The sequence below is a fragment of the Patella vulgata genome, chromosome 1, assembly GCF_932274485.2.
Source record: "Patella vulgata chromosome 1, xgPatVulg1.2, whole genome shotgun sequence".
NCBI classification, from domain to species: domain Eukaryota; kingdom Metazoa; phylum Mollusca; class Gastropoda; family Patellidae; genus Patella; species Patella vulgata.
Window position 1 is genome coordinate 81629984 of NC_065879.2, and position 288358 is coordinate 81918341.

At 36.0% G+C, this 288358-nt stretch overlaps 9 protein-coding genes across 14 annotated transcripts in view; 5 read left to right on the forward strand and 4 right to left on the reverse strand.

Annotated features, from left to right (window-relative positions):
* Positions 1 to 56642: 56642 nt before the first annotated feature.
* On the forward strand, positions 56643 to 100432 carry LOC126824661 (doublecortin domain-containing protein 2). Its single transcript, XM_056098941.1, has 8 exons — positions 56643 to 57064; positions 78058 to 78115; positions 92992 to 93068; positions 93958 to 94092; positions 95453 to 95608; positions 98418 to 98534; positions 99380 to 99486; positions 100290 to 100432. The coding sequence occupies exons 1-8, from the start codon at positions 56658 to 56660 to the stop codon at positions 100430 to 100432; spliced, it is 1200 nt and encodes a 399-aa protein (XP_055954916.1). The 5' UTR covers positions 56643 to 56657.
* A 30236-nt stretch (positions 100433 to 130668) lies between these two features.
* On the reverse strand, positions 130669 to 138957 carry LOC126824713 (uncharacterized). 2 transcript variants are annotated; one of them, XM_050554058.2, is made up of 8 exons: positions 138670 to 138957; positions 137665 to 137720; positions 136997 to 137109; positions 136183 to 136334; positions 134752 to 134929; positions 132961 to 133104; positions 131450 to 131819; positions 130673 to 130825 (listed from the first exon to the last, which is right to left on the reverse strand). In XM_050554058.2, exons 1-7 carry the CDS (start codon positions 138755 to 138757, stop codon positions 131462 to 131464), a joined length of 1089 nt encoding a protein of 362 aa, XP_050410015.1. In that variant the 5' UTR covers positions 138758 to 138957; the 3' UTR covers positions 130673 to 130825; positions 131450 to 131461. The 2 variants fall into 2 exon arrangements, with proteins under 2 accessions (XP_050410009.1, XP_050410015.1); XM_050554052.2 differs by having other exon boundaries at positions 130669 to 131819.
* Positions 138958 to 139163: 206 nt separating this feature from the next.
* LOC126824898 (enoyl-CoA hydratase domain-containing protein 3, mitochondrial) lies at positions 139164 to 148886 on the forward strand. Its single transcript, XM_050554329.2, has 10 exons — positions 139164 to 139285; positions 140219 to 140334; positions 141827 to 141956; positions 143117 to 143188; positions 143794 to 143827; positions 144180 to 144264; positions 144961 to 145070; positions 145666 to 145724; positions 146563 to 146669; positions 147385 to 148886. Exons 1-10 carry the CDS (start codon positions 139208 to 139210, stop codon positions 147536 to 147538), a joined length of 945 nt encoding a protein of 314 aa, XP_050410286.1. The 5' UTR covers positions 139164 to 139207; the 3' UTR covers positions 147539 to 148886.
* A 2227-nt stretch (positions 148887 to 151113) lies between these two features.
* Positions 151114 to 168574, reverse strand: LOC126824358 (calponin homology domain-containing protein DDB_G0272472). Of its 3 annotated transcripts, none has more exons than XM_050553573.1 (12): positions 168465 to 168574; positions 167342 to 167590; positions 163804 to 163906; positions 161904 to 162011; positions 160911 to 160989; positions 159514 to 159628; positions 158631 to 158815; positions 157852 to 158007; positions 156764 to 156925; positions 156204 to 156362; positions 155709 to 155876; positions 151114 to 154454 (listed from the first exon to the last, which is right to left on the reverse strand). In XM_050553573.1, exons 1-12 carry the CDS (start codon positions 168529 to 168531, stop codon positions 154233 to 154235), a joined length of 1773 nt encoding a protein of 590 aa, XP_050409530.1. In that variant the 5' UTR covers positions 168532 to 168574; the 3' UTR covers positions 151114 to 154232. The 3 variants fall into 3 exon arrangements, with proteins under 3 accessions (XP_050409530.1, XP_050409541.1, XP_050409549.1); XM_050553584.2 differs by lacking the exon at positions 168465 to 168574 and adding an exon at positions 168011 to 168311; XM_050553592.1 differs by lacking the exon at positions 167342 to 167590 and having other exon boundaries at positions 168465 to 168566.
* A 455-nt stretch (positions 168575 to 169029) lies between these two features.
* Positions 169030 to 209700, forward strand: LOC126824098 (vacuolar protein sorting-associated protein 11 homolog). The gene is made up of 28 exons (XM_050553295.1): positions 169030 to 169049; positions 174265 to 174339; positions 175097 to 175270; positions 176341 to 176391; positions 177145 to 177210; positions 178283 to 178380; positions 178935 to 179076; positions 179518 to 179607; positions 181120 to 181256; positions 181867 to 182005; positions 182847 to 182926; positions 183393 to 183546; positions 184494 to 184640; positions 184999 to 185190; positions 186099 to 186204; positions 186812 to 186841; positions 187928 to 188028; positions 188297 to 188380; positions 188789 to 188839; positions 189517 to 189605; positions 190364 to 190438; positions 191868 to 191959; positions 192944 to 193029; positions 193440 to 193561; positions 195283 to 195381; positions 196972 to 197031; positions 197696 to 197828; positions 209083 to 209700. The coding sequence occupies exons 1-28, from the start codon at positions 169035 to 169037 to the stop codon at positions 209143 to 209145; spliced, it is 2751 nt and encodes a 916-aa protein (XP_050409252.1). The 5' UTR covers positions 169030 to 169034; the 3' UTR covers positions 209146 to 209700.
* A 32951-nt stretch (positions 209701 to 242651) lies between these two features.
* LOC126824287 (NCK-interacting protein with SH3 domain) lies at positions 242652 to 247857 on the forward strand. The gene has a single exon (XM_050553489.1). The coding sequence runs from the start codon at positions 242777 to 242779 to the stop codon at positions 244727 to 244729; it is 1953 nt and encodes a 650-aa protein (XP_050409446.1). The 5' UTR covers positions 242652 to 242776; the 3' UTR covers positions 244730 to 247857.
* A 1879-nt stretch (positions 247858 to 249736) lies between these two features.
* Positions 249737 to 257177, reverse strand: LOC126824796 (GTPase IMAP family member 4). The gene is made up of 3 exons (XM_050554184.2): positions 257071 to 257177; positions 253182 to 253222; positions 249737 to 252546 (listed from the first exon to the last, which is right to left on the reverse strand). Exons 2-3 carry the CDS (start codon positions 253201 to 253203, stop codon positions 251558 to 251560), a joined length of 1011 nt encoding a protein of 336 aa, XP_050410141.1. The 5' UTR covers positions 253204 to 253222; positions 257071 to 257177; the 3' UTR covers positions 249737 to 251557.
* A 6879-nt stretch (positions 257178 to 264056) lies between these two features.
* LOC126824889 (uncharacterized) lies at positions 264057 to 269912 on the forward strand. 2 transcript variants are annotated; one of them, XM_050554319.1, is made up of 5 exons: positions 264063 to 264145; positions 265015 to 265139; positions 266152 to 266304; positions 266840 to 266899; positions 267587 to 269912. In XM_050554319.1, exons 2-5 carry the CDS (start codon positions 265085 to 265087, stop codon positions 268276 to 268278), a joined length of 960 nt encoding a protein of 319 aa, XP_050410276.1. In that variant the 5' UTR covers positions 264063 to 264145; positions 265015 to 265084; the 3' UTR covers positions 268279 to 269912. The 2 variants fall into 2 exon arrangements, 1 of the variants encoding a protein (XP_050410276.1); XR_008785887.1 differs by lacking the exon at positions 266840 to 266899 and having other exon boundaries at positions 264057 to 264145.
* Positions 269913 to 278269: 8357 nt separating this feature from the next.
* Positions 278270 to 288358, reverse strand: part of LOC126824379 (kelch-like protein 20) — a 12059-nt gene continuing 1970 nt past the window's right edge. The window contains exons 2-5 of one of the 2 annotated variants that reach the window (XM_050553603.2): positions 287138 to 287627; positions 285600 to 285758; positions 283705 to 283783; positions 278270 to 281703 (exon numbers count right to left, since the gene is read on the reverse strand). In XM_050553603.2, coding sequence (XP_050409560.1) covers positions 280652 to 281703; positions 283705 to 283783; positions 285600 to 285758; positions 287138 to 287617 — 1770 coding nt within the window. In that variant the 5' untranslated portion in view covers positions 287618 to 287627 and the 3' untranslated portion in view covers positions 278270 to 280651. Of the gene's footprint in view, positions 281704 to 283704; positions 283784 to 285281; positions 285759 to 287137; positions 287628 to 288358 lie in introns of those variants that run through there. The other variant, XM_050553609.2, reaches the window with a different exon arrangement.

Sequence of the window (288358 nt, forward strand, 5' to 3'; positions counted from 1 at the left end):
TGTTTCACGAAATTTTAACTAAGATAAAATCCAAATTTTAGTAATTTGATTGGATAATACTAGATTTATTTTAGTGCTTAGCCAATCAAAATTGAAGTATCTACTAAAATTTGGATTTTAACTTTAGTTAAAGATACATTATGGGAGATAAGATAAAGAGATGGCAGTTCTCGCTATAATAGTTAAAAACTAGATAGTGTAAAGGTAATTTGCTGAAAATTTCAGTCAAATTGATCAACTATGAGCCGAGAAAGAAGCGGGTGAAATTTTTGCATAGTCTCGGTCATCATTACTCAAATCATTAATATAAACAGCATAGTCTCGATTATCTACTTTTATGATTTAATTATCAGTGGCCGTTAGCGGCATATAGGAATCCAATCCAGCCAACATCGAAGGCTAGTCTTGACATCGAGAGTTTATTATGGTCTGGATAAGTTAATTAATGTCTAATTGATAATTTAGATAACATTTCAGGCCTAAAGAAAGACTTGTAATAAGCAGATTTAGCTCTTGCATAATGCATGTTTAAGATTTCGAGAAACAAGGCCCTGATTAAAATACAGATCAATATTTCGTTTCGTTTTTTTATACTTTCGATGACCTACACCACATGAAGATCTGAAAAGTTGTACTCGAAGGTCGTGTCAACGGTCGAACGACGGCTTTTGACCCTATGACGTCAGACATTGATTAATCAATCAGCGTTGACGTTTCTAGTGGTTTACCCACAGTTCCGTGCAAAGCACGCGAAGAAGTCGCCGTAACAGACCGTTTCATTGGCTTATCCCTCACTTCAACCAAAACGCCGGTAATATAACAACTTTTCCAGATTCTAGTGTAGTAAAAACAAGTAAAACGGAATTTTGAACTATAAGGAACGAAACGAAAAATAGGATCTGTGTTTTAATCAGATCGTATGGTTAGATGACTGGTCTAGAATGTCCTATGGTTAGATAACTAGTGGATAATCTCGTATGGTTAGACAACTGGCCTAGAATAACATATGGTAGTGACCGAAGTAGAATACCAGGCGGGTATATACCCCAGCATGGTATTGGTACTAATGGACGAGAACATCATAAATAAATCATGCTTACAAGTTATATATGTTGTACAAGGGCGGAGAAATGGGGTTGAATGTCCACTTGACAAAAACTAGGTCATTTCGGGACTAACATATGGTTCAATCTTATTCTAAAATTCGCTTGCGAGTGGGAGTCTTTAGCAGTGGGAGAAAACCCACGAGGTTAGATAAGGGACCCTACTCCTTACAAGCGGGGAATCGAACTTCAAAACCACACCACTTGACTCAATTACAGACCGTATTATCTAACGCACACCCGTTAAACAATTCGACCACGGTGGCTAAGTGAGTAAGACGCTGGCTCGCTAGCCTGGAGGTCGGGTGTTCGCATTGGTCGAGAAAGTTCATCCAAATTTTCCGGCGTCGTTCCCCCTTGTCAGAGATGCAGGACGGAGGGCCTAACAAGGACATCTGTCTAGCCGTTCGGATGGTACGAAAAACAAAGATTCCGTGTGCATATTTGCGTGCACGTAAGAGATCCCTTGACATTTCGAATTCGATATAAGAGTAGACCGTAGTGCCCCTCATAGCACACTATATGGCGTATATCCGTCTTCATTAGGCCAGTTCGGAGCAGAACAGTAGGACGTTAAATCCCATTTCATTTCATTTCTATTCGACCACCCAACCCCCGTTCTACACATTAAAATATATACTAACCTTTAAGCCACAATGAACCTAGATTATAAAATAGTCAAGTGTATTTTGAATGTTGTAAATTTGATAATAATGTCAATATTACACTTGATATGTTTACACAGCACACATTTTTATAACATCTATTATTAATGGTTTGATAAGGTCACATATTTAACATAAACAATCCAAGGGTAGTCTTGTACAAAACTTTAATGGTCTGTTTGTCTTAGTAATATACATGCTATTAAAGGCTTGATAAATTCGCAGACCTAATCATAAAAAGAAATAAAAAAGGGACGTCTTGTAGAACGATTTAATAAACAAGTTTTCAAATTTTACGGCATCTCGGCCTCGGGCTATGTTCGCATCATAGATGATGTTTGAGAGGAAAGCGAAGATGTGCCACAATCAATGTGCTTCCAATAGGACTAGAACGCAGGCCGCAAAGCGACACTACTATTATAATCTAGATTTGTTCGTTCGTTTGTAGAACTAAACTCCCGCTTTCACCACTTTATGGCAAGGACGGATCTGGAGACTATGGATTTGTGGGTCGAAGGGGCACGGTTGCCCAAAGTGCTAGGATGGTAGACCCCCCCCCCCCCAAATAAAGAATTTCTTCCGCCGGCCCTGTATGTGGCGCTCCGGTCCTGTATGTGACGCCCAAAATTTTCCGTACAGAAAGTTGGTCTCGACAAGGCGAATGTACACGCTTCAGTGGCTTGTCTTGAACTGATTTCTCGCTTATTACGCAGTATGATAATACTCAAGCGGTAGAGTCTATGATACTATAAATAGCCATAGCACATGCAATTCTCTACACATCTATCAACTATTACAGCCGTTAAAAAATCTATTGTTGACGATTCTGAATAGCAGTAATATTTAGCTTATTGGTTATTACAGCAGCTTTAGAAATTACGTTCGTTTTATTTTTTAAATTGCTTTATCATTAACTGTGCCATTCGGAGCGGCATCTTTTGGTTTAGTACAAATAATATCTCTGAAATACTTGAGTTGGGCAAGAACATGATACTGGCAGTAGTTTCATTATACTTTTACAAGGTTCTTAAAACAATTGTTGAGTTGCCCAACGTGCGTGTTTCTAAATTCAATTCCTTGTTCCAGCTTTCTGTTATGTTTCGTAAAAAAAGTAGTCTTGATTATCCTGGCCTGTCAATCAAACGTAGAATGGTCGGTAGACTGGTTAAGCGAGACTCTTTTCAAAACAAGGGCACGTAACCTATTTTTTACTCAGATGTGCTCGGATGTTATGGCCGAAACTCGGAACCATCTTTCAGTGTATTATTTATGGATGATTAAATGGGCATAGCTTATTAAGTACAACATGACCGTTTATTTAGTGACTATAAATGTTTGAAACTGATTTAAGGCTTGGTGTGTATATAAATATTGTGGGGTAATTGTCGAGATATTTGGAGATATTTATTTATGGTGGGGCACCCAGGGCCCTCACTAAGAAGGAGGCTGAAGGGCGTCGCTGAAACGTTTGTCCTATGGCCGGAGGAGGCTGGCTCCTATGTGAGGGCCCTGTGTTGAATCTGTAGATTGAAGGCTAATAGGTCTAGACTGTCTATGTAGACACAAAAGAGTTCTTTCATGTTTATTGGCATTCGGAATCCTTATATTGATCAGGAATGGAATGTTATATCAATACTAATCAATTTAAACTAATTTTAAGTGGTTGTAGGCTAATGCGCGAGTGTTAGGGCTGTGTGTGTCGACGATTCTTTTTTAAATTATGTTGCCCTTTCACGCCCGTCGGAACGAAATTCATATGGGGTCCTTGGGCTCTTCCCTGGGCCAATATTTACACCAATAAACACATATTTGCAAATGCAAATTAATTTTAAGTTTAGAAATATGAAATGAAATAAAGCAAAACGACATGGGGTTTTACGAGCAGTGGCGCTACGACCTACTTTTATTTCGATTTCCAAATCACAAGGAATCTTTAACGTGCTACCAATGTTATACACGGGTGCTTGTTTTTTCTTCCCATCGGAATGACTAGACTCTTTTCCATGCATTGTACCGCACCATGGTAAACACAAATGATAAATCACAAGAAGTTTCTGAGCCAACATTGGCAGCTTCGGGTCAATGAGCGCCCGGGGTCTTGGGTGACGTCATAAACTGAGCCAACAATGGGATCTTCTGGTCAATGAGCGCCCCAAAAGTCTTGTGTAACCTTGTAAATTGAGAAGGGGATACATAATTTAAAGGAGGCAAGTCTCTAACTCAATATCACCCAGTCTTCGACATAGCAACCACGACTTACTGGTCACTTTAAATCAACATTGATGTTGTTATCTTACCGTGGAAAGATGGGCTTCTGATATCCAATATTTAAGACAAAATGAAAAATTTTAAAATTGGCACACGATACGCGTGCCAGTATGCTTTCGAGCGTCGTTTCTAATATAGCGACTCGGTGAACGAGGCTAAACATATCCTAGAGGAGAATACTACCGGTGTAGACTGGAATAACCAGACGCCAAAGACTATCAAGCAATTTGGACTCGTCGCGTATTTTGCCGAACATAACTGATTTGAAATTAGAGTAAAAACGGAAACGATTGAATGTAAATCAGTTTATATACATTCGTATTACATTATTGTATGCGTTGCAACCCAGTTGTGTCCATTTTCTGGTGTCAAAGAATATGGATTTTGCTCCTTTAAACATGCATTATGCAAGAGCTAAATCTGCCTATTGCAGGTCTTTCTTTGGGTCTGGAAATGTTATCTAAATTATTAATTTGACATTAATTAACTTATTCAGACTATAATCAACCCTCGATACCATCGCTAGCCTGCGATATTTAGCGGATTCTGATGGACAATTAAATGTAAACATGGATAATCGAGACTTTGTATTTCATCGTACCGACGACTTTAGTAACGATCATCGAGGCTAGCTAATATCTCAGTTCAGTGTTGAGCAATTTGATTAAAATTTTCAGCATATTCCATATTTACGTTATCTATTTTTTAACTATTATAGCAAGAACTGTCAACTCGTTATCTAATCTCCCATAATGCTCCTTTAAACGGTATTTTATTTCTAATACGACATGAGTACATAATACTGATATAATGGACTTGAAAACATGTCGAAGCTTATAGAAGTTCACACCTGCATGTAAATTATACATTTCAATTAAAACAGTCATTCGTAGGCCTACAAAGAGATTTAATAAATTGTTAGTTATGATTTATAATTTATACTGTCATTATTCGGTGTCAATGTTTCGTGAATTGCGACGGAGATTCATGAAATGGGACCGTCTCTTTCGATCTATGATTTATAATTTATACTAATATTATTCGGTGTCAATGTTTCGTGAATTGCGACGGAGATTCATGAAATGGAACCGTCTCTTTAAATCCACAATAAATTATGATTTATATATTCTACTGTGTTTTAATCTGTGTCAATGTTTGTCACAAGTATATTAAATAAAGTTATAGAGTGTGTAAATTATTTCACCTGGTAAATAAAGGCAAAACATTAAAACAAATATTAAAGTGACACCTACACCGTGTTTTGATTAAAGGGACATTATGTAAGATTTAGATCACGAGCTGGTCGTTCTTGCTATAATAGTTCAAAATAATAGATAATGAAAAATGAATATATTGAATATTTCATTCAAATTATTTCACAATGAGCGAAATTATGGCTGTTTGAAGATATTGCGTAGATCGTTCAATATCGTAGCAACATTATTTCACATCTTGTGGATGTTTAAGTTCATTTAAATCTCAGTTATTCGATGGTCTAGACAGTTGATCATAGGCTTATCATGTTAATAAATGTCACCATGCTCCTGCAAAATGTGTACATGAAATGATATGGGATTTAACCTTCCACTTTTCGGCACCATCCCTGTACCGTGTACTACTACTTATAGTGGATTATGGAGTTATACTTCGGGATAAATGAATGAACCAAAAGGCTGAACATTGAATGAATGATGAATGAATGAAATGGGGTTTTACGCCCTACTTTTCTGCACCATTATGGGGGGAATTGTGAACGGGCAGCAATTAAAATTTCAAACCTCCAAGGTGTACACGAGACCTCGGGTTTTTGTTCCATCCGAACGACTAGACGCCGTTCCTGAACCACCCGACAAGTGAAAAGCTTAGATTTGAGGTACCTAGCTATGTAAACAGGTATTACACAATAGCTAACTATGCCTATTGCAGGTCTTTCTTTCGACCTTAAATGTTAACATTAATTAAAGATACATTATGGGAGATTCGATAACGAGTTGGCAGTTCTCACTATAATAGTTAAAAATAAGATAATGTATTGGCAATTTGCTGAAAATTTAATTCAAATTGATCCACTATGAACCGAGAACTAAGCGGTTGAAATATCCGGCTAGCCTTGACCATCATTACTAAAGTCAGTACGATAAACAGCATATCCATTTAATCGTTAAATCGTGAAGGAAAGTTATGAAGTAAATCGACTCATAATCCACTAAAGATCGCAGGCTAGCGATGCCATCTAGAGTTGATTATGGTCTGGATAGGTTAATTAATTAATAATTTAGATAACATTTCAGGCCCAAAGAAAGACCTGCAATAGACAGATTTAGCTCTTGCATAATGTATGTTTAACTTACCACGACCATAATCAACGCTGGCTGCCATCGGATTGCTCCGATATAAATGAGTTTTTTGGGGTTTTTTTTGCGATTGATGCGGTTACCGCAAAAATGGATAATCGAGACTTTGTTTATTATCGCAACAAAATGAAGTAAGGTTAACAGGGCCGTAACTAGCTCAGAGTAACGAGGAGGGCGAGAAGTGTTCTCAGGGGTGCTGTAAAATTGACGGACAATGTATATCTATGGTTGACAATTTTCTCACAGGAGGGGCGAAACTTTTTGCGGGGCGTGGGGGGGGGGGGTGAAGAAATGAAATGAAATGGGATTTAACGCCCCATTTGTCTACACCAATAATGTCCCGTGCACGACCAGAGTAATTTTTTTTTTACCTGAGGAACCTGAGATATTTGATAGACTCCTCTGTTTACATGCGTTTGTTAAGTTGAAGAGCACGATAACAACTAATAAAGGTGTGTAATATTTATTGTACATGTCATCAAAACGTGCAATATGATTATGAATATATATTATTTGATAATACATTATGTTGATTCTACTTATAATAATATCATTCTAGGTAAACGAATACGATCTATTATATTATACGTCGGTTGTGTCATCATTACGCCACCCATTTTAATTAAAAACAAATATTTGGCCTGTAACGTTAGAGGTAGTTTTAATATCAACCATTGTAACCAACTCGATATTTTTCTTGTGCACAATTAAAGCAACAAACCTAGTTTTTATAGATTAACAATCAATATTGGATTTCTTGTCAAAAGGAATGTTTGTGTGTGTTTGTGTGTTCGCTATAGGAAACCAAAAGGCTGAACTTTTAAATTTTAAAATAACCAAAATGTTTTTTAAAGACAGTTAAAGATACATTATGCAAGAGCTAATTCTGCCAATTGCAGGTCTTTCTTTAGGCCTGAAATGTTATTTAAATTATTAATTAGACATTAATTAACTTATCCAGACCATAATCAACTCTCTATGTCATCGCTAGCCTGTGATATTTACTGGATTTGAATCCGATCTGCTGCTCAACGCTCATTGATGATTAAATCTAAAAACGGATAATCGAGACTATGTTTTTTATCGTACCGACTTTAGTAATGATGATCGAGGCTGTGCCCAAAATTGAAAATCCAATATCTCGGTTCGGGGTGGAGCAATTTGACTGAAATTTACAGCATATTCCCTTTACATTAACTAGTATTAAACTATTGTAGTGATAACTGCCAGTTCTTTATCTAATCTCCCAGTATGTCCCTTTAATGGTGCTATATATTTTGTGTATGATGCAAGTATGTAATGATGAAATTGACCATTAATTAATTATGGACACCATTTCACAGACTAAACTTACGCTTTTTGTCTAGAATTAGCCCCTCTTGAATAAGAATTTTGAGAAGTATACATTGTGTTTTCATTTAATAAAATTGAAAATGTTTATTAATCTTTTTGTGTATAACAGATGTGAACTGGAGTAGGACCGCATTACAAAATAGTACACTAATTGTTGTATATGGCGGCCATGTAAGGCAGAGGTCTATTCTCGAAGTAGGGTAGACAGTTCTCCGTGTACAAAATGACCATTTTATTTAAGTCATTGTAATGCATTTCTATGGTTACGCGTGGAATCGAATTCATTCCAACTACAGAGATTAGTGATTTGCTGATTGAAGGTGAGTATGTATTACACACAGGCACTTGAAGGGATTTTAATATAAAATAAAACTTCTTACTACTACTTGACTATATACTATAGTATACTATATAGTCAAGCAATAATATAATATATAGTCAAGCGTAAGCAGTTTTATTTTAATCCCTTCAAGTGCCTGTGGTATTACATGAATAAAGTGTGTGAATGTCACTTTAAGAATGTGTACGTGTTGGAAGTGTGGAGTCTACTTTAAGATAATAGAGACTTTTGGCAAGCGGAATTTTCCCATCCGTATCACGTATCCGTATCGTATACGTGATACGTTGCGTCAATGTAGTTTTAGAGTTTTGGCAGATTTTCGCTTATAGTTTCTAGTACAGCATGATAGCAGATATCTACTAAGATCACCATCAGTACTAGTCAAGTGCCTATTAGAGCCGACAATTTCCAGGAGGGAATGAAGTCGCTCGACAGTCGCTGAGCTATTAAAAAAAAATAATATCGAATCTTATTAAAAATCTTCGATTACTCGACTGCAATTTTTGGTTTCACTAATGTATCATTTCAGAAAGTTTATACCCCTTTACCACAGAATAAAATCATTTACCGATTTGCAAGGTTTCTCCTCCCTAAATTTAGCACGTAGATCAACCATCATGGTTAAAATCATCAAATATACACAAAGATTCATAAAAACGCTACGATACCATTTCAGCGTCTAAATAAAGTAGCAAAAAAGACGGTAAAAGGACACGACAATGTTATATGGACCTTTTCCGTATGAAAGCTGTTCGATACGTGCTGCCGTATCCGTGTGCCGTATCACGTATGAGAAATACACACTTATTGATGACGTCACACGCAAAATCCATACGGATACGCGATACGGACCAGAAATTTACGCTTGCCAAAAGTCTCTATTAATTGTACATTGTACGTGTTGAAAAATGTTAAGTTCACTTTAAGATAGATGTTGGCCATCGTGTTTAAAAGTGTGAAGTTCACTTAAAGACAGTTATACGTACAGGAAGGTGTAAAGTTCATTTTAAAATAAATATACGTGATGGAAGGTGTGAAGTTCACTTTAAGTAAGATAATTGTACGTGTTGGAATGTAGGATTACTTGTAAAGTTGTAAAGTTGTGAAGTGTTCAATAGCTGACATAGAAATAGATACAATATATATACAATCTATAACATATAATTAACTTCAACTCAATATTACTTACCTTATACTTTATATTACGTACTTGTGTGACTTGTGGTAACTCACTATCTTTATATTACGTACTTTGTGTGACTATGGTGTTACAAATCTATACATAGATATATTTATTATAATTAAAGCGGCATTAGAAATGAAATGAAATGAAATGGGGTTTAACGTCCTACTGTTCTGCTCCTAACCTGGGCTAATGAAGACGGGCATACGCCATACAGTGTGCTATGAGGGAAATTTTGCCCGGACAGCGGCACTACGGCCTACTCTTATATCGAATTCCAACTGTCAAGGGATCTTTTACGTGCACGCCAATGTGTACACGGGACCTCGGTTTTTCGTCCCATCCGAACGACTAGACAGCTTTCCTTGTCAGCCCCTCCGTCCTGCATCACTGACAAGGGAGAACCACGCCGGAAAATCTGGATGAACTTTCTCGGCCAATGCAGGGATCGAACACCCGACCTCCAGGCTAGCGAGCTAGCGTCTTACCCACTTAGCCACCGTGATCCCCAGCGGCATTAGACAAAATTAGATAAAGAGTTGACAGTTCTCGCTATAATTTTTAAAAATAAGATAATGAAAACAGAATATGCTGAAAATTTTAGTCAAATTCCTTCTCTCTGAACCGAGATATTGGCGATTCAATTTAGGCTATAGCATCGATTGTCATTACTAACGTTGGTACGATAATAAACAAAGTCTCGATTATCCAATTTTACGTTAAATTATCCATCAAATCCACTAAATATCACAGGCTAACGATTGCATCGAGAGTTGATTATGAATGGATAAATTAATTATACGCCGACTATAGAAACACATACATGCATATATTTCAATAGAGGCGTGTATCACTGGCAAATTGATTTTAAATTCACAAAACACTCCAAATGGATCGTTATAAATTATATCGTACGTCGGCATGTGCTTCGAATAACCCTTGGCAGTTTGACTTGAGTGGGTGGAAGCATCACTGACAGGATAGAATTTCCCTTGTCAGCGAACCCTTTATCATATTCAGAGACACTCTAATGACTACATGACTAATATTTTAAGCATATCTAGCACTTAAATTATCCAGAACCAACTAAAATAAATCTTAATGTAAATATGAAAACAAAACTGTTAGGGGCGTAACCATGCCACGTGGCAACATGCAATCTGATTAAAATACAGATCCTATTTCGTTTCGTTTATATAGTTCAAAATTTCGTTTTACTTGTCTTTACTTCACTGGGAATCTGGAAGAGTTGTTATATTACCAGTGTTCTGGTTGAAGTGAGGGATTAGCCAATGCAACGGTCTGTTACGGCAACGCTGATTAATTAATCATATGGTCAAAAGCCGCTCGTGCGACCCCTGACGCGACCTTCCAGTACAACCGGTCAGATCTTCAGGTAGTGTAGGCCATCGAAAGTATAAAAAAACCGAAACGAAATATAGATCTGTATTTTGATCAGATTGGGCAACATGTCTCGTACTGATAAGCCCTATAAAGAGTAGGCATACTCTGTCGTGTGCATTACCCCAGTCACAATTTGACTCTCCCTTTCCCGACGATCAATCACCAGTGTCTCGGGAATCACTGTCAAATATTTAGATAAAGGCCCGGTCCCAGTGGCCGATGGACACAAAACATATGCAAAAAGGTCACAGCGGACGAGCAAACTTTCGGGGGTGGCTCCATCCGTTTTCATCCGCTCCAGAAATGGAAAAAATTGACGAAAATTTGCGAAAAAAGAACGGAAAAGAAAGACCGTGGGAAGTATGTAGCGGGGATGTTAAATGGATGTTCATCGGAAGCCTAGCGGATGAAAGCGGATGGAAGTGGATGACAGCTCCGAAGGGGTTAGGCAAACTCTAGACATCCTTCAATATACCAGATACATCCTAGATACAAACGCTTTGTCCGTTTTGAAAACTTTATATACGAGATGCATACGCTTACATCCTTTCTATTTCCGTGCTACTAACGATGTATAGACGTTACATGTACCTTATCTTTCCCCCCTCTTTCCGTTTTCAGCTGGAGCGGATGTGAGTTGCGAGGATGCCCAGAGGATGCAGAGAGGATACAGTGGACGTTTAACGGATGATAACGGACATGGAACGTTTGATGCTCGTATATGTTGCGCATTTACATCGTACACGGCAGAAAGTTCATCCGTTATAAAAGTTTTGTGCAGCTCAAAACTTTTTGCGCGGATGAAATCAAAGTGAACGGATGCTCGATGGATAGAGCGTATGAAACACGTATGCAATGAGTCCACAACGGATGCATGCCGTTTTCAAACGGAGGGCACGTTTTTTTCCCCCGTTTTACATCCTCTTTGCATCCGTAAGTGCAGTGGGACCGGGCCTTAAGTTAGTGGGGTTTCTTTTGTGCGTGTTTTTAAAAAGAAGCAGAAAAGAGATTCATATTATGAATAACCCAAACAATTTGAAGTGTTTATCTGTGTATGATGTTTAAATACACCTATATTTTATCTATATCAGATTTCTCAGGTGTGGCCAAAATTGTAGTTAGTAACAACACATGTAAACACAAATAGTATATTATATTCATTTACTTTACTTATATTATATTATAAATGAAATGAAATTGGGTTTAACGTCCTATTGTTCTGCTCTATTTGGGCTAGGGAAGACGGGCATACGCCATGCAGTGTTAAGTTCTATGAGGGGAAATATTGCGAGGATAGCGGCGCTACGACCCGCTCTTATTTCAAATTCAATCTGCCAAAGGTTCTTTTACGGGCACGCAATTGTGTACACGGGACCTTGGGTTTTCGCCCCATCCGACCCAATCTGATTAAAACACAGATCCTACTTCGTTTCGTTTTTTATAGTTCAAAATTTCGTTTTACTTGTCTTAACGAAACGAAATATAGATCTGTATTTTAATCAAATTGCATCCGACCGAATAGACACCGTTCCATTGCCAGGCCCAATATACATGCATGTAGTAGTTATTAGCACACTTTCCGGGGTGTATCGGTGAATATCAGGACAGTTTTGGTCGAGGGGCCCAGCCGAGGCGGCTCCCGACCAAAACTGTCCTGATATTCACCGATACACCGAGGAAAGGAGCTAATAAGTTACTTACATCACATTTCTATCGAGTATTGTGAAGCAAAATGTGAAAAATAGTATTTATTATCGAGTCGTTTCAACCGAAAAGTGACAAATACTTTCTGCTCTTTCATTATTTATCCCTTTCTGAGCCTCACGTTACATTTCATGGTAGAATGATTTCGCAGTGGAGAGACGACCTGAGTAGTATTTACACGTGCGTCTTGCTGGGTGTGTCCTCACTGTGCCCACTTTTGATTAATCCAATTAAGGTCTAATTAGGATTAGTGGATTAAGCGGATTAGGATTAGGTGTTATAGGTAATTAGATGGAAAAAAAACCCAAATATTTTATGTAATTCTTTTTTTATTTTTCGATGTTTTATATATATTTAATAAAAATATAACATACATGGATATATCATACATCACATTAGCACTTTATAATTTAATGAAAATATAACAATTTTCGATGTTTTATATATAAAATATTTAATAAAAATATAACATACATGGATATATCATACATCACATTAGCACTTTATAATTTAATGAAAATATAACAATTTTCGATGTTTTATATATAAAATATGTAATAAAAATATAACATACCTTGTGTGGGTTAGCAACATGGTTGTGGTTTCTGGAATATTTGGTAATAAAGCCTTGGTGGGTGTTCAGGGTTGCTGGACAACCTTTTATACAACATCTCCAGTATACTCGTTCTGCCTTCCTATTCTTCACTCGGAATTTGTATTCTTCATGGACTAAGTTTTCTCCACCTTGAGCATTGGGGATGTACTGGATGTTTACTTGAACGTTTGCCATGATGAAATATGACAGACTGACTTCTGTGTGTCCTTATAAAGACCGTGTAATGTGTAGGCTTACTGAACATAATTCATATTATATTCAAGTCTCATTTTTTGAATAAAATTCATCACTTTAACGGTTACAGTGAGTTCATCTCACCAATTATAAGACTGAATATTTAGTCACTTTCAATATTTGTTTTTTTCCATCTAATTACCTATAACACCTAATCCTAATCCGCTTAATACACTAATCCTAATTAGACCTTAATTGGATTAATCAAAAGTGGGCACAGTGAGATGTAACCTCTTGCTATAATACTCTGAGCGTAAAACAATCATGTGTTTGTTTAGACCACATCGTCAAAACAACTTCTTGTCTATGGCGTAGATGACTGCGATATTATTAAATGTAGTGTAAAGGAAATGCGAAACGTGGGTCATTCCTGGTGAAAATATGCATCGGCGGATGGTTCTTCCGTTGACATTTATTTGTAATAAAGTTTATGACTTTCTAGGCGGTTTTTTTCATCCTGCTTATTTTCAATGCCTGTGAAGCGTCCAGCAAGAGAACTGCGCCTTAATCTATCATCACAATTAATTAAAATAATTATTCAATATTCTAATTTATATATTTTGCACATTAATATAAATCAAACCAAATTATGAAATAGATGCCAATTGATATGTATAACAATTGATTTTTGTAATATGTTGTAATGATAATTTAATGTCATTGTATATGTTTTTGAACTGCCATGTAGTTCCCCCCATTTTGTTTTGTTACTATGATTTTGACTAGTTGTTTCATGTACTACGTTTAGAGCCATCCTTATCAAATGCGATCTGGGTCGGACTAAACGTCCGCTACTTATTGCTTGATAGGTATCTAAAACGGTTTGGAAGTATCCGTGTATCAGAAATAGACAGTATACTCTCTGTCCATTCCCTATACACGGATACTTTAATGCATGAATTTCAATTAAACAGGACAGTTTTATCAAAGGTTGCCTGTGGAACGAGTAGAAGTGGGATGTAATTATGATATACAACACTAAAAACATATACTTATATAAATATGATATACACCATGTGTATGTTATTTATATAGATATGGTATACAACACTATAATATATCAGTGATTCTCAAACAGTGTGCCGCGCAATTTTGAACGGTACACTAAGGAAATGCGAAAAACCACGTGATCCCGATTGCGTATTCACTGGTGTCTACTGGTAACTTCATAGCTGCGGGTTTTTTTATTCAGTCACTCTGTGTCTATGACTAGTCCGTGTCTACGGTGTATGCTGTCTATGACTTGTCATGTTTTTACTTTGCAAAATTCAAATATTTTTCACATATATTTAGCCAGGTGTACCGCTATTTTTTCATATGTTCCAAGGTGTGCTATAAACACATATTTATATAAATATTATATACAACACTATACACAAGCACGTTACTTATATAAATATCTTAAACAATACTATTTACACGTACTTTTCGTATAAACAATACTATAAATATTATAAACAATACTATATAGTAACTGCAAGGGGGGGGGGGGGCGCACCACACACAATTACACCAGACAAACCCACGGACAGGACACAATATACAGACACCACAAACAACAGACTCACATATCAGCTCAACTGAATGGATCCATGCGTCAACCAGGTTAACCGGGATATGATAAACAGTGCTTTATAAATGTACTTATGGAAGTTTAGATAAAGAGCTGACGGTTCTCACTATAATAGTCAAAAACTAGATGATGTAAAGGGAATATGCTGAAAATTTCAGTCAAATTGCTTCATTCTAAGCCGAGAAAGCCTTATTTTAAAAACATTGTGGCCTCAATTGTTATTGTTACTGCTGTCATGATAATTAACAAAGTCTCGATTATCCATTTTTGCGTTTAATCATCAAATCCAATGAAAATCGGACAGATAAGATGGCATCAAGAGTTGATTAAGGTCTTTTCATGTTAATAAATGTCTAATTAATAGTTTGTATAATATTTCAGGCCTAAAGAAAGACCTGCAATAGGCAGATTTGCCGCTTGCATAATGCATGTTTAACAAACAATGCGTTATCGCCAACGTCAAGTGTCTATATTTCATAAAATTTGATACCTAAAATTTGGATGATTCGTGTATTATTAAAATCCTTAGAATTATATAGGTAATATGACTAACTCGAAATGTGACTATATATTTATTGTACCAGTAGCTACATTTATTCACTGTTGTGTTAAATGTCGGGTTGCTCCACTAAATTGTATGCTGATTTACTCAATCTAGTGTAGCTTTACCCCCCCCCCCCCCACACACACACACAGTAGTGCTGCTTTACTCCGAGCACTGTCGTTTTACTCCGAGTACTTTCGCTTTACTCCGAGTACTTTCGCTTTACTCCGAGAGGAGCTGCTTTAATCCGAGTACTGTCGGTTTACTTCAAGTGGTGAATAGGGCCGTGGAGGCTTGAGAAAGTTGCTCGGATATTCCGGCTTAGTTTCCCCTTCTCAGTAGTGCAAGGGTCAGCGGATAATCGTTCGGATCGTGCGAAAACCCGAGCTCCCATGTTCGAATACCTTGCAGAACAGTACATGAAACAAGAAGCAAATCCACATCACGTCACTGGTGGAGTTATTAATGTGGTCCTATAGAGTCGCTTTAAAGAAATGAGATGAAATTAGGTTTGACGTCCTACTTTTCTGCACCAACCGGGATAATGCTATACGAAGGGATAATTTGATAGGGTAGTGGCGTTTCAGTCTACTCATCGTCTCATCCCGACTGCCAACGTCAACGACTAGACCCTGTTCCTTAAAGCAATAGTACACTACGCGGGAGGTCTAGGGTTTTTTTTGTTCCATCCGAACGACTAATCCTTTCAAGCAACCGGGGTAACGAGGACGTGTCTCTTTAAAGCAATATTACATGTAACAAGGTAAAATAGACGACTATATGTGATGTATTGATAACGTATCAGATTATAGTATACTTCTTTATTTACAAATGTTTCAGGCCATTCAAACACTAATTCAAACTTGTTTTCCTTAGCAACGGGTCTCGTATATCTTTATAATTCCTCGATTATCCAGAGAACTTCGTACGTCAATTCTGTTAATTAGTTAATAGATCATTTAGGGCGAAATTAGTGCCGAGCTAACTGGATAGTCGGAAAATAATATAATGGTCGGTTATCGATAACCGGAGGTGACAGCCGTCTGGTTTGATCGTGCGCGCAGTTGATTTAGAAATAGTCTTTTATCAAGGGTCGTGACAATCGAAAAAGTCAATATTGAAAATAGATCCACGCGGGTTTATATATACACACACGGTAAACTAGCATTATCAGTGAAGCTGCAGGCATTAATATAATGGCGGAATATATTATCTAAATCTAAACCAAATCGGAGAAATAAAAGTTTATACGCGTGTGATATTTCCGAAAGGATTAAAGATCTTGAAACAGACAAAACGTTTTAGCGCTTTCACGTCAGATTGGATATTTAGTGAAAAGATTGGAACATTGCTTCATTAAAGATCCCGATGGAAAGGGACAGTATGGAAGGACAGGGGTCTCCCAGTTATATGCGAGGTAGCGTTCAAGCAATACAGAGCAGATATTTCATAAACGGGGATAGCTATTTTCCAGGAAAACGTGTGCTATACAATAGCAAACGAAATCCTAACTTTCAGTCATACTTGGACCATTTAACGGACTCGATCAAACCATCGTTTGGTGCCGTACGTAGCATCTATACACCGGAATGCGGTCATAGAGTCGCTAGGTTTCAAGATTTACAACCACATAAAAATTACGTTGTCGGTGGATACGAAAAGTTTCGCCCGTACAGGTAAGACCAATTTTATCTTTTAATGGTAATATAATACTGATGACGTCGCCTTGGTTTTAAAGTGAATATAATAATGGGCAAATGGCTGTTAGTGACCATACAAGTAACACCAATTTTATCTTTTAATGATGACGTCTTCTTGGCTTTAAAATGACTATAATAATGACTGTTAGTGACCATACAGGTAACACCAATTTTATCCTTTAATGATACCATAATACTGATGGCGTCTTCTTGGCTTTAAAGTAAATATAATAATGGGCAAATGGCTGTTAGTGACCATGCCGGTAACACCAATTTTATTTTTTAATGATGACGTCTTCTTGGCTTTAAAGTAAATATAGTAATGGCTGTTAGTGACCATTTGAATTCAATTTTATTTCGGCATTCATGTTTGATGTGACTCCCATTTTTGTAGTATAGGTTTTAATCTTAAAGGCTCAATACCACTCTTGTTGTAACTGAATAATATGTCCCAATCTTTATTCTGGTCAACAAATTGTACTATTTTAGAATATTTTAATTAATTGATGATACAAATTCCACCTTAACACACCTTATTTAAAATTTTTGAAAAATTCAACATAATGGTTTGAAACGTCTAACGTAAACCTTTTCAAATGAAACTTCGATTTAAAAATATTTTCGAATCCTCTGGACAAGTAAAATAGGATGTAATGGATAATTTACACAACAGGTAGGACACTTAAACATCTAGTATATAGATAGAAATATTATTTATTTTCTGGAGCTTTCAAGCCAGCAAGAGTGTTATTGTCCCTTTAAATACCTGACCCTAATCCTAACCCTAATAGAAAGTAGGCAGTTCCATGTGGACACAGTACGGACGGCTAACCGCTAGTTTTTCGGTGTAAAAGTGATGGATATAGAAAAGGGAGTCGGATCAAACACAATCGCCTTTATTTCAATAATTCACTGGGGGACCCGGAGAAAACCAACGAGGTTGGACTATACGGAAAAATCAACCCGACAACCGTCGCTTCCTTTTTATCGTGCTTTCCGGTCTGTTCTGTCGACCCGAAAAATTGAAAACACGACAGAATACGATTTTGTCGAGTTGTCGCCTCGAAAGTTAATCGGGGCTAAATATTTATCTAAAAAGCGGAAACCCGAGTTCGACGTTCGAGGCGATGGTTTAGATTAGATTTGAATTGTTACTAACAGTCCGCTTCTCTTAACCCCCCTGACTTGTATCCTCTAAACAAAAATTTCGATTTCACCGTCTTTGATGAAAATGTTACTTCTGTCAATAAAGCCCGGGGGGGGGGGGGGTAACTTGATTATGTGTTCAACTGTCGACACAACTCCAGTAGGAAGTCAAACTAAACTTAGTAAGCAATCTTAATATTTCAACACATCTGTTCGACCCTATTCAATGCTTCATTTTCACAACAGGAAAGTTTACTACAATATTATAATAAAGGGCGTTGTTTTAGTACTCATTCTTCTAGTACAGTAAGTAGATGTCCGACTGCTGAAAAGCATTGCCAAAACAATATCAAATTCAAACTGCCAAGGGATCTTTTACGTGCACGTCTAAGTGTAACTGTTCGGGCAAAATTTCCCTCATATCACACTGCTTGGCGTATGTCCGTCTTCATGAGCCCAATTGGAGCAGAACAGTAGGCCGTAGTGCCGCTGCCCGGGCAAAATTCCCCTCATGGCACACTGTATGGCGTATGTCCGTCTTCATTAGCCCAGCCAGAGCAGAACAGTAGGACGTTAAACCCCATTTCATTTCTTATGCAATTGATACGTTTCCATGGCGATATCCCTCGTCTATACAGATTGTACATAGTCAATTATAACTGCATGAAGATTATTGTATCCGCATTAGCTAAACCAATAGTATTCCCAATGATACCTGTTATTCCGTGTAACTAGTAATGAGTTCTTCCCGCCTCTTTTATTTGATGCCATTTATTATTACTTCATTTACATAATGGCTCCGATAAAGTGACTTAAAATATCATTTCTTTGTTGACATGGAGATTTAAATCAAACACCAGAAATGCATTTATATTATTTATGTGCTTGTATTCGGAATATTATTATCTTGTTTTCAATTTTAGTTGCTCTCTTTGGCGTGTCTGTTAAATTGAAAGGTGCAATTTGCTATCCCAGTTGATTTTGGTGGGTAACACAAGTAATGCCTGTTACGGATGGGTCGTGGTATCTAGCTGAAGTGAATTTGATAATGAAATGAAATGGGGTTTAACGTCCCACTGTTCTGCTCCTAAACTGGGCTAATGAAGACGGGCATATGAGGGAAATTTTGCTCGGGCAGCGACGCTACGGCCTACTCTTATATCGAATTCCAACTGTCAAGGGATCTTTTACGTGCACGCCAATATGTACACGCCGGAAAATCTGGATGAACTTTCTCGGCCAATGCAGGGATCGAATACCCGACCTCCAGGCTAGCGAGCCAGCGTCTTACCCACTTAGCCACGTGATCCACAATTTGATAAGGTGCTGATTAAAGATGCATTATGTAAGAGCTACATTTGCCTATTATAGATCTTTCTTTTAGCATCAAATGTTATATAATATATTAATTAGAAGGCTGGAGCTTCGTGGCGAGTTTGTTTTTTTCTTTATTTCAAAAGACGAAGTTTCCCATAAAGTGTCTATCTTGTTAATGCCGGTCGGTCGATAGATATATTGATTTTTGATGTGAAGCGATGAGGTGATTATAAAAGGTGGACGATCATCGCTTCCGTTGCTATGTAAATAACACTGAAAAATCGAATAGGTTCAAATATGGCCCAAGTTTTCAAATATGGTCCAAGTTAGACTATAACTCTATTTATTTAAATAAACTAAAACACCTTATATTCAAATATACTTCAGTGTGTAACATTCAGTAAATGTGGATTTATATAGAAAACATATTTTTGAGATTTCGAAAATGTGTCGGTGCGTTGGTGACACCAAATGGTTGTTTACTCATTACGTCTCAACAGAAGGTAGTTTCTATTTCTCAATTTGATTTATAACTACCAGTAACCTGAACAAACTAAAGTGTGTAATGTATGTTGTCAGGTAATGTCGAGTGCAGGGAATTCCATGTTTAAATCTGTGCATTTCCTCAGTGTCAATTTATTGGGAAATTTATAACCGGTTTACAACAAAAAAATATCGACTATCTTAACGTATAAAAAGAAACCCACCGTGACATATTTTTATAGTATGACAATCCAATACTGCATAGATGTTTTAAACTACAATTATTGAAGAGTTATTGTATTCCGTGAACTGCATTCATTTCCTAGATTATAGTTTTATTTCTTGTCTAAACTTGGTGATTTCCTTAATCGATGGGTATTTTCACTCGTATTCTTTCTAGCATTGTTGTGTACGTAGCACTGGACATAGATATTCCCTCAAACAATTATGGGTAGACAGTACGATCAATTCATACGTGTATGCGTCTGGATAATAATACATGGGGTTAACGCCAACTCGTCACAAACTAGGTTATTTTGGGAATAACATGGTTCGATTATTTCAATAATTCGCTTGCGCGTATTTTTTTTAGCAGTGGGAGAAAACTGGAGAACCCGGAGAAAACCCACGAGGGTGTACAGGCGGGCCTACTCCTTGTGACATACAAGGGTGAAATCGAAACCCTATCACTTGACTCAATGACAGACCTTATGGTGTAAACCACCCGACCACCCAACCCTTGTCCAGAAAAGTGCCTAGTTCGTTTGGTTAGTGAGAAAAAACAATGTCCCGTGTATATCACTGGCAGTGCGTTAAAGATCCCCATTAGCTTTGAAAATATTGGTCGGGCCAAATTTCCTTCCTATACACACTGCATGACTGGTAAATATAGTAAAGTTCCCAAAACAAACTGCACCGCAAAAGATAGCTTTTGATTTTCATTAAGTAGGATTTTTAATAAGAGAGAGGGGTTTTAAAAAAAAAAAGTAGGATATTCTGCAAGTAAAAAACAAAAGTCTCCAAAAATCAAACACCTGGAAAGGGTCTAATGAGCATTAATTCAAGGTGGCCGCCAATTTGAACTTTATTTTCAAATAACGACTAAACCGTTTTCATTAGAACAAAAAAAAAGATATTATGCGCACATAGAAACATGTAGCCAAAGAATTCGTATATGCCGTCAAATCATGTTTGTGACGTCATTATAATGTCATAACTCCAGAATAGCCAATATAACGCCATAATAACGAAAATCTGACGGTCAAAGGTCACGAGATGTAAACAATGTTAGCACTAATCCCAACCCTAGTCCTAACCCTGGACCTAGCCCTGGCGCTTAACCTCTCCCCAAATTCTTAAACCTAACCCACAATCTTGACGAAATCTTGAGTTGGCCTTAAGAAATAGATCTAGCCCAAAGTATACGAAGGTGCGGCTTTAAGGTCATTTCTCTAGGATATCCACTGATATGGAATGTTTTCATTAGCCTAGTTGGTGCAGAAAAGCAAAACGTCAAACCCGTTTAATTTCTGAAATGAAATGGGGTTCTGCTCCTAAAATGGGCTAATGAAGACGGGCATACGCCATACTGTGTGCTTTGAGGGAACTTTTGCCCGGGCAGCGGCGCTACGGCCTACTCTTATATCGAATTCCAACTGCCAAGGGATCTTTTACGTGCACGCCAATGAGTACACGGGACCTCGGTTTTTCGTCCCATCCGAACGACTAGACAGCCGTCCTTGTCAGACCCTCCGTCCTGCATCACTGACAAGGGGAAACCACGCCGGAAAATCTGGATGAACTTTCTTGGCCACTGCACTTAGCCACGTGATCCCCCGTTTAATTTCTAATTCTATATTATTGATTATTGTTGTTATCGTATCACATCTATTAGCGTTGTATATCGTAGCTTTAAAAGGGTCTTTTGTTTGTTTTTCATCACCGCAATGATGAAACTATCTAAATATAGACTTTAGAGCAATTGTTGTGTTGTGTAAGTTTTTCAATCGATAAGCAAGAGATTTAAATCGCCGATAGCGAGAACGGATAAGCCAAGAAACGCATTATTAATTTAGTATAATTGTATAGTGCAATATCCCCATTACAAATATTAAGGTCATACAGAACGCAGTGGAATACAATTTCTGTTTTTGACTGAGTGATATTTAGTCTTGGATTCTCTGGTCTTTATCAAGTAATAAGAATCATAGCAGGAACGTTGCTTAGTAATTGAGCGGGGGCGGGGGCACGGTGCCTAATGAGTCAGACGCTGGCCCGCTGTTCTGAAGGTCGCGGGTTGGGCCTAGGTGTTGGCTAGTGCAATATAAGGTGAACAGATGCCCTTGTTTTTAAATAAGATCAATTGATTTTTTCAAATAAATCCATATTTAGCAGAATTTCTCAACATCTTGTTCCTTTTTATTATTTATTATTTTTATAACAGTATGTTTAATGTTCTGGTATAAAAATATGTAAAAAAAATACTGTTGTTGACAGATTGTGTGAAATGGCACATGTCCACCTGGATGCACTAGCATCATCAGTTCTATAGATCTAGGGAGGTTGGATGGCCGAATGGTTAGCACGTGCGCGCTGTATCATAAGGCCTGTCATTGAGTCAACTGGCGTGGTTTCGAATCCCCAGTTGTATGTGACAAGGAGTAGGGTCGCCTGTCCAACCTCGTGGGTTTTCTCTGGGTCCTCCGGTTTCCTCCCACTGCTAAAGACTCCTACGCGCAAGCGAATTATTGAAATAAAATTAAACCATATGTTAGTCCCGAAATGACCTAGTTTGTGTCAAGTGGACGTTAAACCCCACCTCTCTCTGTATTTTAATCAGATTGGCCAAAACTACACCAGACTAACTGTTGCGCTTATGCAGATAAATTGAATATCTAGATCATATGTGGATAGTTTGAATCTGTGTGTATGCGCTACCTCACAGGTCGCCACATCGTATTAATCCGACGGCGCCATACCAATATTTATATTATTCTATATCTATTATCAGAATCAAAGAGAAAAATATGTAAATATGTTTAAATCATTCAGTGTATATGGAATATTCAATAAATAAAATATGTAAATAACCGATTGAAGTATACAATATTTGACATATGACAAATATAATATGTAAATATGTTATATCAAACATGGTTATGAATATATGATAAGTATATACATTACTTATATAGCACGTGGAGATTGGAAGATCAATACCATATACTTATTGATGTGGATTTATGACGTATAAGATTAAAGTATCAATGTGTTTGACACTATATATATATATGGTGTGTATAAAGTTCAAACTATTATAAATTACCATACGTGATTTAACCCTAGATAAATATATAATTAAACACATTATTGGCTATGTGAACTTGCCAAGTATCATGTGTTCTAGAAGATTTCGAGAAGAAACTTCACGATCTTTCAAGCCTTGTTCTTGCTTGTCAGGGTGGGCTAACAAGGAAGAGTTGGATGGCCGAATGGTTAGCGCGTGCGCGTTGTATCATAATGTCTGTCATTAAGTCAACTGGCGTGGTTTTGATTCCCCGGTTGTACGTGACAAGGAGTAGGGTCGCCTGTCCAATTTCATGGGTTTTCTCCAGGTCCTCCGGTTTACTCCGACTGCTAAAGACCCTACGCGCAAGCGAATTATGGAAATAAAATTGAAGAAGTGAGTAAAACGCTGGCTCTCTAGTCTGGAGGTTGCGGGTTCGATCCCGGTGTTAACCGAGAAAGTTCATCGGGATTTTCCGGCGCGGTTACTCCTTGTCAGTGACGCAGGACGGAGGACCTGACAAGGACAGCTGTCTAGTCGTTCGGGTAGGACGAAAAACCGAGGTCCCGTGTACACATTGGCGTGTACGTTAAAGATCCCTTGGCAACTGAAATTCTATTTGAGAGTAGGCCGTAGCGCCGCTTTCCAGACAAAAATTTACCTCATAGCACACTGTATGGCTAAGTCCGTCTTTATTTGTCCAGTCGGAGCGGAACAGTGGGATGTTAAACCTATTTCATTTCATTTCATTTTTACCTGCAGAGAAAATACACCTGTCATTAAGTGTTATTTGGGTTTGTTCTGGATGCAGTCAAACGTGGTGTATTCATGCACAGGTAGATGCTTACCATTAGAATTGTTTAGGTTATATTTGGATTAGTTTTAACAATGCAATGAAATTCAATATAACTTGATCTATATAATAGGTATACAGAGATATTCGTGGGGGTCTGTCACTGTATTATACACTATTGATATATGTTGTAATTTGACACAATCTATAAAGAAATATACACTGACTACTATAGTAAAATACAGTAGTTCGACAATCTATAAATATTTATATACATTGTATCCAGTCACCGATAATTAAATTAAACATACATTATGCAAGAGCTAAATCTGTCTATTGCAGGTTTTTCTTTAGGCCTGAAATGTTATCTAAATTATTAATTAGACATTAATTAACCTATCCAGATCATAATCAACTCTAGATGGCATCGCTAGCCTGCGATCGTTGGTGGATTATGAGCCGATTTACTGCATAACTTTCCTTCACGATTTCCCTTGTCAGTGGTGCAGAACGGAGCTTTCTAGTCCTTCGGATAAGACGAAAAGCCGAGGTCCCTTGGCAGTTGGAATTCGATATAAGAGTAGGCGATAGTGCCGCTGCCTGGGCAAAATTTCCCTCATAGCCCGTCTTCATTGGCCCAGTATAGGAGCAGAACAGTAGGACGTTAAACCCCATTTCATTTCCTTCACGATTTAACGATTAAATGGATAATCGAGACTATGCTGTTTATCATACTGACTTTAATAATGATGATCAAGGCTAGGCGGAATTTTCAATCGCTAGTTCTCGGTTCATGGTGGATCAATTTGAATGAAATTTTCAGCAAATTGCCTTTAAATTATATAGTTTTAAACTATTATAGTGAGAACTGCCAAGTCGTTATCGAATCTCCCATAATGTATCTTTAACGATGCGCCTTTGCCATTTGTCGATAAAATATCAAATTTCTCATGGCTTAATCTACACTAATATGTACCCATCTTCTATATATATATTTGTGACTGTCGTTTGTCTGTCTGTCTGTCTGTCTGTTCGGGGTTGGCGGCTACACTAGGTCTGCCCGAGTCTGAAATTTGGGGTATAGGGGTAGCTCGGACCGGGGAGTAAAATAGGCCAGGTGGCGTTAGTCTACCACTTCCGGTTTCGGAGTTATGACCCCCGAGCGAAGCCGGTCTGTTCGGGGTTGGCGGCTACACTAGGTCTGCCCCGAGTCTGAAATTTGGGGTATAGGGGGAGCTCGGACCGGGGAGTAACATAGGCCAGGTGGCGTTAGTCTACCACTTCCGGTTTCGCAGTTATGACCCCCGAGCGAAGCCGGGTATTTGTCGATCTGTCTGTTCGGGGTTGGCGGCTACACTAGGTCTGCCCCGAGTCTAAAATTTGGGGTATAGGGGTAGCTCGGACCGGGGAGCAACATAGGTCAGGTGGCGTTAGTCTACCACTCCTGGTTTCGGAGTTATGAACCCCGAGCGAAGCCGGTCTGTTCGGGGTTGACGGCTGCAGTAGGTCTGCCCCGAGTCTGAAATTTGGGGTATAGGGGTAGCTCGGACCGGGGAGTAACATAGGCCAGGTGGCGTTAGTCTACCACTTCCGGTTTCGGAGTTATGACCCCCGAGCGAAGCCGGGTATCCTGCTAGTATTGATTATTTACCATTTCATTAAAGATGCATTATGCAAGAGCTGAATCTGCCTATTCCATGTCTATCATTAGGCCTGAAATGTTATCTAAGATATCAATTAGACGTTATTAACTTACCAAGACCATATTTAGTGGATTCAAAAATATTTTGTGCTGGGGGTAATTACCGTAAAATTGGATAATCGAGACTTTGTTTATTATCGTAACAACGGTATTAATAACAATCGAAGCTAGCCTATAATTATATCGCCGATTCATTTGCTCGGAGTGAGGTAATTTGACTAAACCTTTCAAAATATTCGCTTTTCATTATCTTTTTTTTTTAATTATTATAGCGAGAATGTGAGTTCTCTATCTAATGCCTCTTTAAGTAATCAAAATCAACGCTACATAATGTCCCGGCTTAGATGAAATGAAATGAGGTTTAACGTCCTACTGTTCTGCTCCTAACCTGGGCTAATGAAGACGGGCATACGCCATACAGTGTGCTATGAGGGAAATTTTGCCCGGGCAGCGGCGCTAAGGCCTACTCTTATATCGAATTCCAACTGCCAAGGGATCTTTTACGTGCATGCCAATGTGTACACAGGACCTCGGTTGCATCACTGACAAGGGGAAATCACGCCGGAAAATCGGGATGAACTTCCCGGCTTAGATTCAATCGGATTACGCTGTTCATACCTTGTTAATCTTAAGGATACATTATGTAAGATTTAGATAAAGAGCTGACCATTCTTGATATAATAGTTCAGAAATAGATAATGCAAAATGATTATATTGAAAATTTCATCCTTTATTCTGAGCGAAATTATAGCTGTGTGATTTTCTATAAATAATTATACAAAACCCAATTGTTCTATGAACAATCACACAAGACTCAATTATTCTATAACAGTCGTACATTTATTCAATGATCGATCCAGGTACAAAATGGAGACCCCGGAAGGAAACAGCTTTTAGACGTTCGGATGGGACGAAATGCATGTTGGCGTGCACGTAGATTTGAAATAACAAAATTTCTCTCATGTCCGTCTTCATTAGCCCGTTGGTGCAGAAAAATGAAGCTTTAAACCCCATTTCATAAAATCAACAATTATAAAACCCATTATTCCATAAACATTCCTCTACTAGTAAGTAGACCATAATGAATCTACAAGAAGACACTTTAGCATGTTAAGACTAAGAGAAACATTGCAGGACAATATTACAAGAACATTCTATTCCTCTACTTACAACCATTGCAAAGCTTTTTTTTTAAAAAAATGCGTAAGAATGTAACCTATTGGTTTGTACTTTATAAAATACATCAGTATATTAGAAGAACTTTATTTCAATAGTTCGCTTGTGTGTAGAAGACCATAAAAAATCCACGATCCTACTCCCTTGTCACGTACAAGCATAAAATTGAAACCAGGCCACACGATTCAATGATAAATCTTATGATCGAACGAGCACGCTTCAAACCATTTGTGCGTCAAAACACCGATGAATAATAAAAAAAAATGGAATGGGGTTTAACATCCTACTGTTCTGCTCCGACTGGGCTAATGAAGACAGGCACACGTCATACAGTGTGCTATGAGAGAAATTTTGCCCGGACATCAGTGCTACGGTCTACTCTTATATCGTATTCCAACTGCTAAGGGATCTTTTCCATGTACCCTAATGTGTACACAGGACCTCGATTTTTCGTCTCCTTGTCAGGTCCTCCATCCTGCACCACTGACACGGAGACGAAAAACCGAGGTCCCGTGTGCATCATGATGAAAATCACGATGAACTTTCTCAGCCAACACCGGGAGCGAACCCGTGGCCTCCAGCGTCTTACTCACTTAGCCAGCGTGGCTCCCGGCCACTGAATAACCAGGGTATTTACATGTGAATGTGGTTTCCTCTTTCATAAAAACCAGTACTTGACTTTATTTATACACCATTATCCAGTTCTTTACAAGCCTACAATAATTAGTATACATAATATACTGTCTTTTTATATTTAGACACGAACTAGTGATATTAGAAGTTCTAGTAAGCCAAAGATTACATCGCGCAATACAATGGTGCTTTTATTAACCCAAGGGTTTCAAAATATTAATTTAAAGTGGTCGTACAAAAAAGTCTATAAGATATTTTAGACAAAATCTCTTTCTGATTAATATGGATTTCGTTTCGTTTATTTTATTAATGTTCCAGAACACAGAGAAATATGTTATAAATCCTTGAGAACAATAAAATACGGTTTAACGTCTCTACTGTTCTTTTCCGACTCGGCTTATAAAAATAGACCTTGAAAACAAAAGAAAAAGTGTAAAACAATGTGAACGAAATTAGAATAAGAATAATCAGATTTCCTTTCGTTTGTTTTTATGCTGTCACTTGGTTGGAGTGGGGGATAAGCCAATGAAACGGTCTGTTACGGCAAGTTCCTGGCGTACTCTGTACGGAACTATGTGTAAACCGCTCCTACGGACCCTGACACGACCATCGAGTACAACTTGCCAGATCTTCATGTACTGTATAAGCCACCGAAAATATAAAAAAACGAAACGAAATATATATAGATCTGTATTTTAATCAGATTGAGTAAAAAAAAGACTGACGTAAGAGCTTGCCTCACGTATTAGAGCAGGCTATGTATATCTAATAAAATGTCAAACCTTTGAATCGAGACCCATAACATCTCTGACAATCCCAATGAGAAATTACGTCGTGAAAAGCAGAACCATCGATTATTTCAAACATACAAGCAAAAAACATTATTCTCCCAGCAAAGAATTATTTTTTTTTCCAATCAGGACACGTGAAAACAATTTACATCGTATTACAACTGTACTAAGTTAAACCGATTGACTTTCTTGTTTGAAAACATTTTTAATAGATATTGTTCAATTATAGCCCTTTTATGACGTGGGGTGGGTTTGATGGTTGAATGGTTAGCGCATGCGCGTTGTGTCATAGAGTCTGTGATGAGTCAACTGGCGTGTTTTCGACTCCCTGGTTGTACGTGACATGGAGTGGGTCGCCTTTCTACAGGGTCCTCAGGTTTCTTCCCAATGCTAAAGCGAATTATTGAAATAAAATTGAACCATATTAGTCCCGAAATGACCTAGTTTGTGCCGAGTGGATGTTAAATCCTTTCTCCCCTTCCCTCTCTCTCTCCTTTCATGAGGGACATTTTCCTATCCTCTTGCAACAAAAACATTGCCAGAACTACCCGTTGTTTTTAGCGTTATGCAATTGCAGACCTTGTTAGAACAAAGGTTTTCTTTCTGTGCTGAACTTTAGACATATTCATCCGGAAACAGAATTAGTTTAAAGATTTCTACAAATACCGATTAGGAGACAGATCTGTCTATTTGCATCCCAAATATGGACACGGGGTAGAGTGTTAGTGTTGGAAGTTAAGGCCACCTTACAGAGTGTTAGGGTTGAAGTTGTGACCCTTATATAGAATTTGGGTTGGAGGTTGTAATTAAGTGACCTTATATAGAATTTGGGTTGGAAGTTTTTGTAATTAAAGTGACCTTATAGAGAATTAGGGTTGAAGTTGTGGTAAATAAAGCGACCTTATATAGAATTTGGGTTGGAAGTTGTTGTAATTAAAATGACCTTATAAAGAATTTGGGTTGGAAGTTTTGGTAAATAAAGTGACCTTATATAGAATTTGGGTTGGAGTTTGTTGTAATTAAAGTGACCTTATAGAGAATTTGGATTGGAAGTTGTTGTAATTAAAGTGACCTTATAAAGAATTTGGATAGGAAGTTGTTGTAATTAAAGTGATCTTGGAATAAAGAATCTGGCTTAAGATTCAACTGGGCGTGTGGGAATTTCCCTCTTTTCCCAATGGCCCCCTCGACTTAATATTCATACAGAAGGCAGATCAAGAACATAAGATGGGTATCTACAGAGCATGCGCCGATCCATGAACTATGTGCTGGAATAATTGGTTAAAATAATCTTTTTTTCATTTTTAACGCGGGTGGACAAAAATTGCCTCGCCCCACCGTGGAATCCGCCTCAGCAAAGCCATTCGATTTATTGCCAGGATTTCACAACCGTCTCTGGTGTCTCTTAATCAAAACTTCAAGATATACTTGAACATACAGGACGTATTTGTACTAGGTATTTCAAGCAATAAGTTGATTGATCGAGTCTAGTAATAATAGTTGGTTAATGGGGTTGATATATTGACATACAATAACTGTTTGCTAGAAACAACAGAAGATGATGGATCACTTGATTCAGCCAATACAAATGAACGTATGGACACTTATCGTTATTTATAAAATTAATCTTAATGTCTTATGAAGCATACTTATAAATAAATCAAGTAGGGATTTTGGTTTGTTGTATCCCTAACAATAGTTTATAAGTGTATAGTAACATTGATTAAAGACTAATACCATTTAGGTCCAAGATCGGTTGACTTCGTAAATTTCCGCATATCTTCGTACAGTAGGGTCCAATCTGTATTTCGTTTCGTTTTTTTATACTATCGATAGCCTACACTGCATGAAACAGACACTAAGCTAATTGACCGACATTTTAATTCCTAAATTGACGATTTTAGTCGAAACCACACAGTATATTTTGCGAATTTTGAGAAATATTTTTTTCGTTTCCGTTTAGAAAAATGTATGTATGACAGATATTAAACGGAGTAGAACCGAATCACAAAACAGTATATTAATTTCTAGAAATGGTGGCCATTCATGGCAGTGATCTGTTCTCGAAGTAGTTAGTTCTGTGTGTGCAGAAGGCTTTGAGGTCTGCTATGATGAAGTGATAATTAATACGGTTGTTATATACACGAGTTAATTAACTGGGTAATTAGTCTATTATCGAACACCAGGACGTGATAGCCTGTACAATGGTGCTAGGATGATCAGCAAATATTTGTATTGTCAGTGCCAGATTAACTTGGTGGTAATAATGATATAAACTTGTCAAGGTTACCAAGTGATACAGGTATTTTATAATTAATCTTTGTTTATCAATCATTTCATCACCTGTTTCGTCCGGTTGCTTTACCTCCTGCAAATGATTAATTGCATGGAAACAAAAGATGTTATCAGTGACGTAATTGCTTTTGTAGTTGCTGCCATAGAAATAGAAGTATAAAAAAAATTGTAAGCTATATGAATTGCTCATAGATCAATGACGTAACTGTTTTTTGTTCTTGTTACCATAGAAATAGGAAATACAAAAAAAAAAAAAAAAAAAAATGTTAGCTATATATGGAATTCTTATAAGTAGTGTTTAGGTCCAATGATGAGTTTGTTACTTAGAATATTCTGCGTCATTGTTCGGTCAAAAATCACGAGATGTAATCAAGCCTAGCGCTAACCCCAACCCTCACCCTGGAACTAGCCCTAACGCTTACCCTAACCTACACTTTCGCCAACAAGCAAGTGCCCTAACTTTATCTACATTTTAGCGACCTTGACGAAAATTGAGTTGGCCTTAACAAATAGATCTAACTCTTAATCAACAGGGTTTAAACATGGCGACTATTAATGTACGATATAATATACAAACGAAAGTCAATATATTACATCGATGCTTTAATAAAATGCCATTCTTTACAAAACTCTAGTCATTGTTTGTTTTTCTTCAATAACCATTGTATGGGGATTGTTTATGTCTATTTATTAGCCTTGGAGGTACCCACTTTATATCGTACCTTGGTTACGATAAGTAGAGAGCCACGGTGGCTAGGAACATCTGACCCTGCAGGCTTTCTAACCAGAATGTTTAGGGTTCGGACAGTACACGTTGTTGACTGGGATAGTACCTCAGGATTATTTATGTCTATTTATTAGCTTTGCAGGTACGCACTTCAAATCGTATCTAGGCTACGATAAGTAGAACCACCGAGCATCTGATCCATTGCGCACTACCTATAGGGGCGGGGAAAGAGAGGTGGGGAAAGGGAGTGAGCGGTATAAGTTGCCCCAAAAAGTTATTCAGGATTTTTTAGGGTGGTCTCCCCTTGACAGGGTTGCTGGGTAGATGCACACACTGATCAGCAGTGAATTTTCGCTAGGCCGCTACAATCACTGATAAGGATGACATCGATGCGACTTAATGAGCCACAAATATTAACTTTTTTCCTCCGAAAAATTAAATTCTAAAACATTTTTTTCATTTATTAGAAAAATAGATAAAGACGTTTGAATTATTTGTAGGTAAAAATCATTTCCTAGTTAGTGTAAATGGGTATTAAATTAAGTAAAATTCACCATTTAGCCCGAATCAGTAATTAACGTCTTATGTAAACAATGCACGCGCTATTGAGCCAATGATTGACGCCACGTGATGTGACGTCACGTGTCGAAACAGTCATCTGTTACAGAGATATTAGAAGATCTCTGTGAAACAGATTGGGGTAGATGGTCTGTTTCAACAAGAATTTAACGAGCGGAATCTCTCACCCGTATTCAGCACCCAAATTCGAAATGAAGTTAGCACACATATTCCTAGCGCCAATAATTATCACGAAAATAATGAGAGATTCCGCTCGGTCAAGAATTTCCGCCAAACGCTTCTGACTAGAGTCAAATATTAATAAATATTCATCAATATAGTAATAACCCATATGAAATTCGAGTCAATCGAGTCAAGTGGTGTAATTTCGATCCCTAGCTGGTACGTGACAAGGAGTACGATCGCCTGTCCATACCCGTAGGTTGACAAGTACCGTTACTACAATAGTAAATAATCTATGCCACATCTTGTCAAAACTTCAAACAGTGATTTGATGATTCGATTTTAAGAATGGTGAATTGAAGTTTAGTCTCGATTGACAAGTACCGTTACTACATTGTATCTGCATATTCTGTATATATTTGCCTACTATTCACATACCTGTATCATTTGCTTGATAAAGACGAGAATATCATCGTCGAAACGTCGCTTAGTAATAAACTCAGTAATTGTGTATCCATAAATTGTACCTTGTGTTATCTTTGAACTATTATGACAAGAACGACCAGCCCTTTATTTAAATACTACATAATCGATCTTTAATAGAACAAAAATCAGTTTCACAAAATAGCGTGAACTACTTTTTTTTTTATCTCCCCTAGTTGCTAAATAATTTGAATCTCTACCGCTCTGGGGGAAATTAATAATAAAAACAATAAATGATATTTTTTCTTATCTCCCCTGGTTGCTAAATAATTCGAATTTCTACCACTCTTGGGAAAATTAATAATAAAAACAATAAATGATTTTTTTTTATCCGAATTATTTATTTTCAATGGTCAGATTTATTAAAGCGGCAATATTTGTATAGACTTATTTACTTGAAACGAGCATATAAAAACCTTTCCCGGATCAATTTTATAAAAAAAAAGATTATAATATTGGATATGTATTGATATCTTTTGTTACCAGATTGCTTCTTATCGTATTATTCAGTCAATAAAAGTTGCAGTGATATTTGATACAATGGTTGTATTTAATGGGTTGGTAGCAAGGGTTTGATTTTCCAATTAAGACACCACAAGACTTAGATTTAGAATTTCGGAGTGTGGCTGGGGATTGGGGATAGATAATAATAATCTTAACCCTGAATACCTGATTGAGGAATGTTCCATATGGCAACGATTTCTTTAACCGACCTTTATTTTTACCCGTTTGTATATAACCCTCTGTTGTAATACTATATATACTATAGCACAGGGGTTATTTAAGTTCTCTAAATGGTACTCTGCTTAATGCATGGAAGTCGATTACCTGCAGGTGGGTAACAACGAGAACTGAGCTAAGTAGGTACCTTGCATTATTCTAAAACTTTCTTACTTAGACTAACTCACCATCAATTTCTGGAAGTGGGTTACTGTTGTCCAGAAATCTGATGCACAGATTGGTCCAATTAAATAAAATAAGGTGCCCAAATGAATAACTTACCTAAATATCGTAATGGCCCGCCGCATCTTCGACTTACAGGCTGGAGTAAAAACATCATGCGGGGTTCTTAGATGGTGTACCCACAGCCTCTGTCCCGGGGCTGGGTTAAAACATCATGCATATTTATCAAGAAGCTCGTTGCGGCTCTCGCCACCTTTAGGAGACTAAGGGATATTTGGACATCATTCAGTGTTCTTAGGGAGAACCTCATCCGGCCTTCCTAGAGGGAAATATAGCTGCCTTGGCTTAGAGACCGGGAGAGATCATCATGTAGACTTATAAAGAAGAGGGTAACGCCACAGAACACGCGCTAAGTGACAGGGGACGTATATTTAATGTCATAACTGTGTGGTTTCCTGTATATAACCTTTGTATTTTGGGTGTTAAAATTAAGATATATAAACCTGGTTATACCAATGCAGTGTTCCAGAGTTCATCTATTGAGTAAAAATGTACACAACGAGGAAGTCCTAATTGGATAAGTGTCACCATTGTGTCACAGTTCGTTTTCTAGGGAGCTGTGACCAGGATAGTGTCACACTGTTACATGTTTGATTGTATCATAGCTTGATAACGGTGAGAGTATCCTCATTGAAACGTTGGTGAGATGAATTTATATAAGCTCCGGCTCTTTTTCAGATCCCACAATTATATACTGTACTTTTATAATATGTAAATATTTTTTGAATAAATAGTGCAGAAAAAAAAACGCTGCAGTGAATGTTATCCATAGAGCTGTTTGTTATTATATATCGATTTTACTAAATGCCCTTTAAGGATAATATTTCACTTCTATTGATAAAGTCCTTCTAGAAACGATTGTATTAAATACTGAAATAAACTGATTATTTTCTACTATAGAATTTACAAGTAGATTACATCAGAAAGCAGCAGTTTTAGATTAACTATACTGGAAACTGACGTATCAAATAAAACACACCCAATAATTAATCTTTCAATCTGTTTGATTTGATTTCTGTATTAAGTCGGTGTCTAATCGTATTACTGTGGTCGATTGTACTTCTGTGAAACTTGTTTTTTCACATCCACATAAACTCACGTGTCTCTTTGAATTGCGCATGGGTGTAATTTGAAAAAAAGATAAAAATCTAGTACGAACCATTACGGACCAATCTGATTAAAACACAGATCTTATTTCGTTTCGTTTTTTATAGTTCAAAGATATACAGATCATTGCAAACGTCTAGAAACCGAATTTTCGTATTAATCGATGTAGATTTGTTATCGTCTGCTTTTCATTCTTTGATTAGAATCAATCAAATACAACCAGGGGCGGATCCAGTAATTTTTGCAAGAGGGGTTGTAAGGTTCCTGTTAAGGAAATTTGACAGTTGACAATGCATGATGTCATCATCTTCTACAAATTACATAGGCATACATACACACTGAGCTTTTTAAAGAGAGAGATCCAACATCCCGTTTGATGTCAATTTTTATTATGTGTCTATATCATTATTTCGCGCCATCCAACCATCTGATAATAAAGGATCCAGCACACGACCGTTGTTTTACAACCCCTCTTCTGGATCCGCCCCCTGACAACATGGACGTCTTATACAATGTCTGTCAAGAAACTTTCTCGGGGCTTTCCGCCATGGTTTCCCCTTGTCAGTAGGGCGAGACGGACAACCTAGCAGGTAAGAGTGTCTAGTTGTTAGGATGGGACGAAATAAGAATAGGCCTAGGCTGTAGCGTATTTCCTGTCAGTGCAGAAATGTAGGGGTAAACCCCATTTCATTTCCTATAAAATAAATTAGAGACGTCATTTCCTGTATGTCCTCGTTTACTACATATTTTGTATTTAATATATGGAATGAAGAATGGAGTGTGTTGACATAGGATACCATACTCATTGACGATATTATGTCAATATTGGTCAAATCATTCACTACTTTCGATTTGTTCATCAATTATACATGCCCAATATTGGCTTTTTTATTATAGTCAACGTATATTGAATTTTCATCTTTTATCCTGGACGTTAATGTCTATATACTAATTGTTTCATCGTAATTAAGTTACTGAAGCACTTCTTGTTCACACTTTATGAACCGCACCCCGGATACATTCCCAGCCCATTTCTGGTCGACCCGTTTGCACTTACTGCATGAGTAAATACCTTCAATAACATTTAAAGGAACTATCCCGATTTGAACAGAGCCTCAAAAATAAAAGTCCGAGTACTTATGAAATTTAAGCGCCAAAATATCGAGGAATGGTGTGTTTACCTTGTCTCAAAATTTCAGGGGGGTGGCGAATGGTTAGCACGCGCGCGCTGTATCATAAGGACTGTCATTGAGTCAACTAGCGTGGTTTCGAATCCCCGACCTTACTCCTTGTCGCCTACAACCGGGGAATCGAAACCACGCCAGTTAACTCAATGACAGATCTTATGTTACAGCGCGCATGTGCTAACCATTCGGCCATCCAACCCCCCGTGACTGCACTGACGACAATGCTTCGATGGCATCTTCCAAGAACGTCTATAGAAAATTGTCATAAACTGAGTACTTTCAAGCACCACTACACAGATGAAGATCTAAGAGATTGTCAGCTGTCTATCTCAAGAGATATCATCATGGATTTAGTTGAATATCGTTTTAATATTTAATACTATCTTTGCTCTAGATCTTCCATGGCTTTTAATTATAAATTAACCACTGACTGTTTTGTTGACATGCTAGAAAAACCTAGTAAAATATCAAACATGCATTGTTTTTATACGGTGGTGAGAGAGAGAGAGAGAGAGAGAGAGAGAAATGAGGTTTAACGTCCACTCGACACAAACCAGGTCATTTCGGGACTAACATATGGTTTAATTTTATTTCAATAATTCGCTTGCGCGTAGGGGTCTTTAGCAGTGGGAGGAAACTGGAGGACTCGGTGAAAGACCACGAGGTTGGATATACGGTGGTGATTATTATAAATTAACCACTTACAGTTTATTGACATGCCGGATAAACTAGTAAGATATATTATATGTATTTTGTTAATACGTTGGTGATCATTATAAATTAACCAGGTCTAGTAAAATATCAATCATTTATGGTTATTATAAGGTGATGATTATTATAAATCAATTACTGACTCTCTATATACATGCTAGATCTAGTAAAATATCAAGTATGCATTGTTAATATACGATGGTGATTATTATAAATCAACCACTGACTCTCTATAAACATGCTGGACCTAGTAAAATATCAAATGTACTGTTTTAATACTGTGATGATTATTATAAATCAATTACTGACTCTCTATATACATGCTGGACCTAGTAAAATATCAAGTATGCATTGTTAATATACGATGGTGATTATTATAAATCAACCACTGACTCTCTATAAACATGCTGGACCTAGTAAAATATCAAGTATGCATTGTTAATATACGATGGTGATTATTATAAATCATATCACTGACTCTCTATAAACATGCTGGACCTAGTAAAATATCAAGTATGCATTGTTATTATAAGGTGATGATTATTATAAATCAATTACTGACTCTCTATAAACATGCTGGACCTAGTAAAATATCAAGTATGCATTGTTAATATACGATGGTGATTATTATAAATCAACCACTGACTCTCTATAAACCTGCTGGACCTAGTAAAATATCAAATGTACTGTTTTAATACTGTGGAGATTAATATAAATTAAACACTGACATGCTGGTAAACCAGTAAAATATCAAATAATATGCACTGTTTTGATATGGTACTCATTATTGTATTGTTTTATTGCGTAAACATAAAGGGGGGTTGGATGGCCGAATGGTTAGTACGCGCGCGTTGTATCATAAGGTCTGTCATTAAGTCAACTGGCGTGGTTTCGAATCCCCAGTTGTATTTGACAAGGAGTAGGGTCGTCTGTCCAACCTCGTGGGTTTTCTCCGGGTCCTCCGGTTTCCTCTCACTGCTAAAGACCCTGACGCGCAAGCGGATTATTGAAATAAAATTAAATCATATGTTAGTCCCGAAATGACCTAGTTTGTGTCGAGTGGACGTTAAACCCCATCTCTCTCTCTCTCTCTCTCTCTCTCTCAGTGTAAGTAAGCACATCACGTTTATATTTCAAAATGCTGCCCACGATCTCTTCTATGATATAAATTACCAATCTTAGCAGGTACGCCAATAAACATCTCTGACATTTGAAATTAATAAATGATTCATATATTAGATTGCCATTAGAACATGCCCACAATCTCGTCTATGATATAAATTGCCAATCTTAGTAGGAACGCGACAAAACATCTCTGACATTTTGAAATGAATAAATGATTCATATTATTAGATTGCCATTAAACAATTAGCTAAAGTAGTAATAAGTAGAATAAAATGAAATGGGGTTTTAACGTGTTGCTTTTCTGCACCGACTGGGCTAATCGAGACAGGCATATAGGTGTGCTAAGAAGGCTGGCTGAAAAGTTCGTAGCCTGATATATCAATAGGATTGGATTGACTCATGGACATAAAAACTGTAAGTGTAGTTTTATTGCCTTTGTACCAGACCATCTTGTGAACCTACCCATTGGAATAATCAGAAATGGACAGAACGGGCCATAGGGTATTCATCAAATACCTGCAACTGAAAGGACTAACCCCAACACAGATACATGCCAACGCGGTCTCCTATTTAGGGGATGACGCCCCTTCCTTTTCCACAGTAAAGAAGTGGGTTTTGGAATTTAAGCGTGGCAGAGAGAGAGAGACTTGACGATGACCCGCTTCCTGGAAGGCCACCAACAGCAACCATTCAAGGACAAAAAAACCTCTAGATTCCGTGTACACATTAGCTTGCATGTAAAAGACCCCTTAGCAGTTGAAATTCGATATAAGAGTAGGCTGTACCGCCGCTGTCCGGGAAAAATATCCCTCATAGCATACGGTATGGCCTACGACCGCCTTATTATTTCATTTCTATATATATATTGATCATGGGAGATAACTCGTTTAAGTTTCTTCTCTCCTTTTCATTCAATATAAATATATTTTGGGTTGTTTTCTTGATTAGCCTACATCAATGACAAACAATTAAAATTATTTCAGAAATGGAATGAAATGGGTTTTTTGTCAAATCCGAATGCCCATACGTTGTTCCTTGAAGAATGTCGATGAACTTTTTCGGGCAACACAGGGATCGAACACATGTCCACGGGACTCAGTTTTTTCCCATTCGAACAACTAGACATTGTCTTTGTCAGACCCACCGTTCCGCACTATTAACGAGGGGAAACCACGCAGGAAAATACCGAAGAACTTTCTCGGGCAATACCGAAGAACCTTCTCGGACAATACCGAAGAACTTTCTCGGACAATACTGGGAGCGAATCGGAGACCTCCTGGTTAGCGAGCCAGCGTCGTACTCACTGGGCCACCGCGGCCCCACCTACGGAACCCCTCTTAGTACTTTTAGCAGGCCCGTAACTAGGAAGGGGGCCAGAGAAGCCCCCCCCCCCCTCGTTGCTCTGAGCTAATTACGGCTCTGACTATTAGTACTCGCGGGTCCCTGTGTGCCTATGCATTAAAACGACCCTTAGTAACTGTACAGTACTAGTACAAAGTGAACCCCAATATCTTAAAGGACAATATTGGTGTCGGTCATTATCACATATGAGATAGAACTGGTTAAAGACGTTCCAAATATAATTTTAACACAGAGATAATGACTGACACCAATATTGCCCTTTAACCATTCATCCAGTGATTACGTTTCTAGTGTAAGGAAAGATTTGTAATATAAGAATCTTCAATGAAAAAAATGGAATTAAACAGTTAGAAGGTTTAATGGATCCATGTCTACAACAGAATACAATAATAATAAATAATAATAATAATAGCTTTATTTCCAATCAAGGGTCCACAGGGGGCATGGTACAGAGCAAACAAAGAGAGAAAACCCAAATGACAGTCAAGTAAGAAAATATAATAGTATACATAGCTCCCAACAGGGGAGATACACATATAAGTACCTTATGCACTAAGGCTTCATGCCGAAAAAAAAACGGCTCATGAGAACATTATTATACTATTCAAAAAAAGTAGGGGATATTTGATTTTGGGGGCATAATACTAAAATATGCATATGACTACGAAAAAAGTCACTATAGAACCTAACAGAAGAAACATTTCCAGTTACATGTGACGCCCAAACGCACCAATAGCTACCGCATGGAATGCAGGTGATGCTTGGGATCATCATGGGGGTCCAACCCAAGATTTGCACGACTCTGACTTTGAATGTTACAGTCATTGTGGCATTGAATTCCAGGGTGGAAACATCAGTTTAATTGTTTTAGTGACCAGAAAACAAATTTTGATATGCGTCGGCTTACCCAAAATGAAAGGTTACGTGCCCTTGGCATGCTACAGATCGGCACAACACGGGTGTTTGTGGCGCGGACGATGAATGTTTCTCAGTCTGTCATAAGCAGGCTATGGTCCAGATACCGTGATACACAATCTGTACAGGACAGACCACGCTCAGGTCGACCAAGGGCGACAACTCAAGCCCAGGATCGATTTATCCGTACCTTGGCCTTGAGAAATCGTGTCATCACAGCAAATCAGATCAGCGCTCGTCTTGAAACAGACACTGGTGTGAGAGTGAGTGGCCAGACGATTCGGAATCGACTGCATAGGGGTCACCTTCGCGCCCGACGTCCTCGCGTGATCCCTTGTTTGAGAGATCATCACATTCAGGCAAGACGTCGTTGGTGTAGGGATCGTCAACACTGGGATAATCGACGCTGGAGCAATGTGATGTTTTCAGATGAGTCAAGGTTCACTGTTGATTTTTTGGACAGACGTAGGAGGGTGTGGCGTCGTCGAAACGAGCGCTTCCAAGACGTTAACGTCATCAGACATGATCGATTTGGGGGTGGTTCTGTTATGGTGTGGGGAGGCATCACTGTTGCTGGAAGAACGGCTTTACATGTTGTTGCAGGGCGTGTTACAGGCCAGTACTACCGGGACAACATCTTGGCAGTCCATGTTGTGCCGTTCGCACGACGTCATGGCCGCCGTTTCATCTTCCAGGATGACAACGCAAGATGTCACAGGGCCAGGATCGTTACAGGTTACCTCCAACAACAGAACATCACCACATTACCTTGGCCAGCACTGAGTCCCGACCTCTCCCCCATCGAGCATGTCTGGGACATGCTTGGACAGAGGTTACGTCAACGTCAACAACGTCCTGCCAATGTCCAAGAACTTGCTGCTGCGTTGCAACAGGAATGGGACAATCTGGACCAAAATGACCTTAGACGTCTCATTAGGAGTATGCCACGTCGGATCAATGCTTGTTTGGCAAACAGAGGAGGATTTACCCGTTATTGACTTGGTTGTGATGCTGTGGTAACTTTGCTGTTTGACCCCGGGTATCATTTTACCCTTATAATGGTCAGTCTGTGCCTTACTTAGTCTAACGATCATTTGGAATAAATCGATGAATGTGAACTTCATTTCATTTTGTCATTTGTTTCTTCGTCAGTTTCATTAGGTGACTTTAATAACACTTAAAAATCCCCTACTTTTTTTGAATAGTATATTAATCATGAAAGGGAGATAAATCCACTTAACTCTTAATGTTACAGATCAATATTAAGCATTACAGAACAGCTGTATTCATCCGCAAAAAAAATAGTACCTAAAATTCATGTACATTATATAGGTTTAAACGTCAAATGAGGTCAAATGAATAGAGACGTCTTTAATATATACTAAATATTCGTATCATCCCAAATCGACAATAAAACAGTGAGAAAAAGGAAAATCTAAGTAATGGCAATCTAATTAACATAAAATTTACGACATAATGGATTCTTCAATGTTTTGATGGTGATCATGAAGAAAATAGGCCTACATCTGTTCTCAGGAATCCGATAAGATTTTCAAAAAAAATATCAGTAGAATTATAGATTGTTATTCCACAAAGTCGAAAGGTATGTTAGATGTTTCATTCAGTCAAGTTAGAGCGAGTTTATTGCCGTACTTTGAGCTCCAAACCCGATAGAAATGAAGGCGGAAGTGGCCATAATAGTTTTCGAGATCACTACGTGATGGCGCTCCTGCGTCGCGACAAACGGGGCCGATTTGTCAAGACATAACCACGATAGGGGAAACTACTCTTCGTAGACAAAATATCGCTTGTATCATATCGCTCGTTTCGAGGGAACATAAGATTATAAAGGTTTAGATAGTTTTACTGAATAATTGTACGACGTAAAACTGGACATTAATGTTTCTAAAAACAATGAGCAATCTACTAAAAGTTGCCTCGGTGCGCGTGGTTGATTCCCCGCTCTTACGTGACAAGGGGTATGGTCGCCCGGTTTCCACGCACAGCTAAAGACCCTAACACGCAAATGTTACTCTCTCTCTCTCTCTCTCTCTCTCAGCTCTATAGCCCGCTGAAACTTGGACAATTTCCATGGGTAATATTTTGATCCCCTGGCCTTGGAATTCTTAATTTCCTACCCAATGTGCACCATGGTAGGCTACATCCTCGGAACCCTCTATGTTAATATTGATATCACAACGAATTGTAATGGGAGTCGACATAAAGTAGGCAATGTTATCGTTCGTTTTTAACCCTACAGTGGGTCCCACCCGTACGACTAGACGAATAACCCGAGACCCCGTGGCAGAAAATTAAACCTGAATAAATGGGGGTTTCGAATGAATGAGTTTAACCTCACTGTTCTGTACCAACAGGGATAACGATTTGAATTCCAACTGTCAAGGATCTTTTACCAGCATGTCAACATGTACGCCTACATGTGACATAAAACAATTAGGCCGTGTTGAATTGATTCCTTGTTTCTCCTCGCCCGTGCGCTTAGGTCGAGGACCCCGAAAATCGCGCGCTTACGTTTTTAACACAAAAAAAAGTATTCAAAAAATTACGTTAATAACATCTAAATAAAATTCTACCAAACATCAGAAGTCAATTCTCGTTGTTTATTCCTCGTTACGAACTAAATAAGTAAGTGCAGGGGGTCGCACTACACGCAAAACAAAAATCTACAAGATAAACCTGCGGACAAGACAGAAAATAGGCATTGCACCGAATAAACACATATCAAATCAAGTGAATGGATCCGGTTGATAATACACATGTAGGGGCCCGCATACTATGGAATAAGTTACACTGTATATGATTGGATGAATTCCGCAAAATGGCGCGTGTAGCAGTCATTTCGGCTAATGAGAAAGCATATTATAAACTGTAAGACAATCGCTAATATTCAACCGCGAACCTGAATAATCAATTTTCCATTGGCTAAAATTATAACACATGTCATTATTATTCAAGTATTACCCAATCATATCTTGTGTAATAAATAACGCACGCCTTACAAAATGCTGAGCTATGCCGGGACATAGGTAAATTCGCGTACCGGTCGGCCTAATTTATTGATGTTCAAGGAAATAATAGTGGCCCCGTTCGCTCGTTTCTGGAGTTTAACGAACGAACGAACAAACGGGACCACTATTATTTCCTTGAACATCAATAAATAAATTAGGCCGACCGGTACGCGAATTTACTTATCTCGACTCGACTTTGGTGGTTTTTCCCAGCACTTTCACGTTCGATGATATTATCGAAACCATCTATAACTCAACAAGCGAATCAAATATCGTCTAACTGGAATGTTTCCATTGTATTTTAACACAAGAATACGGAAAATTTATATCAAAATATGGTTATTTCATTTTTTAAAAAGTTAAACAAAGAAGCCACTTGTTACCAAATTTTAGTTTGTTATTAAATTTATTTAATTAAATATTATCTGTGTTTTTATTCTAACCAATAATATAACTAGATTATTTATAATATTATTAAAAATGGTACACAACCCTCAGACTATATAGGTATTATGCCAGACCACTTTGTGTTTTGAAACCCACTTTGTGTTGTGTTTACCGCACTACCGCACATGATTCCCTGAGTGGTGGCAGGAGAAACAAGGAATCAATTCAACACGGCCTTAGGCTACTACCGATAGCTATGTGACCTATTTACTATTTTTGACGAGGAACTGGATCCCAAGGAATACTTATCTTGTTATTCTTCTTGTTCATGGGGCGGCAAAATCTTGGATACTAAGACGACGCCAATTCCAAGATGGCGGCGAAGACGCAACGCTCGGTTCCCGGGCTATACACAGTCTACACGCTCAGTTCCCGGGCTATACACAGTATACACGCTCAGTTCCCGGGCTATACACAGTATACACAGTACTGCCGTGCTTGCTTGTTTATTTAATTATTTTAAGACATATACACATTCATGACAATGGAAAACAACTCAAAATAAAAATCATGAAGGTTCGGATTCTTCAGGATTACCCATGGAAACCAGCAAAAATTACGCAATGTACACTGGTTTATTATTGCGATTTAGATATCAGATTTTATTAGTCCGATACAATCAATATGAACTATTTGTATACCACAAGAAAGGGTTTATCTCTGTCGATATTAGACTCATGTATTATATCTCCGACTGCGATAAGATTGACACCAGGGGGCAATAGTTGAAATCTAATATGCATTAATCTGTCACTCTGTACTTAATGTAAACAAATACAGAATCTTATCGTTTACATTCATTCACAATAACTATGAAAACATAAGCAATAAAGATTTGGCGTTGCTCTGTAGTTTTATCAAGCAATGTCTCTGGGATTAGCAGGATCACTTCAAAAGTCCTTGGCTTTGACATTTTGGATCATTACTATGAGAGAGAGAGAGAGACAGAGAGAGAGGGAGAGAGAGAGATGGGGTTTAACGTCCACTCGACAGAAACAAGGTCATTTCGAGACTAACATGTTGTTCAATTTTATTTCGATTATTCGCTTGCGGCCCTACTCCTTGTCACGTATAACCGGGGAATCAAAACCACACCAGTTGACTCAATGACAGACCTTATGACGCAACGCGCACGCGCTAACCATTCGGTCACCCGACCACAATATGAATTGAATAGGACTGATATAACCAGTTTTATTTAGCGTACTATTATTAAGATATGCATTATGTAAGAGCTAAATCTGCCTACTGCAGGTCTTTATTTTGGCCCCAAATCAATCTGATTAGAACACATATCCTATTTCGTTTCGTTTTTTATAGTTCAAACTGTTGTTTTACTTGTCTTTACAACTGTACGATCTGGAAGAGTTGTTATATAGTGTAGGCCATCAAAAGTATAAAAAAGAAACGAAATATAGATCTGAATTTTAATCAGTTGGGCCCGAAATGTTATATCAGTTTTTAAATAGACATTTATTCACATAACAAGCCAATAATTAACCCTTTACACCATCGGATGGTCGCGATTTTGAATGGATTGAAACACTATCGCCATTTAATAGTTTAATTTTAAAATGGACAATCGTGACTTTGTTTATTATCGTAACGATGGTACTAGACAATCTAGACTATATTTTACAATATAAGGTTATTTGATTGAAATTTTCAATATATTATATTCATTATCTATTTTAAAACGATTATAGCGAAAACGACCAGCCCCTTACTGAAATGTTATATAGTGCTTCCGTTTCGGTGAAATGGTGTTTTCATCTGGAGCGAAGCCTGAATCAATGCATACCCACAAGAATAATACCATATTTGGGAAATGCTCTCCTTTTTTTTTTGGGGGGGGGGGTGGATGGCTGAATGGTTAGCGTGCGCGCTGTATCATAAAGTCTGTCATTGAGTCGACTGGCGTGGTTTCGAATCCCCGGTTGTACGTGGCAAGGAGTAGGGTCGCCTGTCCAACCTCGTGGGTTTTCTCCGGGTCCTTCGGTTTCCTCCCACTGCTAAAGACCCCTACGCGCAAGCGAATTAGGTAAATAAAATTAAACCATATGTTAGTCCCGAAATGACCTAGTTTGTGTCGAGTGGACGTTAAACCCCATTTCTCTCTCTCTCTCTCTCTCTCTCTCTCTCTCTCTCTCTCTCTCTCCCCTTTTTTGCGGATTGTCTACCTTGTAATTTTGGTTTTATTTAGAGCGAAGCACGTAACCTCCAGATCTTACTCGCTGAGTCACCGTGGCGACCACATCGTGGTTGATGATGAAAGTGTCATCATTTTGGGTCAACAGGTGACAGTATGCCCAGCCAAATAATATAAACATCATGCAACGTTCGTGGAATTCGTATACAAATGAAATGGAGTTTAACGTCCTACTGTTCTGCTCCTAACCTGGGCTAATGAAGACGGGGAATTCGTATACACCAGCGACACAATAAGTCCAAAAAGTGTGCATAGGAATTTTCATCTTTTCAGACCATGAACTGACCTACTTAATATTCCTGTATTACGTAAGATGTAACCATGCCAACAAACTATAATATTTTTTCATAGTCCACGTGCTTCTTGGAATGCTTTCAATTAACTTCTTAAATAATAGATCAAAGGCTCTATTTAATTGGCCTCCCGGATTTCAGGTACTGCTTCAATAATCTTAATGGCTAAAATGGCTTAACGCCGACACCTCCCTTTCGAATGTGACGAGAAACCGAGGTCCCGTGTACACATTGGCGTGCAAGTACAAAGGACCCCTGGCAGTTTGAATTCAATATAAGAGTAAGCCGTGGTGTCGCCCGCGAAGAATTTCCGTCATAGCACACTGTTCGTCTTCATTAGCCCAGTCGGTGCAGGAAAGTAGAACGTCTCCATTTCCTTTTCATCAACTTGAAAAATGTACATGACGATGAGACAGACTTAAAACGACATTTGATCTAGTGAAGGAATCAATAGTTTATCAAATAAATCAATTCCGTTATAAAAGTTACATAACCAAACATTCTTGTCAATTCAATCAGAGCACAAACCGAAAGGTAAAACTATTTTATTAATTCTTCAACTTTTGAAAAATGTGTTTTAAACAATATTTTATTCATAACTAAAAGGGTTTCGAGAACAGGCATGGCCTATTTAACCCCTCGCTTATTGATTGAAATCGATTGACAACAGCTGCCTTTATAATAAACATGTCGGTCATTTCATTGACGTAATCTCTGGCGTGGTGACAATGTGCCACACTCCTCGCAGTGTGTCGTTTGATTAGACCTAATCCCACTAAAACATTGCTAGAACAGGCATTACATCAGAGCTAAATCTGCCTATTGCAGATCTTCATTTTGGCGTCAAATGTTATACAAAGAGAGACAGGGAGGGGGAAATGGTGTATAATGTCCTCTCGACACAAACAAGGTCACCTCGGGACTAACACATGATTCAATTTTATTTCTATAATTCGCTTGCGCGTATTGGGGTCTTTAGCAGTGGGAGGAAACCGGAGAAAACCTACGAGGTTGGACAGGCGACCCTACTCCTTGTCACGTACAACCGGGGATCGAAACCACGCCAGTTGATTCAATGACAGACCGTATGACAGAGCGCGCACGTGCTAACCATTGCAGAATATGCAATCTCATCGGCGGGAATTGTTCCGGTCGTTAGGGCTGGGAATTATTTGATTCTCGTTCATGTATAGCGACGTATGAGTCCTTAGCAGTGAAAGGAAACCGGGGGACCCGGGGAAAACCCACGAGGTGGACAGGCGACCTTACTCCTTGTCACGTACAACCGGGGAAATGAAACAACGCCAGTTGACTCAATGACAGATCTTATGATACAGCGTACGTAACTAACGTACGAAAATTAATTGGTGGCTAGCTTTTTTTGCAAGTAGCGTGTCTCAGATGTTCAGAATGATGATACAGCGCCCACTAGTTAACCATTCGACCCCCCCCCCCCCACCCCCACTTTGATAGAACATACTGATTCTAATAGATCTCTCTTTGGAGGGGGTGTAACCGAATGGTTTAACTCTTGCGCGTTAGATCATAAGGTCTGTTGTTTAGTTAAATGGCGTTTTTTTCGATACCCCGCGTGTACGTGACAAGCGCTACGCCTGCCCAGCCTCGTGGATTTTTCCTGGTCCTCCGATTTCCTCCAACAGCTAAAGACCCCTATAACGGGCAAGCAAATAACTTGAATAAAATTGAACCATATGTTAACACCTCCACCCCCTTATATAGATCTTCCCCCAACCGACTCATCTCCGCCTGGATCGGCCGGTTCTCCTGCCCAACGGGCATGTCAATAGACATCTATTGATAGATCTCTATAGATCTAATAGATACCTTTGATGTCTCTCTGGACTTGAAGTTTAATATGATTTAAATTTATAATGTATAAGTAGGATTTATATCTGGTAATTGTCTGTTGACAGCAAGTTGCCATAATAGTAACCAGATATACAATGAATGATACAGCCATAATTTACCATGGCGTCTCTCATTTCTTATATTGTAAACAACACTAGTGATAAATCAGTCGCAATTCCCAAGTGATAAATGGAATGGAATAGATACCTCTGCCATTTTGAGAACAACGTCATAATTTTCGTTTCTATAGTTACATTATATGCAATGCTAGGAGAATTTAGCCTGGACAGCGGCGTGAAATGAAATGGGGTTTAGCGTTCTTCTTTCCTGCACTGACTGTACGTGCTAATACAGAAGGGCATACGCCATGTCGTGGACTATGAGGGAAATTTATTTCAAATTCCAATTTTTAAGGTTATTTTGGTCCCATCCGAAAGACTATAGATACCATTTCTTCACAGGCCCTGTCCTACATCACCGACAAGGGTAAACCACCAGCGGCATAATTTTGATAAATATCTTTAACCTCCGCCTACTCTTCGTCGAATTCCATTTATCAAGAGTTCTTTAACATGCCACGGTGTACCCAAAATATTTCCGGGATAGTTTTCGTATTTTTAAACACTGGTTAAAGATGACTAAAACTATTTGTTATGGCCAGCCCAATTTTTGTCAAGGTCGTTTAGATATAGATAAGGTTAGGGCACGTGCTTGTTGGCGAGATTGTATATATATTTAAGAATTTGGGGAAGAGGTTAAGTCCCCACATAAGTACTGACCTAGGATGATGAAAATTTGGTTCGTGATATTTCCCAGTTTTATAAAATTACATACAATACATTAAAAAAATTTTTGTTTTTGTTTTCGTCGAATTCCATTTATCAAGAGTTCTTTAACATGCCACGGTGTACCCAAAATATTTCCGGGATAGTTTTCGTATTTTTAAACACTGGTTAAAGATGGCTAAAACTATTTGTTATGGCCAGCCCAATTTTTGTCAAGGTCGTTTAGATATAGATAAGGTTAGGGCACGTGCTTGTTGGCGAGATTGTATATATATTTAAGAATTTGGGGAAGTCCCCACGTAAGTACTGATCTAGGATGATGAAAATTTGGTTCGTGATATTTCCCAGTTTTATAAAATTACATACAATACATTAAAAAATTTTTTTGTTATTCTAGTGTTTTTGTTTTTGAAGAAAAAAGAACAAATTTGAGGCTCTCGGGTAAAAGCCACATTAGTGTGTTTCCTACTAAGGATTGGATTTTCTAAAAATGAGATTTTTCCACTAAACGTTTAAATTTCTTCTATAGTTTCAAAGTCGCTTGGTTGGTTGAAGTGAATTGAGACCGGTCTGTCTTTTTTAGTGGTTGTTTGTCAACAAAGACGTTGTATTGCGCAACCTACCAAACAACGTGATAAAAAAAAAAAAAATACGAATGTCTCAACTTAGTTTATTTTGTCAGTGTAAATTTACGGTTGACGTCGCCTAATTATATATTATTCTACACGGCACAACATAATGACCCTTGCATTGTCCATTACTTAATATGTACTATGGAATAAGCGTATTATATTAATTACCCGCGCGCGTGACATGCAATCTTTAAAGGTGATCTAAACAGTCTTACGTCATGGACAATTATGTACTGTGGGTTACACAAGTTCGTGCAGTGAATATTAATTTCCGTTCGATTACGTGGCCTACGTATAATTGCATGATGCGATATCCTAATGGTTATAAATATATAATCGTTGACCAGCAATAATAAAAGTGCCTTTAAAGAGGTGTGAAACGTATATCGTGTTTAGGGCGGTGCGCATTACTTTCTAATCAGCTTGCTCAACCTGAAATTTTCAACACATTCCCTTTACATTTAACTATTATAGTGGGAACAGCCAGCTCTTTATCTAATCTTCCATTATATATTTTTAAAGAAGTCGTTTGCATTACCGAATATGAAACAGTTTAGCCCTTTCACTATGGGCCAAATTTATACATCTATTTCTAAATAAGGAGGGGCTTACGGTGGCTAAGTGGGTAAGACGCTAGCTCGCTAGCCTGGAGATCGGGTGTTCCATTCCTGCATTGACCAAGAAAGTTCATCCAGATTTTCCGGCGTGGTTATCCCATGTCAGTGATGCAGGGCGGAGGTCCTGTCCAAGGACAGCTGTCTAGTCGTTCGGATGATATGGAAAATCGAGGTCCCGTGCACGTACACATTGGCGTGCACGTCAAAGATCCCTTGACAGTTGGGATTCGATATAAGAGTAGCCGTAGTGCCGCTGTCCAGCAAAATTTCCCTCATAGCACACTGTATGGCGTATGCCCGTCTCGTCTTCATTAGCCCAGTTCGAAGCAGAACAGTAGGACGTTAAACCCCATTTCATTTCATTTCATTTAGTTCTAAATAAGGAAACTCGTTTATAGCGTATTTGTAAATCATATCACCACTGGCCAACCCTCTGTCTTTTTTGTTCAGTTTTCCAAGCTGGTCGGATGATTTTCAAACCACATCTAATCGCCTTTTATTTCAATCTGAGGCTAATATTACCCCGAGTCATAAAAGGTGGGTTGGGATTATCGGCAGTTGTTATATTATTTAATAATTCACACTTGTTCCTCGTTGATGACATAAAAATCACGCCTGGATTCCGTGTCTCGCTGCAAATAATGGCGTGTTCTGTGGTATGAAACGAGCATATTGATGAATTAAGTTATTAAATACCTTACGTCACGTAAAGATTCCGACAAATAGTTTAATTACGTGCAGACAAATATGGCCCTTTTTGTTCCTGGCACTTCCAAGCACTCGCAGGTAATAAAGAATAATATGGTATTATTTTAATAAAAGGTGGTAATTGTCACCTAACAGAAAAGCCCTTATAGTTTTTTTCTTTTATTTGCCAGGTCGATTTAACGTCAGTGATTTTTGTCTGCTAATAGCATTATGGAAAACCAGCTACGACAAAAGTAAAAAATATATATTTCAGTATGGATAGGCTTAAACGAGCTAAATCGCTAACATTTGGGACCTAGAAATTGACAAAAGTGGGTCGCAACGCATATAATACTGTAATATGAATGTATATAAAATGATTTACATTCAATGGTTTCCGTTTTTACTTCAATTTCAAATCAGTTATGTTCGGCGAAATAAGCCAGCAGTCTCAAGCGAGTGCAAATTTCTAACATCTGGTTATTCCAGTCTACATAGGCCGTTTGATTTGGTGCAATGTTTCTAGCCTCGTCCCTCGAGTCTCTTGATACAACTGGGGCAGAAGCGCATTATGGTACACGATTCGTGTACCAATGGTAAAATGTTTATTTTGTCTTGAATATTGGATATCAAAAGCCCATCTTATTCCGGTAAGATCACAACATGAATGTTGATTTAATTTGACAAATAAATCGTGTACCAATGGTAAAATGTTTATTTTGTCTTGAATATTGGATATCAAAAGCCCATCTTATTCCGGTAAGATCACAACATGAATGTTGATTTAATTTGACAAATAAATCGTGTTTTCAATGTTGAAGATTTTGGATGATATTGAGTTAGAGACTTAGCTACTTTAAATATACAACAGCTATTTTTTCGACAAATTAATGTTAAGGTTTCTATAGCTGAAATTTAATAACACAAATAAGTGTAGGAAAATTTAGGAAGACCATACAATAAACATACATGTACACAAAATTAGCAGCCGGTATGATAGACATGTGCGACAAACGCCGTCATGAGAGTTTATTCGCCACTCTAATTAAAGATACATTATGGAAGATTAGATAAAGAGCTGACAGTTCTCACTAGTTAAAAACTAGATATTGTTACGAGAATATGCTGAAAATGTATTTTTAAAGCAATAGATGTCAATTTCGTTCCGTTTATTTCGAAGTAATCGACACTAGCATGTTCCACACAGTCAAATATTACCCGGTGGCATTGGGAGGGACTGCCACCCCACCCCCTCCCCACCCTACACACACACATATAAATATTGTTTTTTGGGGGCCCGGACGGGATCTTATTCCCCATGCAAAATCATGGGTCACCACGTCCCTGGTACGTATGTGTAGAAACCCTAGAAAAAATATCTAGGCCACACTATGGGCCTAATTAGATAAAAGTATGACTTAGAATAGTATACCTTTCTAGAACTAGTGTATTTTGATAGTTTGACAACGCCTTTATTTTATTTGGACTGGGAGACAGGTGTCAAGTAAATTTAGATGGAAATGATAACATCTGACAATATTATGATCCTTTGTCACCATAAACAATGGATGTGCCAATCGTGAGAATGACATCCGTAATCAAGTGCGAGTTTGTTTTTGACAGGTAGTGTTCGAGGAAAATCGAAGAAGTGGATGAGGGTAATCAAGTGGCGACCCACCATTGTTTGTTATACGTCTTATCTTGTTTACATATCATATATTAAGAAAATGTGAAATGTTCTAGGCGGCATGCGTGGTTGCCATAATATTACACCCCGTCTTCATAGCCCGGTTGGCGCAAAAATGTAAAACATTTCCTTCCATAACATGGACCCACGGTGGCTCAGTGAGTAAGACGTTGGCTTCCTAGTCCCTAACCCGGAGCCCCCATGTTCGACCCCTGCGTTGGCGGGTAAGGGACAACGTTTTGAAGTTGATGATTTAGCGTAAAAATAGATAATCGAGACTTTGTTTATTATTCTAACAACGGTAGCAATGACAATTGTGACTACACTGTAATGGTATTGCCGATAACTCGGCTCAGAGCGAAGTAATTTGACTGGAATTTTCAACATATTCTCTTTTCATTATCTATTTTTTAACTATTAAAGCGAGAATTGTCAGCTCTTTATCTAATCTTACATAATGTCCCTTTAAGTTATTCAAGGGAGTTAAAATCGATCAGTGGTTTTCAAGGGACACGATGTCAAATGTCAATCCATTTTATCTGTTCATATTGATATCTCCAGTGTCGGCCATGTACTCTACATTTAATCTCCACAAGGAAGTCCTGTCTTGTTTGCTTGGAGGTTGTTTTTTTAGCGGGTTTTATGTGTTTTGTTTTTTTTAAATTGGTGTCTTTCATGTTTTTCGGTTTGTTTTTTTTATGGTTTTTTGTTTGTTCTTTTTTTGTGTGTTTTATTTTTTTTTTGGTTTCGTTTATTGTCTGTCGAACGAGGACCGTGTAGGTCTACATTGTATTTATTTTCCTGCTCATTGTGGATCTCTATCAATTGTAATTGAATAGAATAATGTAACCCGTAGCTATACAGAAAGGTCTATTGATATGGATTCTCAGTTGAATGTCAAAAATTATTAATTCAGTATTTTTAAAACATGTTAAGAATTTTTTGCAAGAGTAAATTATTTTCTCAGGACATTTGGACCCCTATTTGTTTCTGTCAGACGGGTGGTCGCCATTTACAGAAAGAAGCAGACGTGAAGGCCCTATATCAGTGATCAACCAAATTCGTTTATCCATCTTAAGGTCACGTTTCTTCGCCCTTTGCAATTATGTTCTTGTATTTTCAATTGGCTACATCGAAAGCCTCGGCATTAGTCTACGCCAATTTGATTTTTTATTCTTCTGGCACGAAGGCGAGTGAAATAAAATTTTGAATTATAAAAAAAAAGAAACGAAATTGGATCTGTATTTTAATCAGATTGCTTTTGAACACCAAACCAAATACCTTTGGTCTTTAAATAAATCTTTCTCCCGACGAAATAAGAAGGAAATTTTGTATAATTGGTCCAAAAGAACATGACTTGGTGTGGCCTTATCCAAAGATTAATCGAAAAACAGTATAATCCGCTGTTCACAAATTAGGAATTCAAATTCCGATTTAGGATTAAACGTAAGCTGGGTCTATATTGTCGTTTAATCCACTTGTTTTGTTACCGTAATAAAGATCTATATACTAGTGCGTATATACCTGATATATTTTGATTAGCTTCGAGAATAATTTATGTATAAAGGAAAGATATTTTGATTAGCTTCAAGAATAATTTATATAAGGATCTCTGTGTTATTTATTATAATGCGTGTTTACTATAGTTGTAGACGAGAAGGCAACCATGGACTTGTTATTTTATTTTCTACACCAACCACGCTATGAAGATCGGCATTGGGGGGGGGGGGATTTGGACCGGGAAATCTAATGAGTTCTTTTACATGAATGCCAACGTAGAAAACAGATCTCGGTTTTCGTCTCATCGGAAATACAAGACGCTCTTCCTTGCAAGGCCCCGTGTCCTCCACCGGAGATGCTAACTACAGTGGCCGCTTCATATAAATGAGTATTTTGGGGAATACTACCCCTAACCCGTTTTAGAGCGGTAAAGGGTAAATTTCATCCAAGTTCATTCTTCTAAAAAGGATTAGGGTTAGTATTCCTCAAAATACTCAATTATATAAAGCGGCCATTTTGGACTCAGGAAATTCCCGAACCTCCCAAACCGGCCTACATTTAGCATCTCCCAACTAGACCTTGCTACCATGTGGATCATAATGCAAATTAGCCTATTTATACTTAAATGAACACGTCGATGGTCGGCAAGGGAGTGCTTTTTGTAGCGACCCATTTGATCTAAGAGAAAAAAATTTTTAAAAAAAAGCCTGTGTAGAACGTTGTATTTGCCCTTATTGTACTATTGGGGCCCGTTTCGCCAAATTTTAACTAAGATAAAATCCAAATTTTAGTAATTTGGTTGGATAATATTAGATTGATTTAAATGCTTAGCCAATCAAAATTGAAGTATCTACTAAAATTTGGATTTTATCTTTAGTTAAAATTTCGTGAAACAGGCCCCTGATGCCGTTTTCACTGGGGGTTTCCTTTGGGATGGCAAACCCAATTATAAAGACCATTCCGGGCGGCAAAATCTATATCTGCACTATTATATTGAATGTAATGGTCCAATAACTCCTAGATAATTATATTAACAATAGTGTAGGCCTATCGATCCAAGTTAAATTATCGATTATTAAATAATTATAGTTTTGGAAATCAGACGTGATAATTTTATATAGCTCTGTCAATTTAAACCATCTGGCTCTATAAACAGGCAGTCTTGCTAAAAACAAGACAGAAAAATAAAATTAAAAAGCGGAATGGTCGCTAATCTACGGGTCATCCGTCGCATTAATTACCTACTGGTCAAATTCTTTTGATGATATTTTTATGTCGGTCTACATTTGAAGAAGATATAAGTAAATTCGGTTAGCCTAAATTCCGCGAAATACGGCTGTCTGATTTTATGGCAATAGACACCAATTTTTCTTCGATTTAAAAAAGCATGGTTCAAATTGGTTATTTCTGTTGACAACCCCACCTGCAAAAACAGATTGGCCGTAGGCTAATGTCCAATAAACATTTTAAACGGGGGAGGGGGGGGGAGATATTCGGGTTAATTTCAAGGTGGTTTGTAGAGTTCTTATTTTTTCCCAAGTGATAAAACAAACAGGTGTGCGGGGCTTTTTCATAAACAGCGCAATTGAAATATTCATAAATCTAATCTGTAGGCTTCTATTCCGCTCTGTCATTCTATGTAGTAATAACAGTTGCCTATGTGGATCATTCATTCATTTCATTGATTTCCCATACTCATGTCCATTTGTTGGATCTTGTTCTCAAATGCCTCACACATGGAATAATTCAAATGGTATTAATTCGCGACATGATCGCGCAATTAATGTAAGTGGTTAACATCAAAACAAGATTTTATTCACAACGGTTTTTCTTTAATCCGATGTGCGTCGTTTCATTGTTGGTCATGTATAGTATGTCTCGTCAGTATTATTCACGAGGTCTTTCAGTAAAGGGAGCGCCCATTGTCTTGGACGATATGTATAATTAAAACAATTTCCCTTCACTGTAAAACAATAAGACAGGGTTATCGATCGTAGGGAATATGTTATCTGAAGCTAAAGTATTTTATTCATGAGTTGTAAGACACGCTCGTTTCGAAGAGAACTTTGCCGTGCCGATAAGTGTAAATGCTCTTTTCAAGCTCCATGAGCCATGTACAGTTATTTTCCTCTATATCCGATGACGAGCTTTTCACATCATAATCTAAAGCTATTTTATGACAAGATTAAGTTATTTTGTCGATAAAACTAACTTAAGTTCCTAATTAAGGATATGAAATGAAATTTGTTTAAGCTTTTTACTGATTAACATCGTAAGTAAATGGGCATTTGAAACCAAATGAACTGCGAGGTGTATATAAAAAAAATAGCCATGCCCATGCCATAGCGCTCTCCTATTCGTATATTTTTTTTAATTTTTTGTTTTACTTTATTCGCATAAAATTGGTATAGAGGTCACCTTACTCTTTCTGGAATCCATGATGCCACTTCCTATTTATAACTTCCGCCACATACTGAATTTGCCCTTTGTGTTATAAGAACTCCCACTCACTGCACATGGATTCGTTACTTACACTACAGCATTAATTTAGGTTCTAATCTATAAGTAGAACTAAAAGATATAGATATAGTGAAGAATTTCATTATCATTATGCTTTTGTGGCTTTGTCAAGTCAAGTTCGTATTTTTCTCTAATCAGTGTGTGTCTTCCAGGATTCGATTTCATGGCTATGCGTGGTACGTTCCCCGTACACTTAGTATTTTATGGCTAGTTTTTATATTGAAAGTAGAACTCATTATAAATTTACCGCTACGGTTACACTTCAACGGTAGCTCATTTAGCTGCGGTGCTGATAACTTGCCGTAACTGCTCGGTGATCGTGACGCCGTTTCTATGGCGATTAGGGTCAGAGGTCAGACATTTTGTAAACAAATCATATCCCATCAAACAGCGCGTCAATGAAACACAGGAAGTCAATTGAGTGTGATATTTTAGAAAAGAAAAATAACACGAAGGAAGGTGGCCGAGAAAAATACGTGTTGAAAAAGGGGAGAGTAAAAATGACTGAAATGCGGCCAACGAATCTGCCGCCAATCGAGAATAGAGATTTGGAGCATGCCTCACATCTACGATTTTACAAAAATGGGGATCATAATTTCGGTGGACGGGTCATCACTTGGAATAAACGTCGGATTCGCACTTTCGATTCTTTTCTTACGGAACTTACAAATGCTTTGAAACTTACCGGTGGTTGCGTCCGTAGGGTTTATACTCCAAGACTTGGACATAGAATTACGGATTTTGAGAAATTAGAAGAAGGTGGAATATATGTGGCAGCAGGGCAGGAAGCATTCAGAAAACTTGAGTAAGTTTTGACAGCCTTTTATTTTCTTTACCCCACTGATCCTCGCCGTTTAAAGCCCGCACTGTGACTGTCAGAAATGCTTTAAAACTATCAGAAAAAGACCTTGAAGTAGACCTAGGGCCTATTTATCATTGTTTAGGCCCTATCTGTTGATAAGAAAATAAACTTTTTATGTCGTCTAAAATGATTGGATAATGATCCACACGGCTAAAACCAGGTGGATGGTAGTTTTTACTATATTACATGTTGTAGTATAGATTTACTCACTGCAATTGCAAATAAACTTTAAGTATTTACATTAATTTTCATTGTGGAAAACAAATTTATAATAACATTAACAACAACATCACATTATTCACATGCCATGCCTGTTGAACACACATATTTTCTGATGCATCACCGAACCTTGTATGCAGTGTATGTCAGTCTTTACAGATTATGTGTCCAGGCAAATTGCATACAGTCAGTAGGCCTACTTTAATTGCATACATATTCATATACATGTAGACTTACCGCATATCAATTCTTCCAATTTTATGAAAAGTTATGCTAGAACACATTTTGAAGTATATCATCAAGCATGAAATAGGCTTCATTAATAATTGATTGCACATGATTTTTCAGCAGGCAATTACCTGGGATTTCTCTTTATCCATGTAGTGATGTACATATATCAATTATTATTAGTACCAGTATTAAAATAAATAAACAAATATTTAAAAGTATTTATGGCTAAAGAACTGATCAAGACAAATGAACTTGGTGTGTCCTGACGCTGGAAAATATAAGCTTATTATTAGTATTTATTCTTGGCTTTAAGAAATGATCAAGACAAATTGGCTAAATGGTGTGCCCTGACTGTGGAAAAGTATTTATGGCTTTATTAAAAGAACTGATCAAGATAAATTACTTGTAGCTTGGGGCGCCCTGACTTTGGAAAAGAGGGAATTTTTTTTTTTTTGACAATTCAAAATACCGGTACACTTAGCCTATAGTTTTATTGTCACAGATGTTTAAAAACAAATTGATTTTATTTGGGGAAGTTATAGGGAGTCAGTGAAACTGGATGCAAATTGTTTTTAATGTTTTTAAAATTAAATAAAATTATAACTTTGGAATGTTTTGTCTTAGATCATGCAGCACTGTTATTTCAGTATTTTGCCGTATGGCAAGAAATTATGGGCTGTATGGAATATGCTGCAGTCAATTTGTAGCACATCTGAGCAATGGTATATTCTTGACATTAAGTATTAAGTATTGCGATTAATTTATAATGCTGAGAACCACCTGATTTTTTCCATTTGAGAGCTGGTGGGGGACAAAAACTCTAAATCTATTCTAAACCATTATTGCATCCCCTTCACTTAACTCCAGAAAATATTACTCCCTTACATTACAAATTAAATCATAAGGTTAACTCATCTGTAAATCTTAATTTAATTAAATCTGATATGTATTAATTAGTTGACAGATCAAGACACGTATGTAAAATGGAAACCATTTACCTGTTCATAATCAGTTCAATTATTAGTACCATACCAGTCATCATTAGTATAATTAGTGTTCTTATTAATAGTATACTGTAAGCTTACATATATATCACTAATTGATAATAATTAGCATCGTTAATAACATACTACACACAAGTCAAGAGAATAACAGATTCGATCATACATCAGTTTATAGCAGCTGGTCGTGGTTAGCATTTTTTCGACAATGTCTAAATTTTTACAGTCAGATGCGTTGGGAGCCATGGAGTCCATGCAAATAAGCATTCATAACGGCAATTCTTTAGCCATCTCTCCTTTCACCATTAAACAGAAGCAGTTGCTCTGATGATACAGCACTGCGCCAGTCCCCGTCGACTATATATAAAGGGAACATCCACACAACCTCGCTTTAGCCTGATAAGTTCGACTTGAATGAAACCAGTCGCTACTTGCCACTCATAGATTTCTAATTTTATTTACATTTACACTCAATGCGAAGTAACCTTACCAGCTAAGATAAACCAAATCCAGAGTCAAACATTACCTAGAGAGAAGTTGACCCTTTACAGAATCGACTCAGATACATTTTACGTCTGGAACACTATCGGTACTGGAGTATAATCTGCCAATTAGAAAACGTTTGTTCTGTCCTGAGCAGCCATTATACCGGAGAACGAAACACTCCATAAATTGAACAACAAATTTATACCATTATACCAGAGTCAAAATTCTCCGGAATTTGAATAGCAAATTTAGAAGATTTTGATTACAAGTAGATCACCATCATCGCATAAACCGAAAAACTATTCTGGTCCTTTTATACGCCTTATAAAAATATGTAAACTATTTTTACCTCGCCCAAACTAAATTTGGTCGTTTATATAACGGATTATGATCCCGTAATTGTTCAATTTAGCAAGCCCTCTCAAGAGAAATGGCATCTATTATCCTATTCAAAAATAGTCCATGCCGAAAAAAGGGAAAAAGCCAATCACATCGTTCAGAACTTTAGAAGGCTGATATGCGAGTAGAAATGTTACGATACAAATAATTTAGCTTTTCGCGACTGATCCCGACTGATAAATAATATGTCACATTGAATAATGTTTGAACCATTTTAAATCAAAATGGATTCACACTAGGGAACTTTAGTAACAAATGGCTATACGATTTCATAAGGTTTAGTCCCAAAGGGTTCCCACATTCTTCATATGTGTAATCCAGTGTAAAATGTTCTTCAGTTTATTATTATTTAACATTTTCTAGCACTATTTGGGGGGTTGGATGGTCGAATGGTTAGCACGTGCGTGCTGTATCATAAGGCCTGTCATTGAGTCAACTGGAATTGTTTCGAATCCCTGGTTGTACGTGACAAGGAGTAGGGTCACCTGTCCAACCTCGTAAGTTTTCTTCGGGTCCTCCGGTTTCCTCCAACTACTAAAGACCCCTATGTGGAAGCGAATTATTGAAAAAAAATTAAACCATATGTTAGTCCCGAAATGACCTAGTTTGTGTCGAGTGGATGTTAAACTCCATTTCTCTCTCTCTCTCTCTCTCTCTCTCTCTCTCTCTCTAGCACTGTTTATTTATTAAACATGCATTATGTAAGAGCTAAATCCGCTATTGCAGGTCTTTATGTTAGCTTCAAATGATCAAAATAAACTATTATTTTGACATTTATTCACATGACAAAAGCCCATAATCAACACTCTAGTCTAAAGCATCGGATGGCAGAGATTTAAATGGATTAGAATGTCCCCAAGATTTAAAAATATATAGCAAATAAAATGAATGATTGAGACATAGTCTTGTTGGTCTAGTACCGTTTCTACAATAATAAACAATTCTACGCATGTACATTGTACATGTACATCTTCCAACACTCATATAACTTCGTTCAGAATTCAGTAATTTTAAAAACCATTTTTGTTGAAATATTTAACTTTCACAATGTTATTCATATGAATATTAGTTTGCAAGGGATTACTAAACTATTACTCTATTATTAGTGTATCTATAGTACCGGACTCTACCAGTTCACTATAAGCTTACACATTGTAATAATAAATAATTATTATACAAAGATTTATTCCTTAGTCCAACATAAATTTTTTTATATGTATACTATTACGTACAAGTAAGAAGTGGTGTAGACACGTTAATTTACGATACCCTTCCATTAACTAAAAACATGAAAATGAATGTAATTTGCAAAGCTTACGTGTCTTATCAAAAATAAATGACGTTCAAAATTTTGAAGTGGAAGTCAAACACTGAGAATAAGGAATCTTCACTCTTTCAGTTTTTAGTCTAAAAATTCTGAATTTTTAAAGACTATATATAATTTTGAACAAGACTAAAAGTGAATAGCATTAACACTTAATGTCTACTAGATTACATTTGTTCTTGTTGCTCTGTCATGTTAAGCTTTCATTCATTACATTGTGATCTTGACAGTCAATTTCTGATTTGTGATTGATTGTCAATTGAAAGAAATAATTTTAATAAAAAAAACCCTGCTTATTTACCGGTATTTAAGAATAGAATTTTAGACTAACTTGAACTAGAAATGAAATGGGTTGATGAAGATGGGTATACCATACAGTGTACTACATGTATGTATGAGGCAAATTATGTCTGAAAAGTGACTCTATGACCTACTCTTATTTAAAGTCTTGTTTCAAATTTGATCTGTCAAGGGTTTTTTTTTACGTGCACGCCAACGTAGGACCACGGTTTCTGTACAATCAGAATGACAAGACACTACACTGTCCATGGTAGACCCTGTGTTCGGCACCTGTTGAATAGACAGATTCCATGCTGGAGATTGAACGCCGAACCTCCCAGTTAGTTAATCGCTTTACGCACACAGGCACAACGGCTCCACAAAATTTTAAAGTTAGAGGCCTGCCATATTGTCGCCCATAGTGATAAGTATCTATTTGATGGGTAACTACTAACTGGTTTGTTTATTCGGTAATATTAATATATTTACATATTAACTTATATGACCAACCAAGTCACATACAACTTGACTTAAATAATGAATATACTTAGACCAATAGTAACCTGTAGTAATGGCCACTTGGTCAAATAATTCTATGAATAGTATGATAATTAAGCTGATATCATAAAGCTCTGTACACACTGCCAACATTTTCGGTAACATGTTGAGCAGATGCGATGTTGGTGAAAAAGTTGATAGTGTGTACAGTTCGGAAACATTCGCTAACATGTTGTCCAAATAAATACAAGATTAAATTAAAAACACTTATATGGATATACTTCTTCTGAATTTATTAACATGCTACGTTTCGATACACATACAGATATCGTTATCCTACTGTTCTGCTCATATTCTGGGCTAATGAATACGGGCATACGCCATACAGTGTGCTATAAGGGAAATTTTGCCCGGCAGGGGCACTATGGCCTACTCTTATATCGAATTAAAATGGAGTTTAATGTTTTACATTTCTTCACCAACTGGGTTATTGAAGACGGGCACACGTCATACACAGATGAGGGATATTTCGTCCGGTCATATTCCAACTGCCAAGGGGTCTTTTATGTGCGCACCAAGGTGTACAGAGGATATCTTGTTTTGTCCTATCCATCGAAATGACGAAATGCTATGGCTTTTAGAGATTCAACTTTTACAGTATTGTGTGAAGGTGTTACATATATGAATATATATCTCAAATAGCAAAGTATTTTATATACATGTAATGTGATATTTTATACAGGCACTCACTCACACTGGTATTACAGTAATAGTACACATGCATACAGGAGGACCACAATACACACAAAACACTCGATCCATACAAAACTACGGTCAAGACACAAACTACATGTACAAAAAAAACATTGCAAGCAATAAGTGCTGATTGCCACTAAACAGTGTTTGTACCTGAACATGTTATAAAATTACATTTTACAATAATGATTTGTTCTACAATCCAGTTGGGTACAATCCAGTTGTGTACCTTGGTGTACATGTAGCTTTTCATATTTTATAGCATTTTTTATGTTTTTTTTCTCTCTTGTTATTCATGTCAAATCTGTTTCAAAGTGGTTGATCTTAAAGATGCCTTCCCACAAACACACTTACTGTGTGATTTGAATATATATTTGGACTAAACACATATTCAAACTAATTTATCTATTAAGGGACTTGATTGAGGGAGAATCCATTGTCAGCTTATGCATTTGGTGCTGTTCATGTACCATATATATCAGAGCTTAAACATACATTATGCAAGAGCTAAATCTGCCTATTGCACGTCTTTCTGTAGGCCTGAAATGTTATCTAAATTATTAATTAGACATTAATTAACTTATCCAAACCATAATCATCTCTCGATGTCATCGCTAGCCAACGATGCTCAACGCTCATCGATGATTAAATAAAAAAAAAATGGATAATTGAGACTATGTTTTTTATTGTACCGACTTTAGTAATGATATAGAGGCTAGGCCTAAAATTCAATCGATAAATTCTTGGTTCAGAGTGGATCAAGTTTTTACTATTATAGTGAAAACTGCCAGCTCTTTATCTAATCTCTTATAACGTATCTTGAAGCAAATTGCTGGATTATCCTGTGCAAACATCTTTTCCTGCCGTTTAATAATGATAGCAGAGTCTATGAACAATTAATCTCCCAATGTTCTTACAACTGGTAGCAAGAGATCACAAACTGTCATTTGGGGATAACCTCACATTTTTGTCTTGTGCACACCTCATGGGGTATTTTTCTAGTAAGATTATGAGTGTCTCTACCTTGCATACCCTAATTCAATTGCCATATTTTGTTTGGAAATAGCTACGTACACAATAAACATAATATATGTACAATCATGGGAATGCATCTTTAAATTATTTTTCTATTCTCATTTTTTTCAACTCAAAATTAAAAACAAATCATTATTCTGAGTCTTGAATTATGTAGTGAAATAAATGTACAGGCACATGTAGTTTCAATGATGTCACTGGCTGAATTCTAATTGTCCCCCGCCTTTCGAAGAAAGCAGGGGACTATTAAAATGGGTTCGTCCGTCTGTCTGTCTGTCTGTCCGTCACACTTTTTGGGACACAATAACTCTCTTCCTAATTGAGCTAGAATGTTCAAACTTGGTGTATGTGTTTATTAGGTCAATGCCTTGATGGAGTTCGAAGATGAGCATTTTCCGCTTAGGGTAAGCAGAGATAAGCAATTTGATTGGTTGATGCTTTGGGACACGATAACTCTCTTCCTAATTGGGCTAGAATGTTCAAACTTGGTGTATGTGTTGATTAGGTCAATGCCTTGATGAAGTTCGAAGATGATCATTTTCCGCTTAGGGTAAGCAGAGATAAGCAATTTGATTGGTTGATGCTTTGGGACACGATAACTTTTAATTGAGCTAGAATGTTCAAACTTGGTGTATGTGTTTATTAGGTCAATGCCTTGATGGAGTTCGAAGATGAGCATTTTCCGCTTAGGGTAAGCAGAGATAAGCAATTTGATTGGTTGATACTTTGGGGCACGATAACTCTCTTCCTAATTGAGCTAGAATGTTCAAACTTGGTGTATGTGTTGATTAGGTCAATGCCTTGATGGAGTTCGAAGATGAGCATTTTCCGCTTAGGGTAAGCAGAGATAAGCAATTTGATTGGTTGATGCTTTGGGACACGATAACTTTAGTTCTAATTAAGTGAGATTGATGAAACTTGGTGTATAGATTTATTATATGAATACCTTAACTAAGTTCGATAATGAACATTTTTTGCTGAGGGTAAGCAGAGTGATAAGCAATTTGATTGGTAGAAACTTTGGAACACAATAACTCTCCTTCTAATTGAGGTAGAATGTTCAAACTTGGCATAGGTGTCTATTAGGTGAATGTTTAAACTTGATGTATATGTAGATGTTCATTAGGTGAATGTCTTGACTGAGTTCAATAATTAACATTTCGAGCTGAAGCTAAGCAGAGCTAATCGATTTCATTTGTCGATGGTTTGGGACAAGATAATCTTGATTCTATCTGATAGAGAGTGATGAAACTTAGTGAAAAAAATAAATGTGCGATTAATTAATATGTGTCATCTATTTATTTTGCAATTTCGGCGGGGGACATCAGCCTCACTGTTGGCTTGTTGAATTACCCGCATATGTATTGTTTGAAGCCATACATGTAGTAAGCTCTCAGGTGGCTAGTCAAATGATAATCTTGTTGAATTAATGTTGTCTACTGGGAGACAAACTTTGATATTAACATTATTTTACAAAGGCATTGAATAATTTGGTACATCTGTACCAATCGGGAGTGCTGTTACCCGACATTTGACATCAGGGTTTATTGTTTTAAAATATTTAGTGATTTCCCTGGTGATTTTATTACATGTACATAAGGTTTGACATGCTTATTCTTTTATAAATTTAGTGATTTCCCAGTTGATTTATTATTATGTACACTACATGTACAATGTTTCACTTTTTATACTTTCATTAAGTCACACGAGAGAGGGAGAGAGAGGTCATATTGGGACTAACACATGACTCAGTTTTTATGTCAATAATTCGCTTGACCTAAGGGGCCCTTAGCAGTGTGCGCACTACATCATAAGGTCTGTCATTAAGTCACCTGGTATGGTTTCAATTCCCTGGTTGTATTTATTCACAAAGAGTAGGGTCACCAATCCAACCTCGTGGGTTTTCTCCGGGTCCCCCGGTTTCCTCCCACTGCTAAAGACCCCTACGCGCAAGCGATTGATTGAAGGCATGGTTTCAATTCCCCGGTTGTATTTATTCACAAAGAGTAGGGTCACCAATCCAACCTCGTGGGTTTTCTCCTGGTCCCCCAGTTTCCTCCCACTGCTAAAGACCCCTACGCGCAAGCGATTTATTGAAATTATTCTACACAGATCTGACATGCACTACAATGTATGTAGGGAAGGATTTATGAGGGATTAAGATTCATGTCTATATATGGCTTAATCCATCTTGATTGATATGTTGAGGATTAAAGTTACATGGTGTCTAGGATATGTTTTCGTGTTGTATATATTTCTGGATTTATACGGTATTTAATCAATTGGTTTCAGCATGACTCGATTGATTTTTAAATCTTTTTCTTAAATTAGATATTGACAACGGTTGTCACTCATAAATATCTCCATGATGTTGCTATTATTATAATAAATGTAGAGATTATTTTAAGAACCGGATTTATCATATGGAGCTTGATTGAAATCAAATGAAATGGGGTGGTACTTTTCTGCTGTGACCTGGTTAATAAAGACGGGCATATGCCAAACAGTGCTATGACTACTTTGGAATTTTTGCCCAGACAGCAACACTGTCCTACTCTTTCATCAAATTCTAATTGTTAGTGGTTCTTTTACATGCATACCAATGGATACACAGGACTTCAGTTTTCATCCAATCTGAACAACACTGTCCTTGCCTCCATCCTGCACCACTGACAAGGGGGGAAACCCAATCTAGTTAAAACACAGATCCTATTTCGTTTCGTTTTTATAGTTCAAAATTTCATTTTACTTGTCTTTACTACACATGGATTTGGAAGAGTTGTTATTTTACTCGTGTTCTGAATGGTGTCGGGGATAAGCCAATGAAACGGTCTGTTACAGCGAGCTTTAGACGTGTTTTGCACAGAACTGTGGGTGATCCACTAGTAACATCAATGCTGATTGGTTAATCAAATGTCTGACATCATAGGGTCATAAGTCGGTGTTTTGACCCCTGACATGACCTATCACTATAAGTTGTCAGATCTTCAGGTAGTGTAGGCCATCGAAAGTATAAAAAAACGAAACAAAATATAGATCTGTATTTTAATTAGATTGGGGGGAAACCACGGCTTATATAAATGTTGTTTTTTGGGACAATAGTTCTTTTTCATAGAGGGCACACTGCTACATGTACGATTAGCTGCACCCACTGCCCACTTGCTTTCGGCATCCTTGATTCAATCAGATTAAAAAGAGACCCATCAAAAAACACATGTGACCTTTTATTAGCATCAGATAAGATTAAATCAGACATTGTTCTATGGTTGCTCATTATTTAAGTACAAATAGTTCAGAATAATTACATACAGTAGTTTCTAATTGGAACACATGATTGGTCCCTTGTCTCCAGGCCTACATTAAATGGTCCAATGATCTGAAAGATCTCGGATACTGATCATTTTAAATACATTCATCAATTCATTCATCCTACATCAAAGAGAATCTCATTCGTTACAAATCATTTAATATATGTCAGCTGTGTAGTCTTTAATTAACCAGTATGGTAATTTTTATTGTACATGTATGTTATCTTGATTAACCAGCTTTTAACCAATATATGGTAATTTCTGATTATGCTGTAGGTGTCACATCGTAAGAGCAATGTCTTTTTTCTTAGACAATCTTAAAATTCCATAGATTATCTGAATTGACGTTCATGTTTTCTATTTATTGTCCCCCGCCTTTCGAAGAAAGCAGGGGACTATTAAAATGGGTTCATCCGTCTGTCTGTCTGTCTGTCTGTCTGTCTGTCTGTCCGTCCGTCTGTCTGTCCGTCACACTATTTGGGACACATTAACTCTCTTCCTAATTGAGCTAGAATGTTCAAACTTCGTGTATGTGTTTATTAGGTCAATGCCTTGATGGAGTTCGAAGATGAGCATTTTCCGCTTAGGGTAAGCAGAGATAAGCAATTTGATTGGTTGATGCTTTGGGACACGATAACTCTCTTCCTAATTGGGCTAGAATGTTCAAACTTGGTGTATGTGTTGATTAGGTCAATGCCTTGATGGAGTTTGAAGATGAGCATTTTCCGCTTAGGGTAAGCAGAGATAAGCAATTTGATTGGTTGATGCTTTGGGACACGATAACTTTAGTTCTAATTAAGTGAGATTGATGAAACTTGGTGTATAGTTTCATTACAGTAATACCTTGACTAAGTTTGATAATGAGCATTTTCTGCTCAGGGTAAGCAGAGCGATACGCAATTTGATTGGTCGAGACTTTGGAAAACAATAACTCTCCTACTTTGATTGTCCCCTGCCTTTCGAAGAAAGCAGGGAACTATTAAAATGGGTTCGTCCGTCTGTCTGTTTGTCTGTCTGTCCGTTCCGCTTATTTGTGATAAATTTATATGTGTCCTCTAATTATTTTCCTATTTCGGCGGGGGACATCAGCCTCACTGTTGGCTTGTTTAGAATGAAAAAGGTGTTCAGTAATATTAAAGATACATTTTGTAAGATTTAGATAAAGGGCTGACCATCCTTGCTATAATAGCTCAAAAATAGATAATGTACATGTAAAATGAAAATATTGAAAATTTCATTTAGACGTATTCATTCTGAGCCAAGTTATCACTGTTTGTAGTTTTGACAAGATGTGTGCATTGTGGTAACCAGGGCACTGATATATTCGTGACTTAGCCTAATTGCTTTCTCATTTTTAAATCAAATTTTTTAATGGCGAACCGTTTTAATCTAGTTAAAATCTCAAGTATCTGATGCCATCGACAGTTGATTATGGTCTTGTTTTGTTAATAAATGTCTGATAAATAATTTATACCAATTAAGGCCCAAAGAAAGACCTGCAATAGGTAGATTTATATCTTACATAATGCGTGTGTAATGAATTATAAAGTCCTCTAGTATCATACTGTGTAGAAGATCTAAAAGAATTTATTCCAGGAAACGATTATTCCCCCCACTATCACTAAAGCTAGTTTTTAGTAAGAGATTAATTTGTCACAGTCTTGTAAATATTTATTGAATATGTTAAAGATACATTGTGGGAGATTAGATAAAGAGCTGACAGTTCTCACAGCAATAGTTAAAAACTAGATTTTGTAAAGGGAATATACAGAAACTTTCAGTCAAATTGATCCACTCTGAACACTCTGAGATATTGTAGGCCTAGCCTCAACAGTACTAAAGTTGGTACGATAAAAAATATCGTCTTGATTATCCATTTTTGGATTAAATCATCAATGAGCGTTGAGCAGCAAATCACATTCAAATCCAGTGGAAATCTGACATATAAGATAGCAACAACCCTTGACATGGTTGTGTCATGTTAATAAATGTCTAAAATAATTTAGATAACATTTCAGGCCTAAACAAAGACCTGCAATAGGCAGATTTAGCTCTTGCATAATGTATGTAACTTTCTGTAAAAATAATGGAATTTTCAATGACCTTGGAGAAGTTGGAGAAAGATGCATAGTCATATTGTTGTCAAGGGGGCGTAGCTACATGTATCTTTGCTATGGGGATATAATGATTATCAAACAAGTCTCTGAAAAGACTATTATCACATCAGTGCAATTACATTGTACCTGTATGTTCAGTACTTGAGATATTGGAGCATGTACAGCAGTACAAGTAATCAACATCGATTTTATATTGAAATATAATCAACCAATTTCTATAAAGTGTTTAAATTTTATTGATGGACCAGAAACATTTTAACAGGGCATTGACTAAAGTACTACATGTTATAAAAGTACATCAAATAAAACACTACATGTATTTACATTGTATGGATAACAATTACTACGGTTTATTACACTGCAACGTTTAAGCAAGATTTCACAGGTTATTGTCAGACATTTTTAAAAACATAATAAATACATGTGTGTATACTTGATAACGACTTGTGAAATCTTGTTGAAAGAGAGAGAGAGAAATGGGGTTTAACGTCTGGGTGACCTATTTATGGCAAATATATAAATTTAAAGACCGTAGAATTATGAAATGAATAAACCTACACAACTTCTAAATATAAATAAACAAAATACCAATACTTCTTTTTTTAAACTAATTTGAGATGATAGGGTCTACTATGGCACACAAAAATAAATTATGCCGTGGCAGACATGGTTTCGAGCGCTGAGTAAGTTTATGTACAGAGAAGGACAAAGGAGTTTAAATACGACTGGGCGGCTTTCTTCGATTTTTTCTTTCTACTGGGTGAAAAAAAATAGTGCCGGCCGGCGTGGGCACATCCCTGGATAATACCACTGCTGCCAAATCAAAGTGAATAAAAACAGGCTTATAACTAAATAATTATGATAAGTTGAATATATTTTCAATAAATCATTAGTCATCTGTCAGAACAAAAAAGGATGACTTTCCACTGTTTACAGTTGAATTATGGAGTACAGGAGGTTGATTTTCGTCATTTTTTTTTTTCCGCCTTTTTTGATCCGTGGTCTCAATATGTACATAATACCAAGTGCTACCAAATCATAGTCAATAAAAACAGTCTTATAATATGATTATTTGAATATATTTTCAATAAATCATTAGTTATCTGTCAGAACAAAAAAGGATGACTTTCAACTGTTTACGGTTGAGTTATGTGAATACAGGAGGTCGATTGTCGTCATTGTTTTATCTGCCTTTTTTGTCCTTGTTATCATTGGTTACCAGAAAACACATCATTTCACATCGCCTCCTCCCTGATCAATATCCCAGCTTATATAGTTATTGGTTGAACTTTATTTCATTTTGTTTGTTTATAATTCTTGAGTTTAGAATGTTGAGAAACAGGTTTTCGACTTTTTTAGGTATTTGTACTTCAACTCCCGTCGTGATGTTCATTTTGTTTACCATGTCATCAGTGTAAAGTCAAAGGAAATCTGCTGTTTGGAAATTTGATGGAATTCACTGTTGACTTTCTCATTGCACATGCTAAATTGTAATGTTTGCTCAAAACTGGATTTTGTGAGTCATAAAAATAATGGTTGAAGTTTGAATGAGAGTTTAATTGGAAGAGATCTAGCAAATTTTGATATTTGTATGTGAAATCTGTTATACATTACAAACATGTTTAAAGGCCGAACAGTTACGACTGAAACAAACACTAAGAGTGATACTGTAGACTTGGACAATGAAGATGAAATAAGTGACAGGTGAGTTGCCTGGCAGCTATTTTATCTTCGGAAAATTTGTAGGCTGTTTTATCTGGAGGGGTTGGATGGCGGAATGGTTAGCATGTGTGCGCTGTATCATAGGGTCTGTCCTTGAGTCAACTGGTATGGTATTGATTCCCCGGTTGTATGTGACAAGGGGTGGGGTCGCCTGTCCAACCTCGTGGGTTTTCTCCGTTTCCTCCCACTGCTAAAGATGACTACTCGCAAGTAAATTATGGAAATAAAATTGAATCATGTGTTAGTCCCGAAATGACCTAGTTTTTGTCAAGTGGATGTTAATCTCTCTCTCCCTCTCTCTCTCTCTCTCTCTCTCTCTCTCTCTCTCCATTATCTGCTGTGTGTTATTGGGAAGAATACAACCCAGCGTCTTACCCATTTAACCAGCGTGGCTCCCTAGATTTGTTTTTGAACCATCAACTGGTTCCTTTTACTTGGTAATCTTTTTTTTTTTTTTGTGTTTGAGATACGCTCGTCAAAACCCCCCCAAGAACTAGGGCTTCGCCAAATCGTGGATGGTCGACATGAAAATTGATGCCCAAAATTTATCTAGAACTTACGTGCAAAGTTTCATGGCGATTGTACTTTTTTCTTTTTTTCGAAGGGTGTTGGCCGAATGGTTAGCACATGCATGCTGTATCATAAAGCCTGTCATTGAGTCCACTTCCGTGGTTTCGAATCCCCGGTTGTACATGACAAGGAGTAGGGTCGCCTGTCCAACCTCGTGGGTTTTCTCCGGTTTCCTCCCACTGCAAAAGACCACTACGCGCTAGCGAATTATTGAAATAAAATTGAACTATGTGTTAGTCCCGAAATAACCTAGTTTGTGTTGAGTGGACGTTAAACCCCATTTCTCTCTCTCTCTCTCTGTCTAGTATACTATAATATTGACAAGGTATATCACGCACCATATTGTTATGACTCGGTGAAGACATTTCTTCGTTGATTATCTAGAAATACTCACTACATGTAACACTCTCCTTCAGTTTTATTCAAATACAACGCCAAATTGATCATTTCATAGCGTTATCTTTTACAAATCCAACACATATGCAATAAAACAAAGTGAAACAAGGGCCATAACTGTGGAAGTTATTAACAGAAATTGCAGAAATTGAATAGGCTTCTTCGTTCTACTAAACAAAATAATGCATATAAATTTAATACAGATCGAGTGACAGGTGGACGGTAATATTTGACCACATTTACGTATGGGATTATATAAATGAAGGCTCTACTAAACTGCTGGGAATTGTGTGCTGGCGTAATCAGTCTTGCAATTACACCAAAATGAAAAACACCAGACCACATGGAAGTTAATACTTAAACCCAACCACATGTAGGAGGTGGATCAATGCAGATGGCCGTCTGGACAACATTTACCTCACAATCAATATAATTCAAGCAAAGAATAAATATATTAGATCATCGAGACCTTTCAAATTTTCATTGTTTTTAATAATCAATAATCTTAGAAGAGTTATAATATGACAGTCTCCTGAACTACAGTCTTTTATTTACTATGAAAACATCTGATGTGAAATAGGATAATAATGTCGCCATTGATTACCTGGGTGTCGTCTGCTGATATTAATTCATACCGGAAACATAAGCTGACGTCGGGAATTAAAGAATATAAATTGGGTTTAATGCAGGGCTTCCACTTCAAACATTTTCTCGGTCGGTCATTTTTGATAAATTTATATTTCTTGTTTTTATTTTTTTGTGCGGTATCGTGAATTTACTTGTCTGTATACCACTTTACACATAAATTTTTATTGGTCTACGAAATAAAGTATTAATAGTATAGGGCCTATAAAAATTATTCATTAATGAAATAGTCCCTTTTAGCTATTTAAATAGATTTTTTTTATCAAAATTTCTTCTTTAGCTAAAGATAAAGAGCTTAAATTTCTGTTGAGATAAATCATTGCAACATACCACATATTACCAATGTCTTATAGTTTTGCACCGACTGAGCTAATGAACATGGGCATACAGCATGGCGAGACATTTTGCCTAGACAGTGGTGCTAATACTAATACTTATGTTTATCATTGCAACTAGACAGCACTGTAATAATACATGTATGTTTTATCAAAATACATTTAAAAAAAAAAAAAATTGAAACAAGAAGAAGACTGGATTATAACAGTCCTAGAGTGACCCTAAACTAATGATTTTTATTGTAACTTAATCATTTTATCTCGTATTTAAGCCTAGACAACATTATCTTTAGCCCTGTTTTCTATGTACGCATTTCTGCATTTTTACCAGTTCAATGGAAACTGTCACATTATATTTGCATAAAACTGACTTTTTCACCAGCGAAAACGCATACATGGAAAACGTGCCTAAATCATCTTTATTTTTCATGCACAGCACCATAAAGTTACATTTAAAACCCCACTTGGTACAAACAAGAAGACTGGATAACACCAGTCCCATAGTGACCCTAAACTAATGATCTTTGTTGTAATTTAAACCTGGTCAATACCCGTTAACAGAATAATAAACTAAACAACAGACGAAAACATAATAAAAACTATTGCTTCAGTGGACATGAATGGAGCTTAAACCCAATAAGCTGTACATAAGCTCAGCTCAATTGATTAAATTCGTATTAAAACATGATATAGATATTAACCGGTGTATATAAACCTGTAACATGACAAGCTGATCAGAATTGTGTTCGCCAGAATTAACACAAAGAACTGAACTGGAAAATGTAATTCTTACAAGTTGCACCCCTTGTATTAAAATATAATATTATTATAAGCTTGAAAAGAAATAAAATGGGGTTAATATCCTACTGTTATGCACCGACTGGGCTAATGAAAACGGGCATTCTGTTATGCATCGACTGGGCTAATGAAGACGGGCATTCTGTTATGCATCGACTGGGCTAATGAAGACGGGCATTCTGTTATGCATCGACTGGGCTAATGAAGACAGGCATACACCATACACAATGTGCTTTTAGACCCATTTAAGGTTGCAAAGAATAGAGCTACATGCCCTTTAATAACCAGTGCGAACAGAACTGTAAAATGTAGTTTTTACAACTTGGCTATATTGTATATAATGACTGTAATCAATACAAGTTGTGAAATATTTAAATAACCAAATGTTCCATTGTTGAATTCAGGTAGCCTCTGTCATCCAGACCATCACAATATATTTCCACTAACATGAATTAAAACCTGTGTCTGTGACCTACACTACGTGTCTGGAGTTTGAGACTAGAAACACCGAACACCGTGGAAAAACACTCTATTTCACGGTGGAATCTCGGAGAATCGCTAGCGAAACGGCAGCTTGCCAAATCACCGCGAAATAGGGTGTTTCACGGTGAATTATAGTGTTTCGCGGTGGAACACGGTGAATCGCTTGAGTGCCGATATCATCCCGATGTAAGCATGTTGACGGAAAATGTAATTTATTTAAGTTGAATACAAGATATGTTAACCGTTGGCGAGGCAGCTACGGTCGTATTTTTTTATTTCTAACACACTGTACATGTATAACGTGGTGCCACCGTGTACGGCGTATGTAAACAATGAATAACTTACAACGTATCATTTCATCTTATTGGCTGCTACCAAATCCAAACTTTGAATTATATACGATGAGATTTTACACACTACTTCATTACTCGCAGCTTTAGTTAAACTAAATCCATAAAGCACAACGCCATAAATCACTTCCGCAATGTGGTTAACCGTTAGTCACGTGGTCTGAAACGCGCGAAAACATGAGATGTTGGGTTCGACACGGGGACTATATTCTTAGCAAATCTTGACTGTCACCGGTACATAATAACAATGTATTATGACGCATTAAAACAATATGGGTGGGAAGGGGTACTGTGACAATATACATCTACTGGGTGCCCCTCATTTCATTTCGGTAGAAGCGGATATTAAATAAAGCCATTTCACACAGACGCGTACATGGCATATATTTATACAATGGCCACACGTGTGTTAATTCTCGTCATCACCCCGTTATAATTTACTTATTTTGAGTACACTTCTGAATGATTCCATTCCTTCGTACGTTCAACTTCCCGATTTTCTACTGCATATACATATCAGCAGCTCAAAAGCTATACTAGACGGTGTAAGCGCAAGTTTCGTGATTGAACCTGCATCGATATTGCATAATAAATCCATAACCGACAATTAAAGAGATGTTTTGGGTAGCATTTTATTCTTTTGGTTCCATTGTCATGATTTTTATTGAAAATCGAAAGTAAGTTAATCATGTAATACAAATGTACAACGTATACAAATCATAATATTTTACAGTCAAAATTAAATAATCATACAATATATTCTTTTGGTTCCATTGACATGATTTTTATTGAAAATCGAAATTAGGTTAAACATGTACATGTAATACATATGCACAATGTATACAAATCATAATATTTTACAGTCAAAATTTAATAATCATACATGCACTAAAAGTGAATTCATTTTTTATTGCAGTTAGTACATGTATTTACTCACATAAAGTCTTGACACTTGGTAAACAATGTATTCAAATCCATCGCAAACACCTTTTTTTTCTTCTTTTTAAAAAATATTTTGTCTACACACACACACAAGCTAAGAGACAAAGGCTTTCGACAAATCTACAGGAAGCCATGTCATTGTTTAAATTTGACCCATTCAGGTGGTTAATACAATGTAATCATCAGATTCAAGCTCTTCTATATACAAACAAAGTCTGGCTCCCTAAGAAAACATCTTGGTTTTGCTTCATTGTGACAAAATACCACGGGTAATACATAACACTTTATTAATTCAAAGAAAACAGATACATATTAAAACACAATTATCAATTTATTAAAACAACTCTTTATTATTGGTTCGAGTAGTCCACTACTGATGTCTTCCGTTTTGCTAGAAAATACAGAATAACTGTAACATAATTACTTATTTCCACGCAAACTGTCATCATTTTGTAATTAAACCTAATTTTACTTGCTCAAAGCCCCGAATAGAGTATCAATTGTAGCCGTGATTAAGAATTATTGCAGCTATTAACACGGATGAGTACAGATAATACGAATTAATCACTACTCAGTTATCGTTGTTTTAACTGATTGTCTTTGATGTGCTTCATGGTGAATTGTTTTAATACGTCATAATACATTGTTATCATATACCGGTGACAGTCAAGATTTGCTAAGAATATAGTCCCCGTGTCGAACCCAACAGCTCAGGTTTTCGCGCGTTTCTGACCACGTGACTAACGCATTGCGGAAGTGATTTATGGCGCTGTGCTTTATGGGGCGTTGATTTAGTTTAACTGAAGCTGCGGGTTATGAAGTAGTGTGTAAAATCTCATCGTACAAATATATAATTTAAAGTTTGGATTTGATAGCAGCCAATAATTGGTGGGTTACATCTAAGTTATAGACGAAGATGTAATGATACGTTTAAAAAATTGTAAGTTGTTTATTTTGGCATACATTTTCGCCGGCGTTATGTATGTACATGTATACAGTGCGTTGGGGAAAAAAATCCTAACCTATACAGAATGCCGGTAAATGTCTCCCCGAGATTACCTAACTCATTTGTTATTCAAATCGGCCTGTACTTTAAACATATTCCCGGGAGCATTACTATATTACAACCCCTTCAATTTACAAATGTATTATAGACAATATTAGTTCGACCCTAGCTTAAGGTAGGCTCGCAAATTCCTTGCGGGAAGCACGGCAAAGCACGATGTACTTTTACCGAAACACGGTGAATTCCTAGAGAAACACGGTGAATTCCTAGAGAAAACACGGTGAATTCCTAGAGAAACACGGTGAATTCCTAGAGAAACACGGCGAATCTTAGAGAAAAATCGCCGCGGAATTAAGCGAAATTTCACCGTGAAATCTAAGAGAATTCGGAGTGTTTTTTTTCGCCGCGTCGGCGCGATTCTGGTCTCAAAAATTTGGTAGGAACTGTAGTCTACCATTATTATAGATTTTCTAGTTATAAAATTTGCCCAATGCCTTCATAGTTATCATTAACTTTTTCTACTATATATAGTGTACATGTATATATGAATCATAAAAATTAATTTTTCAAAAGTATAAAGTTTACATCAGTCCTATGGATAATGGCAGAGAAAGTAGAGTTAAGTTTTTGATATGGCATAAATTTTCATGCAAGTTGAGTTCACTCCCCTGAACTTCAGTCCTGGATGGACTGTTTTGTTGAAAATTCTGTAGCTATACAAATAATGCCACTGTATCCAAAATCCTCATCTTTAGCATAGCATTTCACAGAAAATCATTGAACTGAAAATTACCACGCTGCCTTTATATTAGTCTCAAAGGTATTGTATTGATTGTCAGAATGTTAAAGGAGGCAAATCGCTAACTCATGCACAGTCTTCGACATTGATGTGATCTTACTGTGAATTCTGATATCCAATATTTTAAAAAAATGATAACTTTAAAATTGGCACACGCATCGTGTGACAGAATGCTTTTGAGCGCCATTTGTAATAACGCGATTCGATGAACGAGGCTAAACATATCCCGCAGGAAAATGCTATCGGTGTAGACTGGAATAACCAGTTTGGATTCTTCGCATATTTCGCCAAACATAGCTGATTAGAAATTACAGTAAAAATGGAAATGATTGAATGTAGATCAGTTTATGTACATTCATATTACATTATTATATGTGTTGCGACCCATTTGTGTCTATTTCTATGTTACAAGGAGTAGGGTCACCTGTTCAACCTCGTGGGTTTTCTCCGGGTTCTCAGGTTTCCTCCCACTGCTAAAGACCCCCACGCACAAGCTTATTAGTGCCGAAATGACTTAGTTTGTGTCGAGTGGACGTTAAACCCCATTTCTCCCTCTCTCTCTGTCCATTTCTAGGTGCCAAATTATAGCAATTTAGCTCCTTTAAACTTCATTTCATTTTCTCAATTTATTTTTTTGACGCGTTTAACAATAACAAATCCAATGGCGCGCGGCCCTAATTGAATAGATCTCAAGGTTGCAGATATTGTAATTAAGTATGGTACATGGATGGTGGTTATTACGTCTTCGTACAGAAAGAGAAAAAAAAAACATGACAGTTATTCAATTGCATGGAAATTGAAGCTCAAGGTCACTTGAATTATTAATGGTTTTCTTCTGCGTTTCAGCTGTTATAATATTAAAGGGGAAAATGTAGGTCATTAAGAATGTTTATGGGATTACTGAGTTAATGACTGTTATTTAAAGGTGTTGATGAGAATAACGTCAGTCATTAAAAGCATTTAAGAGAATGATGTCAGTCATTAAGTGTGTTAATGGAAATAATGTCGGTCATTAAAAGTTTTAAAAGGAATAATGTCAGGTGTTAAAAGGAAAAATATCAGTCATTAAGTGTGTTAAAGGGAATAATGTCAGGTCATTAAGATCATTAAAGAGAATAATGTCAGTCATTAAAAGTGTGTACTGGTAGTTGTGCGGGTCGACTAAGAAACTATAAGCTTATGTATTTTATGAGTTGTTAAATCCATGTTTTAATCAATCTACCTTTCTTTGTTTCAGGTATTCAGAAATAGATCCTAATCCAAGAAAAAGAAATAATAAAGTTAATAATTATTATGTAAGTAGTGAAGCATATTAAAAATATTGATCAGGACCCTTATTCATGAAAACTTAAACTAAGATACAATCGAAATTTTAAGAAATACTGCAATTCGATTGGCTGACCAGTAAAATCAATTTGCATATATCCAATGAAGTTGCAGTATTTCTTAAAATTCTTGATTGTAACTTAGTTTAAGTTTTCGTGAATAAGGGCCCAGTCCTTTAGTTAAGGTTCATAATTAGACACTTGTAGTATTTATTATTAATTAATTTAGAGTCTCGGATCTTTATCGACTTTAGTAGTATTTATTATTATTTCATTTAATTATTATGAAAACACTGTACAGTATTTTAATGACAGTAATAATCTGAAATCCTTGGTTACTTGTTCGTACCATATTTAACCCTTTAGTATTTAACCACCTCGGTTTCCCAAAGTTGGGTGACAAGGAGTAGGGTCGTCTGTCCAACCTCGTGGGTTTTCTCTGGGTCCTCCGGTTTCTTCCCACTGCTAAAGACCTCTACGCGCAAGCGAATTATTGAAATAAAATTTAAACCATATGTTAGTCCCAAAATGACCTAGTTTGTGTCGAGTGGACGTTAAACCCCATTTCTCTCTCTCTCTCTCTCCCTGAGGTTGGGTGGTCTTGTGGTTTAATGTGTGCGCGTGAAATCACAAGGTGTGTGTTTGAGTCAAGTGGCATGATTTTGATTCCCCGCTTGTATGTGACAAGGAGTAGGGTCATCTGTCCAAGCTCGTCGATTTTCTCCGGGTCCCCCCGTTTCCTCCTACAGCTAAAGACCCCTACGTGCAAGCGAATTATTGAAATGAAATTGAAACCTTGTGTTAGTCCTGAATTGACCTAGGTTGTGTTGAGTGGACATTAAACTCCATTTCTCTCTCCCTGAAATTATGTGCGAAAATGTTTTTTTCACATGGGTTTTTTTTTTAGCTCATGCCAGAAACTACTCAGCCTTGGACCATTTCAAAGCACATGAAATCACAGAATATACAGTCGGTCACTGAATAGTTCAAACCTATTTACATGTTTAGCGAACAATAGTTTTTGACAGTTAAATGAATTTCATATGGCATAAAATACATGTATAGCCATTGTAGCTCTGAAATTGGTATTAAATATCTATATTTCAGTTAAATTTGGTTTCACAACTCACTATTTTGTATCATTTAGTTTCATTTCATTTTCATTTTTATTGTCTTATATTTAATTTCTGTAGGGAGGACAACCTGAAAAAGTGGTAATACATTATTCATTTCATTTCTCTCAAAAGCAAAAAATTTTACAATCACACTTTTAAAAGGAAATGGCACTGTGTGGATATGAAGTTCTCAGAAACTTTTATCAGTAATTGAGACTAATAGAATTTGATCTCTTTTTTTTTGTATCCTATGAAATATATCATTAAAAAGGTTAGCAGCTTAACAGTTACATTTGGCATTTATTATAAGCGTAAGTCTAAGTGTACATTATGACGTTTCGCTAAATTCATACTTACAGTTACATGTACTTGGTGGCAACACAAACTAGGTTCACGATCTCGATTGGCCTACATCTCAGATAGATCAATGAAAATGAGATTACTAAAGCATGGACATGTTTTGTCTCCGCCTTTTCTTATTTTGTCTATAAAGAAGGTCTTCTTTGGATTTAGTTTGAGAAAACTATGATTCAGAGAAAAATTATGGACTGGATCATATTAAACATGGTTTAGTTATAAGTGTTGTGAATTTACAGTTATGGAGGCTGCTATCCATCTGCCACACTTTTACTTTTATGACTTGCGCTTCTCGTCAAACGTCCCAAAAGCTGACGACGCTTTACCGTCTAAATTTAAATGTAAATGTAAAGTTGTGAAACCTCTCTATTATCACATTTAATACTTTTTGAATATTCGGTTAAATTGAAAAGAAATTTTTGGACTGTTTCTTCTAATGCATTTCCAGATTACTGGATACTGTAAACCTTTCAAATCAATATATTTTCTTTTATTTGTTTTAAACCAATGATTCCATTGAATTAATATCAGTAAATATTTTATGAGAGATGGATAACAGATTAAATTCCATTAGTTTTAATAGATGTTATTCAATAATGATTAGTAAACATTAAAAGAAACTGTAGGCTTTTAGGCTTAGATTCTACTATTATTTTAACTAATATATCAAATATTCACACAGAGTTACTTCCTTTTAATTCATACATTTTATCATTTTTCCTAATCTGAATGAAACTTTGCTTCCATATCCAATTTTATGAGTCAAAATATTCCAAAATTCATGAGGTACTGCAGTGGGCAACATGTTTGCCTCACTATTGACTCTCATATTAGTTGATGTCGGAGATAGTGACAGTGTAGTTTTATTCAGATAAGGACGATAATCACATCTATGGTTTTTTTTCTCCTTTTTATTCATCACTTGCATGTTGCCTATAAACATAATGAAGATGCACAAAAATGAACAATTTGCAATTAATTGAACATCTTATGAATTTAGTAAAGGTTATTAATATTCCCCAAGCAACGAACTTGACAAGGCTGTTAATAGCAGAAGTAGAGTATTATTAATCCAGGACATGTTTTGGACGCTTGACCTTTATCAACTGGTACAGGGATTCTTGTACACGTACCTATCGGCAGTACTTTCAGTAAGCCGTAAATTTGTCACAGTCTTGGATTTTATCTTTTAAGAATTTGACACAATGCTGTCTACTGGATTACAATAACAAAAAAGGGACTTGGAAGTGGATTTCTGGACCAATTTTTTTAGATGTCAAAGAAATATTGGAAATATTGATTTAAAATTTTAATTACATTTTAGTTTTCTAAACCTGGACACTAAAATAACTTTGTACTATTACCTTAATTAATGTGGTGGTGTAAGCAATAAACTGTGTTTTCACCTGTGTGGGATAAGTGTCAGTTCTCTGAACTATTGATGACTGTTCTTGGAAACGTTCCTCGGACAATTGGGGATTTCTTCACAGAAAAGTTGATTTCATTTGTGGAAAAAAACCATTGATGATTTAATATTGATGTATGTGCAGAAAACTGTTTATAAAAGCATGAATACGGAACGCTTGCACTTTATGAAATTTAACTATTGCATTCTCAGAAATCGTGCCTGAAATGCTTAAAGGCTCAATACCACTCTTGTTGTAACTGAATAATATGTCCCAATCTTTATACTGGTCAACAAATTGTACTATTTTACAATATTCCAATTAATTGATGATACAAATTTCATCTTAACACACCCAATTTAAAAAATTGGAAAAATTCAACTAAATGATTTGAAAAGCCTGATGTAAAGCTTTTCAAATGTGACTTGGATTTAAAAATATTTTTGAACCCTCTGGACAAGTAAAATAGGATTTAATGGATAATTTACACAACAGGTAGGACACTAACACATCTAGTACTTAGAATAAGGCTATTTTTTATTTTCTGGAACTGTCAAGCCAGCAAGAGTGTTATTGTCCCGTGTTATTGTCCCTTTAAACATGGTATACTGTAATATAAACAGGGTTTTGAGACGCCTAGACGGTAGATCATGGACCATATATTCGGTCCATGGTTAAAATTTCCGATAATCTAATTAGCAAGAATGATGGCATGATTGATAATTTAAATATTTATTTGATCAACAAGGAACTGACTGATACATATCTGTTTAACAATCCGTCGTTTTTCTGGCGAACCGGCGAATCTGAAATATTTAATTATTGAGAATTATGCGTTTGAAATTTGCGCTCTGTTGTTATCTCTAGTTGGGTGCATGATTATATGTAATTATGGTGGCCATCTTGTTATTGTGGTAAAGGTTTATTATGTTTGGTGAATGGTATATATAACATTATCTTGTCTCATGAGATGTAAATTTAAAATACATCCAATCATACCCTACATGTATGCATGAAATTAACACTTCATCATTTCAAAATGAAACTAACATTCCACAATTTAAAGCTTGTTGTTGGAGGGATTTTGAATCCTTTGCACAACTACAAAATTGTCAAAGTTAAATCTCTAAATAGAATACAAGTCCATAATGGTTCAATTCAGTTTAGTGTTTACAAAAATATAGTGAATTGAACATTTGTCATCAATCGCATCCTCTGAAGATGACTGAAACAAGTCAGTGCCTTCCTTCATGCCTCTTTATAATTCAATTGATCCAAGCCAAGCGATTGTCTACTGTTAATATTGTGGTTTTATTTTCATAATTAAATGTTGAATATGGTAATCAGTTTTAGTATATTTTAGCATGGATTCGTAATGTCCTTAAAGGAGCTATTAAACCGTAACTCCATATTTTTCATAATAAAAAAACCAAATTAGAATTCAATATTGGTCCATTTCATGATCAATCAATGTTGATGTTGTTATCTTGTTGTGAAGATATGAGATTCAAATATCCAATATTTAAGACATGCAATGAACATTTTATGACCAGTACATGAGTTGTGTAATTCTTTTGTTTTGGGTGCCATTTGTAATGAACAAAGAAAAGCATATCCAACTAGACAATGCGGAAGAAATTAGTAATAGCTGATTTCACAACAACTGAAGAATAATAATAAAAACGTGTTGAATGGGCAATTTGAACGACTGCCTTCAATTTGAACTGTTCACATATTTCACCGAACATAATTGATTAGTAATTACAATAGAAATTTAACAAATTGAATATAAATCACTTTATATACATTCATATTACATTAATATATGTTTTTAGACCTGTTTTCTGCTATTTTAAGTTAAGGTTCCAAAAAAGTGAGCCATACAGCCTTTAAAATGCATAATCAAAATTTGTAACTTTATTATGTTACAAATATTTATTTTCTCTGTGAGCAACTGTTGTTTAGGGCCTGAAATGATCAGAATTATGCATTAAAGTTATCTTTTCCTACTTGAGTTGTTTACAACTTATCTGATTTGACAATTGTCTTTACATGATCTAATGTACCAATCAGTTAAGATAAAGATAGGTCAAGCCTCTCCTTAAAATTAGTTTCATAAATATAAGAAGACATGCCACTGAATATGATTTAGCTTTCATTTCTTTCATATTATTTATTATTAATGTTGTACTCCGAGCATATCAGTATGTAAAACCAATGAACCGTTGAGTAATGAATAATATAAACCTTTCATTTCTCAACTCTTAAAAAGTTGTGGAGTCTGATTGTGCATTTTTTTGACAATCAATACTTTGTGACTGTCATTGGTTTCTCTGTCCGTCTGTTCAGGGTTAGTGGCTACACTTGGGCTGCCAGCTGATGAGGCTGAAATTTGGTGTTTAGGAGTAGCTCGGACTGGGGAGTAACATAGGCCTGGTAGCGATAGACTATCACTTACGGTTCATGGCTATACCCATGCTATGCCGGTTCAACCGCTAGTATCTTATATGATCCACTCTAAATTATACTCAGATTGTTTATTTAACATTTAATTCAGAAAATCTCTCGACTTGGATTCAATCAAATTAAAAAGAGCCCCATCAAAATATTTTACCCATCATTTATAGGTGGCACTGACTTGTTTGTTATCATCCACAGCATATGCTGAATGTTGCAAAAAAATTTAATTTTAACATTTTTGGACTGTCATACCTTTTAGCATTTGTCACAATATTGTACTTTGTAAAGGATGTAACATATTAAAAGATCTAACGACAACGATGACTGTGGATTTGACTTCTTTATTTCAACAATGCAGGAACACACATTAAAAGTTATTCCATCTATAATTCTAACAACCAATACAGTACACCGGAATAGAACATATCATATTATAGCCATTACGGCCATCGTTCTAATTCACGTCTGCTTCCATTGTCAACATGCCCTCGTTCTGTCTTGTACAGGTCTCTGTAGCGATCTCTCGATAAATTTGTCTACTGGTAAAGCCTGTCTTAGTTATATGCTTCTACCTGAGATCATTTATAATGGTCAAGGTGTTACCAACAACCTCATTAGTATTTAACATCTATTCACAAGTTATAATACTTCGTAGCCTTCATTAAACGGACCATCATATAATATTATCTAATAACATTGACCTGATGTTCATTATTAGACGTGTGATACACCTGCTAATTCCATTGTCTTACAAGGAATCAAAATTCCTCAAAGATGATCATCAACTTTAAGTTTTCAGTGACCTTCAGTACTGGTTGTTGACCCACTGTTGACCACTTTCAAAGTCAATTAATCTTTCAATTAAGGACAATTAACTTAAGTTAATCTTGTATTCATTGAATTATGAATCTTTAATCAAGTTTTTACTGAAACCACCACTCCTTTAACCAATCACAAAAACTAACACATCATTAATTGCATGCTGCTATACAACAGTAAAGTTAATCCTTGGGATCACAAATTGGAATCTTTGTTTTAAAATTCACTGAGGCGAGGTTTAATTCACTAAAGCTTTATCCAAAATATTAAGGATACAGCCATTTAATTGGTTGACAGGTAAAATCCCAGTACAAATTTTAACTTATGGCCAATGAAAGGGAAGAATTCTTAAAAAATATTTTTGTTGAAGTTTTTGTGAATATATCCCCTGGAATTAAATGCACCTTCACGGTTTGCTGAAATGTTTCACATGTGTGGTTTTATGGATTGTTTCACAATTGTGTGCTGCAAATTTAATTATTTAATATGCTGCTTTGACTATACACGCCACAAATATTTATTGTGAGTTCTTGAAAAACATTGGTGGCTTGTTGTGTAAGTTGCTGACTCACTATCCAGGAGTACAGGTGCTGCTCAGTAACCAGGAGGTTGAGGTCCCCGGTGTGATCTCTGTGTTAGATGAGAAATGTCCTGCGTACACATTTGGGTGTAGGCAAATGGATACTGGAATCAGATGAACAGTAGACATGCAGAAATGCTGGGGGGTAAGACGCTGGCTCGCTAGTGTGGAGGTCGGGTATTCGATCCCTGCATTGGGCGAGAAAGTTCATCCAAATTTTCCGGCATGGTTTCCCCTTGTCAGTGATTCAGGACCGAGGGCCTGACAAGGACAGCTTTCTAGTCATTCGGATGGTACGAAAAACTGAGGTCCTGCGTACACATTGGCATGCACATAAAAGATCCCTTGACAGTTGGAATTCCATTTTATTTCATTAAAGATTGGGTGGTTGGTGAATGGTTAGCGCCTGCGCATTGGTCTATCATTGAATCAACTGGCGAGGTTTCGATTCCCCAGATGTATGTGACAAGGAGTAGGGTCGCTTGTCCAACCTCGTGGGTTTTCTCCAGGTTCTCCAGTTTCCTAAAGACTCCTACGCACATGTGAATTATTGATTTAAAATTGAACCATATGTTAATCCTGAAATGACCATTAAACCCCATTTCTCTCTCTCCGAGTTCTGTCATTAGCTGTTAATTTGTATCCGGTGGGTGTAGCACTATTACGCAGAAAAATTTGAAACTCATGTATTATGAAAAAATGTTTCTGAACCCATTAATTTCATTATCCTGGAATTCCTGCCAACGTAAAATAAATAAATTATTTAATAACAGTTTGGTTTGTTTTATAGGTTAATAACAATAACGGTCTAGTATACACTTTCTAGAACTTGTTATAATCGATAGCAAATCTTATATATGTTGACTGCCAAATTAAATTTCTCTCGTATAGCAGAGTCTCCACTAGCCCAGTCGAAGCAGAACAGTAGGCCATTATTGAATCTAATTAAAATACAGATCTATATTTCGTTTTGTTTTTTTTTTACTTTCGATGGCCTCTACTACATGAAGATCTGACCAGTTGTAGTTGAAGGTCAGGTCAGAGGTCATACATGTGGCTTTTGACCTATGATGTCAGACATTTGATTAACCATCACCATTGATGTTTCTAGTGGGTTACCCACAGTTCCATACACCTCACGGCAAAAACTCGCCATAACAGACCATTACATTGGCTAATCTCTCACATCATCCAGAAGGTGGGTTACATGTATATAACAACGCTTCCAGATCCTAGTGTAGTAAAGACAAGTAAAACGAAATTTTGAACTATAAAAAAAAATAAAACGATATAGGATCTGTTATTTCATCAGATTAGCCATTATTAAACCTCATTTCATTTGATTCTTAATAGTACACAGATCTTGCCCCAAGTTCACAAAGCATTCTCAGACTTAAGTTGAGAGTTTACTCAACTTTCAATCACGTATGGATTAATAATAACATTATCAAGCAGATTAAGTAATTGATTTACTCTTAACGCTGATAAAAACCTAATAAAATCTGCTATTATTAAAACCCAAGGGATCATCAAAAGTGCAATTGCATATTTGTAAATATAGTAAAGTATTTCACAGCTCTCCATGCTGTTAATCCTTTAATTGATTAGGGGTTTCTGTTTTAAAAAATATATCCAAGCTTAATCAGACCCTGTGTTCACAAAGACTTCTCAGACTTTCAATCATTGTTTATAAGAAATATCTTTGATCCAGAAACAGAACACTTTGCACATAGTTTCTTATTGATGTATTCATACATTAAAACAACAGAAGTTTTATAAAGGGCTATATTTAAGTTAAAATAAGGCGAAAATTTTTGAGTAAATTCTTAACTTAAGTCTGAGAATGCTTTATGAACTCGGGGCCTTATCTGTTAATCTTTGATCATATTGGAGATTTGTCAATTAGATTAAACAATGCCAATTAATTAATTTGATCCAGATGGATTAATCTGTTAACGTTCTACTTGCTTTATCAATTCTTGATTAGAACCAATCAATTAGAAAAAACAAACAAGGTTATTGTTACTCAGAATAGAAATAAAATGGTTGCTGCCTCTGTTGAATTTAGATAAATATCAGTTTAATCATGGATTGTGTATTACAGTCCATGTTTTAACTTACGTCAATAAAATATTTTTATTTTTAGTAGCTCTTGACAATTAGTTGATAGATAAAATTTTTAGTCGCTCTTGACAATTAGTTGATAGATAAAATAACGATTAAAATATTGAATTTCGAGTGTAGGCAATATGGCAGATTGGATGGCGGAGATTAAACACGGTTGCCATTTAAAGATTTAATTTTAAAATGGCGAGGGCGAGGCTAAGTCTCGAATAACAAGTACCATTATTAGGATAACCAACAATCTATGACACACTTTGTTGAAATCTTCATACAGTGATACCTTCGCTCAGGATAATGTAATTTGAATGAAATTTTCTATATATTCATTTTGCATTATCTATGTTTGAACTAAATAGCTATAACGGCCAGCTCTTTATCTAAATCTTATAATGCATCTTTAATATCAATATCATGTTTAGTTTTATTCAAGGTGTCATAAGTTTGAGTAAGCCAGCACGATAAAGTCAATTGTATGCCACCGTTAATGAAATGCAATGAATTATATGGGGTGTTTAACGTCCTACTTTTTTACACTGACTGGACTAATTTTAATCAAATGGGATTTATAAAGCCCTAAAAGCATACATTGAAATATTCTTTCTGCTTAGAAATGAAATGGGGTTTAACGTCCTACTGTTCTGCTCCTAACCTGGGCTAATGAAGACGGGCATACGCCATACAGTGTGCATTGAGGGAAATTTTGCCCGAGCAGCGGTGCTACGGCCTACTCTTATATCGGATTTCAACTGCCAAGGGATCTTTTACGTGCACACCAATGTGTACACGGGACCTCGGTTTTTCGTCCCATCCGAACGACTAGACAGCTGTCCTTGTCAGGCCCTCCAATCTGCACCACTGACAAGGGGTAACCACGTCGGAAAATTTGGATGAACTTTCTCGGCCAATGCAGGGATCGAACACCCGACCTCCAGGCTAGCGAGCCAGCGTCTTACCCACTTAGCCACATATTCTTTCTGCTTAGAAGAGGAGTAAAAAATAAAGAAAATATCTAACAAAGTTAGTGGTCTTAAATTTGCTGAATTGCTAAAATAGGCTTTATTTAATAAAAGTATCAGATGAATATAATATGCATTTGCTCGTCTGAAAATGTTCCCCTTGAGATTCAATATAGCAAGCTTTATTAGGTTTTAATCAGTTAGAACAGTTAATCAATTACTTAATCTGGTTAAAGATGCGGTTTATTCCCACGAAGGCGCAGTTATTGACTGTAACGGATTAAACGAGGTCGTTTTCGACAACTTCGTGGGAATGCAGCTCCTAGGGATTAAAATGGATTAAAATCGTAACAGTGGTGTTATAGATTGTTACGATAAGAATTTACACTTTCATAATCCCCAATGTAACTAATTAACCAACATTTTAGCATCATTTTTGGCATAAAAAAAATAAAAACATAACTACGCTATAACAAAAATTATAAATTTAATTTCGCCAAATAAGACACCCTGTCTAAATACTCGATTAAAGTCAATTCCTCTTCCTCGTGTCTTCCTTTTAATTCCTGGAGCTGGCTTTAGATTTGAGCATATTTATATCTCTTACTTGGTGGTTCATGTCCCCCAGCATACTGAACGATTCTAATCTCATTAATATTTTGTTCTTGTTGTAAAAATGTCATAATTTCAAAAACATTCAGATGGGCTTTTCCAACTAGCTTCTTGCATGCCATCCTTAATGAGTTTTGTTGGTTCAGAGTGAACATAAATTCATAAAATCTTTAACACCGTTAATTGGGTCCTAATTGCAACATGCCTCTCTTCCACCGAAAGCCGACAAGTCGATATCTGCGCCTTCGTGGGAAGGATTAATTTTGGTTACGCCCTGTAACTGCGCCTTCCTGGCAATACACCAAAGATGCCTTCCCCATGTACTAACTGGTTAATTTGATGATATATATTCAAACTAAAAACATATTCAAGTCAATCTGGCAGACAATAAGCCCTCAAGCTGACAATTAGTGATACCCTGACATTTTTGTCCAGTGCTTGCCCCATGTTTTTTTTTTTCAGGGAATCCAGTATTTTTCTAGTAAGATTGGGCGTCTCTACTTTCAATATATACCAAATTTGCTATACTTTTATTGGATATAACCACCCTATATGAATACTTTCATGGGAATGTCTCTTTAATAATAATAATGTAAAACAGTTACGATACTACAATGAGTTTTGGTGTTCAGGTCCCAGGTTAACAAAACATTCTTAACTTAAGAATTTACTGAAAAATTGTTCGCCTTCTTTCAACTAAAATATAGCCCTTTATAAAACTTTTGTTGTTTTACTGTGTCAAATACATCAATAAGAAACTATGTACAAATTTTTGTGTTTCTGGATCAAAAATATTTTTCATAAACAGTGATAAGTTGAGTAAATTCTTAACTGAAGTCTGAGAATGCTTTGTGAACACAGGGTCCGATTAAGCTTGGATATATTTTTTAAAACAGAAACCCTAATAAATTAAAGGATTAACAGTATGGAGAACTGTGAAATACTTTACTATATTAACAAATATGCAGTTGCACTTTTGATGATCCCATGGGTTTTAATAATAGCAGATTTTATTAGGTTTTTATCAGCGTTAAGAGTAAATCAATTACTTAATCTGCTTGATAATGTTATTATTAATCCATACGTCAAATTCTAAAAGGTTATTGATGAAATATCTCGAGTTATTTATTATTTAGTTCACCACATTAAAAATATCTTTGCTCTGCCAAACACATGTCAACTGCATGTTTAATTTATGAACATTTTATGATTTCAAATTTCCGAGTTATCATGCTCTACATGATCTAATTAAACTACAGATCCTATTTCGTTGCGTTTTTTATAGTTCACTTGCCTTCACTACACTAGGATCTGGAAGAGTTGTTACATGTGTAAATATAACCGGTCTTCTGGTTGATGTGAGGAATTAGCCAATGTAATTGTCTGTTGTTGCGAGTTCTTGGTGTGCGGTGCACGTAAATGTGGGTAGACATTCGCTGCGAAGACAAAGCAAAAGTTGTATTTCCCAATACCTAGGGGGGTGGGGGGTTGGATGGCCGAATGGTTAGCAGTGCTAACTTAGCAAGTGTCATTGAGTCAACTGGCGTGGTTTCGAATCCCCGGTTGTATGTGACAAGGAGTAGGGTCGCCTGTCCAACCTCGTGGGTTTCCTCCGGATCCTCCGGTTTCCTCCCACTTCTAAAGACCCCTAAGTGCAAGCGAATTATTGAAATAAAATTAAACCATATGTTAGTCCCGAAATGACCTAGTTTGTGTCAAGTGGACATTAAACCTCATTTCTCTCTCTATCTCTCTTTCCCAATACCTACTTGAAACATCAACACTGATTGGTTAGTCAAATGTCTGACGTCATAAGGTCAAAAGCCGCTCGTATGACCCATGGGGGACTTCTGACTACAACCGGTCAGATCTTCATGTAGTGTAGGCCATCAAAAGTATAAAAAAAACGAAAGATTGAAAATGTGGTGTTAGATTGATTTCTAGCAACTTCTTTATTTGAATTAAATTTAAATTAATGTAACAATCAACATACAAAAGCTTTTTCTAAATTATTAACGAATAAATACTCTAGGATTACCATATATATTTATTAAGAAGCCTATATTACAGTTTGTTAATCACTGTGTTGGTTAAACAGTGTGATATATAGCATTCCATTATCATACAAATTATCGACTAGTTTTGTTGATAAATTAATTAGAGATGTATTGAAGTTGTTAAATCACTCAAGCATTTGGCAGTTTTTGTTTATGGTGGTTACCTAGCAACTAAGGCCACCCTGAGCTGAAAATAAATATATGATAATTTGATGACATGTAGGGGTCTTATGTTTATGTTTTTAATGAAATAAGTCAAAAAGCAAATAATATTTCTAAAATCATCAGCCCAGTCGTAGCAGAACAGTAGGATGTTAAAATCCATTTCATTTGATTTCATATTTATATAATAAACCAAAATAACTAGCTGTTACCTGGGGTTACACAGTTAGAGCCCAGCGACAAAACTGAAAGTAGTAGTATAACTCTGAAACCAGAAGCAGTAGTGCAATGCCACTAGAGCTATGTCACTCCCAAATATCAGCTTATGGATAGCCATACATATGTAGTGATCTGTGAACCCTGAGCCCACAAACAAACAAACAATAGTAACAAATATAAACTTAGAGAATATCATGAATTTTATATAAAGTAAGTTTTTGGTTTCATGCATAGTTGGAACCTCTAGGGAGTTTGAATTGTTTGTCATTGATTCAAAGATACCTTCCCACATACAAACTGGGTGATTGATGATATATTTAGACTAAAAACATATATTGAAACTAATTTAAGATGCATTATGTAAGATTTAGATAAAGAGCTAGCCATTCTTGCTATAATAGTTCAAAAATAGATAATGTAAAATGAATAAATTGAATTTTCTAGCTATCCTCTGGTTTCTTTCCACGGATAAAAAAACCGCACTGAAATAAAAAAAATATTCAATATGTTTGTGGGGTTTATATACCCCACCACTACACTCCATTCATTAAACTTTACCGAAAGTGGATATATCAAGGTGTTCTATTGCTGAAAGTAGAATTTGAGGGTGTTAACCTCATGTCTACATTCCATTCCTGAAAATTCCCCGGTTGTAGGTGACAAGGGTCGTCTGTCCATCCTTGTGGGTTTTCTCCAGGTCCTCCAGCTTCCTCCCACTGCTAAAGACCTCTACGTGTATGAAAATTATTGTAATAAAATTGAATCATGTTAGTCCCAAAATGATCTAGTTTATGTTGAGTTGACTCTCTTGCTTTCCCCCCATTCCTGAAAGTAGAATTCAGGGTTCTAAATCTCATCTCTCAGCTACATTCCATTCCTGAAAGTAGAATTCCATGTAGAAAAGTAGGCCGTTCAACCCCAATACACATCTACATTCCATTCCAGAAAGTAGAATTCCATGTAGAAAAGTAGGCCGTTCAACCCCAATACACATCTACATTCCATTCCAGAAAGTAGAATTCCATGTAGAAAAGTAGGCCGTTCAACCCCAATACACATCTACATTCCATTCCAGAAAGTAGAATTCCATGTAGAAAAGTAGGCCGTTCAACCCCAATACACATCTACATTCCATTCCTGAAAGTAGAATTCCATGTAGAAAAGTAGGCCGTTCAACCCCATTTCACATCTACATTCCATTCCAGAAAGTAGAATTTTTTGGTTAAAACTTTACGTTTTTCTTGTTAAAATTGATGTCAAGACACAATGTCATTACTTAGACAATATTTTAAATTTGAATAATAGATTAATATTGATTTTGTCTGGATAAAAGTACCATAGACTAGACTAGACTAGACTATAGATAAGGGCAACCACGGTGGCTAAGTGGGTAAGATGCTGGCTGGCTAATCTTGGGGTCATGTGTCGATCCCTGCATCAGCTCAGAAAGTTCATCAGGATTTTCCGACGTGGTTTCCCTCTTGTTAGTGGTGCAGGACGGAGGACCTGACAAGGATAGCTGTCTAGTCGTTCGGATGGGACAGAAAACCGAGCTTCCGTAACAGATCCCTTAGCAGTTGGATTTTGATATAAGAGTAGGTCATAGTGCCACTGCCCACGTAAAATTTCTCTCATAGCACACTGCATGGCAACATACCTTATTAAAAATTCAAACAGCATCTAAACACATGATCATTTTAATAGTGTATGCTTTTTAACATGACACCAGGGTCACCATCCTAAACTGATGTTTTTTGGTCAGGTTTTATTTTTTATTTTTCTCTCACTGCTGCTGCGATTTAGATCATAAGGTCTGTCGATACAAGCGAATTATTGATATAAAATTACCTGTTTATGTCGATTGGATGTTCGAGTGGATGTTGATTGCGATTTCTCTTTCTCTCTCACCACAAGTCATCTTGGACAATTATGTTTATGTACACTACAATTAAAATTTAATTTTTGGATTAATTTTACAGGTGGAACCAGTCTATCATTCCAAATTCCGAGCATCTGGTAGAAGCAAACACATGAGAAATGAAGGCAAGATAATCAAGTAAGTTACTTCGTAAAATACCTGGATGAGGCATGAACTTCAAAACTTTTTCTCAACATATTTAGTTGAGCTTCACAGGGTTCAGAGAATATTTAGTGGCTCAGTGAATAAGGCGCTGTCTCACTAACCAGGAGATCCCGGGAGTCTGGGTGTTAACCAAAAAAGTTCCTGGAGATTTTCCAGCCTTGTTACCACCTTGTCATTGATATGGGACATGTGTACATGTTTGGGTCAGTGTAATGAAATAAGTTTAACGTCCTACTGTTCTGCTCCGAACTGGGCTAATATAGACGGGCATACGCCATACAGTGTGCTATGAGGGAAATTTTGCCCTGACAGCTGCACTACGGCCTACTCTTATATCATATTCCACCTGTCAAGGGATCTTTAACGTGCACACCAATGTGTACACGGGACCTCGGTTTTTCGTATCATCTGAACGACTAGACAGGTGCAGGGATGGAACACTCATCCTCCAGGCTAGCAAGCCAGCACCTTACCCACTTAGCCACCGTTATCCCCATGGGTCAATGTTAAAGTACCCATGGAAGTTGGAATTCAGCTGATACACCAGCTCCCTGACGAACATCAGATGTCCCATGTGTGCCATTGGTGTAGAGAAGTAAGATGCTCAACCCTATTTCGTTATTGAAATAAAATTGAACCATAGGTTGGTCCCAAAATGATCTTGTTTGTGTCGAGTGGATGTTAAACCCCATTTCTGTCTTGTGTGCAAGTGAAAAGAAGAATTACAGATGTTAGTTCGAACATACGCTAGTGTTGTCGAATAGATGTTTAAAACCACGTTTGCTATACTTTACTTATATAATATATTAAATTTTATGATAAATTTGAAAATGAATTTGTTTGGGGTTTTTTTTTATTTAAGGTGTTGGCCGAATGGAGATGATGTTAACGAACCCCGAACTATTTTGTTAACAAGTTGGATGCAGGGTGATCTAGAAGTTATTAAAGATGCTGTATCTGAGAGAATATCACAACAAATAACTGGTCCAGTTGCTAAGTAAGTAAATAGCCAGACGCCTTGATTGTAACTTATATAGGAAGCTGGGGGCCTAATGTTTTAATACTTTTGCTTTAGATCTGACGCCTCCAGGGCTGTCGGTAATTTTTCACAGTTGATTAGCAGCACTGCTAATCAAACAGTCCAATTTTGCCAAATTTGATTAGCAAATTTAAAGATTGATTAGCAGTTTTTCAGTTTCAATGTAAAACACCTAAATAACAAGATATTACTTTAATTCATAACAAATATAATTAGATTCCATTCTGACTATTCTTAGATTTTTGAGCACTACCACACGTACTTGTGACAGTTTGTGAATGTGATGTAGACATTTAGTTAGGTCTTATGTCTGAAGCCAATTCTTGACAGTGACATCCTAAGCCCCACTCATTTTAATTGTTATTTTTTTGTTACGTTAGAAATCTTCGTTAGAAAACAATTTCGTCTGCTTTTTATCTTGTATTACTATTTTTGTTCAATCGGGCGCACCTCGATTAACTAGACACATGCAATATAAACAATAATATTTTATGGGAATTTTTACTTTGATTTATCATTTTACAATACGTTAACATGTATTTATTTTTTTATATTTTATTTACAATACGTGGAGGATACACTGGATTTATTTCTTTCAAAATGAATTTGATATAATTACTTGATGTCTCGCAACGTGAGTGGTACTACCTGATTCCCTATTTCCAGTTTAATAGTCCCTATTCATAGAGTTATGTCCCTGTGTTATATAGTATTGTGTCTGGATAGTTCGAGAAGAAAATGTCACACGGAGAATTCAGTTTTGTTTATAAAATTTTATTCAACATTTTATATACATTGAAAGTGTTGAGTAAGCCTTCTAGTCTTCAAAATGTGGATTATTCTTGTGTCAATATCCAAAATGACAGGCATATTAATAATTCGCAGTAACTGCGAATCAAAAACGTTAGATTTTAATTTTTGGTTAGCAACGGACAAAAAATGTATCGCAAATTGCGCTGCGATACTGGTTGTCAGCAGCCCTGGACGCCTCGATTGTAACTTATATAGAGAGCTGGGGCCTAATGTTTTAATACTTGCGCTTTAGATCTGACACCTTGATTGTAACTTATATAGGAAGCTGGGAGGGGGTGGCCTTTATGAGTTAAAGCATGTACTTTAGATCCGAATATCGCAACAAATAACTGGTTGCTAAGTAAGTAAATAGTAAAAGTCTGATATAATCTTTGAATGGCATTTAGCGATTGAACGTAATATAACACAACACAGTTCTATGGATAAAAATCACTATATTATATACACAAGAATTCACTAGTCGTTATCAAGCATATCAAGCATTTTGCATTGTTCGTCTTTTCAGATTATATACAAAGGAAGGAGTTAAAATCAATGATCCGAAGCAGATAGAACATGGTGGCAAATATGTTGCTGTTCGTCATCATGATAGGTTACGTGAAGTCAACTATCGAGATAGTGCTGCCAGAAACCTCATCACTTCACCCAGAGTAGATCAAAAGTATGAAATATTGTTAATTTTAATTATTATTGAGAACATTTTTTTTTTTAAAAAACTAGTTGAATCTGAGTACCGGTATCATTGAAAAACGGCTAATTTTAATAATTATTGAGAATATTTTTTAAAAAACTACTTGAATCAGTGTATCATTAAAATATTGCTACTTTGAATTAGATCAAAAGTATGAAATATTGACATTGTTAATTTTAATTATTATTGAGAACATTTTTAAAAAAACCAAACTAGTTGAATCTGAGTATCGTTGAAAAAATGGCTAATTTTAATTGTTATTGAGAATATTTTTTAAAAAAACTACTTGAATCTGTGTATCATTAAAATATTGCTAGTTTGAATTATTAATGAGAACATTTAGCAAAGATAACTAGTTGAATCTGGAGTATCATTGATAGATTGCTATTTTGAATTATTATTGAGAACATTTAAATAAAAACTACATGTAGTTGAATTTGAGTATCATTTTTAAATATTGTTAATTTGAACATTTAAAAAAACTAGTTGAATCTTGAGTATCATTGATCAAAAGTGTTGGAAATAACAATTCTTGTTGTGTTGTTTGTACCTAACTATTGAAATTATTCCCGACATTTTTAACTTTGTCTAAGACATTAATATATCGATAAAAACACAGAAAAAAGTCAAATCAGTACCAGACAAAATGATAGTTTGATAGGCACTAGCAGGATTGTGTCTGACAGGTGCCTTATTTCCAGGCCTGTGATGATCAAGAAACAATTTGTTACCTTTTTGAACTGGCCACTAATGGTTACAATTGATAATAATATATACTGTAGCTATATATCCTTTAGAAATAAGATTTGCAGAAAAATTTAAACAGGAAAAGATATTTTGACTAAAATTAAAGTATAAAACAAAAATTAAGAAACAATTCGCTAACTATTTTTGAATACCTGCCACTAATGGTTTCAATATAAAAATGATAGTTGATAATATATAGCTAATAACATTTAGAAAGAAATATAGAGAAAAAATTTGAACAGTAAAAAATATTGTGGCTAAATTTAAAGTATAAACATTCATATTATATTTTATGATTTGTGTCCCATATATTAGGAACTGTCGCAAAATTTCAACACCTGCGTCTAAATGAATAACCCGTGAAACTGCGTGGGTGTGATGAACGACACCACAAATATAAAATGTTAAATTAAATATAGGTTATTTATTATTGAATAATGAACGGTAATATATCAATATTTTATTACTCTGTTGACGTGGATGGGCAGTTGAGGATCTATCCGCATGTTATTTATTTGGAAGCAAGTATCAAAATTGTGCGACAGTCCTTTATTACTTTGCAGATATCAACAGATTTTCCATTTTTAAATGTTTAAAAGTTTTGTTAGTTGTTTTTTTGTGTTATTTTCATATTTCATTTAAAGTCTCTGGTCGCCATTTGAGAGATTCTGAATCCCTGGCAACCTCTAGGATCCCACCTATGTGCGATGTGTTACGATAGGAATGTCCCTATTGAGTCCACGATTTGCAACATGCAGATACGTTTGGATACGTTTTCATATGATCAACACGAATGTTACAACTGACCTTAATATATGACAAGGCTACGATAGGATCACTACAATTACTCTACAATTAAAACTACGATTTCAATCTCAGCACGAATCATGATAGTGGGAACCTACCATTAGAAGGAATATACTTCCAAAAATGGCCCAATTCTGTTCACTGTTTACAAAGATATGATGAAACTTTGTCAACATTTGGCATCCACCGAAGACAATGTTTAAACGGGATATAGTCAAAACAAGTCGTTGGTGCCTGTAATCTTGTCTAAAATCTTTTGACAGCCCTCTTTTTAATCCGATTGAATGTTTTGATTTTGTTTTCTTAAAGATACATTATTGAGATTAGATAAAGAGCTGTAGTTTTCACTATAATAGTTAAAAACTAGATAATGTAAAGGGAATTTGCTGAAAATTTCAGTCAAATTGATCCACCCTGAACCGAGTATTTAGCGATTGAATTTTGGGCCTAGCCGCGATCATCATTACTGAAGTCGGTACGATAAAAAACATAGTCTCGATAATCCATTTTTTTATTTAATCAGAAGCAGCAGATCGGGTTCTAAGTAATCCAGTAAATATCGCAGGCTAGCGATGCCATAGTGAGTTGATTCTGGTCTGGATAATTTAATTAATGTCTAATTGATAATTTAGATAATATTTCAGGCCTAAAGAAAGACCTGCAGTTGGCAGATTTAGCTCTTGCATAATGTATGTTTAATCAAATATTTAATATCCAATGTGAGTACATTTTAGCATGGATGAAGCCATGAAAAATGAGATTGTCTGAAAAAAACAAATGGCAATCAGTGACTTTAAATTGTTAACAGTTTATTGTTAAAACAATCTGATTAAAATACAGATCTATATTTCGTTTTATATTTTCGATGGCCTACACTACATGAAGATCTGACCGGTTGTAGCGATTGGTCGCGTCAGAGGTCATACAAGCAGCTTTTGACCTATGACGTCAGACATGTGATTAACCAATCAGCATTGATGTTACTAGTGGATTACCCACAGTTCCGTGCAAAACACTCCTAAAGCTCGTCATAACAGACGGTTTCATTGGCTAATACCTCACACCATTCAGAACACGTCAATGATAACAACTCTTCCAGATCCTAGTGTAATAAAGACAAGTAAAACGAAATTTTGAACTATAGAACTGAAATGAAATAGGATCTGTGTTTTAATCAGATTTTTGTTCAAATGTTTGCATGTGTTGAAACTTGATTTATTTTCAGGTATTTACCCCCAATCAGCCGTTCTCAAAAGAGTAGTAAATTCTCAACACCGGACACCTCCCATCCAACATCATCATATGGAGGCTCAGAAAATAGTAATAATACATACACTCAAAGGTGCACATATTTCTATTAAAGGGGTATTCCCAGTTTTCACAGTGTCTCTGAAATAAAAGTATGCAAACATATAGAAAAAAAGCCAATTTGAAAGTTTCAGATCAAAATGTCGAGCCGTTCGGAAACATCGCTATAAATAAACATCCAAGTAACTTGTTTTCCATATAGTTGGGTGGCTGAATCGGTGAACGCGTGGTTTTGATTCACCGCTAGTACATGACAAAGTGTAGAATCGCTTGTCCAATTTCATGGGTTTTCTCTGGGTCCTCCGGTTTCCTCCCACAGCTAAAGACTTTTAGGTGCAAGCAAATTATTGAAATAAAATTGAACCATGTATTAGATTAGTCCCAAAATGTCCTAGTTTGTGTCGAGTGGACTTTAAATTTACATTTTTGTTTCAGTTGATTTTTTTGTTTGTTCTTCGGTTGTTTTGCCATTTGGCATTTAACGCTGTTCTTGCCGTAATAGTTTAAAAATAGATCATGAACAATTTGATATATTAAAATTTCAGTCAATCCTTTATTCTGATGAAAGTTATGTTTGAATGTTTGAAGTTTTGACTAGGAATAGCATAAATAATTTTGATTGTCAAGTACCATTTCTACAATAATAAACATCTCGATTTTCCATTTCAACTTTTAACAAAGATATGGCAAACATTGTCTAATCAACTTAATATCTCAACCACCTGATAATCTAGAGAGGTGATTATGGGCTTGTCATATGATTCAAAAATAATAATTAAGGTTATATATTACATTTGAACCCAGAAAATAGATGTAGGCAGATTTAGCTCTTACATAATGCATCTGACTTTAATAACCCAAATCTTTTTCTTAAATTAGATACCGCAGAAATCATCCTAAAAAAGAGGAAGATGGAGTATTTCACGCCAAACCAGTGGCGCACAAACGTTCTTCTGAAAACCATAAGAAGGTGGATTATGATAAAGGTAAGCAATTTATATTTCTTATTCTTTATCCATGTACTGTTTGTTCTGTTACAAGTAGTAAGGGCGTCTGTCGAACCTCATGAATTTTCTCCAGGTCCTCCAATTTCCTCCCACTGTTAAACCCCATATCTCTCTCTCTCTCTCTCACTCTCTCTCTCTCATGCTCATGTGTGCTGGAATTATGGGTGTGCGAACCGTGTGATTGGACAGTGTGCACAACCAAGAGAAACCCCAACATTTCACAGATATTTACCGTTAATGTTCTAACCAAATTATTCATTTTTGGTTAGCCTCTTCAGTGCCTTTATTTCATATTCAGATGTGGATGTTTGACATTGAACATTGAAAAACCATTTGTCATTAGGTGGCCAGCACAGAGCTCAAAATATCAGGATGTGTTATACAAGATGCATTAATTTTAAAGTGATAACTTCTATTTACAAATCTCAAGTGTCAAAGTGGTCTAATACTCACACTGTGAACCGGATACCATTGACTAATGAACATAGGCCATTTACTAATTGAATGTTTTTGTCATTAAACCATACAACTGATCATTATTCTGAACTAATGTTTAGTGTGTGTATAATATAAAAAGTGGTTAGAAATTTTACAATAGTCATTTATTAGCAGATATTAATTTTAACTAACTAATATAAACATTATGCATGATGACTAAGGTCTGTTAGTATCATATTTTGTCATTTATGAAAGTTTTTTGTTCATTAGTAAAAGATATCAACTTTATAGTGTCAACAGTTTTATCTTCTTTCTAGTAATATTTTGGTTTGTTTTTATATTAGATGAGGGAGGTGTGTTTAAAGCTAAAAATGAGAACAGATCAACTCGTGGAGCAAGGGAAATAGAAGAAAGCAACGAAACAAAAGTAGATTTACCTATTGATCAAAGAGAGGCTGAAATTGTTACGGTATGTTTAATATCTTAATTGGTACAGAGATTAGTTTGAACTCTATAAAAATCACTCTGTTGACTCTTCAGCACTGTGTAAGGTTTAGATAAATAGCTGGATGTTCTTCCAAAAATAGTTCAAAAATAGATAATGAAATATGAATATGGGAAATTTCATATTCATACAAATTTATTCTTTGCGAAGTTGTCAGAGTTTGAAGATATAGCGTAGATTGTTTATTATCATAGCAACGGTATTTGACAATCAAGACAAAGTCTAGGTTATCCTTTTTTGAAAATTTTATTATTAAATCCATTAATAATCTTGATAATCTTTAACTAGCATAGTATTAAAGTGTTAGTTTTAACTCTGCAAGTCACTTGGTTCTTAATCTAAAATTCTTACCAACACCATTGTATTAGATTTAGAGGATTTATTTGGTTAGTTTTAACATAATGACTTTGACATCTGGCCCTCAAGGAGGTGACGGAGAATTTGCTGGGCACATCCATGTGGCTCATGGTTTGGCTCATAAAGTGATTAAATCAAAAATGAATTACTAAAAATTATAATTGATTCTAAAAATGACATTATATTTGTTAGTGTTTATGTTTTCAACATTAACTTGTACTACCAGTAGACAATTTCCAATAGATATCTGTTTCTTCATTTTATTCTTTCTTTCTCTCTCTCTTTCTTTCTCTCATTACATTTCCTATCATCAATACAGGAAGAACGCATAGTTGGGCATGAAAAATCTGTCAAAGTTCCTGCTGGAACAGAATTAACCAAGATGCCCTCAGAACAGGTTTGATATTAAAAGATTTGACAAAATATGTTCAAAGTTTCGACCCGTTCAATTGGAATTTACTGCTGCATCTTACTAAAGAAAATTGTTTGCATTTGATTTGCATGTTTTATTTTCTTATGTTTAAAGAATGCTAGTTATGTTTGGTTTAAAGAATTTCAATCAAAAGATCTGAAATTTGTAAATAAAAAACGGCAAAGATTTCAAGAACGCTGGTTTCGTGTCGACATAAATGTTTATATCAAAAAATACTGACTGCGATAATTTTAAAAAACGGTGCTATGTGCACCAAAGATGACGTTGCAAACAAGTTGTGTTTTGAGATATGGCTGAGCGAGCATATTCTCCGACTTCATTTGAGAGTACAAGAAGAGGGGTTGCTGTCAGCTCTCAGCATATCGTCATCCAATCACTGCATTTGCACTTATTTACAGAGAGGAGCCACACCTTGTTTCATGTCCATTCCTAGAATATTGATTGAAATTTTTGAACATAAAAAACATTAGACAAAATCAAAATAAAATTATTTTTTAGGGCCAGTCATCTGATCTTTTTTTTTTGTTTTAAATAAATGTTTCAAATGCAACATACTACATTAGCCTTACATTATATGTAACATCTCTTTCATCATTTGTTTTGATTGTATCAGGAGACAGATGATGAAGAATCTGACACACCAACACCTGAAATACCCACATATAAACCACACTCATTCCACGAATATAAATACCCAGATGAACGTGATTATGATCTTGATTATCGCGCCAGTCAACGACAAGTAAATACTCCAAATTATCAACCCTCTATGGATGATACATATGGCTACCCAATAGAGGTAAATCAGAGCTATGTTCGAGAGGAACCTGCTCCTCAGCAGCACGAAGGAAGGAAATCCCTTCGTAAGAAAAAATCTGTCACGTTTTCTCCTGCCACATCACAAGCCAAGTTGGCATATGAAAACAAAACATATCTGCAGAGAAAAGGTTTTGTTAAACCACCACGTAGAAAAATTCCAGTTAAGGACTCTAATGAAGCAGATGAATATGATTCTGTGATGCGTTTGGAAGAATGGCAGGATGACGAAATAAAAAATGCTGTTGCAATTGATTCAAAAAATCAGATCAATGAGAAAGTCCGGAAGAAAATTTCAGATGAAAAGATTTCTCGCAAAAATTCCCGAATAAAACTTAAGCCGGTCACTTCTGGAAAGATCATTAAATCAGTCAAACCAAAATCATCGCGACCCACAAGCGCAAAAAAAAGTCCTGTTAAGGATACAAAGTTTGATGTTCATAATACATTGGAAGATGCTAAGGGATTGAAAGATGAATGGTCAGTAATGTCAGAACCCAAAACTGATAGTACAGATGATGTCAAAAATTTAGATTCACATCCCACAGAAGAAGTTGACTCAAAGCCTGAAATTAAAAAAGAAAAGAAGTCATTTTGGTTCTGTAGGAATAAAAAGAAGAAACAGGAAGAACTGATAGAAGAGCCTAAACTTGTTCGAGATATTGCACTGAATTCAACACCTAGCAATGCTAGTGAGATTACAACAGATACCGTTGAGATATTTAACAAGATCGAAGTAGAAAAGATAACAAAGCCCCAGCAAAATAAGGGTAGAACAAAAAGCCTGGATAGAGATGAGGCCACAGGGGTGATGTCAGCAGAAATTGCTGATCCTGATGTTCCTGGCGCTAGTAGAGCACAGACTCCTGGCACCAGTAGAACCAGAGCATCAAGTCTTGACAGCAAAAAAGATTACCTTGAAGGAGGTACTTTACACAAACCTGCTGAAGCTGGCCACAAAAAGGAAAAATACATGGGTAAAAAGGCCACCCCTAAACCTTACGCTCCTGATGATTTATCGAAAGCTGATGAAGCCCGTGAAATAGGTGACACTGACCCTTCCTTGTCTTTATCAGAAGGTCAAAAGGGCAAGGGTCCACCTTTAAATAAAGATCCCAAACAAAGTCCATTCTTAAAGAAACTTAAAACAATGCTTTGTGGAAAACCAAACAAAAAGGTACCATTTTTATAAGATAATCATTTTCCAGATTTTTATCTGTGTGATTTAAAAAAAATATAATACAAATGATGACTTTACTAAAAACGAGATGAATCATACCACAAACAATCCATTTAGATTTGACCAAAATGGAAAGGTACAAGCCATATTGGGAATTGAAAGTTTTTGAGATTTCTATAGTACATTGGATTATACACAACATATTTAAATCATTTCTTCTTTTCTTTCTCTTGCTACTCTTTTCTTATCAGAACAATACCAACACAACATCAACACCATCTGCTTCACATTCTGACAATGTTGATAGGCCAGTTGATGTAACCAATCAAGAGGGATATCACATTGATTTTAATTTATATCAACCAATCAGATACATGTATACAACTACAGTACTGAAATATTTTGAAATGTTTAAATATTCAGCATGGTTTCTCTTTTTGCATCCTATTTTTCGATTTTTGTTTTTCAGTTCTGCAGAATTAAATATGCTACAGTTAAACATGTTGGTTGTACTACTATTGAGTCAGTGTTCTATCAGCATTCAAAGTTGTTTCCTACCGATGTATTTCAGTCCTAGAGCAATCTTTTCTTAATATGATCAAGGAAAATTTATTTTTCTCTGATTTTCTTGCAGGATGATAGTGCAAGAGACAGAGGTCGTGTAAACAAGAATGACAATTCTCGAAATAACCTGCCATCACAGCGAAATAATAATCGTCAACCAGCGTCTCGGCGTAATGATGGAAGTAGAAATCGTCAAAACAATAGTAAACAAAGCAGTAGACAGAATGATCAGGTGAGCTTCCATAGTTAAAAGATTTCGAAATGGCTTGTGCCATCAGAATAGTGCCCCAGAATTAATGTTTTTATTACAGATAAAACCCCTGGCTGACGTTTAGTAAAGAGAACCCAGAAATGCATTATTTCCAATGATTCAACAATAGTAAATTCCGAGTAGTTATCCCCATGTCTTATACCAGAAGGAAGGTCTTGTAGCAATTCAAATCCTCCACAAATTGCTGTTCAATTAATGTGCCGGTACTCTTATGGTTACATTCTTGTTAAAAATGTTTAAATATGCATTGCCGGATCACTACTGTTTGCATGATTTGTTCAAATAAAACCCCCAAGTAATTCAGTCTGGTCACTGATTTAATTACAAGCATGTTTGTCACAATCTGAATTATGTTTATTGCATGATGTTTCCCCACTGCTTCTTTTCTTCTTCTATTTATCCTATTTTATGGTTTAAGGGTTAAATTTTACAACAAATATATATATGATAATATCACACAAGATGAATAGTTAGAACATGTAGTTAACGGTATAAATGGTGAAGAGCACATTGGTTTTATTGATATTGATCATAGTTTTATTGTCATTTCCTTTGATTCATTGTGTTAGCTAAGATTGTGTTACCAGTAGATTCACAGGGCTCCTATAGTACTTCTAGTCTGAGACGTATCAGGTATCAGTTTGGAAACAATCTGAATGCAACAATTATAGATCCATTCTGACCAAGGTAGCTAACATAGTGGAGGATAAAGGGAAAGGGCAAGGTAGATTAATACATGAAGTTTTATAAGATAGAAGCATGTCTGTATTGCGACAATTCCTAAATTCACATCATATCGATACTCGTTTCTTCAAAAAGTCTAAATTCACTCCCTTTCTCCACAATTGTGAACCCTCTGTAAATATATTTGGAACAACTTAGTATTCATATCCTTGATTTCTGATGATATAATATAGGATTCTGACAATCATTTCTATTATTTTGGAATTTGTACATACACATCTGTAATGGTCACTTTGCTTTTAGGACATGACATGTTTTAACTGATCTGATTGTCCCATATTATGTCATTCATAATCCCTAATCTCTATGTTTATAGCTTTACCAGATAACAAAATAATAATTTCATGTGTATTATCTGTATTTAATATATAAATTATTGTATTTGGTGGGAGATTTATTAATATAATACTAATTAATTAATCCTGGTTACTCCAATTTACATTTGTCCAAAATGAAGATCATGACTGGAAATGAATTTTATTTTAGACAAATGTGGATTACTTTATTAATATGAAAATAATGGTTATATATACTTAGTCAATAATGCACACATAATGTTATTTAGATATAGAATACAATAACATATTATTTAAGCACTGCATACAATCAAAATCAGCTTTAAAAGATCACAGCACAATTTGCATCCTCAATTCGTTTCAATCACTTAGATTTATTAAATTGGCACATGACTCACAATTAAAGATGTTTATTTGCTATCAGCAACCACTACATTTACCTGCATAGCGATATTGATTTTTTTCACCAGTGATTTATTTATTTAACATCCTCTGGTTCTTATAAAACTTAGCTTAAATACACTTTGGGGGAAAAATGATATTTCTCATAATATATGCACTAAACTTTTTTTTTAAGTATAAGAAAAAAAACTTCTTTTTTTTTGTTGTACTAGTTTTTGAAAGAGATTCAATTTCTGTCAATTTCTGTGCTAAATTAACCGTCTATTAACCCATTCACAACCATGTTAATAAAACATTCTTGCTCTTATTAACATTCTTAACTCTGGAAAATTATGCAGTGTAACAACATCCAAATAAAGACACATTGATTTTTGCAATGACTTTGAAAAAGAAATACTGAAGTATTTTTATTGTTCGTGTACAATACCTTGCAAGATGGTCTAGCTGTTAAAATTTTTTCTGGAATAAAATCTTTTTTTCTGTCTTGTGTTTGTTTTGTTTTTCTGTTTGATTTAAATACTTGGTTACTTGTAACTTTTGTTTAGTTTTTTGAATAAAGTGTTCTCTCCAAATATGTTTTGATGTATGTTTTTTCAATGATTGTTTTTTTTTTCATTATTTTAAAAGGATAGTAAAAACAACCCTTATCGGTGCATTAAATATGGGTGTATTTTAAAAGAACAGTTGTAAATTAACTACACAACCCAATAAATGCTTATCTTCTTACTCTTTTACCATTTAATGGATTAGAACAAAAAGTCATTAACATATTTGAAAAAGTGATACTATATTTGTATTACGCTGCGATAACATTTTTTTTTCTTTTTTCATGTACAAACATTCAATGTATTTCGCATGATTTATTTATGGTAAAAATAGAAAGTTGTAATTTTATATAACATTTTTTTTTCATCTTGAGCTTGAATCTATTTTTTTTCAAAAAATCTAATCTAGTCTAGGCTGCAAAATATGACCAACTTGACTAATGATAGCTGTTACAAGTCCCTATAGTATAAACTGAAACTAAATGTCTTGTGTCATCATGCTCAGCACTGAAAGACTTTTTGGACAATAAATAATAAGCAGGCTACAAATTCCTATTCTTCCAAAGCGACTGGTTAAACTTATAAGATGTCATCATCAATCATGGTTTCTGATGAGGATTCATCGTTGAATCAAAGTTGGCATCAACAGATCATGATCAGTCACTGTATCATCATCATCATTATCATCACCATTATCGATCTATGTATTGACGACCCCATGATCGTACAATAATTGTAATGAAGTCATCATCAGTCACTGTGTTGCATCATCATCATTGACTGCTGACATCATATTCACTGTTTGTGTTGATATTGCCAATCACTGGTTGTTAAGTACTAACATCATCATTATCATTACTTAGGATGTGATATACCATCAGTCATTGCCATGACCATCATAAAATTATCAATTGCTGTTTCTTACCATTACAATAATGTCATTGTGTTCACCATAAATTATAATCATTGACATCATCATCAGTAGCATCAACCACTGTCTTATCATCAACATTATCAACAACTTCATCAACAGCACTGATCACTGTCTTATCATCATCAACAAGACAATCATGAACATCATCAGCAACAGCACCAATCACTTTCTTGACATCATCACCTATCTCTGATTGGACATCAACAGCGACCACACTTCATGATCACTGGGAATGTGATCTAATAAATCACTGTCTTGACATCATCACAAATCAATCACTCTTGGTGTTGAGATCATGATCACCGAGAATGTGATATCATTCGTGTTGGCTAACCACCATCATCATCATTGTTTTTACTATAATCTCTACATCATTGTTTTGTTTTGAGATTCCTCACTAACATCATACTGCACAACTGTTATACAAATTATTGAGATGACTTTACAAATGTCAGTGGTCAAGGACAAAGTATAGTCGTCCAGATAGGAAGAAAAACCGAGGTCCTGTGTATATATTGGCATGCACATAAAAGAACCCTTGACAGTTGGAATTCAAAACAAGAGTAGGCCGTAGCAGTGATGACTGAGCAAATTTCCTCATAGGTTAGCAGCCTGTATGACATATGCCTGACTTCATTAGCCCAGTTGGTTCAGAAAAGTAGGGTATTAAAGTTAAACCCCATTTCATTTCATTTCTTTACAAATGGTGCTTTCCTATTAAAGCAAATCTTACTAACTTGGAAAATATAACCAATGATGTTGAAAGTATGTGTTACAATGTGGAATCACGTTTTGATCAATCATCTATGATAGGCCTACATTTGAAAAATATTAAATAAAAAAAAATATATTCCATTTTGTATGTTGTTTATTCTACAAAAGATTGTATTAAAATTCTGCATAATTTTCCATAATATTAACATTTTGTAATCTCACCTTTACCTGTCTGTATCTTGTAATTATTGTATTATCTATGTTTATGTCTTCTATCTTTACATGTATTTTTATATATTTTTATATATCACTGCTTGTTTTTGCACCAAATATCACCTGCATATGCACATGCTTTGTATGTTTTAATATAAGTGTTTTTACTGTTTATATTGTAATGTTAATACCTGAAATAGCAGCCATATTTAACATGAAGGTTACATCTGATATATTATTAGGAGCAGATAATGTTTGATTAATTACAGAAGATTTTCAATTTATTTCCGTGAATTAAAACTGTTAATTCAAATACATCAGTGGTTTCCATCCCCTTTTACAGCCATGCCCCACCCCAACTAACATCTCAAGAAAGTTGGTGAGCTCCTTTGGCATAACAAAACAATCAATTTCTGCAAAAGTATAATAGAAAATATAGGTATTCCAAGAAAAAATGACCTGCCTAATGACAAAAGAAGACTTTTCAATTTAAGTTTTTTTTAAGAGGTTAAACAGTGTACTTGATACAACCAATCCATACAACTGTCTGATGCAACAATCGTCAGACAAATGGTGGGATGGAGAGCTTGTTGTTTGAATAGGACTAGTTCTATTGTCATCTGATGCAATAGCCAATTAAATTGCGTTATATTAGACAATGTCATATCTGACTTGGCAACCTGAATTCCAGCTAATTTATTAAAGTTGGCTTCTTTAAGGAACTTAAACTTTTGTGGATCCCGGGGAGGGTGGATGGACAAAAGGTTAGCATGTGCGCACTGTATCATAAGGTTTGTCATTGAGTCAACTGGCTTGGTTTCGATTCCCCGGTTGTACGTGACAAGGAGAAGAGTCGTCTGTCCTACCTTGTGGGTTCTCTCTGGGTCTTCAGGTTTCCTCCCACTGCTAATCACCCTGCACGCATGTGAATTATTGACATAAAATTGAACCATGTGTTAGTCTCGCAATGACCTAGTTTGTGTAGAGGGGACAGTAAACCCTATTTCTCTCTCTCTCTATTCAAGTTACCAGTAGGGTGATCCTGGAGCTTGAATTAGTCATTTCAGTTTAAAGCGATAATTTCATATTTTCTAAGAAAGTCAAAACATAATTTGCTCAATAGTTTGTCAACTCACTATTATATGATCATAGGTATTATTCTCCCACTTAAAAATCCTTTGACCCCGGAAATAATAACAAAATTACCACCCTTGTTTTTCTATTCCCCCCATGGAATAGCTATCTTCAAACGTTTGAATTTGAAGTTGAATATGATATTTTTGGCAATTTCTCAACTGGCAATAGTGAATTATAGGTTTAATAGGATTATTCTTTAACAAGGTAGGACTGTTTATCGATACATCTATTTTAAGGCTTTATTTTAATACATTTAAAATAGTTTAGGAGAGAGAGACACTATGGTTTGGGTACCAAACCTGGTAATATCCATTAAATAATTCAGAACAGTTTAATTGGTATTTAAATAATTGCTTATTTCCTTGCCATTGCATTAATGGGTTCAAAAAGTTTGTTCTTTACCGCCCCCACCAATAAATTCAAATTCCACCCTTTATATTCAGTTTACAGCCATGTAGGGAATCACTGCAGGTGGGGGGGGGGGTCACAGTGGCTAAGTGGGTAAGATGCTGGGCTCACTAGCCTGGATGTCGGGTGTTCGATCCCTGCATTGGCCGAGAATGTTCATACAGATTTTCCGGCCTGGTTCCCTTTTGTCAGTGATGCTGGCCGGAGGACCTGGCAAGGATAGCTGTCTAGTCGTTCGGATTGTACGAAAAAACGAGGTCCTGTGTACACATTGGTGTGCACGTAAAAGATCCCATGACAGTTGGAATTCGATATAAGAGTAGGGCGTAATGCTGCCGTCCAGGCAGAATTTCCCTCATAGCACACTGTATGGCGTATGCCTGTCTTCATTAGCCCAGTTCGGAGCAAAACAGTAGGACGTTTAACCCCATTTCATTTCATTTCAGGGAATCACTGATTTAAATTGAATTTGACAAACCTTTATTCCTATCTAAAGGAATTATATCCGACTTACTTTTACATTTAGATTTACTTCCATTGGTCTACTCCTCCAATTTACTTCAAATTACGAAAATGTAAAATTGCTTCACTAAGCTTCATGCAATCATATGGTTGTTCACAATTTCATTTTTTTTTTTCAGAAATATTCTGGATAAATGTGCTTTAAATCTCATATAAAAATTTTGCTGAATATTAGTGGTAATTTAGTGTCTTAAGACAAGTTTGCTGTGGAATCTGTGGGATCACGACTAACTTTTAGCGATGCTGTCCGGGCAAAATTTCCCTAATACAGTAATAAGCACATCTTCATTAGCCCAGGGGGATCACGATGGCTAAGTGGCTAAGGCTCGCTAGCCTGGAGATCGGGTGTTTGATCCCTGCATTGGCTGAGAAAGTTCATCCAGATTTTCCGGCGTGGTTCCCCCTTGTCAGTGATGCAAGATGGATGGCCTGACAAGGACAGCTGTCTTGTTGTTCGATTGGGACGAAAATCTGAGGTCCCGTGTACACATTGGCATGCACATTAAAGATCCATTGACAGTTGGAATTTGATATAAGAGTAGGCTGTAGTGCCGCTGTCTAGACAAAATTTCCCTCATAGCACAGTATATGGCATATGCCCGTCTTCATCAGCCCAGTTTGGAGCAGAACAGTAGGATGTTAAACCCCATTTCATTTCATTAGCCCAGCCGGAGCATAACAGTAGGACGTTAAACCCCATTTCATTTCATTGTGGGATCACATAAGTTAGATTCATTTATGGTGGATTGAATGAATGTCTAAATAATAATTTTATATAACATTTGAAGCCAGACAAAAGACCTGCAATAGGAAGATTTTAGCTCTGACTTAATGCATTTTTAAATAAATTTGATCCCTGATCTGTGGCTCTGGCTAGTTTAGTATTACCTGGATATTTTTAAATTTGTCAGGAACAGCTAGGGCTGGATTTTTAAAAATTTACCCGTACACCCAGGGCTGGATATTTTAAAATTTGCCAGTGTCATCCAGGCCTGGATTTGTGCCAGACACTGTCAGTGACAGGTGCCTTGTTTCCCAGCTTTGGTACATCTGAAATCATTATTTCCAGCTCTAGATATTGGCGTCTAATTTATGTGAAGCCTAAGATTTGTAAATATGATTTGAGAATTGAATATTTGATTTGAGATTACTGTATATCCAGAATATTTCTGATAAACAATAACATGCTATTTTTCATTCATCATTTCATTTAATTATAATAAAATTACTCATCTCATGACATCATATTTCATTATTTCCATGGCAACCAGGAAAAGAAGGAAGAAGAAGACGCTGCTATTAAAATACAGTCCCAGTTCCGTGGTTACCAAACACGAAAGCGTCTGCAACATAATGGTGAACAAAATGGCTACCCTTCACGAACACCCACACCACCGCAACACCCTAAACCTCAGCAATCACGTAACAACAGATCAACGTCTAAACCTGTTACCAAACCAACACGGCACATCACTCAAGAAAATAACCAGAAGAATGCACAATCTCCCACTAAAAAAGTCTCTCCTAAAAAAAATGCACCCCCTGCAAAAAAAGAAGTCCCCCCTAAGAAAGAGGCACCTAAAAATGGACCCTCCAGAAATTCAAGGAATGAGAAAAAGACTGGAAACAATGTCAAGAAATCTTATGATGACTATGAAGTAAAGGTAAGATGTCCTTCTAAATCTCAATTGAGTCAACTGCTGTGGTTTTGACTTCCCAGATTTACATGACAAGAAGTAGGGTCGCATAAGCATATTATTTTTGATAGAAAATTGAACCATATGTTAGTCCCGAAATGACATGGTTTGTGTCAAGTGGACCTAAAACAGCCCCCTCTCTCTCTTTCTCCCTCCTCTCTCTCTCTCTCTCTCTCTCTCTCTCTCAAACCTTGTGGATTTTCTCCGGGTCCTCTGGTTTCCTTCAACTGTTAAAGCCCCCTACGCACTAGCGAATTATTGAAATAAAATTGAACCATATGACCTAGTTTGTGTCAAGTGGGCATTTAATTAAATCAATCTCTCTCTCTCTCTCTCTCTCACCCTCTCTCTCCCCCCCCCCCTCTCTCTCTCTCTCTCACTTCACAAATGTGGTTCTGGAGTTACTTCCTGGAACTGATGTGATTGTTTTCAAGACAATTACTGTATTAATACTATTACTACACTCGCTTCATTAACCTGGTTGGTTCTGTTGAATACTTGATAAGATTTTTATACGCCCACATTTTCATGTGGACAAATATTGTGGTCACCCCTGTCCATCCATCTGGACATCCATCCACAATTTCTTTATGGACAGTCTCCAGGTCACAATTTTTATCTGATTTTGATGAAACTTAAAATATAAGTTTATAATCAAAAGATCTCACTTCCTTTTGATATTTGCGCATATCAGACTGTAAATCCTTGTATTATGGCTCCTGATTGTATGATAATCATGTTTTAACTTGTGGTCCCTTTAGAGGTCACATTTTTTATCCAATCTTAAAAACTGTTCAAATATATCACAGTTACACTCTAATGATGATTGAGTGTAAAACTGTCTGACAAAATGACCGCTCATCATACGCAAATACTGTAAAATTATGTAATACCAAGGTTGTGAACCCTCTAGATGTCGGAATTTTTATCTGATTTTGATGAAACTTAAACTATATGTTTATATCCCAAAGATCTTGGTTCCTTTCTATATTCATTCATAGCGAACTGTAACTTTATGGATTATGGCGCGTGATTGTACGAAAAAATACAAATTTTAAAATTATGAACCTTCTAGATGTTACAATTTTTATCTGATTAAAAAACGTTTAAATATATCATGGTTACGCCTTCATGTACAAGCTTGGGATTCAAACCACGCCAATTGACTCAATGACAGACCTTGTGATCTGAAGCACATATATGTTACTCCACTTGACCACCCAACCTCCCTACAGTCAGTTGAAATATTTGTAGTGATTTACCTGTTGGCCTGGTGATCAAGTCTGGATATACAGCACCTGACACAGACATTGTCAGACAAATTATCTCACGTTTATGTTATATTGTATACATAGTGTGATAATTTGTGTCAGACAAAATCTGATACAGGTGCCTTATAGCCCATCCTAGGTAACCTGAGTGGTCTCATTCCATTCTACTCCCCTATATCCTAGGTTCATCCATATGGTATTTAAATTATCTGCCTTTGATTGTAGCTTGATTCTACGAACATATAAAAAAAACAGGCTACAAACCAGTCTCAGCCTCATTGTTTATGGTTTATTTGTTGCAACAAGATGAGAGTTACTTCCCTTCGCCTTCTTCCTTCGTAATTAACAATTTTTTGATTGGTCGATAAAAATAGAACAGTCATCAAGGGCAGATAATTTGAATATGTGTCTCCCCCATGGATGAAAAAAATGAAAAATGAAATGAGGTTTAATATCCTACTGTTTTGCTCCGACTGGGCTAATGAAGATGGGCATACGCCATACAGTGTGCTATGAGAGAAATTTTGCCTGGACAGCGGCACTACAGCCTACTCTTATATCAAATTCTAACTGCCACGGGACCTCTGCTTTTTGTCCCATCCTTAAGAAATGGAAAAACATGGGGGGGGATTAGTCGTGTAGAATGGATTGTGACCATTGGGGATGTATAGCCAGTCTTGCTGTTGATAACAGAAAAAAATACAACAGACCTTTGCTTTCTTTGTGGGCTCTGTGTGAATAATTAAACAATTTCCTTATTTATTGTAAAAACCACCACAAACTGATCTTGTTTTACAGGCAGCAACAAAGATTCAGGCTGGTTTCCGTGGTTACAAAACTCGTAAAGGATTAAAACATGGTCGAAATAATTCTGATTGGGACGAAGAAGAAAAAAGACAGGAAGAACATGCCGCTACAAAAATTCAGGCCAGTTTCAGAGGTCACAAAGTTCGAAAAGAATTGAATAAGGCAGAGAAAAATTACTCAGAACAAGAGACGAAAGCTGCTGTTAAAATCCAATCATCTTTCAGGGGATACAAAACCCGCAAGGATCTCGCAGAGAAGGAATCTGAGGACTTCTACACCGAGCAGGAACATAACGCGGCTGTGAAAATCCAATCTGGTTACCGTGGATACAAAACGAGAAAAGATCTAGCTTTAAAGAATTCAAGTGAGTATTTAAAAAATAGCGAATCGGAGGCAGACGGTTACGCTGAAAAATACTACACGGATGAGGAACATCAGGCGGCCATTAAGATACAAACAGGAATGCGTGGAGTTTTAGCGCGGAAGGAATTGGCGAGACGACAGGCACAGAAATTGTACAAATCAACAGAAAGAAATGCGAATGATCAGTATGATGAGCTGAACAGAGAAACGGATGCATAATCCTTTCCATAATAGACATTGTTTCGTATTTTGTTGTTGGTAAGATCCAAACCCCAAAACACAGTATTAGATATGGCTTTACAATGAAACCGACACCAAATGGCTCTGCATGCTTTTTTCTTCTAGATAGATCAAAGTATATTTGTCTTGATTGATCTTGCTGTAGAACAAGAAATTAATGCAAGTTTTAGTTTTAGGCATCATATTAATATTTTGTCAGCTGAGTGTCAATTTTAACAATTAAGAAAATATAGCAAATTGATATCAGATCGGAGTGTTTACAATATCATTAGATAGATCAAAATATACTTGTCTTGATTGATCTAATACAATTTATATTTTGTCAGCTGATAGGACAAGAAATTAGTGCAATTTTTAGTTTACGCATCAAATATTTTGGTAATTAATTTAGCAAATATATCAGATCTGGGTTTCTAATTAATCACTCATTTTAATTGCTGAATATTGATTAGAAAGGATGTTATATAGCTCACTTATGTAGAGAAAAATTCTCTTGCATTGATTTCTCATTTTGCAGTTTTTAACTGTTAAATATTATACTCTCAGGATTCCATATACCAAAGTGTAAATATTTTAGGGATACAGTTTCTGCTCTGCATTAAGAGTAACAATATCCATTACTAAATAATCAACAGCATCCCCAAACAAATCCTATATATATTTTATGATAAAGTATACTAAATACAATAAGTAAGCTTTACAGAAACCTTCTAAACAAATAGACCATTTATTTGGAGTACAATCACTGGTTTATTCAAAACAGTGGAGTGTGGTAAAAAAAGATATTGCTCAAGAAGTTGTATTTATTTAACATTAAAGTCAATGGAAAGAGAATAACTAGTCTGAGTCCATTTAAGGATCGAGACTGGTAATTCTCTCCTCATGGATTATTACATATAGCATGATGTTTCAACAAGTATTCTCTTTTTGTTTTTCAATTGCAAACTAACATTCTGCATGTATTAACATACTAAACCATACCCACATACTAAATACCAAAATGGCATCCCCAAATCTTATAAAATATACTACAGATAGTACAAACATATACTAACATTTTGTGTGCATTAATATGGACTAAACCTATCTAAATACTAAAGCTGCATGCCAAATCCTATAAAACTAAAGACAATAACATATACTTTAAACTAATATTGTGTAACCATTAACATATCTACATCAATTTTAGAAAAATAATCATGTCTTTAAAAGATACATTATGGGAGATAAGATAAAGAGCTGGCAGTTCTCACTATAATAGTTAAAAACTAGATAATGTAAAGGGATTTGCTGAAAATTTCAGTCACATTGATCCACTCTGAACCAAGAATTTAGTGATTGAATTTTCGATCTAGCCCCGATCATCATTACTAAAGTTAGTACGATAAAAAACATAGTCTCGATTATCAATTTTATGATTAAATTATGAATTATGAATGGAAGTCGAACAGCAAATCGGAACCTAATCCAATAAACATCGCAGGCTAGTGATGACATCGAGAGTTGATTATGTTTTGGATAAGTTGATTAATGTCTTATTAATAATTTAGATAACATTTCAGGCCTAAAGAAAGACCTGCAATAGGCATATTTAGCTCTAGCATAATGTATGTTTAATAAGAACTCAGTTTATTACTTGGAATGGCATAGTTCGATATATATATATATATATAATAAATTATATTAATAAGTTATTTTATACCAGATATGAGTTAAAGATATATTTCCTTCATCATTTTTTAGTCATTTCTTCGACCTTTTTAATCTGAAAGTGGGATATTTGTAATATCCCAGTAAAATCAAATTATGGAATCAAACTGCCAAATAATCCAAAATGAATTCACTGAATTAGTTGATTTTAGAACGTCAACTATAGGGGCCTTATTTACAAAAAATAAAATATTTTCAGATTTCCTTGTACAAAGGTTGGCTCTTAGCAATGAAATGGTTGCATTCTTAAAATGATTACTTTATATTTTGGGGAATAAAACCCCCAAGCTTTATGTATCCATCTTAGCATGTGCTTTATTAGGTAACATCAATTTTTCGTCATGCAAGTGTAAGGGCAACTACATTATTTGTCCAAAAGTTTTAAAGATTATATTTTTGTTATTGGTTTTTTACCTGGTAGTTAGGATATGTTTATTGATGGGGGTCATGTGTTTAGGATTGTGACTATGCAGAAAATATATATTTAACCATATGACCATCAAGAGGAAAAACATGATCAGGAAGTTTTCAATCCGTAACAAATATGAGCTCTTATCTAAATATAAAAGCATCAATATTTCTATCAAATGAATATGCTAATACTACAACAGTTTGTGCATTTTGTAATCTCCATCTTAGAATAACATTAAAATCTGAATATTAGATTTAGAGATAAGCATTTAAAAATAATATTTGTATTTTCAAACTTACTAACAGTGGTGAGTATTGGATTAATCAGTTTGTTTAGTCATTTAAAGGTTCCTCATTCATTTTAAGTCGTTGATACAGATAGGACATTTTCAGACATTATGGCGCTTTGCTAAGGTTTTTGATTTTAGTTATTTAAAGGTTGCCTATTCATTTTAAGTCGTAAGTGCCGATTGGGCATTTTCAGACAATATAGCACTTTGCTGAGGTTTTTGATTTCCTCAAATGATGCGGCTATGAATTGTGTTGATCATTTGACTTCTAGTTCAGTTTGGACTAAAGGCTTGTTATGGTTTATTCCATTGACTTAAGTTATTTTGAGTTTTCACCAATTTTATAATTTTTTTTGCTCCCAAGGTATTTTGAGGGACAATAAAAAATATTTGCTCGAATAAAATTTTATTTCATTCTAGTAAATCAGGAAGTACATTTCTGGTTTTTAACAAAGCCTTCAAACGAACCCACCAATTTTTGTTTATTTTAAGATCACACGATTCAGTTGACCAACTTTATGTTCAGTAGTCTGAATGGACATAATTTAAGTACAGACTCATACAGGGTTAAATTCTAATAGAACCGTACTATGCTAATTAATACATTAATTAAGGGATTTTTTTTTAAAAGAAAACATATATATATATCTTTTCAATATATTCTTAAATATTTTCAGGATGAAAACTAAATGAGCTAGGCAATGGTTAACATGGTCATCTACTGTTGGTATGGGGAAAAAAATAGAAGAAAAAAAAAGGATCAATCATTGTTGATTATTATAAATATTTTTTTCTTTTGTAAAATACTTGTTTTGGGGTTTCTACTATATTCTCTCATATACGTGTATTATATAGCTATATAAATATATATATATATATATTTACTTGTAAAATTTGAAGATGAAATTCATCCTTATCACTTCAATTCATCATGTTAATTTCACGTTGATTGAGTTCTCTTGTCTTTTTGTTGTCTTTAAGCGTAATATGTTCTAGTCCTTTCTCAAAGATTTATTCAACTTTTTAATGCAGTAAAATCACTAGTAAATTAAAAGATTACAAATGTTTTCGACCAAAATTGTATAATCTCTTATCGATGCCAATTCCACTATGGTATATATTCCAAAGAGAATGTTCAACTAAAATTTTGTCCGACCATTATTTTAGTTTTAGCAAATTAAAAGAAGATATAATTCTAAAATATCTCACTGACCCCAATTTCAAAATTTGTGAAAAAAACAAAAATTCAGTTATTCCAAAGGGAATATTCAACAGAAATTTTCATTTTAACATTTATTTGAAATTTTAGATTGAAAATGAACTTGACATTGGTGATTTGTATAGGAGCATGAAATTTGAGCAAGAAAAATATTTCATTCGATAAAGTATTACAAATGCTAGAACCTTGTTTGTTCAAGATATATGCAAATAATTTCAAATACCAAAGAATCAGAACATCTGATTGGATGATTCAAAATTATTTTTTCAAAAAAAAAATAAATGCAACAATTCCTTTGATTGGTTCTTCTGTTCTCTGTTTCGTGTTGTTATATTTTTTGTTGTCTCTGTTATTTAATTTTATTTAATCTTGTCTGATTTTAATCTGCTCAACATAACTGTGATAATTTTAATGTGTGTGCTATTCTTATAGTGTTTTGTAGCATCATTTATTTTTTTGTCTTTAATATAATTTTAATTTTCAGTAGAAAAATGTGTGAAAGTATTATTTGTATTTGTATCACCTTTTTGAGCAATTAAATGTTATTGAAATATAGTCAAATTTACATAACAGTAAATGAAAATATGACCTAAATACTGGTATATGTGTCATTTTATGCTTTAGCCTGAAAATGATCCTCTCCATAAGATTTGAGTTTTGACCAATTTTCATTTCAGAACTTTGAAAACAGTTGTAAACTCATATATAATTTTAATATAACGATCAAAATATTCAGTATTTTAATCCCCCCCCCCCCCACAAAAAAAGGGAATAAGAAATTTGACTGTATTTCTTTATATTTTCAACCCAGTTTCTGTGATATGAATATTTATAAAGTATTATTCATCAGATTTATTAAAGTATTTATCCGTCCAGATTCCACTTTAATGGAATTTTCCACATAGAGTGTTGAGGTGTAATAATTATTAGAAAGTTTATTTAATATTTAAAATTATTATTTTTTACAAATATAAATGAATACATTCCGTCCATTTCAATTATTTTCCATATAACATAATTATGAATGATCTCTTGCATTTGTGTGACTTTTTGTATAATATATTATGCCCTCTAAGTCCATTGGTATATAAATATTATACATGTAAAAGTCACAAGTAATTATGCTGCATTTATATTAATAGAAACCGGTCTATTCCATAGTCTTAAGTTTCACAATTGAATGCACATTTACATTTTTGATAACAAAACTCTTGTGGTATCAATTTGGAACATTGCTTGTGAGAACAGAATCATTTACAAAAATGCTTATAATATTTAAATTCCGAACATTTGTGACAATCCACAAGAGACCCTCTATATATCATTCATTACTTATTTTTCCTATATCATTCAACTTAGGCCAAACCAATTTAAGTTTTAGTTTTTGTAGGGTTATTGAACACCATTTCATTTGAGAAGAGCAATCATGTTGTCTACAAAGAAAAATATCATAAGGTCTGTCATTGAGTCAACTGGCGTGGTTTTGATTCCCCGGTTGTACGTGACAAGGAGTAGGGTTGCCTGTCCAACCTCATTGGTTTTCTCTGGGTCCTCCGGTTTCCTCCCACTGCTAAAGACCCTTTCGCGCAAGCAAATTATTGAAATAAAATTGAACCGTATGTTAGTCTCAATATGACCTAGTTTGTGTAGAATGGATGTTAAGCCCCATCTCTCTCTCCCCCTACCACCCCATAGAACAAAAATTTAAATTGGTGTGGTCTTAATTTGCATTTTGTACAGTATAATTATGAATATAAATAAATATAATAGTGTGGCACTTATGCAAAACTCTTCTTATTCTTTATATACATACCTACATCTCTTCTGTTAGATATTTAAGTGCTATTATTGTTCTTTGATTCTTGATTCGGGATTTTGAAAAATTGGAAATTGTATCACAATATTATGTACATTAAATGTGTGGATGATTGAACACCAACTCACCGACATTAGTTTTAAAGAAACATTATATCCAGGATTCTTAATCCATTTTAAAACGAAAGTTTCAGAGGCGTGAATTGTCTTTGGACCTTTTCGGTATTCTAAAGAAAACCTAAATTAGAAATATAAAAAGGAAAGTTTTAGACATTGATATGACCGAAGCCTTTGAACTTTATGTTATGTAGTGAAAAATGAATAGTTGAAAAAAAAAAATTGATTGTTAAAAGTGCTGTTATAATGTTTCTTTAAATACAAAAATACACAAATATGTGCTTTGTTTCCACAATCTGAATATATCAAAGTATATGTTAAAAAAATATCTATGTACAAAATATACTATATTGTTATTTAAATATAATATTCCATAGTAATGATACTAATAACAACACTTACACAATAGTCTAGAATGATTTTAAATCAAAAATAAGTAGAGGTAGCCAATCAGATTTTAAGTTTTAAATAACAATCAATCGTATGTACTGTAAAAAAATTCACAGTAAAGTACCCAATCAAACTCTGTGTTACAATAATTTGTTTATATATTTAGTGAAATTAACCAATGAAAGAGATTCTCACATGTATACAATATTATCTATTCATATAGTTACCAAGCCTGTGATCTGTCAATGGTGTAAAATGATCATCTTTGTGATTAAAATGATTTTATTAGAAACAAGAAAATGGGTCTTTTTTTTTCTTTTTTTTTGTGTTCCCTGGTAGATAATTAAGATCCAGGGCCCTGTTTCTCGAAATCTTAACTAAAGATAAAATCCATATTTTAGTAGATACTTAAATTTTGATTGGCTAAGCACTAAAATCAATCTAATATTATCCAATCAAAATACTAAAATTTGGATTTTATCTTAGTTAAAATTTCCTGAAACCGGACAGATAATGATGAAGTTGGGTTCAGTACAACTGTGAGTTGTACTTCTTAGTGTTTAACCTCCGCTTCCACGGAGCGTGATTTCGCAGACAAGGGGTCTTTCTTGAGTGAGGGAACCGAAGTACCCAGAGTGATCTCACGAGGTTGAGAAAGCACCCTTCTCTCCATCCACATACTCACACCAGGGATCGAAACCACAACTGCAAGCCAAAGGTGCAGACCGACCAGATAGAGCTTGAAGTGCAACACTGGTCACGGTGGCTAATTGGGTAAGATGCTGGCTCACTAGCCTGGAGGTCGGGTGTTCGATCCCTGCATTGGCCGAGAAAGGCCATCCAGATTTTCCGGTGTGGTTCCCCTTTGTCAGTGATGCAGGACAGCAGTCTAGTTGTTTGGATGGAATGGAAAACTGAGGTCTCGTTACACATTGGGTGCCATAAAAGATCCCTTGACAGTTGGAATTTGATATAAGAGAAGGCCATAGTGCCGCTGTCCGGACAAAATTTCTCTCATAGCACACTGTATGACGAATGCCCATCTTCATTATCCCAGTTCGGAGCAGAACAGTAAGATGTTAAACCCCATTTCATTTTATTACTATATCACTAGGCTAGGCCATCCTGCCCACTCCCCACAACTGTGAGGGCTCCAAAGGTTTATATATTTGAGGCAGAAGACCTCTTGTTTCAGCCATATTTGCCAGTCTAGACTGACTGAGGGCGAAAAATTTATATACATGCCATAAAATTAGAATTTTAACAAAGCTTAAAACACAGTTAAATTAATACTGTTATTAGTTAAAACACTTTTACTTTAGAATAGAAATTGGGATAATTCTGAAATTTGATATTTTATTTGGATAAAATATCTTGAAAATCTAAATAAATTACATGTATGGCAAATTTTGAAGTTAAAGTCAGTGTATGTGTCTAGTAAGCAAATAAGCTATTTACAGCCCTAAGAGTGAGTGGATGGGTGTCTGTGGGCATTATGCAATGTCATTCATGCTATGGAAGGAATCAGGCTTTATACCACAGATGGAGCAACATGTGACAGTCTGTTAAAACATGTATGGAAAAAGGGGAAGGACTATTAATAACTTTTGCACTATATTCCTGGGTAACAAGCATAAGAATTAAACATGTCCTATGTTCATCCCAGATAAAATAACTTCCTACTGTTCAAAATTGCCTTAACAATATATCTCACTCGTCAGGTAGCAAGGTAGCATCTGTTGGACTGACAACCAAAGTGAAGTCCACTAAAGTGCTGTTTTCGGGCAAAATTCTCCTACCTAATATTGCACACACAGTCATAGAAAAAATAACCATATATTTTTCTAAAACAAAATTATGTATATGTTGGGGTTGATCACCATTTCTTTCCTTTTCACTGACTTGATGGATGGAGCAGAAACGTAGAATAATAAACCTTACATAATTTCCTTTTTCCTTTTCACTGATTGAACTTATACATTTTTCTTCTTCTTCAAGTCAAGTAAATTAAAACAAGATACCAGTAAAGAAAATTGTATACATTTATTGTATATTTAAAAAATCATATACATTTTTTGTATATTTGGCTAGCTGGTGACATGTGTTTTTGATTATTTTAAAAAAAAATAAATAGTATAACTATATTGGTTACATTTATTGTATATTATGCTAGAAAGTGATATTATAAGATAAGTTTTATAAACAGTAAAACAACATTGCTGTGTGGAAGACAAAAGCAACCAACTTTGGTGATAGCCATTTTAATAGTATATAGACATAAAATAACTTAGAGCAAAAACAATGTACATTAATTTATATAATAATCAAAAACAATGTACATTAAATTATCTAATAAACCAAAACAATATACATTAATTTATCTAATAAACAAAACAATGTACATCAAATTATCTAATAAACCAAACACAATGTACATTAAATTATGTAATAAACAAAAACAATGTACTTGAAATTATTTAATGGACAAAAACAATGTACATGAAATTATCTAATAAACAAAAACAATACACATAAAATTATCTAATAAACAAAAACAATGTACATTAAATTATCAAACAAATACAATGTACATTAAATTATCTAATAAACAAAAACAATGTACATTAAATTATCTAATTAACAAAAACATTAAATTATCTAATAAAAAATGTACATTAAGTTATCAAATATATTTAAAGAATATACAAGTGATAAGTCTAAAATGATAAAATATTATGATATATTGTAACATAAATTATAGAATATAGAAGTGATAAGTCAAGAATGGTAATGATAATAATATATAGTAAAGAATATAGTAGTGACAAGTCAAGAATGGTAAAAAATATATAATATCTAATAAAGAACATAGTAGTAACAAGTCAAGAATGGTAAATAAGAATAATATCTAAAAAAGAATATAGTAGTGATAAGTCAAGAATGGTAAAAAATAATAATATCTATTAAAGAATATAGTAGTGATAAGCCAAGAATGGTAAATAATAATAATATCTAATAAAAAATGTAGTAGTGATAAGTTAAGAATCGTAAATAATAATAATATCTAATAAAGAATACAGAAGTGATGAGTCAAGAATGGCAAAATAATAATAATAATAATATCTAATTCTAATAAGTATAAGTCTAGAATAATAAAATAATATGATATAATAAATTAAAGAATATACCGTAGTAGTTATAGCATTGATATGTCTAGAGGAGTGATTCTCAACCAGTGTACTGCAGCACACCTGTGTGCCGCAATATCTTCTTAAGTGTGCTGCGAAATTTTGAAGGGCACGTGTTGAAAATTTCTCACTAAAGAAGCCAGCTATTTAACTGATGAAATTCAAAAGACTGCAATAAAGTAAGATTATAGTTGTGTTTTTCTTTATTTAGTTTGAGTCATTATGTATGTCTGTGACTAGTCTCCAGGCCCGTAGCCAGCTTGCTGATAGGGGGGTACTAGGGGGGGGGGGGTATCTCCCCCCAGCAAGCAGGGGGTACGGGGGTCTCCCGCCGGAAAATTTTGTAAATTGAATAGCTGTAAACAAGTTTCTAAGCATAGAAATCGACAATTATATGTTCTAAGAACGAACTATTCTGAGTGTTTTTCAAGAAATATATTCAAATCATACATAGGTAATTTATAAATATGGTCGACAACTTTTTGTCAGGGGGGGCAAGATTATTTCCAGGGGGGGCTTCGCCCCCCCGGGCCCCCCCTTGGCTACGGGCCTGAGTATGACGGTTGTATGCCATGTTTTTATTTTGCAAAATTCAAATATTTTTCATACATGTAGATATATTTAGCCAGGTGTGCCGCTATATTTTCAGGTGTTCCAAGGTGTGCCATTGGCAAAAAAAAAAAGGTTGAGAACCACTGGTCTAGAGTGATAAAATAATATAAAAAACATAATATAAAGAATAAATTAAAGGATAACTCATAACAAACCACAACAGAACAGAATACAGCACTATAAGATTCACAATATTTTCAAGAGATAATATAAAAAAAGGACTAATCTTTAACAAAAATATATATTGTTTTTGATAGGAACCATAGCAAATAAGTTGATATTAAAAGTTTAAAGATGTGAAAGTATGTGATCATATGATTGAATGAAAGTTAACATTGTACAAAATAAATGTAAAATAACAGTTGTGTCAGGATAATCTGCTCAACATAACTGTGATAATTTTAATGTGTGTGCTATTCTTATAGTGTTTTGAAGCATCATTTATTTTTTTGTCTTTAATATAATTTTAATTTTCAGTAGAAAAATGTGTGAAAGTATTATTTGTATTTGTATCACCTTTTTGAGCAATTAAATGTTATTGAAATATAGTCAAATTTACATAACAGTAAATGAAAATATGACCTAAATACTGGTATATGTGTCATTTTATGCTTTAGCCTGAAAATAATCCTCTCCATGAGATTTGAGTTTTGACCAATTTTCATTTCAGAACTATGGCATTTGAAAACAGTTGTAAACTCATATATAATTTTAATATAACGATCAAAATATTCAGTATTTTAATCCCCCCCCCCCCCCCACAAAAAAAGGGAATAAGAAATTTGACTGTATTTCTTTATATTTTCAACCCAGTTTCTGTGATATGAATATTTATAAAGTATTATTCATCAGATTTATTAAAGTATTTATCCGTCCAGATTCCACTTTAATGGAATTTTCCACATAGAGTGTTGAGGTGTAATAATTATTAGAAAGTTTATTTAATATTTAAAATTATTATTTTTTACAAATATAAATGAATACATTCCGTCCATTTCAATTATTTTCCATATAACATAATTATGAATGATCTCTTGCATTTGTGTGACTTTTTGTATAATATATTATGCCCTCTAAGTCCATTGGTATATAAATATTATACATGTAAAAGTCACAAGTAATTATGCTGCATTTACATTAATAGAAACCGGTCTATTCCATAGTCTTAAGTTTCACAATTGAATGCACATTTACATTTTTGATAACAAAACTCTTGTGGTATCAATTTGGAACATTGCTTGTGAGAACAGAATCATTTACAAAAATGCTTATAATATTTAAATTCCGAACATTTGTGACAATCCACAAGAGACCCTCTATATATCATTCATTACTTATTTTTCCTATTTCATTCAACTTAGGCCAAACCAATTTAAGTTTTAGTTTTTGTAGGGTTATTGAACACCATTTCATTTGAGAAGAGCAATCATGTTGTCTACAAAGAAAAATATCATAAGGTCTGTCATTGAGTCAACTGGTGTGGTTTTGATTCCCCGGTTGTACGTGACAAGGAGTAGGGTTGCCTGTCCAACCTCATTGGTTTTCTCTGGGTCCTCCGGTTTCCTCCCACTGCTAAAGACCCTTTCGCGCAAGCAAATTATTGAAATAAAATTGAACCGTATGTTAGTCCCAATATGACCTAGTTTGTGTAGAATGGATATTAAACCCCATCTCTCTCTCTCCCTACCACCCCATAGAACAAAAATTTAAATTGGTGTGGTCTTAATTTGCATTTTGTACAGTATAATTATGAATATAAATAAATATAATAGTGTGGCACTTATGCAAAACTCTTCTTATTCTTTATATACATACCTACATCTCTTCTGTTAGATATTTAAGTGCTATTATTGTTCTTTGATTCTTGATTCGGGATTTTGAAAAATTGGAAATTGTATCACAATATTATGTACATTAAATGTGTGGATGATTGAACACCAACTCACCAACATTAGTTTTAAAGAAACATTATATCTAGGATTCTTAATCCATTTTAAAACGAAAGTTTCAGAGGCGTGAATTGTCTTTGGACCTTTTCGGTATTCTAAAGAAAACCTAAATTAGAAATATAAAAAGGAAAGTTTTAGACATTGATATGACCGAAGCCTTTGAACTTTATGTTATGTAGTGAAAAATGAATAGTTGAGAAAAAAAAATTGATTGTTAAAAGTGCTGTTATAATGTTTCTTTAAATACAAAAATACACAAATATGTGCTTTGTTTCCACAATCTGAATATATCAAAGTATATGTTAAAAAAATATCTATGTACAAAATATACTATATTGTTATTTAAATATAATATTCCATAGTAATGATACTAATAACAACACTTACACAATAGTCTAGAATGATTTTAAATCAAAAATAAGTAGAGGTAGCCAATCAGATTTTAAGTTTTAAATAACAATCAATCGTATGTACTGTAAAAAAATTCACAGTAAAGTACCCAATCAAACTCTGTGTTACAATAATTTGTTTATATATTTAGTGAAATTAACCAATGAAAGAGATTCTCACATGTATACAATATTATCTATTCATATAGTTACCAAGCCTGTGATCTGTCAATGGTGTAAAATGATCATCTTTGTGATTAAAATGATTTTATTAGAAACAAGAAAATGGGTCTTTTTTTTTCTTTTTTTTTGTGTTCCCTGGTAGATAATTAAGATCCAGGGCCCTGTTTCTCGAAATCTTAACTAAAGATAAAATCCATATTTTAGTAGATACTTAAATTTTGATTGGTTAAGCACTAAAATCAATCTAATATTATCCAATCAAAATACTAAAATTTGGATTTTATCTTAGTTAAAATTTCCTGAAACCGGACAGATAATGATGAAGTTGGGTTCAGTACAACTGTGAGTTGTACTTCTTAGTGTTTAACCTCCGCTTCCACAGAGCGTGATTTCGCAGACAAGGGGTCTTTCTTGAGGGAGGGAACCGAAGTACCCAGAGTAAACTCAGGAGGTTGAGAAAGCACCCTTCTCTCCATCCACATACTCACACCAGGGATCGAAACCACAACTGCAAGCCAAAGGTGCAGACCGACCAGATAGAGCTTGAAGTGCAACACTGGTCACGGTGGCTAATTTGGTAAGATGCCGGCTCACTAGCCTGGAGGTCGGGTGTTCGATCCCTGCATTGGCCGAGAAAGTCCATCCAGATTTTCCGGGGTGGTTCCCCTTTGTCAGTGATGCAGGACAGAGAGTCTGACAAGGACAGCAGTCTAGTTGTTTGGATGGAATGGAAAACTGAGGTCTCGTTACACATTGGGTGCCATAAAAGATCCCTTGACAGTTGGAATTTGATATAAGAGAAGGCCATAGTGCCGCTGTCCGGACAAAATTTCTCTCATAGCACACTGTATGACGAATGCCCATCTTCATTAGCCCAGTTCGGAGCAGAACAGTAGGATGTTAAACCCCATTTCATTTTATTACTATATCACTAGGCTAGGCCATCCCGCCCACTCCCCACAACTGTGAGGGCTCCAAAGGTTTATATATTTGAGGCAGAAGACCTCTTGTTTCAGCCATATTTGCCAGTCTAGACTGACTGAGGGCGAAAATTTATATACATGCCATAAAATTAGAATTTCAACAAAGCTTAAAACACAGTTAAATTAATACTGTTATTAGTTAAAACACTTTTACTTTAGAATAGAAATTGGGATAATTCTGAAATTTGATATTTTATTTGGATAAAATATCTTGAAAATCTAAATAAATTACATGTATGGCAAATTTTGAAGTTAAAGTCAGTGTATGTGTCTAGTAAGCAAATAAGCTATTTACAGCCCTAAGAGTGAGTGGATGGGTGTCTGTGGGCATTATGCAATGTCATTCATGCTATGGAAGGAATCCGGCTTTATACCACAGATGGAGCAACATGTGACAGTCTGTTAAAACATGTATGGAAAAAGGGGAAGGACTATTAATAACTTTTGCACTATATTCCTGGGTAACAAGCATAAGAATTAAACATGTCCTATGTTCATCCCAGATAAAATAACTTCCTACTGTTCAAATATCGCCTTAACAATATATCTCACTCGTCAGGTAGCAAGGTAGCATCTGTTGGACTGACAACCAAAGTGAAGTCCACTAAAGTGCTGTTTTCGGGCAAAATTCTCCTACCTAATATTGCACACACAGTCATAGAAAAAATAACCATATATTTTTCTAAAACAAAATTATGTATATGTTGGGGTTGAACACCATTTCTTTCCTTTTCACTGACTTGATGGATGGAGCAGAAACGTAGAATAATAAACCTTACATAATTTCCTTTTTCCTTTTCACTGATTGAACTTATACATTTTTCTTCTTCTTCAAGTCAAGTAAATTAAAACAAGATACCAGTAAAGAAAATTGTATACATTTATTGTATATTTAAAAAATCATATACATTTTTTGTATATTTGGCTAGCTGGTGATATGTGTTTTTGATTATTTAAAAAAAAAATAAATAGTATAACTATATTGGTTACATTTATTGTATATTATGCTAGAAAGTGATATAAGATAAGTTTTATAAACAGTAAAACAACATTGCTGTCTGGAAGACAAAAGCAACCAACTTTGGTGATAGCCATTTTAATAGTATATAGACATAAAATAACTTAGAGCAAAAACAATGTACATTAATTTATATAATAATCAAAAACAATGTACATTAAATTATGTAATAAACCAAAACAATATACATTAATTTATCTAATAAACAAAACAATGTACATCAAATTATCTAATAAACCAAACACAATGTACATTAAATTATGTAATAAACAAAAACAATGTACTTGAAATTATTTAATGGACAAAAACAATGTACATGAAATTATCTAATAAACAAAAACAATACACATGAAATTATCTAATAAACAAAAACAATGTACATTAAATTATCAAACAAATACAATGTACATTAAATTATCTAATAAACAAAAACAATGTACATTAAATTATCTAATTAACAAAAACATTAAATTATCTAATAAAAAATGTACATTAAGTTATCAAATATATTTAAAGAATATACAAGTGATAAGTCTAAAATGATAAAATAATATGATATATTGTAACATAAATTATAGAATATAGAATGGTAATGATAATAATATATAGTAAAGAATATAGTAGTGACAAGTCAAGAATGGTAAAAAAAATATAATATCTATTAAAGAACATAGTAGTAACAAGTCAAGAATGGTAAATAAGAATAATATCTAAAAAAGAATATAGTAGTGATAAGTCAAGAATGGTAAAAAATAATAATATCTATTAAAGAATATAGTAGTGATAAGCCAAGAATGGTAAATAATAATAATATCTAATAAAAAATGTAGTAGTGATAAGTTAAGAATCGTAAATAATAATAATATCTAATAAAGAATACAGAAGTGATGTGTCAAGAATGGCAAAATAATAATAATAATAATATCTAATTCTAATAAGTATAAGTCTAGAATAATAAAATAATATGATATAATAAATTAAAGAATATACCGTAGTAGTTATAGCATTGATATGTCTAGAGGAGTGATTCTCAACCAGTGTACTGCAGCACACCTGTGTGCCGCAATATCTTCTTAAGTGTGCTGCGAAATTTTGAAGGGCACGTGTTGAAAATTTCTCACTAAAGAAGCCAGCTATTTAACTGATGAAATTCAAAAGACTGCAATAAAGTAAGATTATAGTTGTGTTTTTCTTTATTTAGTTTGAGTCATTATGTATGTCTATGACTAGTCTGCAGGCCCGTAGCCAGCTTGCTGGCGCAGGGGGGGGGGGCAGCCCCGGCGATAGGGGGGGTACTGGGGGGGGGGGTATCTCCCCCCAGCAAGCAGGGGGTATGGGGGTCTCCCACCGGAAAATTTTGTAAACTGAATAGCTGTAAACAAGTTTCTAAGCATAGAAATCGACAATTATATGTTCTAAGAACGAACTATTCTGAGTGTTTTTCAAGAAATATATTCAAATCATACATAGGTAATTTATAAATATGGTCGACAACTTTTTGTCAGGGGGGGCAAGATTATTTCCAGGGGGGGCTTCGCCCCCCCAGGCCCCCCCTTGGCTACGGGCCTGAGTATGACGGTTGTATGCCATGTTTTTATTTTGCAAAATTCATATATTTTTCATACATGTATATATATTTAGCCAGGTGTGCCGCTATATTTTCAGGTGTTCCAAGGTGTGCCATTGGCAAAAAAAAAAGGATGAGAACCATTGGTCTAGAGTGATAAAATAATATAAAAAACATAATATAAAGAATAAATTAAAGGATAACTCATAACAAACCACAACAGAACAGAATACAGCACTATAAGATTCACAATATTTTCAAGAGATAATATAAAAAAAGGACTAATCTTTAACAAAAATATATATTGTTTTTGATAGGAACCATAGCAAATAAGTTGATATAAAAAGTTTAAAGATGTGAAAGTATGTGATCATATGATTGAATGAAAGTTAACATTGTACAAAATAAATGTAAAATAACAGTTGTGTCAGGATTTTCCAGTGATTGGGGTGGGGGGGGATTGGAAGGGGGGGGGGGGGGTCAAGTGAGGAAAGGTCTACTTCCTTGAAAATTTTCAAAGATTTTCTGTGAAATGCACGATTTAAAGAAATTCCTGGATAAGGAACACAATCAATATCAATATTAGCATTTTAACATCGATCAGCACTGAAGTAACAGCACTGAAAAGTAAGGTAATACCTAAAATACTTAAAGATACATTATGTAAAATTTAGATAAAGAGCTGGATAATAGTTTAAAAATAGATAATGAAATGAAAATTTCATTTGAATAAATTTTATTTGAAGGTTTATTATCGTAGCATTGATTGTCCATTTTATTATTAGATTTTAAAATCTCAGGAATGTTTAATTAAATCCATTTAAATCTCAGCCATCCAATGGATTAAATAGTTGATTATAGGCTTGCCATTTAAATAAATGTCTCTGGCCATTTTTTAAGGCCAAAATTTCAGGGTCATCTGCCCCCGTACTGAAAATTTGTGCGCCCCCCCCCCTCCCACAGTGAAGCTAGAATCTTCAATGTGCAGGGGCATGATTGGTATGTTCTCTCATGAGTAGTGAGATCTTCTCTCTCAAAATAGCTCAGAATGGTCATTTCGAGGGTCAAAATTTTAAACCCCCGGGAACCACCCTACCTTGCCCAAACAGTTGCAAAACCTTAAAAAATGGCCGGAAATTCCTACCAGTAAATAATAATTTATATAACATTTGAAGCCAAAAGAAAAACCTGCAATAGGAAGATTTAGATCTTTACATAATGCATCTTTAAATAAATTCTACTACCATATATGGCGATCACATGCTTGTCTCTTCTGTTATAATGTTATCCGATTGTACCGTCATTATCTTATGGTTAGGTATTTGATTTTCAACTTCAGACTCATCCAGTCCTGAATTATCGTAACCATCTCTTTCTCGACGATGTTTTCGTTTTGTTTTCTTCTTCTTGCGGTGTTTTTCTTTCTTTTGGTCCTGGTCTTGTCCATTGGTGGCAGTATCAAGGGGAGGTAACTCATTATGCTTGTGTTGAATTTCATTGATAATATGGGCCTCATCTGAGAATTCATTCAATGACTGCTGAGTCATGGGTGACATGTTCTTCTGTTCCATTTTCTTTTCTTCATGGTTACCAGTATTCATAAGATTATTTTCACTGTACAAAAAAATAACTGTTTAATATTTGTAGGCTTTAAATTTAGTGCTATATGTCAGCCACAGCCAATTCAAATTCATCTTTATACAAGCACTAGATTTGTTACAACAGAATTTCTACACCGAGTGAATGTCTCAAATAATGAAAGAGAAGTGGTATTAGATGCTCTAGATGAATTAAAAAAAAGCCGTAAACCCTGACCGGAGTTGCAGTGCCTAGATGAGTAAGACATTTTGTCTCGCTAACCTGGATTTCCAGTCCATCCCGATTTTCCGGCATGGTTACCCCTTGTCAGTGGTGCAGGTCAGAGGGCCTGGCAAGGGACAATGTATAATTGTTTGGATGCTAGAAAAAACCGAAGACCCATGTACACATTGGCGTACACGCAAAAGAACAGTTGGAATAATTCGAAATAAGAGTAGGCCATAGTGCCACTCTCCGGGCAAAATCTCCTTCATAGCACACTGTATGGCATATGCCCGTCTGCATTAGCTCAGTCAGTGCAGAACAGTAGGACACTAAATCCCATTTCATTTCATTTCGTAAACCCTATCACTACTCATAGCTAGCTAGGATAGTGCCAGGTAAATCTGATGTAGCATAATAACTATGTACAATACACACAAATAATCAGACCACACTTCTGAAACAGTCCAAAACTGCGGTTCTTTAGACCGCCTGAAACTGCCTGAGATATGTGAAAAACTTTCTGTATTAACCCTATAACCGTCGGATTGTTTTGAGGTTTCAACAAGGAAAAGCATATAGTTTTAAATATTTCCTGTAACTCTTTAAATTTAAGAATAAATCGTAGAAATCTATATATTTTTGGAAAGATCTTGAATTCCGCTATTCAGTGGTATAAATATTTAACATTTTTTGTCATTTTTATTTATAGGTCATATGGAATGTCTGGCGGTTAAAGGGTCAAAGGAATATTTTGTGTGCACTATAGCTTTGCATGTGACGGGACGGTCTAGAGTGCCCTAGTTAGGATGGTTGATGGTCTAAGTTCTAAAGGGTTAAACCAAAAATTATCAAATTGTTTGCACTTCTGTTGAGTGGCGATTTTTAAATTATCCATTTACTATAATACGTCACATCTGAAACATAAAAAAAATAAAGATTTCAAATTACTTACGTTTCCTGATTGTGATTGGATATTCCTTTATTGTTAGCATGATGTCCATTGGTCAGTTGAGACTTGGGTTGTGTTGGTGCAACCTTAGTTGAAACATGTTTCTTTTTAATGTTTGACTTTCTTCTCTGTTTCTCTTTCCTAGTACTAAGAATAAAGGATGGGGTGAGGTAATTAAATACATATATCTTGGGAGAGAGAGAGAGAGAGAAATGGGGTTTAACGTCCACTCAACACAAACTAGGTCATTTCGGGACTAACATATGGTTAAATTTATTTCAATAATTCACTTGCGCCTAGGGGTCTTTAGCAGTGGGAGGAAACCGTAGGTCCCGGAGAAAACCCACGAGGTTGGACAGGCGACCCTAATCCTTGTCACGTACAACCGGGGATTCGAAACCACACCAGTTGACTCAATGACAGGCCTTATGATACAGCACGCACGTGCTAACCATTCGGCCATCCAATTCTCCATCTTGGGATACTGTTCCCTGACCAATCGGATTAAAATACAGATCAATATTCCGTTTCGTTTTTTTTATACTTTCGGTGGCCTACACTACATGAAGATCTGACCAGTTGTACTGGGAGGTCGTGTCAGGGGTCATACGAGTGGCTTTTGACCCTGTGACGTCAGACATTGCTTAATCAATCAGCGTTGATGTTTCTAGGGGTTTACCCACAGTTCCGAAACAGAAACAGGATCTGTGTTTTAATCAGACTGTTTCCCGACAATAAGGTTAAAGATTTTCATTGCCTTGTTGTCATATTTGGTAGCCATTCATAAAATACGGTGGTTAGGTGTCCAAATGGTCTAATACATGTACTTTAGATCATAAGGTCTGTCATTGAGTCAAGTGATGTAGTTTTGATATCAGACTTGTATATGATAATGAGTTGCTAGGTTCACCTGTCTAACCTTTTGGGTTTTCTCCAAGTCCTCTGGTTTCCTCTTGCAGCTAAAGACCCCTACCCACAAGCGAATTATTGAAATAAAATTGAATCATGTTAAACCCCATTTCTTTCTCTTTCATAAATGTTCTAGGTTCAAATTCTTGTGTTCTCTGTTGTACTAAATTGTAGGCACTGCAACCTTGTTCTCTTAGATTATCTCACTTTGAGTTGCCACAGTGGCTAAGTGAGTAAGACACTGGCTTGCTAGCCTGGAGGGTCCCAGGTTCGATCCTGGTGTTGGCCGAGAAAGTTCATCAGGAGTTTACGGCATGGTTTCCCCTTGTCAGTGTTGCAGGACGGAGTGCCTGACAAGAAAAACCAAGGTCCTGGGTACACATTGGCATGCACGTAAAAGATCCGTTGGTAGTTGGAATAGGCCATAGCGCTGCTGTCCGGGCAAAATTTACCTCATAGCACACTGTATGGCGTATTCCCGTCTTCATTAGCCCAGTTCGAAGCAGAACAGTAGGACGTTAAACCCCATTTCATTTCATTTATTGTGGTGCCGATGGTAAAATCAGAACATAAACAAGCGATGTCCGATTGCTCACATCATGGTCACGCTGGTTCAAAAGGTTAAAATAAACATGAATATCAGATTATCAGATTATCAGTGTGGTGCCAGCAATATATATTATTATAAACTCTAATGGTATCATGGTAACATTACTTACCTCCACACTGTTAATCCAAAGGCTACAGCAGCCACGATAAATAGTATTATATAAGCTGATGGTTTCATGGTAATATTACTTACCTCCACACTGTTAATCCAATGGCTACAACAGCCACTATAAATAGTATTATAAAAGCTAATGGTATCATGATAATATTACTTACCTCCACACTGTTAATCCAATGGCTACAACAGCCACTATAAACAGTATAATAAAAGCTAATGGTATCATGATATTGTTCGTAGCATGATCTATAGGTATACCATAAAACTCTTCACCAATATAGGTTATAGGTTCACCAATGGCTGACTCTAACTTAGCTTTACTTGTAGTTAATATGGCTGAAAGTAAAGACAGCAAAACAATTGCAAATCACATTTTAATATACAAGAACAAGTTTCGGCTTCTCCTAAATCATGTCTGCGATATCACTTTTGATGTTTCAGATCCTACTGTTCTGCTTCTTAGCCTGGAGGTGGACCGTTTGCTCCTGGTGCTGGCCAAGAAAGTTCACCGAGATGTTCTGGAGTGGTTTCTCCTTGTCAGTGGTGCTGCTGGTGCAGGATTAAGGTCCTGATATGATGCTATCTACTCCTTTGGATGGGATGAAAAACCAAATGCACATAAAAGATCCCTTGGCAGTTGGAATTCGATATAAGAGTAGGCCATTTCATTTGTTCTCTTCCGGTCGATCTAATGAAGACAGTGGTGCTACGGCCTACTCTTAAGTCTTATATCAAATTCCAACTACCAAGAATTCTTTTACGTAAACCCCAATGTGTACACAGGACCTTAGTTTTTCATCACATCCGAATAACTATGCCAGGTTCTCTGTCCTGCATCACTGACAAAGCGAAAGCACGCGGGAAAATCCTGATGAACTTTCTCGGCCACCGCAGGGATTGAACTCTGAACCTCCAGGTTAGCGAGCTAACGTCTTATTCACTGAGCCACCATAGCTCCCAAACCTTATGATAACAAACCTTATGATCTACATGTAAAGCGCATGTGTTAAAACTTTTGCCCCCCCCCTCAATATATATTGGGGGGGGGGCCACAACCCTAACCCCTAACCCTAACCCATTTTTTAAAACCCTAAAAAATATAAGCAAACCTCATGTGGCCATGCTGTCTACCAAGACACCGCGTGCAAGGCATTATGGTTACGTTGCTGGCTGAGCGGGTGATAAATATTTGGTTATAAGTGGCAGAAAACATTTAACAAAATATTACTGACAGGCTAACTAGACACAATTTTATGGAACACAGTTACTCTTCACTTCACACATGTTTCCAGGATGATTCTCTCTGTGTTTTATTTTAGCAATGTAAACCATACAGGTTTTATACAGATAGAATCTTAACTAATCCTAATAATTATTGTAAATAAATAGGAGTTTGGGCCTACTATGTAAATTTTGTGGGGGGGGGGGGTCCAAGTATATTCAGACCCCCCCCCCCCAGAAAAACAATTGGGGGGGGGGGCGGACCCCCCCGGACTCCCCCATGTGAGATGCCCATGCACCCACCTACCCCTCACACACATGGGGGCATAAAATACATGAACATGGTTGTGAATTGTTATCAAACATACATGTGGCAGCCATTTTATTGAGGACATGGCTTGTTGAAGATGATGATGATATGTTAGCATTGCCAGGTAACAGGATATAAAACTGAATCTCCAGGTCACTGCCATCTGTTTTGGGGTAACCATTGACAACAACAATATTAGATTGATTAAAACTGAAATAAAAGGAAAGAAAACGTGAAATTAAGATCTCAGCTGGTCAGCAAAATTTATTTTTGATTTGACAGGGATGTTTGTATTAATTTGTATGCAAAATTTGGGACAAATCTGCTAATCCATTGCTGACATATAAGCCCCGAGCTCACAAAGCATTGTCAGACTTAAGTTAAGAATTTACTCAACTTCAATCACTGTTTATGAGAAATATCTTTGATCCAGAAACACAAAAATTTCTTATTGATGTATTTGGTACATTAAAACAAAAAAAGTTTTATAAAGGTCTACATTTTAATTAAAACAAGGTGAACAATTTTGAGTAAATTCTTGAGAATGCTTTGGGAACTCGGGGCCTGATGTTTTCAGTTTAAATCTATGGGTCATATACATTTCTAGTGTTTTTTCAAAGATTTCAGAAAAGTTTGCTCTCATAATAAGTGCAGGAGAAACCAAATAGACAAACCCACAGAGAAGACACACAACCATAGCAAGTAATAAACATTAAAAATACTGTCAAATAAAGTCAATAAATTTGATGACCTGAAGGAGGGAGAGGCAATTCCGTTTTTATCCAGTCATTACCACTGTTCATTATTTGAGGATACTGAATCCGGACCCTTTAAGAAAAAAACAAATTATAAATATGTTAAAATTGACCTACATATAAGATTGGTTCCAATAGGTGAGTCCACAATCTGAAGGCATTACAGAACAATATGTATTACTCTCTGTTGTTAGGATATCTGTGAATTTAACAGTATTATCTTCAGTCCACTGCAGAAATAAACAAATAAATATATTTTATAAAACAATAAAGAGAGAGAGAAATTGGGTTTAACATCCACTAAACACAAAATAGGTAACTTTGGGACTAACATATGGTTCAATTTTATTTCAATAATTCACTTGTACACCAGGGTCTTTAATAGTGAGAGGAAACTGGAGGAACAGGAGAAAACCTATGAGGTTGGACAAGTGACCCTACTCCTTGTCACGTACAAGTGGAGAATCAGAAACAGGCCACTTGAATCAATGACAGACCTTATTAGCTAACGCAGATGTGTTAAACTATTCGGCCACCCAACCCCCGTGGAGGTTGCCATGTTTGATTTGAGTGTGTTTGTGTCACAACCTCTAGTTGGACAACGCGTTCACGTGTCTGTGATAAAGGACAATAACGTACCTATAAGTTTGAGAATTTCAGACTAATGCAGCAATGGTTAGATGTTGTAAAACTAACTGCAGTTGCTTCAGGAACATGGAGAAACCTTGGTTACAAGAAGGTGAGAAAGTAAAGAATAGAATATTTTTATTTTGTTGCTAATTTACCTCATTTTCTTTAAGGTTATAAAACTTAAAGCTTATACTTTCTGATGACATCTCACCTGAAAATAGAAAACGGCATATGTGTAAACTTAATACAAAGATGGTGAATCATAAGGATCAGGAAAAATCTCTTGGAGACTAATGGGGGACAACTCTTGCAAAGGATTTAAATATGTTTCACTGATAGTGTTTTACTGTGGTATTTAAAGAAAAGTATTGACATGTTATTTTCAAAGAAAGATTGCTTTGCTTCAGTTCATTTTCAAAACATGTATTTATTACAAAAAAAACTGATCTGCAATTTAAAATAACCCACTTCAAAATGATATAAAAATTAAACTTATATTTAACAATTACCACCTACATTTAAACTATGTGGTATTTGAAACATACAACTCTAAAAATAACCTAATAAATAAAAATATATTTCTAAACATGAATTAATGAAGACCAACTATCAATTGATTTATTGAGAGTGAAGTGCCTGAAGTCATCAATTATTCAAGATCTGATATTAAATTTTTGTGCTCCAGATCTCTAGGGATTCATCTCAACATCACATCAACGTCAACGACATGAGAAAATTGAGAACGGGGCGAATATATAGTATTCCCAAATACCGTAATCTAACTATTTGAATCCATGGATGTCATAATAATCGATAATGATGTTAAGATTGACTGCGTACCGTACACACAGCCTAATTCATTAATAAAAACTACCAGTATTTTAATTGTATTATCATTCATAGCTTTGCTTTTTTATCTCATTTTATAGACAACAATAATTTAACAGAAAATTAATAACGGGGCGAATCGTATTCCTAAGTAGCTTTTATACTTTATTTCATATAAATAATAAATGTTAAGATTGTATGCCTGGTGGAAATTAATTAATGAAAACATACCGGTATTTTAATCATATACTAGCTAATTATCATTCATAGCTTTGTTTTTTTTCTCATAATTTTATGGACAGCAATAAGTTAAAAATGAAATCTGAACTTACTTTGTAGTGACGAGAATACAGCATTTACAGCGCATAATATGACAATACACCAGCTTAACATCGCATCCTTATTCGTAAAAACTTCCATTTTATTAATAAAAAAATATTATTAATAATTCATCAGTGTCGATCGAGCTGTCAACCAAAATCACAGCGTCCTCTTAATATGTGTTTGGCTGGCTGAGATATCTCACCATCGGAAATCCAGACAAAATCCAACGAATTCGTTAAATGTCTAAACATTTAATTACATCCCAAAGTTGGCAAGGAAAGGCATCAACGAAAGTAAACAGATTCGTTGCCCGGATATAATGATTGACAGTTGAAGTCTCGTTATTTCTGTATACTAAATTTTGATTGGTCGATACACACAGAAAAGGCGGGGTTTGACGTAGATGGCATCAACTAGTCATTGATAACGATACTGAAAATATGGATCTGGATAACCCAACCTTTATAAAGCCAAGTACCACCAATCAATAGCCCTGTACCATTTGTCGTGGTTAGAACAGCACGTGGTTGAAGCACGTGGGTTAAGATGGCTGCAATAACAAGATCAAGCTTTAGTTCTTTAGGAGGCCTGTTTTGTAAACTATCGTTGAGACAGTCGCTCAAGGTATTATTTTATTATATAGATTTATTTATAAAACTATCGTGCGTTAGAATTTATGTTTTCTACGTTTTTAATTCCATGCCTACAAATTATTAGTACTTTTACTTTAGTGACAAGTCGTTTCTACTTTTATTTTACTGATTTAGTAGTGATTAACAGTAATATTTTATGTGGGTGTTTTAGATGAAAACACACTGCCTCTTTTTCGGCATTTAAAGTGATTAGTGATTAGGGCGCAGTGGTGGTTCAGTAAGTAAGATGCTGGCCAGCTAACCAGCAGTTCTTGTGTTCTCAAGATTTCTTGGTCCAAGTATGATGTGTTACTGTTAATTTGGAATTATAGATTTAGAATTAAAGGATACATTATATAGTTTTAGTATCTTTTACAGCCCGAATCACTATTAGTTAACATCTATACACCACATCCGAAGGACAAGCCAAATAAATCTGACCGCGCGGTGGGAGTTCAGTGCTTAAGACGCTGGCTTGCTAACCAGCTGGAGGTCTCGGGTTTGCTTCTGGTGTTGGCTGAGAAAGTTTCTCAGGATTTTCCTGCATGTTTTTCCCTTGTCAGTGGTGCTGGACGGAGGGCTGGGCAAAGACAGTGACTGCCTAGTCGTTAAGATGGGACGAAAAACAAAGACCTGCACCCATAAATGAACCCTTAATAGTGGGATTTGAAGTAAGAGTAGGTCACAGCACCGCTGTACTGGGCAAAATTTCCCTCATAGAGCACTGTATGGGGTAAGTAAGCCTATCTTCATTAGCCCAGTCGGTGCAAAAAAGTAGGACATTAAACTACATTTCATTTCAATTTCAAGGGTTTAGAACCAAATAAACAATCTTGAATTTAATCCCTTCAGGTGTCTTATGGATTTTTACCCGTTTTTTCTCTGAAATAAAATAAACTAACAATTTAAAGTGTTTTTGTTGTAGAATACAAGAATAGCAGTCTGTCAATATACTTCTGATTCAAAAGAAACAGAATCTTTGACAAAAGTCACAGAAGAAAATGGAATTCGAACTATTTGTCTTAACAACCCCAAAAAGAGGTAATGTATTCGATCATTCTATGATGCAAAGTATACGAAGAACATCCTTGACCATGACATGTATTTTACAGAATTGATAAGACTTAAACATACATTATGCAAGAACTAAATCTTCCAATTTCAGGCCTTTATTTAGCCCTGAAATGTTATCTAAATTATTAATTTGACATTAATTAACTTATCCAGACAATATTCAACTCTCGATGACATCGCTAATCTGCGATATTAAGTGGATTAGAACCCGGTCTGCTGCTTCTGATTAAATCAAAAAATGGATAATCAAGACTATGTTTTTTATCATACCGACTTTAGCAATGATGAGCGAGACTAGGCTGAAATTTCAATCCCTTAATTCTTGGTTCATAGTGGATCAATTTGACTGAAATTTTCAGCAAATTGCCTTTACATTATCTAGTTGTTAACTATTATAGTAAGAACTGCCAGCTCTTTATCTAATCTCCCATAATGTGTCTTTTATCTAGTGGCATATCATACAGTATTTCAGAAAGAGAGTTTCATAAAATATAAATTGAATGTTTATAAATTAGGTTTGTGTTTTTATTCGCCCACATTTCATGTGGGGTCCATCTGTCGGTCCATCCACAAGTTTTGTAAACACCAGTCAGACCTTTTGAGATGCTCTTGACAAAGTGACTTGGATTTGGTGGCTTGTCCTAAGGAGCAAACCTTGTCAAAATACAGAGTCACACAACAATCTTTGTACTGCTCCTGTTGTTCAGACTGGTCACAAGGAGGAACCGTGTCAAAATTCTCATCAGTTTACTCTATACCTTGAAAAGCCACCTTTCAAAATGATGGTGGTTGGTGTACATTCATTGCCTGGCATGCTTATGGGTTTTTTTTATTTACACCCCTGTGTTAGTCTTTTATTTTCACACTGACCCTATTAAGTAGACAGAACAGTTAAACTAGTAAATATAGAAACAAACAATAGAAGCATTCCATATCAGATAGCTTATGTTTAGTCTTTTCAAGAAATGAAATGGGGTTTAACGTCCTACTGTTCTGCTCCGACTGGGCTAATGAAGACAGGCATACGCCATACAGTGTGCTGTGAGGGAAATTTTGTCCAGACGGTGGCGCTACAGCCTACTCTTATATCAAATTCCAACTGCCAAGGGATTTTTTACGTGCATGTCAGTATGTACACAGGACCTCAGATTTTCATCCCATCCAAACTACTAGACAGCTGTCCTCGTCAGGCCCTCCGTTCTGCACCAATGACAATGGGAAACCACGCCGGAAATCCCCGATGAACTTTCTTGGCCAACACCAGGAACCAACCCAAGACAACCTGGCTAGCGAGCCAGCGTCTTACCCTCTTAGCCACTGTGGCTCCAGTCTTTCAAGAGCACCTGGTACCATTTCTCAGCTGACAAATAGTTTTTGTACATTTACATTATACCATTTTTTAGTTAAAAAAGTAAATATTGGTAAATAATTATTAATTTTGATTGTTGTTTTATTTAAGGAATGCATTATCGTTGAAGATGTTAGAAACACTGTGGCAAGATTTATCCAAAAAGAGTAAAGATTTAAGAGTAATCATATTAACAGCTAATGGACCTGTATTTTCGTCAGGTCATGACCTAAAAGAACTGGTTTGTTATTATAAATATTTTTTATATACCCGGTACTGCTTCTTTAACTTTCATGTCTTAATCAATCATGTTGGATGTTATAAATTTCATTAAACATACATTATGTAAGAGATAAATCAGCCTATTGCAGGTCTTTCTTTAGGCCTGAAATGTTATCTAAATTATTAATTAGACATTAATTAACTTATCCAGACCATAATCAACTCTTGATGCCATAGGGTAGCTCTGAATTTAAGTAGGGGCGCACAACCAATGTCACTTGGTTTTATTGGCGCCTCGCCAATGATGTCGTTATATATGAGGCGCCCCTCAAATGGTGAGGCGTCTCATAATGACTAACACGATTAACACCACAACTTGATTGATGTGGTGCCCAAAACGGCTTGATCTGTGGGGTGCCTTATCCCAAGGAGCGCCCATAATGGTGGAGCGCCTTATAATATCTGATTGTTGGACCGCACATAATGCATAATGCCGCATATGATTGGTTGGGCGCCCAAGACTTGATCATTGGGGTGCCCAAAATTTTGCATTATCTATTCTTGAAATATAGCGAGAATGGCCAGCTCATTATCTAAATCTTACATAATGCCCCTTTAAATTTCGTTTCCTCAGCAATGATTTTCATTTAACTATAATATCTCGTAGTTGAAATCATCCAATTATTTTTGGAATAAATGAAGTGGGATTTATCGGTATACTGTTATATACCAAGAGGGCTAATGAAGATGGGCATACACCATACAGTGTGCTATGAGGGAAATTTAGCCTGGACAGCAGCACTACATCCCACTCTTTATTTCATATTCCAACTGTCACGGATTTGTACATTGAACATCATTTTTTTTACTCATCCGAACAACTAGACACTTTTTAGTCAGGCCCTCCATCCTGCACCGCTGACAAGGGGAAACCAAACCAAAAAATCCTGAGAGAAAACCCGAGACCTCCTGATTAAAGAGCTAGCACCTTTCTCACTGTGCCACCGTGGGTCTAATTGTGTTTGTAAGAAATAGTGGTTGATATTGCAAAATGAATGGATTCTGCTCATTTACTAGTTGTCGTTGGGATAAATGAATGACTGAAGTTTAAAGATTCAAAACAAACATATAATTTTATACCAACAATAATAAAGTAACTGACCTTTGTCCTTTTTACAGACAGCTAAAGAAGGCCGACATTATCATGAGAAAGTCTTTGCTTCATGTACTTATGTGATGTCATTACTTCAGGTAAGATGTTTTATTTTATAACCAGTTGGCTCCGGGTAGGGGTGGTGGGTCTAAATATTAAGGTAAATATTAAGATTTCGTCAAGGTCAGGAGATGTAAGTAGGGTGCTAGCACTAACCCTAGATCTAGCCCTAACCCTTACCCTAACCCACAATCACGTACCCTAACCCTATTTATATCTCTCAACCATGACGAAATCTGCAGGTGGCCTTAATTGTTTAGATCTAACCGTGTTTAGGGTGTTAATTCTCTTCCTTTTTTTAGCTTCAACCTAGGGGTGATATGTGTTTCTCTAAAAAAAACTTGCCAAAACAAAACAGACCAGACGTGATAGAGAGGCCAAGTCCAGTTTATAGGGTGATAGCGCAAAGGAGCGCAAAAAAGGAAATCAGGTTCCAACATCTGATATACTTGTAACTGTATCAGTCAGTCCGTATTATATTTCTTTTAGCCTACTATGTGGACAAGGTTCATTCTTCATCATATAACCACTATGAACTCTAGCGACAAAAGTTGTCATCTGATAGGCCTGAAGTTTATAGAAATTTGGGGGGTTGGATGGCCGAATGTTTAACACGTACTTTAAATTTTGAATTGTTTTGTAGGAAATGACTGTTCCTGTTATTGCTGAAGTTTATGGTAAGTAAAGTGATGCTGATATGCCATCAATTTTATTGAATTATTACATTTTTTATAAAGTTATTTTTGAAATTGTTAATCTATATTTGAAATGGTTGATATATTTTTGAAATGGTTGATTTATATTTGAAATAGTTGATTTATATTTGAAATGATTTATTTTTGAAACGGTTGATTTATGTTTGAAACGGTTGATTTATGTTTGAAATTGTTAATAATTTATCTTTTATGCAAGAAATATCTGTATACATGTATGTGTTTAAACTTCAAAGTTTGTCTGTAGGTCGACTTTAGCCATACTTTGTTTACATGTACCTCAGACATTTTCAACCATCTATAATATTTATTGTAGGTTTAGCTACAGCTGCAGGTTGTCAGTTAGTAGCTAGTTGTGATATTGCAGTTGCTTCAGATAAAGCTCAGTTTGCTACTCCTGGGTCAGTCTTCAACCAATTTATACTATTTTTTGTACAGTTATGTTCTATACTAGCTGTTTACCAAGCATTACACGGGTAGAGCCCTCTGACACTCCCTTATACGAGTTTCTTGAAACCGAAAGTAGTATAACTCCAGTAATGTTCTATACTGGCTGTTTACCAAGCATTACATGGGTAAAGCCCTCTGACACTCCCTTATAAGAGTTTATTGAAATCGAAAGTAGCATAATTCCAGAAGTGGTAGTGGAATAGAACCAGGACTATGTCACTTCCAGGGGATATGGTGACAGAATGGTTAAACACATGCACATTAGCTCACAATGTCTTTCATTGTGTCAAGTAAGTGGTGAGGTTTTGATTCCCCGCTTGTACGTGACAAGGAGTCACCTGTCCAATCTCGTGGGTTTTCTCCTAGTTCTCTGTTTTCTCCCACTGCTAAAGAGACGCTTTTGAATTATTGAAATATAATTGAACCATATGTTAGTCCTGAAATGACCTAGTTTGTGTTGAGTGGATGATAAGCTCCATTTTTCTCTTCCTCTATGTCATTTCTGGGCTTGAGCTTCCCTCATATCCCAAATTTCAGCCTCGGGGACAGCTGTAGTGTGGCCACTAAACCTGTACAGGGGTCAAATGAAATACTAAATAGGATGAAAGATAAAATTGCTTGCTCACATGAAGTTCAATTCTTTTCAGTGTGAATGTTGGTTTATTTTGTTCTACCCCAGGAGTAGCACTAGGCAGATCTGTACCAAGGAAAATCGCCATGGAGATGTTATTTACGGGTAAACCTATCTCAGCGCAAGGTAGATCTCCTCATACAGAATAATATATTATAACCACAATTACTTTTATAGTTTGGAATGTTATTGTTAATCTGAAAGTTATTTCTACTCAGGGGCCATGATGGCTTAGTGAGTAGGACATTGGCTCGCTAACTTGGAGGTCCCAAGAAAGTTCATCAGGATTTTCCGGCGTGGTTCCCCTTGTCAGTGGTGTAGGATGTAGGACACTGCATGGTGTATGCCATCTTTATTAGCCCAGTGGGAGCAGAAAAGTAGGACATTAAACCCCATTTCATTTCATTGATCTGAAAGATTCACTTCTGGCACTTATTACTTAATAAAATGGTGGATTATGATTATGAAATGGGGTTTAACGTCCTACTGTTCTGCACCGACTGGGCTAATGAAGACAGACATACGCCATACATTGTGCTGTGAGCAAAGGGGATACTAATCGGGAAAGTCCTGGGGAACTTTCTGGCTCAACAATGAGATCTCCCCAGGGATCTCCTGGCTAGCGAACGAGCATGTTATACTCTGAGCCACTGGGGCACCAGAAAAGACTAGTTTATTTCACGGTCTAGTGAGTAAAGTTGATGAATATGATTTGTTTCAGATGCTTTATTACATGGTTTAGTGAGTAAAGTTTTACCAGAAGATCAAGTTCATGAAGAGGTTAGATTTCTCTCACTTAAAATTGCATCCTCGTCAACTATAATATTTCTGAATCTCCTAATCTGATTAAAACACAGATCCTATTTCGTTTCGTTTTTTATAGTTCAAGATTTCATTTCATTTGTCTTTACTACACTAGGATCTGGAAGAGGTGTTAAAGAACCTGAGTTCGGGTTGATGTGAGGGATTAGCCAATGAAATATCTGTTACTAAAAACATTGGTTAATCAAATGTCTGATGTCACAGGGTCAAAAGCTGCACATATGACCTCCACTACAACCGGTTAGATCTTCATGTAGTGTAAGCCATCGGAAGTATAAAAGAACGAAACGAAATATAAATCTGTATTTTAATCAGACTGTGAATCTGTACATGGAATATGAGTATTGTAACTATTGTGAAAGTTTAATTTATGAAAAGAATATCAGTTCAATTCTGTTTCATATTTACAAATATATTTTTGTAAACATTTGGCACCCTTTGTAGATGAAATAAAGTCTTATTGACTTCTTAATTAACAAGTAATAATTAACATGTTGTAATTTAGCTGAAAGTAGATTGATTTATGATACCATAGTGACCGGTTCATTGTTTTAACAATCAGCTTGATTGAACTTGAAGCGACTAAAGCTGACAAAAATCAGTCGATTAAGAACAGTGATATAAACAAACCAGCGTCACCTATAAATATCTGCCTTTGATATTTTGGTTTTGTTTTCTTAATTAATTGTTTAATAATCAATTTTAGTAGATTTTAGCATATTAAGCCATAAAAATTTAGATATTTTCTGCAAAATTCATGCTCGAGAGACTTTAACTGTTTTGATATTGCTTACAGACAATGAAGATTGCCAAAAAGATATGTGAAACAAGTAAAAGTGTGGTGGCGCTTGGTAAAACAAGTTTTCATGAACAGATGAAACTTGAAAGACGAGAAGCCTACAGGTAATATGATTGTTACATATATAATTTTTTTTGGGTGATATTTATTTATTGAACAGGAAATATACTATCATTGTATATCATTGCCATAAAATTAGAATTTAACCTTAAAATAAATGCAGTTGCATTATACTTCTTATGTGCAAAAGGCCGAACATAACTGATTTGAAATTAGAGTAAAAATGGAAACGATTGAATGTAAATCAGTTCATATACATTCATATTACATTATTATATGTATTGTGGCCAATTTGTGTCAATTTCTAGGTCCCTATTATTAGTGATTTAGCTCCTATAAACATTGGGATGATGCGAAAAATCTTCATTTCATTAAAAAAGTTATCTTACTATGACAACATAAAAAAAACTATGTCAAAGATTGTCTGGCAGGTAATATTTTTGAATTGAAAGCCCTGTAAATTGCTGTAAAGTGTAAACTAATGATTTTTTTTTTTAATTTTCAACTTCCCGTTATATTTATGGTTGATTTGTATTATATGGTAACACCTGTTATTTCAAATACTTAAAATATTATGCCTTGACTCACATATATCTTTGATATCAGATCATCTTTTGATCATCATTTAATAAGCTCCAAAACAAGTTTACTCCAATGGCCTATCTATAACTATCTTTGAAAGGAAATTATAAAGTCTGTTGATTTTTACAGGATTTCAATAGATATTTATTTACTCCTCACCATGTTGTATTATTGTAGATTAACAGAGGCTATCATGGCTAATAACTTACAACTGATAGATGGTCAGGAAGGAATACAATCATTTATAGAAAAACGTACACCAACCTGGACTCATACAATGAAAACTATACCAGCACCGCCGGTATCAAAAAAAGAGGACTTAGATGATTAACATATGTGTGTAGAAAACTTGATTGATTATAGTCCAATCTGATTAAAACACAGATCCTATTTCGTTTCGTTTTTTATAGTTCAAAATTTTGTTTTATTTGTCTGTACTACACTAGGATCTGGAAGAGTTGTTTAATAACCTGCGTTCTGGATGGCATGAGGGATTAGCCAATGAAACCATCTGTTACAGCAAGTTCTTCACATGTGATGCACGGAACTGTGGGTAAACCACTAGAAATGTCAACACTGATAGATTAATCCATGTCTGATGTCATAGGGTCAAAGGCCGTTCATACAAACTCTGACGCGACCTTTGAGTACAACTTGTCAGATCTTCATGTAGTGTAGGCCATCGAAAGTATAAAAAAAAACGAAACGAAATATTAGTTATAGTGAGGGGTCTAAACTAAAGCCAGTTGTGTTGATTATGTGAACTCTAATTATTATTAAACTCTAAATTGAGCCAATCTGTGTGAATCGTGTGAACTCCAATTACTATGGTGCTATAATAAAGCCAAAACAAATCAGTTATTAGTTCTTTGTAGATATTAGCCACTTTATAGGTCTTGTGAACCATGAAGGGATGGATCCGGGAATATTTGCAGGAGGGGGTTTGCCAGGTTCCTGTTAAAGAAATTTGACAGTTTACAATGCATGATGCCATCATCGTCTTCAACTTTAATAGTGGGAGGACTTGTAGAAATCCCACGAGGTTTTCCCACGCACATGTTAAACCACTAGACCACCCCCCAAATTTAAATAGGTTTGGCCTAAATAGAGGCAATTATTGAAGAACAACAAGGTGTTTTGAACTCTTTTGAAACTTTTAAACCTGGCCAGCAGTCTGCACACTGAGATGGGTGATAGATGATTAGTCAGTGACTATTGAAATCAGTTAGTTACCAGAGCTTGTATCTAATGGTAACGGTTATAATTTTGCCAATGCTGAGGTTCCATAATCTGATATAATATTGTGTTTAAAGAGAGGTTTCGGCAACGAGATCTGTCTGTGAAATTGTGTTACGAGACCGAGCTCTGTGAGACTGCCTCTTGAATCTGTAGGTAAATATCATATATTTGTAAATTATAAAACAATAGTACGAGAAAAGGGGAGGGGGAATGGCAACACTCCCTTAAAAGAGTAGCAGAGGCTGGACAGGACGGTAGATCTGTGTAGCTGCTGGATCAAATAATGATCCTGGCAGAGACAGTATACATAAATATAGAAATCCTAGTCTGTAGAGAATATTAATTAGTGTATGAATAATGGAATGATTTGTAAATAATGTATATTAATATAGAGTGTGTATTATATATAAATAGTCAATATAAACTGTGATCAAACCTTCTGCTTGTTGTTCAGCTTTTTTTACACCCCATATTGAAATGTGGTCCTATATTGTCCTCAACCTGTTCGTCCTTAGTCCACAATTGGTTGTAGACGCTTTAGAGGCTAAATTTATCATTCCATTGATGTTAAAATTAATTACTGTCGGCTTATCACCTTTAAACAATTTGTAAAAGGATTTTAGCAAAGAATACCATATCTAGTTTATACATACACTGTAGTCTACAGTGTAGAGGATGTCGAACATCGATGAATTCTTAATTTATTATGTCTGTACGATCTGATTAAAACAGATCTTATTTCGTTTTTTTATAGTTCTACTGTATGGCATATGCCGTCTTCATTAGTCCAGCCGGAGCAGGACAGTAGGATGTTAAACCCCATTCCGTCAAAATAATCTGCTTCTTCCTTTAGCTGATGCCATACTTTACAGGAAATCCACAGTGGCTCGGTGAGAAAGGTGTTGACTCACTAACCAGGAGGGCCTGTGTTCGGGTTTTGCACCCTGGTTTACCCTTTAGTAATTTGATTGGATAATATTAGATTGATTTTAGTGCTTAGCCAATCAAAATTGAAGTATCTATTAAACTTTGGATTTTATCTTTAGTTAAGTTTTCGAGAAACAGGGCCCAGGTTTAGCCTTGTCAGGAGGGAGGACCTGCTTTACCCTTGTCAGGATGGAGGACCTGCATTACCCTTGTCAGGATGGAGGACCGGCTTTACCTTTGTCAGGGGTGAGGACCTGCTTTGCCCTTTTCAGGATAGAGGACCTGCTTTACCCTTTTTAGGATGAAGGAGGTGCTATACCCTCGTCAGGTTGGAGGAGCTGGTTTACCCTTGTCAGGATGGAGGAGCTGGTTTACCCTTTTCAGGATGGAGGAGCTGGTTTACCTTTGTCAGGATCAAGAAGCTAGTTTACCTGGTTTACCCTTATCAGGTGGCAGTACCTGGCTTACCCTCGTCAGGATAGAGGACCTGCATTACCAATGGTAGGAGGGAGGAGGTGGTTTACTCTTGTCAGGATGGAGGAGGTGGTTTACCCTTGTCAGGAGGGAGGAGCTAGTTTACCCTTGTCAGGATGGTGGACCTGGTTTACCCTTGTCAGGATGGAGGAGCTAGTTTACCCTTGTCAGGATGGAGGACCTGCATTCCCCTTGTCAGGATGGAGGAGCTAGTTTATTTGGCTTACCCTTGTCAGGATGGAAGACCTGGCTAGGTAAAGTGAAAAATAAGATCCCCTGTATATCATTAGCAGCACCTTAAAGATCATTGGAAATCTAACAGCTCTAACGATATTATATTTAATTGCAATCTCTAATAACACCCACGGAGAATGTTATCAAGTGATATCGTAATAAGGTTTTATAGATTATATTATTCCACTTGCCATTTGGAAATTTAACTAGATCATATCAGTCAAGACTGAGGATTGTACAGAACATAGTGACATTCTTTAAGAACCATCATAAATTTTAATTAATGCCATCTGATAAAGATGATATCTAACTCCTGTTTAACAATACTATATGTATATAAGACACTTAATGACATGGTTTGTGCTCTACCCCCCCCACACACACTTTAATGCATGAAGTTGGCAGTAAGAAAGGAGCGAGACTACTGCTCGGGGTGTGGGCCTTTGTCTAGCCTGGTAGTTATGGCATTAAACCCGGCTTAATTTCATTTCATAGTTTACTTAAATATTTAAAGTTTAATTTTTAGAAACAGATTAAAGTCTTGGGGGATTGTGGAATCCTTTGTAAACTTCCGTTCAGTTTTTACAAACATCAGTCTGATTAAAATACAGATGTATATTTTGTTTCGTTTTTTTATACTTTTGATGGCCTACACTACATGAAGATCTGACCGGTTGTAGTTGAAGGTCGCGTCGGAGGTCATATGAGCGGCTTTTGACTCTCTGATATACCAATCAGCATTGATGTTTCTAGTGAGTTACCCACAGTTCCCTGTACCTCACACCAAAAACTTGCCGTAACAGACCATTTCATTGGTTAACCCCTCACATCATCCAGAACGCGGGTTATATAACAATTCTTCCCGGCCCTCCGTCTTGCACCATTGACAGGGGGAAACTACGCCGGAAAATCCCGATGAACATTCACAGCCAAAACCCGGATCAAACCCGCGACCTCCAGGCTAGCGAGCCAGCGTCTTACTCACTTAGCCAACGTGGCCCCCTGTTGAAATTAAATTAACACAAGTTCTGATAGTTAAAGTTTAATAACAATATATCATAAATATTCATACAGAGCTGTTATATAAAAGACTAATAGGTTTTTTACTGTCTACATTATATTTCCAATATAAGTTATTCAGTATACAATATAAATAGTGCTTTGAATATTAGGTTTCAATTTATTTTCAATAATATCTCAATATAAGTTATTTAGTATGCATTCTGAATAGTTCTTTGAATACTATGTTTAATATATTTTGAATAATATCTCAATATAAGTTATTCAGTATGCATGATAAATAGTTCTTTGAATATTATTCAATATATTTTGAATATTATGTTCAATATATTTGGTATTTCTATTAATTCAGTATATGGCTGTAAGTCTACATTATATTTCCAATATACTGGTTATTCAGTATACATTATAAATAGTGCTTTGAATATTATGTTTTAATATATTTTGAATAATTACCTCAAGTTATACATTATAAATAGTGTTTTGAATATTATGTTTCAATATATTTTGAATATAACCTCGATATAAGTTATTTAGTATACATTATAAAAAGTGCTTTGAATATTATGTTTCAATATATTTTGAATATTACGTGATATAAGTTATTCAGTATACATCAAAAATAGTGTTTTGAATATTATATTTCAATATTTGAATAATATGTAAAATAAAATAATTTGAATATTATGTTCATTATATTTGGTATTTCTTGTATATTCTGAGACATATCACAGTCGAATAAGATAGTGGTATATGAATAATATATTAACTATATGAATACATGGAATGTTAAACTGGTATATATGTGCTCTATGTATTATAACTGAATGGAACAGTGTTGGGATTTCAATTTTTTTCTTGTTGGACATTTTTACCGAAAATAAAGGGGCATAACTCTTATCGTTATTTAAGCAGGCGGATTCAGCCCATAACTAAAAATCATGTGTCAACAAAATATTCAAATTCGTTCGTATGTAATAAAAAATAGGTGTCAATGGACATAGTTCAGATATGCAATTTTTGTTCATTATACAATTATGGGTGGAAAACCTGACCCCATTAACAAATTTAATCACTATCAACTGATATCTAAGTTACATACTTGAATTACTTCTCTGAAATTTGATAAATTTCGACAACAATAAAATCCATAGTGAATCTTAACATCTTGATGAATTGAATAACAAGATTCTAAAATGATCATTTTGATAACAAAAATGCAATCCATAGCAAATCTTAATCGCTTGATGAATTCAATATAACGAAATAATAACATTCTAAATCACACATGAAAAAATACCAAATTTGTATGTTATAAAATGTATGGTTTAAGTAACAGAGTATTAAATAGATTCTAGAATTAAATCTTTATAGATATTATTGGCAAGATTCCTAAGTTTATTCTTAAACGGTGTCATGTGCATAGATCAATATGGCAAAGAATGAAATGGTGGCAGTTCTTGGGAAATTATGTAAGTTCGTGAGAAAATGTGTCCGGCCCAGATGACAGTTCTTGAGAAAGTTTGTCAATAAACCTGAGCTCTAAGCCTCGCTATAGGTCACTGTTGACTAATTGAACATATTACTCCCAGAAGTAAGTGACTGTTGACTATCAATGATAAAACTCTGATCCCAAGTAAAAAATGTTATCATATTTGGATGTTCTATTTGACTTAGTTTTAATAATACTGATCTTATTGTATATAACTAGATACTGGATCTATAAATATGTGGACTGCCCTGTTCTTAAAAAAGACACAAAAATAATCTGTATGTAACAGCATTGGTGAAAACTATATGAACCAGAAAGCAACCATGAGATTATTTCAAAAATCGAAGTCTGTCATCCGAGGAACAAGGATGACAAGTTTTATATTGATTGTAATTAAATTAGCAGTTTTCATGAATAAGGTACCTTTATCTTAAATTTTAATGTAAGTTTTCATGTATAAGGTCCTTTTATCTTAAAAGTTTTCATTTCATAAGTATGTCATTATTCTTAAAAATATTACAATAAATTAACTCTTTATTTTATGTACAATTAACATTACAATTAACAGACAGGAAAAACAAATTAACACATATAATTATGAAATAAAAATATCACAGATACACATAATAGGGTTTATTTACTACATAACACAACTGTAGTATCACAACACGAGACTTGTGTTTCAGATACAGTGAAACCTCACTCAACAACCACAACAGTTTTACAGGCTACTCAACTGTTATATCAGAGGGCTCATGATTCAGATACAGTGAAACCTCACTCAACAATCACCCCTATTTTACAGGCCACTCAACTGTTATACCAGAGGGCTAATGAATCAATTACAGTGAAACCTCACTCAACAACCACCTCAGTTTTACAGGCCACTCAACTGTTATATCTGAGGGCTCATGATTCTGTTACAGTGAAATCACACCGCAGCATTACATACACCCAACTCACTATATGACCTTATTTTGAAACTTGTATCAAATTTGTATGTTTGGTATAAAAACCTCTTTACTACTTTATAACGTTCTGTGGGGTGATGGAGGATGGAGCCCATTTCAATATAACTCCCATAACTTGATAAAAATTAAACCCAGGAATATTTTACTAGCAAAAATATCGAAGTAAGAGGCCCATGTATAACCGCAATACAAATGTTTTACAAAGACTATAATAACTTTCACACGGTAAATTAAAATAATTATTTGGTAAAAACATGGAAATAAAAGGCAGGTGTTATTAATAATACATGTAGTTGGTTTGTAAAAAATAAAATCAATTCTAAAGTTAAAGCTTTCATTTTCATATTAAAAAGAATTGCAGTTTTCTGAATTTTAAACAATTACAAATTTATTATATTTATAATACAATATTTTTTTAGGGATAATTCCCATTGTTTTCATTCAATCACTTCATAAACCCTTATTTTCTTTCATCTTTATCATAAATATATCAATCTTCTTAAATCTTAATTTTTATTTATCTAAACTGTTTCAAATCTTGGGAGTCAGACCAGACTAAATTAGATTAATCCTAAAATGCTTTGATGTTGAAGTATTTTAGTTTACTTTAAATATTTTAAAAAACTTTCGAGTCAGATGTGACTAAATTTGAATAATCCTAAAATGTCTTAATATTGAAGTATTTTACTTTGGCTTTGCGTGGGGGAAGCTGATCTGGCCATGGTTGTGGACAAACTTCTCATACTCTCAGCTAAACGACCAAACTCATGCCATTTCTGACTATGAACGGTACTCTCTAAGTTCTTCTGGTAATCTAGATCCTGCATTCTAGCATCTAAAGAACTAACTTCTGACTGGAGAGTCATAATTTCACGATCCTTGATTTCAATCTGAAAATAAATAGTCCATAAATTCATCATTTCCATTGAATGGAATATTTAAGTAAAATCAGGATTATGTGTGACCACTACTTGTTAGTATTGATCCATCAGATGAATGAGCCTCAGGTTCGCTCCCGGTGTTGGCTGAGAGTGTTCCTTGGGAATTCTGGAATGGTTTCCTGTTTGAATGTGACGAAAAACCGTGGTCCCATGTACACATTGGCATCAGAGTTGCTATTTCAAAATTTTTCTGGCATGGTTTCCCCTTTGAATGTGACAAAAAAAAAAACGAGGTCCCATATACACATTGGTGTCAGAATTCTGGTTTAACATTTTTTCTTGTCAGACATTTTTACCGAAAATAAAGGGGCACAACTTTAAGCAGGCGGATTCAGACCACAATTAAAAATCATGTGTCAACAAAATATTCATATTCGTACCTAATAAAAAATAGGTGCACCTCGTGATTTTTCTTATTTAATTCCCGTATGCTTTACAAATTTATGTCAGTAATATTCCTACAGAATTATGTGTTGTTGTAATACAATAGAATTAAAGCGTGCCGACCCGTAAGTGTTTCAAATTCACGCCAGTAATTTTGCTCCAACATTAATGTATTTTTCGGGGTATAATACTATAAGTTGATACTTTTTTCAGCAGAAGTCCGGCATTCGTCTTATACTCCGTTTCGACTTATATATGGATGAAGGTAATAAAAAAATGACATCCCGAAATTTTTTGGGCATGCCATAAAACAAACGTTGACAGGTGGAATTCAAAATATGAGTAGGCCGTAGTTTTCTGTCCAGACAAAATTTCCCTCATACTTACTCAAAGCACACTGTAGTTGGGGCAGAAAAGTAGGATAAACCCCATTTCATTTCATTTTCAGATCAATGAATGAAATGAAATGGGGTTTAACATCTTACTTTTCTGCACTGACCCGGATAATGAAGATGGGCATTGGCAACACACAGTGCTGTGAGGGAATTTTTGCCCAGACAGCATCTAAATTCAGACTGTTAAAGGTTCTTTTATGTGCACACCAATTCGTACGTGGACCTCAGTTTTTTATACCATCTAAATAGGTTCCTTGGTCCTGTACCACTGGCAAGGGGAATCCACCCTGGAAAATCCTGAGGAACTGTCCCGGCCAACAAAGGGATTGAACCCCGGACCTCCTGGTTAGTGAGCCACTGACTTACTCACTGAGCCACTGTGGCACCCTCCATCAGATGAATAATAAAGTTTTAAAACCCTTACCTGGCGTTGTAAATCTGCTACATGATCAACCAATAACATCTTATCTTTGCGTAGTTGATTGTTCTCGGACTCGGCTGCCTGATGTAAACTCTCCGTTTCAGATAAGTTCAGTTTCGTGGAGTTCAGTTGTATTTCTACAGAACCAGACAGTTTCTCTTGTTTTGTCAACTAAAAACAGTGGCATGCATAATTAGCGGAAAGGTCTGGTCTAAATATAGCAAGACGGGCATAATAAATGGAAAGGCCTGGTCTAAAAATAGTAAAAGCAGGCATAATAAATGGAAAGGCAGGCATAATTAATGGAAAGACCTGGTCTAAAAATAGTATAACCTTTAGTTTATCAACTGAATTTCACAAGCAAATTGAAGTTACAATGTGCTTTATTATATGTTGCCCAAGTACTTTGTAAATTTGTTTCCTTGAAAACTCAAAAAAATAAATTATTAAATTTGAAAACCTAGCCAGGAAATCATCAGATATATATTTTTAATTTACCTGTTCAAGATAACTCTGAGCTTTTTCTTGTTCACGTTGTAGCTGCACCTGCTGTTGTTCTAGCTGCATCTTCAGTTGTTTTTCTGATTCTCGCAAACTAACCATTTCGACAATATTCTCTCTTTGACGTTGTTCTGTTTTCTCCAGTAGAGATCTCTCCTTAAAAAAACAAAACAAATCATACTTGTCAACAATATATAATATAAACAGATTATACATAATGTTTATATTAGTTAGTAAACAAAGAAAGAGAGAGAGAGAGAAATGGGGTTTAACGTCCACTCGACACAAACTTTCAATAATTCACTTGGGCGTAGGGGTCTTCAGCAGTGGGGGGGGGGGGGAACCAGAGAAAACCCACGAGGTTGGACAGGCGACCCCCCTACTTCTCGTTATGTACAACTGGCGAATCGAAACCATGTCAGTTGACTCAATGACAGACCTTATGATACAACGCACAGATGCTAACTAATCGCCCATCCAACCAGCACTAATAGATGAAGATGAAAGTCAAGGGTATGCTAAGTACCCACGAACAATATATTTTTCTAGCATCTTACTCTATCTAATTGTTTCTGTAGTTCAGATACTCTAAAACTTGTACAAGTTTTTTCACGAGAAAGGCTGGTATTTTCATCAGATAATTTCTCTTTCATGAATCTATCTTTCTCTGCTGATTGTTCAAGATCCTGCAACTTTTGACGTAAAAATGCTATTTCATCCTGTAAATGAATACAAACATTGATTTATACAATATGGAAGTTAAAACGAACCCATTTAGAAATGTTTACAACTTGTGATACAAAAAAACAACAGAGAAGGACGGAGAGAGAAAAATGGGGTTTAACATCCACTCCACACTAGCCACACAAACTGTAGGTACATTTGGGACTAGCATATGGTTCAATTTTATTTCAATAATTTGCTTGCACGTTGGTGTCTTTAGCGGTGAGAGGAAACAGGTGGACCTTGAGAAAACCCATGAGGTTGGACAGGTGACCTTACTCCTTGTCACGTACAACCAGGGAATCGAAACCACAGCAGCTGATTCAATGACAGACCTTATGATACAACCACTCGGCTATCCAACCCCCCTTAGTGTGGAATTTTGTGTCAGATGTTGCAAGTAATGATTCCTTTTGGCGAACAAAGAAGAATTACGGTAAAAAAAAAGAAGGTAAGGACTTCAAAAGTAGAGCAGTACTTTTCAATATTGCAGCAATAAGGACGGACATGAACTGTCAGAGAACTTTGTCCATTCAGAGATCGTTGCAAAAGGAACCAGGATCAAACCAAGGAAAGTCCTGGTTTGTGAGCCAAAATGGATAAATATTTCTACTCAGGAGCCATGATGGGTCAGCGAGTAGGACATTGGCTCGCTAGCCTGGAGGTCCCGAGTTCGAACACAGTGTTGGCCAAGAAAGTTCCAGCATGGTTCCCCCTTGTCATTGGTGTAGGAGGGCGGGACTGGCAGGTACATGCACGTAAAAGTACCCTTGACAGTTGGAATTCGATATAAGGGTAGGCCATAGCTCCACACTGTCTGGGCAAAATGTCCTCATAGCATGGCATATGCCTGTCTTCATTAGCCCAGTAGGAGCAGAACAATAGGAGTTTAAACCCCATTTTATTTCATATTTCTACTCACTCTTAAATCTTGAGTGACTTTATCGTGTACAACAACTGTATTATTATAATATCTATCTTCAACATCACGTAGTTGAGCTTCCAGTGATAAAACAGCTGATCTTTTCTCCTCCAGCGCAAGTTGGGTCAACTGATGCTGTTCTGTTCTTTGGTCCAACTGGGGATTAAAGAAAATATTACCATAAATTAAAGATGCATTATAATCATTATGTAAGATTTAGATAAAGAGCTTGCTATAATAGTTTAAAGATGCATTATGTAAGATTGAGACAAAGAGCTGGCGTTCTTGAGATAAGGAGCTGGCGTTCTTGCTCTAATAGGTTAAAGATGCAATATGTAAGAGTTAGATAAAAAAAACCTGTTCGTTTTTGCTATAATAGTTCAAAAATAGCTACTAAAAATTGAATACATGGAAAATTTCATTCAAATTACTTTATTCTGAGCGAAATTATCTATGTTTGAAGTTTTGACCAGACAGCCTAGATTGTTAATTATCGTAGCAACTGCATATAAATTTTCAAATCTTGCGGGTGTTCTAATCCATTTCAATCTCGGTCATCCAATGGTCTAGAGAATTGATTATAGACTTGTCCTAAATAATAATTTATATAATATTTGAAGCCAAAATAAAGACCTTCAGTAGGCAGATTTAGCTCTTACATAATGCATCTTTAAGCTGTAAAGAAAATATGTCATTGTATGAAAAATGGAAATTTTGGATGAGAGGCTTTAAAATTCAGAAAAAGATGTTGCTTTAATTCTGGTGAAAAAGAAACATACCTGATTTTTGAGACAAGTTATTTTCATCTCTGCGCTACGTAAAGCGGTGGTACTTTTATCCACCTCGGTCTTAGCCTCTAAAAGTTGTTTATCTCTACGAATTGCTTCCATTTCTAACCTGTCCTTGATCTTCTTCAAGGTTATTATTTCGTCTGTCATAACTAATTTATCTCGATGGCGAGACTCTGAAAAATTGAGTGATAAAATGTTTGAAGTGGTTGCGTGGGAAGCCGTTGTGACTCAGTTAGCAAAACGCTAACCTGACCTGGAGGTCTTGTGTTCGATAACGGTGTTGGCCGTGAAAGTTCATTGGGATTTTCCGGCATAATTAACACTTGTCAGTGGTGCAGGATGTAGGGGCTGGCAACGGACCATTAGGGAGTTTAAGGTCCACTCGACACAAACTAGGTCATTTCGGGACTAACACATGTTTCAATTTTATTTCAATAATTCGCTTGCACGTAGGGTTCTTTAGGAAGGGGAGGAAACCAGAAGACCAGGAGAAAACCCACGAAGTTAGACAGGCGACCCTACTCCTTGTCACTTACAACTGGGAAATCAAAACCCCGCCAGTTGACTCAATGACAGACCTTATGATACAACGTGCACACGCTAACCATTCAGCCCCCCTCAGCTAATGAAGGTGGTGAAACAAAATGAAATGGAGCTTAACTTTTCTGCACCAATCAAGCTAATAAAGATGTACACAAAATCTTGTTTTCTGTCCCATCCGAAAGACTAGACAATTTTCCCTTCCAGTACCACTAAACCAAGCTGGAAAATCCCAAGGAACTTTCTCAGTTAACATTATTAGGATCTCCTTGTTAGTGAGTCAGTACCTTACTCTACTTGGCTCCAAAATTTAAAAAAAAAATGTCCTTACCTTCTTGTAGCAAAAGGATTTCCTGTGTTCTCTCTTTCTCCGCTTGAGTGACACATAAATTAGTGTCCTTTCTTCTCATTTCAATTTGCATATCACTCATTTCCATCTGCAGTTGCTATTAACAATCAGAGAAAAATAAATTGATTATAGAGAGAAATTATATACAAAATGTCCATCTTATAGTCAGTCTGTGGCTCACAGGTGTTTGCTTGTAAAAGAGAAAGTCTCAAATAACATTAAGCTTCTAAAGGATAAGTAACATGCCTAAAGTCTATTGTGTTCATAAGGGAGATAATCAAATTCAGGGACAAATAACTCATCCCCAATCACTCAGTCCCTAAATAGTATTTTACAAGCACCTGTCAGTTTGGGAAGTAAGGGTTATAAAGCTTGTATATATAGGAAAATCTCCAACAACATTAACCTGAGGCTAATTATTATGCCTAAAAGTCTATTATCTCCATATTGATTTAAGGGAAATAATCAAATTCCGGGACAAATAAATCATCCCAAATCATTTCTCTCCCACTACTCCCAGTCTGTAAATAGTATTTTACAAGCGTGTGTCACTTTGGGAAATAAGGGCTATGTAAAGTTTAGTCACATGTTTGTAAAAATAGGAAAATCTCCAACAACAGTAAACTAATAATCGCCATATTCAAATAAGGGAGATAATTAAATTCAGGGGCAAATAACTCATCTGAAACCTCTTCTCAGTCTGGTGTGTAGTTGAGTTTAGAAGAGATTATCAATGTGAGATGTCGTCATACATGAGAGTGAGATGTTGTCATTATATATCAGTGTGAGATGCTCTCATACATCAGAGTGAGATGTTGTGGTGACACATCAGTGTGGTGATACATCAAAGTGAGACATGGTCATACATCAGAGTAAGATGCTGTCTTACATCAGAGTGAGAACATGGTTGTACATCAGTGTGAGACATGGTCATAACATCTGAGTGAGACATGGTCATACATCAGAGAACAATGTCGTCGTGTGAGACGTCATCATACATCAGAGTGAGATGCATTCATAATCAGCGTGAGAGGTCGTCATACATCAGAGTGCGATGTCGTCATAGATCAGTAGTTTGGACTTCGTCATTTGTATAAGAGGGTTGTAATAAACAGGAAATATAATGGATGCCTGCCTAACCTTGTGTGTTTTCTCCGGGTTCTTCGGGTTCCTCCCACTGCTAAGGAACCCTAAGCTCAAGCAAATTATTGAAATAGAATTGTAACATAGTCCCCAAATGACCTAGGTTGTCTCTCTATGAACATGGTTTGCTGTCTGTTATTTGAATAGATTTTGGAGATAGCATTGATTAAAAGATTTTAACATTGTAGGCATTTGTTGACAAGCCATTAATGTACAAGAACTATTAATATACTTACTCGAAGTTTTGACAGCATTTTCTCAGCTTCAATGGTCATTTTAGGATGCAAGTCGGTAGCTTTGTTAGCCTGCTCACGAGTAAAATATGTTAAGAAATTTTGTAAAACTAATTCTTATATTAAAATATCTTCAGAGATGTGGGCAGTCCGATGTACATAAATATCTTAATGAATAAAACTTATTAATTCTGGGTGAATTTAGAAAGATGCTAACAAACCATTTTCCTAGTCCCGTGCAACTATCTGAAACTCAGTGATAATATTTTTGAAGAAATACAAATGTTTATTTTCCAAGTGGGTTAGTCATAAGTTCCAATATTGCACTGCTGGATAACCAAGTCTATTTACTTGTCGAAGTTATAGCGTATTTGCCGAAGTTATAGCGTACTTATAGAGCTATAAGATCTTCGCAATTATTAAGCCAATCATAAAAGTGAACAATGAAATTTCTTAAACAAATCAAGCAATCATGATCTGAGTATGTCCATTCCAAATTAAAAATAATAATTGGTGGTCTTGTTCCACATTGCATTGTTAGAGTTTTCTGCAGTTGTTTTTGTATTACCTCGAAAAATGGTTGAATAATAAAATCAAGATAGTTTAAAACTGAAAGAAAGCCGCGTCTAAATGAAACTTCGCGTACAATACCCTACACAGCGTATAAGTTTCGTATGTTTTATCTACAGAGCTGTTTCTGGATGTTTGGTACACTATAACAGTGTCACAATTTTTTTTCTCATTGTCTGCGATATCACCTCGGTGGAAGCGGACGTAAAATACAACTAACACACACATTTTTTCCTCATTTGTAATTTGTATGCTTGATAACGACCAGTGAATTCTTGTCGAAATGTTGTATGTTATTGTTATATAATATAGTGATTGTTATCCATAGAACTGTGTTGTGTTATATTATTTATGTTCAATCGCTAAATGCCATACAAAGATTATAAATAAAGAATGTGAATATAATCTTGTATAAATAAAGGATATAGATAATTAGATTCCAGTTCCAGGAAATAAATCTGTTGTTGTAGATTTTTAATATAGGATGCTTCAAGGTCTGCCAGATCATTGTTACATATACTTCTACTTGATTTCCTGCAAAAACAAAAAAATTGGTACAGAAAACAACTATTATTAATTAGGCCACACCCATTTGAGTTTCAGATCTTCAGGAATATCTATGAAATGAAATGGGGTTCAACGTCCCTACTGTTCTTCTCCGACTGGGCTAATGAAGACAGGCATACGCCATTCAGATTGCTACGAGGGAAATTTTGCTAGGACAGTGGTGCTGTGGTCTACTCTTATTTTGAATTCCAACTGTCAAGGGTTTTTAAATATGTCCATACCAATGTGTACACGGGACCTAAGTTTTTAGTCCCATCCTAACGATTATACGTTGTCCCTTTCCTTTCGGCAATCCAACACTCCCCCCCCCCCCCATTGCAGGGATCAATTACGAGACCTCCAGGATAGCAAGTCAACGTCCTACTCACTGAGCTATTGTGGCTCCCAGGTCTGTTGAGTCGAGTTCTTATCGTTTGGCACGAGTAACTGTGAGTAGACATTCACAGCGATAGAAAAGAAATCAAAGCAAAAGTTATATTTCCAAATACCCAGTTGAAAAACCAACTTTCATTGGTTAATCGAATGACTGAAGTGATAAAGGGTCAAAAGCTGTTCGTATGGCTCCTGATGCAACCTCCCATTACGACCGGGCAGATCCTCATGTAGTGAAAAACATGGAAATCATAAAAAACGAAATGATCCGATTCTGAGCTGGCCGTTCTTGCTATAATATACTTAAAAAAAAGTAGGGATATTGAAATGCAAATACCTATGCAGGTTGTGATATGATAAATAGTCATGGACACATAAGACATGCTTTGAGAGTATGTTCACAGATGAAGAACTTATCGCCCCAACAGAACCACTGAGCTACACATGCGACACACAATAGCGCCCTACACGTGGGAGGGGTTCATTGTCAAATTTGACACTTCAAGGAAGGGTTGATGAAAACTGCCATGTGCTGGTTTATCCTATCCATGTTTGCTTTCCTATCGGTTCATGCATATGATTTACTGTTTAGTGTAACTTTGCTTTAGTGTGTTACATTTAATTTGATTGGGAGACGTGTTCGTCAACGTCAACTGACAATAATGCAAGAATTGGCCGTGGCACTGCAAGAGGAGTGAGCCAGATTGCCCCAAATCCTGATTGGATGTTTGATTAGGAGCATGCCACGACGAATTGCTGAATGTCTGAGGATTATTGGTGGAGCAATTACTCATTATTAAGACAAAAATCAAAAACGTCCATTTTCACTTTTGACAGTAGGTCTATCTCTTTGCAAGTGAAATGGGGGCGTCAGATAAGCCACCCATATGAACTGTTTATGTTCATGTGTAGGCAATTGGCCTGTTATTAACAATAACATACACTGGTTACCTCTAATAAAAACATCAGTGCATTTCCACAGTTTTGTATTATTTCTGAATATCCCCTACTTTTTTTTAAGGGTATAGTTCAAAAATAGATAATGCAAAATAAATATATTAAAATTTCATTGAAGTTACTTTATTCTGAGCCAAGTTATCACTGTTTGAAGTTTTGACAAGATGTGTGCATCTATTGTTTATTATCTTTACCACAGTACTGGTACACTCGAGTCCTAGCTTCACTTCTCCATTTTTAAATTAAATCATTAAATGGCCTACCGTTTTAATCTAGTTAAAATCTCGAGCATCTGATGGCCTCAAGAGTTGATTATGGTCTTGTCCCATTCATAAATGTCTAATTAATAATTTATATAATATTAAAAGCTTTTAAAGAAAGACCTGCGACAATAGGCAAATTTAGTTCTTGAATAATGCATCTTACTTACCCTGAAAAACTAACTCCTGAATTAACTCTTGATGCCCAACTACTGGTACTTTTACGTACACTGCTCGATGAAGGAAATCTTTTAGAAGGCGTAACTTTTAGATCTAGAAATCAAAGTCATTCAAATTATTAGTATGATAATATGGTAACTATAAATTTAGGTCCTAAAATGAATTTTGAAACATTATTATATAATTCCACTGATCATCATTCATATCTTTCAGATAATAAGTGGTGTATCAGTATGTTCAAGTGTACTCAAATTCATTATTTAACATTTTATTATAAAAACAAAATCACTTGGGTAGTTAACCACGTGGCTTGGAGTAGACCAAATTAAATAAACTGGATTAGACCAGATTAAAAAGACTTTAATCAACACCCTGCGAAGGATGACAATTCATCATATTTTTGTAAATTCTGAATGGAATTGAGCCAATTTGGCACTGATACTTATAGAGATTCCACTTTCACAATAATCAATATTGAACCACGATCAGCGGTTTTAATTATTGGTTGTAATAAACTCATTGTTTTAAAAATATTTTACATAAATCAAATTATAGAAAGCATTAATAGCACAACTTATTATAGATAACTTGTACATTTCATATCAACAATAATCAACATTAATTAACACATTACAACAGCATAAATATCACATTTATTAAAGTAAACATTCAAAATTACTTCCTCTCAAGATTATCATTATATGATTATATTATACTCTTTTTAACATAATTTTATTTTGACATCATATATAATAAAGCTAAATACATTGGGATATAAAATAATAGCCTGCATATATTAATCATGTGAAAAATCTAACACTTATATAGGGCTTTCACCATGATCTGACTGCTTTGATTTGGATCAAATAATAGAAATGTTGATTTGATTTTTCGGTTGAATGTGGGGTGACAAATTGTCTTCATTAAACATTTTATCTAAAGATCAAGCCAGTTTAACTATTTTTGAATTCAAATTTTGAAACAGAAACCAAAATTAAACCAAAATTAGTAAACCAGCTGACTTTTTCTAAATTTTTTGAAACAAACAACTACTGATAACTGTTCAGCGGTTGCCCAATCAAAACAACTTAATTCAATACATTATTTCCACCCAAATCAAAGATGTTTAGTTGCTTTAAAGATACGTTATGTAAGATTTAGATAAAAGAGCTGGTCATTCTTGCTATAATAGTCTCAAAATAGATAATTCAAAATTAATATACTGAAACATTCATTAAAATTACTTTATTCTTTCTTATTGCAGCAACATAACTTGTTAATCGAGACTCACCCTCACTTCTCTATTTTTAAATGAAATCATTAAATGGCAATCATATTTTAATCTGTTTACATCTGTGCCATCCAAGAGTTGATTATTTATAGGCTTATCATGTGATTAAATGTCTAAATAATAATTTATATATCATTTGAAGCCAAAATAAAACTCTTACATAATGCATCTTCAATAAAAATAATAAAAACAGAAAGAAATGCTTTAAAGTTATTAAAGTGAGTAACTAGTCTGTTGTGAGTACCAGTCCTGGTAACTACTCTATCTTAAAGGTTTTGATATTTAATGTTAAAATTATGTGAACATACTTAACTATAGTAATACTAGAGAAGCAAAATCCAACTCTTCTGCTCCAACTGGGCTAATGAAGATGGCATACACTATACAGTGCGCTTTTAGGGTAATTTTGCCTAGTCAGTGGCAGTACGGCCTACTCTTTATATCAAATTCCAACTGTCACCGGATCTTTACACGCACGTCAATGTTAACACGGGACCTTGGTTTTTTGTCCCATCCAAATGACTAGACAGCTGTCCTTGTTAGGCCCTCCATCCTGCACTACTGACAAGGGGAAACCACGCAGGAAAATCTTGATAAACTTTCTCGGCCAACACTGGAAGCGAATCCGCACCTCCAAACTAGCGAGCCAACATCTTACTCACTTAGTCACAGTGGCTCCATACTAGAGAAGCACTTTTCTGGATTCTATTTTTATTAACTCCATTACATATCATCTACCCTATATCTACTAAGAGGGTGAATTATCTTTCTTAATTTATTTTTAATGGCATCCAAATTAACAGCTAGAGAGTATGGATATATAACAGCTTTATTTTACATCCAAATTAATTAAATAATCTTTAAAAAAATGTGTAACATAATTTAATTGTGATAAAATCATGCATTAGAATAACAACAGTGAACACTGCTTGCAAGCCTTGCACACTCCAGTGTGTTTGTTAAAGTGGTCATTACATTCAAAATAGAGGATTAAAAATAATGATTTTGTGTGAAATCCTTTAAAACAATATTAAATATACATTATGGGAGATAAGATAAAAAGATGGCAGTTCTCGCTATAATAGTTAAAAACTAGATAGTGTAAAGGTAATTTGCTGAAATTTCAGTCAAATTGATCCACTATGAGCCGAGGAAGAAGTGGGTGAAATTTTTGCATAGTCTCGGTCATCATTATTAAAATCATTAATATAAACAGCATAGTCTCGATTATCCACTTTTTTATTTATTTAATTATCAATAGCCGTTAGCGGCATACCGGTATAGGATTCTAATCCAGCCAACATCGAAGGCTAGCCTTGACATCGAGAGTTTATTATGGTCTGGATAAGTTAATTAATGTCTAATTTATAATTCAGATAACATTTCAGGCCTAAAGAAAGACTTGTAATAAGCAGATTTTGCTCTTGCATAATGCATGTTTAATTAATATGAAAGTATATATCTCCTGGACCTCCAGTACTATGTAACACACAATATATAGAATGTGTATCTTTTAATTTGTTGTGAGTGATTGTGCCTGATGACTCACATACCATACATTACAACTTATTTTATAAATGGAAATACAAATGCAGCTAAATTCAGCAACCCCTCAAACTGAGCATAATTTGTACAAAATTCAAGGCATTCAATCATGTGACACGTTATAACACAAAGACCTGAGATAGAGGAGAAAATAATTTTATTTTAATTCCTATGTCAAACAAGGAAATTATATTAAACTAATTAATGTAAAATACTATTACAGTAGTGCTGTAAATGTGACCCAGATTCCCTGTGGTCACTCATAATGGACTGGCCCTTTTCTGACATTTTTGTTAGAAAGTGAATGTGCTTATATGTTATAGTACCGGTATTTAATAAAGCCAACCCTATGTGTATTCATCAATGTTATACGTTGGCTAGCTTGCTTATTTAACATGCGTAATTTGGATTGTTGTTGGTCATGGACTGCTGTTTGGAAATGTTGCTGAGGAGTATTTAGCTAGTGATGGGTTAGATAGTTACTAAGTTACTAGGCTTTGCTAGGCTTTGCTAGGCTGTGTGATACACCCCTAAACCATTGTCGGTCTTTTTGACCATTGCAGGTCAGTATTGGCATTCCTTTTATTATTAGTAAATTTACAACATAGTAAAAAAATAAATATACTGATTAAATATATATCTAGTCTACACTACACTCTAATTATTGACATTCATCATGCCTCAAAACATACCTTCCAAATCTGATGTTGAAAAGGCAAGTCTATTCGGGGAAGAGCTCTGCGTTCGCAGTATTGATTTCGTTGTTTTCACTTGACTTGATGAAGGTGAATGACTACGTGACAGTGTTCTTGATGAAGCCCGTGTTGGGGAGGGGCTACGAGACCTTAATGTCTTGCTCCATTCAATTACAGAAGGACTTTGAGCTCTGATTGGCTCTGAAACTTTAGACTTTGTACTAGCCATGAATTTCTTATTACGAGCTGTAAAGATTTTATATTTTATAAAATAAGAATTCCTCTACATTGTGGATACTTATCCGACATCGTATCTGTACCTGTATACCAAATTGCTATTCATCTGACAAACATGCATTATTATCAATCAAGTGCATGTCGCTTTTCAGACTTAACTATTTATCATCTATTTGTTTGGAACTCATATTGCTAACTCTTAGGTCTAGTCTTACCTCTTTAGAAAAAAACAACACATATATATATGCCTCTATCAGTAAGAAAATAATTTAAAAATGGGTAACATATTTATGCACTTAAAATAGAGTATTTAATTGTTTTATCCCGAAGATGCTTGCAGTAGTGTGGGTTTGAAGAGATTCTACAATATAACTTTTATACTTAATAAACTTATCGATCGCCACATTTTTACTTTTTTTTTTACCCTACCCCTTTTCTTTACTGTCTTTACTGTACTGTGGTGTACATATGGTTGTGAAAATTTTGAAATAACATAGACTATTATAGACTAAATATCTGAATTTAAAACAAAAAGGTATTTAAAAGTCTTCAGTGATCTTGAGTAAACAATTATGTTTCCAAGTTGATTGATTTTGTTGAGTTCATTCCTACGGCTCCCCCACTTCCAGTCTCCAGAACTAATAAAACCACAATATTCAACTATCTAGCTTGAAGTGTATAAATTACTACAGACAACACAAACAAGAGTAAACAAAGGATTTTGATTGGGGATTGAAAATGAGGAGCGGGGAAATCCAAATCGATAATAAAAAAATCATTCATCACTTCTCAGTTCCATTGGAATTTTTGCAAAAAATACAAATTGTGCAATGTTCAATTTATGTTTATTTTGAAAAAATCTGTCTGATTTTAATCTACTAACCTCCAAAATTGTTATGTGAAGGTCTTAAGAGACCTTGTTTACCATAAGTTGATGATGTTCGAGACATTTTTACGAAATCTGCAAGTTAGAACGCGAATGTTGACCCCGGCAACGGGTTGAGAACAAATTTTTATTATAATTTGGACTTACGAAACGAATGAAATCTAATAACCAATTATTATTTATTGCTGATCTCATAGCTTTACCAAAATCATTTTCTTAACATTATACAATAGTATTTATTGTAATTATTCAAGAAAATAATTTCAAAATCATTATAATCAGTTTTTTACATCTGTATTTCGTATCGCATAGAAAAATATGGAGAAATATTTATTTACACGTAACAACAATATATGCAGAGCTAACTTATTACGAAACCATTGAAAAGTAATTATTCTTAAATATTTAATTTGATTAATTTCATGGATATCTTCACTTTAAATTTCCGTTGATCTGTTATATATTTAACAACAAATCGGTAATTTATACTAAACTAAACATTGGCTAATGCTCGAAAATAATGCTGATACCAGTGATAGCGTCACTTTCAAGGTCAGGGACGACAAAATGGCATTCCTTCAGGTAGGCGTGAAATAAATGATTAAAATTATGAAATGTCGATCTTATAATTAAAATATTTTAATTTCGAAGAGTCTGGAATCAAACATGGATGTTTAATACCGCTTGAATGCTCATAGACTAACCCAAATAGTAAATTAGTAACGTACATATTAGGAAAATTATTGTTGATTCAGATTAGGCCTAGTCACCATATTTTTTTTATGCAAATTTGAAATTGTCCACGTATTAGTCATTTTACGGAAGTATATGTAATTTTTTGAGGGGAAAATTGTCATCGAATTAACTCATTATTTTTAAAGTATTGTGTAAATTTTCTATAGTGATGAGTAGACCTCGACTGATGTGAATGTCTGAATCTTTCCTGAGAGTTAGCCCGCCCCTTCCTAATGTCTTCCTTGCCTTTTTTATGGCTATTTTCAGCTCAGATCCTTCCCGCCCCTTCCTTGCCTTTTTTATGTCTATTTTAAGCTCTGATCTGATGTGAATGTCTGAATCTTTCCCTGAGAGTTAGCCCGCCCCTACCTTGCCTTTTTTATAGCTATTTTCATCTCTGATCGTTCCCGCCCCTTCCTTGCCTTTTTTATGTCTATTTTCAGCTCTGATCATTCATGAATGCTTAAAGGTCTAAGTTCTAAAAGTCTTTGTCAACCTTTTTTTTTTGTATCGCAGTAAATGGCCAAATGGTAGCGTGTCAGTCCCTGTGAATGCCTTTAGTTTATAATGTCCTCCGGTTTCCTCCCACCGCTAAAGTCTAACCTACGTGCAAGCGAATTATTGAAATAAAATTGAACCATATTTTAGTCCCGAAATGACCTAGTTTGTGTCAAGTGGATGTTAAACCCCATTTCTCTCTCTTTTTCGCCTGTATAATGTAGAGACAGGACCTTGCTTTACCTCATTTGAGACAGTACCCAGTATGTGTGATGCAAGTCACAGCATGCTGGTAGAAACCAATACCCTTCTGCCATATTCTATTTCTCATAATTGCAGTCTACTAAACATAGACCAGTGAACAAATTTAGAAATGTCGTCAAAACGAAATTTAGGTAACCAGGGCAAAGAAATATAATCTTTGAAAAAAATTGTCTCTTTTTAATTTTAAAAGGAAGGCAAAGCAAAATATAACTGGAGATTCTAATTTTTTTTTTAAAGTCAGTGTGTCGCCGATGTTCTTAAATTTGTCTGAATCTTTCCCTTGCCTTCTATAGGGCAAGGGTAAGGGAGGTGGTAGTAATGTTCTGAACCAGAAAAGCCAATGGTTCACAATTTTTATGGAATTTTCACAGAGATTCTGTTCCCTAAAATATACTATTCAAAAAAAGTAGGGGATATTTGATTTTTAAATGTTATTAAAGTCACCTAATGAAACTGACGAAGAAACAAATGACAAAATGAAATGAAGTTCACATTCATCGATTTATTCCAAATGATCGTTAGACTAAGTAAGGCACAGACTGACCATTATAAGGGTAAAATGATACCCGGGGTCAAACAGCAAAATTACCACAGCATCACAACCAAGTCAGTAACGGGTAAATCCTCCTCTGTTTGCCAAACAAGCATTGATCCGACGTGGCATACTCCTAATGAGACGTCTAAGGTCATTTTGGTCCAGATTGTCCCATTCCTGTTGCAACGCAGCAGCAAGTTCTTGGACATTGGCAGGACGTTGTTGACGTTGACGTAACCTCTGTCCAAGCATGTCCCAGACATGCTCGATGGGGGAGAGGTCGGGACTCAGTGCTGGCCAAGGTAATGTGGTGATGTTCTGTTGTTGGAGGTAACCTGTAACGATCCTGGCCCTGTGACATCTTGCGTTGTCATCCTGGAAGATGAAACGGCGGCCATGACGTCGTGCGAACGGCACAACATGGACTGCCAAGATGTTGTCCCGGTAGTACTGGCCTGTAACACGCCCTACAACAACATGTAAAGCCGTTCTTCCAGCAACAGTGATGCCTCCCCACACCATAACAGAACCACCCCCAAATCGATCATGTCTGATGACGTTAACGTCTTGGAAGCGCTCGTTTCGACGACGCCACACCCTCCTACGTCTGTCCAAAAAATCAACAGTGAACCTTGACTCATCTGAAAACATCACATTGCTCCAGCGTCGATTATCCCAGTGTTGACGATCCCTACACCAACGACGTCTTGCCTGAATGTGATGATCTCTCAAACAAGGGATCACGCGAGGACGTCGGGCGCGAAGGTGACCCCTATGCAGTCGATTCCGAATCGTCTGGCCACTCACTCTCACACCAGTGTCTGTTTGAAGACGAGCGCTGATCTGATTTGCTGTGATGACACGATTTCTCAAGGCCAAGGTACGGATAAATCGATCCTGGGCTTGAGTTGTCGCCCTTGGTCGACCTGAGCGTGGTCTGTCCTGTACAGATTGTGTATCACGGTATCTGGACCGTAGCCTGCTTATGACAGACTGAGAAACATTCATCGTCCGCGCCACAACCGCCTGTGTTGTGCCGATCTGTAGCATGCCAAGGGCACGTAACCTTTCATTTTGGGTAAGCCGACGCATATCAAAATTTGTTTTCTGGTCACTAAAACAATTAAACTGATGTTTCCACCCTGGAATTCAATGCCACAATGACTGTAACATTCAAAGTCAGAGTCGTGCAAATCTTGGGTTGGACCCCCATGATGATCCCAAGCATCACCTGCATTCCATGCGGTAGCTATTGGTGCGTTTGGGTGTCACATGTAACTGGAAATGTTTCTTCTGTTAGGTTCTATAGTGACTTTTTTCGTAGTCATTTGCATATTTTAGTATTATGCCCCCCAAATCAAATATCCCCTAATTTTTTTGAATAGTATACCATGACCTTGTCTCTTAGTCTTATGCACATCTTTTACATTGTATCCCAGATATTTCTATGGCTTGTTTTAAACAATACCACACATCACAATGATCACATGTCAGCGAAAAATGTAAGAATACCCATACCGTACTGTCATCATAAATATAGATTCCTTTTGGAAAGGTACAATGAGTTGGCCAGGGTTGAAATATCTGTAAAAATTCTGACATTTGAAGGTTTGGAGAAAAAAAACTGATAAATAAAACATTCCTTCTCAATTTAATTTAAAGGGCTAATCCCGATAATTTTTGGGAGAATAAAACTGTTTAATTTTGTTTTAAAATCCCTTAAAATCCTCTCCCTAAAGGCCGAGCAACTAACTCAATATTTGTGATAAGTTTTCAAATAACTGAAACCCGTCAGTCTTCATCTGGAAATGGAGACCGGTGTCCCAAGCTGTATTATGCGGTGTCTAGATAAAACAGACATTTTTTGTATAAAAATAATGTGTAGGTGAAATTTACCTTTCATTATCAAGTACAGCATTTGGGTCATTCACTGTATAGACATCTCAATGAACGGGAATCGATTATTAGGTCTCCCAACGAAAAAATTGACCACAAATCTTAAAAGGGTTACGTGTCCGGATAAGCAGTTTTGATGGTCACGTCCAAACGATTCAATATTTTGAGCAGAAATTTTGAGATATGGTCAATACCCCATTCCCCTATATTTTGGCATTTAAATTTCATACATACTCAGACTTTTATTTTTGAGACTCTGTTCAAATAAGGGATAGTCCTTTTAACTCTCATATATAGTAGCCATCAGAAAGGCTAGGTAAAGAGTCCAACACTTCAGACACAAAAATGAGGCAATGTTGGGTCGTAATAGTAAATAAGAGTATGTACATGGGTATTTTATAACTCTCATGAGGTTGATGCATGCCTGGATCTTCTGATGTCATGAAGCATACAACAAGATCCACTCACATGCTACATTGGCATGCATGTATAGGGTAAAAAAACAAACTCAGACTGAAAATATGTCTTGGCGAGTTGGGGGCATATTCCATTACACTTACACTCACACAAATGCAGTTTGCATCTTAAATTATTTTCAATTTGGGGGGAGGGGGGGCTGTTTATTATTGGGGCCCCATGTCTGCAGCCGAATTAGCACCACCCTTAAAGGACAATATTGGTTCCAGTCATTATCACATATGTGTTAGAACACAGAGATCATTGCTACGATAGCTGAGTAATACAGGATTCCCGAATCGGAAGTGACGAACGCCAAAGGAAAACAAGAGTCGCCGCTCTATATAACTGACTGGGGCGACGAGTGATTACAGATACACGGCCGAATTTCTGCTCATTAATAATTCCTTCGAAGACCAAAAGTTGTTGTGTGAGGTGAGAGGATATCTGACAATTCATAAAAAGAATTGACTGCCACTAGATAAGAGAATCAAAAACACACTTTTATGGATAACAATTACTATGGTTTATTTCACTGCGATGTTTCAACAAGGTTTCACAAGTCGTTATCAAGCATATACACAAATAGATAAAAATGAGAAAGATATGAATATATATATACAAACATCAGTGCGAACTATCCAATGGAATGCACAAGTTCGCACTGATGTTTGTATATATATATTCATATCTTTCTCATTTTTATCTATTTGTGTATATGCTTGATAACGACTTGTGAAACCTTGTTGAAACGTCGCAGTGAAATAAACCATAGTAATTGTTATCCATAAAAGTGTGTTTTTGATTATGTTCTAATTACTAAATGCCATTCAAAGAATATAGATAAGAGAACACGAAAGAAAAACAGAAAAAGTCTGTGCATTACCATGTTTTTATAAGGTATATAATGAATATAAAAAAAATGAATGTATGGACTATTTCTATTTTTCTCGTGTTCTCTTATCTTATGACATTCAATTACTTTATTGAATTGTCAGATATCATCTTACAGTCCCATATAACAACTTTTGATCTTCGAAGGAATTATTAGTGAGCAGAAATTTGGCAGTGTAACTGTTATCACACGTCGCTTCAGTCAGTTATATAGAGCGGTGACTCGTGTTTTCCTTTGGCGTTCATCACTTCCGATTCGGGAAACCTGTATTACTCAGCTATTGTAGAAATGATCTCTGTGTTAAAAGTATATTTGGAATGTGTTTAACCAGCTCTATCACATATGTGATAATGACTGGCACCAATATTGTCCTTTAATCCAGGCCTGTCCTTTAGCCTATTCTTCTTTCAATTTCTTTAGATGCAAGCTTGTGTTTTTTATCTGTTTTGTTTTGCTTGTACAGTGTTTTCAACTAGATGCTAATTCTGTTTGAATCATGAATATCCTTGTTATTTTAGTGGAGAAGATTTAATTTTTTTGAGAAAGAAATTGTTAAAGATCCTGAAACAGAACAAGCTTTTGAACAGCTTAAGGTATGTTGTAATCACATTATTATTGCAAACCAAATGAATTATTTATAAGTTTATATTTCATTTATTCAAGATGTTGAAGACACCTGTTTAAACCTTCCAAAACAGTGGGGAATGTTTGAATTATTTATGGAAGTCAGCAGTCGTCCCATCTGAATTTCCAAATTCAGTCACATTATTGATTCAATGATCATTTTTTATCCTGCAGGACGGTACACAAAGTTAAGGAGTGATGCTGAAATGGGCTCCATCAATTCCATTATTTTTTTTGTTTCCATGGAAACAAACATGACATGTTTTTTTCGTACACAAGGGTGCATTATGTTGATTACTGAGTCTTCTTGATGGTTTTTTTTTGTATAAAATGTATGACTAGGATTCAAGAAATAAGTTAGGGATCCCCAAACTCAAAATAACAAGATGCTGTATCGATTGGTAGTGTTTAACGGTATAACATTTTGGTCTCAATTGACCTTCATCAGATACAAAAGGTCAACTGAGACCAAAATGTTTTGCCATATAACACTACTAATCAACACAGCATCTGTATTGTTTTGAGTTTATTGCATCCTTCACTTAAAAATACATTATGCAAGAGCTAAATCTGCCTATTGCAGGTCTTTCTTTAGGCCTAAAATGTTATCTAAATTATTAATTAGACATTAATTAACTTATCCAGGCCATAATCAACTCTCGATTGGCATCGGATGTTATTTGAACATTTTGTAATACCTGTCGTTTTATTTATTTGTCATTTCAGGATGTTAACGTGTCCGCATGTGCTAGTGGGCGTGGTCAGTTGATCATCGGTGATTTCGAAGGTCACATGTACTTTATTAATAGACAGTTACAATTAACTGCATTTAAAGCTTATGAAATCCGTGTTTCACATCTATATCAGATGAAACAACATAATATACTGCTGTCAGTTGGTGTAAGTAATCTATTGTTAAACTCCTTGAAGAAATTACTATTAACAATCTTGATTTATAGGCAAACTCTTGTCTCATCGGTTGGATGGTACGAAAAACTGCCATCCACCTTGAAGAAATCACTAAAAAAAATTGTACAAATTAACAATCTGGATTTATAGGCAAACTCTTGCATTGTCGGTTGGATGGTATGAAAAACTGCCATCCATCTTTTAGAAATTACTAAAAAAAAATTGTACGAATTACAAATTAACAATCTCGAGTTATAAGCAAACTATTACCTACTAAGTTGGATGGTACAAAAAACTGCCCATCCACCTTAAAGAAATCGCTAAAAAAATTGTACGAATTACAAATTAACAGTCTGGATATAAAGACAAACTATTGCCTAGTCAGTTGGATGGTATAAAAACTGCCATCCACCTTGAGGAATTCACTAAAAAAAATGGAACGAATCACAAATTAGCAATCTTGTTTTATAGGCAAACTATTGCCTAGTCAATTGGATGGTATGGAAAACTGCTGTCTACCTTTGTGCATGCTGGACTGCACTTAGAGGCATTATTCAAGAGCTAAATCTGCCTATTGCAGATCTTTAGGTCATAAATGTTATATAAACTATTAATTAGACATGACAAGACCATAATCAACTCTTGATGCCATCTGATAGGTACGGTTTTAAACAGATTTGAATCCGATCTGCGATTCAATAGCTATTCATGAGTAACTGTAAAAAAGACTTTGTTTATTATCGTAACAACGGTAACAATGACAATCAAGGCTACAGTCCACTACAGAGTTTTTGAAGTTCATTTTTTGTTTGGCTCAGAGTGAAGTAATTTGACTGAAATTTTCAGCATATTCTCTTTACATTATCTTTTTTTTTTAACTATTATAGCGAGAACTGTCAACTCTTTATCTAATCTCTCATAATGCCCCTTTAATAGAATTTGACACTGATGTCCAGGCAAAATTCTGCTCCCTACCATTGCACATGTGACAGTAGGAAATAATAACTATAGTCTCCATTCCTTTCTGTTCCTGCTTCTAATTAATTTATCTTATCCTACAGGAAGATGAACAAGGTATTAACCCACTGATTAAAGTATGGAATTTAGATAAGGTGAGTTAAATATTGATCATGAAATAAAATTGTTAGTTCATTTCAAAATTCAGTCCTTATTCATTTTTATCTTTGAACAACATCCTCATCTATTTGATTTCTAATTGAAGTTGAGTCACCAGCCTCACAGTTGGCTTGATTAATTGTTGAATGTTGTCACTTGTCTTGTAAATATTCTCAGGTCGTATATAGTCGGACACAATCTGATTCAAGCACAGATTCTATTTCGTTTCATTGTTTATAGTTCAAAATTTCGTTTTACTTTTCTTCACAACACTATACTAGGATCTGGAAGAGTTGTTATATAACACACGTTCTGGTTGAAGTGAGGGGTAAGCCAATGAAAGGTCTGTTACGGCGATTTCTTAACGTGCGATGCACAGAACTGTGGGTAAACCACTAGAAACATCAACACTGATTGATTAATCAGTGTGATGTCATAGGGTCAAAAGCCGCTGGTATGACACCTGATGCGACCTTTTACTACCACCGGTTAGATCTTCATGTAGTTTAGGCCATCGAAAGTATAAAAGAATGAAATATAAATCTGTATTTTAATCAGATTGAGTCGGACATGGCATCTACAGCTTTCCATTTTTCAATGTTCTATGCTTTTCCTACTCGTGAAATGTCACTGCAATACTTAAAAATGAAGATCTGATATATCTGAACCCCACTCCCAACTGAAAATCCTGGATTCTCCCCTGACTTGCCATAATGATTTTGTTAAAAATACATCTTTTATTTTTTTAGATGGAACGAGGAAATCCATTATGTACGAGAATAACTAGAGCTATACCTGGCAATAAACCTACTCCGGTATGTAGAACTTTCTCTTATTTTATACAAGCCTAGAAATAAAAAAGCAGAAATGCTTCTCTCTGAGCAAAATTATCCTACTACACATATTGTGCACATAGTCATGGAAATCAAAATTACCACATGATTGTTTCTTAATCACAGATGTGTGGATAAGACCTTAACCAGTGCTGGGTATTGCCACTACAGTCATGATACGATACATAATGCGATTCAGGTGCTAAGATATGATTCGTATCACGATTCACAACCAGGTCAATATTTAGTATTACCAAGAAAACAACAAGAGAAATGAATAATTGATATTTTTAGTCCTGTCGATCCTGAGGAAATAAGATATCTATGTGGATCAAAATAAGGACCGAAATGAAATGAAATGGGGTTTAACGTCCTACTGTTCTGCTCCTAACCTGGGCTAATGAAGACGGGCATACGCCATACAGTGTGCTATGAGGGAAATTTTGCCCGGACAGCGGCACTACGGCCTACTCTTATATCGAATTCCAACTGCCAAGGGATCTTTTACGTGCACGCCAATGTGTACACGGGACCTCGGTTTTCCGTCCCATCCGAACGACTAGACAGCTTTCCTTGTCAGCCCCTCCGTCCTGCATCACTGACAAGGGAGAACCACGCTGGAAAATCTGGATGAACTTTCTCGGCCAGTGCAGGGATCGAACACCCGACTTCCAGGCTAGCGAGCTAGCGTCTTACCCACTTAGCCACGTGATCCCCAAAATAAGGACCAAAACAATGTAAGAGTATCTATGTATATAAGGATAATATGTGACATGGATAATTAAGAATGACAGGTTACTTACTGAAGCGACAAAAAATCAATTCAGAGTCTAGCGATTCAATATACGAATCGTGAGAAGGTGATTCGCGATACATCGATTCAACGATATATCATGCCAGCACTAAACTTATCCCCATTGCTTTCCATTCATTATAAAAAGTAGAAACTAAGCGTCTCACTGTTAAATATAAATGAGTAATGAAATACCCTTTCTTGCTGCCTTCAAATAATATCATGAGAGTATATTAAGAATAAATATGTTTATGTATATAGGTAACATGCCTAGCTGTTCATGATAATTTAAACTACATGGCTGTAGGATTTGAAACTGGTAGTGTTGTATTATTTAAGGGAGACGTCACTCGAGAAAGGTAAGGTAATATTGGCTCTGAACGGTACTCAATCAATAAAGGTTGGCTCTGAGCCATACCAAATCAATAAATGCTAGCTCTGAACCAAACTGAATCAGAAAAAGTTGGCTCTGAACCGAACTGAATCAGAAATGGTTGGCTCTGAACCGAACTGAATCAAAACAAGTTGACTCTGAACCATTTGAATCCAAAAAAGGTTGCATCTGAACCTAATTGAATCTATAATGATTGGCTCTGAATCGGACCAATATGATCTCAATAACTTTTAAGGGTCTGATATGAAACAAAAAATGTAGGATATTCTATAATCTGAAATGAAAAAATCTGACCTGAAAAGTGAAATAGATAAATAGTGTCCAGTAAATCACGTATTGTTTTTTGTTGTTTTTTTCAGACATAGTAAATCACGTATTGTGTTTTGTTGTTTTTTTCAGACATAGTAAATCACGTATTGTTTTTTGTTGTTTTTTTCAGACATAGTAAATCACGTATTGTTTTTTGTTGTTTTTTTCAGACATAGTAAATCACGTATTTTTTGTTGTTGTTTTTTTCAGACATAGTAAATCACGTATTGTTTTTGAGAATAGTAAGAGAGTGACAGGTTTAATGTTCCGTAGTTCTGGTAAAGATATATTTCTGTTTGTTGTCACAGAAAATGAGACAGTTTCCATAAATATCTCTGGTAGAGATCAGAAGGTGAGTTATCAGGGTTTCTATTAATATCACTTGTAGACATCAGATTGTGAGTTATCAGGGTTTCTATAAATGTCACTGGTAAAGATCAGAAAGTGAGTTATCAGGGTTCTGTATATATCAATGGTATCATTGCTTGATAAGGACTAGAGAAGCCTAGTCGAAAATATTACTATGTAATGATCAATAATTGTATTCTACAGAATTATGTCATGTGTATGATGATACAGTGTGACACACAAAATATCTGGAATTTCTACATATTCATAGTTTTGTTCTTACCGACTTTCATATTGTTAATTACTTGCTTGTGACATTGTAAATTGAATGTATGAGGACATTGTTTCGACCTAATATTTACTATTGATTAGTCAAGTTATCACATACTGTAATTCATATATATGTTTATGAGTGAGAAGTTATATAAAGTTATATATATTATAGATTGTATTAGAGAAGATGGGAGCCAAGTTATCATGTACTGTAATGAGTGATGCTAATCAAGATAATCAAGTTGTTATTGGACGACAAGATGTAAGATCTATATTATATATTCAATTCTAGCAATACATATGAAGAGTCGAGGGGAAGAATGATCTAAGTCATATTTTTGTCTTTTCGCATAAAAGGCAAAACAGACTTTTGGACGAGAATGTTTGACGCCAACAGAACAATGAGTGGGTTTCATTACATCTTCAAAATGATGTTTAATACGAATCATATTTATCAGTACAACTGACTTCAACTTTTCAGGCAAATTAAGGTTAATAAAAGGTACGTTGGACTTGTATTTGTCCGAGAGGCCTTTTCAAAAGGGCCTTAGTTCGATGTGACTCTGATCGTTTTTACCTGAAATAGATTGTTCCACAGAAATCTAATACAATTTGCTACCAGATTGCGCCATTAACTGGGGTTCGTTGAAAAAGTGACTTATATCATTCTTCCCCTGGACTCTTCATATATCTGTCATGTCTTTATTAATCTGTGGCAAAGTTCCCCAATAATTTCTATAAATTTTATATACGTAACTTCTGGCACGACGACATCATTTGATTAATTCTGAAACCCCTCAAACTACAATATTGTGGAAGGTGAATATCAGTCAAAAAATCATTAAATTCCATTCAGTAGGCTATTGACAAAGATATGATGAATTCAAGATTTGGCCAAATACAGCATCCTAACAGATGATATATAGACAAGCCAGCGTTGGACAATATCTTTTTTTGGGCCTCCCTTTTTAATCTGATGGAATCCTATTTGGGAGATATTCTGCAGTTGATATTTTTGTTTTATTTAGATCATAAGCAATTTTTAGAGCCAGACCTTTGTAAATTTTAGCTCTTCTTGGTCTTGATATAATAAAAAGCCACTTCAATCTTGTCGGGGGGTGGGCGGGGATAGCTGAATGGTTAGCAGGTGCACGCTGTATCATAAGGTCTGTCATTGAGTCAACTGGCATGGTTTTGATTCCCCGGTTGTATATGACAAGGAGAAGGGTCGCCTGTCCAACCTCATGGGTTTTCTCCAGGTCCTCTGGTTTCCTCCCACTGCTAAAGACCTCTATGTGCAAGCGAATTATTGAAATAAAATTAAACCATATGTAAGTCCCAAAATGACCTAGTTTGTGTCGAGTGGATGTTAAACGCAATTTCTCTCTCTCTCTCGCTTAATCTTGTCCTTGGGGGTTGGATGGCCGAATGGTTAACATGTGCGCGCTATATCATAAGGTCTGTCATTTAGTCAACTGGCATGGTTTCGATTCCTCGGTTCTACGTGACAAGGAGTAGGGTCGCCTGTCCAACCTCGTGGGTAATCTCCGGGTCCTCCAGTTTCCTCCCACTGCTAAAGACCCCATCTCTCTCTCTCTGTCTCTCTGTCTGTCTGTCTGTCTCTCTCAATCTTGTCCGCAGTGTTTTGTTTAAGATTTCAAAACATGAAAATTCAATACTAAAAGCTTTTTCAGAAGCGCAACTGAAAAATAGGAAGAAAAATTTATTAGAAGGTGCTCCTGAAATTCATTTGATGATGTTTTGCTTTCTTCAGGCTGTATATTTTTATCAACCAGATGAAAGAGGTCCATGTTTAGCTTTTGAAGGTGAGAAATTACAACTACATTGGTTTAGAGGTTATCTGGTGATTGTAGGGAAAGAAAATAAACTTCAATCAAGAGCTCCTATATTGTAAGTTCTACTGTTTTATCTAAGGCCATACAAAAAAAAAATTGGGTTCTTGGACAAGGCTTCAAAAAAAAAAATCTGATTTATTTTATTGTAATATCCTTTAGAATTATACAACTTTATTGATTTACTATTTCCTATACTCAGTATTAATACTTGTCATCCTTTGTTCTTGCATAGCTAAAGACCCACTGCATGCATGCAAATTAGGGGGTCGCGGTGGCTAAGTGGGTATGACACTGGCTTGCTAGCCTGGAGGTCGGGTGTTCGATCTCTGCATTGGCGAGAAAGTTCATCCAGATTTTCCGGCGTGGTTCCCCCTTGTCAGTGATGCAGGATGGAGGGCCATAACAATGTCTAGTCATTCAGATGCGATGAAAAAACGACATCCCGTGTACACATTGGCGTGCACGTAAAAGACCCCCTGACAGTTGGAATTCGATATAAGAGTAGGCCGTTGTGCCGCTGTCCGGGCCCAGTCGGAGCAGAACAGTAACACATTAAACCTCATTTCATATCTTTTCGCATGCAAATTATTTAAATAAAATCCCAAAATGACCTAATGTGTGTTGAGTGGACACAGTTTGTTGATACCCTGTTATATATTTTAAAGGGGAAGTGGTAAAGAAATGAATCTAGTTACAGTCTATGATATACAGAATAAATTTATAGCGTATTCAGCACCATATCAAGAGGTTATAGATGTCATGTGTGAATGGGGGTCACTGTATATTTTAGCTGGTGATAGAAAAGTGAGTTATCCCCCCTTGACTTGGAATTACACATCACTTCACATGTAGGGAGAGTTTATTTTCAGACCATTTGAGTAGGTCAGAAATTCCCACAGGCTGCATTAAACAACACAGGGGGGTAGAATAAGGGGCAGGTAATCCTAACCCTAATACAGAATTCCTGAAATGACCTCTCCACCTGGTCTGATATCCTCCTCAACAAGCTTGAAAATAGACATCTCACATGTGTCTTGACAGATATTTAGAAAAGGGAACATTATTGATAAATTTGAAATTGAATGAAATCTTTAGTGAAAGAATAAAATGTCCTTTGTCAGCTGGTTACATTGATGGGTCTTGTTGCTGGGGGATTATTATTTATGGTTTATTTTAGGAGCATTGCTTCCTTCCTACCCCAACCATATGACTGAGATCCAATCATATCTGCACACTCCATCTACTTTATTGTATTTATTGTAAGGAGTTGATTTGTCAGTCTCAGAGTTTGCTTATTGATATTTTTGTATATTTAGGATTTTTTTTTGTATAATTAGGAATATTTTTGTATTATTAAAGAGATTTTTGTATAATTAAATACATTTTTAAAAAATATAATTAAAGATATTTTAATATAATTAAAGATATTATTAATATAATTAAAGATATTTTAATATAATTAAAGATATTTTAATATAATTAAAGATATTATTAATATAATTAAAGATATTTTAATATAATTAAAGGTATTTTTTAGTATAATTAAAGGTATTTTTTAGTATAAAGATATTTTGTGCATAATTAAAGATATTATGAGTATAATTAGAGATATTTTTGTATAATTAAAGATATTTTGTTGTTATAGTTATATCAGTTACAAGAGAAAGATACCCAGACTAAATTAGACATGTTATTTAAAAAGAATAACTATACTCTAGCTATCAGGTTTGTATTATATTCATAATTTCATTATATTATATTCACAACAAGCATCTTAATCCATGTAGGGTTAGCCGTAAGTCACCAAATTTTACTCTGTTCAATTGATATTTTGTTTTAGTTTTAGCTAATTTCTGACCTATTGACCTAAAGATATTTTGTTTTAGTTTTAGCTAATTTCTAAAATATTGAGCTATTGACAGATATTTTATTATAATCTTTAAATGGCATTTAGTAACTGGATAGAGTAACAACAAAAACACATACTTATGGAAAAACAGCTACTAGTGTACTTTAAGGCAACGTTTCAAAGACTATTGATAACGTTATCAATACTCTTCAAAACATTGCCTTAAAATACACTAGTAGCTGTTTTTCCATAAGTATGTGTTTTTGTTGTTGGGTATTTTGTTATGGTAGTTTATATGTTCTGATATAGACTTATTGACTGATATATATTTTGTTATTATAGTTTAGCTAAGAGCCAACAATATGATGAAGATGGTTTAATAGATATATTTACACAGTATGGAGATCATCTTTATGGTAAAGGTGATCATGATGGAGCTATAGATCAATATATTAAAACTATTGGTAAACTAGAAGCTTCATATGTTATTAGAAAGGTAATATACACTCTAACACAGTGTTGCTATTACTTGTCGGACATTTTTACCTGAAATAAAGGGGAATAACTCTTATCCTTAAGCAGACGGATTCAGAATACAATTAAAATTCATGTGTCAACGAAATATTCAAATTTGTCTGTAATAAAAATCAGTACACCTCGCTATTTTACATATATAATTCCCATGCAGTATTCAAATTTATGTCAGTAATATTCCTACAAAATTACATGCTTTCATAATAAGATAGAATGAAATCGTGCCGACCCGTACCTGCTTCAAATTCCCTCCAGTATGAATGGGAGCCGTGGTAGCTCATTGAGTATTACGTTGGCTCACCAACCGGGAGGTCCCCGGATCAATCCTAGTGTTGGCTAAGAAAGTTCTGATTCATAGCTTGTCAGTGGTGTACGGGGGGTCGGATGGCTGAATGGTTAGCTTGTGCGCGCTTTATCATAAAGTCTGTCATTGAGTCAACTGGCGTGGTTCCGATTCTCCGGTTTCCTTCCACTGCTAAAGATCCCTACGTGCAAGCAAATTATGGAAATAGAATTGAACAATGTTAGTCCCGAAATGACCTAGTTTGTGTCCAGTGGAGGTTAAACCCCCTCTTTCTCTTTCTCTCTCTCTCTCTCTCTCTCTCTCTCTCTCTCTGTCTCTCATCCGTGGTGTAGGGCAAAACGGTCTGATGGGGAAAGAATGTCTTGTTGTTCTGAGCTCCTATATGTATTTGTTGACGTGCACATAAAACAACAATTGGAATTTGATGAAGAGTATATGGAAATGCCACTGTTTGGGCAAAATTTCCCTCATAGCACGCAGCTGGTCTTCATTAACCCATTTACTGGAGAAAAGTAGGATGTTAAACCCAATTTCATTTCATATGGGTTTTTTTTTCTACATTAAGCTTTACAATTCATTGTTGTAACTGTTTGTTATTCTTTCAGTTCCTCGATGCTCAAAGAATCCATAATTTAACCAAATATCTCCAAGCATTACATAAAGCACAGCTAGCTACAGAGGAACATACAACATTATTGTTAAACTGTTATACTAAACTTAAAGATGTCTCCAAATTAGATGAATTTATTATGGTAGGTAGAAGAAATGAACACAAAGTTATATTTCTGATCACCTCTAACAGAAAATGGGGGTTGGTGTTAAATCGTACGTGTTGGATCATAAGAGGGTCTGTCATTGAGTCAAGTGGGGTGGTTTCGATTCGCTGCTTGTACGTGACAAGGAGTAGTCACCTGTCCATCCTCGTGGGTTTTCTCTGGCCCTACTCGCAAGCAAAGTATTGAGATAAAATTGAACCATATGTTAGTCCCGAAATGACCAAGTCTGTGTCAGTGGGATGTTAAACCCCATTTCCCTCTCTCATTTCATTTCCATAAAAACATACCATTGGTCATCTTGTCAGTACACATGTTTACTGTATATTTTATGTAGACAAAAGATAGAGAAATAGATTTTGATGTGGAGACAGCCATTAAAGTATGTCGTCAAGCAGGGTATCATAAGCATGCCCTGTCGCTAGCAGAGAAACATAAAAAACATGAATGGTATTTAAAGATACAGTTAGAGGATATTAAGGAATATCACAAGGGTTTAGAATATATCGGAAAATTAGAATTTGATGAGGTGAGTTACTCAATCTGATTAAAGATACATTATGGGAGATTCGATAATAGTTAAAACCTAGATAACGTAAAGGCAATTTGCTGAAAATTTCATTCAAATTGATCCACTATGAACCGAAAACTAAGCGAATGAAATTTCTGCCTAGCCTCGGTCATCATTACTAAAGTCAGTACGATAAACAGCATAGTCTCGATTATCCATTTAATCGTTTAATCGAGAAGGAAAGTTATGCAGTAAATCGGCTCACAATCCACTTAAGATCGCAGGCTAACGATGCCATCTAGAGTTGATTATGGTCTGGATAAGTTAATTAATGTCTAATTAATAATTTAGATAACATTTCAGGCCTAAAGAAAGACCTGCAATACACATATTTAGCTCTTGCATAATGTATCTTTAAAATACAGATCTATATTTCGTTTTACTTTTTATACTTATTTGTTTCTGGATGAAAGATATTTCTCAACAACAGTGATTGAAAGTTGAGTAAATTCTTAAGTCTGTGAATGCTTTGTTAACTCGGGGCCAGATCGGTTGTACTGGAAGGTCACACCAGGGGTCATACGAGTGGCTTTTTACCCTATGACGTCAATCCGCGTTGACTCTTCTAGTGGTTTAACCACAGACTGTTTCATTGACTAATCCCTCACTTCAACCAGAACGCCGGTAATATAACCACTCTTCCAGATACTATAAAAAACAAAACCAAATAGGATCTTTGTTTTAATCAGATTGCATATTTGTCTTCTGTTCTTCGTATTTGATCAATGAGTTTGACTGCCACATCTCCGTACTTATTAAGTCCCATATTAACTATAAGAATTTGTTGTATTTAAGCGTATGATTTTAGAGATACAGAGTTTTTATTGAGGTTAGTGAAATAATTTGCTGTATTTATTTGTTTTAAGTGTGAAGATAATTTACGTAAATATGGTAAAATATTGATGACACAAGTACCGGAACAGACGACAAGTTTATTGAAGATTTTATGTACAGACTATAAACCTGTGGATAGTAAGTTTATTTAAAATCTTTGCTTTATCGGTGGTGCAGGTGTGGGGGTGTGTGTGTGTGAATGGTGTGTGCGTTGTGTCATAAGGTCTGTCATTGAGTCAACTGGCGTGCTTTTGATTCCCCAGTTGTGACAAGGAGTAGGGTTTCCTCCCACTGCTAAAGATTCCGATGCGCAGCCGAATTATTGAAATAAAATTGAACCATGTGTTAGTCCTGAAATGACCTAGTTTGTGTTGAGTGGACCTTAAAACCCATCTCTCTCTCTCTCTCTCTCTCTCTCTCTCTCTCTCTGTGTTAGTGGTGCAATGTGGATGATCTGGCAAGGAAGAATGTGCTGGATTAACCATTGAAGCTACATTCCCACAAACCGATTTCGTTTCATTTCAGGAATAGTGATACAAATCGTATCGTAGTACCTGAACCCAATACGTTTTGTATCGTGATTGCAGTGGCAATATCCAGCACTAATAGCATTCAGCATGACATATTCACATCTTTATTAGCTTGGTTGTTTAAATTAAAGTATTTGATAATTATTTTTTAACAAATATTCACAATTACCAAGAAAACAATTCAGTAATAATTTTAAAATATTTTGTTTTTGTAGGACCATTAGTTGATGCTTCAAATTTAGAAGGTAAGTTCTACCAACCTACTAAGCGAATTGGGCAAGCTCTGGGCGAATTGCGTCTAGGCCCTGGGAGAATCACACCTCATCACCGCATTCTATCCCAACATATGTGCTATCAGATTAACCAGCATGACCCCATGAATGTTTTAGGGCATCAAATTTGGGCCTGGAGAATTGGGCCAAGGCCCTGAACGAATCACAATTCGTCGCCGCCACCAGATTAACCAGCAAGACCCTGTGAATGATTTATCCTATCGAATTTGGGCCCAGGGGAATTTGAGCCTCAGAAGAATTTAGGCCCTGAACAAATATGGGCAGTGGCCAAATTTTGGCCCAGGCGAATTGGACCCCTGGGGAATTTAGACTAAGTGAATTTGGGCCCTGGGCTAAGTAGCATATCCTGCTAGTATACTCCGAGAAACTGGAATGCGATACAAATAGCTAATTTATATAGTTATATTCAAAGAAATACAATAAATGAAATAAAATGGGGTTTAACGTCCTACTATTCTGCTCCAACTGGACTAATGCTTGTCTTCATTAAACCAGTCAACGCAGAACAGTAGTAGGAAGTTTAATTATTTGGAGAGGTAAAGCTTTAAAAAATTGTTTTAAATAACTTAAGATTTGAATTATTCACCAATTATTCTTGCCATGTAGGGGAGCCACAGTGGCTAAGTAGGTAAGGCTCTGACTCCCTGCATTGGCCGAGAAAGTTCATCCTGATTTTCCAACGTTGCCTCCCCATGTCAGTGGTGTAGGACAGAGGGCCTGACAAGGACAGCTGTCTAGTCGTTCAGATAGGACGAAAAAAACGAGATCCTGTGTATACATTAGCATGCACGTAAAAGATCCCTTGGCAGTTTGAATTCGATATAAGAGTAGGCGATAGTGCAGCTGCCCGGGCAAAATTTCGCTCATAGCACACTTTATGGCATATGCCGGTCTTCATTAGCCCAGTTGGAGCAGAACAGTAGGACGTTAAATCCCCATTTCCTTTCATTTCATTTTCTTGCCATGAATCTAATTATATCGAATATCGGTTTCTTAATACAGAAATAATAATCAGTAAATGTTATTATTTTTTTCCAGGTGGTCGATCACAGATAATGAAAGCCAAAGCAGAAGATTTCATCCATATTTTTGTCAACAATTCTACGAAACTAACAGAATTTTTAGAACACATGATAACAGTAAGCATGTATATTATATTTTGCTTTGAACCTTTAGACTTGAATGACCATTGAATACTACTCGAGGGATACACTCTCTTGATCCATTGAATAACCCGAGCGGTATTTAGTGGTCACTGAGTTCTATCTATTTATTCTGTCATACTGGGGTTTAAGTTTGTACGACTCTAATTGTGCCAAATAAAATTTTGTTAGATGCTACTATTTCCAGACTTGAATGTTATGCCTTGGTTACAATTTATGTATATTTGATTGTTTTATTTTACAGGTACAACCCAACTCCTCGGAACTAGTATATGATACATTATTAGAGTTATATTTACATGATATGGTTCATAGAACAGATCAGTCGGTGAGTAACTAATTATATCTCATAACATGAGAGGTGAGACACGGTGCCTCAGTGAGTAAGACGCTTGCTCGCTAGTCTGGAGGTCTCGGGTTTGCTCCCCGTGTTGGCCGCAAAAGTTTCTTGGGATTTTTCAGTGTGGTTTCCCCTTGTCAATGGTGCAGGACGGTGGGTCTGACAAGAAAAGCTGTCTAGTTGTTCGGATGGACAAAAAAGGTCCTGTGTAAAGTTGGTGTATACTTGTCCTCATTAGCCCAGTTGATGCAGAATCATAGTATAGGATGTTAAACCCCATTTCATTTTATAACATGAGAAAACTATTGGATCTGTTTTAAAGCTGTCACTCTCTTTGCAGATGTCATTGATCCATGGATGGAATTAAAAATAACTTGTATCATTGTTGTGTTTTAGGCTCGTACAATGAGAGAAAAGAAAACATTGGAATTACTGAAGAATCCTGATGTAAGTGATTGTTATCACAAAATGTTTTTTACAATAAACTACAGTAAGCACATCTTTTACATGGTGCTGCGATAACAGGTACTTGACACTTGACTCGAATAAACTACAGTAAGCACATCTTTTACATGGTGCTGGGATAACAGGTACTTGACACTTGACTCCAATGTTCCAGGTTAAAAACAAGTGTTAATGTGTACTTGACCCCCGACTAGAATGGTCCAAGTTCAGATACTTGATCCTCGCCTAGTATGTTTCAGGTTCGAATCAAGTGCTGCAGTAACAGGTACTTGACCCTCGGCTAGAATGTTTCAGGTTAGAATCAAATGCTGGCTCAGAAGAAATCCCAGTATTTTTTAAGGACTGACAAGAAAATTGTTCCCATGTGATTCGGATGAGAGTGCACATTAAAAAAAACTTGACTGTTGGTATATCAATGAAGGGTAGGCTGAAATGCCACTGTCAGAGCAAAATCCCCTCCATTACATTGTGTATGTAAACCATACCCTTTAAAACAAGAAAAAAACCCCAATGATCTGGGGAAGTAAATCTCAGAATTGAATGATGGTAGTTCATAGATTTGTATAAAATATTTTGTATATCTTTCAGTTGCTATATAATATAAACACTGATTTTATGTTTCGTTTACTGGCAACCCATGTTTTTTTTATATATTTCAGTCGTTATATAATATAGATCAAGCATTGATTTTATGTCAGATGAACAACTTTAAAGCTGGTATATTATATTTATATGAAAAAGCTCATCTGTAAGTAGTTCGATCACATAATTATTATTAATGATACTTATGCATAAATCAGAACCACAGCTGAGAGAGTTTATTTAACATAATTATTATTAATGATACTTATGAATAAATCAGAACCACAACTCTGGTTCGATTTCAGTTTTGGCTGGGAAAATTTCTTCTGATTTTTAACGTGCCATGGGATCTTTATCGTGCACGCCAATGTGTACACAAAACCTCGGTTTTTCATCCCAACTGATCAACTATACGTGTCCCTTGCCAGGAGGAACCATGCCAGAGAATCCGGATGAACTTTCTCACCAAGACACCGTGGCCCCAATATTTTGTTTAATTTTCCATATTTTATTGTTACATTGCTCTAGAATCTCAATCTATGCATTACTCTACTAAGAATAAACATATTGGAACAAAACGTACTACCTATATTAAATGTTGGTTAGAATGGTCAGAAATGAAAGAATAGGAAAAATGGAGGTGGAACAGCAACACTCTTTTGAAAGAGTAATAGAGGTTGGACAGGCCGGTAGATCTGCGTAGCTGCTGTATCAAATGATGATACCGGCGGCGAGAGTAGACCTAAATGAAAAAGGGTCATATCACACGAAACGTTATGAAGAATAAACCTCTTCTTATTGCTACTTAAATCTGTTTGTCCTACTGTTGAGTGGGGATTTTTATATTTTCAAATGAAAGAATATTGTAGAGTTTTGGCTTGAGTTAAATAATGATTACATGTATATATATATATATATTTATAGATACCAACAGATATTACGATATCATATGGAACAAAATGAATATACTCTAGTCATTCAAGCTTGTGAAAAATTTGGGTAAGTTTCATTTTACTTATTGAATCCAATAACTATAAATCTAACACAAGGTACAATTTTATAGATACACAATTACTGAGTTTGATACTAATCGACGGTTCAACAAGGATACTCTCTGGTCTTTATCAAGCAAATGATACAGTTATGTGAATAGTAGGCAAATATATACAGAATACAGTAGAATCTGCATTAAGCATCCACCCAAGGGAATTTTCACAACTGACCGCTTAACGGGAGTGACCTCTTAATAAAATCTTGGTGCTTTTTGTGCTGACATAAATTAAATATTACGCTTGGATGCATTGGAAGCGGTAAGTTTGACCGTCGCGGAATCTGTAAACTTGTCATTTTGTACTAACCTTCAATGCTACTGTCTACCATTGTGATGCATTCGATAATATTTATCCATTTTTGTGAAGAAAATCGATGAATAAATTTTATTTTATCAAAAAAGCACATGAACAAAAAACCATCGCTGATTTTACCACCTATTTATGTAATATTATAGGAGGCGCTAAAACGTCTGTTTAACAACAAAGTGGCAATGGAAAAGATACTAGATGATCGAGACAAAACTCGGTACTTTTATTTTATTCAATCAGTATCAAACAATGTGTCATTACGCGTGAAAACAATGATCAGGTTAGTCGTTTAATAAAACAAAAGATTAATTAACAGATAATCCCGGGTTATTTTTACATTTCTTTTTACCTGATCAGTGGGGGTCCAGTTAATTAACTACAACTCATGGGATTAGCGGGGGTGTTACAAAGAACGACAAGATGGTATCATTCAACAATGGCCGTTGAATGGGCGATGTTTTGTTGAATTTATTAGTAAAATAGTGACCGCTGGTCGCGTTAGAGGAGTGACCGTTGAATAAAGAGATGAAAAAACAGAATTTATCGTGACCGCTTACAAGGAGATGTCGCTGAATAGGAGTGGCTGCTCATACAGACTCTACTGTATGCTACAAAAATATATATTTGCCTACTTTTGATATACCTGTATCATTTGCTTGATAAAGATGAGAGTTTCCGCGACGAAACGTCGCTTAGTATTAAACTCAGTAATTGTGTATCTATAAAATAATACATTGTGTTAATATGTTATATTACTAAATGCCAATCAAAGAAGAAAAGCTATAAATCTATAACTTTTGTATGGCCAGGAATCTTTCAATTTAACACATATTAAGGCAGCATAACTTGAATATTTATTCTTCAGGAATCCCTATTAAAAACTTCACTTCCAATTTCTTTGGGGAAAAAAAACTAATTTAAAAGCAAAAAATACTTGGTGAAAAGCTTAGAGTTTCTATTTTTTGAATTTTGATGTAGTTCATGAGACTCGTTTGGTTATGTATTAATCAAGACCCAAAAAAATTAAATGGTCTGATGTAATGCACATTGGTTTTTTTTGTCCACAGTGCACAAGATCCAAACCTGTGGGTTCAAGCTTTATCATATTTTGCCCGTAAAGAAGAGTGCTGTAAAGCTCAACTGATCGAAGTCTTATCTCGTATCCTTGACAACCAGTTTCATTAATTCATTCTAAAATTAATGGGAATAAAATAGGGTTATCAGTCCTATTTCTGCCAGGGTGGTTTGAAGCCTTTGTGGTCTAAAATGTTGCAGAGGGTAGGTCTGTCACTTGTTGGACTGTGATTTGAATCCCACAATCGTATTTGGCAATGAGAGTAGTAATGGCTGCCCATCTTTGTAACGATTTTCTGTTTATTCCTTTTGCTAAAGAAATGAAAAGGGATTTGACGTCTGTACTTTTCCCTCCAACACTCTGTCTTACACCACTGACAGGAAGTAACCAGTTGGGAAAATTCTAACAAACTTTCTTGGCTAACACCAGGATGAATCTTGGGACCTCCTGCTTAAAAAATGAAATGAAATGGGGTTTAACATCCTACTGTTCTGCTCCTAACCTGGGCTAATGAAGACAGGCATACGCCATATTATGTGCTATGAGGGAAATTTTGCCCGGGCAGCGGTGCTACGGCCTACTCTTATATCGAATTCCAACTGCCAAGGGATTTTTTACGTGCACGCCAATGCGTACATGGGACCTTGGTTTTTCGTCCCATCTTAACGACTAGACAGCTGTCCTTGTCAGGCCCTCCATCCTGCATCACTGACAAGGTGAAACCACGCCAGAAAATCTGAATGAACTTTCTCGACCAATGCAGGGATCGAACACCCGACCTCCAGGCTAGTGAGCCAGCGTCTAACCCAATTAGCCTCCAGGCTAGTGAGCCAGCGTCTTACCCAATTAGCCACGTGAACAGCCCTGCTTAAAAAGCCTAAGCCATACTTACCATCTGTGTGTGATTCCCTCATGGTTGAAGAACCCTGCATCTTGCAAAACATTTTCTTCATTGCTTATAGCTTTCAGTATCAGACCTTAAAAATGAATGTATAAAAGTGTAAAAATTATTTATTTATGACTTTTGTTTAAATTTGATCAAATTATAATCTTTAACAACATAATCAGAAATTGACAGACGCAATTTATTACCTCCCTTGTTGGTTATACAGACACTAGCCCATAATTCCACAGCAACTCTGTCTGTTGTCAAGGTAACTAATATTACTTATACAGTAGTGATTTATAGAATACTCAAAGAATAACATAATTATATTATTAATGAAATCGTCTATCATGGTTAAGATACAAAGATAATTATTGAAAACATAATGGGGGTTCTCAATGGTAAGCACAGGAGAACCACACTACACACAAAAAAAACCCAACAAGACAAACTACATAGACATTGCAAGGAAAAAAACATTAAGTGAATGGTTCGGCAGGGCGACAGTGTAATGTTCGGAATTCTGATAATGTTGTGAGTAGGGTATTGCTGGAGATATTATTATATTCAATTTGATGTATGCCGTGTTGCCCGAAATTGGAGTGAATTCAATTTTTGAATATGTATATGAGTGTTCTATATTTTGTATCTTGAAATATATTTTTTTGTTAATTATAGGATTATATTATTCGTCGTCTTCAACATGAGAATGATCAGATAACTGAAGATGAAAGATTAATAAAACAATATCGTGATGACACAGACAAAAAACGGGTTCAAATTGAAGAACTAAAAACATCGTAAGTTTTGTAGATTTCTATAAAAGCGACAAAAACTGTCCCAAAGATTCAATTAAATCGAATATTCGATTAACATTCAAATAATGATGTAGAATATTTGAATAGTAAAATCAACATTTGATTTGTTATATGTGATATTGTGACTGGATTGAGATTTTCCGGCGTGGTTCCCCCTTGTCAGTGATGCAGGACGGAGGGCCTGACAAGGACAGCTGTCTAGTCATTCGGATGATATGAAAAACCGAGGTCCCGTGTATACATTGGAATGCACGTAAATGATCCCTTGGCAGTTGGAATTCGATATAAGAGTAGGCGATGGTGTCGCTGCCCGAGCAAAATTTCCCTCATAGCACACTGTATGGCGTATGCCCGTCTTCATTAGCCCAGTATAGGAGCAGAACAGTAGGACGTTAAACACCATTTCATTTCATGAGAGAGACAAATGGGGTTTAACTTGATACAGACTAGGTCATTTCGGGACTAACATATGGTTTAATTTTATTTCAATAAATCGCTTGCACATAGGGGTCTTTAGCAGTGGGAGGAAACCGAAGGACCCGGAGAAAACCCACAAGGTTGGACAGGCAACCCTGCTCCTTTTCACGTACAACAGGGGATTTGAAACCACGCCAGTTGACTCAATAACAGGCCTCATAATACAGCCTGCACGTGCTAACCATCCGACCATCTAACCCCCCCATGACTGGATAGAAGAAAAGTTGTATATTCAAATATGTCCATATTGTGCTTCAAGATGGGTTGGGTGGCTGAATGGTTGGATCATAAGGTCTGTCATTGAGTCAAGTGGTGTGGTTTCGATTCCCCGTTTGTACTTGATCAGGAGTAAGGACACCTGTTTAACATCATAGATTTTCTCCGGGTCCTCTGGTTTTCTTCCACTGCTAAAGACCCCCAACATCCAAGCAATTTATTGAAATAAAATTGAACCATATGTTAGTCCCGATATGACATAGTTTGTGTGTAGTTAAACCCCATTCCTCTCTCTTGCTCTGTCACTTTCTCTCTATATTGTGCAAACATTTGTGAATATTTCATTTAATTTGTGTTGCATGAACTTTAAGATAGCCTAATATATTTCGATGAACCCGGTTCAGACCTAAAATCAGTTTTATTCTCCTGCCTTTGGAGAAAGCGGGGGAGTATAAAAATGGGTTTGTCCGTCCCGATCACCTTTTGGTAAACAATAGCTCTATGGAATGCAAATTTTCGGTGGGATACAACAGCTCTGGCCCTAAGTTCACATAGCACTCCCAGACTTAAGTTAAGAATTTACTCAAAATGGTTTGCCTTATTTTAACTAAAATATAGCCTTTTATTAAACTTTTGTTGTTTTAATGTATCAAATACATTAATAAGAAACTGTGTGCCAAATTTTGTGTTTCTGGATTAAATAAATTTCTCATAAACAGTGATTGTAAGTTAAGGAAATTCTCAACTTAAGTCTGAGAATGATTTTTGAACTTCGAGTCTGATTCAAGTTACCTGTGAGTGATGAAAATAGTATCATTACAAACATACTTTAACTGACTTCGATAAAGACCATTTCCTACTCAGTTTAAGCCGAGTGTTAAGAAATTTGATTTATGAAAATATAAATGTGAGTGTCATCTTCTTATTTTTGAGAATAATAGATTGCCAGAAATCCGTATTTATACAAATTAAGTGATTAACTCTAGTGTTTTGTTTTTATCTATTAACAGGGCTAAAATCTTCCAGGCCTCTAAATGCAATATCTGTAATCATCCATTAGAATTACCTTCTGTTCATTTCCTGTGTGAACCACATTCCTATCATCAACAGTAAGTAATATTAAATTTACTTATTAATTAGATACAAAAATGGTGTCACTCATGTGTCTTCTGAACCGGAGGTTATTTGCACGTACAGTCGTAGTAGGTTACAACATATCTATCTATATAAATAAAATCAAAGTGTGTATGCATGTATGTTCGCCCATCACGCTTTGTCACTACGATCCACCCCCACATGTGTGGTATCAAATTAACCAGCGTCACCTTGTGAATGTTTTAGGCCATCGAATATGGGCCCCGGGCGAATAACGCTTCGTCACAGTGCTCCACCCCCCACATATGTGGTATCAAGTTAACCAGCATGACCCCCATGAATGTTTTAGGCTATCAAATTTGGGCTCCGGACAAATTTGAACCCTGGCCTAAATTTGGCCCCGTGCAAAGCCAGGTATCTGTCTAGTAAATACATAGAGTAAATAACATTTTGGGTGATCTTTCACACTTATTGTCTCAAAAACCTACAAAAACTGTCCATTTTGCAATTCTTATCAAAATCCATCTCACTTGATGTTTTTGTATAGATGTTGTCTAGTTTTGTGTGTAATTCCAAATGTTTTGAAACTATAACAATATGTATGTCTGTTTTGTATTTCAATGTTTGAAACAATACTGCATAAATATAACAATTTGACTGTTTTAATTTGTATTTCAGTTGTAGAATCTGTAACAGTTGTTTAAAACACTGTTATGTTAGGGTGACCCGTGTAGTGAAAATTTTCTGTAGAGAAAGTTGGACTCGACATGGCGAATGTGCACGCTTCAGTGGCTTGTCTCGAAGTGATTTCTCGCTAACTACGCAGTATGATAATACTCAGCGCTAGAGTATATGAGACTATAAATAGCCATCGCACATGCAATTCTTAACCTCTATCAAGTATTACAGCCGTAAAATATCTATTGTTGACGATTCTGAATAGCAGTAATATTTAGCTTTTTGGTTATTACAGCAGCTTTAGAAATTACTTTCGTTTTATTTTTTAAATTGCTTTATCATTAACTGTATCGTTACGAGTGGCATATTTTGGTTTAGTACAAATAATATCGCGTTAGGCAAGAACATGATACTAGCAGTAGTTTCATTTTACTTTTACTGGGTTCTTAAAACAATTGTTGAGTTGCCCAACGTGCGTGTTTCTAAATTCAATTTCTTGTTCCAGCTTTCTGTTATGTTTCGTAAAAAAATGTAGTCTTGATTATCCCAGCCTGTCAATCAGACGTAGAATGGTCGGTAGACTGGTTAAGCGAGACTAATTTCAAAACAAGGGCATGTAACCTATTTTATGTTATGACCGACACTCGGAACCATCTATCAGTTTTTTATTTATGGATGTTAAATAGTCATAGCTTATTAAGTACAACATGACTGTTTATTTAGTGACTATAAATGTGTGAAACTGATTTAGGACTTGGTGTATATATAAATATTGTGGTGTAATTGTCGAGATATTTGAAGATATTTATTTATGGTGTGCCACCCTAATTATGTTTAGTGTTTTGAATGTTTTTTTTTTATTAGAGTTGTTTTGAAACTATAGCCCTACCGTATAATTATAAAAAAAATTCTGTTTTGTGTTTCAGTTGTTTTGAAAGTTATGCTGAGAATGATAATGAATGTCCAGTATGTGCACCTGAAAATAGGTAGGTTCAAATTATGACTGGGAAATCATGTCCTAATGTAGGCTATTCTAATCATTGTATTATATTAGTTTAATAAAATTGATTTGTCGTGACTGCAGCAATCAATTGTATTCTTTGCATCTTTATAACATACCTTTCCATGAAGCCAGTCATACCCCATGCAATGTGCTATAAAGGGAAATTTTGCAAGGACAGCAGTAGTTTCATTTTACTTTTACAGGGTTCTTAAAACAATAATTGTTGAGTTGGCTAACGTGCGTGTTTCTAAATTCAATTTATTGTTCCAGCTTTCTGTTTCATAAAAAAGTAGTCTTGATTATCCCGGCCTGTTAATCAAACGTAGAATGGCCTGGTTAAGCGAGACTACTTTCAAAACAAGGGCACGTAACCTATTTTTTACTCACACGCGCTCGGATGTTATGGCCGACACTCGGAACCATCTATCAGTGTATTATTTATGGATGATTAAATGGTCATAGCTTATTAAGTACAACATGGCCGTTTATTTAGTGACTATATATGTGCCAAACAGATTTAAGGATTGGTATATATATATATAAATATTGTGGTGTAATTGTCGAGATATTTGGAGATATTTATTTACGGTGTGGCACCCTAATATAGCAAAAACCATTAAATATTACATTTTTTTTTTTTTTTCTAGAAAAATTATGGATATTATCCGAGCACAAGAACAAACAAAAGACATCCATGAAAGTTTCCACAACCAATTAGAGCGAGCGCCTGATGGATTTTCTATTGTTGCCGATTATTTTGGTCGTGGTGTATTTAATAAGGTTCGTTAATTATCAAATTATTTTATTAATCAGAGCTGCTAATTGTTTTTTGATCTCATAGCATCTTTATCAAAGTGTTATATTATTAAACTTTTGAAACACGATACATTTACTTAAACATGCATTATGCAAGAGCTAAATCTGCCTATTGCAGGTCTTTCTTTAGGCCTGAAATGTTTTCTAAAGTATTAATTAGACATTAATTAACTGATCCAGGCCTTAATCAACTCTCGATGGCATCAGATTTCACCAATATTAAATAGATTAGAATGGTTCAGCGATACTTTGATTTTAATCAAATATGGAGGACCGAGACTTAGCTTCGATCAACCGGTGGTTGAAATTATTGCACACGTCTGTCAAACCTTCAAAGGCTAATATCTTCGCTTGCAATAGAGTAATTTGAATGAAATTTTCAAATTATTCATTTTACATAATCTACTTTCGAACTATTATAGCAAGAATGGCTAGTTCTTTATCTAAATCTTACATAATGTATCTTGAAGTTTTAAACCAACATTCTTAAAGATGCATTATGTCAGAGCTAAATCCACCTACATGTTTTGCAAATCGATCGTTTGGCCTCAAATCATTAATTAGACATATATTCAAGCCCATAATCAATTATCAAGAGCATCAGATGGTTGTGATTTTCAGTGGATTTAAACACAATCGTCGGGTAATAATTTAATTAAAAAATGAATAATTGAGACTTTGTTTATTATCATAAAAACAGCTGCAATGACAAGAGACCACACTATTCTTCATTTGGCCATAACATGGCTCAATTTGATATGATTTGACTGAAATTAAAAAATAAATAATTGAGACTTTTTTTATTATCATAAAAACAGCCATAACATTGCTAAGATTGATATAATTTGACTGAAGTTTTCAATATATTCCCTTTTCATTATCTAATTTTTAACTATTATACTATAGCAAGAACTATCAGCGCTTTCTCTATCCATATCTTGCCAAATGTGGGTGTATCTTGCATAGCAACCGCTGGTTAACTATTATACTATACTATTCAAAAAAAGTAGGGGATATTTGATTTTTAAGTGTTATTAAAGTCACCTAATGAAACTGACGAAGAATCAAATGACAAAATGAAATGAAGTTCACATTCATCGATTTATTCCAAATGATCGTTAGACTAAGTAAGGCACAGACTGACCATTATAAGGGTAAAATGATACCCGGGGTCAAACAGCAAAGTTACCACAGCATCACAACCAAGTCAGTAACGGGTAAATCCTCCTCTGTTTGCCAAACAAGCATTGATCCGACGTGGCATACTCCTAATGAGACGTCTAAGGTCATTTTGGTCCAGATTGTCCCATTCCTGTTGCAACGCAGCAGCAAGTTCTTGGACATTAGCAGGACATTGTTGACGTTGACGTAACCTCTGTCCAAGCATGTCCCAGACATGCTCGATGGGGGAGAGGTCGGGACTCAGTGCTGGCCAAGGTAATGTGGTGATGTTCTGTTGTTGGAGGTAACCTGTAACGATCCTGGCCCTGTGACATCTTGCGTTGTCATCCTGGAAGATGAAACGGCGGCCATGACGTCGTGCGAACGGCACAACATGGACTGCCAAGATGTTGTCCCGGTAGTACTGGCCTGTAACACGCCCTGCAACAACATGTAAAGCCGTTCTTCCAGCAACAGTGATGCCTCCCCACACCATAACAGAACCACCCCCAAATCGATCATGTCTGATGACGTTAACGTCTTGGAAGCGCTCGTTTCGACGACGCCACACCCTCCTACGTCTGTCAAAAAAATCAACAGTGAACCTTGACTCATCTGAAAACATCACATTGCTCCAGCGTCGATTATCCCAGTGTTGACGATCCCTACACCAACGACGTCTTGCCTGAATGTGATGATCTCTCAAACAAGGGATCACAAGAGGCGTCGGGCGCGAAGGTGACCCCTATGCAGTCGATTCCGAATCGTCTGGCCACTCACTCTCACACCAGTGTCTGTTTGAAGACGAGCGCTGATCTGATTTGCTGTGATGACACGATTTCTCAAGGCCAAGGTACGGATAAATCGATCCTCGGCTTGAGTTGTCGCCCTTGGTCGACCTGAGCGTGGTCTGTCCTGTACAGATTGTGTATCACGGTATCTGGACCATAGCCTGCTTATGACAGACTGAGAAACATTCATCGTCCGCGCCACAACCGCCTGTGTTGTGCCGATCTGTAGCATGCCAAGGGCACGTAACCTTTCATTTTGGGTAAGCCGACGCATATCAAAATTTGTTTTCTGGTCACTAAAACAATTAAACTGATGTTTCCACCCTGGAATTCAATGCCACAATGACTGTAACATTCAAAGTCAGAGTCGTGCAAATCTTGGGTTGGACCCCCATGATGATCCCAAGCATCACCTGCATTCCATGCGGTAGCTATTGGTGCGTTTGGGCGTCACATGTAACTGGAAATGTTTCTTCTGTTAGGTTCTATAGTGACTTTTTTCGTAGTCATTTGCATATTTTAGTATTATGCCCCCAAAATCAAATATCCCCTACTTTTTTTGAATAGTATATAATAAGAACTGTCAGCTCTTTAGTAGAATTCTTCCATAATGCATCTTTAATCCATTTTCAAATGAACCGGCCCAGCATTGGGTCAAAAGAGGTCTAAGTAGTAAGATAGGGGCTCACATTTGTTATGTAGCATATCGCATTACTAATACCAGTTGGCTAATATATATATGATTACCATAAAAAATAATCAAAAATAGACCTGCTCAAATATTTTCCATATTTAATTCATTTACCGAAAAGAAAGACCAGTATTGAAAGGTATAAAATTACAGCCGGGTTCATTTAAAGATACCTACCCGGTGTACAAACTGTGGGATATGATGATATATTTGAACTGAAACATATTCAAACTAATTAATATATTAAACATTTGCTTCAAATCCCTCTCAAAACTTTGTATACGCAAGGAGATACCCCAAGCTATAAAATTTTTTTTTTTAGAATCCATGTTTGTCACCTAACTTGACTGAGGGATTGCCCATTTTTCAGAATGTATTTGTCATTACATACAGACCATTTACCATGCATATTGAAATTCTTGAATTATTTTCTGTCAACTTCTTTTTCCGCTGTTTAATTGCAGAATCTGTTCTACGTTTACATCCCTCAATGTTCCCCAAACCGCCTAACTATTCGATCAAGAAATAACAGCCGATACCTAAGTCAAGCTGGCAGACAATACGTTGGGTTGCCAGTTAGTGGTACCCTGACATTTTTGCCCAGTGTTTGCCCCATGGGTAATCCTGTATTTTTCTAGTAAGATTGAGCGTCTATACTTTCCACATATACACAGTGTTTAAGGTCATGAGACGATTAATCATTGGTTTTCAGCGATTTCCGATAATTACTGCCAGAGTTATGTCCCTTGATCACTTCAAAAAATCTTGGGGATGCTCTAGAGCCATCCGATTGACTTTAAATTTACACACAGTGTTTAAGGTCATGAGACGAAGAAGTCTATTTATTTTCAGTGACTTTAAATTTATAAAAAGTGTTTAAGGTCCTGAGACGAAGAAGCCTATTGATTTTCAGCGATTTACGATAATTACTGCCAGAGTTATGGCCCTCGATCACTTTGAAAAATCTTGTGGACGCTCTAGAGGCTAAAGTTAATATCCGATTGACTTTAAATTTACACACAGTGTTTAAGGTCATGAGACAAAGAAGTCTGTTTATTTTCAGCGATTTTCAATAATTACTGCCAGAGTTATGTCCCTTGATCACTTCAAAAAATCTTGTAAATGCTCTAGAGGCTAAAGTTAATATCCGATTGACTTCAGATTGATACACAGTGTTTAAGGTATTGATTTTCAGCGATTTCCGATAATTACTGCCAAAGTTATGGCCCATGATCACTTTGAAAAATCTTGTGACGCTCTAGAGGCTAAAGTTATCATCCGATTGACTTCAGATTGATACAGAGTTTAAGGTCTTGAGACGAACAAGTATATTGATTTTCAATGAATTTTTATGACGTGAACAGCTAAATCCATGATGTTAAAGTTTGTATACTAAACGTTAGCATGGGGCAGAACTACCAAACAAATTCTAATGGTTTTCTGATAATTACTTAATGAGTTGTTACTCTTAATCAAATTTTAATGTATTATAAATTTTTCATTACCGAAAAAAGTAAAAATATGCGACAATTTGCCATACTTTTATAGGAAATAGCCATCCGATATATACTTTTGTGGGAATGTATCTTTAATGTTTTTTATATTACACTATTCAGATATAACAATATAGTTTAATCTTATTGCACTCTAGTTTATAAATATACTACACATTGTTGTCTTTTTAAACATGATACATCCTTAAACTTTAAGACATGTATTTACAGCTATAACTGTTACAGTTCAATTCATTAATATTAATACTATACACTTCCTTGATGGTATGCTAGGCGTATTGCTTTAATCTGATGGATGACCTTGTAAGTTGTAACTAAAGTAAGGGTTTGACGATTAGTCGGTTTAGTCGGAGTCGGTTCGGTTTTACCTACAAACCGGTTCAAGTTTCGGGAAATCGATAGTCGTCTAAAAAATACAGCATGATATAAACCAGTCGCCCGAATATTATAACATGTTTTTTTTTAAAAAGATAACATGTATTAACGATCGACAATTATGGGGGCGAATAAGCAATAAGCTACATCATTGATAAATGGTCGACAATAATAACGAGACAGTATATACTATATTCCGTAATCGGTCGTGGATATTCTCGCGATTACAAGCGAGTGTGTTTTTGCATACCTAATGAAGTTATTTTAAGAATACGTTATTTGATTGGTCGGTCGCTAAGGTCAATGGTTTATTTATTTATTTTTATTTATTTATTCTTCCAAGAGGCATATCATACATGACAATATAGATGATCATATGAAGTTACATGATAATAAGATGAGAAAGTTTTGATGAGAGAAAAAGTAATGATGTCATGGATGACCAGCCTCTTGAGGATAACCCATAAAAACCTGCTTAAAATAAAACTAGGTTTATTTCCAATGGGGTCCTTGGAGGAGGATCGGGTTATTTCATCATAGAGGGGCAGATTCATTTATGAAAGATGAAGGATGGAATATGACAATAAATAGTGCAATGTGTGTGTACCATAAGGGATGTGAAGTACAAAGAGGTATGAAAGACATCGGGGTATACATACATAAACTAAAACATTTGTATTTGTTTTCCTAGCAAGTGTTGTTTATTTTTAACATTTTTCTTAAAAGTGCCAATGTTCTCTATTGATTTAAGTTGGTTTGGAAGTTCATTCCAGGCCTGAATACTTGAATAGTAGAAAGTTGAGTATTGGGTATTATTTTTGCATTTTGGTACAACATAATTATAAAAACTTGATCTATTACTATGTAAATGAGCATCCCTCATTAAGCGAAAATTGGCTTTCATGTACACCGGAGACACATTATGAAAGATTTTGTGAACATGGTTCAGTTTCAGTTGTTTGACTCTATTATCAAGATTTAAACTATTTAAATCTTTGTACAAATTTTGGGTAATTGAATCTCTGGGACCTAAGCCGTGTATGAATCGGATAACTTTGTTGTGAATAATTTGTAGTTTGTTCTTCAGCTTCTTGTTTAAGCCAGAGAACCAAGCTGAACATGCATAATCTAAGTGGCATTGTATAAGAGCATTGGTTAATAATTTCCTAGTATACTTTGTTAAAGACTTGTTATACCTATATAAAAATTTCAATCTGGTATTGACCTTTTTAATAATGTTATTAACTATTAATTCACCAGAGAGACAATGATCAATATAAAGACCTAAATATTTTACCCTATCTGTTGCCTGAATGACATGATCATTACACACTATTTCAAAACTGAAACTAATTAAGTGAGAGAGATGAAACTTGGTGTATAGTTTCATTACATCAATATCTTGACTAAGTTCGATGATGAGCATTTTCTGCTCACGGTAAGCAGAGCGATAAGCTATTTGATTGGCCGAGAGTTTGGAACACAATAACTCTCCTTCTAATTAAGCTTGAATGTTCAAACTTGGTGTAGGGGTTTATGAGGTCAATGCCTTGATGGAGTGCGAAGATCAGCATTTTCTGCTTAGGATAAGCAATTTGATTGGTCGATGCTTTTTGGTACACAATAACTTTAGTTCTCATTAAGTGAGAGTGATGACACTTGGTGTATAGTTTCATTACATCAATACCTTGACTAAGTTCGATGATGAGAATTTTCTGCTTAGGCTAATGAGCAATACGCATTTTGATTGGTCACGACTTTGGAACATAACAACACTTCTAATTGAGGTAGAATGTTTAAACTTGATGTAGATGATCGTCTTGACTGAGTTCAATGATTAACATATCGAGCTAAAGCTAAGCAAAGATAAGCAATTTCCTGCTTTGGGACAAGATAACTTTGATTCTATCTGATAGAGTGATGAAACTTAGTGTATAGTTGATAATCAGTTTGACTGCTTGGTACTGTGGAAAAAAATAGATGTGCGATTAATTAATATGTGTCATCTATTTATTTGGGGATTTCGGCGGGGGACATCAGCCTCACTGTTGGCTTGTTCTATTTATACTTCAGTCTTGTTTAATATACTCTTAAAGTTGGAGAAAATACTGATTAGTATTTTTGTATTATTTCACTTTATTTCACACTGTCAGCGTGCTTAGAACACTGTATAGAGTGCATGATAACTTGGACCAAAGATCGCTCAGACCAAACCAACCACTAGTTGCCCTGCAATATTCCAACTATAAAATATTGCATACATCTCCTGACATACTAGCACCAATAATCAACACAATGAGACAAGCGGTACATAAAAACATGGGGGGTTGGATGGCTTAATGGTTAGCACGTGCGCGCTGTATCATAAAGTCTGTCATTGAGTCAACTGGCATGGTTTCGATTCCCCGGTTGTACGTGACAAAGAAGTAGGGTCGCCTGTCCAACCTCGTGGAAATAAAATTGAACCGTATGTTAGTCCCAAAATGACCTAGTGTGTGTCGAGTGGACGTTAAACCCCATTTCTCTCTCTCTCTAATTAAAATTCTGGCGTGGTTCCCACTTGTCAGTGATGCAGAACGGAGGGCCTGACAAAGAAAAATGTCTAATCGTTCGGATGGGACGAAAAACCGAGGTCCCGTGTATAAATAGGCGTGCAAGTATTATTATATCACCGTTACACCCTAAGGATGGCTGAGCTCGAAATTCATGAAAATTGGCCCAAAATTAACGGACAAAATGGCCGCCATTCGTTCTCAAATAGCGTAAAAATATGGTATATCAAGGTTGTGGACCCTATAGAGATCACAATTTTTATCCGATTTTGTTGAAACTTGAAATGTAAGTTTATAACCCAAAGATCTCGTTCCTTTCGACATTCGCGCATATCGGACCGTAACTTCCTGAATTATGGCCCCTGATTGTACGAAAAATCGCGTTTTTATCTTGTGGACCCTATACAGGTCATAATTTTTATCCGATTTAAAAAAACGTATTATTATATCACCGTTACACCCTAAGGACGGCAGAGTTCGAATTTCATGAAAATCGGCCTAAAATTGACAGAAAATGGCCGCTGTTCGTTCTCAAATAGCGTAAAAATATGGTATATCAAGGTTGTGGATAAATTTTTATCCGATTTAAAAAAAAACGTATTATTATATCACCATTACACCCTAAAGATGGCTGAGTTCAAATTTCGTGTAAATCGTCCCAAAATTGACAGACAAAATGGACGCCCTTCATTCTCAAATAGTGTAAAAAATATGGTATATCAAGGTTGTGGACCCTATAGAGGTCACAATTTTTATCCGATTTTGTTGAAACTTGAAATGTAATTTTATAACCCAAAGATATTGACTTTTATTATTTTAATAAAGTAATACTTTAATTAAAGTATGTATGTACATAGCACTGTTTTAATCTAGATAATGCATTCTGACTTTTATTATTTTAATAAAGTAATAGTTATATATAAAATGGCAGTCTGTGTCTAAACTAAATAATACATATTGGATTTTATTATTTTAATAAAGTGATACTTTAATTAGAGTATGTATGTGGCACTGTTTTTAATCTGGATAATGCATTCTGATTTATATTATGTTAATAAAGTTATATTTATGAATATTTCAAACTACATTGATAGGATATTTAAAAGCAATTTTTGTTTACCTCAAAAATATTGCAGATTCTAATCAATTTCTTTATCACTTTTATAATTCATTCAACTAAACTTTGATAAAGTAATTCATTCAACTTGACTTGAGTAAATATTTATAAAGAGATAATAACAGTGAACATTTTATCATTTCAATCTTTCTTAAATAAAACTCACATTACAATTTTTGCAGAATAAAATCTTTTAAAAATATGTTTAATACGTAAAACTGCCGAGTTTTTAAATGCTTCAAAGTGAAGCCATGTTTTTGATATACAATTTGTATCAGGAATATGAAAGAATATGCCCATCTTTTATACACCCTGATCATATCTGAATGTTTTGTGTCGATAATTATCACGTCATTGATGATTGATGGTAGAGTTGTCAATTATATTGTTTGTTGCCGTGTAAATTTTATTAAGCTCAGTAGATCGGTAAACCCAATTTTTTTCCATTTTCAAGTCTTATTAAAAGTTTTTACCTTAGATAATGTATAATTTTTTACAGCTTCAAGTACATACATTATGCAAGAGCTAAATCTGCCTATTATGGGTCTTTCTTGGGCCTGAAATGTTATATAAGCTATTAATTAGACATTTATTAACATGACAAGACTATAATCAATTCTCGATGCCATCGCTAGCCTGCAATATTCACTGGATTTGAATCCGATCTGCTGCACAATGCTTTTTCATGATTAAATCCAAAAAAATCGTGTCTATGTTTTTTATCTTACCGACTTTAGTAAGTGGTAATTGAGGCCAGGCCTAAAATTCAATCGCTAATATCTTGGTTCAGAGTGGAGCAATTTGACTGAAATTTTCAGCATATTCCCTTTACATATTCCTGGTGGCTGAATGGTCTAACGTGTGCATTGGATCAGTAGCTTTTTCATTGATTATTGATTCCAGTGGTGTGGTTTTAATTTCCCTGCTTGTTAAGGCTCTGCAAAAATATCGATATAATCGATAATCGGTAGAAGTTATTTAGCGATACGATAATCGATATTGAAATTCAAATATCGATTATCGGTATATTTACCTTCTGACGGCAATTTACGATCACTTTCACATGACTGAACTTGCCATAGTCTGGCATTAGCAGACGAATGAATGAATACACAACGTCAACACAACTATTTCCCCCCTCTGCTTACAAACTGCCACATTTTAAATATATATTATTGTAAAAACCTAAACTTTAAGATTAAATACATTATTTTAATATTTTCGTTGTTTTTGTTGTTATTACTAGTTGAAACTAAAATAGGTCACGCACTTTGTGAACAATGACAATCACACGTGATATATAGTAAAATTAGAATTATCTCCCTTCTTTGTTCTTGGTTGATTTGTAGAGAAATCGCCTGCTTTCAAGATAAAACTAATTGTATTATTAATGATCAACTCCGCTTTTATTACTAAATCATGTCAGATACAGCCCATACAAAACACGTTTTTGACTTCCAGGGAAAATATCTATATCTCTTGTAATTTCGTGGAAGACTTCTACTTTGGTTTTCATCTAAATTAACCAATCATAAAAATTCTACTTTGAAAGCCCGTAATTATTTTTTTATTGTCCAATCAATAGACGCCTTTTATTTTATTTTATTCTATTAGTAGTAACACTGTGTGATCGCCAGTCACTTGCAAAGAGAAACCATGTATTGTCTTTGTATTTATCGGAGATAAAAAAAAGGTTCAAATGAATCAAGAACAGAACTTAGAATAATACTCAAGTTAGTCCTACATTTAGCAACTAATTATTTTACATTAATTGATTTTTGTACGCACATCGACACAGTATTAGACTAGGATAATAACACTACTGTAACTCGATCAACACAAATAACAGGTCTGTAAAGTTCGGATTTTTCCGAAAAAAGATAATCGATTATTATCGATAATCGCTGACAAATTCTTGCCGATAATCGATATTGAAATTTCATATCGATTCCCAGCCTTACTGCTTGTACGGGACAACCTTGTGGGTTTTCACCAGGTCCTCCGGGTTTCCTCTGCTAAAAAGCATTACACACAATCTAATTATTGAAATAATAATTAAACTATGTGTTAGTCCCGAAATGACCTTGTTTGTGACCAGTGGATTTTAAACCCCTATTTCTCCCCCTCTCTCTGTCTCTCGTTTAGATGGGATGAAAAACTGAGGTCCTGTGTATAGGCCATTTCAGTTGGAATTCGATATAAGAGTAGGCCTTAGTGCCACTGCCCGGGCAAAACTTACCTCATAGCATATCTTCATTATCCCAGTCGGAGCAGAACAGTAGGACATTAAACCCCATTTCAATTTATAAACTTATGTGTATACTTATAGAAACAGTCTGTCTTTTTAGTTTAAGTTTAGTATGTATCATATTAGATAACAGAACCAATAGATAACAATCTGTATTGTGTGTGCCAGTCGGAGCAGAACACTAGGACGTTCAATCCCATCTTATTTCATTTGTATTGTGTGTGCATATTTATAGGGTGTTTTAAGTGCGGTAATCAAATCACGATACAAGATAAAAATAATGATAAAGGATGTATGATATGACTTTTGTCCTGTTTACACGTTACTGTGCACGTTAAAGAATCCTTGACAGTTGATATTGGTAATAAGAGTTAGCGGTAGTGTTGCTGTCCAAGCAAAATTTCCCTTATAACACACTGCATGGTGTATGCTATCTTTATTTTATACAATATATGTGTTTTATTCAGCAAGAGTTGTGCTTCAAGCGTGATACAATGTGTTTTATCCAGCAAGAGCGTGATACAATTACCTGTAGATTAAACTAGATAATAAAATATGTTTTTTAATCTTTAAGGATGTACATAGTTTAAAATGTTTAATTCAAGGATGTATCACATTTCAAAAATCTAAACAAATGAAATTTTAAATGAGGTAAAAAAAAATTGATATACTTTTGTATCATATTCAAAAAAGTGACAGAAAAAATCTTTACTATAAATAATGTTTTCAACATCTGTGAATCATGTATCATTTTTTTTTCTCATTTCAGGTGACGCTGATCACTGATTCACCTTCTAAATTGCAAGGTTCGTCTGTTAGTCGTATGAGTTAGAATTACTATCAAGGAGGTGGGGTATATTTCATTGTCATGATGTTAATGTATGTTAAACTGTGAAAAGCAAGACATTAAGTAATATATTGATATTGCATGAGGGCATCAACACGAGTGTTGTATCAGTATATTATGTGATGTCCCACTCAAGACATGATAACAACTTAAAATACAGATACACTATCATGCATGTGCATTTCTATATGTGCTTTATACGGTCGAGAGCGAGATATTAAGTAATATATCGATATTGCATGAGTGTGTTGTATCAATATATTGAGCAATGTCTCTCTCACATAAGTTAAGAATTTACTCAACATTCAATCACTGTTTATGAGATATATCTTTGATCCAGAAATACAAAACTTTACACATAGTTTCTTATTGATGTATTTGATATATTAAAAAAAAAAAGTTTTATAAAGGGCTATATTTTAGTTAAAATAAGACGAACAATATTGAGTAAATTCTTAACTTAAATTAAAAGCCTGAAAATGCTTTGTGAACTTGAAGCCAGTTCCATCTTTTAGTCATTAAACTTGCTATCAACAAGAACATGTCGTATATTTCATCAATAAAGAAATTGTTATGATGTTTATATAATGGGGGGGGTCCACGTGGCTTAGTGGGTAAGACGCTAGCTCGCTAGCCAGGAGGTCGGGTGTTCGATCCCTGCATTGGCCGAGAAAGTTCATCCAGATTTTCCGGCGTGGTTCTCCCTTGTCAGTGGTGCAGGACAGAGGGGCTGACAAGGAAAGCTGTCTAGTCGTTCGGATGGGACGAAAAACCGAGGTCCCGTGTACACATTGGCGTGCACGTAAAAGATCCCTTGGCAGTTGGAATTCGATATAAGAGTAGGCCGTAGTGCCGCTGTCCAGGCAAAATTTCCCTCATAGCACACTGTATGGCGTATGCCCGTCTTCATTAGCCCAGGTTAGGAGCAGAACAGTAGGACGTTAAACCCCATTTCATTTCATTTCATTTATATAATGGGCTTTAGATGATAGAGAGCAAGACATTATATATTGATATTGCACAAGGGCATCAACACAATATGTATTGTATAAATACTTTATGCATTGTCCCACTTGAGAACTTATAATTATATCAACTTATAGATACACTATCATGAATGTGCATTTTTATGAAATTATCACATAAGTCCAATCTTTCCACTATTTTGTATGTATAAATTATGCATGATTGTCACATCAAAGGATGACCTCACATTTGTATTTTGCTCCTGGACTGCCCAAAACTACTGTTCTGTCTTAATGCCTCACATGCCTGAGTCACATGAATATTTGTGACCGGGTTCTGTGACTAAGGCAGTATAAGGCATCGGGGGAGCATTTATTTCAGGCATTTCAGAAAATGAGCTAAAAAAAAGCTAAAATTTATCTCTTATTTGAACTAGGAACATGTAATATTCTTCTTGCTGCATCATTCCTTCAAAAAATCCAGATTACAGTCTGTTTTCTGAGTTTATTGAAATTGTTTCAGAGCTTAGTCCCCATGGTACTAGTACCCCCCCCCCCCCTCTGGTTTATATTGTATGGTAGTACTTGTTAACAGGTAACTGAGGTAGTCAATATTGAATGGTAGTAATTGTTAACAGGTAACTGAGGTAGTCAATATTGAATGGTAGTAATTGTTAACAGGTAACTGAGGTAGTCAATATTGTATGGTAGTAATTGTTAACAGGTAACTGGGGTAGTCAATATGCTAAAGAAAAAAAAAAATATGTAACTGAGAAATACACAAAAAAAAATATTAAAATAATTGAGAAATATAAAAAAAAAATAAAAAATAAAAAAAAAAAAAATTGAGAAATAAACAAAATCAAATATATTTAATTGATAAATAAAAAAAATAATAATAAAAAAAGAAATTATTTGAGAAATTACCCCCCAAACAAAAATTTTTTTTTTATTTATAACTAATAATTATTTGAGAAATTAACAAGAAAAAAAGATTTCTTTGATAAATTTAATAAACAAAACATATTGAATTGAGAATTTAAAGAAAATAATATATATTTCATTGAGAAATAATTAAAAAATATATATTACTTGGGAAATAAACCCCCCAAAAATATATATATTTAATTAAGTCTGTTTATTATTTATTTTTTTGTGCATAGAAACTCATTCACCAATTTGTCCAGAGAATTGGTCTTCACTTGAAAAGTTTTCTTGGTTTGGTTTTGTTGGTGATTATAATAAGTTACCATTTCCCACTTTTTCTGTGTAACTCGTTTCACACGATAAAACTCTTCTGCTGCTGCTGCTTCTTCTTCTTCAGGGGGGGTTGGATGGCTGAATGGTTAGCGTGTGCGCGCTGTATCATAAAGTCTGTCATTGAGTCGACTGGCGTGGTTTTGAATCCCCGGTTGTACGTGGCAAGGAGTAGGGTCGCCTGTCCAATTTAGAATAAAGCCCACACCAGTTTCATTTTGTCTCTGAAAACAAAATGTATACTTAGTATATAAAGAATATCTAGCTGAGAGAAAAGCATGGATGTGAGTCTATGTTAGACATTACACAACAGATGTCCCATCTGTATCATCCCTACTTTCTATATCGAAGCCTTTCCTAGGCCTTGTCAAAATATCCTCGTCTGGTCTGACAACATTAACTCTAATTTTTGTACTGGATTAATGTTGCCCCAAAAAAGTACTGGTGTCAAACCTTAATATTCCTTATCTCTAGGCCTTTATTATAATTATTCCTTATCTCTATATCTAGGTTTTTATTATAATTATTCCTTGTCATTATATCTAGGCCTGTATTATAATTATTCCTACTCTCTATATCGAGGCCTTTATTATAATTATTCCTTATCTTTATATCTAGGCCTTTATTATAATTATTCCTACTCTATATCTAGACTTTAATTATAATTATTCCTATTATTTCTACTAATTAAAATGCAGATCTATATTTCGTTTCGTTTTTATACGCCCACATTGAAATGTGGTTGTATATTGTCGCCGCCCCCCGTCCGTCCGACGTCCACAATTGCTTGTGGACGCTCTAGAGGCCAAAGTTAATATCTGATTGACTTTAAATTTATACACAGTGTTTAAGGTCTTGAGACGAAGAAGCCTATTGATTTTCAGCGATTTCTGATAATTATTGCCAGAGTTATGGCCCTTGATCACTTTGAAAAATCTTGTGGACGCTCTAGAGGCCAAAGTTAATATCCGATTGAACTAAAATTTATACACAGTGTTTAAGGTCATGAGACGAAGAAGCCTATTGATTTTCAGCGATTTTCCGATAATTACTGCCAGAGTTATGGCCCTTAATTACTTCAAAAAATCTTGTGGACGCTCTTAAAGGCCAAAGTTAATATCCGATTGACTTTAAATTTATACACAGTGTTTAAGGTCATGAGACGAAGAATCCTATTGATTTTCAATGATTTCCGATAATTACTGCCAGAGTTATGGCCCTTGATCACTTCAAAAAATCTTTTGGACGCTCTAAAGGCCAAAGTTAATATCCGATTGACTTTAAATTTATAAGGTCATGAGACAAAGAATCCTATTGATTTTCAATGATTTCCGATAATTACTGCCAAAGTTATGGCCCTTGATCACTTTGTGACGCTCTAAAGGCTAAAGTTATCATCCGATTGACTTCAGATTGATACACAGAGTTTAAGATCTTGCGACGAACAAGTATATTGATTTTCAACGGATTTTTATGTCTTGAACAGCTAAATCCATGATATTAAAAGTTTTGTATACAAAATGTTAGCATGGGGCAGAACTTTATACAAACAAACAAATTCTAATTGTTTTCTGATAATTACTTCAAGAGTTGTTGCTCTTAATCAGATTTTAGTATATTATAAATGTTTCATTACCGAAAAAAGTAAAAATATGCAACAACTCTTGTTGACTGCCCGGACGATTTAGCTGTTGTGGGCGTATGTTTCATTGCCTGGCAACCTATCTTTTATACTTTCGATGGCCTACACTACATGTAGATCTAACAAGTTATAGTGGGAGTTCACGTCAGATGTCAAGTAAGTGACATATGACCTTATAACGTCAGTCATTCGATTAACCAATCAGAATAGATGTTGCAAGTGGCTATGCTTTGCTTTGAATTATATCGCTGCTAATGTCTACCCACAGTTCCACGCAAAAAAGGTCAAGCACTCGACGCGACATACCATTTGATTGGCTGACCCCTCATTTCAAGCAGAACACAACGAAATTTTGAACTATAAAAACGAACCGAAATAGGATCTTTGTTTTAATCAGATTGGTGTCTACTCGGCGTTACCATAGTAATTCTCAAGTTGGCAGAATTATACGGGATCTTGATGATCCAAAGCTGACAGAATGAATACTTCTTGACTTGTTATTATCCCAAAAAAATGTATACTTAGTATATAAAAGAATATCTAACTGAGAGAAAAGCATGTTAGACATTATACAATAAAATACTGGTGTTCGTCCTGTATTATTCCTGGTCTCAATATCTAGGCCTTTATCAAGATGTCCTCCTCTGATCCGATACCAGCAGAGAACGTTACCTCTAGTTGAGTTTCTTTACTGGTGTAGCATAGTCATCACTGTGGTGTGGTCGTCATACCAATGTTAATGGATTACTCTTTAAAAGCTAATCCACTAACGACTCCATTGCTTGGTTCACCTCTCCTCAGAAGGTTAAGGTCATTTATTTAACAAAGGGAAATTCTGCTGCTATGTCATCGTTGGCAAATAAAAATCGTCGACTGCTATAGCCAAAACTTTGTCAACTCTTCTTACTAAAGATCTACATCAAATTCACTAAAACATCCAGAAGACATTTCGAAAGTTAAGCAATCACTGAGTTAGGCCCTTCGACCGAACAAACTGGAAAAATCAGCATTCTTCCGAACCCCGCGAAAAATTATCAATGAGAAAATGTTGAACATCTGCCCTGCCTCAAAATGACAGGCATCAAAAATAGGTGAAATCAGTCGTTGACGACAAGCGGCATCTCCACCATGTGGTGTTGGGATCTGTTAACCGGTCGTCATCCTGATGGTAATGTATTACTCTTTAAAAGCTAACCCGCTAAGTGACTAATGATTTCATTTCTTGGTTCACCTCGCCTCAGAAGGTTACGGTCATTTATTTAACAAAGGGAAATAACTCATAACAAAATTCAACTTTTTGCTTCACAGATAAAATTTACAGCAATGACAAAAACTGTTAATTTAGATACTATTGTTTATGTAGTTGTATAACAGAACATGTTAATATCAGGAATATAAAATGAGATTGAAAATGTAGCTAAATGATTGAAAATAACAATTAGTTAGTTGAAAGTCCAGAAATTTTGACGGATTTTGGGAACTTTTTGAAATATCTTCTAAAATGTTTGTGATCTTAAGTAACCCCCGGAATCTAAAGTAGCCCCGCTCTACATTATTAGTATATAAAAGAATATCTAGCAAGAGAAAAGCATGGATGTGAGTATATGTTAGACATTACACAATAAAACACAGGTGTCCCATCTGTACTATCTCTATTTTTTATATCAAAGCCTTTTTTGTAATTATTCCTAGGCTTTTATCAAGATATCCTCCTCTGATCTGACAACAGCAGACATTAACTCTAATTTTTGTACTGGATTAATGTTACTCCCAAAAATACAGGTGTCACATCTGTAATATTCCTACTCTCTATATCTAGGCCTACCCCCTTAATTATAATTATTCCTTATCTCTATATCTAGGTTTTTATTATAATTATTATTCCTAGGCCTTGTCAAGATATCCTCCTCTGGTCTGACAACAGCAGACATTAACTCTAATGTTTGTACTGGATTAATGTTACACAAATTTTTGTACTGGTGTCACATATTTAAAATTCCTTCTCTCTGCTATATCTAGGCCTTTAAATTAATACAATTATTCCTCTATATCTAGACTTTTATTATAATTATTCCTATTATTTCTACTGCTTTGATTGAAATAGTAGTTTGTAGACAGTCATTTACAGGTGTCTACTCGGTGTTACCATAGTAATTCCCAAGTTGGCAGAATTACACAGGATATTGATGATCCAAAACTAACAGAATGAATACTTCTTGACTTGTTATTATCCCAAAAAAATGTATACTTTGTATATAAAAGAATATCTAGCTGAGAAAAACGCATAAAATTGAGTCTATGTAAGACATTACAATAAAATACTGGTGTTGTATCTAGTCTAAATATCTAGGCCTTTATCAAGATGTCCTCCTCTGATCCGATACCAGCAGAGAACGTTGCCTCTAGTTTCTTTACTGGTGTAGCATAGTCATCACGGATATGGCAGCGAAACCACAAGCTTCTACCATATCAGATGTGTGACACCATCCCTGCTACACATACATTGTTATGACCTTTGATCGTCTAGGTCTCGGCTCTCAAATCTGTGACTTGGCAATTTCCGATAATTACTGCCAGAGTTATGGCCCTTGATCACTTTGAAAAATCTTGTGGACGCTCAAGAGGCCAAAGTTAATATCCGATTGACTTTAAATTTATAATCAGATTTAAGTGTATTATAAATGTTTCATTACCGAAAATTAAAAATATGCGACAACTCTTCTTGACTGCAAGGACGATTTAGCTGCTGTGGGCATGTTTCGTTTCCTGGCAACCTATCTTTTGTTTTACATTCCTCATGGAGGAGATCATGTCCATAATATCTGACGTTTCATGGAAACGAGACGCCAGCTCTGTCTGCCTTCATTGTGGGATTGTCTGTCAAGAAACGTTCCATGAAATCACTTACCCCAACTCTTGCCGTGTGGTAAGCGCACTCTCGTATTACTCCCCTTGAAAGACCTTTAATTGTTGCATATTTTTCTAAAGTTTTTACCCATGATCGAAATTGTCGCGAAATACCCTCGTATGGATCTACGAGAGTCGAAATATCGCCATATTTGTAGTTATCGTATACCATATTCGATGCCTCAGCTTGTGGGGCTGTTTGAGTCGCAACCTGTGTAGTCAGGGCGCTTTCTGCATTTGATAAGCCCCCTACTTCGTTTTTGAGTTATGTTAGTTTTGACGTAAATCTGACTTCAACTTTTTACGTTACTCTAACATGATGAAAATGATGAAATATAACAGACCATTTTATGGAAATCAGGGTCATGATCCTCAGAGTAAGACATTGGCTCACCAATGTTAATTAAATGTGAGAATGCATTACATAATACATGTGCACAAAAAGGTTAGACAAAATACACATTTACAAAGTACACTTTTTAATCCTCTCTGGGGCATATCATAGCCAATTTTTGATACCTTCATTAATTTCTAAGTCTGTTGAATTTCTCATCATAGGATTTTTCTGTACAGCCCCTGAAACAAAATAATGGCAAATGTTCATAGTTTTATTTAATGATTTAATGAGTCATTGTTAGATGATTTGAACTGTTGGAATATGCAGCTATTGGTCTGATTTCAACTACTATATATATATAGTGTCAAGTTTCAAAAATGGAACTTTTCCTTCTTCCAAGCAGGGTATTTTGTTAATGACAAGTCATTGAGTCAAGTGACATGGTTTCAATTTCCGACTTGAACGTGACAGGAAGTAGGGCTTCCTGTCCAACCGTGTGGGTTTTCACAGGTTCTCCCACTGCTTAAAACATCTGTGAAAACTATCCCTAAAATACACCTACACGCATCCATGTGATTTATAAAGCTCAACCGTCTACAGACTGCCAGACTTTAACCATAATACCCAATGGTCAAACAACTAATTTTTTTTTATTACTTTGGGAAAGTTTATCTCTGAAACTCCAGACACTCGCGATTTTCACAGGGGCTCTATTTTTCTAATGCTGGCACTTCTTGCCATGACTTAACCTTATACTCAAAAGTTAAATACTGGTTATTCTGTAGCACATTGCAGTGGTATGAGTCGCTGGCTAGATGTGGAAAATACACATGAAAACTCCCCACATCCAAAGTGTGACGCATACTCTCTTCTCTGCTACATATTTTAGAACAAACAGCCCTTGATGATTGTCTAGTATTTTCACTTGTCTTTTTTGGCTTCCTCATCACGTTGTGTATTTGCTTCTTCTTATGTAAGTAGTTAAGACGTTTGTCTTAACAGGAATAACAATGCAACAGTTCGTTTTTATATTTTATATATCAAGCTGCTCAAAGATATAATAGTTTCGTAGCTTTTGGTTTGGACAATCATTTATCCAATTGGTCAAATATGACATAATTAATTATAGTGATTGGTTAATTAGCCTAATGACGTCGAAAACCAACCTTATATGGATAGTGGAAACTTACAGTAGAAATTTCCCATGTGATATGTTATCAACCTAGAATTGAATGTTTACCAAATTATAACTCCTTTTTATATGTCAATCTGTCACTCATTTTGATTTAAGTACATATTAGACAATATGACTTTTATACAATGTGTGATTCTAATAATTAGCCAAAGATATTAATTAATACAATGCTACTAATTAAAAGAGCAAAAATTCTAGCAATCTTGCTACAATTCATTTTAGCCTTTACTTGGCTAACATTATTATGAAGACTATTAATCAAAGTCTTAAAATTGAGCTTCTTTTTGCTAAACACATATATGGACAAAAATGTATTTACCCATTTATGCGTATTTCCACGAGTGTTGTCTCTGGGCATATTGATGTTGTTGTCAAACAGGTCACTGGCAATGGCTTCAATGGTGTCTTCAGTTTGGATTTCTTCTTGGCACTCAAGTAGGCCATGTCTGAGCTGTCCACAGTTGAGGCACTTGTGGTTATCGCCGTTGGGTCTCCAACTGTAGAGTTTGAACACTCCTCCACACCAGTACCAGTATTGCTGACTACGAGTGTTGTCTCTGGTCATATCGATGTTGTTGTCGAACAGGTCACTGGGAATTGGTTCAAAGTTGTCTTTGGTTTGGCCATGCCTGAGCTGTCCACAGTTAAGGCAATTGTGGTTTATCGCCGTTGGGTCTCTGGACTCCGTAACACTTTATTTAGACAGTTTCTTTTCTTTCTTTGTCATTCGCTGTTTGGGCTTCGACTCGTTTTCCACACTGGGGTGCACAATGTTTTGTCTCTCCACAGAAGAAACAACTCCCGTTGGAGCCATAAGTTGGTTTGTCTTGTTTTCGTTGCTGTTGTTGGGAACGAGCTTGGCAGTCTCTATACAAGTGTCTGACATTGTTGCAGGAGAAACTAGCTCGACTCACCATAGAGAGAGCAGATTGACAATTCAACCTGCCACTTCGTGTCTTATAGTCTCTTGGTTGTGACGTCACACTCTCGTTGGTTCTTTCATTTCCTTCATTTCTATTACCTCTGCCTATGCAATTGGTATTGTACAAACATGCACAGGTTCCGTGTTATTTTAGTGTATGATGTCGATGCTTTCTACTTACTTTTTCACTTCTTCCCAAACGGTGACGTCTCCACTCACATGACAGTCCTCTAACAACATCATCAGGTCGGCTCGCTTACCGTGTCTTTGTCACCACTGTTGTTAAATACAATAAAGATTTGCATGCATGCGTTGTTAGGAAGGCTCATCCTGGCTTGACAGACCCACACTTCACTGATTCCCTGCCAATATATTCCCTACTTTCTCCCAGCTTGTTGAATATCATATCGAAATCCATTTCATCCAGGAACCATCGTTTCTTTTTCTTCGGTAACTCGTCCATCCATTGTTAAATGGGGTCCTCTTCGTCTTTGCCTCGTCATCTTCCCGCCATCGTTGTTTAGCTTCCCACTTTTTGACATGATCTTGGGATCGTCCATCATACTGCCTAGCATGCTATCGATGTCTTGCAGTTTCGGCTCATCCACCCAGAGGTAGTGACTACAATTTTTATGTGGAAACCGGTTACATAGGTTCATACAATAATCTACTTACAGTAATAGGCATTCTCTCCACTCCACTACTGTACAGTCTAACTAGTGTAGTTAAACTCTGTAAACACTTTATCATGGTTATCTGTGAATCAAATGTTTGTCCAACCTTTCTTTCTATATCCCCAGATTTCTACTATTATTCCTACTATCTCCACTGGGTTAATGACTACACAATAAAAAAAATATATAACTATTCCTTATTTTTTAATGAGGCCTGTATTAGGTGAATATCTTGAAACACAAGGAGTAACTCTAGCTTCTCTACTGGGTTAATTTTAGATTTAACATAAAATCTGGCTCTTCAGAAAACATGTAACTTTACCTTCTCCACTGGGTTTATTTTAGATTTAACATAAAATCTGGCTTCAGCAGAAAACAGTAACTTTAGTTTCTCTACGGGTTGTATGTTAGATTTAATATAAAATCTGGCACTAGCCGAGAACATTATCTCTTGTTTTTCTGTACAATGTTAATGTTTGACTTTCCACAAAAAAAAGATATTTTACTATAATAATTAGACCTACAAGCCTTTTGTAATACACTACAAACTATTACAATCCTTGACATGTAATCTGACACCAGCATAGAACAGTAACTTTACCTTCTCTACTGAGTTTATGTTAGACTATTCCTACTTCTACATCAAGGTTATTTTTACATATTCTGTACTACTAACCCTACAAGCGTTGTGTAATAAACTACAGTCAAACCATTTATCCTCTGATCTGGCACCAGCAGAGAACAGTAACTTAACCTTCTCTACTGAGTTTATGTTAGACTTTTCACCCCAAAAAAAGATATATACTGTCATAACTATCCCTACTCCTACATCAAGGTTATTTTTACATATTCTGTGCTACCAAACCTACAAGCGTTGTGTAATAAACTACAACCAAACCATTTATCCTCTGATCTGGCACCAGCAGAGAACAGTAACTTAACCTTCTCTACTGAGTTTATGTTAGACTTTTCACCCAAAAAAAAGATATATACTGTCATAACTATCCCTACTCCTACATCAAGGTTATTTTTACATATTCTGTGCTACCAAACTTACAAGCGTTGTGTAATAAACTGCAACCAAACCATTACAATCCTTGACATCTAATCTGACACCAGCATAGAACAGTAATTGTATCTTCTCTACGGGTTGTTTGTTAGATTTAACATAAAATCTGGCACAGCAGAAAACAGTAACTTTACCTTCTCTAAAGGTTGTTTGTTAGATTTAACATAAAATCTGGCACCAGCAGAAAACGTTATTTCTAGTTTCTGTACTGTGTTAATGTTTGACTTTCCCAATAAAAAAAATATATAAGTGGGTATGCTGAGAATATAGACATCTTTAATACTGTCGCAAGTGCAAAAAGTTGCCATATTCCCATGAAAGATCTAGGTTTGGTGATTTTCTTCACTTCCTGTTCATATACTTGCTTAAAAGCATATTCTGATTTGTCAGTGATGTTACATTTTCTGTCAGTGATGTTACTTTTCTCATGGTAATATCACTGACCATAACATCACTGACAACTTTCAAGTAAATAGCCCAGTAAGAACAATGATTACTCCCCAGACAAAACGAAAGAGCAGCATGTGCTTGAGCCTTATAATGGCAAATTGCGTTTTTGACAAAAATGTTCAAAGAATATTATACATGTTAGAAATCTTGGTAACATAACTAACACTAATAATTCATACTCGTTAAGTGTACTTACCTTTCAAGATTTTGTTGAGCTAGTCATGACAGAATACAACTTCTTCCATTGGAACAGGAAGTACTTTTAAAAGAGGGGTCATTATTTCTTCTTAATTCAAGAACAATAACTCTCGTCTTCATAATAAATGTACATGGTAACATCACTGACACAAATCAGTGTTACTGTGTTCTATTTGAAATATTTTGACAATTAACCTATCTAACGTCAATAAAACACTTATATTTATATTTATAAGGCATTTATTTCATGCTAAACCCACGAAATCCATGTTTTTTCCATGGTGAGTATTTTATCGATAGATGGAATTCGTGACCCTTGCATTTGTTAGTGCAATAACTAACAAAATATTGACATTCAATAGGCTTTAAAAACCCCATTATTGCCCAGATAAAATGATTTGTAGTTTTGATCTTTAAAAACATACACAATATACCTAGAGAAATCAAATCTGGAGTAAACATCCATCACATTATGAAAATAACCTACTGTTAGCATATTTTCTCCATTTTTTGAGAATGACCCATAACTATTCCTTATTTTTTAATGAGGCCTGTACAATGTTAATGTTTGACTTTCCACAAAAAAAAAGATATTTTACTATAATAATTAGACCTACAAGCCTTTTGTAATACACTACAAACTATTACAATCCTTGACATGTAATCTGACACCAGCATAGAACAGTAACTTTACCTTCTCTACTGAGTTTATGTTAGACTTTTCACAAAAAAAAAAGATATATACTGTCATAACTATTCTTACTCCTACATCAAGGTTATTTTTACATATTCTGTGCTACCAAATCTACAAGCGTTGTGTAGTAAACTACAACCAAACCATTTATCCTCTGATCTGGCACCAGCATAGAACAGTAACTTAACCTTCTCCACTGAGTTTATGTTAGACTTTTCAAAAAAAAAAAAGATATATACTGTCATAACTATTCTTACTCCTACATCAAGGTTATTTTTACATATTCTGTGCTACCAAATCTACAAGCGTTGTGTAGTAAACTACAACCAAACCATTTATCCTCTGATCTGGCACCAGCATAGAACAGTAACTTAACCTTCTCCACTGAGTTTATGTTAGACTTTTCACAAAAAAAAAAAAAAAGATATATACTGTCATAACTATTCCTACTCCTACATCAAGGTTATTTTTACATATTCTGTGCTACTAAACCTACAAGCTTTGTGTAATAAACTACAACCAAACCATTTATCCTCTGATCTGGCACCAGCAGAGAACAGTAACTTAACCTTCTCTACTGAGTTTATGTTAGATTTTTCACAAAAAAATAATATATACTCACTGTCATAACTATTCCTACTCCTACATCAAGGTTATTTTTACATATTCTGTGGTACTAAACCTACAAGCGTTGTGTAATAAACTACAACCAAACCATTACAATCCTTGACATCTAATCTGACACCAGCATAGAACAGTAACTTTACCTTCTCTACTGGTTGTTTGTTAGATTTAACATAAAATCTGGCACCAGCAGAAAACGTTATTTCTAGTTTCTGTACTGTGTTAATGTTTGACTTTCCCAATAAAAAAAAGTATATAAGTATTCCTGATTTTTTAATGAGGTCTGTATTAGGTGAAAGTCTTGACACACAAGGAGTAACTCTAGCTTCTCCACTGGGTTAATGTTAGATTTAACATAAAATCTGGCTCCATCAGAAAACAGTAACTTTAGTTTCTCTACAGGTTGTATATCTGGTACTGTACCTTCTACTGGCTGTATGTTAGATTTAACATAAAATCTGACACTAGCAGAAAACAGTAACTTTACCGTCTCTAATGGTTTTATGTTAGATTTAACACAATGAAAAAAATATATGTATATACTATCTATCCATTCCTGCTCTCTATCAAGGTCATTTTTATATATTATAATATATGCAACCAAACCTCTATTACAACCATTCTATCCTTGACATCCAAGGCGACCTTCGGTTATCGTGATTTCTTGACTATGGTCCAACTAACCATAAGCCTTATTCCTGGCATTGCAGCGGAAATTGGTGCCAAATACAAAATTGAGGAAAAAAGTATTTTCTGACAATGACAGACCCTACAAAGTATATATATTTAGAAAGAGTATAAAAAGGGCTTTCTGAATCTCTAAAGAAAATAAGGGAAATATTTTTTACATGAATGTAGGTGGAGGTAGAATTGACAACTTGAAATCAGGAAAAAAAAAAAAAAAAAAGTTCCCAATTCTGAGTGCAATAAAAAATATTTATTGATGCAGAGTGATAGAAATGAAGTATGCTACTGTCAGAGGCATCTCTTTGGACAACAATACAGTAATTTTTTTTTGAAAATATACAATAACTTTACAACAGCAGACTTTTGAAAAATATATGGTGGTCCAAATTTTTCTGGATAAATTGTCAAATTTACATGTAGTTAGTTACTGATATAAAAATGCATGGCAACCATTCTGGAAAAGGCTATATCACTTTCAAAATCATTTGAATACATGAATAACAATGAAATGACATAAAAAAATGCATTCTGACCAATTGTGCATCAACAAAATCTGAAATAATGTAATATAAATGGTATGAACTAAAAAAAACTCACCCAATCTTGACTTTTGGTACTACATATTCAAATCCAAAGTGAATAATTACAAAACTGATAAATGTTAATGTGTGATATCCAAATTTCCAAGATAATTGTGATGCTACAAAAATATCCACTAATCTACATGTAAGAACATAGAACAACGAATAGAATAGACGACACAGCTAGCCAAAGCACAACAAAAATCCTCCACCATTCACAAAAAGCAACGTTTACAAAATACACAAAATACAATGCACTAACTAATTTATATTCTAAGTATGAATGAATGGTTCCTTTGTTATTATCATGAGTAAAGCAGAACTACTTATACTTTCATTTTCTTACGGACTTTTGGTTTATTGCGTCGATTTGGATCATCATACTCGAACGTGTCCAAGTAATGGTATCTAAAGAAACAGGGATCAGGACACATTCTAACCTGACATACCCTGCAAATATATGATGTCTCACAACGTTGCATGTGTATTCTACAATTTACAGAAGTTGTCATTTTTTGAGGGGCATGTTGCAGAGTGTGATCTCGGCGTTGGTCATCATTACGTGGAGCGGCATCAGAGTGTTTGCGGTATGATCGACCACCCACAAGTCCCGTACTCAACGCCTCCCGAAATTCTCGAAGTGTAAGCTGGTCATCTTGAGAGTGTGAGGCATTGTAAACAATGAACGAGTTCAAAACACAAATATCAGACATGTACCATAATACTTTATGATACCATGTGAGTCCTTTGTGGTGGCGCTTGTAGCAGACAATTTTTTTATCCGCAAGGTCCACACCTCCCATACTGGTGTTGTACAGCCCAATTATATTTGGCCTAGGGATTTCAATTTGGTTCCAGCGGCCATTTACTTTTACATTTCTAGTAACTGGGGTAGTAACTATTTCAACAGGCACTGTAGAAAGCACAGAAACTGCTTTGGTGTCTTTCCATGTGACGCAGAACATGGAACCGGACTGCATCCACAGTGACTCACCCCGCTGAAGCCGTTTGACTGCTTGCGTTTTCTTACCAGTTGTTTCTTTTGGGATATTTTTCCTATTTTCCCTGACAGTCCCCACAGCCATAAAGCCTCTTTGATATAAATTTTCAAACAATTCAACACTAGAAAAGAGGTTATCCATAAAAATCGTTCTTCCTTGTCCTTCATAGGGTGTGACAAGCCTCTTCACAACCTCTCCTGGCGCATTGAAATTATTATCGGCTCCTGCTGTCTTTCCACCATAAAGCTCACAGTTCAGGACGTACCCAGTGTCAGATTCAGCGAGTACCCAGTTTTTTAGGCCCCAACGTGCAGGCTTATTTCGCATAAATTGTCTGGCAGGCATCCTTCCCTGCCCCTTGATCATACTTTCATCAACTGACAAATGTGACCCAGGATTATAGATCTCCCTCGACTTGGGTACAAGGTAGTCGAACAAGTAACGAATTTTGTAAAATTTGTCATAGTTGGGATTGTTCCTATCTACAATGGCCGTTTCTTCATCAACAAAATGAATATAACGTAAAATTATCTCAAATCGGTTGATGGGGAATATTTCGGAAAAACCATCCATCCTTGTCAGCTTATGAGATTTAGTCCAGTATTTTCTGAGCCTCCCCTTGAGTGGCACAAGCCCCATAGCAATAATCACACCAAACCAGGACTTCAATTCATTTCTAGTAAGAGGTTCCATGTTTTGTTTGTTCTTACGTGGATCATTTTGTTTCTTTGTTTTATAGTTCTTGTTTGTTAGGCTGACTATTTCATCAAGGAAAGTATCGGTGAACAAGAGCTGAAATGTCTGTGTCACATTCAAAGCAGAAAAGTCTGCCGTAGGCCCTTTAGCCGGAGCTGTAAACCTTTTAGGAACAACATTTTCCAATATGTTAGTCCATACCTTAGGAGGAGGAGCTACATCTCGCACCCCTTGTCGTCGTGGCGGTCGACCTCGTCCCCTCCCTCGCACTGAGAGGCCCCGAGCTGGCGGCTGAATCAAAGGTTGATTATCGTCAGTGTCTGTACTGCTACTGCTAGGATCCATACCATCAAAACTATTATCACTAGAAACCTCATTGTTGTCAGAGTTAGCAGAATCAGTGGGTGACATTTGATTGGCACTATCAGTATTATGCCTAGTAGTAGTATTGTCAGCTACTTGGTCTACGGCGATATCATCATTATCAAAATCGTGGTCTAGGCCTATATCATTATCAATATCGTCATCTGATGGCAAATCAGAACCTGAATCTGAGAATATCCCAGAAAGTTCTCCCCGGTTCAGAGAAGTAGCAGCCCTCTTATTCTGGTCATAAATCCTTTTGGAAAGGCCTAAGGGGATATCATCATCCGAGTCACTGCTGCTGCTGTTATACATTTTGAACACTCATCAAACTAAACTGAATCACAAATTTTAAATATCTACGATTTCTACGTGAAGCAGAAAACTGGACAAAATATCGCTATTTTGCGTAAAATTAACACACAAATGTAGCGTAATCCAACTCACACAGTAGTCCTTGGCAACTATGAATGACTGAATGGGATCCTGTACAAGTCTTGTCTTAAATCGGAGAAAATTCGCGAAAAATTACAGAAATTTTACTCAAAACATTGCCAGGACGGCCATGCTGGTTTTAAACAATGTCGTCACAACCGGATATCCCGTGTAACCACCCGTAGCGCGGTAAATTCAAGCGGTTAAAAACGATACGGGAAATTCCGTAGCCATGCAATTTCAGCCTTTGTTTACTCTACGGCGTAGGCCGTAGCCATGCACTTATGGGTTAATATGCTCTGCTAATTCAACTTCCATATCTGTAGAAAAAATCATGTTCTTTAACTGGCAGTTTTTAAAACCAAAAACGTCGCCTGGTTTATCAATATATCTTTTAAGGGTCATTCTTGAAATATTAAAGTCTTTAGCAGTTGCTCTAATACTGGACCCTGTTTGAACTTGAATCTTGGCTCACTCTAAAATATCTTGAGGTACACCGCATTCAGTTTTTCTTATGTATTTACGTGGCATCTGTAAAGAATAATTGTTTTTATTACTGATTCACTAGAACAGTTGGAATGGCAAAAGAAATCTTCCTTTGCAACTAACTTCAAAAGTCATGTACTGTGCTATGAGGGAAATTTTGCATAGGCAGCAGTGTTTCGTCACTTCAAGTTTTAGCTGTTCTTTAGTTTTAATCCAATCCAAAGGACTATTCATGTTCACACTATTTCTCTTACAGATATGGTACCTGAAATTAACAAGGGAATGAGAGAGAGTTGGGCCAGTGTCACATAAAACTGTGGCACCAATCATTCCCAGGAACATTGTCTTGAACGAACAGTATAGATCTCCCCTCCTTACCTAAAACTCTCTTTACAGTCATTCGGAGATCCATTGAATCGAAAGGAAATCCCCAATCAGATAGGTGGACCAAATGTTGCACCAACGAAGTCTCCACCTCTGCCGAAAGCACAGTTTGACCACCTGGTTTCTTGACTGATTTCTCACTCTGGTCAGCCTTGAGGTAGTTCTGGAACGACGTCCATGCGATACCATACTGTTTGCCTGCTTCTCGCTGACTTAATACCCCACTTTTTACGTCGGCAATGGCTTGAGCAACTCCGGCTGGTGTTGGTGCAAAATTTTAATTTTCTACCTATTCCCTTTTAAAAAAACTCAAGTCTCGCACTCAGACAATGTATGAGTACCAATGAAATCGGAATGCAATTGCCCGAGTGGCTTGGGACCATGTATGGTGCAAACCCTATTGCATACGTAAAAATCAGTTCTACAATTTAGAATTCCCTTCAAGGTATAGCCAAGGAATGTAAGAAGAAGAAATCAATGGCAATGAACAAAATGATCGCCTTGTCAAAACAAGAGCAGGTTTTAAACAACCTGACAATGTAGTTACCTGTAATATCTCAATACAAATCCTACAAAATAATTTTAATAAAGTGGGTAAACCCATAGGCTTCATCAAAAACTGGAAGACTTAACACCAAATCTGGCACTAGCAGAGAATCATATCTCTAGTTTCTGTACAGAGTTAATGTTTGACTTTCCACCCCCCACCCCCCCCAAGATATTTACTATAATAATTAGACTTTCATAATAATTTCTCTACTGAGTTTATAGACTTTTCACAATAAAACGATATACTGTCATAACTATTCCTACTCCTACATCATGGTTATTTTTACATATTCTGTGGTACTAAACCTACAAGCATTGTGTAATAAACTACAACCAAACCATTACAATCCTTGACATCTAATCTGATACCAGCATAGAACAGTAATTTTACCTTCTCCACTGAGTTTATGTTAGACTTTTCACACAAAAAAATATATATACTGTCATAACTATTCCTACTCCTACATCAAGGTTATTTTTTACATATTGTATTCTACCAAACCTACAAGCCCTGTGTAATACACTACAACCAAACCATTACAATCCTCCACATCTAATCTGATACCAGCATAGAATTAGAACAGTAATTTTAACTTCTCTACTGGTTGTTTGTTAGATTTAACATAAAATCTGGCACCAGAAGAAAACAGTAACTTTAGTTTCTCTACTGGTTGTTTGTTAGATTTAACATAAAATCTGGCACCAGCAGAAAACGTTATTTCTAGTTTCTGTACTAGGTTACTGTTTGACTTCCCCAATAAAAAAAAAAAAATATTTAACACTTTCTGGACGACAATCTATTAACTGGATATGTTTATTAGATTCTAGATGGTAAACTCTCTTTCTTTCTTTTTTCCGGCAAATCTGAATGATACCTGGTCCCTAGTTTCTGTACTGGGTTAATGTTTGACATTCCACAATAAAAAAAATATATGCTATTACAACTATTCCTGATTTTTCAATGAGGCCTGTAAATATTATATACATTCTATTTTACTACCTATTTATCCTCTGATCTGGCACCAGTAGAAAACAAGAAGTCTAACACAACTAACTACTGGTTAATGTTCAACTGTGTACTGGGTTAATGTTTGACATTCCACAATAAATAAAAAATATATGCTATTACAACTATTCATGATTTTTCAATGAGGCCTGAAAATATTTTATACAGTCTATTTTACTACCTATTTATCCTCTGATCTGGTACCAGAAGAGAACATGAAGTCTAACACAACTAACTACTGGTTAATGTTCAACTCTACACACAAAAAAAAAAAAAAAAAATTCAGATTTTTTAATGAAACCTGTATTAGGTGAATAGCTTCTCTACTGGGTTAATTTTAGATTTAACATAAAATCTGGCTCCAGCAGAAAACATGTAACTTTAATTTCTCTACAGGTTGTTTATCTGAACACTCAAGTTTCTCTACTGGGTTAATTTTAGATTTAACATAAAATCTGGCTCCAGAATAGAACAGTAATTTTACCTTCTCTAACGGTTGTATGTTAGATTTAACATAAAATCTGGCTCCAGCAGAAAACATGTAACTTTAATTTCTCTACAGGTTGTTTATCTGGACACTCAAGTTTCTCTACTGGGTTAATTTTAGATTTAACATAAAATCTGGCTCCAGAATAGAACAGTAATTTTACCTTCTCTAACGGTTGTATGTTAGATTTAACATAAAATCTGGCTCCAGCAGAAAACATGTAACTTAATTTCTCTACAGGTTGTTTATCTGGACACTCAAGTTTCTCTACTGGGTTAATTTAAGATTTAACATAAAATCTGGCTCCAGAATAGAACAGTAATTTTACCTTCTCTAACGGTTGTATGTTAGATTTAACATAAAATCTGGCTCCAGCAGAAAACATGTAACTTTAATTTCTCTACAGGTTGTTTATCTGGACACTCAAGTTTCTCTACTGGGTTAATTTTAGATTTAACATAAAATCTGGCTCCAGAATAGAACAGTAATTTTACCTTCTCTAATGGTTGTATGTTAGATTTAACATAAAATCTGGCTCCAGAATAGAACAGTAATTTTACCTTCTCTAATGGTTGTATGTTAGATTTAACATAAAATCTGGCTCCAGAATAGAACAGTAATTTTATCTTCTCTAAAGGTTGTATTGTAGACTTAACATTAAATCTGGCGGTAGCAGAGAACGTTTTCTCTATTTTCTGTACAGAGTTAATGTTTGACTTTCCACCCAAAAAATATATAGAATTAAGTATTCCTGATTTTTCAATGAGGCCTGTATTGGGTGAATATTTGGACACATGGTATATCACAGTTCAAACTCTGCTCTGGAAACAACAGAGATTATTACCTCTAGCCTGTGTTGTGGTTAATGTTCAACTGTCCACAATAAATAAAAAATATATATGTACTGATACTATTATAATTATCCCTACCATTTTTATCAAGGCCTGTATCTAAGTATGACCATACTGATATCACTATCCTTAATCTCTTTATCAAGTACTGCCAGATACTATCTGTATGTACACCTGTCAAGTATCAGATTACCCACATAACTGTTCCTACTCTCTGTACCTAGGCCTTTATCAAGTATCACCTTACCCACATAACTATCCCTACTCTCTGTATGTAGGCCTTAATCGAGTACTAGTACTACCCCTACTTTCTGTACCTAGGCCTTTATCAAGTATAACCTTACCCACATAACCATCCCTACTCTCTGTATCTACCTAGGCCTTTATCAAGTATAACCTTACCCACATAACCATCCCTACTCTCTGTATCTACCTAGGCCTTTATCGAGTACTACCATACTCACATAACCATTGCTACTCTCTTCAGAAAGGCCTTCATCAAGTACAACCAAACCAGTGTTCTTAATCCAGTTCGAAATGAACCAGCCGGAATTGGGTCAAGTGAGGTACCAGTAGGAAATGGGTTTTAAAATTATAAGCTTCTATTCCCTTTAATATAACCAGACATCAACAAAAATGTTTCTAGCTAATTTGTTATGGAAAATGTTGTATTCTAATGTATGTGATTACCTCAAAAATAACAGCAAATAGGTACACCTTAACCATTCCTGCTCTCTGTATCAAAGCCTCTATTCTATCAAATACTCGCATGACTTTTCTTAATCTCTGCATCAAGGCCTTTATCAAGTATACAACATCTATTGAGTCATGATAATTTGTTTATTGTTGATGGGTGGGTGGCTTGTTGATAATTTGTTTATTATTGATGTGACGGCCATAGGTCGCTTGTTATTTATAATGTTATTTATAATAATAATGTCTTTCGTTAAATTATTTTGTAAATTATAATTGTTACTGTTTTTAAGTATGATAACTATACTGTATATTTTGGCCTAGTGTAAGTTATAATTGTTACTGGTTTGTAAGTATGATAACTATACTGTATATTTTGGCTAGTGTAAGTTATAATTGTTACTGGTATGTAAGTATGATAACTATACTGTATATTTTGAACTTGTGTAAGATATAATTGTTACTGTTTTATAAGTATGATAACTATTCTGTATATTTTGGCCTTGTGTCAATTATAATTGTTACTGGTTTGTAAGTATGTTTGCTGTATTGTATATTTTGGCCTATGTTTTTTAAAGAGATATATTCACTAAAAATGAATGGGAGATCGGGGAACAGGCAAAATATCTGTGTCAGACCCCTATCCATATTTTATTCTATTGCCAGTTATAATTGTTATTGTTTTGTTAGTATGATAACTAGTGTATATTTAGAGCCTGGAATTGTTATTATTGTGTATATATGTATCTACATTTAACATTAATTAAACCAAAATCAATGTAACAGATGAATTGTAAATAAATATTTTATAAAAAAAAAAACATTTATGTCTGTTTAACTAATTGGCATAAAAAATATTCTTAATTTCAGCGCACAAAATCTCATCTTTTTCCCAGTTTAGGGCCAATTGGGTTGTCTAGTGGTTTAACTGTGTGCACCTGAAATCACAAGGTCTGTTATTGAGTCAAGTGGTGTGTGGGGTCCTCAGTTTTCCTCCCACTGCTAAAGACCCTATGCCCTAGTGAATTATTGAAATAAAATTGAAACATATAGTAAGAGCAGGAGGACTGCACTACACACAAAACAAAAATCTACAAGATCAAAATGCGGACATGACAGAAAATAGACATTGCACCAAATAAACAAATTATCAAATCAAGTGAATGGATCCGGGGGGCCAGTCGTAAGCGTCCACTGCGCTGTACAGTCCTGGGCCTGTAGTGACGACCTAGTATGTGTCAGTGGATGTTAAACCCCATTTCTCTCTCTTCTCTTCTATCCTCTCTGTTCTTTCCTCTCTTCCTGGGGGGGTTGGATGGCTGAATGGTTAGCGTGCGCGCGCTGTATCATAAAGTCTGTCATTGAGTTGACTGGCGTGGTTTTGAATCCCCGGTTGTACGTGGCAAGGAGTTGGGTCGCCTGTCCAACCTCGTGGGTTTTCTCCGGTTTCCTCCCACTGCTAAAGACTACTACGCGCAAGCGAATTATGTAAATAAAATTAAAACCAAATGTTAGTCCCAAAATGACCTAGTTTGTGTGGAGTGGACTTAAACCCCATTTCTCTCTCTCTCTCCTCTCTTCCTTCCTCTCTCTCTGTGAGGGTTGGATGGCCCAATGGTTAAATTCTGTCATTGAGCTAACTGTCATCTTTCGATTCCCCTGGTTGTATGTGACAAGGAGAAGGGTCGTCTGTCCAACCTCATGGGTTTTCTCCGGGTCCTCCGGTTTCCTCCTACTGCTAAAGACCCCTACGCACAAACAAATTATTGAAATAAAATTGAACCATGTGTTAGTCCCGAAATGACCTAGTATGTGTCAGTGGAGTTACCCCCCCTCTCTCTCTCTCCCTCCCTCTCTCTCTCTCTCCCTCCCTCTCTCTCTCTCTTTTCTTCCCATTGAGATAACCTGAATATAAGATCTATTAAAGGAGCATGTCAGATGAATAGATAAAAAGCTGACAGGTCTGCTATAATAGTTAACAAATAGATAATGAAAAGGGAATATGTTATCGTTGTTAGAAGAACAGTGTAGCCTTGATTGTCATTGCTAAAGTTGTAACGATGATATTCCGACGTGGTTTCCCCCTTGTCAGTGATGCAGGACGGAGGGCCTGACAAGGACAGTTGTCTAGTCCTTTGGATGATACGAAAAACCGACGTCCTGTGTAAACATTGGAATGCACGTAAAAGATCCCTTGGCAGTTGAAATTCGATATAAGAGTAGGCGATAGTGCCGCTGCCTGGGCAAAATTTCCCTCATAGCACACTGTATGGCGTATGCCCGTCTTCATTAGCCCAGTATAGGAGCATAACAGTAGGACGTTAAACCCCATTTCATTTCATTTCATTTGTAACGATAATAAACAAAGTCTTGATTATCCATATTTACGGTAAATCATCAACCACAAAACATATTTAAATCTATTGAAAATCTAGACTTTAGGATGGCATCGAGGGGTGATTATGGTCTTGGTAAGTTTATTAATATCTAATTAATAATTTATATAGCATTTAAGGACTAAAGCAAGACCTACGATAGGCAGATTTAGCTCTTAAATAAAACACAAAACAACGGCTAAGCTGCTGGCAGAACACGAATCGGGTGGATATCGTCATTTCAAGTAAAATGTATCGCTTCAGTTCGGCTTCCAGTATCAGTTCCTCCCATTAACACAATGTATATAAAGGTACATTTTAGTCTCAAAATGACGGGGGTTGGGATGGCCTAGTGGTCTAGAGTGCCACGCTTCGACCTCTAGCTGGCCGGTCACCTCTGGTTTGCAGTTGTGGTTTTGATCCCTGGTGGGAGCGTATGGGGTGCCTTCTCAACCTCCGGTTTCCTCCCACAGGAAAGGGGGATCACGTGGCTAAGTGGGTAAGACGCTAGCTCGCTAGCCTGGAGGTCGGGTGTTCGATCCCTGCATTGGCCGAGAAAGTTCATCCAGATTTTCCGGCGTGGTTCTCCCTTGTCAGTGATGCAGGACGGAGGGGCTGACAAGGAAAGCTGTCTAGTTGTTCGGATGGGACGAAAAACCAAGGTCCCGTGTACACACTGGCGTGAACGTAAAAGATCCCTTGGCAGTTGGAATTCGATATAAGAGTAGGCCGTAGTGATGCTGTCCGGGCAAAATTTCCCTCATAGCACACTGTATGGCGTATGCCCGTCTTCATTAGCCCAGGTTAGGAGCAGAACTGTAGGACGTTAAACTCCATTTCATTTCATTCCCACAGGAAAGGTGCATGCGCTAAGATAATAAAAAAAAGAAATAAGACTTGTCTGCCATATATCACCTTCGGTGAAGCAGACGTTAAACGCTAAAAACAACAGAATGACAAAATGACCATTGAAATGTCCCACAAGCCACAAAGCTCAACCATATTGCATATACTTTAAACACAACAATAAACAAATACAAAAGGATATACGGACATACAATCGGCAGTTGGAATTCGATGTAAGAAAAGGCCGTAACGCCGCTGTCTGGGCAAAATTTCCATTGTTACACACTGTATGGCGTATGCCGGTCTTTATTAGCCCAGTCGTGGCAGAACAGTAGGACGTTATTAAACCCCTCATGTCATTCCTCAGACATGTAACCACCCTGGATATAATTTAAACATATAGCGATAAAGAAATTGAGAAAAGGCTTATTTAACGGATATACGTTATTTATTTCGTTGTATATGTAATTGCACGATCCACTGAACGTCAATAGGAAAGATTTTACTATATCAAATTATTGTAAATTCTAAAAATACAAAAATTTATGAAATTATAAATTGGTTAGGCAAACAAAACGTATAAAAAAATTAAACGAATATATTATTCGTGATATGTTGGTAAACAAAACAATTCACAAAAAGAAAACGCTGTGTGTGAAACTAAGAATTATATTTTAAAAGAATGTTTTGTGTATTTTATAGAGAAACAGTCTTCTTTTTTTTTTACCGTTGTATATAATATTGTCATTCCGTTTTTTTCGTTGTATTTAAAACTAATAGCACTAGAGGAAACGGTCTTTTTTACCGTTGTATATATTGTCATTCTGGTATTTTATGGGGCGCCGTTTGTAAAATAATTATTTAATTTTTTTAATAGCAAAAAACATTAGATTTAACTTCGAATATATATATTTAGATAAATATTAGAACAAAAATGGCATATATGTAAAAATCAAAAAATATTGTAGCTAAAAGTCGAGTTTTTGGTCTATGAAAAACTTTAAATGTTATATCTTGATTTCACATCGCTTAGTTAAATATATAGCTAAATGTGCTGTTTTTCGTAGGTATAAATGCTAAATACTAAATCATTGAAAAATCTAAAGTTAAATATTTAGCTAAATATATAAACATTTAGCTAAATATATAAACATTTAGCTAAATATATAAATATATAAATATTTAGCTAAATATATAAATGTTTAACTAAATATAAAAATTTTAACTAAATATTTTAACATTTAACTAAATATATATTTAGCTAAATGTTTAAATATTTAACTAAATATTTAGCTAAATATTTATATATCATCAAATCTCTTGTTTTGGTCTTAATATTCAATGCTAAATGTTAAATATGAAAATAGAGACAAATCAAGACATATTTATATATATTATGTTAAATATTGGGTTTTTGTTGTATTTTTAGTTTAAATATTAAAAGTGAAAAATTTGCACAAAAGTCGAGATTTAACTATATATATAAATTTAAATTAAATCTAGTGTTTTTTGCTATATAAAAAGCTAAATAATTAATTTACAAACGGCGCCTCATAGTATTTTCGTTATGTTTAAGAATATTAGCACTAGAGGAAACAGTCTTTTTTTTTACCGTTGTAGATATTGTCATTCTGTTATTTTCGTTACGATTAAGAATATTAGCACTAGAGGAAACAGTCTTTTTTTTTTACCGTTGTAGATGTTGCCATTCTGTTATTTGCGCTCTAGCCATCTTTTAAGGAGGGTAAGAACAGCTTCTTTCTTCATTCTAGCAGCTAATTCCCCCTCGTCCATCTTGGTATTCTCAACCTGAGAGCGCTTGGTTTCCAACTTGGCATCCGTGTCTTCTTCTTTCAAAGCCTCTATTTCTTCTTCTTCTGTCGTCATTCCACCAAGATCCTCACCTGTCATATCGCTTGTATTATCATTATCCTCGTCGCCCCCAATGGACACTCCACCAAATTCTTCCTCCTGCTCAGTCAGGAGCTCTCCCAGTTCGGCTGTTGATAGTTTTTCCAGATTAGCGCGGTTAAACCTAATAATTTCATCAATGATTTCGTTTCGACGCTTTTGCTCTTCGGCGTTGACTGCCGCATTTTCCTCTGGTGGGCTGCTCTCGATCGGGCTGCTCACCGTGGGCTCGGCTCGTCTTTCGTTATTAAGGACACCTTGTTGATTCAAATCTCTCAGCACCTGGCGCAGTTCTTTAGCAAGTTCTTGGTTCATAGCACCGCCGTCGACAAGTCTCCCCAAAACACACAGGATCACCACACATAACAGACCACTCTTAACCATCATTATGCTAGCACAAGCTATTTACTGGTTAGAAGTTACAAGAACCTGCTAAATGTTCATATGAGAACTGTTATACGATGCTTCGATTCGAAGTGAAAACACAGTTATGCTGAAAAAGGATCTTACACTGCATTATGTACAGATCCGGGGTATACTATAATAATAGGTAACTGTATATGTACACCTTTCAATAGCTCACTTCAAGCAGAACGAGGACACGTATAATATTTCGATTTTGCAAAATACGTACATATTATGGAGGCGTCATTTAGGGGTGGGATGCATTGAGATGAAAATGATAAGTTTGAGCATCACATGTCCTTATCTCGCATTTCCATCTATATCGTGCGTAAACCTAAATGTTTAAATGAAATGAAGTTTAAAGGAGCTAAATCGCTAATATTTGGGATCTATAAATTGACCCTAATGGGCTGCAACGCATATAATATTGTAATCTGATTGTATATAAACTAATTTACATTCAATTGTTTCCGTTTTAACTCTAATTTCAAATCAGTTATGTCCAGCGAAATACGGCATGGGTCTCAACCGAATGGCAATTTCTAGCTTCTGGTTATTCCAGTTTATTGCGCATTCTATCCAGATAAGATATGGCGACACCGTTTGACAGGAGTTGTGGAATATGTCTAGCCTCGTTCTTTCTGGTCATTTGTTACAATGACGCTGAAACGCACCATGGTACACGATTCGTTTACCAATGGTAAATTGTTTATTTTGTCTTAAATATTGGATACCAGAATCCTACATTTTGCCGGTAAGATCGCAACATCAATGTTGATTTGAATTGATAAATAATTCGTGATTTCAACGTGTAAGACTTTGGATATTGAATTAGATACTTAGCTACTTTAACTGTACCAAGTAAGCTAATGGTGAAAAGCATATGCAGTGTGCTATGGGGGACATGTTGCCCGGACAGCAGCGCTACGGCCTACTATTAATTAGAATTCCAACTGTTAAGGGTTCTTTTACGTGCACGCTAACTTTACACAAGACCTCGGTTTGTCGCCTAATTCGCACGATTAGACACTGTTCCTTGTCAAATCTCCAATCCTGCACAACAATTAGAATTCCAACTGTAAAGGGCTCTTTTACGCGTGCCTCCGCCCTGCACGGCTGACCAGGGAAAACCACACCTGAAACTTAAAAGTTATAACTCGCATTATTTCCGAAAATTAAATTAAATATTGTCGGTAGCAGCACGATGTTGTTATTCATGTTTTGTATACACAATTTAGCATCTCAAGATCGGTAAATGCACCGCAATTCTTGCCCTAGATCGTTTCATATCGGCAAAGCTTACTGGTACAATTAGAAGATCCCCCCCCCAACCCCTTTTCCCTCTTTGTTCTTTCCCAGCTTAGATTCTTTCCTCTTGGGAGCCAGTTCATTTTCCGACGAGGTTTCCCCTTGTCACTGGTGCAGAGCGAAGGGCCTGACAAGGACAGTTGTCTATTTGTTCGTATGGGACGAAAAACAGAGGTCCCGTGCACGTAAAAGATCCCTTGGCAATAGGAATTCAATATAAGAGTTGGCCATACTGCCGCTGTCCGGGAAAAAATTTCCCTCATAGCACACTGTATGGGGTATTCCCGACTTCATTAGCCAAGTCAGGAGCAGAACAGTAGGACGTTAAATCCCATTTCATTTAATGTCTTTCCTCTTCCTTAAATCATGAATGAAAGTTGAGCAGCATATTGGATCCTAATCCAATAAATATCGCAGGCTAACAATGACATCGGGAATTGATTGTGATCTGGATAAGTTAATTGATGTCTAATTAATAATTTAGATAACATTTCAGGCCTAAAGAAAGACCTGAAATAGGCAGATTTAGCTCTTGCATAATGTATGTTTAAATCAAAAGATAACCAATAATATTTTTAAACCTATCCTATGTTGGGAGGGCATCTTAATCCTATACTGAGGGTCCTTTTTCTACTTATACACTAAATTATATAAACGAGGACTAAATATGCGATAAATGTTCCAATATTAACCCGCCAGCATTGATATACTACAAAATCAACAAGAGCATGTCTCTCACAGCCCAAAATTCATCCACGTCACGGAGAAAGCAGGGGAAGATCCAGAGAGCCGCCCCCCCCCCCCTTATCCGCTGGGCTACATAAAAAAAAATATTAGAAAAATGTCCTGGTCGTGTGCTTTATCCTTTATCGTCATATGGGGAGATGGGTTGAGCATTCAATATTTCAAAGCGTGAGATAATGATACAGGCATATGTGATATCACAATTAATGCTTTGCATCAATGAAATTGAATCACAATGTCATCGTATTAATTCATGATAAAAATTGACGTCAAACGGTGCGTTTTATTTCTCTCTTTAAAAAGCTCAGTGGGTATGTACAGACGCAAAAATGACGATAGAGACCATGTATTTCTCAAAAATTTTCAAGGCCGGGGTAGGGGGTAGTGGGGAAGAGCCCCCCCCCCCCCGACTCTGCCTCCCCAAAAATACATTGCAAACACCCTCCTGCAAACATTCCTGGATCCGCCCCTTGACAGCCCCCGGCCCCGATCTTCCCAAACGATATAAATAATGAAATGAAATGAAATAGGGTTTAACGTCCTACATGTACATATAAATAATGGGGTTTTGCCCGTGCAAAATCAGCGGTCATCACGCCTCAGACGGGAGATGATAAATTCCCACACGCCGGGTTAGCTTTATACAATTCAAATTGAATAAAGGGGACGCGTGTTCAGTTATTTATAAAATATACACTTACCATAAAACACTCTTCAGTTTATTATCTAACTAAATTCTGCACGCATCAGTTGAGGTGTCTGAACGCAATAAAAATCCTTCACATGCCCATACACATGCCCACACACCTTCAACCGAGCTAATGAAGACGGGCATACGCCACGCAGTGTGATGTATGATGGAAATTTTGCCCAAACAACGGTGCTACAGCCTACTCTTATTTTCGACTGCCAACTGTCAAGGATGTTTTTTTTACGTGCACACCAACTTGTACACAGGATCTCGGTTTTTCGCCCCATTCGAAGGACTAGACACTGTTTCTTGTCAGGTCTGCAATCCTGCACAACAATAGAAAGGTTTCTTTAATTAAGATGGGGTATGCAATGTCGAAGATAGATTGTGTCTGACTAACTTACACTCGTAACAATTTCCTTCTATCTACCTACATCCACACGTTGTGAATGGCTGCACGCGAGCTATGCGCATTCATACGTCATTAAAGCCACAGACCGTCACTTACAATCTAATTAAAACACAGATCCTATTTCGTTTCGTTTTTTATAGTTCAAAATTTCGTTTTACTTGTCTTTACAGGATCTGGAAGAGTTGTTATGTTACCAGCGTTTTGATTGAAGTGAGGGATAAGCCAATGAAACAATCTGTTACGGCGGCTTCTTGGCGTGTCCTGCACTTAACTGTGGATAAACCACTAGAAACGCCAACGCTGACTGAGTACAACTAATTGTTAGATCATCATGTAGTGTAGGCATTAGGCATTATGTAAGAGCTACATCTGCCTATTGCAGGTCTATCTTTAAAATGTTGTATAAACTATTAATTAGATACATTAGACCATAATCAACTCTCGACGCCATCGGATGCCTGCGATGCAAGTAGTTTTAAATACGTTTTGTGGTCGATGCGGTTACCGTAAAAATAGATACAATCTGATTAAAATACAAGGGCCTGTTTCACCAAATTTTAACTAAGATAAAATCCAAATTTTAGTAATTTGATTGGATAATATTAGATAGATTTTAGTGCTTAGCCAATCAAAATTGAAGTATCTACTAAAATTTGGATTTTATCTTTATCTTTAGTTAAGATTTCGAGAAACGGGCCCCAGATCTATATTTCCTTTCGTTTTTTTTATACTTTCGATGGCCTACACTATATGAAGATTTGACCGGTTGCAGTGGAAGGTCGTGCCAGGGGTCATACGAGCGGCTTTTGGCCTTATGACGTCAGACATTGATTAATCAATCAGCTTGACGTTTTTAGTGGCTTTACCTACCGTTCCGTGCACCGCACGCAAAGAACTCGAGGTAGCAGACCGTTTCATTGCCCTAATCCCACACATCAACCAGAACGCGGGTTATATAATAACTCTTTCAGATCCTAGTGTTGTGAAGACAAATAAGACGAGTTATTCCACACCGTCGTATGAAAAGTGTTGTGTACATATAGAGGAGCCACGGTGGCTAAGTGGGTAAGACGCTGGCTGGCTAGCCTGGAGGTAGGGTGTTCGATCCCTGCACTGGCCGTGAATGTTCATCCGGATTTTCCGACGTCGTTTCCACTTGTCGGGTCCCGTGTATACATTGGCGTACACGTATATAATCCCCTGGCGGTTGGAATTAGATATAAGGGAAGGCTGTAGTGCCGCTGCCCGGGCAAAATTTCCGCCATAGCACACGCTATGGCGTATGCATGTGTTCATTAGCCCAGTCGGAGCTGAACAGTAGGACGTCAAACCCCATTTAGCGTCCTAATGTTCTGCTGCTACTGGGATAATGAAAACGGCCTGTGCGTGGTAATGTCAGAACTAAATTTGCATCGCGATTCACAGAATCACCCAATTCTCGTCTTCACAAAAAGACATTATTCACTGGCGTGGTTGTGTAGATTTTAAGAGAGGCATGGGCTGTTAGGAGAGATGCGGGGTAGGAGGTGGGTGGAGGTAGGAGGTTGGAGTTTTTTTTAAAGGGGGGGGGGGGATAATGAGTGAAAATAAAATTAGAAATTATCGTTGTAAAAGTTGTACTTCCCTGAATAATTATACTCACGCAGTACAAATAATTAAATATTTAAAGGAGCCATATCTCTAACTCAGTATTTCCCATGACATTAGAAATTGAAAATACGAATTAGAATTAAATGTTGACCCATTTCAATCAATATTGATGTTAATGTTATCTTGCCGTGAAAATATGAGATCCTAATATCCAATATTTAAGACACAATGAACATTTTAAAATCAGTACATGCGTACTTTGTGGTTTCGGATGTCATTTGTAATCAACAAAGAAAAACATATCCTATAAGACAATGCGGAAGTAATTAGTAATAACTGATTCATAAACAACAAAATAATAATTACAAAGCGTGTAGAATGGACTACGTAGGTGTAAACGACTTTCGTTCTAATTGGATTGTTCATGTATTTCACCCAATTTAATTGACCAGAAATTACAATTAATATTTAAAAAATTGAATATATATCACTTTAGATTGATTTATATTACATTAATATGTGATTTTAGACAAATTTAAGATTCCGAAGAATAAAGTCATACGCCCTTTTAAACAAAATGTGGACAGAAGCTTCCAAGAGATATAGAAAAATGTACTGTGCAGGCCCGGCGGAGTGGGGGGCTAGGGGGGGGGGGGGCTTTAGCCCCCCTCCCCCAATAATTTGGCCGCAAGTACTCTTTTCTCCAGGTTATTGCGGCCCCTGGACCAACTCCTTTAAGGACATAGGATGGAAGCCCCCCCAATCAAGAATTGCTTCCGCCGGCCCTGCTGTACTGGCATGGTCCCTTCCGTTCTAGGTCCAGGCTGTTAGGTGTTGTGAGGTTAAAGCAAAGTGTCCGAGGTGCCCCCAAAGTACATAAATTTTAATGTCAGATGTAGTTTCCTGAATAATTATAAAAATATTAAAATGTGAGCAGATGCCTTCGGGAAACCCGCCATGGATATAGGACAATGTACTGCGGCACGGTGCCTTCCGGTGCAGGTTCAGGCTGACAGTTGTAGTGAGGCGAAAGAAAAGTGCCCGGAATGACACCCGCCGCCACCCGAAGTACCTAAATGTCTCGTAGTCCCGACCACGACCTTGACGGTGTGATTTCGCATTATATAATGACGCAGAACTCGTATTATTAGGCATGTTGAAGGGCATTCAAAGTTACACAATGATGTCATCAAACTAAATTATTGTAAGCTATTGAAAATAATTTCTTTTTATTTGCAGATTAAATAAAAGGGATACATGATGACGTTATTAAACTGAATTACAGAAAATCAGTTCTATTGATTCGCGAATAAAAAATCAAATTTTTATTCTACAATCTGACAAACTATTCAAATAAACGTTTGAAGTATTGTTGCGATATAGCTGTAAAGATAACATCAATGATGGGGACAAAACAGTTAGAACGGGGGTGATTGTTGTATTGGTAGTATTTTCACTTTGGCAACTTGTGATGTGTATAAAACGATGACTTTTACTTTTTTCGTTTGTTCGTCAGGATTAAAGGGCGTACACATGGCTGTATTTTTTTTTTAACCTTAAAATCATTCTGATTAAAACACAGATCCTATTTCGTTTCTTTTTTTATAGTTTAAAAATTTTGTTTTACTTTTTTTTTTACTACACTAGGATCTAAAAGAGTTATTATATAACCCGCGTTCGGGATGATGTGAGGAATTAGCCAATGAAATGGTCTGTCACGCCGAGTTTTTGTTGTGAGTTACACGGTACTGTGGGTAATCCATTAGAAACGTCAACGCTGACTGATTAATCAAATCATGACGTCATATAGGGTCAAAAGCTTCTCGTAGTCGTATATGACCTTTGACGCGACCTCCCACTACCACTGGTCAGATATTCATGTAGTAGAGGCCATCGAAAGAATAAAAAAAACGAAACGAAATATACAGATCTGTTTTTTAATCAGATTGTTTTTTTTAGACGAAAACGGGTCTACAAACACATACCAATTTAAAACGTTCAAAAATACGACATGCAGAAAGTCCAACAACGTTATCTTCGAGAGTTATATCCCTTTGAGCTGTATCCGGTTCACAGTGAAATAATTATGCAGAATTTAGAATTTATTGATTTTACATGAAATCTTCGGTTCGTTTCCGAGCCGCGCCCTGACAGCGGTGGAGAAAGAAAGAAGGACATTAAATGTATCGGGCATTATACGGGTATAAATCCAGTTTGTCGGATTATTTGAGTTTTGACGCCAGCGACCGTTTCACTCTTCTCGATGCCGAGAATCAGAAGTCGGATCAACAAAAGGAGTGGCTACTAGCCCAAAACGGCATCGGTGAACTCGGGTATGTGCCTTATAATTACATCGAAAAGTTGGACTGCACTCCGACAGAAGTTGTTAAATTCATTGACGGTTCCATAGAAGCAATACACCTACAGGCGGGGAGTGAAGGAGGGGGCGTTGTCTCGCAGATTGACCGATATAACTTACAAAAACTGCTACAACATCGAGCTTCATACCTCGAATCAGTGAAGCATGACAAATCCATTGTTGAAAAGAGAGTCAATAAAAGGCCAGCTCCAGAACCACCTGGTAACGAAGATGGCAGACAAGTGGTGTCTCGAAGAACAAGTTCAGGCAAAAAGGCTCCACCCCCTCCTCCAACCAGGGACAGTTCACTAGGATTAAATGATAGTAGTGTTGGCACCCAAAGCAGTCCCAGCACAGCCAGTTCCTGTGGGAGTCCGGGAGAAACAATAACAGCTGTAAATCAAACTGCAAATGGCGTGGTCACTATTCAAAAAGACACGCCAACGACACCGACTGGTACGAAATTTAGGCCTAACTCATTTGAAATTGAAACATCCCCTGTTTTAACACTGCCTCCTCCTTCCGGATCACCAAACATCTCAGATCATCCAAGCCCTTTGATTCCTCCAGACATAGGCCCAGAACTCATAGAGGAGATCCGAATCAATACCGGTCTCAGCTTTGACAAATCTAAAATTGCCCTTGAAACCGTGCTCGGATATATTGGTTTCAAGATCCCAGAGCTTTCTTCTAGTATGGATGAAATATTTAAAACTACCCACAATCTCAAACAATCATCTGAAATCGGCACAAGTCGAGACGCGAAACGTCTGGAAGTTATTTTCTCGGAATTAGCTGCCTGTAAAGATGATTCACAGCAGAGAAGTTGGGCACTCCACGAAGATGAAGCAATCATTAAGGAATATATTGAGGAACTGAATTCTATTTTAGAAAACGCCAAGAAGTCTATTTGTCGGAAGGTGGTCGCGGAAGAGAATTACGAATGTATTCATAATTTGGTGCAGTATTATCAAATGGAGACTCGTCTGAGTATCAGGCTCTTGCTGTTGAAATCATTTGGTGCTCTCTGTGGATTGGATAAGATGGCTATTACAATGCTGCTGTGTTCTGTGCTTCCTTTGGAGCTAGCCCACGACATCACAAACAAATCTGACGAAGTCCAAAGACTCTCCTACGCTTCTTTAGTACTCAGTATGATCTTTTCCACTGGGGAACCTATTCCCACAAATCTTCACGAGCATCTGAATGGAGATTTCATAAGCTTTATTCTAAGTCTGATTGAGAATCCGCCTACAGATGAACATGAGGATCAAGCGACTGATCTACTTGTGTCCCTCATATTAGCCTACAACTTACACATGGAGACTGCTGGCAAAAATCTGGTAATGGATGTGTTTGCTGAAAAGGGAACCGTTAAAATATTTACAGAGAAAGTAATGCTACTGTTTAACCGTGGTGACGACCCAGTTAACATCTTTGACCATAAGCCAGATGCACCAAATTCTGTGATCAAATTCTTCCAAGATCTGTACAGTGCCAAAAAGACTGCCAATCTGTTGTACACAAATGATGCCATGGTTTTGATTGATATTTTGATTAGACAGATTTCGGATCTACCTGCAGGCGATGCCACAAGATCAGCATTTCTGATTTTGACAAATTATCTGATCAGAAATTCCGATTACGAAGATCACCGACATCGCAGTGTCGAACTAGGTGCTCTTTTCCGGTCTATCGCGACTGAAGAATCTGATTGTGTTAGTGATAAGAAAATCGTTGTTGAACTTTTAAAAACCTATGAGCACTTGTTTTAATTTTATTAACATCAAATCCACCCTCAGGACTAGCTAGCTCTTTTTAATGCATTATTCTATCGTTCACTGATTCACCGAAATATGATGTATTTGTTGGGTTTTTTTTGTTAATTTTTGAAATATATATTTTGTTGCAAAATATATTTAAAGCTGCTGATTTTCATTTGTATTTTTTTCGGACAAAATTTAATTTTTCATGGCTTAAAGATGCATTATGTATGAGCTAAATCTGCCTATTGCAGATTTTTCTTAAGGCCTGAAATGTTATATACTGTAGATTATTAATTAGACATTTATCAACATGGCAAGACCGCAATCAACTTTCTAGGCCCTTGATTGTATGAAAAAGCGCTTGTTTTGTTTTTTTTTTAGCTTGTTCTTGGTCCATCTCTTGCAAAATGTGGCTGTAACTTGCATGGCAACTGCTTGTTAACTATTAAAGCAAGAACTATCAGCTCTTTATCTAAATATTACATAATGCATCTTTAATCCATGTTAAGATATACTCAGACTGATTATTTCACATTAAATTAAGAAAACAAAACCACAATATCAACAGTAGATAACCAACACTTATTTATAGGTGGCACTGGTTTGTTTAAATCATCAGCAGATGGTGCTGATTTTTCAATTTATTATATAAATATGGAAAGGAGTAGGGTCGCCTGTCCAACCTCGTGGGTTTTCCCCGGGTCCTCCGGTTTCCTCCCACTGCTAAAGACCCCTACGCGCAAGCGAATTATTGAAATAAAATTGTACCATATGTTAGTCCCGAAATGACCTAGTTTGTGTCGAGTGGACGTTAAACCCCATTTCTCTCTCTCTCTCTATAAATATGGAAAGCAATTGGACCATTTTTGGACTGATACACCTTTAAGACTTTCATATATGGTAATTTGCAACAATCTGATTAAAACACAGATCCTATTTAGTTTCGTTTTTTATAGTTCAAAATTTCGTTTTACTTGTCTTTACTACACTAGGATCTAGAAGTGTTGTTATATAACCTGCGTTCTGGTTGATGTGAGGGATTAGCCATTGAAACTGTCTGTTACCGCAAGTTCTTGGCATGCGCTGCATGGAACTGTGGGTATCCTACTAGAAAGATCAATGCTGATTAATTAATCAAATGTCTGAAGTGATAGATTCAAAAGGCGCTTTCATGACACTTGACTCGACCTTCTACTACAACCTGCGTTCTGGTTGATGTGAGGGATTAGCCATTGAAACGGTCTGTTACGAGTTCTTGACATGCAGTGCATGGAACTGTGGGTATCCCACTAGAAAGATCAATGCTGATTAGTTAATCAAATGTCTGAAGTGATAAACTCAAAAGGCGCTTTCATGACACTTGACTCGACCTTCCATTACAAACATTCAGATCGTCATGTAGTGGAAGCCATTTAAAGTATAAAAAACGAAACGAAATATAGATCTGGGGCCCGTTTCACGAAATTTTAACTAAAGATAAAATCCAAATTTTAGTAGATACTTGAATTTTGATTGGCTAAGCACTAAAATCAATCTAATATTATCCAATCAAATTACTAAAATTTGGATTTTATCTTAGTTAAAATTTCGTGAAACAGGCCCCTGTATTTTAATCTGATTGAGTTTGCAAGGATTTGAAAATTCCTCAAATTATGATGAACAGCAGCTGTGTATGTTGATTGCAGACATTATTTACTTTGTTTTTTTCTGAATGAAAAGTTTATAATTACATATATGATCCCAAATTTAATATTTTAAAGCTTTAAGGATAATATATACTTTTTTTACTTGTTTTTTTTGTTTTCAGTCTTCTGTGAATGGAAGGGTATATACATGTATTTATATTAAATAAACTGGGTGGGGATGGTCAAGTGGTCTCACACATGGTAAAAGATAAAATACAAGAGCCTTTGCAGATTTTACACTGTTTTTACAAGTTTTTTGTTTTGTTTCCAATCTTGTGTGAATGGAAGGTGTATTTTACATGTATTTATATTCAGTTAACTGGGTGAGGATGGTCACGTGGTCTAACACATGGTAAAAGATAAAAGCCAAGAGCCATTGCAGATTTTGTCATAGGTCACAAGACATAAATAGGGTTAAGGCCTGTGATTGTTGATGAGATTTATGGTTAAGGTTTAGGGTTAGCCCTAGCCCTCACCCTAATTCTTATCCTAAACCTAATCCTATTTACATCTCGTGACCTATAAATAAATCTGCAGTGGCTTTTGGCTTTTAACTCTAACGTCTAACACATGTTTTAGATCATAAAGTCTGTCATTGACTCAAGTGGCATGGTTTCGATTCCTAGATATTGTACTAACAAGGAATCGGGTCGGCTGCCCAACTGCATTGGTTTTCTTCGGGTCCTCCTGTTCACTGCTATATTTTAGTCCGAAATTACCTTATTTTGTGGTGTGGAATGAAGGCTAAACTCTCTCTCTCTCTCGATCAAATAAAAACTTATTTTTTTTAGCAAACATGAAGTGGGTTCTTGTATTAAACATAGATACATTCTGGATTCAAATATATAATTAAACATACATTATGGGAGATAAGATAAAGAGCTGCCAGTTCTCACTATAATAGTTGAAAACTAGATAATGTAAAGGTAATTTGACTGAACCGAGAATTAAGCGATTGAAATTTCGGTCTAGCCTCGATCATCATTACTAAAGTCTGTGCGATAAACAGCATAGTCTCGATTATCCATTTAATCATTAAATTGTGAAGGAAAGTCGAGCAGCAAATGGGATCATAATCCAGTAAATATCGCAACCATCCGATGGCATCGAGAGTTGATTATGGTCTGGATAAGTTAGTTAAGGTCTAATTAATAATTTAGATAAAATTTCAGACTTAAAGAAAGACCTGCAATTGGCAGATTTAGCTCTTGAATAATGTATGTTAAAATAGTACATATATAGCATAATGTATGTTTAATATTATATATTAATAGTACATATATAGCATAATGTATGTTTAATATTATATATTAATAGTACATATATAGCATAATGAAAGGGTGTTGGGATAAAGTATAATTATTTATATTGTTATTTATTTGTTACTAATAATAGTTTCTACATCTGTTGTTTGTATGGCTGTGTTAAAAGGAAATACAATTCTTAACATTCCTGCTGCCTTTCTTGTCAATTCCTGTTTCTTGACAATTTTATCCTCCACTTGTGTTCATCCCAGACATATTGTTTGCAAACAAAAATAAATCCTGGTCAATTCTTAGATCCAACCCTTACGACTGGAAACACTAATGGTAGGGATATTGATTATTTTAGTATGGTTGTTTATTGCCATCAGGAGGTGAATGGCTGAATGGTTAGCGTGTGCGACTGTGCGCTGTATCATCAGGTCTGTCCTTGAGTCAACTGGCGTGGTTTTGATTCTCCGATTGTACGTGACAAGGAGTTGGGTCATCTATCCAACCTTGTGGTTTTTCTCCGGGTCCTCCAGTTTCCTCTCACTGCTAAAGACCTCTAGAAGCAAGCAAATTATTGAAATAAAATTGAACCATGTGTTAGTCCCGAAATGACCTAGTTTGTGTCGAGTGGAAGTTAAACCCCATTTCTTTCTTTATTGCCATCAACCTATCTGTCTGTCCATCATCCACATTTCCATTCTGCACACAAAGAAATGAAATGAAATGGGGTTTAACGTCCCACAATTCTGCTCTGACTGGGCTAATGAAGACGGGCCTACACCGTACACAAGCCTGGAAATAAGGCACCTGTCACAGACAATGTCAGGCACAGATTCAGGCTTTGTCAGGCACAAAACCTTTGGTGCCTATCATTTTGTCCGGCACTGATTTGTCTTTTTTATTGATATTATTTATACATATCCGGCACTAGGTTGAAAATGTCAGGTACCATTTCATTATTGCCTGACATTTTGTCAGGTACGTTTAAAACAATTATTTCCAGGCCTGACCATACAGTGTGCTATAAAGGAAATTTTGCCCGGGCAGCGGCACTATGGCCTACTCTTATATCGAATTCCAACTGCCAATTTTTGAATCAATCTGGGATGAAGGGGGGGGGGGGGGATGGCACTCGGTGGCGTCGGACATCCAGTCATTTTTTTTCGGGCATTTCAATGAAAGCTGCGAAGCAAAACAAGAGGAAACAGGAAACTCTTTCAGTTTTTCATGCACATTTAACACCTCAACGACCTTGACAACAATTGAGCTGGCCTTAACAAATAGATTTAGCCAACACGACACTTGTCTGTGTACGTCACAACTACGGACGATCGTACGTTATATCTGATGTACTTTGATATGTCACTCAACCACACCCCGTCAATAATAATAGTGTATTGTATATTACAGACTTATTATATTCTAATCTCAAAGAAAACTTATCATTTACAAACGTAAGCTTTAAAGGGTCGCCTCCTCTTTGATAGAATTACATACGATGTAATTCTACTAGAACGAATGTAGAAAGTCTCGGATTTGCGCTCACTATAGACGTTATTATAAATTACAGAGGCCACGGTCCATAACGAAAATGAATGAAATAGGGTTTAACGGCCTACTGTTCTGCCCCTACTGGGATAATGAATACGGGCATACGCCATGCAGTGTGCTATGAGGGAAATTTTGCTCGGACAGCGGTGCTAAGACCTACTCTTATTTCGAATTCCAACTGTCAAAGGTTCTTTTTCGTGCATTCCATTGTGTACACGGGACCTCGGTTTTTCTTCCCATTCGAACGACTATATGTTGTCCCTTGCCAGGCCCCCCGTCCTACACCACGGACAAGGGTGAACCATGCCGGAAAACCTCGAAGAACTTTCTCGTCCAATGCAGGAATCGAACACGGGACCTCCAGGGTAGCAAGCCAACGTCCTACACACCGAGCCACCATGACTCCCCTGCCCTTTAACATTTTATCCGTCTTCATTAGCCCGGTTGAATTTCTTGTTTACGTTTTATTTGTTCTGTACCAAACTAAAGGTATAATGCAACAGTTTATAGTAATTTAATTGATAGCTATATATCTTACAATCTATTTCACAAATTGTTGTATTTACGTCAGCTATACAGGGTTTATTACGTTCAGCTCAATTAAATCTTTGAGCTATAGAAAAACCTTGTTCATTGACAAGCGCTTTGAAGTAAGTTTGTAAAAGACTATCTATAACTTATGACGTAAATTACGAAAAATGAGAGAGAGAGAGAGAGAGAGAGAGAGAGAGTGAGGGATGTACTAATGCAAGTCAATATATACTGGTCACAATTCTATGGAATACAATTACAGCTTAGTACCGACCAACGTTTTGACTAGGCTTCTCTAGTCATTATCAAGCAATGATAAAATATAAAAATGATTGTCACTTGTGACGTAAACTATGAAAAGCGAGAGAGAGAGGGAGAGAGAGAGGGAGGGAGAGGGGGTGGGGTGGGGATGTCAATATCTACTGGTCACTATTCTATGGAATACAATTACTACTTATTTCTGACCGACGTTTCTACTAGGCTTCTCAAGTCGTCATCAAGTGATGACCTTTGACCTGTACATTGGGCTAATGAAGACGGGCATATGTGTTTACAGTGTGCTACGAGGAAAAATTTGACCCGACAACGGCGCTACAGCTTACTCTTATCTCGAATTCCAACTGCCAGTGGTTCTTTTACGTGCACACTTATGTGTACACGGGACCTCCGGTTTACGTCACATCCCGAACGACTTGACACTGTTCCTTGCCAAGCCCTCGGTGCTGCACCAATAACATGTGGAAACAACTCAGGAAAATACCCGAGACCACGTGGTTAGCTAGCCAGCGTCTTACTCATAGAGTCTATGGCCATAAAATAGGATTTGGTTGGCCGAATGGTTGACGCGTGCGCGTGAAATCACAAGGTCTGTCTCTAAGTCAATTGGCGTCGCCTGTACAGCCTTGTGAGTTTTCTCCGGGTCGTCTCGTTTCCTCCCACTGCTAAACCCCTGTGCGCAAGCGAATTATTGAAATAAAATTGAGCCATAATGTGTTAGTCTCGAAATGACCTAGTTTGTGTCGCTGTCTTCATTAGCCCAGCCGGAGCAGAACAGTGGGGCCTAAACCCCATTTCATTTCATTTCATTTAGTTTGTGTGTGGTCGAGGGGACCTCAAACCTCTCTCTCTCTCTCTCTCTCTCTCTCTCTCTCTCTCACCATAAACCTAGATTTTGTCACTTGCGACACGTTTACAGTGAAAGCTTATTTTCATTTAATAATAAGTATAAAATACATGTACATTAATGTATTCCATTCTGCATAAAAGCAGTCTTAAAAAAACCAGGTTATATGTTTGCTAGTAAACAGTTCCAATTCTGTCACTTGTAGCATGCTTATATGCGAAATTATTTTTTTTTAATAATAAGCAAAAATAGTCTATTGTCTTAAAACAAACTATAATAGCTTATATGATGTTTGCTAACTAGAGTCTCAATTCTGCTTACTGTATAAATATTTTAATAATAAGCATAATATATACAGAAGATTTCAGCCTTTGAAATCGTAACTATACAGTCTTGATTTTCCATTTTTAAATTAAATTATTAAATGGCGATGTGTTTTATCCGTTAAATATCACCCAGAGAGAAATGTCTTATTAGTTTATATAACATTTGAAGCGAAAAAAAAAAGATTTGCCATAGGTAAATTTAGCTCTTACATAATGCATCTTTAATATATTATTTCATTCGGCATAAAAAAAACCCAAACAGATTATAGTCTTAAATGAAACAGTAACCATTATTATCAGCTTATAGGTTCGCCAACTTCAGTTCCAATTCGTGTGTTGGGATACAGGTAAGACCGACTTTAGCTAATTTAAAATCCAAGCCAACCAGTCAATTTATTCCACACGCCTTTGGCGGCCCGTCCAATGCCACGCCCAACCTTTTCTATACCCCGAGCAATATCAACAATGGCGCCATCGTTCGACTCCACATCATCTCGAAATTTTTGTCTCGTATCGATATTCTTTATTCTTTCGAGTTCTTCTTCTAATTCCTCCTCTTTTTGACGTTGTCTTCTCTTAATTCTCTCTAATTCTTTTTTCTTTTTATTATTTTCTAGTTTCATGCCCTCAAGTTCTCGCATCTTTCTCTTCGCCTCTTTCTCAATTTTCCGCGCTTTTTGTTCTAGTTCCCGCTCTTTCTTGTTTTTTTCTTCCTCGAGAAGTCGAAGTTTTTCCTGATATGCCCTTTCAGCTCCTTCAAACATCTCACCAGTGTAGTATCCTCCGCCATTTTGTCTCACGGTCTGCGCCATTAAATCTAGAATACCTTTAACATCCTTTGCTAATGCCCTTGGTTTTGCTCGGTTGTTAATGGTAGCTATTCTCCTTTTGCACTGACCAACCAGTGATTGCAGTTCTGGTGGGCAGTGTTGGATATGTTCATGAATGGTCGAACCATCGTAATCAAGCGAGTCCTTACCGGTGAATACAATGATCACGTAATTGACTACGTCTTCTCCAAACAAATCTTTGAGGTGTTGGATCGTCTCCATCTCTTCCTGGGTAAAGCGACCGATCTTCAGAACGAAGACAAAGATGTGAGGACCGGGTGACGATAGACCTATACACCTTATAAGTTCTTTTGATGTTTCAAGGTTGGATTTCCTGGTGTCGAATATTCCTGGTGTGTCGATGACTACCAACTTTTTTCCATTGTCAAGACGCCTGTTTCCAAATTTGCAGTGTACGGTGACAGAAGCGCCATAACTGTTGGATTGGAACAGCTCAGACTGCAGCAGACTGTTTCCTAGGGCGCTTTTGCCAGCCCCTGTTTTTCCTAGCATCACTATTCTTAACTCTAAAATAAACAAGAAAATACATGTAAGTGAATTACTGACACAAAGGTGGATCAGTGGGTAAGACGCTGGTCTCGGGTTCATTCCCAGTGTTTGCATAGGAAGAAGGGCTTGGCAAGGACAGTGTCTAGTCGTTGGGATGTGACAAAAAACACATTGGCGTGCACGTAAAAGAACCCTTGGCAGTTGGAATTGGATGTAAGAGCAGACAGTAGCGCCTCTGTCCGAGTTCCCTCATAGCTCACTGTTTGGTGTTACAGTGGCTAAGTGGGTAAGACGCTGGCTCGCTAGCCCGGAGGTTGGGTGTTCGGTCCCTGCATTGACCGAGAAAGTTCATCCAGATTTTTCGGCGTGTTTCCCCTTTGTCAATTTCAAGCCAACTGCAGCTTCTAGAGTGTTAATGATATTTCAAAAATTGATCAAGGGCCATAACTCCGACAGTAACTATCAAAAATTGTTGAATATCGATAGAATTTCTCGTCTCAGTAACATCAACACTATATATAAATTTCAGTTGTAGCTCCTAGATCGTCTGAAAGCAATTGTCAGTGACGGACCGATGGATGGCCGAGAAGACGACAATATACGACTGCATTTCAATGTAGGCATAGAAAAATCGAATAACTATATAGCCTACCTTTTGGACTTCTAAAAGGCATATTCTATTCCTTTTTTAATCTACAAAAATAAACACAAAACACAATGTAGAAATGTTTTTATATGCAACGTAATGTAATGTAATAGCCGTTTACCGGCGGCAGCTAGATCTGTTTGTTAAGGCCAACTCAATTTTCTTCAAGGTCGCTGAGATATAATTAAGGCTAGGACACGTGATTGTTGGCGAGATTGTAGGCTAGGGTAGGCCTAAGCGTTAGGGCTAGGTCCATGGTTAGGGTTAGGGTTGGGATTAGCGCTAGTCTGTTTACATTTCGTGACCTTTGACCAAACTTGAAGTTGGCCTTATTAAATAGCCTAGACCTAACCGTTTACCGCAATGCCGTAGATATATAAGTGGTTTACCGGCACTGCTAGAGCCCTGAACCGGAAGTAGTATAACAACGTTCTAAGATGCAACTTTATTATTTGTGTCGAGTGTACATTACCCCCCCCCCACTCTCTCTCAATATCAATTGGCCCATATATTTCCCAGTATTTACTTTCTGTCTTGATAATCGAGGTCGGGTCACATTGTTCAGTATGGAGAAATGAAACATTTAAAGATGGCTTATGTCAGAAATAAATCCGCCTGTAGTAGTTATATAAATTAATATTTAGAAATTTATTCACATGACATTCCTATAATCAACTCTCTAGAGCATCGGATGGCAAAAGTTTAAACGCATTAAAACACCCGCGAGATTAAACAAATTAACGATATAATGGATTTTCGAGACATTGGGGGAGCCACGGTAGCTAAGACGCTGGCTCGCTAGCCTGGAGGTTGGATGTTCGATCCCTGCATTGGCCGAGAAAGTTCATCCCGATTTTCCGACGTGGTTTCCCCTTGTCAGTGGTGCAGAACGGAGGGCCTGACAAGGACATCTGTCTAGTCCTTCGGATGAGACGAAAAACCGAGGTCCCGTGTATACATTGGAATGCACGTAAAAGATCCCTTGGCAGTTGGAATTCGATACAAGAGTAGACGATAGTGCCGCTGTCCGGGCAAAATTTCCCTCATAGCACACTGTATGGCGTATGCCCGTCTTCATTAGCCCAGTATAGGAGCAGAACAGTAGGACGTTAAACCCCATTTCATTTCATTTCATTTCGAGACATTGGATTGATTGTCAAGTACCGACATCTTCAAACAGGAATAACTCCGCTCAGAATAAAATGATTTAAATGATATTTTCAATACATGAATTTTGAATTAACTTTTTTGGAATTATTATAACAAGAACGGCCTGGGCCCTGTTTCTCGAAATCTTAACTAAAGATAAAATCCAAATTTTAGTAAATACTTTAATTTTGATTGGCTTAGCACTAAAATCAACCTAATATTATCCAATCAAATTACTAAAATTTGGATTTTATCTTAGTTTAAATTTCGTGAAACAAGCCCCAGTTCTTTATCTAAATCTTACATAATGCATCTTTAAAATAAAACAGTTATATATCTAGTATAATAATAATATGTTTATTTCAGTAATAAGGCCAGCGTGGTTTCCCCTTGTCAGTGATGCAGGACAGCTGTCTAGTCCTTCGGATGAGACGAAAAACCGAGGTCCCGTGTATATATTGGAATGCACGTAAAAGATCCCCTGGCAGTTGAAATTCGATATAAGAGTAGGCGATAGTGCCGCTGCCCGGGCCAAATTTCCCTCATAGCACACTGTATGGCGTATGCCCGTCTTCATTACCCCAGTATAGGTGCAGAACAGTAGGACGTTAAACCCCATTCCATTTCATTTCATTTCAGTAATAAGGTCATAGACCTAAAAAACAATTTAACAAACACTTTAAAGAGGTGAGCGACAGCAAGTGTAGATAAATTTTACAATTTATGATAGCAGTATAACAATTCATTTTTTTACATTTCCAATTTTCGATGTGATAATGCGACATCAATATACTGGGATACAGATTTTAATAATCCGATGTCAGTTGACGGTCAGATTTTGATTAGTGCCGCTGAACACAGAGAGTGTTTATATAAAGTATCTGGAATGTACAGATATCGTATATTGCGCAAGTTTGCAGATATGAACAGAAAGTGATAAAGGGTTTCAATATCCGATTTACACAGAAGACGAGCCGGGTCAATATTAGGATTCCTTCTACATTTAACCTGAGTCGAGACGACAATATATTCCCGCATATTGTACGCTCAACAGCAGCCATATCTAGTATATATGTCTATAATGAAAGTAGGACGTGCTTGATCAATGTTTAGAATGATCTAAAGCTTGTATGTTAGAAATGAAATGAAATTAAATGGGGTTTAACGTGCTCTTCTGGGGTTTAACGTGCTCTGACTGATCTATTGAAGACACGCCATACAGTGTGCTATGAGGGAAATTTTGCCGGGACAGCGGGCCGCTACGGCCTACTCTTATATCGAATTTCAACTACCAAGGATCTTTTTCGTGCACATCAATATGCCCTCCGTCCTGCACCACTGACAAGGAGAAACCTTATATCGAATTTCAACTACCAAGGGATCTTTTTCGTGCACACCAATATGCCCTCCGTCCTGTACCACTGACAAGGGGAAACCACGCCGGATAACCCCGATCGAACCCGCGATCTCCAGGCTAGCGAATCAGCTTCTTACTCACTTAGCCACCGTGGCTCCTGTGCATATTAGATAATGAGGTCTTTCTGCACACAGAGAACTAACTACTTCGAGAAAAGATCTCTGTCCTGAATGGCCACCATATCTAAAAATTAATATACTATTTTGTAATGCGGGTTCTACCCCGTTTCATATCTGTCATACACGCAGCGACTAAATAAACCATTTTATTAAATGGAAGCGAATCGAAAGAAATACTTCTCACAATTCGTGTAGTGTATTCGACTAAAATCGTCGCTTTAGGAATTAAATGTCGGCCAAGCTTAGCGTTCTCAAGCGGAGCTGGCGGGGTTTCGATTCCCCGGTTGTACGTGACAAGGAGTATGGTCGCCTGTCCAACCTCGTGGGTTTTCTCCGGGCCCTCCGGTTTCCGCCCACTGCTGAAGACCCCTACGCGCAAGCGAATTATTAAAATAAAAATTAAACGGTATGTTAGTCCCGAAATAACCTAGTTTGTGTCGAGTGGACGTTAAACCCCATTTCTCTCTCTCTCAAGCGGAGCTAGTTGTACACAGACAGCGTTAGTTTAGTATAATAAGGTCTGTCATTGAGTCAAGTGTTGTGGTTTAGATTATCTGCTTGTACGTGACAAGGAGCACAACCTCGTGGGTTTCTTCCGGGTCATCAGGTTTCCTCCCATTACTAATAAAATTGAACCATATGTTAGTCCCGAAATGACCTTGCTAGTTGTACACAGACAGCGTTAGTTTAGTATAATAAGGTCTGTCATTGAGTCACGTGTTGTGGTTTAGATTATCTGCTTGTAGGTGACAAGGAGCACAACCTCGTGGGTTTCTTCCAAGTCATCCGTTTTCCTCCCATTACTAATAAAATTGAACCATATGTTAGTCCCGAAATGACCTTGCTTGTTTCGAGTGGTCGATAAATTCCATTTCCCTCTCTCCCTGAGTTAATATACATTTAGGGGGTGCTCGATTGTCAGTCCGGAACATCCCGAATTGACAGAACTGCAATTAAGTGATACAGAATTCAGTCCTGTCACAGTTCTGCCAGTCCCGAGAGCTGAGGTGGTGTGAGTAGAATCGTGACGTATTTTAAGTAAGAAATATGTTTCAGCTGCCATGATTAGTTGAGATATTTTTTTATGTAGTCGACACATGCGTTGTACTTCGAAATTCTACTTTTCACTCGATTTACACCATATTCGGAATTGAGAGAATTTAATTCCGGAACGTTCCATCGAGTATGCCCATAGTGAACTTATAATTACCTCGAACAATTATTTCAGTATTCGTCGTTGATCTGTATCTGTCTGGGTATAGTGTATTATCCACAGTGCACCGCGCGTGATTTCTACACGTTGACTAATTTATAGAGATAGTGGCTATGTCTGCATGGATTTCGTAATTCTCGGAGAATCGGGCTTTTCCTTTAAAAATCAATGTACGTCAGGCGGATCCAGATTCGAACGGATGGGGAAGGGAAATGAAATGAAATGGGGGTTAACGTCCTACTGCGGATCCAGAACGTATGGGGGAGAGAAATGAAATGAAATGGGGTTTAACGTCCTACTGTTCTGCTCCGACTGGACTAATGAAGACAGGCATACGAGGGAAATTTTGTCCGGGCAGCGGCACTATGGCCCTCTCTTACATCGAATTTGAACTGTCAAGGAATCTTTTACGTGCACGTCAATGTGTACAGGGTGCCTCGGTTTTTCGTCCCAACCGAACGACTAGACAGCCGTTTTTGTCGGCCCTCCATCCTGCACTACTGACAGGCGGAAACCACATCGGAAAATCCCGATGAATTTTCTCGGCCAATGCAGATGGGGACGGGATTAAGGGAAAGGGGTGCTAACTGGGCTACAACTTGGGGCCCCAATGATAGTTTTGAAATTTATTTTATATAAAGAGGGGGTGGGGTGGAGGGGGCTGAATGGTTAACTCGTTCGTTTTGCAGCATAAGGTCTGCCATTGAGACAAGTGGAGTGGTTTTGATTCTCCGCTTGCACGTGACAAGGAAAAGGGTCCCCCGTCTAACCTCGTGGGTTTTCTCTGGGTCCTCCTGTTTCATCCAACTGCTAAAGACCCCTACGAGCAAGCAAATTAATGAAATAAAATTGAACCATATGTTAGTCCCGAAATGACCTAGTTTGTGTGTGTGTGTGTGTGTGTCTCTCTCTCTCTCTCTCTCTCTCTCTCTCTCTCTCTCCCTGTTTTATATTTTTATATTTTATAAAACAGTTTATTTATAGCGATGATTTCTGTCTAGATGTTCCATACTTCACTCAGGGATGGATTACTGGTCTAACCCCACACCACACACCCATAAACTAAGCTCTGTTATCCCAATCCCATTCAGATATCCCGACCCCCCCCCCCCCCCCGCATTGTTTTTTTTTTTTTTTAAAATATAGGTAATGGAAGATTTCAAAGTAATGAGTTGTGGAAAATGTAATTGGTCACATTCCGAAAATGCTTGTAATGGTCAATTACTTTTTAAATTGATATTAAATGTACATTATGTAAGATTTATATAAAGAACTAGCCATTCATGCTATAATAGTTCGAAAGTAGATGATGTAAAATGAATAAGAGGAAAATTTCATTTGAATTACTCTATTGCAAGCGAAGATATTAACCTTTGAAGGTTTGACAGACGTGTGCAATAATATTTGATTAAATCAAAGTATCGCTGAACCATTCTAATCTATTTAATATCGGAGAAGACTGATGCCATCGAGGGTTGATTTTGGCCTGGATCAATAATTTAGATAACATTTCAGGCCTAAAGAAAGACCTGCAATAGGCAGATTTAGCTCTTGCATAATGTATGTTTAATTTATCACTAATTGATCAATATCCAAAATAATGACGAGACACCAAGTGTTAGCATCAAGAAAGTAAATACGGTTTATTCCCACGACTTCGTGGGAATCCAGCTCCTAGGGATTAAAATGGATTAAAAACGTAACAATGGTGTTATAGATTTACATTTTCATAATCCCCAATGTAACTAATTAACCAACATTTTAGCATCATTTTTGGCATAAGAAATAAAAACATACCTACACTATAACAAAAATTAATTTAATTTCGCCAAATAAGACACCCTGTCTAAATAATCGACTAAAGTCAATTCCTCTTCCTCGTGTTTTCCATTTAATTCCTGGAGCTGGCTTTGGATTTGAGCATATTTATATCTCTTCCTTGGTGGTTCATGTCCCCCGCATACTGAACGATTCTAATCTCATTAATATTTTGTTCTTGTTGTAAAAATGTGATCATTTCAAAAACATTCGGGTGGGCTTTTCCAACTAGCTTCTTGATTCTTGCATGCCATCCTTCCAGAGTGTTGTTGGTTCTGTGCTCCTCTGTGTCATAGTAATCCCATTGATGAGTTGCAAATTAATCCTCGAACCATTGATTTGTTATGTAGTCGGCCGATTCTGTTACTTTTGGATTGGCTGGCATTTCTGCTATAATGTGAAGGTAGGCATCTTCAACCTGCAAGTAAAATATGCTTGGTAAATAAATTTGATAACAAATACGAATGTGGTGACCACAGTGGTCAAAACGTTCCACGTCTACTCCAATAAGAGAAGTCGAGGGCCACTACAGCAAGACATAATATAATACACCTACCCTTTCTACTGGTACCAACGGTAGAGCTGCAAACCCCCGTACCACCTTCTGCATTTCTTCATCTTCTCTATATTACACTTGTAGACCCACATTCTGTGTTCGTCTCCAAATTAAGATTCATAATGAAATTCATAAAATCTTTAACACCGTTAATTGGGTCCTAATAGCAACATACCTCTCTTCAAACGAAAGCCGACAAGTCGATATCTGCGCCTTCGTGGGAAAGATTAACTTTGGTCACGCTCTGTAACTGCGCCTTCGCGGGAATACACCGTAAATACGTTATCTAACTCAAATCATGGAGTTGCCGCAACTATGGCGAGCTCCAAATTTTAGCATTAAAGAAATAAATTATGTATATATTGTATATCTGACACAAATCGTGGAGTTTTCGCAACCCCGGTTTGTCATAACGTTTTGTTTATTTAGTTGCTTAAACATCAAAATGCCCAATGGCGAGGCCTCAAATGTTACCATCAAAGAAGTAATGCATAGTCGCTGAGTTTTCGCAATTATGTCGAGCTCCAAAGAAATAAATGCGACACAAATCATGTAATGGAGTTTTCGCAGCTCTAGCTGCCATATTGTTTTGTTGTTTATTACAAATGTAACGTCCAATTCATTATACATGATATTATGGACAGGTTGGCAGGTTAGTTACATATAAAGAAATAATAAAAAAAAGGGTAAAAACATAAAAGAAAAAAATGTTGTATATGAAAAAAAAAAGTCATTTTAAAAATCACCGTATGAAATTCGCAGACGTAAGAAAAGACGGCAGGCCATTTTATCCCTTAAACATACATTATGTAAATCTGCACATTGCAGGTCTTTTTTTAGGCCTGAAATGTTATCTAAATTATTAATTAGACATTAAACATACATTATGCAAGAGCTAAATCTGTCTATTGCAGGTCTTTCTTTAGGCCTGAAATATTATCTAAATTATTAATTAGACATTAATTAAACTATCCAGACCATAATCAACTCTCGATGGCATCGCTAGCTTGCGAACCTTAGTGGATTATGAGCCGATTTACTGCATAACTCTCCTTCACGATTTAATGATTAAATGGATAATCGAGACTATGCTGATTAAATAAAAAATGGATAATCGAGACTATGGTTTTTATCGTAGGCCTAAAATTCAATAGTTACATTTTAGGTTCAGAGTGCATCAATTTGACGGAAATTTTCAGCAAATTGCCTTTACATTGTCTAGTTTTTAACTATTATAATGAGAACAGTCAGCTCTTTATCTAATCTCCCATATAATGTGTATTTTATAAAGCCAAGTTAAAACAGATTTGTTTTTTTTTATAATATAGTTGACGACCATAATGGCGGATTATCACAACAATAGAGATTATTCGATATACAAGATCATTATCATGTAATTATAGATTAACCTAAATAGCTTTTGTTTTTCACTAATATACCGGATAAAAACCAGTGATTACATTTCTAATAAACTTGACCTTAGAGACAGTTTATAGAAATTTTTATAGATTGCTATAGGAATTGAGAATTGCTAGCAGACTGGATTGATATAGCTGATATTTTCGGGGACTTATTCTGGTAAGAATTGTTTAGTTAGTTATTTATGAGGCCCATACGTTATATTATACTAATGTCCAAAAGAAAGTATACACTGTGTATTTTGTGCTGCATCAACCAAAGTCGTTTTTCCATGGTATACGGTATTTGGGTAGAATGTCAATTTGTTTCACATTTTTATTTTGCTTTATATATAGAAATGTTGAGTTTGGACGCAAGAGGTACAAGAGACAAACTCAGTATTGCTTTATCAAATGTTTTTAATCTAAACAAAACTTATTCATACTTTTAGTGTGTATACTTTCTTTTGGACATCAGTATAGTATATTGATAGTAGAATTGAGAATTGCTAGCAGACTGGGTTAATATAGCTAGGATTTATTCTGGTAAGAATTCTTTAGTTGGTTATTGATAGTATAATTCAATTATATTCCATTCAAAGATTTGGGTGGTGGGGTTGGAATGCCGAATGGTTAGCACGTGCGCGCTGTATCATACGGCCTGTCATTGAGTCAACTGGCGTGGTTTCGAATTCCCGGTTGTACGCGACAAGGAGTAGGATCGCCTGTCCAACCTCGTGGGTTTCCTCCAGTCCTCCGATTTCCTCCCAATGCTAAAGACCCCTAGGCGCAAGCGAATTATTGAAAAAAATTAAACCATATGTTAGTCCCGAAATGACCTAGTTTATGTCGAGTGGACGTTAAACCCATCTCTCTCTCTCTCTCTCTCTCTCTCAAAGATTTGGGAGCCACAGTGGCTCACTGAGTTAGACGCCGTCTAACTAACCCGGAGGTCCTGTGTTTCTACCTTGTATTGGCCGATACAGGACTTAGCGTCTCGTCGTTTAGATGGGACGAAAAACCAAGGTCCCGAGTATACCATATTGGCAACCCGTTAAAGATTCCTTGTGAGTTAGAAATCGAAATAAGAGCAAACCGTAGCGCCAGTGGTCATCATTAGCCCAGGTGATGTAGTAAAGTAAGACATTTAATTTTATTCCCACCTCCACTCACCCCATTTCTATTTCAAAGTCTCCTCATCACTATGAAAGTTTGTGCAAATAGAAATGAATATAGAATCTGTCTGTATACATTTTCGTGTAATTGACAGAAAAAATCATAATTTGTATCTCTATGGTCGACAACAGAACAACCTTTTTTCTAAATTCAGTTGACCAAAGGCGCACCAGCCCCTCACATCCACGCGTTTTGAGAAATACGTGGTCTCTATCGTCCGTTTGGCTTATATACATAGACACGGATCTTTATAAAGAGATTAATCTAACACCCCGGTTGACAGCAATTTTTATCATGAATTAATACGATGACATTGTGATTCAATTTCATTGATGTAAAGCATTAATTGTGAAATCACATGTGTCTATATCATTATCGCACGCTTTGAATGCTCATCCCACCCCACCATCTGACGATAAAGGATAAACTTTTCTGATAAAAATTGTTGTTTTAAAAATAATTTTGTAACTTATGGGGGGGGGGGGGGACAGATCCGCCCCTGTACACTACTGTGTTGTAATAAATGTTGCTCAGATCTTTCAAACCAATGTTACAACCAACATTGTGAGATGGACGGGGAATCTTCCATTGTTCTTTTCGTTGAATAAGCAGATTGTTTTCCCTCTAGTAGATTGGGTGGAGCTTTAACCGTGCAATAACTAGACATGTTCAATGTTATTGCACTCTTACACTAGTTGTAGTAGAACTCATATAGAGAAGTGGGGTGGGTTTTCTGTGCAATAACAACAAGCATGTTGAGCAGGTGTCATTGTTACAAGTCACTTATAGCACGCTTCATTCGTTAACAGGTTTAACATCTCAGCCTACGGCCTCGATGTTTAAACCTGTTGACTCACGAAAGCCGTCCTATAAATATAACTTATATTAATGTTCATACATTAATGCATATTCTTCTTTTTTTAATCTTAGATATTAGGAGTGTTTTCAATGGGATTGATAGCAATCAACTTAGTTTGTCTGTTGTATATAATATCTGTACTAGGATTTCTACATTTTCATGAAGGTAGTCTACTTTTATTATATTATTATACCATGTTTTTAAGCGTGACAAACAGGCCCACCGCGAAGGGAGTATGGCATGGACCTAGTTACATCGGCTCTGCTAGTAGAGAGCAGAGCCGATTTAACTAGCAGAGCCGATACAGTATACGTTACTAAAGTAACCATTAAAAAATAATTCAAAACAATAAAGCTTCGTTTTCCAGTGACAGTGTTTATTTATGAAAGCCTTTGTCCATTGAAGATTCCATACCGAGCGAGGGTGAAACGGAAGGGGGCGGGTGGGGATTGGGGGTCGGCCTAGTGGCTTATTCCCCTTAAGACGCAATTTGCAATCCGATTAGATAACTAGACCGGTTGGTGTAGAACTATAGGCCGCTAAACCCTACGTCATGTCTTTAAATATTTTTATTATTCTGTTATTTAAACATACATTATGCAAGAGCTAAATCTGCCTATCGCAGGTCTTTCTTTAGGCCTGAAATGTTACCTAAATTATTAATTAGACATTAATTAACTTATCCAGGCCATAATCAACTCTCGGTGGCATCGGATTTCTCCGATGTTAAATAGATTAGAACAGTTCAGCCATATTTTGATTTAAGCTAAAAATGGAGGAGCGAGACTTAGCTTCGAAGAACCAGTGCGGTAGTGCACACGGCTTGTCAAACCTTCAAAGGCTAATATCTTCACTAGCAATAGAGTAATTCAAATGAAATTTTCAACTTATTCATTTTACATTATCTATTTTCGAACTATATATATTATAGCAAGAGCCAAGAATGGCTAGCTCGGATCTTTATCTAAAATCTTACATAATGTATCTTTAATTACGGTAGTTTAATATGATTTTTTATGGGATCGTAGGTTTTCCATTTATGTACATTATTGACTTGTCCATTTCATTAAGTATCTTACAAATTATTTACATCTTTGGCTCGTGTGCATTTGCTTTATAAGTGGGAATATAAACAAAATGTATTTGTAAATTAATGTTCAATTTTTTAACAGTGGGTGCCGACTGTTCAGGGGGAACAACTCTATTAAATGCTTCAACAAGTAACCAAGAACTAACTTCACCAAATTACCCGTCAAATTATTATCCGTGAGTATATATATTTATTTTTAGGAAGGTTGGCATTCGTAACCAGAGTATTTAGGGTTAGTCCAACTATTTGTTGGGTTTAGTGGGCTGACCTAGGGTTAGTTCAGCTCTGAACGTAGGTCTCATTACACTCACCCTGTACAGGGCGAGTACTGTAATGAGACCTTACGTTAGTACGTTCAGAGCTGAACTAACCTATTGTTAGGCGTCAGACCCGTAGCCAGCGGGGAGCAAGGCGGGTCAATGCCCACCTGAAAAAATGTTTTGCCCCCCCCCCCCGAAAACAAATTTGCCGACCATAGCTCTAATTAATACCAACTGTAGACTGTCATGCCGTGTATGTCCCCCTTAAAAACTTCACTGCCCCTGCAAAGCCAGCAAGCTGGCATTACGGGCCTGTTAGGGGTAGGTCATCAATGTTTAAAAAGTATTTAATGTAATACAATATTATATTCACTTAAAATACAGATGTGACGTCATCCTTTGATCTTGGCGTACCATTATTTCCAATAATGTACGAGCAATTTAACTTGCCAATCGTACATTATCTATACTAGATGAAATATTGGACTCACGTGACGTATTTCATTGAAAAGCATGTGCGGGATAGTGTCTGTATTTAAAGTTGTTTAATGGTCTCGAGCTAAAGACATTGCGTCATATATTGAAACAACACTCGGCTCATGCCTCGTGAAGTATCAATATATCACTTAATGTCTTGCTCTCGACCATTAAACCATACAAATACCCCAGGCCCAACTGATTATCGAAAATCCTTCAACTGGATAATTAAATTAGGGTTGGGCATCGCGTTTTATGTAATGATTTTACCATGGAGGCCTATTCAAACAATTTTTTTTTAATTTCAGGAATTTATCTTGTAAATGGTTGATAAAATCGTCCAACTCAAGCCATGTTATCCGTGTGAATATTGTTGATATGAGCATAGAAAGTAGTTTCACTTGTCGCTATGACTACCTTCTGATTTATAACGGTAAGAAATAATGTGTTTCATATACTTATAGCAATGGACAGTGTATAGTCGTTCACATTGCAGCCGCGTGTCCAGGGGGAGTGTCAAGGGGGTCGCCCCCCCCTCCTCCTCCCGCTAGCGCAGAGAATATTTTTTCTCTCCTACATTCATGGAAATAACGCTGATTTGGCTCACTCCACTGTAATCCTATACATGTATAGTAGAAATATTGTTGTTCACAACGTATAGAAACAGTAGGCCATAGTGCCGCAGGGCATCACGGTGGCTAAGAGGGTAAGTCGCTGGCTTGCTAGCCTGGAGGTCAGGTGTTTGATCCCTGCATTGGATGAGAAAGTTCATCCAGATTTTCCGGCTTGGTTCTCCCTTGTCAGTGATGCAGGACGGAGGTGCTGACAAGAACAGTTTTCTAGTTGTTCGGATGGGACGGAAAAGCGAGGTCACGTGTACACATTGGCGTGCATGTAAAAAATCCGGGCAAAATTCCCCTCATAGCACACTGTATGGGGTATGCCCTTCTTCATTAGCCCAGTTCGGAGCAAAACAGTAGGAGGTATGGGCCTGGAAATGAGACTAGGCCATAGTGCCTCTGTCAGGGCAAAGAGAGAGAGAGAGAAATGGGGTTTAGCGTCCACTCGACACAAATTAGGTCATTTCGGGACTAACATACGGTTTAATTTTATTTCAATAATTCGCTTGCGCGTAGGGGTCTTTAGCAGTGGGAGGAAACCGGAGGACCCGGAGAAAACCCACGAGGTTGGACAGGCGACCCTACTCCTTGTCACGTACAACCGAGGATTCGAAACCACGCCAGTTGACTCAATGACAGGCTTTATGATACAGCGAGCGCGTGCTAACCATTCGGCCATCCACCCCCCCCCCCATCAGGGCAAATTTAGCACAGTCGGATTCAGAAAAGTAGGACGCTAAAGCGTACTTTATTTCACGTCTTTGTTGTTTGTTTATTTCACTGCTAAAAGATTTATATTTTATATACTGGCGTTTTCTTTTACAGGTAATTCCACAAACTCCGATGTTTTAGGCCGGTTTTGTGGGTCTAGTACCACGTCTGTATCAAGCAGAGATAACTCTATATTAATAACGTTTGTATCTGACTGGGGTGTACAGTATACCGGCTTCAAATTAAAATATTTTTCTACAGAGTTCGGTGAGATTTATTTTTAAATTTATTTTTCATTTCAAAATTAATTTTTCTTAATCAACGGTCAATGAATAAAATGGGGCTTAACGTCCAAGCGGACTAATGCCAGGCGATCTACTTTGTGTTTGTCAAGTCGTGATTGAACCTAACTTTTTCCGACCCATCCGACCTACAGACGTTTCTTGTTAGGATTTCCGTCCTGCAAGGCTGCTGAGTGGAATTTGGAAACTGGGTTGCGATTATCTTCCGATTATCTTCCTCGACATGGTTTCCTCTTGTCGGTGGTACAGGGTAGGAAGTCTGGCAAGGGGGAAACCCAGTAGTGCAAGGGGGTGGGGGAATGGGGGAAGGTCCTTGTGTGTGTGTGCGTGTGAGTGCGCGGGTGTGTGTGTGTGTGTCAGTGTGCTCAATTGGAACACTTGACGAATCTGTAGGCGTAAATTGTTTAGTAAATATTCTCAGACTGGCGCTTCAGAAAAGTTGACAATTAGGTCCTGATGTATCGCCACTATAACATATATGTTGTGTTATTTCATTGTAGTTAAAACGACGAGTAGGCCTACAACAATCACCATGACTACTGAATCCTCGTCGTCTAATGGTAATTATATTGAACTGCAGTGAAATAACACTAAATATATATTATATTCATAGTCAGTCAGCAATCATTAAATTATGTTTTTTTTTTGTTGCATTAAATATGAATGAATGAATGAGATGGGATTTAACGTCCTACTTTTATATCCAAGCCGGGATAATGAAATAAAATGAAATGAAATGGGGTTTAACGTCCTATTGTTCTGCTCCAACTGGGCTGGTGAAAACGGGCTTACGCCATACAGTGTGCTATGAGAGAAATTTTGTCACGACAGCGGCGCTACGGCCTACTCTTATGTCAAATTCCAACTGCCAAGGGATTTTTTCTCATGCACGCCAATGTGTACACGGGACCTCGGTTTTTCGTCCCATCATAACGACTAGACACGTGGTTCAATTTTATTTCAATAATTCGCTTGCGCGTAGGGATCTTTATCAGTGGGTGGAAACCGGAGGACCCGGAGAAAACCCACGAGGTTGGACAGGCTGTCACGTACAACCGGGGAAATCGAAACCATGCCAGTTGACTCAATGACAGACCTTATGATACAACGCGCACTCGGGAAAATATTGTAAGTGCCGAGTCTATAGAATTTCTAATTTAATATTCATATTCAACAGGCAGTATGATTAAAAGTTGTGATTAAAAGTTGATTATTGATTGTTGAAACACTTTTGTTTATTTTTTCAGGTTCTGGCGAAACAGATGATTCACAAAAAATAGTCCTTATTATCGGAGCTCTTTTTGGCAGTTTGTTTGTTCTTGTTGTGTTCTTTTACTCATTGGGGTACGCTCTTCACACCTTCAAAACGAAATATTCAACCAATATAAATCCTTCTAACAATTCGTACAACCAATCATATCATAACAATGGTCACATGAACATATGCGCCCCACCTCCATATGAGGAGCACGCATTACCAGATAGTCCTCCGCCTAATTATGAAACGATAGATCCGAACAGAATTTCAAATGCTGCCGCCGTTTTGAGAAATATGTTCAACAACACAGACCGAATGGGTTCAAGAACGAGAAACCACAGGAGAATGTCGGTGGAGTGTGAATCAATCAATGGACATTCTTTAGACGAATCGCCAAGAATGAACAACAATATTAGTTCATTTACTAATAATAATTCGCCGCCATTTATTTCGACGGCCGCAGACCGAATGAATTCCAGAACGAGAAACCACAGAAGAATGTCGGTGGAGTGCGTATCAATCAATGGACATACTATGGACGATTCACCAGGAATAAACAACAACATTAGTTCAATTACTGATTATAATTCGCCGTCATATATTTTGGTGGCGCCAATTTCGACGGCCGCCACATTAGAGTCCAATACCCCAAGAAGAAATATGAGACCTATAGAATCTTAGTCTCGTTGATCGTGATTTAGACAATTGTGAATCCCTTTCAAACGGCGATATTTTTGTGAATGTTGGAGCTTGAAAAAGAATACCAGTCAGTATTTTTAGAGATATACTGAATTGAAAGTTTCCCAATACACTCCTTCCACTGCAGACTATATTTATAAACAAACCCGCGCAACCAATACAATGGCGGGAAATTATATTGGTTTTATTTTGATGAAGATAAATTATGGGAGATTAGAAATGAAATGAAATGAAATGGGGTTTAAGGTCCTAATGTTCTGCTCCTATTCTGGGCTAATGAAGACGGGCATGTGCCATACAGTGTGCTATGAGGGAAATTTTGCCCGGGCAGCGGCACTATCGCCTACTCTTATATCGAATTCCAACTGCCAAGGGATCTTTTACGTGCATTCCAATGTATACACAGGACTTCGGTTTTTTGTCTCATCCGAAGGACTAGACAGCTGTCCTTGTCAGGCCCTCCGTTCTGCACCACTGACAAGGTAAAACCGGGAGATTAGATAAAGAGCTGACAGTTCTCACTACAATAGTTAAAAACTAGATACTGTAAAGGCTATTTGCTGAAAATTTCAGTCAAATTGCTTCACTCTAAGCCGAGAAAACCTTATTTTAAAATCTTTATAGCCTCCATTGTCATTGTTAGCGCTGTCACGATAAGTAACAAAGTCTCGATTATCCACTTTTGCGTTTAATTATCAACAACGTTGAACAGCAGATCGGATTCAAATCCATTGAAAATCGGACAGATAAGATCACATCGAGAGTTGATTATGGTCTTTTCATGTTAATAAATATCTAATTAATAGTTTATAACATTTCAGGCCTAAATAAAGGCCTGCAATAGGCAGATTTACCTCTTGCATAATGTATGTTTAAATTTAATGTTTATTACATGTCCTTAGCGTGTAGAGAACCGTCCATTGACAATCGGACAGATAAGATGGCATCAAGAGTTGATTATGGTCTTTTCATGTTAATAAATATCTAATTAATAGTTTATATAACATTTCAGGCCTAACGAAAGGCCTGCAATAGGCAGATTTACCTCTTGCATAATGTATGTTTAAATTTGATGTTTATTACATGTCCTTAGCGTGTAGAGAACCGTGACAAATTACATATTGTCCGCAAAATGCAAATGAAGATATCATTCTGTACACAGGGAACTATCATCTTGGAGATTAGACCTCCACCATTAATTGCCACCATATCTACAAATTGATATACTTGTTTGTAATGCGGTACTCCGTTTCACATTCTGTCATCCAAACAAAGACTGAATAAACTTTTTCTATTTTATTACACGGAAGTGAAATAAATACATCTCAAAATTCAGATACAGTGGTAAATAAATCTTTTCTATTTTATTAAATGAAAGCAAAACAAATACTTCTCAAAATTCGTATACGGTGGTTTCGACTCAAATCCTCGATTTAGGAATGAGAATGTCGGTCAACTAGCCTAATGTCTGTTCTCATGCGGAGCTAGTTGTGGACAGACAGCATAAGTTTGGTATGCCTTTGATATACGTTGTAATAACTAATATACTGTGATGTATTATATTTTAATAAATTATATATTTGTTTTAAGAAATAAAAGTTATTTTCTCCTTATTATTTATAAGAATGGTGTATATAATGTCAAATTAGAAATGAAATGAAATAAGGTTCAAGGTCCTACCTTTCAGCACCAGCTTGGCTAATGAAAATAGGTATTCAGTGTGGTATGAGGTACTTTTTGCCCATGCAGTGGTGCCATGACCTACTTGATTTTCGATTTCCAAAATGAAATGAAGTGAAATGGGGTTTAACGTCCTACAGTGTGCTATGAGGGAAATTTTGAGCGGACAGCGGCACTCCGGCCTACTCTTATATCGAACTCCAAGTGTCAAGGCATCTTTTACATGCATGCTAATGTGTACACGGGACCTCGGTTTTCATATCATCCGATTGACTAGACAGCTGTCCTTGTCAGGCCCTCCGTCCTGCATCACTGACAAGGGGGAACCACGCCGGAAAATCTGGGTGAACCTTCTCGTCCAATGCAGGGATCGAACACCCAAACTCCAGGCTAGCGAACCAGCGTCTTACCGATTTAGCCACCACGATCACTACAATTTCCAAAATGTCGGGGAATATGCTGCTAACCGTATATACAGACATGAAAACAGGTTCAGACCAGACTCAAAATCCAGTGGAAGAATCCAATTAGATTTTAATGAAATCTGACAATCAATGGCAGACTGTTGGCTTTCAATATCGGATTATGATGTAGGTTTTTATGTTGTGCCTCTAGTCATGTAAAAGAACACTACATGTAAAGACAAATAGCCAGACTATGAAACATACTCATAATGAAATGAAATAGGATTTAACGTCCTACTGTTCTGCTCCGAACTGGGCTAATAAAGGCTAATGAAGACGGCATACACCATACAGTGTGCTATGAGGGAAAATTTGCCCGGACAGCGGCTCTACGGCCTACTCTTATATTGAATTCCACTCAAGGGACCTTTTATGTGCACACCAATGTGCACACGGGACCTTGGTTTTTCGTGCAATCCAAACGACTAAACAGCTGTCCTTGTCGGGCCCTCTGTCCTTCATCACTGACAAGGGGGAACCACACATAAAAATCTGGATGAACTTTCTCGGCCAACGCAGGGATCGAAGTGAACTTCTGCCGTCCGGGCTAACGAGCCAGCGCCTTACTCACTACCCACTTAGCCACCGTGACCTCCCCCACCCTGCCAATTAACTAAGTCTTCAATGTGAGCAAATAAAATGTGGTTTAACTACTACTGTTCTACCCCGAGTGGGCTAATAAAGACGGGTATACTACATAGTCTGTGCTATATGAGGGAAATTTTGTCTAGACAGGGGTTCTGAGGCCTACTCTTATATCGAATTCAAATGGCAAAGAAATCTGTTATGTGCAAGGCAATGTGTACACAGGACCTCTTTTTTGTTCCATTTTCTTGGCCAAAACCTCCAACCTCTTGGTTTTCTCTGGGTCCTCCGGTTTCCTCCCACTGCTAAAGACCCCTACGCCCAAGCAATTTATTGAAATAAAATTGAACCATATGTTAGTCTCGAAATGACTTATTTGTGTCGAGTGGACGTTAAACCCCATTTCTCTCTCTCGGCCAAAACCAAGAGCATATTAGAACTGGAGTTAGGTGAAAATCTAAACAGTGGTTGGTTGGGATGGACTAGTGGTGTAGAGTGTCGCGCTTCCAGCTCTATCTGGCCAGCCACTTTTGGCTTGCAGTCGTTTTTTCGATCCCTGATGTGAGCGTATGTGGCCTTGAGATAGGAGTGCCTTCTCAACGTCATGGGTTTACTTTGGATATTCCTGTTTCCTCCCACAGGAAAGATGTGTGCACTAACTTGTCTGCGATATCACCCTCAGTGGAAGCGGAAGTTAGACACTAATAGAGAAATTAAATGAAATGGGGTTTAACGTCCTACTGTTCTGCTCCTAACCGGGCTAATGAAGATGGGCATATGCCTTACAGTGTGCTGTGAGGGGAATTATGCCCGGACAGCGGCACTACGGCCTATTCTTATATCAATTCCAACTGCCAAGGGATCTTTTACGTACACGCCAATGAGTACACTGGACCTCGGTTTTTCGGCCCATTTGAATGATTATATGTTGTCCCTTGTCAGGCCCTCAGTTTTGTATCCCTTACAATGGGTAACCATGCTGGAAAATCAAGACAAACTTTCTCGGCCAATGCAGGGATCGAACACCCGATCTCCAGGTTTATCGAGCCAACGTCTTACCCCACTAGCCACAGTGACCCCAAATACTAGAAGAAGAAGAATTTAAACAAAAGAAAACAACTTTGATAAAGATATATAACAATTTTATTGGATAATATATAACCAAAATAAATTATGTTTCTCTTTCTTATATTACATAATTTAACAATATACACTTTTAAGAAATAATACATCATTTATTTTATTTACACTATTATACTCAGTATTCAACACTTATCTTCTATTTTAGTCAGTCCTTTGTTAATCTAATAACTTAACTCAGCCCTTTGTTAACCTAACAACTCAGCTCGGGGTAGTGGTCACACCCAACAACATTTCTACAGTATTATACTCATTATTCAACTTTTAGTCAGCCCTTTGATAATCTAACAACTCAGCTCAGGGTAGTAGTCACACCCAACAACATTTCTACAGTATTATACCCAGAGAGAGAAAGAGAGAGAGAGGGTTTAACTCCACTCAATGACAGACCTTGTGATATCCCCCACCCCACCCCAAGTAGTTTGGAGAGGCTACAGTTATGATAATATTCAAAATCAATTTCAATTATTTTTTGGGTAAAAGTGATTATGCTTCTTAAAAATCGTATTTGTGCAACAACTATTAACTGATTTAATTTCTGGTTATCCTCATTAAAAGCCAGTTATTCCAATTTATTCTCATTAAGATCCATTTCTCCTCATTAAGACCCAGTTATTCCCATTTAATCTCATTAAGACCTAGTTGGTCTCATTCTCTCATATTGAATTTGATAATGAGTTATTGAGGCATAGTTTGACTTTTTAATAATGACAGTGATTTATGTTCTCATTAAGACCCAGTTATTCTGACTAGGATCCAGTTATTCTCATTAAGACCCAGTTATTTTCATTAAAACCTGGTTATTCTCTTTAAAGGCTCAATATCACTCTTGTTGTAACTGAATAATATGTCCCAATCTTTATTCTCGTCAACAAATTGTACTATTTTACAATATTTCAATTAATTGATGATACAAATTTCATCTTAACACACCTTATTTAAAAATTTTGAAAAATTCAACATAATGGTTTGAAACGTCTAACGTAAACCTTTTCAAATGAAACTTTGATTTAAAAAACCCTCTGGACAAGTAAAATAGGATGTAATGGATAATTTACACAACAGGTAGGACACTTAAACATCTAGTACTTAGATAGAGATATTTTTTTATTTTCTGGAGCTTTCAAGCCAGCAAGAGTGTTATTGTCCCTTTAAGGCCCGATCATTTCCATTAAGACCCAATTATACTCATTAAGACCCAATTATTCTCATTAAGACTCAGTTATTTTCATTAAGACCCAGCTACTTTCATTAAGGGCTGACCATTCTCATTAAGACCTGGTTATTCTCAATAAGACCCAGTTATTCTCATTAAGACTTGGTTATTCTCATTAAGACTTGGTTATTCTCATTAAGACTTGGTTATTCTCATTAAGACTTGGTTATTCTCAATAAGACCCAATTATTCTCATTAAGACCCAGTTATTTTCATAAAGATCTAATTATTCTCATTAAGACCCAGTTGTAAGAAAAGGAAATGTCAAGAGCATGAAAGTTGAATATCCATGGAGGTTACCAGTTGAGTGGAGAGTGTAGTGTGGAGTGGAGTGGCTAGGTCGACAAATGGCTGCTGTAAGCAGCGCAATGGTAACGAGTATGCTACAGATAATAATCCAAATGTTGACCATACAAAAATCTAATAAAAAATATTAAATAGTGGGCTATTACACACACATTTGAAAATGGTATCAATTTTTTCAAAAAATATTTTTAGACAAATACTGTACATTACCTAAATACACAAAGAAAACATTACCACAGGATGGTAGGCCTACAATAAATAATAAGCTATTATATTCAAATATTGGAGTGGTCCTATTCTTATCGGGTATTTCTTTTTTTGTTATAAACAATATTTTATTACACTTGAAATGGGATTGGCGAATGGGTATTGTTGGTAGCAAGCAGAAAATAAAATGTAGTCAAAAGAAATGGGGTTTAAAGTCCTACTTTTCACCACCAACAGGGCTAATAAATACAGGTTTATGCCAGAAATTCAAACTGTCAATTTCTTCATCCCATGTGAATGCTTAGATGTAGTTCTTTGCCAGGGGAAAACATGCTTCATGGCCAGTGCCTTCTTCACTGAACCACTGTGCCCCCCGGTTTCGACTCCTCCCCCCCCCCCCCCCCCATAAAAAAAACAGAAAGAAATGGGGTTAATACAAAGTCGGGATTCTATGACCCAACTGATTTACTACCATGGGAATAACCGGTTATGTACAGGTTATGTATAGCAGACTTTAGCTTGAAATGTTGTGCTACATATATGCAAGAGGTAAGTTATTATCATTAATTTATCCTAAAATCTATTTTCAGTTACTAATTCATAACTAATTGGCTTTTTCTACAGTACACATGTGAGATAACATGTCTCTTTATTATAATTATACTATGCATAATCGTAACCAACTTATATTTATAACATAACATAATTATAACCTATCTATATTTGAAATATAACACAGTTATACCAACTTATATTTATAACATAATTATAACCTATTTATATTTTAAATATAACATAATATATTTCAATGAAAACATAAGATATTTCAAATATAACATAATTATAACCAACTTATACGTATAATATAACATAATTATAACCAACTTATATTTATAATATAATTCTAAAGGTCAGTCGCCAGAAATAAAATTCTAAAGTAACTTGTATTCCATTTAATTGTTTCATGTGTAAGTTATAACGTAATTATAACCAACTTCTACTTTATTTATAACATAATTATACCCAACTTCTATTTCAAATATAACATAATTATAACCAACTTATATTTTGAATATAACATAATTATAACAAACTTATATTTTGAATATAACATAATTATAACAAACTTATATTTCAAATATAACTTAGTTATAACCAACTATATAACACAATTATATTTGTATGTGTATGGAGGAGTGGGGTGGTTGAGTGGTCTTACATGTTCACTTTAGATCATAAGCTCTGTCACTGAGTCAAGTAATGTAGTTGAATCTGACAAGGAGCAGCATTGCCTGTCCAGCCTCGTGAATTTTTTCAGGATCACCCGCCCCACTTTTAAAGACCCCTACGCACAAGAGAATTACTGAAGTAAAATTGTACAATATGTTGGTCCTCGAATGACCAACTTATATTTATAACATAACATAATTATAGCTAACTTTTATTTACATTAAAAATTTAAAAGAAAATAAACAATCTCATTTATATATATTTATACATATTACACATCACAATGATCCACAGTGAATATTCGCTAGGCCGCAACAATCACTGATAAAGATGACATCTATGCATCTTAATGAACCACAAATATTAACTTTTTTCCTCTGACAAATTAAATTCTAAAAAATCTTTTTTTATGTATTAGAAAAATAAATACAGACGTTTGACCTATTTGTAGGTAAAAATTTTTCCTATTTAGTGTAAATGGGTTTTAAAAGACTCTATTCTGCCCGAATCAGTAACGGCTTATGTAAACAATGCACGCATTATTGAGCCAATGATTGACGCCGCGTGATGAGACGTCACATGTTGAAAGCAGGCATCTTTTACAGAGATATTAGAAGACTTTTGTAATCCTCTGCGAAGCAGATTGATTCCGCATTTCAATCAAAAATACAAACTTTTTCTTGTAATATTAATTCATTGTCATATCTTTTAAATCACACTCATGGTTGGCGTGATATTATTAACTATATCAAAGTTTTTTTAATTGCTTAAAGAGAGAGAAAGAAATGGGGTTTAACATCCAATCGACACAAACCAGGTCATTTTGGGACTAACAAATGGTGCAACTTTTATTTCATTAATTTGATTACATGTAGGGGTCTTTAGCAGTGGGAGGAAACTGAAGAACCCGGAGAAAACCCATATGTTTGACTGGCGTAAATAAAACAAGAAGAGTCAGTCACTGGACATCCCTTATATAGCAAAAACTAAGTCAAATTATTAAATAGGCGAAAATTCTATTTAGCAAAAGGTTCAACTAGTATAACAGGACGATGTATCTTAAATAGTTTATGAGATATGCTCCAGGAACAAAATCAGGACACCATAATAACAGATTTAGGCCACACCAATCTAATTTTCTGGTCTTTGGGGTCTTAATAAATAAACAGTCACCTAAATCCTGTGAAAACAAATCTCATTTTCTTTCATTGTTTTTTGTTTATCGTATGGCATAAAAAGAACTTTCTGTGTTAATCGGTTCATGTCATGGCGCCTTAGTTTATTTTCAATTTTTTTTTCTTAGTGCCAAATTTTGTCTAATTATTTCATATACAGCTGTTTAAATTAATTATTTCCTTAGCAAAAACAAATGTAATAAATACGGTAAAGATAAAATATTATTAAATAATTTACATATTAATAAAATAAATATATCATTATTGCCACTTTCTTTATATCTAAATAATCTAGTATGCACCAAAACAAACTTCTACGTCAAAACTAATAACTGTAACTAAAGTCAGAAGAACTAATAATAATTTAAGACAGGGAAACTAATTAATATCAGTAAAGGCTGGGGAACTAACTAACTTAAATTAAGTCAAGAAAACTAATTACAATCGACAGAGAAACTAATAAAATAAGGAACTAATTACTGTAAGTAAAGACATGGAAAATAATTAACATGAGAAACTAATCGACAGAGAAACTAATAAAATAAGGAACTAATTACTGTAAGTAAAGACATGGAAAATAATTAACATGAGGGGCAGGCTAAAAATTAATATTCGTAAATGCAAGCATTATATATTGAGCAAAGAAGTTTTTACTAGTCATTTTTTTGTTTTTGTATTGTTTAACATATATTTTCAGTAAATTATTCAGGTTCCTTTTGTATCATTTATGCTTAAATATAATAAATAGTGTAAACATATATAATATGATAAATATATAATATATTTCTTTCTATACTTAATTACGGTTACTAATTACTTTCTTGTTAATAGCAATGTATCGTAATTAATTACCATGACCCATTACATTTAAAGTAATTAAATACCATTACCAATAACATTGAAAGTAAATGATTACCATTATATATTCCATTGAAATAATAATAATACTTTCATATCTTTCATTGACAGTAATTAATTACCATTCCATATTGCATTGAAAGTAATTAATTACCATGATTTTGAGGGTAATTAATTACCATGACTTTGAGGGTAATTAATTACCATAACATTGAAAGTAATTAATACTATTACACATTACATTACATTTCCATATCTGTGCCATTAGAGAGTTTTGACACATTTCATGCACCAAGTTTATTATATTTAATAACATGAAAATATATTGAGTACAGTATAAAATATATTATTTTATCTTCTATATACTGAACAACTAAACAAACGTCAATCATATCTAATATAAAACCCAGTTTAACCCTTTAGCTCCTGGCACATGTACATATTCACATCCATCTTAACTATCCCAGTCGGTGCAGAGAAGTAGGGGGTTAAAGCCTATTTCATTTAATCTTTATCATCAGGTGTTTTTTTTATATCTAGTTGTTCAGTATTTTAAATATTATTATATACATCAATATATATTTATATATCGGTAAGGCCACAGTGCCGTGTCCAGGGCCATGTATCACAAAATTTTAGGAATTTGATTGGATAATATTAGATTGATTTTAGTGCTTAGCCAATCAAAATTGAAGCATCTACTAAAATTTGGATTTTATCTTAAATAGTTAAGATTTCAAGAAACAGGGCCCTGGTTACAAGCTGCAGTTAGTTGTAAAGTTAATAATATACTCAAAAATAAAAAAGAGTTCAAAATAGAGAGAGAGGGTGAGAAATGGGGTTTAATGTTCACACGACACAAACTAGGTCATTTCGGCACTAACGCATGGTTCAATTTTATTTCAATAATTTACTTGCGTGTAGGGGTCTTTAGCAGTGGGAGGAAACCGGAGGACCCGGAAAATACCCACGAGGTTGGAAAGGCGACCTTACTCCTTGTCACGTACAACCAAATCCACGCCAGTTGACTCAATGACAGACCTTATGATACAGCCCGCACGTGCTAACCATTCAGACCCCCCCCCCCCCCCCCGAGTTCAACTAACTGCAGCTTGTAACCGGGACACAGTACTGTGGCCTTATCCATATACATATCTATAAGTTACTAACATCTGATATATTAATATATCTATGATTTATATATTATATCACCCATTATGTCTTATTTACAAACAGTATCACATCATAATAATAATATAAATATTGAGTATTTCATTTCATCCAACATAATTAATGTGTGGTTTAACGATCGAGAGCAAAACATTAAGATAATATTGATATTGTACGAGGATGTTAGTCCGAGTGTTGTATCAATATATTACACAATGTCTTACTAGAGACCATTAGACAACTTAAAATACAGATACGTGCATTTCAATGACATCATCATTCCGGTCCAATATTTCATCTAGTTTAAATAATGTACATTTTTCGAAATAATGGTATGCCAATATCAAAGGATAACGTGACATCTCTTTTTTATGTTTTAATACTAGAAAGTCTGATTAAAACACAGATCCTATTGTGTTCCCTTTTTTATAGTTCAAAATTTCATTTTACTTGTCTTTATTACACTAGGATTTGCAAGAGTTGTTACATAACCGGCGTTATGGATGATGTGAGGGATTACCCAACAGCCTGTTACGGCGAGTTCTTGGCGTGCAGTGTACGGAACTGTGGGTATCCCACTAGAAACATCAACACTGATTGGTTAATCAAATGTCTGATGTCAGGGTCAGAAGACCCTTGTATCAACCAGTCAGATCTTGTAGTAAAGGCCAACGAAAAACGAAATATAGATCTGTATTTTAATCTGATGGTAATTCTAGACTACATGGTATGAATACAATCACAATGTTTATAACACTTTTCTTTCACAAGTTGTTTTTCAAGTACTGGTATTCTAGTATTATTTTATGGGTCAATCGCTAAATGTCTCTCAAGAATTATTATTATGTTATTTTATAAATGTTAATACATTACATAACTGTCAGTTAATAAAGACCTATTTCAAGTTTAATTTTACACATTAAAGAATTCCCTTAAAACGGAACCAGCGATTGCCAGGCAAGATATGTCCACATTTTGCAAGAGATGGATAGAGAACAAGCTAAATTTGTGAAACTGATCGGCATATAATCAGATTTGACTTTTTACAAAAAAGAAGTGTGCCTTTTAACGACTAAAGCTATTCAAAGTTCACCATCTATATTTAATCAAGAACTGTTTCTTATTCAAAGTTCAGTATCTATACTTAATTAAGAACTGTTTTTTATTCAACGTTCACCATCTATATTTAATTAAGAACTGTTTCTTATTCAAAGTTCAGTATCTATACTTAATTAAGAACTGTTTGTTATTCAACATTCACCATCTATACTTAATTAAGAACTGTTTGTTATTCAATGATCACTATTTATATTTAATTAAGATCTATTTGCTATTGAAAGCTCACTATCTATACTTATAAAAGAACTGTTTTTTCCTAAATACCTAACTATCAAAATCAATTATTGTTAGGAGATTCTACTTCCAGGCTGGTTGGAGGGTTCAGAAATCCCCAGAGTTAAGAAGGGTTTGGGGTTAAAGATAGGTAAACATACCACTAACCAAAGTTTTAATCTAAACACCGTTGGAGCAAGATCGTTTTCATATCCGACAGCTTCACATTGGAAAGACGTTCCTACTTGAAACAGCATCCTTTCCTATCAACTGTCATTAAAGACTTGTCTGTTTTGATGCTATGCGCTTTGAGTTGTTCAAACTGTACACACCACTTTTCATATGACAGTGTGGAATAACTCTATACAAATATTCACATTATTATTACTATAACCCAGAACTCATCAGTCGGGTAGTGGCAGAAGAGTCATACTTGGTTTCCCCAGTGGTCTCGTTCCGTTCTACTCCACTATACCCGTAGTTAATTCAAAGGGATTTCAAATTATCTGCTCTGGCCTTGATCGTGGCTTGAGTCTGTGAACCAATAAAAAAACAGTTTACAAAACCAGTCTTATAAAGACTCTTTAGCCTTTTTGTTTACATTCACAACAATATGGCGGGTAGTTGCAACATGATGAGAGTTACTTCCCTTTGCCAACATTCTTTGCAATTAACGATTTATGGGATTGGTCGATAAAGTAGCACAATCATCAAGGGCAGATAACTTGAATACGTGTCACCCCCCCTATGGATTAACCCAGAGGTTAGTGGAGTAAAATGGAATGAGACCACTGGGGATACGGAGGATGCAGAAAAGTAGAACGTTAAACGCCATTAAATTCACCCATTATTATTATAAAACCCAATTCTTGATAGATGGATATTCTGTATTAAAATGACCTCCTCAACTTTAGTGATCTCCTCCCCAACTATCCTGACCTCCTTCATAATGGCCTGATCTCCTTCATAATGGCCTGAAAACATTGATAATATTATGAATATGACTTGTCTTTAAAGATGGCCGACAAGACTTCAGGATCTGGTTTCTCATCCGAATAATCCTGATTATCATCTAAATCCATCTTGTGACTGGAACTGTCAAAACTCGTGCTGGCGCCGTTGCTATTCTCCAACATACTGTCAGGGGCTTCTCCGTTAGTTACGTGTTGCCTCATGTGCTTATTGAGTTCATATTTACGCACAAATTCTTTCTTACAAACTTGACATTCGTGAGGTTTTTCACCTGAGTGAATTGATTGTTTGTGACGCTTGAGATGGTCGCTGCGACTAAAATGTTTTTGACATATATTGCAGATGTGGGGCTTGATTCCGGTGTGTATTTGCATATGTCTTCGCAGGTGAATATTTTTTGCAAATGACACACCACAAGTTGGGCAAGAAAATGGCCGATCTCCTGTATGTGACCTGATGTGCACTTTAAGAATACAATAACTATCGAAAGACTTGCCGCAAAAATCACAAGCATAAGGTCGTTCGGCAGAATGGACTCTCATGTGACCTTGGAGATTAGATTTGGTGCTGTACTTTTTGGTGCAAATCGTGCAGGCATAGCCATCACGGGAATGAATCTTTACATGCTTCCCTAAATTCTTTTTATCACCAAAAGATTTTCCACAGATTGGGCATAAATACGGTTTGCTAGCGTCTGGTGGTTCGCTAGCATCGGGATATAATTCATAATCTCGACCCTCCTTAATCATCGTAATTAACTTCTTCTGAAGAACCGGATCGTCGCATTCCTGTTGATGAGTCTGCAGATCCTCTTGGGTGTCGAATAATTCCCCGCAAATTGTACAAATGATCACAGACAGAGAGTCATTCAAAATGTCCGCCAGGGTTGTTTTTTCGCCCGAATTTCCAAACGGGCTGGTGGAGAGTTTTGGTAAGTCGTTAATACTAATTGTGTTGTTGCCAGACTTCCTGTTTGGTGCTGGACTGCTAGTCATCAGGTTGTCAGGGTAACTGACCTCTGAATGAATGGAAGGTGAATATGAGGGGAATGGACTGTTCACCAATTCAATATCTGAAATAGATAATAAAAGATTAAAGCAGTTTATCTTTATTTGAGGGGCATTTAATCTCTTTCAAACTAAAAAGTTAGGTTCCCAGGCAACGAAACATACGCCCACAGCAGCTAAATCGTCCGGGCAGTCAACAAGAGTTGTCGCATATTTTTACTTTTTTCGATAATGAAACATTTATAATACACTAACATCTGATTAAGAGCAACAACTGAGAAAACCAGTAGAATTTGTTTGGTTTTTATAAAGTTCTACCCCATGCTAACGTTTTGTATACAAAACTTTTAATATCATCGATTTAGCTGTTCCAAGTCATAAAAATTAATTGAAAATCAATATACTTGTTCCTCTCAAGATCTTAAACTCTGTGTATAAATCTGAAGTCAATCGGATGATAACTTTAGCCTTTAGAGCGTCACAAGATTTTGCAAAGTGATCAAGGGCCATAACTTTGGCAGTAATTATCGGAAATCGTTGAAAATCAATAGGATTCTTCGTCTCATGATCCTAAACACTGTGTATAAATTTAAGGTCAATCGGATATTAACTTTAGCCTCTAGAGTGTCCACAAGATTTTTCAAAGTGATTAAGGGCCATAACTCTGGCAGTAATTATCGAAAATCGGTGAAAATCAATAGGCTTCTTCGTCTCATGACCTTAAACATTGTGTAAAAATTTAAAGTCAATCGGATATTAACTTTGGCCTCTAGAGCGTCCACTAGATTTTTTTAAGTGATCAAGGGCAATAACTCTGGTAGTAATTATCGGAAATCGCTGAAAATCAATAGGCTTTTTCGTCTCATGACCTTAAACACTGTGTATAAATTTAAGATCAATCGGATATTAACTTTGGCCTCTAGGGCGTCCACAAGATTTTTCAAAGTGATCAAGGGCCATAAATCTGGCAGTAATTATCGGAAATCGCTGAAAATAGGCTTCTTCGTCTCATGACCTTAAACGCTGTGTACATATCTAAAGTCAATTGGATATTAACTTCGGCCTCTAGAGCGTCCACAAGATTTTTTGAAGTGATCAAGGGCCATCACTCTGGCAGTAATTATCGGAAATTGCTAAAAATCAATAGGCTTCTTCGTCTCATGACCTTAAACACTGTGTATTAATTTAAAGGCAATCGGATATTAACTTTGGCCTCTAGAGCGTCCACAAGATTTTTCGAAGTGATCAAGGGCCTTTACTCTGGTAGTAATTATCGGAAATCGCTGAAAATCAATAGGCTTCTTCGTCTCATGACCTTAAACACTGTGTATAAATTTAAGATCAATCGGATATTAACTTTGGCCTCTAGAGCGTCCACAAGATTTTTTGAAGTGATCAAGGGCCATAACTCTGGCAGTCTTATGATCTTAAAAACTGTGTATAATTTAAAGTCAATCAGATATTAACTTTAGCCTCTAGAGCGTCCACAAGCAATTGTGGACGCCGGACGGACGGACCGCCGGACGGACAGGGGCGACGACAATATACGACCACATTTAAATGTGGGTGTATAATGAAATGGGGTTTAATGTCCTCCTGATCTGCTCTGACTGGGCTAATGAAGACGGACATACGCCATACAGTGTGCTATGAGGGAATTTTGCCCGGGCAGCGGCGCTACGGCCTACTCTTATATTGAATTCCAACTGCCAAGGGATCTTTTACGTGCACGCCAATTTGTACATAGGACCTCGGTTTTTCGTCCCATCCGAACAACTAGACAGCTGTCCTTGTCAGGCCCTCCGTCCTGCAAACTTCACTAAAAACTTCACTGAAAGCCAATGTGAGCCCTGCACCGAAATGAGCAGACATATTGTCTCAAAGCATCTGATTTTATCTATTTCACGGGCAGTCTCCATCCCCCACCCCGATCTAATGTCAATGTCAAACTTGACTCCACCTTGGAACCCCCGCTGCTCAAAATCCTGGACACGTCCCTGCAAAGATCCCACATCCTACAGAAGAGTACTAATTAAATCTCTCACCCCCTCCTCCTTAATACTTACCATCTATTGGTCCATTTAAAAGTTGTTTTGGGAGGAAATCTGTTAATCTGTCTGTTAATTCAGGAAATATATGAGCAATCTGAAACATATAATAATAATAGTAATACAACGTTTGAGGAATATCCCCCCTTCAAGCCTGGAAATAAGGCACCTGTCACAGACAATGTCAGGTACAGATTCAGGCTTTGTCAGTCACAAAACCTCTGATGCCTGTCATTTTGTCCCGCACTGATTTGTCTTTTTTAATGATATTATTAATACATGTCCGGCACTAAGTTGAAAATGTCAGGTACTATTTCATTAGTGTTTGACATTTTCGTCAGGTACATCTAAAATCGTTATTTTCAGACCTGCCCTTTTTCTTTGGTTAAACTTATTTCTCATGAATGCAGTTCATCGTCTACTATTATATGCATGTTCTCAAAATCCAATTACAACAGCAGCGAAGGATGACATGTAATCATGAAAATAAATGTATAAACAGGTATGGTGTCCATATTTTTCTTCACGATTTTCAGTCTGATATCCCTTTGTCAGTGGTTTAGGAAGAACTGTCTGGCACGGGAGAAATATCTAGGTGATCAATTGGTATGGAAAAACAATATCAACAGAGAGAGAGAAAGAGAAGAGAGAGAGAGAGAGATGGGGTTTAACGTCCACTCGACACAAACTAGGTCATTTCGGGACTAACATATGGTTTAATTTTATTTCGATAATTTGCTTGCGCGTAGGGGTCCACGAGATTGGACAGGCGACCCTACTCCTTGTAAGTACAACCGGGGATTCGAAACCCCACCAGTTGACTCAATGACAGGCTTTATGATACAGCGTGCACGTGCTAACCATTCGGCCATCCAATCCCCCGGGTAGGGATGGCCCAGCCGTCTAGAGTGTCAGGCTTCAAGCTCTATTTGACCATTCACTTCTGGCTTGCAGTTGTGGTTTTGATCCCTTGTGCAAGTTTATGTGGCTTGAATAGAAGTACCTACTCAACCTCGTGGAGTTTACTCTGGGTACTCTGTTTCCTCACACAGGAAAGACCTCTGCATGTGTGCTAAGATAATAAAAATGAAAATCAGTAAGGCTGACCTTAAAAATATCTTTGTTTCACCAAACCCGACCCACAATCGAGGAGAAGGGTCGGTAGGTCGTTTTTTTTTTCAGATTTTTTTTTTAAAGTTAGAGAAATCAATACAGAAAACTTATTAGCTGTATACTACAGATTCATCAATTTTGTTTAATGAATTTGGGGTCTGACGTAAAAAGTAACGAACTGAAAGTTTTTTTTATTAAACTTAAGAGCTAATTTGACAGCTTAATAATTTTCCGGGTGGAAACATTCGTCTTCTTTATTCAATTGGCAAAAAAATCAATGAGTGAATGACATCGGGAATTTTTCGTGATGCCCGACTCGCACACGATTTGCCACGAACTTGAAGTGTGAAACTCCTTCAACACGTTTTTAACGATACTGCGGGTTGTGCCTTCATTTTTCTCGAAAACGGATATTGAAAATATCGTCGTCATGTTTAAAACTACGCACCGCAGACATAGAAGTAGAATAATTTCGTGGGAATGGACGTGTATTCGTCTGCAACCATTTTGTTGAGAAGCGACACCTATGACGCTTTCGTCTTGATCAACCAGTTTCAATAATGAATCAAACCATAGCCATAGTAAAGGGAAATAACTCTCGTGATATATTTCAGGTTGACACACAAAATAAAATAAAAAGATCGTGGAAAAGTGCAATAAAATAATTTAAGTCGGGGGTGGTTTTAGTTAGTCGGTCGCGTTAGGCGAAACAAAGATATTTTTAAGGTCAGCCTAATAAGTAGTATTCCATAGAATTGTGACCTGTTTATTCCAGTTCAACATATATTAGAAGACCTTACCATAGCTGTGAAGTTCCGTCTCTCATCTGGACTATATTTAACCCACGACCTTAAACACTGTAAAATCTGATCATCTATTAATACGTCTTCATGTAGAAGTTTTAAATGATTTAAAAAAATATTTACAGGCAACTCGTGGAAATAATCGTCTTCTAATATCTGAAAATAGTTTTTAATAAAATCGTGAAAGATGCATTATGGGAGATTAGATAAGAGTTGGTAGTTCTCACTATAATAGTTAAAAACTAGATATTGTAAAGGGAATTTGCTGAAAATTTCAATCAAATTGATCCACTTTGAACCGAGAATTTATCCATTTCTTGATTTAATCATGAATGAGCCTTGAGCAGCAGATCGGATCCCAATCCAAAAATATCGCAGGCTAGCGATGACATCGAGCGTTGAATATGGTCTGGATAAGTTAATTAATGTCTAATTAATAATTTAGATAACATTTCAGGCCTAAAGAAAGACCTGCAATAGGCAGATTTAGCTCTTGCATAACGTATCTTTAATAAACAAATAATATATACATGTAATTATAAGCTTTCATCTAAAAAAAGTTCAAAAGCATTAAAAATTAGTGTAAATTAAATACAAGCTAATTAAGCTTTCATCTAAAAAAAGGTCACAAGCATTGAAAATTATCCTACAGTGTAAATTTAATACATAAGCTTTCATCTTAAAAAAAAAAGTTCACCAGCATTAAAAATTATTGTGAAAATCAAGCCAGTCAGAGAGAGAGAGAAATGGTGTTTAACGTCCACTCGACACAAACTAGGTCATTTCGGGACTAACATATAGTTTAATTTTATTTCAATAATCACTTGCGCGTAGGGGTCTTTAGCAGTGGGAGGAAACCGGAGGACCCCGAGAAAACCTATGACCCTACTCCTTGTCACGTACAACCGGGGATTCAAAACCACGCGAGTTGACTCAATGACAGGCCTTATGGTACAGTGCGCACGTGCTAACCATTCGGCCATCCAAACAACCCCCCAGCCAGTCACAGACATGTCAGAAACAAAATCAGGTTTTGTCAGGCCGAATTCCTGTTATGTCTTTCATTTTGTCAGGCACTGATTTTTTTTTAAATCATATTTATATTGATATTAATATTACGTCATACTAAACTTACGCTGTCTGTCTACAATTAGAACAGACACTAAGCTAGCTGACCGACATTTTAATTTCTAAATCGACAAATTTAGTTGAACACACTAAGTATAGTTTGAAAATTTTGAGAAGTATTTAGTCCGATTCCAATTAACTAAATAAAAAATGTTTATTTAGTCTTTGTGTGTATGACAGATATTACAAAATGGTATATTAATTTCTGGATATGGCGGCCATTCAGGTCCGAGATTTATTCTCTAAGTACATAGTACTATGTACATGTATGCTGAATGATATTGGAGTGTGACGCAAAATGTACCAAATCCAATGTACAACCGGGCGTGTCAAAACACATACGACAGGCTGTGAGCTAGGCTTAAGTAAACCTGAAACATAATCTAGTAAATTTCAATTTTACTTACAGATTCAAAATTATCCTGGATAAAATTGGCGCTGAGTTGTCTTAAATCGGAACAATCACATTGAACGGCTAACGTGTGTGACTGTAAACACGTCTCGTTCTTAATCAGAGAAGAGATAAAATCACAGCACAGATTCACCAACTCATCTAACTGGAAAGTAAAGGCTACTGGCAAGATCATCCAGACAGTATCTTCAGTCACTGATATAGTTGATGTGTAACAAAATTCAATTATCATTTGAACTGCCTCCCCACTCACGTTCCTTAACACCAATTCTTTTACCCCGAAATCCCAACTCGTGTCCAGAATATTTTGAAAGTAAGGCGAGCATGCTGAAAGGACTAATCGATGTACGGGAATTCTGTAGTCATTGATGATAAGAATGACGTCGCAAAGTTGCCGATCGCATCGCAATCTATTTATAGAACTAATCAAAGAGTCTGCATGATTGGCTGATGTATAGTGTAATGATTCATCCATTTCATTTGATCTGAAAAATACAATAAGAATTTTTAAGTACTGGTACTGTACAGAAGTTAGGTTGCCAGGCAACGGAACATAAGCCCACAGCTGCTAAGCGGTCCGAGCAGTACATGTTTTCACACTTATTACAGTATAAACAAGGGCCATGTAATTATTGATAATTGTTCAAAATCAATAAGAAATGCCATAAAATGAAATTAGGGTTTGATGGACTACTGTTCTACATCAACTGTGCTAATGAAGATGGGCATACTCCATGCAGTGTACTATACTATGAGTGAAATTTTTTCCTGGAGGGCAGCGCTAAGACCCACTCTAATATCTAATTCCAACTGGCAATGGAATGTTCACGTGCATGCCAGTGTGTACACAGGACCTCGGTTTTTCGTCTCATTCGACGACTAGACGGCACCACTGACAAGGGGAAACCACGCCAGAAAATCGTGATAAACTTTCTCAACCAACACGGGGAGTGAACCTGTGTCCTCCAGGCTAGTGAACCAGCGTCTTACCCACCGTGGCCCCCTTTAAAAATCAATAAGCTTTTCAGCTATAAACACTGCTCACTTAGGGCATTCACTGTATAAATTGCAGACGATAAATTTAACAGCTGGAGTGCGCCAAGATTTTATCATGGTGATACGAATGATAACTTTGAACGGCCGAACAATCAGGGGTGATGACATTTCAATATGTGCATATAAAAGATATTGTGCTATTCATTGTTTAGATGGACAT

Coding starts and splice junctions, on each gene's coding strand:
- LOC126824661 (XM_056098941.1), top strand. CDS start 56,658: ATGAAACACAGGAAGTCAATTGAGTGTGATATTTTAGAAAAGAAAAAT. Junction 57,065..78,057: donor GAAGCATTCAGAAAACTTGA/GTAAGTTTTGAC, acceptor TCTTTGTTTCAG/GTATTCAGAAATAGATCCTA. Junction 98,535..99,379: donor AATAATACATACACTCAAAG/GTGCACATATTT, acceptor TTCTTAAATTAG/ATACCGCAGAAATCATCCTA.
- LOC126824713 (XM_050554052.2), bottom strand. CDS start 138,757: ATGGAAGTTTTTACGAATAAGGATGCGATGTTAAGCTGGTGTATTGTC. Junction 137,721..138,669: donor TGTATTCTCGTCACTACAAA/GTAAGTTCAGAT, acceptor TTCTATTTTCAG/GTGAGATGTCATCAGAAAGT. Junction 137,110..137,664: donor ATAACCTTAAAGAAAATGAG/GTAAATTAGCAA, acceptor TTATTTCTGCAG/TGGACTGAAGATAATACTGT.
- LOC126824898 (XM_050554329.2), top strand. CDS start 139,208: ATGGCTGCAATAACAAGATCAAGCTTTAGTTCTTTAGGAGGCCTGTTT. Junction 141,957..143,116: donor GTCATGACCTAAAAGAACTG/GTTTGTTATTAT, acceptor TCCTTTTTACAG/ACAGCTAAAGAAGGCCGACA. Junction 143,828..144,179: donor TGTTATTGCTGAAGTTTATG/GTAAGTAAAGTG, acceptor TATTTATTGTAG/GTTTAGCTACAGCTGCAGGT.
- LOC126824358 (XM_050553573.1), bottom strand. CDS start 168,531: ATGTCTCGAACATCATCAACTTATGGTAAACAAGGTCTCTTAAGACCT. Junction 158,816..159,513: donor AATCCTTTTGCTACAAGAAG/GTAAGGACATTT, acceptor TCAATTTTTCAG/AGTCTCGCCATCGAGATAAA. Junction 158,008..158,630: donor TAACTTGTCTCAAAAATCAG/GTATGTTTCTTT, acceptor TTTAATCCCCAG/TTGGACCAAAGAACAGAACA.
- LOC126824098 (XM_050553295.1), top strand. Junction 176,392..177,144: donor AAGTATGGAATTTAGATAAG/GTGAGTTAAATA, acceptor TTATTTTTTTAG/ATGGAACGAGGAAATCCATT. Junction 193,562..195,282: donor ATTGAAGAACTAAAAACATC/GTAAGTTTTGTA, acceptor ATCTATTAACAG/GGCTAAAATCTTCCAGGCCT.
- LOC126824287 (XM_050553489.1), top strand. CDS start 242,777: ATGTATCGGGCATTATACGGGTATAAATCCAGTTTGTCGGATTATTTG.
- LOC126824796 (XM_050554184.2), bottom strand. CDS start 253,203: ATGCCTTTTAGAAGTCCAAAAG. Junction 252,547..253,181: donor GCCTTTTAGAAGTCCAAAAG/GTAGGCTATATA, acceptor TGTTTATTTTAG/AGTTAAGAATAGTGATGCTA.
- LOC126824889 (XM_050554319.1), top strand. CDS start 265,085: ATGAGCATAGAAAGTAGTTTCACTTGTCGCTATGACTACCTTCTGATT. Junction 265,140..266,151: donor CTACCTTCTGATTTATAACG/GTAAGAAATAAT, acceptor TTTCTTTTACAG/GTAATTCCACAAACTCCGAT. Junction 266,900..267,586: donor TGAATCCTCGTCGTCTAATG/GTAATTATATTG, acceptor TTATTTTTTCAG/GTTCTGGCGAAACAGATGAT.